Below are 288,358 nucleotides of genomic sequence, written 5' to 3'. Positions count from 1 at the left end.
CATTTTATTTTCTCCCACATATATTCTCACTGACAACTGTATTATCTGCATCCAAGTATCTTTAGTGACCATTGCACTGACACATCCCAGGTACTCTTACTGACCATTGTATTATCCGACCATAAGTATTCCTACTGACCATTGCATTATCACACAATATGTGTCCTTGCTGACCATTCTCTGATCACCCCCATTTATACTTACTGACCATTGTATTATCAATCCCATGTATCCTTACTGACCATTGTATTATCAATCCCATGTATCCTGACTGACCATCGTATAATGAACAGTCATGTATTCTTACTGACCATTGCATTATCACTCACATGTATTCGCACTGTCAATTGTAATATCTGTGTCCAAGTATCTTTACTGACCATTGTGTTACCACCACCATGTGTTCTTACAGAACAATCTATTATCAGCCCCCATGTATCCTTACTGACCATTGCATTATTTGCGTAAAATATCCTAAATGAGCATGTAAATGTCAGATCCCATGTATTCTAACCGACTGTTGAATTAACGGCCCCATGTTTCCTTAATGAATATTGTATTATCACCCCCGTGTATTTTTACTGATCATTGTATTATTACCACCGATGTACCCATACTGCCATTGCATTATCACACCCCATGTATAATTACTGACCATTGTATTATCAATCCCATCTCTCCTTACTGACCATTACATTATCAGCCCCCAACTATCCTTACTGCCCATTGTATTATAACCCCCATGTATCATAATTGACCATTGTATCATCTGCATCCAAGTATCCTTATCGACCATTGCATTATCACATCTCAAGTATCCGTACTGACCGTTGTATTATCACGCCTTCACATTATTAGTGACCAGTATTTTATCTGCCCCATTTCCAGTTGCTGACCATGGCAGTATCATACCCCACGTATCCTTACTGACCATTGTCGGATAAACCCCAGGTATTCTTACTGACTACTGCATTATCATTCCGCTATGTTCTTACTGACCATTACATTATCACACAACTATGTTCTTTCTGACCGTTGCATGAGCAAACCCCGTGTTTCCTTACTGATCATTGCATTACCTGCATTCAAGAATCCTTACAAAACATTCAGTTGTCACCCACATGTATCCGTAAAGGACATTGCATTATCACACCAAATGTGTTCTCACTGACCATTGTATTATCAGACCCCGTGTATCCTTACTGACCATTGAATTATCAGCCCCCATGTATCCTTACTGACCATTGTATTATCAGCCCCCATGTATCCTTACTGACCATTGTTTTATCAGCCCCCGTGTATCCTTACTGACCATTGTATTATCAGCCCCCATGTATCCTTACTGACCATTATATTATCAGCCCCAATGTATCCTTACTGACCACCATATTATCAGCCCCCATGTATCCTCACTGACCATTACTTTATCTGCTTCAATCTATCCTTGTTTTCTTTTGCACTTTTGTGAACTCCACCCCAGAAAACGTATTTGAAAAATTCTGAAATTGCCGGCTGAATTCACAGAAATAATCTGAACTCTGTCAGTGAAGCTGCTCTCTCTTCACATCAGCACTGTAAGACTGCGGGATTCTTATTTTCTTTTTTTACATCATTTTCTTTAAGTAATATTCAGACCTTTTGGTAGCTTCACTTCACATCAGTAAAATGCTTGTTTACCTGTTATTTTCAATATGGAGTGATGGTGTTAAGGGATTAACCCGACTTGTTTGTTTACTGACCTTAATTAATGTCAATGTGTCGTTTAATTGTCTCACTGGAGAGTTCCCTCAGGCCACAAATACGGACTGTTTTCAAGGCGTCACAGCAGAGTGTTTGATGCAGCTTGGCCTCCAGTACAAACAGTTATCATTGGATCGCACAGATAATGATATCATGTTCTGGTATGTTCCAACTGAGCTTCGGATTCTGTGGGCATTTCATGATGTACAAAAGATTTACTATCCGCTCCTCGCTGCTGTTGGTGTTCCTGGTAAGTCATTATTTCAGCAATTAATTCTGTAAACCATGTTTAACTGTATTTACTGTCCTTGTCCTTTTGACCCGGTTATTAATTGTATTCAGTGTAATCCTCTTGTTCAGTGTCTGGTAATGCACCTTGTTTCCTTCATGTAACATGTGAACAGTTCCCGATTCACTGCCCCAGTTCGATGAACACCATTTCCTTTTCATAACTTTCTTCAACTGATGGTCATTTTTTAGGATTTGCCTGTTATTTGAGTCTCGTCCACAAGGAATGTTGGTGGACGATTCTCTTTATTGAACAGTTTGCCGTCTGCTCTCTGCACTGAACCCTAGTATCGGATCAGAAATATGTGTTCATAGAGTAAAACAGCTGCCTGGAGCTGAATCATTCTTGGATATTGTCCAATATTTCAGAGTGTATTGGTGATCTGACTGTCAGCGCTGGTTTCCACAGATCAGTGTCATTAACTATAACCAGCAGACCTTAAAACTCCTGTTACCTGTGAACAAGTAACTTGAATTGTCTTTCCCAAGGGTTTCTAACTGTTTCAGCATTGTTTTTTCCAAGTTGTTATCTGTTCAGGTTCTTATCAGTTGTTTTGAGAATCAAAAGCCAGTTTGAAGCTTTTCGAAGCTTCTCCTGATCGTTGCTTTCATTCAGATCAATTGTTGTTGAAAACCGAAGCTTCTCAAAGTTTCTGCACATTGCTGCCTTTGCAGTTTAAACCTACAATGTCCAAATGTAATGTCCAAAGGGGCAAATTTAACCCTTTCATTCACGGTTCTCTCTCGTCTCCTCTTCAAATCTGCCGTCATCACCCCATCCTCAAAAAAAATCCATGACCCCTCGGTCCTTGTAAATTACTGCCCCCATCTCCACGCTCCCTTTCCTCTCCTTGAACGTGTTGTCGTTTCCAAAATCTGTGCCCATCTTTCCTGCAAATGCATCAGCAACCTCTCCAATCAGGTTTCCACCGCTGTAACAGCACTGAGACGGCCCGAATCAAAGTCACAAATGACATCCCATGTGCCTGACCGTGGAAAACTATCCCTCCTCTTCCTTCTTGGCCTGTCTGCAGCCTTTGACACGGGTGTCCGCACCAGCCACCTCCAACGCCTCTCGTCCGTTGTCCAACTGGGTGGGACTGCCCTCGCCTGCTTCCATTCCTATCAATTCAGGATTAGCTAGGGAATCTCCTGCAATGATTTGTCTTACCGCCCCCGCACCGTCATCTCTGGTGTCTCACAAGGAACAATCCTTGACCTCCTCCTATGTCACATATTCAAGCTTCCCCTCGGTGACAACATCGAAAACACAAAGTCAGATTCCACATGGAACTGATACCCAGCTGTTTCTCACCACCGCCTCTCTCGACCCCTTCACTGCGAATCCAACGTCCAGTCCTGGATGAGCAGAAGTTTCGTCCATTAGAAAGACTGAAGCCATTGTCTTCGAACCCCATCAAAAATTCCGTTCATTCGCTCCTGATTTCATCCAGTTCCCTGGTCACAGTCTGAGGCTGAACCGGACCAGTAGGCGTTCTATTTGACCCTGAGCTGAGCTTCTGACCCCATATCCTCTCCATCACCAAGATCGCCGACTTCCACCTCCCGAACATTGCCCGTCTCCGCCCCTGCCTCAGCCCATCTACTGCTGAAATCCTGACCCATGGTTTTGTTACCTCCGGACTCGACTATTAACTTGAGCTCATCCAAAACTCTGCTGCCCACATCCAAACTCGCACCAAGTCCCGTTCACCCATCACCCCTCTGCTTGCTGACCTGCATTGGCTCCCGGTCGAGCGAAGCCTCAATTTAAAAATTCCTAAACTCGGGTTACATAGAATTACATAGAATTTACAGCTCACAAACAGGCCATTCGGCCCAACTGGTCTATGCCGGTGTTTATGCTCCACACGAGCCTCCTCCCATTCTACTTCATCTCACCCTATCAGCATATCCTTCCATTCCTTTCTCCCTCTTGTACTTAGTTAACTTCCCCTTAAATGCATCTATTCTATTCGCCTCAACTATTCCTTGTGGTAGCGAGCTCTACATTCTAACCAGTCCCTGGGTAACTCAGTCTCTCCTGAACTGCTTATTGGATTTGTTGGTCATTATCTTATATTTATGACCACTAGTTTTGTCCCCCCACTACACCACAAGTGAAAAAAAGGAGAGAAAAGAGTCCCAGCCTGTTCAGCCTCTCCTGATAAGTATATCCTCTCAGTTCTGGTATTATCATTGTAAATCTGTTTTGAACTCAGTCCAGTGCCTCGAAACCCTTGTTATTAATGGAGATCACAACTGTGCACAACACTCCAAGAGTGGACTAACCACTGGTTATAAATCTCTGGTCAGGCCTCAGCTGTCCAATTGTCTCCAATTCTGGGCATCACACTTTAGGAAGTATTTCAAGGCTTTGGAGAGGGTGCAGAGGAGATTTAGTAGAATGTTCCCAGGGATGAGCGACCAGGCTGCTGGTTTTACTCTCAGTCTGAAGTACAATTCCCTGTTTTTCTCTTCCTTACAGTGAACTTAGTGACGATTGTGATCCTGTCTGGAGGAAGGTGCGGTCTCTCCAAATGTGTCACCCGTTACCTGGTGTCCATGGCAGCGGCGGATCTACTGGTCGTTATCACTGATCTGATATTCAGGCAAATTCATATTCTTTATTGGACTCAGTTTCAGTTCATATGGGACTTTAAAGTGTGTAATATCCACGCCGTCCTGCTTTACGCAGCCACAGACTGTTCAGTCTGGTTCACAGTCACTTTCACCTTTGATCGATTTGTGGCGATTTGTTGCCAGAAGCTGAAAACAAAATATTGCACCGAGAAAACGGCGGCTGTGGTTCTGGGAACAGTGAGTGTGCTGTTCTGTGTGAAGAACACTTTCTGGTACTTTATGCTTGGAGGTGAATATTGGATGAGTAATTCTCCCTGGTTTTGTTTTGTATCATTGGATGTTCGTTATTCACAGGTGTGGACAGTAATTGTATTCCTTCATTATATTGTAACCCCATTTGTTCCATTTGTTCTGATTCTGCTCCTCAATGCTTTAACCGTCAGACACATTTTAGTGTCGAGCAGAGTCCGCAGGAGACTCCGGGCCCACAGCAGTGGGGAGAGTCCCAGTGACCCAGAGATGGAGAAGAGAAGGAAATCCATCATTTTACTGTTTGTTATATCGGGGAATTTTATCCTGTTATGGGCGGTGTTTCTGTTGTATTTTGTATGGAACCGATTGTATGTGTTAGACTTTATTCCTGTGTCTCTTTCTGAATTTGTACAAGAACTGGGATTTATGCTCCAGCTCCTGAGTTGCTGCACCAACACGTGTATTTATGCCGTGACCCAGACTAAATTCAGAGAGGAGTTGAAGAATGTGGTGAAATATCCCTTGACTGGAATTGTTAAATTCATTAAATAATGAGAAGACTTTCCATCATCACAAGGTGTTGGTCTGGTGTTCTGCCCAATCCCCTCATCTCTGTGATACAAACACAGTGAGGCCAGTTTTCATCTTTCACCGCCCTGATTTAGTGACTAACAGGGACGGTCGAGGTGGGGAAGTCCGCGGAGATCAGTCCCGCTTGATTCCTGCTCGTTTTTAGCCCCGTTCAGTCCTCTGGTGCGGCCTGGGGCGGGTGGATGAAGCTCCCGTCCGCCAGGCTCTTGTTTCATGTGTTCACACAAACGCGGCGGGGCGGGGCACACATGCAGCCCATGGAGTGAGGACCAGAGAATCATCTTTTAATTATAATTTTACGTTTCCATTCGAACAGAAATCGGCCATTCAGCCCGTTAAACCTTTTCCTCCATTCAATTAGATCAGGGCTGACTTGTATCTAACCTCCATTTCCCCCCTTGGATTTGTAACCATTCATACCCTGACCGAGCAAAGATCTATCAATCTCAGTTTTGAAATTTTCCACTCACCCCAGCGTCAACAGCTTTTTGGAGGAGAGGGTTCCAGATTTCCACTGCCCTTTGTGTGAAGAAATGCTTTCTGACATCACCCTTGAACGGACTACCACAAATTTTAAGGTTATGCCCATTTCTTCTGGACTCCCCCACCAGAGGAAATAGTTTCTCCCCATCTACCCCATCAAATCCTTCAATCATCTTAAACACCTTAATGAGATCAGCCTTTAATCTTCTATACTTCAGGGAATGCAAGCCTAGTCTGTGCAGTCTGTCCTCGTAACTTAACCTTTTTAGCCCGGGTATCATTCTGGTGAATCTGTGCTGTACCCCCTCCAAGGCCCATATATCCTTCCTGAGGTGCGCTGCCCAGAACTGAATGGAGTCTCGAGATGGGGTCTAACCAGAGCTCAGCACAGCTGGAACATAAATTCCACCCTTTTGTTTTCCACCCCCTGAAATAAAGGCCAACGTTCCATTAGCTTTTCGATTATTTTGTTGTACCTGTCCATTAGCATTTACTGATTTCTGGACTTGGACCCCACAATCTCTCTGCTCTTCCACAGTTGTGAACATCTCAGTATTTAGATACCCTGATCTATCTTTCTTCGGTCGAAAGTGGATGACCTCACACTTTCCCACATTGAACTCCATCTGCCGCAGTTTTGCCCATTCATTTAATCTTTCAACGTCCCTTTGCAACTATCTGCTCCCATCTACAATATTTATTGTGCTTCCTAACTTACTGTCGTCAGCGAGCTTGGATACACGGCTCTCTAATCCTTCATCCAAGTCATTTATGAACATAGTGAAAAGCTGAGGCCCCAGTACAGATCCCTGGGGACACCACTAGTCACATCCTGCTGATTTGAGTCCATACCCATTATCCCCACTCTCTGTCTCCTACCTCATAACCAATTCCCTGTCCAAGTCAATAGATTGCCTCCAATTCCATGCACTCTCGATTTTGTGAACAGACTCTTATGTGGAACCTTGTCGAATGTCATCTGGAAGTTCATATAAATAACATCCATTGACACTCCTAATCTACCACATTAATTAGCTCCTCAAAAAAATCAACTAGCTTCGTTAGACATGGTAGCAGGACAGGTAGATAAGGTGGTTAAGAAGGCAGATGGAATGCTTTCCTTTATTAGCTGAGGCATGGAACATAAAAGCAGGGATGTTATGCTGGAACTGTATAAAACACTAGTTCGGCCACAGCTTGAGTACTGCGCACAGTTCCGGTCACCACATTACAGGAAGGATGCAATTGCACGAGAGAGGGTGCAGAGGAGATTTACGAGGATGTTGCCAGGACTGGAGAATTTTAGCTGTGATGACAGATTGGATAGTCTGTGGTTGCTTTCCCTGGAACAGAGGAGGCTGAGGGATGATTTGATTGAGGTGTACAAAATTATGCAGGGCCTAGGTAGAGTGGATCAGAAGGACCTATTTCCCTTAGCGGAGGCTTCAATAACAAGGCAGCAGAGATTTAAAGTGATTGGTAGAAGGATTAGCGGAAATGTAGAAACATTTTTTCACCCAGAATGTGGTGGGGATCTGGAACTCACTGCCTTGGAGGGTGATAGAGGCAGAAACCCTCAACTCATTTTTAAAAATACCTGAATGCGCACCTGAAGAGCCGTGACCTGCAGGGCTACCGGCCAAATGCGGGAAAGTTGGATTCGGCTGGGTTGCTCATTTCTCAGATGGCGCGGACACGATGGGCCGAATGGCCTCCTTCTGTGCCGCAAATTTTCTAAGATTCTATGATGGCTGTGTGTCTATCTGGGTGTGTCTCACTTCTTCAAAGCTTTTCAGAGTGTCTCTCTCTCTTTCTTTCTCTCTGTCACTCTTTCCCCCGCTCCGCACATCATTTCATCTTTACTGACAAAGAGATAGAAATGTGAAAGACAAGCCTTCTTTGAGCAGATTGTGTGCTCGCTGCCGAGAGTGCTGCCCACTGAGCGACGGCTGATAACTGGACCAGTTCTGCGGCTCTGTGTCATTTTCCATCACTTTATAGAATCATAGAATCATAGAAGTTACAACATGGAAACAGGCCCTTCGGCCCAACATGTCCATGTCGCCCAGTTTATACCACTAAGCTAGTCCCAATTGCCTGCACTTGGCCCATATCCGTCTATACCCATGTTACCCATGTAACTGTCCAAATGCTTTTTAAAAGACAAAATTGTACCCGCCTCTACTACTGCCTCTGGCAGCTCGTTCCAGACACTCACCACCCTTTGAGTGAAAAAATTGCCCCTCTGGACCCTTTTGTATCTCTCCCCTCTCACCTTAAATCTAAGCCCCCTCGTTGTCGACTCCCCTACCTTTGGGAAAAGATTTTGACTATCTACCTTATCTATGACCCTCATTATTTTATAGACTTCTATAAGATCACCCCTTAACCTCTTACTCTCCAGGGAAAAAAGTCCCAGTCTGTCTAACCTCTCCCTATAAGTCAACCATCAAGTCCCGGTAGCATCCTCGTAAATCTTTTCTGCACTCTTTCTAGTTTAATAATATCCTTTCTATAATAGGGTGACCAGAACTGTACACAGTATTCCAAGTGTGGCCTCCCCAATGCCCTGTACAACTTCAACAAGACATCCCAACTCCTGCATTCAATGTTCTGACCAATGAAACCAAGCATGCCGAATGCCTTCTTCACCACCCTATCCACCTGTGACTCCACTTCCAAGAGCTATGAACCTGTACTCCTAGATCTCTTTGTTCTATAACTCTCCCCAACGCCCTACCATTAACGGAGTAGGTCCTGGCCCGATTCGATCTACCAAAATGCATCACCTCACATTTATCTAAATTAAACTCCATCTGCCATTCATCGGCCCACTGGCCCAATTTATCAAGATCCCGTTGCAATTCTAGATAACCTTCTTCACTGTCCACAATGCCACCAATCTTGGTGTCATCTGCAAACTTACTAACCTACTTTGTGAGTCAGAGGTCCTGAGTAAAACACTGTTGGGAGCGGGGGAATGAGTGACAGCGAGAACGAGAGAGAAGCACTCAGAAAACTGCAAGAGAAATGAATGTGAAGCTTTTAAAGGCAGCACATTTATAACCTCCCCGTCGAAAAATTGAACCCAGGTTTCCCTCGTGATAAGCGGGGATATAGACGACCGAGGAATCGGTACAAATCCATAATGGACACTCACCCAAGATGGCGTTAGACACGCTTGAAAGTTCAGTGAATCTATTTTAACCATTTATTTGATGACCTTTCATCTCTGTTTTTCAATCTACACGTACGTGTCTGTCTCTCTGTGTGTGTACCTGTGTGTGTGTATCTGTTTGTATATCAGTGTCTGCGTGTGTACCTGGCTGTGTATGTGTGTGTCTAAAATGAAAATGCTGGAATCCATTATTAAAGAAGTTATCCTTCCTCCCTCAACTAACAAAACCAAAACGCAGATTAACTGGCCATCCATTTCATTGTTGTATGTGGGATCTTTCTGGTAAACCTCCACTTGGAGATAAATTGCAAGAGGAATGAAAGTGAAGCTTTTAAAGGCAATAAAACTGTAACCTCCCAGACGGGAAATTGAACCCTGGTTTCCACGGGCCACTGTTAAAAGAAAACTCACCTTTCACATTTCCATCTTTCTGTTCGTCAAGGTCGAGAATAAAGTGATGTGGGGAGAGCGGGAGAGAGTGACAGAGAGAGAAAGACAGAGAAACAGAGACTCACTCAGAAAACGTTAGAAAAAGTGAGACACACACACACAGGTACATTGCAAACACAGGCTTAATCGTTAAATCTCTCAGGATCAGTCTTTGTCTCTCTCTCTCTGTCACTCTCTCTCCCCCTTTCTCTCTCTCCCTCTCTCCCTCTGTCTCTCTCTGAGAATCACAGGGTCAAAGAAGGAAACAGTTCGGAACACATTTGTGCTCTGCAACAGACGGGCCCCAAGAATTCAGTCCCCAAACAGTCGCCGCTCAATAATATTCTGAAAATGATAATCACCTGTTTCATTCTTTTTCTGCTCTATTTCTCTCTGTCGTTTTTGAAGAAGAAGCGAGGCAAAGGATTAAAAATTGTAGTCGGCCTCTTAAAAATGTTCCCTCCCCGTCGGGGAGCTAAATCCCTGGATAAGGAGGGATATCTCACCACGATGGAGAATATCCAATTCGAAATGATTTTTCTGAAGCCTTTTAATCGCCCCACGTCCCCGTGTCTCCCCATCTCAGGGAGGAGGTCAAACTCGCCGGAAAAACTTTGACCATTTAACGATTCTACCGGAGCCGTTTTCCTGGGAGTCGGTTTTGAAACAGGACACAGGCTCAATGTGTTCCAATCTGTTTCCTTCTTTGACCCTGTGATTCTCAAATCTACGGGTATTGGACAGATGGAGGGAGAGAGACTGACACAGACTCAGACAGACCGAGAGAGTCTCTTTCTGTCCCAGTGTCTCTCTCTCTTTCTGAGTGTCTCTCTTTATCACTCTTTTCCTCGCACCTCACATCACTTTATTCTGGATCTTAACTAACAGAGAGATGGAAATGTGAACGGTGAGTCTTCTTTCAACAGTGGCCCGTGGAAAGTTCAACAAACTTTCAGACACATCACACACTCACACATAGAGGTGTACCTGGCTGTATGTGTGTGTGTGATGTGTCTGAGCGTGTGTGTCACTTCTTCAACGCTTCTCAGAGTTTCTCTCTGTCACACATTCCCCGCTCCACACATCATTTCATCCTGGACTTTGACTGACAATGAAAATGAAGCAGTGAGACTCAAGAATATTACACACCACGCTAAACTGTGAAGAGACCAGGATGGCCGAGTGGTTAAGGCGTTGGACTTAAGATCCAATGGGTTTATACCCGCGTGGGTTCGAACTCCACTCCTGGTAGTTGCTCCATTTTGATACTGCTCATTGTCACTCCTCTTCCATTTGAATGAGAGAAACATGGAAAAGAGACAGCACGGAAGGAGGCGATTCGGCCATTCGGTCCGTGCCGGCTCCATGTAAGAGCATTCCAGCTCGTCCCAATCCCCGGAGCCCTGATATTTTTTTTCCTTTCAAGTACATATCCTGTTCCGTTTTGAAAGCCATGATTGAATCTGCCGCCACCACCCCCTCGGGCAGTGCATTTTCCTCATGTCACCTTTGGTTCTTCTGCCAATCACCTTAAATCGATGTCCTCTGGTTCTTGTCCCTTCCGCCAATGGGAACAGTTTCTCTCTATCCACTCTGTCCAGAACTTTCATGATTTTGATGATCTCCATCGAATCTCCCCTCAACCGTCTCTGTTCCAAGGAGAACAACCCCAGCTTCTCCAGTCTATCCACGTAACTAAATACCCTCATCACTGGAATCATTCCAATAAATCTCTTCTGCACCCTCTCGAAGGCCTTCACATCTTTCCTAAAGTGCGGTGCCCAGAACTGGACACAATACTCCAGTTGAGGCCGAACCAGTGTTTTATAAAGCTTTGTCATGACTTCCATACTTTTGTACTCCGTGCCTCGATTAAAAAAGCCAAAGATCCCGTATGCTTTTTTAACCACTTTCTCAACCTGCCCTGCCACCTTCAACGATTTGTGCGCATACACCCCCAGATCTCTCTGCTCCTGCACCCCCTTTAGACTTTTGGCCTCTAAGTTATATTGCCTCATTTCATTCTTCCGACCAAAATATATGACTTCGTATTATTCTGCGTTAAATTTCACCTGCCATGTATCCGCCCATTCCACCAGCCAGTCCATATTCCCTTGAAGTCTATCACTATCCTCCGCACTCTTTACGACTCCTTCAAGTTTTGTGTTATCTGCAAATTTACAAATTGTGCCCTGGACATCCAAGTCCAAGTCATTAATATATATCAAGAAAAGCAGTGGTCCCAGCACCGACCCCTGGGGAACGCCATTGGACACCTCCTTCCAGTGTGAAAAACAACCGTTCACCAGTTATCTCTCTTTCCTGTCCCTTAGTCAATTCTGTATCCATGTTGCTACTGCTCTCTTTATTCCAGGGGCCGCAATCCTGATGATAAGCCTACCATGCGGCACTTTATCAAAAGCCTTTTGAAAGCACATTATTATCGGAAGAGATATCTGTGTGAAGACTTCGTTTCAGTAAGGAGGCAATCGGCCGCCTCTGTGAGATGTTACAAGAGGACCTTCAGCCACCTTCTACTTCCTGCAGGGCCTCGTCAGTGGCATGTGGGTCATTTCAGTCAGGCCCTGGTGACATGTGCAACATCACCCAGAGCCATGTGAGAGTCTGAATTCATCAGGTCACGGATACACCATCTCCCAGAGCCCTGTGAGAGTCTGAATTCATCAGGTCACAGACATAACATCACCCAGAGCCCTGTGAGAGTCTGAATTCATCAGGTCATAGACACACCATTACCCAGAGCCCTGTGAGAGTCTGAATTCATCAGGTCACAGACACACCATTACCCAGAGCCCTGTGAGAGTCTGAATTCATCAGGTCATAGACACACCATTACCCAGAGCCCTGTGAGAGTCTGAATTCATCAGGTCACAGACACACCATTACCCAGAGCCCTGTGAGAGTCTGAATTCATCAGGTCATAGACACACCATTACCCAGAGCCCTGTGAGAGTCTGAATTCATCAGGTCACAGACACACCATTACACAGAGCACTGTGAGAGTCTGAATTCATCAGGTCACAGACACACCATTACCCAGAGCCCCGCGGGAGTCTGAATTCATCAGGTCACAGACACACCATCACCCAGAGCCCTGTGAGAGTCTGAATTCATCAGGTCGCAGACACACCATTACCCAGAGCCCCGCGGGAGTCTGTATTCTTCAGGTCACAGATACACAATCACCCAGAGCCCTGCGAGAGTGGATTCATGAGGTCACGGGCGCGATATTCCGCGCGGTTTCCCAGTTGATCAAACTTGACATGTCCCCAGCGCGGTAAAGGGAGAGGTCGACCGTGTTCCACAGGATCGCTGGATTCCCCAATGGGAGATGTCTACCGCGTTCCACACAATCGCTGGATTCCCCAAAGGGAGCGATCTACCGTGTTCCACAGGATCTCTGGATTCCCCAAAGGGAGAGGTCTACGGCGTTCCACAGGATCGCTGGATTCTCAAAGGGAAAGGTTTACCGCGTTCCACAGGATCGCTGGATTCCCAGATTACAGGGGGCTGTCGACGGATTCCATGTGACATGGAAGACACCCAATGAGGCACCTGTCACTTAAATCAACAGGAAGGGGTCCATTCCCAGCGGCATCTCGTCTTCCTGGTCAAAGGTCAGTCCTTCCCGCAGTGTAAAGTTGTGCAATGCGCATCAGACAACCACAAATTGGTTAAATGTGAGGATCCTTTGCGATGCCGACCTGTGGATCATGAATGTAAATACAGATCAGAAGGGAAGTGCCCATGATGCCTACGTCCTTCGCCACTCAGACTTGCAATGATACCTTCACCGGAGAGCAGCAAGGATCTGGATGGATATCAGGTGACAAGGGCTACCCGCTGAAGCCGTGGCTGATGACACCCGACCGCAGGACCAATAGTGCAGCTCAGGAGAGGTACAAACGTGCCCACGTGTGCTCGCGCCAAGAAGTGTGGAGGAGAATCTGGGAGCTGAAATCACGCTTTCGATACTTGGACAGGTCGGGGGATCTTTGCCGTACTCACCTCTCAAGATGTCCAGGGTTGTGGTTGTCTGATGCGCATTGCACAACTTTACACTGCGGGAAGGACTGACCTTTGACCAGGAAGACGAGATGCCTCTGGGAATGGATGAGATGCAGGATGACAACCCGGATGTTGCTGGGGCCATTGTTGGTTCCCCCATCCCCACCCCCGGGGAAACCGTGGCTGCAGGAGACAGGGCAGCGAGAGAGCACCCAGTGGCTGATGCTTTTTGACATCGATGAAAATGGGTAATTGCCTCCCCGCCCCCTCCCAGGAAAGCAGATAACAGGACAAGCAAGATTGAAAGTGAAACAGTGAGCTTTAATTGCAGCATCAAAAAATTAGTGCAAAACTTTACATTAACATTTTGAGGTATTTAGTTGTTGCAAAACTTTATTGTGAACATTGAGGTGTGTAGTGCAAAACTTTAAATAAAAATTAGGTTAACTTATTAATTTTGTTGTTTGAAAGCATTTGTGATGTTAACATGGTTTATATTCAGAAAATCTTCGAACAATTACAAATGACTTCTGATTAAGTTTGAAGGGCAGCAGCAGCAGCAACAAAAATTATCACACAAACAATCAGAAGAGATTCATCACATAACAAAATATCAACAAGCGAATAAAAACAAACAACCAAAACATCAACCGAACAAACAGCAATAAGATTTACAGACGCCCCCTTGCGGCATGCTCGAGGGTCGCTGTGACACTCTGAACAAGAGGACGTGAACTCTGTGCTCGAGGAGCATCCTATTTCCTCCTGGCCCCCATCCCACCCTGTGATCGAGCCCCTCTTGAGCCAAGGGCACGAAATCTGTGTCTTACAAAATGGCTGTAATCAGGGAGTTCGGAGCTGGGGTGCTGCTGTTCCACGGGGACATGAGTAAAAGCAGCGTTAGGTGCAGGAATAGCTCCTGGCTCTTGGGCCTGCAATCTGTCTGCGGCAGGAGGTGGCACGGGGGGTGTCACGGGCTTCAGGTGCAGCACAGCCGTACTCGCATTCACCTCCATGAAATGTACGAGAGCCTGGTGAATATTTGTCAGCTGGGCAATGTTCTGTCCAGTGTGGGCCAGCAGGGCAATGTTCTGTCCAGTATGGGCCAGCTGGGCAATGTTCTGCCCAATATGGGTCAGCTGGGCAATGTTCTGTCCAGTCGGGCCAGCTGGGCAATGTTCTGTCCCGTATGGGGCAGCTGGACAAAGTTCTGACCAGTATGGGCCAGCTTGGCAATGTTCCGTCCAATATGGGCAATGTCCTGTCCAGTCTGGGCCAGCTGGGCAATGTTCTGTCCAGTATGGGCCAGCTGGGCAATGTTCTGTCCAGTATGGGCCAGCTGGGCAATGTTCTGTCCAGTATGGGCCAGCTGGGCAATGTTCTGTCCAGTGTGGGTCAGCTGGGCAATGTTCTGTCCAGTATGGGCCAGCTGGGCAATGTTCTGTCCAGTATGGGCCAGCTGGGCAATGTTCTGTCCAGTCTGGGCCAGCTGCGCAATGTTCTGTCCAGTATGGGCCAGCTGGGCAATGTTCTGTCCAGTATGGGCCAGCTGGGCAATGTTCTGTCCAGTATGGACCAGCTGGGCAATGTTCTGTCCAGTATGGGCCAGCTGGACAATGTTCTGTCCAGTCTGGGCCAGCTAGGCAATGTTCTGTCCAGTATGGGCCAGCTTGGCGCTAATGTTCTGTCCAGTATGGGCCAGCTTAGCGCTAATGTTCTGTCCAGCATCCTTGATCTCCTGTCTCATGGAGACGAAACAGTCATGGTAATTGTCGCTCTCATCAGCCGTCAATCGTCTCACTTGTTGACCGTTGATGTCCTCTCCCAATTCATCATCCACATGGGGGGGGGGGGGGAGGAGGGGGGAGGGTGATGACGTCTACTTCGACTCACGGGGGACTGGGGTGCATCTACCCCAACTCGCAACGGTTCCTCACACCCCGACAGGTCGGACTCAGCTGGCGGCTGCCTGTGAGAGGGGGGTTGTGTGTGTCTCGCACAGAGCCAGAGGGGCCTGGAGTTGGAGAGGCGGTGAGGTGAGGCTCCTCATGGTCAAGCGCTTCTCCCACATCAACACCCTGAGGGTGGCAGGTGGGCTCAGGAGCTGAAACATCATCACACTCTGCAGTGCTAACACCATCACCCTCTGCAGCCCAAACTCCATCACTCTCTGCAGCCCAATCACCATCACCCTTTGCAGCCCAAACTCCATCACTCTCTGCAGCCCAAACACCATCACCCTCTGCAGCCCAAACACCATCACTCTCTGCAGCCCAAACACCATCACCCTCTGCAGCCCAAACACCATCACTCTATGCAGCACAAACACCATCACTCTCTGCAGCCCAAACACCATCACTCTCTTCAGCCCAAACACCATCACACTCTGCAGCCCAAACACCATCACTCTCTGCAGCACAAACACCATCACCCTCTGCAGCCCAAACACCATCACTCTCTGCAGCCCAAACACCATCACCCTCTGCAGCCCAAACACCATCACACTCTGCAGCACAAACACCATCACTCTCTGCAGCCCAAACACCATCACCCTCTGCAGCCCAAACACCATCACTCTCTGCAGAACAAACACCATCACTCTCTGCAGCACAAACACCATCACTCTCTGCAGCACAAACACCATCATCCTCTGCAGCCCAAACACCATCACTCTCTGCAGAACAAACACCATCACTCTCTGCAGCCCAAACACCATCACTCTCTGCAGAACAAACACCATCACTCTCTGCAGCACAAACACCATCACACTCTGCAGCCCAAACACCATCACCCTCTGCAGCCCAAACACCATCACTCTCTGCAGCACAAACACCATCACTCTCTGCAGCACAAACACCATCGCTCTCTGCAGCCCAAACACCATCACTCTCTGCAGCACAAACACCATCACCCTCTGCAGCCCAAACACCATCACCCTCTGCAGCCCAAACACCATCACTCTCTGCAGAACAAACACCATCACCCTCTGCAGCCCAAATACCATCACCCTCTGCAGCCCAAACACCATCACTCTCTGCAGCCCAAACACCATCACCCTCTGCAGCACAAACACCATCACTCTCTGCAGCCCAAACACCATCACTCTCTGCAGCACAAACACCATCACCCTCTGCAGCCCAAATACCATCACCCTCTGCAGCCCAAACACCATCACTCTCTGCAGCACAAACACCATCACTCTCTGCAGCCCAAACACCATCACCCTCTGCAGCCCAAATACCATCACCCTCTGCAGCCCAAACACCATCACTCTCTGCAGCACAAACACCATCACCCTCTGCAGCCCAAATACCATCACCCTCTGCAGCCCAAACACCATCACTCTCTGCAGCACAAACACCATCACTCTCTGCAGCCCAAACACCATCACCCTCTGCAGCCCAAATACCATCACCCTCTGCAGCCCAAACACTTTCACCCTCTGCAGCCCAAACACCATCACTCTCTGCAGCACAAACACCATCAGCCTCTGCAGCCCAAACACCATCACCCTCTGCAGCACAAACACCATCACCCTCTGCAGCCAAAACACCATCACTCTCTGCAGCCCAAACACCATCACCCTCTGCAGCCCAAACACCATCACCCTCTGCCGCCGCCGACTCACCACCTTCTGCAGCCCGAGTGTCCTCAGACGGCTGTGAACCTGTGGGACGGAAGAACAAAATGTTCCACTGGTGAAGCATGTTCATCGGTCACATCACAGACGCCCACACGCTGCACGAGCATGGTCAGACTCTAATCTCCTTTTCCCATCCTTCAGACAACACGCAGGTTTTAAACATGCAGCTGGCCAATAGAGGAATGTGAAACTCACCTTTCCTCGCTCCAGTGTCTGATCGGACACCAGGCACGAAACTGGAAGTGATGCCCTGCAGCTGAGTGGCCCTTTCTTCATGCTCGGTCATCTCCCTCATACAGGCTGAACCGCCGCCGGTCTTCGACCTCTCACGGTTGTTAAAAGCCATTTTACACGACATGACATTAAACAATAAAAATCAGTTCGTGCTTGTTTGTGAGAGAGATAAGTTGGGGGTTTGGAGACAGGGTCTAATTCACTAATTGTAATTTAACATCTCAAATCTCTGGAGTTGGGATAAAAGATCTCTAAAGGCATTTAGTGAGGTCCGTCCACAATGGCAACTGAGTTTTACGACCAGTTGCCATTAGATTGAACCTTGACCACACCACCCAGAAACAACCTGTGTTTCTGCATTGGTAAAACTCAGCTCATTTAAATCTGAACTTTTGAATTTCTAAAACTCTCTATACATCCTGGCCGACTGCATTAAATCATTGATTTTTTGCGGCCCTGTTCCGCTCTCCGTGACACGGTGCTGTTCGTGCTCAGAACCTGTGCCACCTCCTTCCACACCAACACGCTAACTTTCTGTGCCGCCCGAGACTTCCGTTCCCCAGAAGCCGCCGAAGCCTCACCTCAACCTCATTGAGGAGTGTGTAGAGGTCTTCATCACAACATTTGTTTCACCTCTTCTCATTCATCTTTTGCTGTTCCATCATTTTTCTCAGTGTAAAAACAGCCTTTTCAAAAACAGTTCATTTTATTTTACACTCCTTTTTAAAGACTGTTTATTTAAGTTTCCACTGCTTTTTAAAAATGCATTTAAATTCGGCTTTTTATAAAAAGTTTATTTTGAATTTACAATTGCATGAAGAACACTAACTTTCAATGAGAAGTCTGCTCACCTCTTTGAGCAATGAAGGCTGGAGCTGTGGGCGTGACTTCACTTCCTGACAGATTTTGTGGGCGTGTCTTGTCCTCTCACAGACATTTCCAGCCGCGGCAACCAACGCTGCTCAGAGGCTCGGGGGACAGAGCAGGATTGGATTCATGGTCCAATTCAAACAATTCGACGCCGAAGAGCCCGCCGGAAGGAATTTCGTTAATTTAAATCGAAGGAGCGGCGGTGAACGTTGATTCGACGCTCCGAACAATTTCTGGCAAGATCTGCCTCATGCTTCCTCACTGACCATTGCATTATCAGACTCCATGTATACTAACTGACCATTGTATTATCAGTCCACGTGTACACTTACTGACCATTGTATTATCAGACTCCATGTATACTTACTGACCATTGTATTATCAGTCCACGTGTACACTTACTGACCAGTGTATTATCAGTCGACATGTACAGTTACTGACCATTGTATTATCAGTCGACATGTACACTTACTGACCAGTGTATTATCAGTCCACATGTACACTTACTGACCATTGCATGATCAGCCGCCGCGTATACTTATTGACCATTGTATTATCAGCCTCCATGTATACTTACTGACCATTGTATTATCAGCCCCCATGTATACTTACTGACCATTCTATTATCACTCCCATGTATACTTAAATACCATTTTATTATCATCACCCATGTATACTTAAAGACCATTGTATTATCAGCCCTCATATGTACTTACTGATCATGATATTATCAGCCGCCATGTATACTTACTGAGCATTGTATTATTATCCCCCATGTATACGTACGGACCATTCTATTATCACTCCCATGTATTCTCACTCACCATTATATTATCACTCCCATGTGTACTTAAAGACTATTGTATTATCAGCCCCCATGTATACGTACTGGCCATTGTATTGTCAGCCGCCGTGTAAACTTACTGACCATTGTATTATCGGCCGCCGTGTATACCTACTGGCCATTGTATTGTCAGCACCCTTGTATACTTATTGACCATTGTATTAATACTCCCCGTGGATAATTACTGACCATTGTATTATCGGCCCCCATGTCTACATACTGACCACTGTATTATCGGCCCCCATGTATCCTTCGTAACCATTGTACTGTCAGGCCCCATGCATCCTTACTGACCATTGAATTATCAGGCCCCATGTATCCTTCGTAACCATTATATTTTCAGGCCACATGCATCCTTTGTAACCATTATATTATCACCCCCCCCCCCCATGTATTCTTGGTAAATATTGTATTATGAGGCCCCATGTATCCTTACTGACCATTGTATTATCAGCCCCCATGTATCCTTACTGACCATTGTATTATCAGCCCCCATGTATACTTACTGACCATTCTATTATCACTCCCATGTATACTTAAATACCATTTTATTATCATCACCCATGTATACTTAAAGACCATTGTATTATCAGCCCTCATATGTACTTACTGATCATGATATTATCAGCCGCCATGTATACTTACTGAGCATTTTATTATTATCCCCCATGTATACGTACGGACCATTCTATTATCACTCCCATGTATTCTCACTCACCATTATATTATCACTCCCATGTGTACTTAAAGACTATTGTATTATCAGCCCCCATGTATACGTACTGGCCATTGTATTGTCAGCCGCCGTGTAAACTTACTGACCATTGTATTATCGGCCGCCGTGTATACCTATTGGCCATTGTATTGTCAGCACCCTTGTATACTTATTGACCATTGTATTAATACTCCCCGTGGATAATTACTGACCATTGTATTATCGGCCCCCATGTCTACATACTGACCACTGTATTATCGGCCCCCATGTATCCTTCGTAACCATTGTACTGTCAGGCCCCATGCATCCTTACTGACCATTGAATTATCAGGCCCCATGTATCCTTCGTAACCATTATATTTTCAGGCCACATGCATCCTTTGTAACCATTATATTATCACCCCCCCCCCCCCATGTATCCTTGGTAAATATTGTATTATGAGGCCCCATGTATCCTTACTGACCATTGTATTATCAGCCCCCATGTATCCTTACTGACCATTGTATTATCGGCCCCCATGTGTCCTGACTAACCATTGTAATATCAGACCCCATGTATAATCACTGAGCATTTTATTATCAGCCGCCATGTATCCTTACTGACCATTGTATTATCAGGCCCCATGCATCCTTAGAAACCATTGTATTATCAGCCCCAATGTGTCCTTACTGACCATTGTAATATCAGACCCCATGTATACTTACTGATCATTATATTATCAACCCCCATGTATCCTTACTGACAATTGTAATATCAGACACCATGTACACTTACTGACCATTATATGATCAGTCCCCATGTATACTTACTGACCATTATATTATCAGCACCCATCTTTACTTACTGACCATTGTATTATCGGCCCCAGTGTATACTTACTGGCCATTGTATTTTCAGCCCCCATGTATCCTTATTAACCATTGTATTTTCGGGCCCCATGTATACTTGCTGACCACTGTATTATCGGCCCCCATGAATCCTTACTGCCCATTGTATTATAACCCCCATGTATCATATTTGACCATTGCATCATCTGCATCCAAGTATCCTTATCGACCATTGCATTATCACATCTCAAGTATCCGTGCTGACCGTTGTATTATCACCCCTACACATTATTGGTGACCAGTATATTATCTGCCCCATTTACAGTTACTGACCATGGCAGTATCACACCCCACGTATCCTTACTGACCATTGTCGGATAAACCCCAGGTATTCTTCCTGACTGCTGTATTATCATTCCGCTGTGTTCTTACTGACCGTTACATTATCACACAAATGTGTTCTTTCTGACCATTGCATCAGCAAACCCCGTGTTTCCTTACTGATCATTGCATTATCTGCATTCAAGAATCCTTACGGAACATTCAGTTGTCACCCACATGTATCCGTACAGGACATTGCATTATCACACCAAATGTGTTCTTACTGACCATTATATTATCAGCCCCCGTGTACCCTTACTGACCATTGTATTATCAATCCCCCTGTACCCTAACTGACCATTGTATTTTCAGTCCCCATGTATCCTTACTGACCATTGTATTATCAGCCCACATGTATCATTGCTGACCATTATATTATCAGCCCCCATGTCTCCTTACTGACCATTACTTGATCTGCTTCAATCTATCCTTGTTGTCTTTTGCACTTTTATTTACTCCACCCCAGAAAACGTATTTGAAACATTCTGAAATTGCCGGCTGAATTCAAATCACAGAAATAATCTGAACTCTGTCAGTGAAGCTGCTCTCTCTTCACTTCAGCACTGTAAGACTGCGGGATTCATATTTTCTTTTTTTACTTAATTTTCTTTTCGTAATATTCAGACCTTTCGGGAGCTTCACTTCACATCAGTAAAATGCTTGTTTACCTGTAATTTTCAATATGGAGTGATGGTGTTAAGGGATTAAACGAACCTGTTTGTTCACTGACCTTAATTAATGTCAATGTGTCGTTTAATTGTCTCACTGGAGAGTTCCCTCTGGCCATAAATAGGGACTGTTTGCAAGGCGTCACAGCAGAGTGTTTGATGCAGCTTTGCCTCCAGCACAAACAGTGATCATTGGATCTCAGAGATAATGAAGTCATGTTCTGGTATGTTCCAACTGAGCTTCGGATTCTGTGGGCAATTTATGATGTACAAAAGATTTACTATCCGCTCCTCGCTGCTGTTGGTGTTCCTGGTAAGTCATTATTTCAGCAATTAATTCTGTAAACCATATTTAACTGTATTTACTGTCCTTGTCCTTGAGACCCGGTTATTAATTGTATTCAGTGTAATCCTCTTGTTCAGTGTCTGTTAATGCACCTTGTTTCCTTCATGTAACATGTGAACAGTTCCCGATTCACTGCCCCAGTTCGATGAACACCATTTCCTTTTCATAACTTTCTTCAACTGATGGTCATTTTTTAGGATTTGCCTGTTATTTGAGACTCGTACACAAGGAGTATTGGTGGACGATTCTCTTTATTGAACAGTTTGCCGTCTGCTCTCTGCACTGAACCCGAGTATCGGATCAGAAATATGTGTTCATAGAGTAAGACAGCTGCCTGGAGCTGAATCATTATTGGATATTGTCCAATATTTCAGAGTGTATTGGTGATCTGACTGTCAGCGCTGGTTTCCACAGATCAGTGTCATTAACTGTAACCAGCAGACGTTAAAACTCCTGTTACCTGTGAACAAGTAACTTGAATTGTCTTTCCCAAGGGTTTCTAACTGTTTCAGCATTGTTTTTCCAAGTTGTTATCTGTTAAGGTTCTGATCAGTTGTTTTGAGAACCAAAAGCCAGTTCGAAGCTTTTCGAAGCTTCTGCTCATCGTTACTTTCATTCAGATCAATTGTTGTTGAAAACCGAAGCTTCTCAAAGTTTCTGCACATTGCTGCCTTTGCAGTTTAAACTTACAATGTCCAAATGTAATGTCCAAAGGGGCAAAGTTAACCCTTTCATTCACGGTTCTCTCTCGTCTCCTCTTCAAATCTGCCGTCATCACCCCATCCTCAAAAAAAATCCATGACCCCTCGGTCCTTGTAAATTACGGCCCCCATCTCCAACCTCCCTTTCCTCTCCTTGAACGTGTTGTCGTTTCCAAAATCTGTGCCCATCTTTCCTGCAAATGCATTAGCAACCTCTCCAATCAGGTTTCCCCCGCTGCCACAGCACTGAAACGGCCCGAATCAAAGTCACAAATGACATCCCATGCGACTGACGGAAAACTATCCCTCCACTTCTTTCTCGACCTGTCTGCAGCCTTTGACACGGGTGTCCGCACCATCCTCCTCCAACGCCTCTCGTCCGTTGTCCAACTGGGTGGGACTGCCGTCGCCTGGTTCCATTCCTATCAATCCAGGCTGAGCCAGAGAATCTCCTGCAATGATCCATCTTCCCGCCCACACACCGTTATCTCTGGTGTCCCACAAGGAACAATCCTTGACCTCCTCCGATTTCACATATTCAAGCTTCCCCTCGGTGACATCATCGGAAAACACAAAGTCAGATTCCACATGTAAATGACACCCAGCTGTACCTCACCACCGCCTCTCTCGACCCCTTCACTGCGAGTCCAACGTCCAGTCCTGGATGAGCAGAAATTTCGTCCATTTAAACATTAGAAAGACTGAAGCCATTGTCTTCGGCCCCTATCACAAATTCCGTTCATTCGCAACTGATTCCATCCCCCTCCCTGGTCACAGTCTGAGGCTCAACCGGACCAGTAGGCGTTCTATTTGACCCTGAGCTGAGCTTCTGACCCCATATCCTCTCCATCACCAAGACCGCCGACTTCCACCTCCCGAACATTGCCCGTCTCTGCCCCAGCCTCACCCCATCTTCTGCTGAAATCCTGATCCGTGGTTTTGTTACCTCCAGACTCGACGATTCCAATGCTCTTCTGGCCGGTCTCCCACCCACCACCCTCCATAAACTTGAGCTCATCCAAAACTCTGCTGCCCGCATCCAAACTCGCACCTAATCCCGTTCACCCATCACCCATCTGCTTGCTGACTTACATTGGCCCCCGGTCGAGCGAAGCCTCAATTTAAAAATTCCTAAACTCGTGTTACATAGAAATACATAGAATTTACAGCTCACAAACAGGCCATTCGGCCCAACGGGTCTATGCCGGTGTTTATGCTCCACACGAGCCTCTTCCCATTCTACTTCATCTCACCCTATCAGCATATCCTTCCATTCCTTTCTCCCTCTTGTACTTAGTTAACTTCCCCTTAAATGCATCTATTCTATTCGCCTCAACTATTCCTTGTGGTAGCGAGCTCTACATTCTAACCAGTCCCTGGGTAACTCCGTTTCTCCTGAACTGCTCATTGGATTTGTTGGTCATTATCTTATATTTATGACCACTAGTTTTGTCCCCCCACTGCACCACAAGTGAAAAAAAGGAGAGAAAAGCGTCCCAGCCTGTTCAGCCTCTCCTGATAAGTATATCCTCTCAGTTCTGGTATCATCATTGTAAATCTGTTTTGCACTCACTCCAGTGCCTTTAAACCCTTGTTATTAATGGAGATCACAACTGTGCACAATACTCCAAGAGTGGACTAACCACTGGTTATAAATCACTGGTCAGGCCTCAGCTGTCCAATTATCTCTAATTCTGGGCATCACACTTTAGGAAGGATTTTAAGGCCTTGGAGAGGGTGCAGAAGAGATTTAGTAGAATGTTCCCAGGGATGAGCGACCAGGCTGCTGCTTTTACTCTCAGTCTGATGTACAATTCCCTGTTTTTCTCTTCCTCACAGTGAACTTAGTGACGATTGTGGTCCTGTCTCGAGGAAGGTGCGGTCTCTCCAAATGTGTCACCCGTTACCTGGTGTCCATGGCAGCGGCGGATCTACTGGTCGTTATCACTGATCTGATATTCAGGCAAATTCCTATTTTTTATTCGACTCAGTTTGAGTTCATGTGGGCCTTTAAAGTGTGTAATATCCACGCCGTCCTGCTTTACGCAGCCACAGACTGTTCTGTCTGGTTCACAGTCACTTTCACCTTTGATCGATTTGTGGCCATTTGTTGCCAGAAGCTGAAAACTAAATATTGCACCGAGAAAACGGCGGCTGTGGTTCTCGGAACAGTGAGTGTGCTGTTCTGTGTGAAGAACACGTTCTGGTACTTTATGCTTGGAGGTGAATATTGGATTAGTAATTCTCCCTGGTTTTGTTATATATCATGGGATGTTCGTCATTCACAGGTGTGGGCAATAATTGAATTGCTTCATTATATTGTAACCCCATTTGTTCCATTTCTTCTGATTCTGCTGCTCAATGTTTTAACAGTCAGATACATTTTAGTGTCGAGCAGAGTCCGCAGGAGACTCCGGGCCCACAGCAGTGGGGAGAGTCCCAGTGACCCAGAGATGGAGAAGAGAAGGAAATCCATCATTTTACTGTTTGTTATATCGGGGAATTTTATCCTGTTATGGGCGGTGTTTCTGTTGTATTTTGTATGGAACCGATTGTATGTGTTAGACTTTATTCCTGTGACTCTACCTGAAATTGTACAAGAACTGGGATTTCTGCTCCAGCTCCTGAGTTGCTGCACCAACACGTGTATTTATGCCGTGACCCAGACTAAATTCAGAGAGGAGTTGAAGAATGTGGTGAAATATCCCTTTACTGGAATTGTTAAATTCATTAAATAATGAGAAGACTTTCCATCATCACAAGGTGTTGGTCTGGTGTTCGGCCCAATCCCCTCATCTCTGTGATACAAACACAGTGAGGCCGGTTTACATCTTTTAACGCCCTGATTTAGTGACTAACAGGGACGGTGGAGGTGGGGAAGTCCGCGGAGATCAGTCCCGCTTGATTCCTGCTGGTTTTTAGCCCCGCTCAGTCCTCTGGAGCGGCCTGGGGCGGGTGTAGGAAGCTCCCGTCCGCCAGGCTCTTGTTTCATGTGTTTGCACAAAGCGGGCGGGCGGGGCACACATGCAGCCCATGGAGTGAGGACCAGAGAATCATCTTTTAATTATAATTTTACGTTTCCTTTGGAACAGAAAGAGGCCATTCAGCCCCTTAAACCTTTTCCTCCATTCAATTAGATCAGGGCTGACCTGTATCTTACCTCCATTTCCCCCCTTGGATTTGTAACCATTAATAACCTTAACGAGCAAAGATCTATCAATCGGAGTTTTGAAATTTTCCACTCATCCCCAGCGTCAACAGCTTTTTGGAGGAGAGGGTTCCAGATTTCCACTGCCCTTTGTGTGAAGAAATGCTTTCTGACATCACCCTTGAACGGACTACCACAAATTTTAAGGTTGTGCCCATTTCTTCTGGACTCCCCCACCAGAGGAAATAGTTTCTCCCCATCGACCCCATCAAATCCTTTCATCATCTTAAACACCTTAATGAGATCAGCCTTCAATCTTCTATACTTCAGGGAATGCAAGCCTAGTCTGTGCAGTCTGTCCTCGTAACTTAACCTTTTTAGCCCCGGTATCATTCTGGTGAATCTGTGCTGTCCCCCCTCCAAGGCCGATATATCCTTCCTGAGGTGCGCTGCCCAGAACTGAACGGAGTCTCGAGATGGGGTCTAACCAGAGCTCAGCACAGCTTTAACATAACTTCCACCCTTTTGTTTTCCACCCCCTGAAATAAAGGCCAACGTTCCATTAGCTTTTCGATTATTTTGTTGTACCTGTCCATTAGCTTTTAGTGATTTCTGGACTTGGACCCCAGAAACTCTCTGCTCTTCCACAGTTGCGAACATCTCAATATTTAGATACCCTGATCGATCTTTCTTCGGTCGAAAGTGGATGACCTCACACTTTCCCACATTGAACTCCATCTGCCACAGTTTTGCCCATTCAATTAATCTTTCAACGTCCCTTTGCAACGATCTGCTCCCATCTACAATATTTATTGTGCTTCCTAACTTACTGTCGTCAGCGAGCTTGGATACACGGCTCTCTAATCCTTCATCCAAGTCATTTATGAACATAGTGAAAAGCTGAGGCCCCAGTACAGATCCCTGGGGACACCACTAGTCACATCCTGCTGATTTGAGTACAAACCCATTATCCCCACTCTCTGTCTCCTACCTCATAACCAATTCCCTGTCCAAGTCAATAGATTGCCTCCAATTCCATGCACTCTCGATTTTGTGAACAGAGTCTTGTGTGGAACCTTGTCGAATGTCATCTGGAAGTTCATATAAATAACATCCATAGACACTCCTAATCTACCACATTAATTAGCTCCTCAAAAAAATCAACTAGCTTCGTTAGACATGGTAGCTGGACAGGTAGATAAGGTGGTTAAGAAGGCAGATGGAATGCTTTCCTTTATTAGCTGAGGCATGGAACATAAAAGCAGGGATGTTATGCTGGAACTGTATAAAACACTAGTTCGGCCACAGTTTGAGTGCTGCGCACAGTTCTGGTCACCACATTACAGGAAGGATGTCATTGCACGAGAGAGGGTGCAGAGGAGATTTACGAGGATGTTGCCAGGACTGGAGAATTTTAGCTGTGATGACAGATTGGATAGTCTGTGGTTGTTTTCCTTGGAACAGAGGAGGCTGAGGGATGATTTGATTGAGGTGTACAAAATTATGCAGGGCCTAGGTAGAGTGGATCAGAAAGACCTATTTCCCTGAGTGGAGGGATCAATAACCAGGGGGCATAGATTTAAAGTGATTGGTAGAAGGATTAGAGCGAAAATTAGGAAAATATTTTCACCCAGAGGGCGGTGGGGGCCTGGAACTCACTGCCTGAGAGGGTGGTAGAGGCAGAAACCCTTCACTCATGTAAAAAAATAACTGGATGTGCACCTGAAAAGCTGTGACCTGCAGGGCTACGGACCAAATGCAGGAAAGCGGGATTGGGCTGGGTGGCTCGTTTCTCAGCCGGCGCGGACACGATGGGCCGAATGGCCTCCTTCTGTGCCGTAAATTTTCTATAATTCTATGATTCTAAGAGGTCCAGGATCAATTTATAGCTTATTGAGTAAGACTTGTCACTGTCCCGGACACTCCCTGTCCCTCAGTATCTGTGTCCGGGGAGAAGCTGATGGATTTGTGTGACCTTCTTCAGGTGAATCTTTGTGTTCATCGAGGTGATGGATGTCAGAGCCTGGAAATGGGACATTTAATCAGTCCGAGCACCTCTTGTCAGTATCCGGGACTCCCAGGTCAGGCACAGAGCAATTAACACACAACAACAACAACTTGCATTCATGTAGCGCCTTTAACATAATAAAAGGTCCCAACGCGTTTCACAGGAGCGATTATCAAACAAAATTTGACTCCGATCCACATAAGGAGATATGAGGACAGGTGACCAAAAGCTTGGTCAAAGAGGTAAGATTTAATGAGCGTCTTAAAGGAGGAGAGAGAGGCGGAGATCCGGAGAGGTTCAGGGAGGGAATTCCAGAGCTGAGGGCCGAGGCAGCCGAAGGCACGGCCGCCAATGGTGGAGTGATTTAGGAGAAAGGCAGAAATCTCGGAGGGTTGTGGGGCTGGAGGAGGATACAGAGATAGGGAGGGGCGAGACCATGGAAGAATTTGGAAACAAGGATGAGAATTTTAAAATCGAGGTGTTCCCAGACCGACCAAAAGCAAGCACAGGGGTGACGGATGTACAGGACTTGGTGCGAGTTGGAATACGGGGAGCAGAGTTTTGTATGAGCTCAAGTTTATGGAGGGTGGAAGATGAGAGGCCGGCCAGGAGAGCATTGGAGAAGTCAAGACGGCTGGAGATGCGCAATGTTACAGAGGTGGAAGTAGGCGGTCTTGGTGATGGAGAGGATATGTGAGCAAATCTCTCTCTGCACTGTCCCGTCAAACACTCCCAGGGCAGGTACAGCACGGGTTAGATACAGAATAAAGCTCCTTCTACACTGTCCAATAAAACATTCCCAGGGCAACGACAGCACGGTTTACATTTTTTTTTCGTTCATGGGATGTGGGCGTGGCGGGCAAGGCCAGCATTTATTGCCCATCCCTGATTGCCCTTGAGAAGGTGGTGGTGAGCCGCCTCCTTGAACCGCTGCAGTCCGTCTGGTGAAGGTTCTCCCACGGTGCTATTAGGTAGGGAGTTCCAGGATTTTGACCCAGCGACGATGAAGGAACGGCGATATATTTCCAAGTCGGGATAGTGTGTGACTTGGAGGGGAACATGCAGGTGGTGTTGTTCCCATGTGCCTGCTGCTCTTGTCCTTCTAGGTGGTAGAGGTCGCGGGTTTGGGAGGTGCTGTCGAAGAAGCCTTGGCGAGTTGCTGCAGTGCATCCTGTGGATGGTACACACTGCAGCCACGGTGCGCCGGTGGTGAAGGAAGTGAATGTTTAGGGTGGTGGATGGGGTGCCAATCAAGCGGGCTGCTTTGTATTGGATGGTGTCGAGCTTCTTGAGTGTTGTTGGAGCTGCACTCACTCAGGCAAGTGGAGAGTATTCCATCACACTCCTGAATTGTGCTTTGTTGATGGTGGAAAGGCTTTGGGGAGTCAGGAGGTGAGACACTCGCCGCAGAATACCCAGCCTCTGACCTGCTCTTGTAGCCACAGTATTTATATGGCTGGTCCATTTAGTTTCTGGTCAATGGTGACCCCCAGGATGTTGATGGTGGGGGATTCGGCGATGGTAATGCCGTTGAATGTTAAGGGGAGGTGGTGAGACTCTCTCTTGTTGAAGATGGTCATTGCCTGGCACTTGTCTGGCGCGAATGTTACTTGCCACTTATGAGCCCAAGCCTGGATGTTGTCCAGGGCTTGCTGCATGCGGGCTCGGACTGCTTCATTATCTGAGAATTTGCAAATGAAACTGAACACTGTCCAATCATCAGCGAACATCCCCAATTCTGACCTCATGATGGACTGCAGGGGAATCAAGGGATATGGGGATCGGGCGGGAATGTGGAGATGAGGTCGAAGATCAGCCATGATCATATTGAATGGCGGAGCAAGCACGAGGGGCCGAATGGCCTACTCCTGCTGCTATTTCTTATGTTCTTATCTTCTTATACAAAATCACAGATGGCGTAATGAATGTTGATTTCAGACAGAAAGGACGGAGGGAGGAGGGAGAAAGTGTTGAATGGGGAATTTACAGCTTAGAAGGGACAGGAGACGACCGTATATTCGTCAGAAACACCAACAACTTGTATTTATACAGAGCATTTAACGAAGTAAAACATCCCAAGGTGCCTCACAGGAGTGAAATCAAATAAAATTTGATGGTAGAATTTGAAACGAGAGACAAGAAACTAGAATTGTCTGTTCTGAAATTCTATCCTGTAATTAAAGTAGGAACTTTGGTAAACTCCTTTTACAGGATGTTAGAAGGGGAGGATTTACAGATGGGAAACTCAAACCAAACATCACGTCAAGGTCTGACAGTCACTCGATTCATCAGGACCTGAATATCATCGGCCTTTGGATGTAGAAGGAAAAATCACCAATCACAGCAGTGAGAAACTGTACACGTGTTCTGTGTGTGAACATCCTTTCAGCCAATCGTCTCGCCCGTGAGACACAAACACAGACGTGCCGGGAATCAACAGTGTAAATGTGGGGACTGTGGGAAGGGGTTCAGTTGCTGTAAACTCATCGACCCAGTCACACGGGGAGAGGCCGTTCGCCAGCTGAGTGTGGGAATGGATTCACTCGCTCATCTCACCTACTGCCACACCAGAATCTTCGTAATGTGTAGAATCCGTTCACCAGCTGTGTGTGTGGAAAGGGATTCACTCGATCATCCCATTCACTGACACACCGGCACAGTCACACCGGAGAGAGACCGGTTCGAGAAAAAGTACGAGGTAAACTAATGGGTCTAAAGGCTGACTAGTCCCCTGGACCTGATGGCTTGCATCCAAGGGTCTTAAAGGAAGTGGCTACAAAGATAGTGGATTGGAAAACCGCAAACATAACACCCCTATTCAAGAAGGGAGTGAGACAGAAAGCAGGTAACTATAGACCAGTTAGCCTAACATCTATCATTGGGAAAATGCTAGATTCCATTATTAAGGAAGTAGTAGCAGGACATTTGGAGACTCATAATACAATCAAGGAGAGTCAACATGGTTTTATGAAGGGGAAAACATGTTTGACAATTTATCAGAGTTCTTTGAGAATGTAACGAGCAGGGTGGATAAAGGGGAACCAATGGATGCAGTATATTTGGATTTCCAAAAGGCATTCGATAAGGTGCCACATAAAAGGTTACTGCACAAGATAAGAGCTCATGGTGTTGGGGGTAATATGCTGGCATGGATAGAGGATTGGCTAATTAACAGAAAACAAAGAGTCGGGATAAAAGGGTCATTTTCAAAATGGCAATCTGTAACTAGTGGGGTGCCGCAGGGCTCAGTGCTGGGGCCTCAACTATTTACAATATATATCAATGACTTCAATGAAGGAACAGAGTGTCTTGTGGCCAAATTTGCTGATGATACAAAGATAGGTGGAAAAGCAAGTTGAGATGAGGACACAAAGTGTCTGCAAAGGGATATTGACGGGTTAAGTGAATGGGGAAAAATTTGGCAGATGGAATATAATGTGGGAAAATGTGAAGTCGTCCACTTTGGGAGGAAAAATAAAAAAGCAAAATATTATTTCAATGGAGAAATACTACAAAATGCTGCGGTACAGAGGGATCCGGGTGTCCTCGCACAAGAAACACAAAGTCAACATACAGTTGCAGCAGGCAAACAGAATATTGGCCTTTATTTCTGGGGGGATGGAGTATAAAAGCAGGGAAGTCATGCTGCAACTGTACAGGGTGCTGGTGAGACCATACCTGGAGCACTGCGTACAGTTCTGGTGCCCTTATTTAAGGAAGGACATACTTGCATTGGAGGCAGTTCAGAGAAGGTTCACTAGGTTGATCCCGGGTATGGAAGGGTTATCTCATGAGGAAAGACTGAACAGGTTGGGTCTATACTCACTGGAGTTTGGAAAAATGAGAGGAGATCTGATTGAAACATACAAGATTCTGAGGGGACTCGATAGGGTCGATGCAGAGAAGATGTTACCCCTCATGGGGGAATCTAAAACTCTGGGTCATTGTCTGAGAATCAGGGGTCGCCCGTTTAAGACGGAAATGAGGAGGAATTTCTTCTCCCAGAGGGTCGTGATTCTTTGGAATTCTTTACCCCAAAAAGCTGTGGAGGCTGAGTCATTGAATACATTCAAGGCTGAGTTAGACAAATTGTTGATCAGCAAGGGAGTCAAAGGATATGGGGAAAGGGCGGGAAAGTGGAGTTGAGGTAAAAATCAGATCAGCCATGATCCCATTGAATGGTGGAGCAGGCTCGAGGGGCCGAATGGCCAACTCCTGCTCCTTTCTCTTCTGATCTCCCCAGTGCCCCGTCATGTGATCTCCCCGGTGCCCCGTCATGTGATCTCCTGGTGCCGCGTCATGTGATCTCCCCAGTATCCCGTCATGTGATCTCCCCAGCAGTTACCTGAAGTTGATCTTCCAGTCACAGTGGTGGTGGTGAAAACCTCGAGTGAACCGAGGGAACTTGGACTGGGGAATCTGAGGTTTATCTGAAAGGAGTGAGTAATAAAAAGGAAATTAATAAAAACTGATTCAATAAAAGAAAGAAACAGGTGAATTATACTAAAGTGAGCAATAAAAAGTAACTAAAAGAATACAAATTAAACCCATCTGATAATCAATGTTTAATATTAAAATATGAATCAATTATCTCTGGAAATAGATAAATAAATAACTGCAAAGAAAGAATGAAATCTCCAGGACCTGATGTTTTTCCCTCAGGGTATTAAATGAAACAGGTGGGGAAATTACAGAAACATTAGTCATAGTTTCACAAAGCTCTCTGGACTCGGGAATTGTGCCTTTGGATATGAAAATATCACTCCAATATTTAAGAAAGGAGGAAGAGAGAGAAAAGGAAACGACAGATCTGTCAGTTTAACGTCAGGAGTGGGGAAGTTACTGGAATCTATCACCAGAGACAGAATGATTGAGGACTTGAACAAGTCTGAGCTGATCCCAGAGAGTCAGTGTGGATTTGTGAAGGGTGGGTCATGTCTGACTAATCTAGATGAGTTTTTTGAGGTCACTAACAGGCTGGACAGGGAGTGTCGATGAACATTGTCTATGTGGACTTCCAGAAGGCATTTGATAGGGTTCAGCACAAGAGATTATTCGCAAAAATAAAAGTGCACAAAATTGAAAGTGACCTTGTGACTTGAGTTGGGAGGTGGGAGACAGAGAGTGGGGATAAAGGGAACGTTCTTTGATTGGTGGGATGTGACAAGTGGTGTTCCCCAGGGATCTGGACTGGGGTCTCAGCTTTTCACCATATTTATCAACAACTTGGATGAAGGAAGAGAGAGTTTTATATCCAAGTTTCCAGATGACACTAAGTTCGGAGACACAGTAAGTTGTGTGGATGGGAGCAGGAAGTTACAAAGGGACAGATTAAGTGAGTGGACAAAACTGTGGCAGATGGAGTTCAGTGTGGGGAAGTGTAAGATCATCCACTTTGGATACAAGAAGGAAACATTGGAGTATTTTCTGAAAGTGAGAGACTGGGAACTGTGGAGGAGCAAAGGGATTTGGGTGTCCATGCACAGAAATCACTAAAAGCTAGTGCCCAGATACAAAAAGTAATCACAAAGACTAATGGAATGTCGGCCTTTATCTCGAGGCTGGAATACAAAGGGGAGGAATTTATGCTTCAGTTCCACAGAGCCTCGGTCAGAGCCCCTCTGGAGTGCATATATCCAGAATATTAAACTCCAACCCAGTTCTGAGGGTTATTTACATCAGAAACAAACCCCAACTGTCAGAATGAACATGGTTCAGTCCTGGATGTGATTAACAGCAGAATGCAACCCCCGCATCACAGGTGAACTCGCTGGTGTGTCAGAAGGTGGGATGAACGAGTGAATCCCTTCCCACACACGGAGCAGGTGAACGGCCTCGCCCCAGTGTGAACTCGCTGGTGTTGCAGCAGGTGTGACGACTGAGTGAATCCCTTCCCACACACAGAGCAGGTGAACGGCCTCTCCCCCGTGTGAGTACGTTGGTGTCTCAGCAGGTTGGATGAACAAGTGAATCCCTTCCCACACACGGAGCAGGTGAACGGCCTCTCCCCAGTGTGAACTTGCCGGTGTTGCAGCAGCTTGGAAGACTCAGTGAATCCCTTCCCACACACGGAGCAGGTGAACGGCCTCTCCCCAGTGTGAACTTGCTGGTGTTGCAGCAGCTTGGAAGACTCAGTGAATCCCTTCCCACACACGGAGCAGGTGAACGGCCTCTCCCCAGTGTGAATTCGCTGGTGTGTCAGCAGGTGGGATGATTTAATTAATCCCTTCCCACACACGGAGCAGGTGAACGGCCTTTCCCCAGTGTGACTGCGTTGATGAGTTTCCAGGTGGGATGGGTAATTGAATCCCTTCCCACACACTGAGCAGGTGAACGGCATCTCCCCAGTGTGACTGCGTCGATGAGATGCGAGCCGGGAGTGGTAACTGAATCCCTTCCCACAGTCCCCACATTTCCACCGTTTCTCCATGAGCCGGGTGTCCTTGTGTTTCTCCAGGTTGGACGATCAGTTGAAGCCTCGTCCACACACAGAACACGTGGACGGTTTCTCCCCGCTGTGAATGGTGCGATGTTTTTTCAGACTGTGTGACTGGTTAAAGCTCTTTCCACACTCAGTGCACTGGAACACTCTCACTCGGGTGTGTGTGTCTTGGTGATTTTCCACTCACACTGATGTTTGAAATCTTTTCCCACAGACAGAACAGACAAACATTTCTCGTTCCACATTCAAAGGTCGATGATATTCAGGTCCTGATGAATCGAGTGACTCGGACAGATTTTGACGTGATATTTGGTTTGAGTTTCCCGTCTGCAAATCCTCCCCTTCTAATACCCTGTAAAAGGAGTTTACAAAAGTCATCACTGTAAATACAGGATAGAAATTCAGAACAGACAATTCTCATTTCTATGGAACATTCTTCCCGCTCATTCCCCCAGACTGTAAATCCCCGTCCCACACACTCTCCCTCCTCCCTGTGCTGAAATCCAAACCCATCGCACCATCTCCATCATTTCTTCCCTCCACTCCCAGTTTCCTCCCTCCCTCTACTCTGGTCGGGTTCAGTTCTCCACCCCCTGGGAGCAGAGTGAGAGGAAAATAAATGAGGCACAGGGACCCTAAAGCCCCGCCCACTCTTTGTTCCTGGTCACTGGGACCCTGAAGCCCCGCCCACTCTTTGTTCACAGTCACAGGGACCCTGAAGCCCCGCCCACTCTTTGTTCACAGTCACAGGGACCCTGAAGCCCCGCCCACTCTTTGTTCACAGTCACAGGGACCCTGAAGCCCCGCCCACTCTTTGTTCACAGTCACTGGGACCCTGAAGCCCCGCCCACTCTTTGTTCACAGTCACTGGGACCCTGAAGCCCCGCCCACTCTTTGTTCCTGGTCACTGGGGCCCTGAAGCCCCGCCCACTCTTTGTTCCCGGTCACTGGGACCCTGAAGCCCCGCCCACTCTTTGTTCACAGTCACTGGGACCCTGAAGCCCCGCCCACTCTTTGTTCCCGGTCACTGGGGCCCTGAAGCCCCGCCCACTCTTTGTTCACAGTCACTGGGACCCTGAAGCCCCGCCCACTCTTTGTTCACAGTCACTGGGACCCTGAAGCCCCGCCCACTCTTTGTTCACCGTCACAGGGACCCTGAAGCCCCGCCCACTCTTTGTTCCTGCTCACAGGGACCCTGAAGCCCCGCCCACTCTTTGTTCACAGTCACAGGGACCCGGAAGGCCCGCCCACTCTTTGTTCCTGGTCACTGGGACCCTGAAGCCCCGCCCACTCTTTGTTCCCCGTCACAGGGACACTGAAGCCCCGCCCACTCCGTTCCGAACAAAAATGGCCGCGCATGCGCCGTGATCCCTGACTTTGACCAAGATGGCGGCCAGTTCCCCGCTCACCCGCCGGTCGGGCCTGTCACCGCGGTGTAAACACGGGGCCTGTGGGCTCTTATTCGGTGCCTGAGGCCTACACCTGGTGTTTATGAAGCTTCCCTGCCCACCCCCACATCCAATTCCTCCCCGGCGCCCACCGTCTCCTACCGGATCCCGACCCGCCTGTTCCCTCAGTCCCTCTCCACCACTCGCACCGCGCATGCTCCGAGCACAGCCCAGTCCCGCGCCTGCGCACTGGGCTCCTATAGTCACTGATAGGGCACTTTCTGGGCCGCGGGGGATTCTGGGTAGACTCTCCGCCATTGAAGTTCCGAATCGGTGAACAGAAATTTCGTCATCGCATCGAGATTGGGGCCGGAGGGACAATAAACATTAAACAAAATCAATGAATAAATTATACAGAAACCCGAGTGCCCGGGCCCTCAGACAGGGAGCGAAGTTCACCGGTCGCCACTTTTCCTTCACCAACTCGCACCTCAGGCCCCGCCCAGTCTGGTTCAATTGATCAATGTTTTCCAACTGTGTTTTCCAACTCGAGTTCAGGCCTGTCATTCTCAGAGAAACTTCGAGGCCTCATTTTTTCTGTGTGCTGTGAGGACCGATATCGTTCATCTTGATCTATTTCTGGTTCAATAACTTTGCTGAAGCTTTCTTTGTCGAGGCGGGTACAATTTTGTCTTTTAAAAAGTATTTGGACAGTTACATGGGTAAGATGGGTATCGAGGGATATGGGCCAAGTGCAGGCAATTGGGACTAGCTTCGTGGTATAAACTGGGCGACATGGACATGTTGGGCCGAAGGGCCTGTTTCCATGTTGTAAACTTCTATGATTCTATTCTATGAATGTGGCCCAGGCCAAGTGTCAGGAGATCGGATCAGGCCCACCATCGAAAATGAGTTTGACCCCCCTGAGATAGACAATGTGAACCGGATTATCCTCATCCACTGACCCAGCAACTTCCTCAAAAAACTCAAGCAAGTTTGTGAGACGCGACCTTCTTTTCCGGAAGCCGTGTTGAGTGTCTCTCACGGACCCTCCCCATTCCCCTCGCAATAAACGCCAACATTCCATTTGCCTTCCTAATCACTTCTTGTATCTGCAGACCAACTTTCTGTGATTCATGTACTACGATACCCAGATCCCTCTGTACTTCAGAATTCTGCAATCTTTCTCCATTTAAATAATATACTGCTCTTCTATTCCTCCTGCCAAAGTGGACAAGTTCACATTTTCCCACATTATACTCCATCTGCCAAATTTTTGCTCACTCACTTAACCTATCTATATCCCTTTGCAGACTCCTTATTCCTCTTCACAACTTATTTTCCTACCTACCTTTGTCTCATTAGCAAATTTAGCAACAATACATTCGCTCCCTTCATCCAAGTCATTGATATCGATTGTAAATATTTGAGCCAGATCTTTACAAAACACTGGTCAAGCTTCAGCTGGAGTATTGTGTTCATTCTTGGCAGCACACTTCAGGAAGGATGTCAAGGCCTGAGAGAGGGTGCAGAGGAGATGTACTGGACTGGTACCAGGGATACAGGATTCAGTTACATGGAGAGACTGGAGAAACTGGAGTTGTTCTCCTTGGAGCAGGGAAGGTTAAGGGGAGATTTAATCGAGGTGTTCAAAGTCATGAAGGGTCTTGATAGGCTGAATGGTGAGAAACTGTTTCCAGTGGCAGGAGATCAGTAACCAGAGGACACAGCATTCAGGTAATTGGCAGAAGAACGAGAGGTGAGATGAGGAGAATGTTTTAACGCAGCCATTTGTTATGAGCTGGAATACACTGCATGAAAGGGTGGGGGAATCAGAGTCAATTATAATTTTCAAAAGGGAATTGGATAAATACTTGAATAGGATAAATTTGCAGGATAAAGGGCATGAGAATGGGATTAATTGGATAGCTCTTTCCTAAATCCAACACAGGCATGATGGGCCTAATGGCCTCCTTCTGTGCTTTATCATTCAATGATTCTATGATAAAGGGCCAGACATTGCTTCATCCTTCACTAACAGGGTCCCTATTAACAGTCGCTCCCTTCTGTATTCAGTGCAGTGAATGGAAACCTGTCTATTTTAGTGAGTTCAGCCTTTCTAAAATCTCTCACTATTTTCGAAGATCCATTTGACTCACTTGTTTCATTTTGAAAGACTTCTGATTTTTCTACTGTGTGTCGATGGTTTTGTTTAAAGGTGGAATGACATTTGTTTCAAAATATTCTGTTCTAACCCCCGGCCCAGTTTAAAACCCTCTGCACTACTGACCAGAAAGATCGCAAGTCCAATCCTTGATCTCAGCCAAGGCAGCAGTTCAGGGGCTGGAATTGGCCTCAGTACCACTGGGCTAAATAAGAGTAACCCTGCTCTCGAAGGAGATCCAGTGACCTCAACTGGGAAATTTATGGCTGTCATTTGAGGGCAGGACTGGCCTCGACCGTGATACCTACCACAGTGGATAATCCTGCTGTCACTCACTTTGTGGGCTCATGTATAAATGTTCCCTTACTGTTAGATTATTCACTAAGTCTGGCTCATTACTCATTACTGAATCTAGTCCACCCTCCTTAAAACCTACCTCTTTGACCAAGCTTTTGCTCACCTGTCCTAATATCTCCTTATGTGGTTCAGTGTCAAATTTATTTTGTTAATCACTCCTGTGAATGGCCTTGGGACGTTTTACTATGTTAACGGCACTGGATAAATGTATCAATAAAACAGGGAACTCTTGGAAACAAACTGTAGGTCCTTCTTTATCTGGACAGCAAATCACTGCTGTTGCGTTGAACCAGCAGTTAACATAAGAACATAAGAAATAGGAGCAGGAGTCGGCCATATGGCCCCTCGAGCCTGCTCCACCATTCAATGAGATCATGGCTGATCTTCTACCTCATTTAATATGTATCCAGAATATTAATAAACCCTATAACTGTACTGGAGTTTAACATCAGAAACAAACCCCAACTGTCAGAATGAACATGGTTCAGTCCTGGATGTGATTAACAGCAGCAATAACAGCAGAATCCAACCCCGGAAGTCACAGGTGAACTCGCTGGTGTCTCCGCAGGTTGGATGAATGAGTGAATCCCTTCCCACACACGGAGCAGGTGAACGGCCTCACCCCAGTGTGAACTCGCTGGTGTGTCAGAAGGTGGGATGAACGAGTGAATCCCTTCCCACACACGGAGCAGGTAAACGGCCTCTCCCCAGTGTGAACAAGTTGGTGTGTCAGTAGGTGCTGTGACTGAATGAATCCCTTTCCACACACGGAGCAGGTGAACGGTCTCTCCCCAGTGTGAGCACGCTGGTGGGCAATGAGAGTGGATGACTGCCTGAACCTCTTCCCGCAGTGAGAGCAACTGAACGGTCTCTCGTCAGTGTGAATTCGCTGGTGTCTAATCAGTCCCTCCGAGCTTTTAAACCTGTTCCCACAGTCAGAGCATTTAAAAGGTCTCTCCGCAGTGTGAATAAGCTGGTGTGTTCGGAGGGCGGATGACTGAGTGAATCCCTTCCCACACAGAGAGCAGGTGAACGGCCTCTCCCCAGTGTGACTGTGTCGATGAGTTTCCAGCTGGGACGGATAATTGAATCCCTTCCCACACACGGAGCAGGTGAACGGCCTCTCCCCGGTGTGACTGCGTCGATGAGTTTCCAGCTGGGATGGGTAATTGAATCCCTTCCCACAGTCCCCACATTTCCACGGTTTCTCCGTGGTCCGTGTGTCCTTGTGTCTCTCCAGGTTGGACGATCAGTTGAAGCCTCGTCCACACACAGAACACGTGTACGGTTTCTCCCCGCTGTGAATGGTGCGATATATTTTCAGGCTGTGTAACTGGTTAAAGCTCTTTCCACACTCAGTGCACTGGAACACTCTCACTCGGGTGTGTGTGTCTCGGTGATTTTCCACTCACACTGATGTTTGAAATCTTTTCCCACAGAGAGAACAGACAAACATTTCTCCTTCCACATTCAAAGGCCGGTGATATTCAGGTCCTGATGAATTGAGTGACTCGGTCAGATCTTGATGTGATGTTTGGTTTGAGTTTCCCGTCTGCAAATCCTCCCCTTCTAATCCCCTGTAAAAGGAGTTGACAAAAGTCATCACTGTAAATACAGGATAGGAATTCAGAACAGACAATTCTAGTTTCTCGATCATTTTTTCATCTTTTGAGCCTCGAAAGCTGTAAATCCCCGTCCCACACATTCTTTCTCCTCCTTGTGCTGAAATCCAAACCCATTGCACCAACTGCAACATTTATTTCTCTGCTCTTTTGAATTCAGTTCCACACTCACTGGTTCCCCTCTCTCTCCTCCCCTGAAGGTGCTGACTGTCCTTCCCTTATCCTAACTCGCACCAAGTCCCATTCATCCATCACCCTTGTACTCACTGACCGACAGTGACTCCCGGTCCAGCAATGCGTCATATTTAAATTCCTCATCCTTGTGTACAAATCCATCCATGGCCCTCGCCCATCCCAATCCCTGTAACCTCCTCCAGCCCTCCGACCCTCCCCTATCTTGTAACCTCCTCCGACCCTCCCCTATCTCTGTACCCTCCTCCGACCCTCCCCTATCTCTGTACCCTCCTCCGACCCTCCCCTATCTCTGTAACCTCCTACATGGCCCGCCGACCCTCCCCAATCTCTGTAACCTCCTCCATCTCTGTAAGCTCCTCCAGCCCTCCGACCCTCTCCTATCTCTGTGACCTCCTCCATGTCCCTCCGACCCTCCCCTATCTCTGTAACCTCCTCCAGCCCTCCGAACCTCCCCTATCTCTGTAACCTCCTCCGACCCTGCCCTATCTCTGTAACCTCCTCCAGCCCTCCGACCCTCCCAGATCTCTGCTCTCCCCCATTCCCTTCGCCCCACCATTGGGGGCCGTGCCTTCAGCTGTCTGAGCCCCAAGCTCTGGAATTCCCTCCCTGAACCTCTCCCCCTCTCCCTCCTCCTTCAATCCCCCCTCTTTGACCCAGCTTTCGGTGCCCTGTCCTAATCTCTCCTCATTCCTCTCTTCCCGCTCCTGTGAACCCTCTTGACCCATTTTGCTCCGTTAAAGGCGCGATCGAAATGCAAGTTGTTGTTGACTCTGCGGGTTCAGTTCGAGCGGAGATTGGGTCGGGCCCGATCCCGGGAAGCGGCGGGTAGTGGAGGGGGGATGATGCCGCCTGTTTTCTCTCGGGTCCTGGGCCCTACACTCGGTGTTTCTGGGCCCTGTGATCCCCGCCCTTTATTAACCCGCTCTCTCCACACCTCCTCTGACCTGCTCGAACCGCGCTCTCTGCCTCAGACCCTTCGGGCCGCGCATGCTCAGCTCACACTGACCAACAATCAGCCTCTCCTGCGCCGGCGCACTGGGCTCCTCTCAGATCGATAGGGGACATTCCGGCGCGCGGTGCAGTCTGGGGACGGACCGCCGCCATTGGAGCTCCGACCCGACCGTCAGTTTCTCTGATGGGACTGAGATTGGGGGCGGGGGAAAAGCGCTTTTGGAGCAGCGGAGGGCGGAGCGGAAATAATAAAATATAATAAACCAAAACCGAGAGCACAAGGCACGCTGGGTAATGGAGACCGCCATTAAACCGTCAGAAACACTCTGAGCGCAGGCGCGCACCGCCTCGCCTCGAAAAAACTTTGGGAAATGTATTTTTCCCCAAATCTGTTAATAATTTACTCTCATTACACATTGGAACTGACGGGCTGGATTGATGTTTATTTTCCAATTGCAGCTCAGGACCTTCAATCCCAGCGTCAACCCGGAGCAAATGCGCTCCCGACCAATAGGAAGAGCGGAGAGGGACTGGAGGAACGAGCGGGCGGTTGGTCCTCCAACCAATCGGAGTGTGTGAGGGGCGGGACTTGCGGCGGAGGGTCTGAGCCCGGATCTCACTCCTTCTCTGGAACTCTGCCGAATTTTTGAAACTTGATTCATCTCAAGATAAAACTCCAGGAGAAAACTGGACCTTTCAGTTGTGGCTTTAAACAGATGAAACCCTGTGGTGTCGAGCAAACAGTTCAACATTTGTTAGTAAAATGACTCTGATGAAGTAATGGAGAGCCATGCATCCAAGTTTGCTGATGACACTGAGTGCAGAGGCACAGTAAATAGTGTAGATGGGAGCAGAAAGTTGCAAGGGGGCAATAATAGATTCAGTGAGTGGGCAAAACGGTGGCAGATGGAGTTGAATGTGGGGAAATGTGAATTCACCCACTTTGAACCTAAGACAGAGATCAGAGTATTTACCAAACGGCAAGCAGCGAGAAACTGTGGAGGAGCAGAGAGATTTCGGGGTCCAAGTACCGAAATCACTAAAAGCTAGTGGACAGTTACAAAAAATAATTTTAAAGGCTAAAGGAATGATGGCCTTCATCTCAAGGGGGCTGGAATATAAAGGGGTGGAAGTGATGTTACAGTTGTACAGAGCTCTGGTTAAACCCCATCTGGAGACTGCCTTCAGTTCTGGGCACTGCACCTCAGGGAGGATATACTGGCCTTGGAAGGGGTGCAGCACAGATTCACCAGAGTGATACTGACAGATTGCATAGACTGGGCTTGTTTTGAGTGGAGCTTGGAAGATTAAGGGGTGATCTAATCGAGGTGATTGAAGGATTTGATAGGGCAGATAGAGAGAAACTACTTCCTCTGGTGGGGGAGTCCAGAACAAGGGGGCATAACCTTAAAATTAGAGCGAGGCCATTCAGGGGTGATGTCAGGAATCACTTCTTCGCACAAAGGGCAGTGGAAATCTGGAACTCTCTCCCTGAGAGCAGTCGAGGCTGGGGGTCAAGTGAAAATTTCAGATCTGAGATTGATAGATTTTTGATAGGCGAGGGTATTCAAGGTTATGGTACCAAGGCGGGTGGATGGAGTTAAGATACAGATCAGATATGATACAATTAAATGGCGGAACAGGTTGGAGGGGCTGAATGGCCTCCTCCTGTTCATAATGATTAAATGTTCCTATTCTCTGCACAATTACAGAACGGACCGATTGTTAATAGGAGCTCCGTTAATGAAATCCCCTGACATTCAAAGATAAACGGGACTGTCCCTTTAACTATAAACAAAGGGGAGTGCCTGTCCCTTTAAATATCTGCCCCATTCCCACAGGCAGTGGGAGGAGGAACAGCGCGCGGACTCATTCCGCCCAAAACCAGCGGGGCCTCGCGCGAGGGAGCAGCTCCATGAGGGGGCGGGGCCAGTGGGTGAGGGCGGGGCCTCGGCTCTGACGTCCCCAGGAGCCCAGCGCGCAGGCGTGGGAGAGGCTCTGCGCGTTCGCCAGACGGAGTCGGAGGGTCGGGAGCAGGTAGGCGGGGGGCCGGGGACAGGACACTGAGAAACCGGGCGGAGGCCGCGCCCCACGGCTCATAAACATGGAGCGAGGCCGCAGGACCCGAGTCGGATCCTCTGGTCCCGAGTGTGAGCAGCCGGACGGCAACTGCGGGTCTTCTCCCCGGAGATAGGCCCGGGTTACCGGGGGAACCGGCCGCCATATTTGTACAGGAGGATGGAGCGTCACTGCGCATGCGCAGCCATCTTTGTACAGGATGAGGGAGCGTCACGGCGCATGCGCGGCCACCTTGGTGCAGGTACAGAGTGGGCGGGGCTTCAGGATATTTCACTCAGAATCTCAACCCGTGCTGTACCTGCCCTGGGAGTGTTTGATGGGACAGTGTAGAGGGAGCTTTACTCTGTATCTAACCCGTGCTGTACCTGCCCTGGGAGTGTTTGATGGGACAGTGTAGAGGGAGCTTTACTCTGTATCGAACCCGTGCTGTACCTGCCCTGGGAGTGTTTGATGGGACAGTGTAGAGGGAGCTTTACTCTGTATCTAACCCGTGCTGTACCTGCCCTGGGAGTGTTTGATGGGACAGTGTAGAGGGAGCTTTACTCTGTATCGAACCCGTGCTGTACCTGCCCCGGGAGTGTTTGATGGGACAGTGTAGAGGGAGCTTTACTCTGTATCTAACCCGTGCTGTACCTGCCCTGGGAGTGTTTGATGGGACAGTGTAGAGGGAGCTTTACTCTGTATCGAACCCGTGCTGTACCTGCCCTGGGAGTGTTTGATGGGACAGTGTAGAGGGAGCTTTACTCTGTATCGAACCCGTGCTGTACCTGCCCCGGGAGTGTTTGATGGGACAGTGGAGAGGGAGCTTTACTCTGTATCGAACCCGTGCTGTACCTGCCCTGGGAGTGTTTGATGGGACAGTGTAGAGGGAGCTTTACTCTGTATCTAACCCGTGCTGTACCTGCCCCGGGAGTGTTTGATGGGATAGTGTAGAGGGAGCTTTCCTCTGTATCCAACCCGTGCTGTACCTGCCCTGGGAGTGTTTGATGGGACAGTGCAGAGGGAGCTTTCCTCTGTATCTAACCCGTGCTGTACCTGCCCTGGGAGTGTTTGATGGGACAGTGCAGAGGGAGCTTTCCTCTGTATCTAACCCGTGCTGTACCTGCCCCGGGAGTGTTTGATGGGACAGTGTAGAGGGAGCTTTACTCTGTATCTAACCCGTGCTGTCCCTGCCCTGGGAGTGTTTGATGGGACAGTGTCGAGGGAGTTTTACCCAGAATCTCAACCCATGCTGTCCCTGCCCTGGGAGTGTTTGATGGGACAGTGTGGAGGGAGCTTTACTCGGTATCTAACCCATGCTGTACCTGCCCCGGGAATGTTTGATGGGACAGTGTGGAGTGAGCTTTACCCTGTATCTAACCCGTGCTGTACCTGTTCTGGGATTGTGAGACGGGACAGTGTGGAGGGAGCTTTATTCGGTATCGAACCCATGCTGTCCCTGCCCTGGGAGTGTTTGATGGAACAGTGCAGAGGGAACTTTACACTCGATCTCACCCGTGCTGGACCTGCCCTGGGAGTGTTTGATGGGACAGTGTCGAGGGAGCTTTACCCTGTATCTAAACTGTGCTGTTCCTGCCCTGGGAGTGTTTGATGGGACAGTGTGGAGTGAGCTTTGCTCTGTATCTCACCCGTGCTGTAACTGCCCCGGGAGTGTTTGATGGGACAGTGCAGAGGGAGCTTTACTCTGCACATAACCCGTGCAGTCCCTGCCCTGGGAGTGTTTGATGGGACAGTGTGGAGGGAGCTTTACTCGGTATCTAACCCATGCTGTACCTGCCCCGGGAGTGTTTGATGGGACAGTGTGGAGTGAGCTTTACCCTGTATCTAACCCGTGCTGTACCTGTTCTGGGATTGTGAGACGGGACAGTGTGGAGGGAGCTTTATTCGGTATCGAACCCATGCTGTCCCTGCCCTGGGAGTGTTTGATGGAACAGTGCAGAGGGAACTTTACACTCTATCTCACCTTATTGTACCTGCCCTGGGAGTGTTTGATGGGACAGTGCAGAGGGAACTTTACACTCGATCTCACCCGTGCTGGACCTGCCCCGGGAGTGTTTGATGGGACAGTGTCGAGGGAGCTTCACCCTGTATCTAAACTGTGCTGTTCCTGCCCTGGGAGTGTTTGATGGGACAGTGTGGAGTGAGCTTTGCTCTGTATCTCACCCGTGCTGTAACTGCCCCGGGAGTGTTTGATGGGACAGTGCAGAGGGAGCTTGACTCTGCACATAACCCGTGCAGTCCCTGCCCTGGGAGTGTTTGATGGGACAGTGTGGAGGGAGCTTTACTCGGTATCTGACCAATGCTTTAACTGCCGCGGGAGTGTTTGATGGGACATTGTAGAGGGAGCTTTACCCTCAATCTAACCCATGCTGTACCTGCCCCGGGAATGTTTGATGGGACAGTGTAGAGGGAGCTTTACCCTGTATCGAACGTGTGCTGTATCTGCCCTGGGAGTGTTTGATGGGACAGTGTCGAGGGAGCTTTACTCTGGATCTAACCTGTGCTGTCCCTGCCCTGGGAGTGTTTGGGACAGTGTCGAGGGAGCTTTACTCTGTATCTAATCCGTGCTGTACCTGCCCTGGGAGTGTTTGGGACAGTGTGCAGCAATCAATAACCAATGATTAACACTATTCACCCCTATTTATTAAAATCTGGGATACAGTTTCTGAACAGCTTCATCAACGGAGCCTCTCACTTTTCCTCTCCCTATTCTTCTTCCCAAAATCTATCACTTCACATTTCTCTGCATTAAATTTCATCTGCCATCTATCTGTCCAATTTATTATCCAGTGTCCGTGACACTGAAGTCACTTCCAGTGCTCTTCACAGTTCCCCACACTCCCTATCTTGGTGGCATTTGAATTATCTGGAGATTTTCATCTTGTGCCCGAAATACCTGAGCCCTGATCATTTCCCTGTATTGAGAAGAGCAATGGACCCAACACTGACCCTGGGGGACACCACTGTTGACATCCCTCCAGTCTGAACAATATCCATTATCCACGACTCTCTGTTTTCTGCCCTTTCCCCAACTTCCTGTCCACGCTGCCCCACTCCCTTCAATTCCGTGAGCCTTAATTTTATCAACAAGCCTCCTGTGCGGCACCTTCTCAAACACCTTTAGACAATCCATCTACACAACACCCACTGCATTCCCTTTATCACCACACTGTGTTATTTCCTCAAATAATCCCTGCTGTCTGTCCTGAATTCACCCATTTCACGAACAAATGTTGAAATGTTTGCTCCACCCCACAGGGTTCCATCTGTTTAAAGCCACACAGAGAGAGGTGGGAGAGGCCCATTGTTGGACAGTGTGAGCTGAGGGGTGGGAGATGCCCATTGTTGGACAGTGTGAGCTGAGGGGTGGGAGAGGCCCATTGTTGGACAGTGTGAGCTGAGGGGTGGGAGATGCCCATTGTTGGACAGTGTGAGCTGAGGGGTGGGAGAGGCCCATTGTTTGACAGGGTGAGCTGAGGGGTGGGAGAGGCCCATTGTTGGACAGTGTGAGCTGAGGGGTGGGAGAGGCCCATTGATGGACAGGGTGAGCTGAGGGGTGGGAGAGGCCCATTGATGGACAGGGTGAGCTGAGCAGGCGCAGGAGATGCAGACTTCAGTGAACACCGAGTGCCCCACAGACCCCAATATAAAACAGTGAACATTATCCCCCCCAGACCCCAATATAAAACAGTGAACATTATCCCCCCCAGACCCCAATATAAAACAGTGAACATTATCCCCCCAGACCCCAATATAAAACTGTGAACATTATCCCCCCCAGACCCCAATATTGAACAGTGAACATTATCCCCCCCAGACCCCAATATTAAACAGTGAACATTATCCCCCCAGACCCCAATATAAAACAGTGAACATTATCCCCCCAGACCCCAATATAAAACAGTGAACATTATCCCCCCCAGACCCCAATATAAAACAGTGAACATTATCCCCCCCAGACCCCAACATAAAACAGTGAACATTATCCCCCCAGACCCCAATATAAAACAGTGAACATTATCGCCCCCAGACCCCAATATAAAACAGTGAACATTATCCCCCCAAACCCCTCCCCCCAGACCCAAATGACGACGGATCAGGGAACGTCTGTAAAGGAAGTTGGAATGGTAACTGGTCAGAGAGCGTCTCTTTGATAGAGAAATCGGGATGTGTCAGTGAATATAAGAAGGAAAAATGGAGATGGGTCAAGGAGAGCCCATCACCAAAATTGGGAGATGTTGTGGAAGAGGGGGAGAGAACTTCACGGGGAGGGAGAGAGGGGAACCAGTGAGTGCAGAACTGAACCCAGTCAGAGTCAACACCTTCAGAGGGAGGGAGAGAAAACTCAGATGGAATGAAATATGTTGGGGATGGTGCGATGGGTTTGGATTTCAGCACAGGGAGGAGGGAGAGTGTGTGGGACGGGGATTTACAGTCTGGGGGAATGAGCGGGAAGAATATTCTGTCGAAACTAGAATTGTCTGTTCTGAATTTCTATCCTGTATTTACAGTGAGGTCTTTTGTAAACTCCTTTTACAGGGGATTGGAATGCGAGGATTCACAGACGGGAAAATCAAACCAAACCTCAAGTCAATCTGACCGAGTCACTCGATTCATCAGGACATGAATATCATCGGCCTTTGAATGTGGAAGGAGAAATGTTTGTCTGTTCTGTCTGTGGGAAAAGATCAAACTTCATTGTGACTGGAAAATCACTGAGTCACACACACCCGAGTGAGAGTGTTCCAGTGCACTGATTGTGGAAAGAGCTTTACCTCGTGACACAGCCTGAAAAAACATCGCACCATTCACAGCGGAGAGAAACCGTCCACGTGTTCTGTGTGTGGACGAGGCATCAACTGATCGTCCAACCTGGAGAGACACAAGGACACCCAGACCACGGAGAAACCGTGGAAATGTGGGGACTGTGGGAAGGGATTCAATTACCCATCCCAGCTGGAAACTCATCGACGCAGTCACACTGGGGAGAGGCCGTTTATCTGCTCCTCATATGGGAAGGGATTCACTCAGTCATCCACTCTGCTGAGACACCACCGATTTCAAACTGGGGAGAGGCCGTTCACCTGCTCCGTGTGTGGGAAAGGATTCACGTGCACATCCAGCCTCATTTCACACCAACTTGTTCACAGTGATAAGAGACCTTTTAAATGTTCTGACTGTGAGAAGAGGTTTAAAAGCAGGAATGCTCTACTGAGACACCAACGTACTCACACTGGGGAGAGACCGATTATCTGCTCCGTGTGTGGGATGGGATTCACTCAGTCATCCACCCTGCTGAGACACCAGCGAATTCACACCGGGGAGAGGCCGTTCACCTGCGCAGAGTGTGGGAAGGGATTCACTCATTCAGCCGACCGGCTGAGGCACCAGCGAGTTCACACTGGGGAGAGACCGTTCACCTGCTCCGTGTGTGGGAAAGGATTCACTTGTTCATCCAGTCTCATTGAACACCAACTTGTTCACAGTGATAAGAGACCTTTAAAATGTTCTGACTGTGAGAAGAGGTTTAAAAGCAGGAATGCTCTCCTGAGACACCAACGTACTCACACTGGGGAGAGGCCGTTCACCTGCTCCGCATGTGGGAAAGGATTCACTCGGTCATCCGCCCTGCTGATTCACCAGCGAGTTCACACTGGGGAGAGACCGTTCACCTGTGCAGAGTGTGGGAAGGGATTCACTCAGTCATCCGCCCTGCTGATTCACCAGCGAGTTCACATTGGGGAGAGGCCGTTCACCTGCTCAGAGTGTGGGAAGGGATTCACTCAGTCATCCGCCCTGCTGATTCACCAGCGAGTTCACACGGGGGAGAGACCGTTCACCTGCTCTGTGTGTGGGAAGGGATTCACTTGTTCATCCAGTCTCATTGAACACCAACCTGTTCACACTGATAAGAGACCTTTTAAATGTTCTGCCTGTGGGAAGAGCTTTAAAAGCACAAACGGACTGCTGACACACAAACGCACTCACAATGGGGGGAGACCGTTCACCTGCTCAGAGTGTGGGAAGGGATTCATTAAGTCATACAACCTGCTGATTCACCAGCGAGTTCACACTGGGGAGAGACCGTTCACCTGCTCTGTTTGTGGGAAGGGATTCACTCAGTCATCCAACCTGCAGTCACACCAGCGAGTTCACATGTTACCACAGGAGTTGGATTCTGCTGTTAATCACATCCAGGACTGAACCATGTTCATTCTGACAGTTGGGGTTTGTTTCTGATAATAACCCCTATAACTGGGCTGGAGTTTAATATTCTGTATCAGTCTCAAATGAATCAGCTTTCTTTTAAATACAGTGTACCATTGTTTAAAAAGGGAGAAAGGGATAGACTGAGTAATTACAGGCCAGTCAGCCTAACCTCGGTGGTGGGCAAATGATTGGAAACAATTCTGAGGGACAATATTAATTGTCATTTAGAAAGGCACGGATTAATCAAGGACAGTCAGCATGGATTTGTTCAGGGAATGTCGTGTCTGACTAAGTTGATTGACTCTTATGAGGAGGTAACGAGGAGGGTCGATGAGGGCAACGCATTTGATGTCGTATCCATGGATTTTAGCAAGTCTTTTGACAAGGTCCCACATGGCAGACTGGTCAAAAAAGTTAAATCCCTTGGGATCAAAGGGAAAGTGGCTAGTCGGATCCAAAATTGGCTCAGTGGCAGGAAGCAAAGGGTGATGGTTGACAGATGTTTTTGCAACTGGAAGGCTGTTTCCAGTGGGGTTCCTCAAGGCTCACTATTGGTCCCTTGCTTTTTGTGGTATATATTAATGATTTGCACTTGAATGTGGAGGACTTGATCAAGAAGTTTGCAGATGATACATAAATTGGCCGTGTGGTTGGTAGTGAGGAGGAAAGCTGTTGACTGCAGGAAGATATCAATGGACTGGTCAGGTGGGCAGAAAAGTGGCAAATAGAATTCAATCCAGAGAAGTGTGAGGTAATGCAATTGGGGAGAGCAAACAAGGCGAGTATCTGTCCATGACGGTATTGGTAGGAGTGACCACCGCACAGTCCTTGTGGAGCCAAGTCCCGTCTTCACACTGAGGACACCATCCAACGTGTTGTGTGGCACTGCCATCGTGCTAAATGGGATAGATTCAGAACAGATCTCGCTGCTCAAAACTGGGCATCCGTGAGGCGCTGTGGGCCATCAGCAGCAGCAGAATTGGAATCCAACACAATCTGTAACCTCATGGTGTTCCTATTCCTCACTCGTATAAACATATGAATTAAGAGCAGGAGTAGGCCATTCGGCCCCTCGAGCCTGATCTGTCATTTGATAAGATCATGGCTGATCTGATTGTGACATCAACCCAACTTTCCCATCTACCTACTATAACATTTGACTCCCTTGATAATCAGGAATCTATCTAACTCGGCCTTAAAAATATTCAATGACCCTGCCTCCCCCGCTCTCTGGGGAAGGGAGTTCCACAGACTCACGACCTTCAGGGAAAAAAATTTCTCCTCATCTCCGTCTTAAATGGGAGACCCCTTATTTTTAAACTGTGGCCCCTAGTTCTAGTCTCTCCCACAAGGGGAAACATCCTCTCAGCATCTATCCCTTCTATTCCCCTCAGGATCTTATGTGTTTCAATAAGATCACCTCTCATCCTTCTAAACTCCAATGTATACAGGCCCAACTTGTCCAACCTTTCCTCATAAGATAACCCCCTCATCCCAGGAATCAGTCGAGTGAACCTTCTCTGAACTGCCTCCAAAGCAATTATGTCCTTTCTTAAATAAGGAGACCAAAACTGCACACAGTATTCCAGATGTGGTCTCACCAATGCCCTGAACAACTGTAGTAAAATATTTCCACTTTTATATTCCATTCCCCTTGTAGTAAATGAGAACATTCCATTTGCCTTCCTAATCACTTCTTGTACCTACATACTAACTTTCTGTGATTCATGTACTACGATACCCAGATCCCTCTGTACTTCAGAGTTCTTCAATCTCTCTCCATTTAAATAATATACTGCTTTTCTATTTCTCTTGCCAAAGTGGACAAGTTCACATTTTCCCACATTATACTCCATCTGCCAAATTTTTGCTCACTCACTTAACCTATCTATATCCCTTTATGAACTCCTTATGTCCTCTTCACAACTTACTTTCCTACCTACCTTTGTCTCATTAGCAAATTTAGCAACAATACATTTGGTCCCTTCATCCAAGTCATTGATATAGATTGTAAATAGTTGAGGCCCAAGCACTGATCCCTGTGGCACTCCACTTGTTACATCTTGCCAACCTGAAAATGACCCATTTATGCTGACTCTCTGTTTCCTGTTAGCTAACCAATCCTTTATCCATGCTAATATGTTACCCCCTACACCATGAGTTCTTATTTTGTGTCGTCACCTTTGATGTGGGACCTTGTCAAAAGCCTTCTGGATATCCAAGTGCACCTCATCCAAAGGGTCCCCTTTATCCACGTTGCTTGTTACTTCCTCAAAGAACTCCAATAAATTATTCAAACACGATTTCCCTTTCACAAAGCCGTGTTGACTCTGCCTGATTGCATTGTGATTTTCTAAGTTCCCTGCCAGAATCTCCTTAATAATAGATTCTCGCATTTTCCCCATGACAGTTGTTAAGCTAACTGGCCTGTAGTTTCCGGCTTTCTGTCTCCCTCCTTTCTTGAATGGAGGAGTTATATTCGCTATTTTCCAATCTGATGGGACCCTTCCAGAACCTGGGGAATTTTGGAAAATTAATACCAATGCATCGACTATCTCTGCAGCCACTTCTTTTAAGACCCTCGGATGAAGTCCGTCAGGACCTGGGAACTTGTCAGCTTTTAGATTTAATATTTTTTCAAGACCCTTTCCCTGGTGATTGTAAATGTTTTAAGTTCCTCCCTCCCTTTCACCTCTTGATCCACAATTATTTCTGGCATGTTATTTGTATCCTCTACAGTGATGACGGATGCAAAATATCTGTTCAATTCATCCACCATTTCCTTATTCTCCATTATTAATTCCCCAGACTCACTCTCTGGAGGACCAACACTCACTTTACTTACTCTTCTTTTTAAATACCTGTAGAAACTCTTACTATCTGTTATTATATTTCTAGCTCACTTTCTCTGGTACTCACATCTCTCCCTCATTATTCTTTTAGTCATTCTTTGCTGTTTTTTATATTTTGACCAATCTTCTGACCTGTCACTAATCTTTGTGGAATTGTATGTTTTTTCTTTCAATTTGATACTATCTTTAACTTCCTTAGTTGGCCAAGGATGGTATGTCCTTCCCCTCGAGTCTTTCTTTCTCACTGGAATGTATCTTTGCTGAGTGTTATGAAATATCCCATTAAATGTCTGACACTGCATCTCGACTGACATATCCCTTAACCGAAGTTCCCAGTTCACTTTCGCCAGCTCTGTCTTCTGTCACTCTACCATTACCAACAAGCCAGGGGATCAACCCTGGTTCAATGAGGAGTGTAGAAGAGCATGCCAGGAGCAGCACCAGGTGTACCTCATCATGAGGTGCCAACCTGGTGAAGCTACAACACAGGACGACATGCATGCTAAACAGTGGAAATAACATGCTATAGACAGAGCTAAACGATTCCACAACCAACGGATCAGATCAAAGCTCTGCAGTCCAGTCACATCCAGTCGTGAATGGTGGTAGACAATTAAACAACTCACGGGAGGAGGAGGCTCCATGAACATCCCCATCCTCAATGATGGCAGAGTCCAGCATATGAGTGCAAAAGACAAGGCTGAAGCGTTTGCAACCATCTTCAGCCAGAAGTGCCGAGTGGATGATCCATCTTGGCCTCCTCCCGCTATCCGCACTATCACAGAAGCCAGTCTTCAGCCAATTCGATTCACTCCACGTGATATCAAGAAACGGCTGAATGCACAAAGCCCCTGACAACATCCCGGCTGTAGTGCTGAAGACTTGTGCTCCAGAACTAGCTGCGCCTCGAGCCAAACTGTTCCAGTACAGCTACAACACTGGAATCTACCCGACAATGTGGAAAATTGCCCAGATATGTCCTGTCCACAAAAAGCAGGACAAATCGAATCCGGCCAATTACCGCCCCATCAGTCTACTCTCAATCATCAGCAAAGTGATGGAAGGTGTCGTCGACAGTGCTATCAAGCGGCACTTACTCACCAATTCTCAGTTTGGGTTCCGCCAGGACAACTCGGCTCCAGACCTCATTGCAGCGATGGTGCAAACATGGACAAAAGAGCTGAATTTCAGAGGTGAGGTGAGAGTGACTGCCCTTGACATCAAGGCAGCATTTGACAAGAGTGCAGCACCAAGGAGCCCTCGTAAAATTGAAGTCATTGGGAATCAGGGGGAAGACTCTCCAGTGGCTGGAGTCATACCTCGCACAAAGGAAGATGTGATGTGGAGATGCCGGTGATGGACTGGGGTTGACAATTGTAAACAATTTTACAACACCAAGTTATAGTCCAGCAATTTTATTTTAAATTCACAAGCTTTCGGAGGCTTCCTCCTTCCTCAGGTAAATGTTCTGAGGAAGGAGGCTTCCTCCTTCCTCAGAACATTTACCTGAGGAAGGAGGAAGCCTCCGAAAGCTTGTGAATTTAAAATAAAATTGCTGGACTATAACTTGGTGTTGTAAAATTGTTTACAAAGGAAGATGGTTGTAGTTGTTGGAGGCCAATCATCTCAACCCCAGGACATTGCTGCAGGAGTTCCTCAGGGCAGTGTCCGAGGCCCAACCATCTTCAGCTGCTTCATCAATAACCTTCCATCCATCATAAGGTCAGAAATGGGGACGTTCACTAATGATTGCACAGAGCTCGGTTCCATTCGCAACCCCTCAGACAATGAAGAAGTCCGTGCCCGCATGCAGCAAGACCTGGACAACATCCAGGCTTGGGCTGATAAGTGGCAAGTAACATTTGCGCCAGACAAGTGTCAGGCAATGACCATCTCCCCTTGACATTCAACGGCATTACCATCGCTGTATCCCTCACCATTGACCAGAAACTTAACTGGACCAGCCACGTAAATACTATGGGTACAAGAGCAGGTCAGACGCTGGGTATTCTGTGGCGAGTGACTCACCTCTTGATTCCCCAAAGTCTTTCCACCATCTGCAAGGCACAAGTCAGGAGTGTGATGGAATACTCTCCACTTGCCTGGATGAGTGCAGCTCCAACAACACTCAAGAAACTTGACACCATCCAGGACAAAGCAGCCCGCTTGATTGGCACCCCATCCACCACCCTGAACAGTCACTCCCTTCACCACCGGCGCACAGTGGCTGCAGTGTGTCCCATCCACAGGATGCACTGCAGCAACTCACCAAGGCTTCTTCGACAGCACCTCCCAAACCCGTGACCTCTACCACCGAGAAGAACAAGGGCAGCAGGCACATGGGAACAACACCACCTGACATTCCCCTCCAAGTCACACACCATCCCGACTTGGAAATATATCGCCATTCCTCCATCGTCGCTCGGTTAAAATCCCTGAACTCTCTACCGAATAGCACCGTGGGAGAACATTCAACACACAGACTGCAGCGGCTCAAGAAGGCGGCTCGCCACCACCTTCTCAAGGGCAATTAGGGATGGGCAATAAATGCTGGCCTTGCCAGTGAGGCCCACATGCCATGAACGAATAAAAAAAAGAAAAAGTATACAGTAAATGGAAGGATACTGAGAGGTATCGAGGAACAAAGAGACCTTGGAGTGCATGTCCACAAATCCCCGAAGTTAGCAGGACAGGTAGATAAGTTGGTTAAAAAGGGAGACAGGATACTTTCCTTAATTAGCCGAGGCATAGAATATAAGAGCAGAAAGGTTATGCTCGAACTGTATAAAACAATAGTTAGGCTCCAGCTAGAGTACTGCATACAGTTCTGGTCACCACATTACAGGAAAGATGTGATTGCACTCGGGAGGGTACAGTGGAGATTTACAAAGATATTGCCAGGGCTGGAGAATTTTAGCTATGAGGAAAGATTGGATAGGCTGGGGTTGTTTTCTTTGGAACAGAAGAGGCTGAGGGGAGATTTAATTGAGGTGTATAAAATTATGAGGGGCAAGATGGAGTGAATAGGAAGGACCTACTTTCCTTGGCAGAGGGGTCAGTGACCAGTGGGTATTGATTTAAAGTATTGGCAGAAGGATTAGAGGGAACTTGAATTTTTTTTTCATCCAGAGGGTGGTGGGGGTCTGGAACTCCACACCTGAAAGGGTGGACGAGGCAGCAACCTTCATCACATTTAAAGGGAACCAGGATATGCACTTGAAGTGCCGTCACCTACAGGGCGATGGACCAAGAGCTGGAAAGTGGGATTAGGCTGGATAGCTCTTTTTCAACTGTCATGGACAAGATGGGCCGATTGGCCTCCTTCGTCTCATAAATTTCTATGATTCTCCCCACCTCAACATCACTCTCCTCACGCTGACCCCTGCGACAGGGGAAGAGGGGACATTTACCAGACTCCCCACTGAAAACCCTCAGTGTCCCTCTCCAGGGTGAAGAGGGGACATTTACCAGACTCCCCACTATTGACCCTCAGTGTCCCTCTCACGGGTGAAGAGGGGACATTTACCATACTCCCTACTATTGACCCTCAGTGTCCCTCTCACGGGTGAAGAGGGGACATTTACCAGACTCTCCACTACAGACCCTCAGTGTCCCTCTCACGGGTGAAGAGGGGACATTTACCAGACTCCCCACTATTGACCCTCAGTGTCCCTCTCACGGGTGAAGAGGGGACATTTACCAGACTCCCCACTATAGACCCTCAGTGTCCCTCTCACAGGTGAAGAGGGGACATTTACCAGACTCCCCACTATTGACCCTCAGTGTCCCTCTCACGGGTGAAGAGGGGACATTTACCAGACTCCCCACTATTGACCCTCAGTGTCCCTCTCACGGGTGAAGAGGGGACATTTACCAGACTCCCCACTATTGACCCTCAGTGTCCCTCTCACAGGTGAAGAGGGGACATTTACCAGACTCCCCACTATAGACCCTCAGTGTCCCTCTCACAGGTGAAGAGGGGACATTTACCAGACTCCCCACTATTGACCCTCAGTGTCCCTCTCACAGGTGAAGAGGGGACATTTACCAGACTCCCCACTATTGACCCTCAGTGTCCCTCTCACAGGTGAAGAGGGGACATTTACCAGACTCCCCACTATTGACCCTCAGTCTCTCACATTTACCTGGTCCTGGACTCGGTCTTCCTGTACCAAGATGGCCGCGCATGCGCCGTGACGCTCCCTCCTCCTGTACGAAGATGGCGGCAGGTTCCCCCGGTCACCCGGGCCTGTCCCCGGGGAGAAGCCTCGCAGCTGCCGCCCGGCTGAAGACACGCGGGACCAGAGGATCCTTTTCGTTCCCTGCGGCCGCACTCCATCTTTAAACGACCTACGGCGGGGCCTCCCTCCGGTTTATGAATCTCCGGACCGGGCGCTCGCCGACCGTCTTCAGACCTCCGACTCCGTCTGTGGGCCGCTCAGAGTCTCTCCCGCGCCTGCGCGCTGAGCTCCAGGGACAGGTAAAGAGCGGGGTCTCCCGCGCGGGGGAGCAGGGGCGGTGCCAACCGTCAATGAAATGTCAGAGCCCGCGGGCCCGCCCCGCCCACACACAGTCAGGCCCCGCCCCCCACACAGTCAAGCCTCGACCCCACTCCCTGAGTCAGGCCCCGCGCCCACTCGCTGTTTCAGGCCCCGCCCCCCCCCCCCCCCCCACAACACAGTCAGGTCCCGCCCTCACACACAGTCAGGCCCCACCCACATACAGACAGTCAGGCCCTGCCCCCACAGACCCCGCCCTCACACACAGACAGGCCCCGCCCCCCACACAACCCCCTCCACACACAGTCAGGCCCCGCCCAAACATTGTCAGGCCCCGCCCACACACTGTCAGGCCCCGCCCCAACACTGAGCCAGGCCCCGCCCAAACATAGTCAGGCCCCGCCCACACACATTCAGGCCCCGCCCCACACACAGTCAGGCCCCACCCACATACAGACAGTCAGGCCCCGCCCCCACTTCCTGAGTCAGGCCCCGCCCCCACAACACAGTCAGGTCCCGCCCTCACACACAGTCATGCCCCACCCACATACAGACAGTCAGGCCCTGCCCCCACAGTCCCCGCCCTCACACACAGACAGGCCCCGCCCCCCACACAGCCCCCTCCACACATGGTCAGGCCCCGCCTCCCATTCGGAGTCAGGCCCCGCCCCCACACCCGTGGGAGGGATACTGAGGGTCGATAGTGGGGAGTCTGGTAAATGTCCACTCTTCACCCAGGAGAGGGATACTGAGGGTCTATAGTGGAGAGCCTGGTAAATGTCCCCTCTTCACCCGTGAGAGGGACACTGAGGGTCAATAGTGGGGAGTCTGGTAAATGTCCGCTCTTCACCTGTGAGAGGGACACTGAGAGTCTGTCGTGGGGAGTCTGGTAAATGTCCCCTCTTCACCCGTGAGAGGGATACTGAGGGTGTGTAGTGGGGAGTCTGGTAAATGTCCCCTCTTCACCCTGGAGAGGGACACTGAGGGTCTGTGGTGGGGAGTCTGGTTAATGTCCCCTCTTCACCCGTGAGAGGGACACTGAGGGTCTGTAGTGGGGAGTCTGATAAATGTCCCCTCTTCACCCGTGAGAGGGACACTGAGGGTCTGTAATGGGGAGTCTGGTAAATGAGGGCTTTATCTCATGAGGAAAGGTTGGACAAGTTGGTCCTGTATACACTGGAGTTTGGAAGAATGAACGATGATTTCATTGAAACAGATAAGATCCTGAGGGGACTAGAAGGGATAGATGCTGAGAGGATGTTTCCACTTGTGGGAGAGACTCGAACTCGGGGCCACAGTTTAAAAATAAGGGGTCTCCCATTTAAGACGGAGATGAGGAGAATTTTTTTCTCTGAGAGTCGTGAGTCTGTGGAAATCCCTTCCCCAGAGAGCGGTGGAGGCAGGGTCATTGAATATTTTTAAGGCTGAGTTCGATAGATTCCTGATTAACAAGGAGTCAAATGTTATCGTAGGTAGACGGGAAAGTAGGGTTGCGGTCAGAATCAGATCAGCCATGATCTTATCAAATGACAGAGCAGGCTCGAGGGGATGAATGGCCTATTCCTGCTCTTAATTCATATTTTCGGATGTTCCTACATTTTGTGCTCTATGCCTCCATTAATAAAGCCCAGGATCCCGTCTGTTTTTTAACGGCCTTCTCAACTTCTCCTGCCACCTTCAAAGATTTGTGTACATACATCCCCAGGTCTCTCTGGTCCGGCACCCCCTGTAAAATGTACTATTTAGTTTATATGTTGCCTCTCCTCATTATTCCTTCCAAACTGTATCACTTCACACTTCTCTGTGTTAAATTTAAGCCGCCATGTGTCTGCCCATTTCACCCGTCTGTCTCTGTCCCCCTCACTCTGTTACTATGCTCCACCTGGTTTACCACATTTCCCAGTTTCTTGTCATCTTCAAACTGTGAAATTGTGCCCTGTAAACCCAAGTGCCAACCTCACGGAGACAGGGCCCGCCTGTCCCTTTCAGAATGAGTGAGGGGATGAGCTGGAAATCCCTTGATGAATTTTTCTGGGGTGGGGGAGAGCGAGCAGTCTCTTTATTCTGATCATTGAGGGCGATCTCCATCACCCAGCGGGCCTTCGGGTGTGAAACCGCTCGATGTGGCGCTGGGCCGCGGGCTCTTGTGTTTCTGTCCATTGGATTGATTCCCGCTCCGCCCCGATCCCGCCCGTCGGATCAGTGAAATCTCCAATTAATGACAGTCAATGGCGGCTGGAACTACCCATAACGCCCCGCGGGAGTGAATACGCCCTATCCCGTTTAAAGGGGCCCAGCGCGGAGGAGACGCTGCGCTGTCGCCAGTCGGAGCTGCGGGTCCGGATGCAGATGGACGGGAGCAGGGGGGCCGGGGATTAATAAACCGGGGAACAGATTTCAAACATCAGTGTGAGTGGAAAATCACCGAGACACACACACCCGAGTGAGAGTGTTCCAGTGCACTGAGTGTGGAAAGAGCTTTAACCAGTTACACAGTCTGAAAAAACATCACACCGTTCACAGAGGGGAGAAACCGTCCACGTGTTCTGTGTGTGGACGAGGCTTCAACTGATCGTCCAACCTGGAGAGACACAAGGACACCCGGACCATGGAGAAACCGTGGAAATGTGGGGACTGTGGGAAGGGATTCAATTACCCGTCCCAGCTGGAAACTCATCGACACAGTCACACTGGGGAAAGGCCGTTCACCTGCTCTCTGTGTGGGAAGGGATTCACTGAGACCTCCACCCGACTGACACACAGAGATTCTACACTGCTGAAAGACCTTTTAAATGCTCTGACTGTGGGAACAGCTTTAACAACTCTGCAGATCTGATTCCACACCAGCGAGTTCACACTGACGAGAAACCTTTCAGTTGCTCTCAATTTGGGAAGAGGTTCAGGATGTGATCCAACCTCACTGCACACCAGCGAGTTCACACTGGGGAGAGGCTGTTCACCTGCTCCATGTGTGGGATGGGATTCACAACGACATCCCACCTGCGGAGACACCAGCGAGTTCACCTATGATGCAGGGGTTGCATTCTGCTGTTGTTGCTGCTGTTAATCACATCCAGGACTGAACCATGTTCATTCTGACAGTTGGGGTTTGTTTCTGCTGATGTTAATGACCCCGATAACTGGGCTGGAGTTTAATATTCTGGATACATGTTAAATAAATCAGCTTTGTTTTAAACACATTGTTGTAGATTTTGGTCTTTCCCACCTGAATGTTTAGCATCACCTGACTGGAGCTCAGAAAGGACAATCTGGGGGGAGGATCGTCCGATGGGAACGGAACTTCAGCCCGGACACAGACCTTCAGGGCCACACTGAGAGGGGCAAACGGCACTTTGGGCTTTCTCCTCTCTCTTCACTGACAGCACAGTCACCGTGTGGGTTAATCTTGAGGCGTGAGAGTAATGTGTCCCAGCCGCTCTATTCCATGGTCCAGAGCTCCAGGCACGGAACAGAAGGCTCCTTTACAACTGTGTTTAGATCAGGAAGAACAACGGGGAATGCTGGAAACATGCTGTCAAATTAGAGATTGGTGTAGAACTGTGATCTGTTCCTGACTGAAAGGGAAACGGCAGGTTTAAGTTTCCAGTCTAAAACTGACTGGGAATTATTCTGCAAAGATTGAACCTGTTTGTGTTACAGTCCTGAGTCTACTATATTAAGGCGGGTGTTAAATCATTTAAAATAAACCTGTTTAAAATAAATGGTTTAAAGTTTGCATTTAAATAGCGGAGGGAGGAATTCGCAGGAGCCTGTTAAGGGCTGGTACAATTATCCACCAATCATTTGATCTCCAGATAAAGAAGGACCTGCAGTGTGTTTCCAGATTCCCTGTTTTATTGATGTGAGTGAGTTAGACACCATTAACCCAGTTCGGATCAATATGTTTACAGGAGTTTACAGGAGACCGAGGACAAATATCACCCACAATTGAGGGAGACAAAATCAGCCATTAGAGAAGCTGAGATATGTTTGGTGTTTAAAGAGATGGGACGGGTGCTCTGTGAGCCACTTGCCTGGATCTTCAACAGCTCAATAGAGTCAGGGATTGTTCCCTGAGATTGGAAGGTAACTCACTGAGTTCCCATTCTCAAAAAAGGGAATAAATCCGAGCCAGGGAACAAGAGGCCCGTCAGTGAGACCTCGACCATAGGGAAGATTCTTGAAGGAATCCGAAGAGATTCTGTTTATGATCACGGGGAAAGAGGAGGGGCCGTTACAGACACTCAACACAGCTTCCAGAAAAGAAGGTCGCGTCTTGCAAATATGCTTGAATTTTTGAAGAAGTTGCTGGGTCAGTGGATGAGGATAATCCGGTTCACATTGTCCATCTCAGGGTTTTTTTGAAGAAGTTGCTGGGTCAGCGGATGAGGATAATCCTGTTCACATTGTCTGTCTCAGGGGTGTTTTTTGAAGAAGTTGCTGGGTCAGTGGATGAGGATAATCCGGTTCACATTGTCTGTCTCAGGGGTGTTTTTTGAAGAAGTTGCTAGGTCAGTGGATGAGGATAATCCGGTTCACATTGTCTGTCTCAGGGGTGTTTTATGAAGAAGTTGCTGGGTCAGTGGATGAGGATAATCCGGTTCACATTGTCTATCTCAGGGGGGTCAAACTCATTTTCGATGGTGGGCCTGATCCGATCGCCTGACACTTGGCCTGGGCCACATTCAGCAAAACTTATTAAACTAGAAATAGATCAAGATGAACGATATCGGTCCTCACAGCACACAGAAAAAATGAGGCCTCGAAGTATCTCTCAGAATGACAGGCCTGAACTCGAGTTGGAAAACACAGTTGGAAAACATTGATCAATTGAACCAGACTGGGCGGGGCCTGAGGTGCGAGTTGGTGAAGGAAAAGTGGCGACCGGTGAACTTCGCTCCCTGTCTGAGGGCCCGGGCACTCGGGATTCTGTATAATTTATTGATTGATTTTGTTTAATGTTTATTGTCCCTCCGGCCCCAATCTCGATGCGGTGACGAAATTTCTGTTCACCGATTCGGACCTTCAATGGCGGAGAGATTACCCAGAATCCCCCGCGGCCCAGAAAGTGCCCTATCAGTGACTACAGGAGCCCAGTGCGCAGGCGCGGAGCTGGGCTGTGCTCTGAGCATGCGCGGTGCGAGTGGTGGAGACAGACTGAGGCGGAACAGGCGGGTCGGGATCCAGTCGGAGACGGTGGGCGCGGGGGAGGAATTGGACCTGGGGGTGGGCAGGGAAGCTTCATAAATACCCGGTGTAGGCCTCAGGCCCCGAATAAGAGCCCACAGGCCCCGTGTTTACACCGCGGTGACAGGCCCGACCGACGGCCGCCCGGGTGAGCGGGGAACTGGCCGCCATTTTGGTCAGAGTTCAGGGATCACGGCGCATGCGCGTCCACCTTGGAGCAAAGTGTGGGCGGGGCTTCAGGGTCCCAGTGCCTGGGAACAAAGAGTGGGCGGGGCTTCAGGGTCCCAGTGACTGGGAACAAGGAGTGGGCGGGGCTTCAGGGTCCCAGTGACCAGGAACAAAGAGTGGGCGGGGCTTCAGTGTCCCAGTGACCAGGAACAAAGAGTGGGCGGGGCTTCAGGGTCCCAGTGACCAGGAAAAAAGAGTGGGCGGGGCTTCAGGGTCCCAGTGACTGTGAACAAAGAGTGGGCGGGGCTTCAGGGTCCCTGTGACTGGGAACAAAGAGTGGGCGGGGCTTCAGGGTCCCTGTGACACGGAACAAAGAGTGGGCGGGGCTTCAGGGTCCCAGTGACTGTGAACAAAGAGTGGGCGGGGCTTCAGGGTCCCTGTGACCGGGAACAAAGAGTGGGCGGGGCTTCAGGGTCCCAGTGACTGTGAACAAAGAGTGGGCGGGGCTTCAGGGTCCCTGTGCCTCATTTATTTTCCTCTCACTCTGCTCCCAGGGGGTGGAGAACTGAACCCGACCAGAGTAGAGGGAGGGAGGAAACTGGGAGTGGAGGGAAGGAATGATGGAGATGGTGCGATGGGTTTGGATTTCAGCACAGGGAGGAGGGAGAGTGTGTGGGACGGGGATTTACAGTCTGGGAGAATGAGCGGGAAGAATATTATGTAGAAACTAGAATTGTCTGTTCTGAATTTCTATCCTGTATTTACAGTGAGGACTTTTGTAAACTCCTTTTACAGGGGATTAGAAGGGGTGGATTTGCAGACCGGAAACTCAAACCAAACATCACGTCAAGATCTGACAGTCCCTCGATTCATCAGGACCTGAATATCATCGACCTTTGAATGTGGAAGGAGAAATGTTTGTCTGTTCTCTCTGTGGGAAAAGATTTCAAACATCAGTGTGAGTGGAAAATCACCGAGACACACACACCCGAGTGAGAGTGTTCCAGTGCACTGAGTGTGGAAAGAGCTTCAACCAGTTTCACAGCCTGAAAAAAACATCGCACCATTTACAGCGGGGAGAAACCGTCCACGTGTTCTGTGTGTGGACGAGGATTCAACTGATCGTCCAACCTGGAGAGACACAAGGACACCCGGCTCATGGAGAAACCATGGAAATGTGGGGACTGTGGGAAGGGATTCAAATACCCGTCTGGGCTGGAAACTCATCGACACAGTCACACCGGGGAGAGGCCGTTCACCTGCTCTGTGTGTGGGAAGGGATTCGCTCGTTCATCCCATCTGCTGAGACACCAGCAAGTTCACACCGGGGAGAGGCCGTTCACCTGCTCCGTGTGTGGGAAGGGATTCACTCGGTCATCCAACCTGCTGATTCACCAGCGAGTTCATACTGGGGAGAGGCCGTTCACCTGCTCCGTGTGTGGGAAGGGATTCGCTCATTCATCCCACCTGCTGACACACCAGCGAGTTCACACTGGGGAGAGGCCGTTCACCTGCTCCGTGTGTGGGAAAGGATTCACTCAGTCATCCAGCCTCATTTCACACCAACTTGTTCACACTGATAAGAGACCGTTTAAATGTTCTGACTGTGAGAAGAGCTGCAAGGGAACAAGGGATCTGCTGAAACATGAACGAGTTCACACTGTGGAGAGGCCGTTCACCTGCTCCGTGTGTGGGAAGGGATTCACTCAGTCATCCACTTTGCTGACACACGAGCGAGTTCACACTGACGAGAGGCCGTTTATCTGCTCCGTGTGTGAGAAGGGATTCACTTGTTCATCCCACCTGCTGACACACCAGCGAGTTCACACTGGGGAGAGGCCGTTTACCTGCTCCGTATGTGAGAAGGGATTCACTTGTTCATCCCACCTGCTGACACACCAGCGAGTTCACACTGGGGAGAGGCCGTTCACCTGCTCCGTGTGTGGGAAGGGATTCACTCAGTCATCCCACCTGTTGAGACACCAGCGAGTTCACCTGTGATGCAGGGGTTGGATTCTGCTGTTAATCACATCCAGGACTGAACAACGTTCTTTCTGACAGTTGGGGTTTGTTTCTGATGTTAATAACCCCGAGAACTGGGTTGGAGTTTAATATTCTGGATATATGCACTCCAGAGGGGCTCTGACCGAGGCTCTGTGGAACGGAAGCATAACTTCCTCCCCTTTGTATTCCAGCCCTCGAGATAAAGGCCGACATTCCATTAGTCTTTGTGATTACTTTTTGTATCTGGGCACGAGCTTTTAGTGATTTCTGTGCATGGACACCCAAATCCCTTTGCTCCTCCACAGTTCCCAGTCTCTCACTTTAAGAAAATACTCCAATGTTTCCTTCTTGTATCCAAAGTGGATGATCTCACACTTCCCCACACTGAACTCCATCTGCCACAGTTTTGTCCACTCACAAAATCTGTCCCTTTGTAACTTCCTGCTCCCATCCACACAACTTACTGTGCCTCCAAACTTAGTGTCATCTGGAAACTTGGATATAAAAGTCTCTCTTCCTTCATCCAAGTTATTGATAAATATGGTGAAAAGCTGAGACCCCAGTCCAGATCCCTGGGGAACACCACTTGTCACATCCCACCAATCAAAGAACGTTCCCTTTATCCCCACTCTCTGTCTCCCACCTCCCAACACAAGTCACAAGGTCACTTTCAATTTTGTGCACTTTTATTTTTGCGAATAATCTCTTGTGCTGAATCTTATCAAATGCCTTCTGGAAGTCCACACAGACAATGTCCATCGACACTCCCTGTCCAGCCTGTTAGTGACTTCAAAAAATTCATCTAGATTAGTCAGACATGACCCACCCTTCACAAATCCACGCTGACTCTCTTTGATCAGCTCAGACTTGTTCAAGTCCTCAATCATTTTGTCTCTGGTGATAGATTCCTGGAACTTCCCCACTCCTGACGTTAAACTGACAGATCTGTCGTTTCCTTTTCTCTCTCTTCCTCCTTTCTTAAATATTGGAGTGATATTTTCACATCCAAAGGCACAATTCCCGAGTCCAGAGAGCTTTGTGAAACGATGACGAATGTTTCTGTAATTTCCCCACCTGTTTCCTTTAATACCCTGAGGGAAAAACCATCAGGTCCTGGAGATTTCATTCTTTCTTTGCAGTTATTTATTTATCTATTTCCAGAGATAATTGATTCATATTTTAATATTAAACATTGATTATCAGATGGATTTAATTTGTATTCTTTTAGTTACTTTTTATTGCTTACTTTAGTATAATTCACCTGTTTCTTTCTTTTATTGAATCAGTTTTTATTAATTTCCTTTTTATTACTCACTCCTTTCATACAAACCTCAGATTCCCCAGTCTAAGTTCCCTCGGTTAACTCGAGGTTTTCACCATCACCACTGTAACTGGAAGATCAACTTCAGGTAACTACTGGGGAGATCACACGACGGGGCACCGGTGAGATCATAAGAGATAGGAGCAGGAGGAGGCCATTCGGCCCCTCGAGCCTGCTCCACCATTTAATGAGATCATGGCTGATCTGATTTTTACCTCAACTCCACTTTCCCGCTCTTTCCCCGTATCCTTTGACTCCCTCGCTGATCAACAATTTGTCTCACTCAGCCTTGAATGTCTTCAATGACTCAGCCTCCACAGCTTTTTGGGGTAAAGAATTCCAAAGAATCACGACCCTCTGGGAGAAGAAATTCCTCCTCATTTCTGTCTTAAACGGGCGAACCCTTCTTCTGAGACTATGCCCCCTCGTTTAAGATTTCCCCTGAGGGGTAACATCCTCTCAGCATCTACCCTATCGAGTCCCCTCAGAATTGTGTATGTTTCAATCAGATCTCCTCTCATTTTTCTAAACTCCAATGAGGAGAGACCTAACCTGTTCAGTCTTTCCTCATAAGACAACCCTTCCATACCCAGGATCAACCCAGTGAACCTTCTCTGAACTGCCTCCAATGCAAGTATGTCCTTCCTTAAATAAGGGCACCAGAACTGGACGCAGTACTCCAGGTCTGGTCTCACCAGCACCCTGTACAGTTGTAGCATGACTTCCCTGCTTTTATACTCCATCCCCCTCGAAATAAAGGCCCACATTCTGTTTGCATGCTGCACCTGTATGTTGACTTTTTGTGTTTCATGTACGAGGACACCCAGATCCCTCTGCACCGTAGCATTTTGTAGTATTTCTCCATTGAAATAATATTTTGCTTTTTTATTTTTCCTCCCAAAGTGGACGACTTCACATTTTCCCACATTATATTCCATCTGCCAAATTTTTCCCATTCACTTCACCCGTCAATATCCCTTTGCAGACACTTTGTGTCCTCATCTCAACTTGCTTTTCCACCTATCTTTGTATCATCAGCAAATTTGGCCACAAGACACTCTGTTCCTTCATCCAAGTCATTGATATATATTGTAATCGTTGAGGCCTCAGCACTGATCCCTGCGGCACCCCACTAGTTACAGATTGCCATTTGAAAATGACCCATTTATCCCGACTCTTTGTTTTCTGTTAATTAGCCAATCCTCTATCCATGCCAGCATATTACCCCCAACACCATGAGCTCTTATCTTGTGCAGTAACCTTTCATGTGGCACCTTATCGAATGCCTTTTGGAAATCCAAATATACTGCATCCATTGTTTCCCCTTTATCCACCCTGCTCGTTACATTCTCAAAGAACTCTGATAAATTGTCAGACATGTTTTCCCCTTCATAAAACCATATTGACTCTCCTTGATTGTATTATGAGTCTCCAAATGTCCTGCTACTACTTCCTTATTAATGGATTCTAGCATTTTCCCAATGACAGATGTTAGGCTAACTGATCTATAGTTACCTGCTTTCTGTCTCACTCCCTTCTTGAATAGGGCTGTTACGTTTGCGGTTTTCCAATCCACTATCTTTGGAGCCACTTCCTTTAAGACCCTTGGATGCAAGCCATCAGTTCCAGGGGATGAGTCAGCCTTAAGACCCATTAGTTTACCGAGTACTTTTTCTCTAACCGGTCTCTCTCCGGTGTGACTGTGCCGGTGTGTCAGTAAATGGGATGATCGAGTGAATCCCTTTCCACACACACAGCTGGTGAACGGATTCTCCCCATTACGAAGATTCTGGTGTGGCAGTCGGTGAGATGAGCGAGTGAATCCATTCCCACACTCAGCTGGCGAACGGCCTCTCCCCGTGTGACTGGGTCCATGAGTTTCCAGCAACTGAACCCCTTCCCACAGTCCCCACATTTACACTGTTGATTCCCGGCACATCTGTGTTTGTGTCTCATGGGCGAGACGATTTCCTGAAAGGATGTTCACACACAGAACACGTGACCAGTTTCTCACCACTGTGATTGGTGATTTTTCCTTCTATATCCAAAGGCCGATGATATTCAGGTCCTGATGAATCGAGTGACTGTCAGACCTTGACGTGATGTTTGGTTTGAGTTTACCATCTGTAAATCCTCCCCTTCTAACATCCTGTAAAAGGAGTTTACCAACGTTCCTACTTTAATTACAGGATAGAATTTCAGAACAGACAATTCTAGTTTCTTGTCTCTCGTTTCAAATTCTAGCATCAAATTTTATTTGATTTCACTCCTGTGAGGCACCTTGGGATGTTTTACTTCGTTAAATGCTCTGTATAAACACAAGTTGTTGGTGTTTCTGACGAATATTCGGTCGTCTCCTGTCCCTTCTGAGCTGTAAATTCCCCATTCAACACACTCTCCCTCCTCCCTCCGTCCTTACTGTCTGAAATCAACATTCATTACGCCATCTGTGATTTTGTATAAGAAGATAAGAACATAATAAATAGCAGCAGGAGTAGGCCATTCGGCCCCTCGTGCTTGCTCCGCCATTCAATATGATCATGGCTGATCTTCGACCTCAACTCCACATTCCCGCCCGATCCCCATATCCCTTGATTCCCCTACAGTCCATCATGAGGTCAGAATTGGGGATGTTCGCTGATGATTGCACAGTGTTCAGTTTCATTTGCAAATTCTCAGATAATGAAGCAGTCCGAGCCCGCATGCAGCAAGACCTGGACAACATCCAGGCTTGGGCTCATAAGTGGCAAGTAACATTCGCGCCAGACAAGTGCCAGGCAATGACCATCTTCAACAAGAGAGAGTCTAACCACCTCCCCTGAACATTCAACGGCATTACCATCGCCGAATCCCCCACCATCAACATCCTGGGGGTCACCATTGACCAGAAACTAACTGGACCAGCCATATAAATACTGTGGCTACAAGAGCAGGTCAGAGGCTGGGTATTCTGCGGCGAGTGTCTCACCTCCTGACTCCCCAAAGCCTTTCCACCATCAACAAAGCACAATTCAGGAGTTTGATGGAATACTCTCCACTTGCCTGGGTGAGTGCATCTCCAACAACACTCAAGAAGCTCGACACCTTCCAGGACAAAGCAGCCCGCTTGATTGGCACCCCATCCACCACCCTAAACATTCACTCCCTTCACCACCGGCGCACAGTGGCTGCAGTGTGTACCATCCCCAGGATGCACTGCAGCAACTCGCCAAGGCTTCTTCGACAGCACCTCCCAAACCCGCGACCTCTACCACCTAGAAGGACAAGAGCAGCAGGCACATGGGAACAACACCACCTGCATGTTCCCCTCCAAGTCACACACCATCCCGACTTGGAAATATATCGCTGTTCCTTCATCGTCGCTGGGTCAAAATCCTGGAACTCACAACCAAATAGCACCGTGGGAGAACCTTCACCAGACGGACTGCAGCGGTTCAAGGAGGCGGCTCACCACCACCTTCTCAAGGGCAATTAGGGATGGGCAATAAACGCTGGCCTTGCCCGCCGCGCCCACATCCCATGAACGAAAAAAAAATGTAAACCGTGCTGTCGTTGCCCTGGGAATGTTTCATTGGACAGTGTAGAAGGAGCTTTATTCTGTATCTAACCCGTGCTGTACCTGCCCTGGGAGTGTTTGACGGGACAGTGTAGCGAGAGATTTGCTCACATATCCTCTCCATCACCAAGACCACCTACTTCCACCTCTGTAACATTGCGCATCTCCAGCCCACCTCAGCTCATTTGTTGCTGAAACCCTCATCCATGCATTTGTTAGCTCTAGATTTGACTATTCCAATGCTCTCCTGGCCGGCCTCTCATCTTCCACCCTCCATAAACTTGAGCTCATACAAAACTCTGCTCCCCGTATTCCAACTCGCACCAAGTCCTGTACATCCGTCACCCCTGTGCTTGCTTTGGTCGGTCTGGGAACACCTCGATTTTAAAATTCTCATCCTTGTATCCAAATTCTTGCATGGTCTCGCCCCTCCCTATCTCTGTATCCTCCTCCAGCCCCACAACCCTCCGAAATTTCTGCCTTTCTCCGAAATCACTCCACCATTGGCGGCCGTGCCTTCAGCTGCCTCGGCCCTCAGCTCTGGAATTCCCTCCCTAAACCTCTCCGCCTCTCCGCCTCTCTCTCCTCCTTTAAGACGCTCATGAAATCTTACCTCTTTGACCAAGCTTTTGGTCACCTGTCCTCATATCTCCTTATGTGGCTCGGAGTCAAATTTTGTTTGATAATCGTTCCTGTGAAACGCGTTGGGACCTTTTATTATGTTAAAGGCGCTACATGAATGCAAGTTTTTGTTGTTGTATGTTAATTGCTCTGTGCCTGACCTGGGAGTCCCGGATACTGACAAGAGGTGCTCTGACTGATTAAATGTCCCATTTCCAGACTCTGACATCCATCACCTCGATGAGCACAAAGATTCACCTGAAGAAGGTCACACAAATCCATCAGCTTCTCCCCGGACACAGATACTGAGGGACAGGGAGTGTCCGGGACAGTGACAAGTCTTACTCAATAAGCTATAAATTGATCCTGGACCTCTTAGAATCATAGAATTATAGAAAATTTACGGCACAGAAGGAGGCCATTCGGCCCATCGTGTCCGCGCCGGCTGAGAAACGAGCCACCCAGCCCAATCCCGCTTTCCTGCATTTGGTCCGTAGCCCTGCAGGTCACAGCTTTTCAGGTGCACATCCAGTTATTTTTTTACATGAGTGAAGGGTTTCTACCTCTACCACCCTATCAGGCAGTGAGTTCCAGGCCCCCACCGCCCTCTGGGTGAAAATATTTTCCTCATTTTCGCTCTAATCCTTCTACCAATCACTTTAAATCTATGCCCCCTGGTTATTGATCCCTCTGCTCAGGGAAATAGGTCCTTCTGATCCACTCTACCTAGGCCCTGCATAATTTTGTACACCTCAATCAAATCATCCCTCAGCCTCCTCTGTTCCAAGGAAAGCAACCACAGACTATCCAATCTGTCATCACAGCTAAAATTCTCCAGTCCTGGCAACATCCTCGTAAATCTCCTCTGCACCCTCTCTCGTGCAATTACATCCTTCCTGTAATGTGGTGACCAGAACTGTGCGCAGCACTCAAACTGTGGCCGAACTAGTGTTTTATACAGTTCCAGCATAACATCCCTGCTTTTATGTTCCATGCCTCAGCTAATAAAGGAAAGCATTCCATCTGCCTTCTTAACCACCTTATCTACCTGTCCTGCTACCATGTCCAACGAAGCTAGTTGATTTTTTTGAGGAGCTAATTAATGTGGTAAATTAGGAGTGTCTATGGATGTTATTTATATGAACTTCGAGATGACATTCGACAAGGTTCCACATAAGACTCTGTTCACAAAATCGAGAGTGCATGGAATTGGAGGCAATCTATTGACTTGGACAGGGAATTGGTTATGAGGTAGGAGACAGAGAGTGGGGATAATGGGTATGGACTCAAATCAGCAGGATGTGACTAGTGGTGTCCCCAGGGATCTGTACTGGGGCCTCAGCTTTTCACTATGTTCATAAATGACTTGGATGAAGGATTAGAGAGCCGTGTATCCAAGCTCGCTGACGACAGTAAGTTAGGAAGCACAATAAATATTGTAGATGGGAGCAGATAGTTGCAAAGGGACGTTGAAAGATTAAATGAATGGGCAAAACTGTGTCAGATGGAGTTCAATGTGGGAAAGTGTGAGGTCATCCGCTTTCGACCGAAGAAAGATAGATCAGGGTATCTAAATGGTGAGATGTTCGCAACTGTGGAAGAGCAGAGAGTTTGTGGGGTCCAAGTCCAGAAATCACTAAAAGCTAATGGACAGGTACAACAAAATAATCGAAAAGCTAATGGAACGTTGGCCTTTATTTCAGTGGGTGGAAAAAAAAAGGGTGGAAGTTATGTTAAAGCTGTGCTGAGCTCTGGTTAGACCCCATCTCGAGACTCCGTTCAGTTCTGGGCAGCGCACCTCAGGAAGGATATATGGGCCTTGGAGGGGGTACAGCACAGATTCACCAGAATGATACCGGGGCTAAAAAGGTTAAGTTACGAGGACAGATTGCACAGACTAGGCTTGCATTCCCTGAAGTATGGAAGATTAAAGGCTGATCTCATTAAGGTGTTTAAGATGATGAAAGGATTTGATGGGATCGATGGGGAGAAACTATTTCCTCTGGTGGGGGAGTCCAGAAGAAATGGGCATAACCTTTAAATTTGTGGTAGTCCGTTCAAGGGTGATGTCAGAATGCATTTCTTCACACAAAGGGCAGTGGAAATCTGGAATCCTCTCCTCCAAAAAGCTGTTGACGCTGGGGGTGAGTGGAAAATTTCAAAACTCCGATTGATTGATCTTTGCTCGGTAAAGGTATTAATGGTTACAAATCCAAGGGGGGAAATGGAGGTAAGATACAGGTCAGCCCTGATCTAATTGAATGGAGGAAAAGGTTTAAGGGGCTGAATGGCCTATGTCTGTTCCAAAGGAAACGTAAAATTATAATTAAAAGATGATTCTCTGGTCCTCACTCCATGGGCTGCATGTGTGCCCAGCTCGCCCGCTTTGTGCAAACACATGAAACAAGAGCCTGGCGGACGGGAGCTTCATACACCCGCCTCAGGCCGCTCCAGAGGACTGAGCGGGGCTAAAAACCAGCAGGAATCAAGCGGGACTGAGCTCCGCGGACTTCTCCACCTCCACCGTCCCTGTTAGTCACTAAATCAGGGCGGGAAAAGATGTCAACCGGCCTCACTGTGTTTGTATCACAGAGATGAGGGGATTGGGCAGAAAACCAGACGAACACCTTGTGATGATGGAAAGTCTTCTCATTATTTAATGAATTTAACAATTCCAGTAAAGGGATATTTCACCACATTCTTCAACTCCTCTCTGAATTTAGTCTGGGTCACGGCATAAATACACGTGTTGGTGCAGCAACTCAGGAGCTGGAGCATAAATCCCAGTTCTTGTACAAATTCAGGTAGATACACAGGAATAAAGTCTAACACATACAATCGGTTCCATACAAAATACAACAGAAACACCGCCCATAACAGGATAAAATTCCCCGATATAACAAACAGTAAAATGATGGATTTCCTTCTCTTCTCCATCTCTGGGTCACTGGGACTCTCCCCACTGCTGTGGGCCCGGAGTCTCCTGCGGACTCTGCTCGACACTAAAATGTATCTGACTGTTAAAACATTGAGCAGCAGAATCAGAAGAAATGGAACAAATGGGGTTACAATATAATGAAGGAATTCAATTACTGCCCACACCTGTGAATAACGAACATCCCATGATATATAACAAAACCAGGGATTATTGCTAATCCAATATTCACCTCCATACATAAAGTACCAGAAAGTGTTCTTCACACAGAACAGCACACTCACTGTTCCCAGAACCACAGCCGCCGTTTTCTCGGTGCAATATTTTGTTTTCAGCTTCTGGCAACAAATGACCACAAATCGATCAAAGGTGAAAGTGACTGTGAACCAGACAGAACAGTCTGTGGCTGCGTAAAGCAGGACGGCGTGGATATTACACACTTTAAAGGCCCAAATGAACTGAAACTGAGTCCAATAAAGAATAAGAATTTGCCTGAATATCAGATCAGTGATAACGACCAGTAGGTCCGCCGCTGCCATGGACACCAGGTAACGGGTGACACATTTGGAGAGACCGCACCTTCCTCGAGACAGGATCAGAATCGTCACTAAGTTCACTGTAAGGAGGAGAAAAACAGGGAATTGTACTTCAGACTGGGAGTAAAAGCAGCAGCCTGGTCGCTCATCCCTGGGAACATTCTACTAAATCTACTCTTCACCCTCTCCAAGGCCTTGAAATCCTTCCTAAAGTGTGATACCCAGAATTAGAGACAATTGGACAGCTGAGGCCTGACCAGTGATTTATAACCAGTGGTTCGTCCACTCGGAGCGGAGCTACAGGCGGGAGCAGACCGAGGAGAGACCTACGTGAGTCTTTTTCCCCAGCGGGGAAGGAGCTTCGCGGCTTTTTCAAAGGCAGGGGGCGGGGCCAATTCATTGGTACCCGGAAATAGGTGGAGCGGTTGCTGAACCCGAGACACGACACTCGTAGTGACTCCCAACCTCCCACCTCCTCTAACCTTTTGGGGGGGTAGAGGGAATTTAAAGGGTAGGTTCGTTTTTATATTTTGTTTTCAGGGACTTAACTCCTGGACCTAAGATAAATAAGAAGCAAAAAGTAATCCAAAGTGGGACGTCACCAAGGAAGACGTAAGTGATTGGTTGGTGAGTATTTTCCTGCTGAATTTGTCTCAGGTTAGAGTTTGTGGATTCTCGGGTCTCTGTTGTGCAGTGGGGGACTGCTGTTCAGCAAGGGCCCTCGAGTATACCTTTTAATTGAAGTGAAATTGGTGGGATTCATTTAATTTGAATTAATTAGTTAAAGGGTAAGTCATGTCAGGACAGCCCAGCCTCGTGTTATGCTCTTCCTGCTCTATGTGGGAAATCAGGGACCCTTCCGGTGTCCCTGACGACCATGTGTGCGGGAAATGTATCCAGCTGCAGCTACTGACAAACCGCATTGCGGCACTGGAGCTGCGGATGGATTCATTATGGAGCATTCGCGATGCTGAAAACGTCGTGGATAGCACGTTTAGTGAGATGGTCACACCGCAGGTAAAGGTTGTACAGGCAGGAAGTAAGTGGGTGACCTCCAGGCAGAGTAAGAGGAGCAGGCAGGAAGTGCAGGGGTCCTCTGTGGCCGTCCCCCTCTCAAACAAATATACCGCTTTGGATATTGTTGAGGGGGATGACTTATCAGGGGAAGGCAGCAGCAGCCAACTTCCTGGCACCAGGGGTAGCTCTGCTGCACAGGCTGGGAGGAAAAAGAGTGGAAGAGCTTTTGTGGTAGGGGATTCTATCGTAAGGGGAACAGACAGGCGTTTCTGTGGCCGTAAACGTGACTCCAGGATGGTTTGTTGCCTCCCTGGTGCCAGGGTCATGGATGTCACTGAGCGGCTTCAGGGCATTCTCAAGGGGGAGGGGGAGCAGGCAGAGGTCGTGGTCCACATTGGGACCAACGACATAGGTCGGAAGGGAGATGAGGTCCTGCATCAAGAATTTCGGGAGCTAGGTAGCAGATTAAAGAGCAGGACCTCAAAGGTTGTAATCTCTGGATTACTCCCAGTGCCACGGGCTAGTGAGTATAGAAATAGGAGGACAGAACAGATGAATGCGTGGCTAAAGAGTTGGTGCAGGAGGGAGGGTTTCAGTTTCCTGGATCACTGGGCCTGCTTCTGGGGAAGGTGGGACTTGTACAAGTCGGACGGGTTGCATCTGAACCAGAGCGGGACAAATATCCTTGCGGGGAGGTTTGCTCGCACTGTTGGGGGGGGGGCGGGGTTTAAACTAACTTGGCAGGGGGATGGGATGCAGAGTGGAGCAACAATCGGGGGTGATGTCCAGCCAAATATTGAGAAAAAAACAAGTCAGCTTGGAAGACAGGGCAAATATGTAAGAGCAAGGCTGGATGGCATCTATTTTAATGCAAGGAGTCTTGAAAATAAGGTGGATGAACTGACGGTGTTGATAAACACATGGGAGTATGACATTGTTGCTGTCACAGAGACATCGTTGAGGGAGGGGCAAGACTGGCAGCTCAATATTCCAGGGTACAGAATCTTCAGGCGAGACAGAGGGGGAGGTATAAGAGGAGGGGGGTCGCAATATTAATTAAAGAATCAATTACTGCCATAAGGAGGGATGATATATTAGCAGGTTCCTCAAATGAGGCCATATGGGTGGAGCTTAAAAACAAATAGGGGGCAAGCACTTTGATGGGAGTGTACTATAGACCCCCAAACAGTCAGGGGGAGATAGAGGAACAGATATGTAGGCAAATCTCAGAAAATTGTGCAAATAATAGGGTAATAATAGTGGGGGATTTCAACTTCCCCAATATTAACTGGGATACTCAGAGTGTAAAAGGCTTAGAGGGTACAAAATTCTTAACGTGCATCCAGGAGAGCTTTTTGAGCCAGCATGTAGAAAGTCCTACAAGAGAGGTGGCGGTACTGGACCTAATTCTCGGGAATGTGGCCGGCCAAGTGGAAGAAGTGCTCGTAGGTGAGCACTTTGGTGACAGTGACCATAATTCAGTGAGATTTAAGGTGGTCATGGAAAAGGACAGGGAGGGGCCGGAAATAAAGGTTCTAAATTGGGGGAAGGCCGATTTTAATAGGATAAGGCAGGATCTGGCCAAAATGGACTGGGATCAGCTGCTTGTAGGAAAATCCGCATCGGAGCAATGGGAGTCTTTCAGAAGGGAGATTGAGACCATACAATGGCAACATGTTCCCGTAAAGGTCAAGGGTGCTTCCAAGAACTCCAGGGAACCTTGGATGTCAGGGGATATACGAGAATGGATTAGGAAAAAAAGGAGGGCTTTTGGCAGATACAAAAGGCGAAGGACGGAGGAAGCCCGAGAGGAGTACAAAAAGTGCAGTGGGATACTTAAAAAGGAAATTAGGAGATCAAGGAGGGGCCATGAAAAAACACTGGCGAGCAAAATAAAGGAAAATCCTAAGATGTTTTATAAGTATATTAAGGGTAAGAGGATAACTCGGGAAAAAATAGGGCCCATTAGGGACAAAAATGGCAATCTGTGTGTGGAGCCGGAAGATGTAGGAGGGGTTCTAAATGAATTTTTTGCATCTGTTTTCACTATGGAGAAGGAAGACGTAGACTGAGAAATACGACAGGGGGACTGTGATCTTCTCGAACATATTAACATCGAGCGGGAGGAGGTATTGGCGGTTTTAGCAGGCCTAAAAATGGATAAATCCCCAGGCCCGGACGAAATGTATCCCAGGCTACTGTGTGAGGCAAAGGAGGAGATTGCGGGGGCTCTAACACATATATTCAGAACCTCTCTGGCCACAGGGGATGTGCCAGAGGACTGGAGAACCGCTAATGTAGTACCATTATTCAAGAAGGGGAGTAGGGAAAAACCGGGGAACAACAGGCCAGTGAGCCTAACATCAGCGGTAGGAAAATTATTGGAAAAAATTCTGAAGGACAAAATTAGTCTCCACTTGGAGAAGCAAGGATTAATCAGGGATAGTCAACATGGCTTTGTCAAGGGAAGATCATGTCTGACTAATTTGATTGAATTTTTTGAGGGGGTGACTCGGCGTGTGGATGAGGGTAACGCAGTGGATGTGGTATACATGGATTTCAGTAAGGCCTTCGATAAAGTCCCCCACAGGAGACTGGTCAAGAAGGTACGAGCCCATGGAATCCAGGGTGCCTTGGCACTTTGGATACAAAACTGGCTTAGTGGCAGAAGGCAGAGGGTGATGGTCGAAGGTTGTTTTTGTGACTGGAAGCCTGTGGCCAGTGGGGTACCACAGGGATCTGTGCTGGGGCCCTTGCTGTTTGTGGTCTACATTAACGACTTGGATATGAATGTAAAACGTATGATCAGTAAGTTCGCTGATGATACAAAAATTGGTAGGGTGGTAAATAGCGAGGAGGACAGCCTCAGTCTGCAGGACGATATAGATGGGTTGGTCAGATGGGCGGAACAGTGGCAAATGGAATTTAACCCGGAAAAGTGCGAGGTGATGCACTTTGGAGGTACGAACAAGGCAAGGGACTACACAATGAATGGGAGGACCCTAGGCAAGACGGAGGGTCAGAGGGATCTTGGTGTGCAAGTTCACAGATCCCTGAAGGCGGCGGAACAGGTAGATAAGGTGGTAAAGAAGGCATATGGGATACTTGCCTTTATTAGCCGAGGCATAGAATATAAGAGCAAGGAGGTTATGATGGAGCTGTATAAAACACTGGTTCGGCCACAGCTGGAGTACTGTGTGCAGTTCTGATCGCCACACTACAGGAAGGATGTGATCGCTTTGGAGAGGGTGCAGAGGAGATTCACCAGGATGTTACCAGGGCTGGAGCGCTTCAGCTATGAAGAGAGACTGGGAAGATTGGGTTTGTTTTCCTTGGAGCAGAGGAGGCTGAGGGGGGACATGATTGAGGTGTACAAAATTATGAGGGGCATAGATATGATGGATACGAAGGAGCTTTTTCCCTTCGTTGAGGGTTCTATAACAAGGGGGCATAGATTCAAGGTAAAAGGCGGGAGGTTTAGAGGGGATTTGAGAAAGAACTTTTTCACCCAGAGGGTGGTTGGAGTCTGGAACTCACTGCCTGAGAGGGTTGTGGAGGCAGGAACCCTCACAACATTCAAGAAGCATTTGGATGAGCACTTGAAATGCCATAGCATACAAGGCTACGGACCAAATGCTGGAATATGGGATTAGATTAGACTGGGCTTGATGGCCGGCGCGGACACGATGGGCCGAAGGGCCTCTATCCGTGCTGTATAACTCTATGACTCTACTCTCTATGACTCTTGGAGTATTGTGCACAGTTGTGATCTCCATTAATAACAAGGGTTTAAAGGCACTGGAGTGAGTGCAAAAGAGATTTACAATGATGATACCAGAACTGAGAGGATATACTTATCAGGAGGGGCTGAACAGGCTGGGACTCTTTTCTCTCCTTTTTTTCACTTGTGGTGCAGTGGGGGTACAAAACTAGTGGTCATAAATATAAGATAATGACAAACAAATCCAATAAGCAGTTCAGGAGAAACGGAGTTACCCAGGGACTGGTTACAATGTAGAGCTCGCTACCACAAGGAATAGTTGAGGCGAATAGAATAGATGCATTTAAGCGGAAGTTAACTAAATACAAGAGGGAGAAAGGAATGGAAGAATATGCTGATCGGGTGAGATGAAGTCGAATGGGAGGAGTCTCGTGTGGAGCATAAACACCGGCATAGACCAGTTGGGCCGAATGGCCTATTTGTGAGCTGTAAATTCTATGTATTTCTATGTAACCCGAGTTTAGGAATTTTTAAATTGAGGCTTCGCTCGACCGGGGGCCAATGTCAGTCAGCAAGCAGAGGGGTGATGGGTGAACGGGACTTGCTGCGAGTTTGGATGCGGGCAGCAGAGTTTTGGATGAGCTCAAGTTTATGGAGGGTGGTGGGTGGGAGACCAGCCAGAAGAGTATTGGAATAGTCGAGACTGGAGGTAACAAAACCATGAGTCAGGATTTCAGCAGAAGATGGGCTGAGGCTGGGGCAGAGACGGGCAATGTTCGGGAGGTGGAAGTCGGCGATCTTGGTGATGGAGAGGACATGGGGTCAGAAGCTCAGCTCAGGGTCAAATAGAACGCCTACTGGTCCGGTTCAGCCTCAGACTGTGACCAGGGAGGGGGATGGAATCAGTAGCGAATGAACGGAATTTGTGATAGGGGCTGAAAACAATGGCTTCAGTCTTTCTAATGTTTAAACGGACGAAATTTCTGCTCATCCAGGACTGGACGTTGGATTCGCAGTGAAGGGGTCGAGAGAGGCGGTGGTGTCAGTTCCATGTGGAATCTGACTTTGTGTTTTCCGATGATGTCACCGAGTGGAAGCTTGAACATGTGAAATGGGAGGAGGTCAAGGATTGTTCCTTGTGGGGCACCAGAGATAACGGTGTGTGGGCGGGAAGATGAATCATTGCAGGAGATTCCCTGGCTAATCCTGAATTGACAGGAATGGAAGCAGGCGAGGGCAGTCCCACCCAGTTGGACAACGGACGAGAGGCGTTGGAGGAGGATGGTGCGGACACCCGTGTCAAAGGCTGCAGACAGGCCGAGAAGGAAGAGGAGGGATAGTTTTCCACGGTCAGTCACATGGGATTTCATTTGTGACTTTGATTCGGGACGTCTCAGTTCTGTTGCAGCGGTGGAAACCTGATTGGAGAGGTCGCTGATGCATTTGCAGGAAAGATGGTTACAGATTTTGGAAACGACAACACGTTCAAGGAGAGGAAAGGGAGGTTGGAGATGGGGGCGGTAATTTACAAGGACCGAGGGATCATGGATTTCTTTTTGAGGATGGCGTGATGACGGCAGATTTGAAGAGGAGACGAGAGAGAACCGTGAATAAAAGGGTTAACTTTCCCCCTTTGGACATTACATTTGGACATTGTAAGTTTAAACTGCAAAGGCAGCAATGTGCAGAAACTTTGAGAAGCTTCGGTTTTCAACAACAACTGATCTGAATGAAAGCAACGATGAGTAGAAGCTTCGAAAAGCTTCGAACTGGCTTTTGGTTCTCAAAACAACTAAGAACCTTAACAGATAACAACTTGGAAAAAACAATGCTGAAACAGTTCGAAACCCTTGGGAAAGACAATTCAAGTTACTTGTTCACAGGTAACAGGAGTTTTAAGATCTGCTGGTTATAGTTAATGACACTGATCTGTGGAAACCAGCGCTGACAGATAGGTCACCAATACACTCTGTAATATTGGACAATATCCAATAATGATTCAGCTCCAGGCAGCTGTCTTACTCGATGAACACATATTTCTGATCCGATACTAGGGTTCAGTGCAGAGAGTAGACGGCAAACTGTTCAATAAAGAGAATCGTCCACCAACATTCCTTGTGTACGAGACTCAAATAACAGTCAAATCCTAAAAAATGACCATCAGTTGAAGAAAGTCATAAAAAGAACAGACTGTTCATTGGACTGGGACCAATGAATCGGCAACTGTTCACAAGTTAAATGAAGGAAACAAGGTGCATTTCCAGACACTGAACAAGAGGATTACACTGAATATAATTAATAACCGGGTCTAAAGGACAAGGACAGTAAATACAGTTTAATATGGTTTACAGAATTAATTGCTGAAATAATGACTTACCAGGAACACCAACAGCAGCGAGGAGCGGATAGTAAATCTTTTGTACATCAATAATTGCCCACAGAATCCGAAGCTGAGTTGGAATATACCAGAACATGACTTCATTATCTCTGAGATCCAATGATCACTGTTTGTACTGGAGGCAAAGCTGCATCAAACACTCTGCTGTGACGCCTTGAAAACAGTCCCTATTTATGGCCCAGAGGGAACTCTCCAGTGAGACAATTAAACGACACATTGGCATTAATTAAGGTCAGTGAACAAACAGGTTCGGTTAATCCCTTAACACCATCACTCCATATTGAAAATTACAGGTAAACAAGCATTTTACTGATGTGGAGTGAAGCTACCGAAAGTTCTGAATATTACTGAAAGAAAATGACGTAAAAAAGAAAATATGAATCCCGCAGTCTTACAGTGCTGATGTGAAGAGAGAGCAGCTTCACTGATAGAGTTCAGATTATTTCTGTGATTTGAATTCAGCCGGCAATTTCAGAATGTTTCAAATACGTTTTCTGGGGTGGAGTTAACAAAAGTGCAAAAGACAACAAGGATAGATTGAAGCAGATCAAGTAATGGTCAGTAAGGAGACATGGGGGCTGATAATATAATGGTCAGTAAGGATACATGGGGACTGATAATACAATGGTCAGTAAGGATACATGGGGACTGATAATACAATGGTCAGTAAGGATACATGGGGACTGATAATACAATGGTCAGTAAGGATACATGGGGACTGATAATACAATGGTCAGTTAGGGTACAGGGGGACTGATAATACAATGGTCAGTAAGGATACATGGGGACTGATAATACAATGGTCAGTTAGGGTACAGGGGGACTGATAATACAATGGTCAGTAAGGGTACACGGGGGCTGATAATATAATGGTCAGTCAGAACACATTTGGTGTGATGATGCAATGTCCTGTACGGATACATGTGGGTGACAACTGAATGTTCCGTGAGGATTCTTGAATCCAGATAATGCAATGATCAGTAAGGAAACACGGGGTTTGCTCATGCAATGGTCAGAAAGAACACATTTGTGTGACAATGTAACGGTCAGTAAGAACACAGCGGAATGATAACACAGCAGTCAGGAAGAACACCTGGGGTTTATCCGACAATGGTCAGTAAGGATCCGTGGGGTGTGATACTGCCATGGTCAGTAACTGTAAATGGGGCAGATAATATAATGGTCACTAATAATGTGTAGGGGTGATAATACAACGGTCAGCACGGATACTTGAGATGTGATAATGCAATAGTCGATAAGGATACTGGATACAGATGATACAATGGTCAATTATGATACATGGGGGTTATAATACAATGGGCAGTAAGGATACTTGGGGGCTGATAATGTAATGGTCAGCAAGGAGAGATGGGATTGATAATACAATGGTCAGTAATTATACATGGGGTGTGATAATGCAATGGCAATAAGGATACATCGGTGGTAATAATACAATGATCAGTAAAAATACACGGGGGTGATAACACAATGATCCATAAAAATACACGGGGGTGATAATACACTATTCATTAAGGAAACATTGGGCCCTTAATTCAATAGTCGGTTAGAATACATGGGATCTGACATTTACATGCTCATTTAGGATATTTTAGGCAAATAATGCAATGGTCAGTAAGAAGACATAGGGGCTGATAATGGAGTGGTCTCTAAGAACACATAGTGGTGGTAATACAATGGTCAGTAAAGATAATTCGACACAGATATTACAATTGACAGTACGAATACATGTGAGTGATAATACAATGGTCAGTAAGAAGACACAGGGGCTGATAATGGAGTGCTCTGTAAGAACACATGGTGGTGGTAATACAATGGTCAGTAAAGATAATTGGACACAGATATTACAATTGACAGTACGAATACATGTGAGTGATAATACAATGGTCAGTAAGAATACATGACGGTTCATAATACAATCGTCAGTCAGGATACATGGGATTGATAATACAGTGGTCAGTAATTATACATGGGGGCCGATAATACAGTGGTCAGCAAGTATACATGGGGGCTGATAATTCAGTGGTTACCACGGATTCAGGGGGCCTGATAATACAATGGTCAGTAAGGATACATGGGGGCCGATAATACAGTGGTCAGTAAGTATAAATGGGGGCCGATAATACAGTGGTCAGCAAGGACACATGGGGCCCGAAAATACAATGGTCAGTAAGTATACACGGGGGCCGATAATACAATGGTCAGTAAGTAAAGATGGGTGCTGATAATATAATGGTCAGTAAGTATACATGGGGACTGATCATATAATGGTCAGTAAGTATACATGGGGTCTGATATTACAATGGTCAGTAAGGATACATGGGGGTTGATAATATAATGGTCAGTAAGTATACATGGGGACTGATCATATAATGGTCAGTAAGTATACATGGGGACTGATCATATAATGGTCAGTAAGTATACATGGGGTCTGATATTACAATGGTCAGTATGGATACATGGGGGTTGATAATACAATGGTCAGTAAGTATACATGGGGTCTGATATTACAATGGTCAGTAAGGATACATGGGGACTGATAATATATTGGTCAGTAAGTATACATGGGGTCTGATATTACAATGGTCAGTAAGGATACATGGGGGTTGATAATATAATGGTCAGTAAGTATACATGGGGTCTGATATTACAATGGTCAGTAAGGACACATAGGGGCTGATAATACAATGGTTTCTAAGGATGCATGGGCTCTGATAATACGGTAGTTACTAAGGATGCATGGGGCCTGATAATACAATGGTCAGTAAGTATACATGGCTGCTGATAATAAAATCCTCAGTGACTATACATGGGGTCTGATATTACAATGGTTACGAAGGATACATGATGGCTGAAAATACAATTTCCAGTAAGTGTACATGGGGACTGATAATACAATGGTCAGTAAGTGTACATGGGGACTGATAATACAATGGTCAGGAAGGATACATGAGGGCTGATAATACAATGTTCAGTAAGTGTACATGGGGACTGATAATACAATGGTCAGTAAGGATACATGAGGGCTGATAATACAATGTTCAGTAAGTGTACATGGGGACTGATAATACAATGGTCAGTAAGGATACATGAGGGCTGATAATACAATGGCCCGAAAGTAAAGATGGGGATTGATAATACAATGGTCAGTAAGGATACATGTGAGCCGATAATACAATGGTCAGTGTGGATACATGGGGGCTGATACTATAATGGTCAGGAAGTATAAATGGGAGCTGATAATATAATGGTCAGGAAGTATACATGAGGGCTGATAATGCAATGGTCAGTAAGGATACATGGGGCCTCATAATACAATATTTACCAAGGATACATGGGGGCTGATAATATAATGGTTACAAAGGATGCATGTGGCCTGAAAATATAATGGTTACGAAGGATACATGGGGCCTGATAATTCAATGGTCAGTAAGGATGCATGGGGCCTGATAATACAATGGTTACTAAGGATACATGGGGGCCGATAATACAGTGGTCAGTATGTAGAAATGGGGGCCGATAATACAATGGTCAGTAATTATCCACGGGGAGTATTAATACAATGGTCAATAAGTATACAAGGGTGCTGACAATACAATGGCCAGTAGGTATACACGGCGGCTGATAATACAATGGTCAGTAAGTTTACATGGCGGCTGATAATAGAATGGTCAGTAAGTGTACACGGGGGCTGACAATACAATGGCCAGTACGTATACATGGGGGCTGATAATACAATAGTCTTTAAGTACACATGGGAGTGATAATATAATGGTGAGTAAGGATACATGGGAGTGATAATAGAATGGTCCGTACGTATACATTGGGGATAATAATACAATGCTCAGTAAGTATACATGGCGGCTGATCATACAATGGTCAGTAAGTATACATGGGGGTTGATAATACAATGGTCAGTAAGGATACATGGGGGTTGATAATACAATGGTCAGTCAGTATCCATGGGGGTTGATAATACAATGGTCAGTCAGTATCCATGGGGGCTGATAATATCATGATCAGTAAGTACATATGAGGGCTGATAATACAATGGTCTTTAAGTATACATGGATGATGATAATAAAATGGTCTTTAAGTATACATGGGAGTGATAATAGAATGGTCAGTAAGTATACATGGGGGCTGATAATACAATGGTCAGTAAGTATACATGGGGGCTGATAATACAATGGTCAATAAGTATACGCGGCGGCTGATCATGCAATGGTCAGTAAGTGTACATGTGGACTGATAATACAATGGTCAGTAACTGTACATGTGGACTGATAATACACTGGTCAGTAAGTGTACACGTGGACTGATAATACAATGGTCAGTAAGGATACATGGGGACTGATAATACAATGGTCAGTGAGGAAGCATGAGGCAGATCTTGCCAGAAATTGTTCGGAGCATCGAATCAACGTTCACCGCCGCTCCTTCGATTTAAATTAACGAAATTCCTTCCGGCGGGCTGTTCGGCGTCGAATTGTTTGAATTGGACCATGAATCCAATCCTGCTCTGTCCCCCGAGCCTCTGAGCAGCGTTGGTTGCCGCGGCTGGAAATGTCTGTGAGAGGAGAAGACACGCCCACAAAATCTGTCAGGAAGTGAAGTCACGCCCACAGCTCCAGATTTCATTGCTCAAAGAGGTGAACAGACCTCAGGGCCTTCTGGGACGTCCTGGGGGGCGACTACGCGCGGGTCCTGGGGGAATTTCTGGCGACCGGGGAGATGCCCCTTTCGTGGCGCAGGGCGGTCGTGGTCCTGCTGCCTAAGAAGGGGGATCTCCGCAACCTTAAAAACTGGCGCCCGGTCTCCCTCCTCAGCACCGATTATAAGGTCTTTGCCAAGGCGATGTCTGCTCGTCTCGGCGCCGTGCTGGACCACATGATCCACCCCGACCAGTCCTACACGGTCCCGGGCCGAAAGATCCAGGATAACATCCACCTGGTCCGGGACCTGATCCACCATTCCCAGAGGGCTGGTCTGTCGGTCGCCTTCCTTTCCTTGGATCAGGAGAAGACGTTCGACAGGGTGGATCACGAGTACCTATTCGGGACTCTGCGCGCTTTCGGGTTCGGGTCGCATTTCGTCGCCCGGATCCGACTTCTGTCCGCCGCCGCTGAGTGTCTGATTAAGGTTAACTGATCCTTGACGGCGCCCCTTCGCTTCGGGAGAGGAGTGCGTCAGGGGTGCCCCATGTCCGGCCAATTATACACCGTCTGCGTGGAGCCTTTCCTGCGCCTCTTGCGAAAGAGGCTGTCGGGACTGGCTCTGCGCGAGCCGGGCGTGGATGTCGTCCTTTCGGCTTACGCCGACGACGTGCTCCTCATGGTCACCGATCCCCTTGACTTGCGGAGGATGCGCGAGTGCCAAGAGGTCTACTCTGCGGCGTCCTCCGCAAGGATCAACTGGGAGAAATGTTCCGGACTCCTGGTGGGTCAATGGCGGGTGGACTCCCTGCCGGAGGAGCTCAGGCCTTTCGCCTGGAGTACCACGCACCTCCGGTACCTGGGAGTCTACCTCGGCCCTGCCGAGGAAGCCTGGCCGGCGAACTGGGAAGAGCTGGAGGCCAAGGTCGCCGCTCGCCTGGCGCGCTGGACAGGACTGCTCCGAGTGCTATCCTACAGGGGTCGTGTGCTGGTCATAAACCAGCTGGTGGCCGCCATGTTGTGGTACCGGTTGGTCACTTTGCCCCCCCCCCCCTGAGTTTGTCGCCAAGATTCAGAAGAAGTTTGTTGACTTCTTCTGGGCCAAAGGGATGCACTGGGTCGCTGCCGCGGTCCTGAGTCTCCCGCTTAGGGAGGGCGGTCAGGGGCTGGTGTGCGTCCGCACCCAGATGGCAACTTTCCGCCTTCGGTCGCTGCAGCGATACCTGTACGCGGAGCGTCCTCTTAGATGGCGTGCGCTGGCGACGTACTTTTTCCGCCAGCTGCACGGCCTGAACTACGACACGCAGCTCCTGTTCGTCTCGCTGCTGGGCGGCCGCACGTCTTTGCGGGAGCTGCCTGTCTTTTACCAGGATCTGCTCAGGGTCTGGAACATGGTCGCCTCCAGCCGGAGCTCTCGCCCGTCAGGGGTAGTGGCCGTCCTGCAGGAGCCGCTGCTCGGGAATCCGTTCCTCCGCGATGTCAGCTTCGGCCGCTCGCGGCTGACGGAGCAGATGGCCGTGGCCGGTCAGGTGACCAGAGTCAGGGACGTCCTGGATGGCGGAGGGTCGGGTTGGTTGGAGCCTTGGGCGCTTGCCGCACGGACGTCCTCGTGGCGTGCCGGGGACGCGGCCGCCGCCATCCGGGCGTTGAAATCGGCGCTCGGCCCTGACTCCACTCGGGGTGTGGAGGCGGCTCAAGCGTGCGGAGCCATCCCGTCCGATCTGACCCCCGTTCGGACGGAATTCCTCATCGGCGCCAGGCCCCGAAACCTCCCTCGGAGGGCCGCGCCTCACAACTTGAGTCGTCTCTCAGAAATACCCTCCGTGCCGTTTCACTCCGCGCGGAGGGATTTCCTGTACGGGCTGCTCCTGCACACTCTCCACTTCCTCGCCCTCGTCTCTCGCCCGGACACGCCCTGGCGTACCATCCTGCCGTCCGGCGGAGACGGGGGTCCCCAGTGGGGGGCTCTCGACTCAGGGATCCTCCCGTGTTCCATCGGGGATCTGGGGTGGAGGGTGGTGCACGGAGCAGTCGCGTGCAACAGGCGTTTACGCCATTTTACGGACTCCCAGGCCGCCTGCAATTTCTGCGGCCTGGATGAGTCCGTGTTTCATTTGTTCACGGGGTGTGGGAGACTGCAGCCCCTGTTTGATTATTTGGAGGGGCTGCTCCTCAGGTTCTGGCTGCACTTCAGTCCCACGCTCCTGATCTTTGGCCGCCCGGTGAGGAGTGGGGCGGGCAGGTCGGTGGACGTCCTCGTGGGCCTGCTCCTGGGCCTGTCCAAGGTGGCCATCCACAGGTCCAGGTTGCGTGCGGCCTGTGGGGGCGGTCGCTCGGACTGTCTGCCTCTCTTCCGCGGAATGCTCCGCGCCCGGGTGGCCCTGGAGATGGAGCACGCGGTGTCTGCCTGAGGCTTTCCGCGACCGGTGGGCACCGCAGGGGCTGGAGAGCATCCTGAACGAGGAAAATAAAATTTTAATTTGATACCTGGTTTCGTTTTATTTGTTTTTTAGTATTTAAGCACACCCTACACCCCCCTTCTTATAAAAGGGGGGCCTAAAAACACAAAACAAAAGGGAAAAAAAAAACTAGAAAAAAAAAGGTTCTGAAAAAAAAAGAGGTGAACAGACTTCTCATTGAAAGTTAGTGTTCTTCATGTAATTGTTAATTCAAAACAAAGTTTTTATAAAAAGCCGAATTTAAATGCATTTTTAAAAAGCAGTGGAAACTTAAATAAACAGTCTTTAAAAAGGAGTGTAAAATAAAATGAACTATTTTTGAAAAGGCTGTTTTTACACTGAGAAAAATGATGGAACAGCAAAAGATGAATGAGAAGAGGTGAAACAAATGTTGTGATGAAGACCTCTCCACACTCCTCAATGAGGTTGAGGTGAGGCTTCGGCGGCTTCTGGGGAACGGAAGTCTCGGGCGGCACAGAAAGTTAGCGTGTTGGTGTGGAAGGAGGTGGCACAGGTTCTGAGCACGAACAGCACCGTGTCACGGAGAGCGGAACAGGGCCGCAAAAAATCAATGATTTAATACAGTCGGCTAGGATATATAGAGAGTTTTAGAAATTCAAAAGTTCAGATTTAAATGAGCTGAGTTTAACTAATGCACAAACACAGGTTGTTTCTGGGTGGTGTGGTCAAGGTTCAATCCAATGGCAACTGTTCGTAAAACACAGTTGCCATTGTGGACGGCCCTCACTGAATGCTTTTGGAGATCTTTTATCCCTACTCCAGAGATTTGAGGAGTTAAATAACAATGAGTGAATTAGACCCTGTCTCCAAACCCCCAACTTATCTCTCTCACACAAACAAGCACAAACTGATTTTTATTGTTTAATGTCCTGTCGTGTAAAACGGCTTTTCACAACCGTGAGAGGTCGAAGACCGGCGGCGGTTCAGCCTTTATGAGGGAGATGACCGAGCATGAAGAAAGGGCCACTCAGCTGCAGGGCATCACTTCCAGTTTAGTGCCTGGTGTCCGATCAGACACTGGAGCGAGGAAAGGTGAGTTTCACATTCCTCTATTGGCCAGCTGCATGTTTAAAACCTGCGTGTTGTCTGAAGGATGGGAAAAGGAGATTAGAGTCTGACCATGCTCGTGCAGCGTGTGGGCGTCTGTGATGTGACCGATGAACATGCTTCACCAGTGGAACATTTTGTTCTTCCTTCCCACAGGTGCACAGCCGTCTGAGGACACTCGGGCTGCAGAAGGTGGTGAGTCGGCGGCGGCAGAGGGTGATGGTGTTTGTGCTGCAGAGGGTGATGGTGTTTGGGCTGCAGAGGGTGATGGTGTTTGTGCTGCAGAGGGTGATGGTGTTTGTGCTGCAGAGAGTGATGGTGTTTGTGCTGCAGAGAGTGATGGTGTTTGACCTGCAGAGGGTGATGGTGTTTGTGCTGCAGAGGGTGATGATGTTTGTGCTGCAGAGGGTGATGGTGTTTGGGCTGCAGAGAGTGATGGTGTTTGGGCTGCAGAGGGTGATGGTGTTTGTGCTGCAGAGAGTGATGGTGTTTGTGCTGCAGAGAGTGATGGTGTTTGGGCTGCAGAGTGTGATGGTGTTTGGGCTGCAGAGAGTGATGGTGTTTGTGCTGCAGAGGGTGATGGTGTTTGTGCTGCAGAGAGTGATGGTGTTTGGGCTGCGGAGAGTGATCGTGTTTGTGCTGCAGAGGGTGATGGTGTTTGGGCTGCAGAGAGTGATGGTGTTTGGGCTGCAGAGAGTGATGGTGTTTGGGCTGCAGAGAGTGATGGTGTTTGGGCTGCAGAGGGTGATGGTGTTTGGGCTGCAGAGAGTGATGGTGTTTGGGCTGCAGAGAGTGATGGTGTTTGGGCTGCAGAGAGTGATGGTGTTTGGGCTGCAGAGGGTGATGGTGTTTGGGCTGCAGAGCGTGATAGTGTTTGGGCTGCAGAGGGTGATGGTGTTTGTGCTGCAGAGAGTGATGGTGTTTGTGCTGCAGAGAGTGATGGTGTTTGAGCTGCAGAGGGTGATGGTGTTTGTGCTGCAGAGGGTGATGATGTTTGTGCTGCAGAGGGTGATGGTGTTTGGGCTGCAGAGAGTGATGGTGTTTGGGCTGCAGAGGGTGATGGTGTTTGTGCTGCAGAGAGTGATGGTGTTTGTGCTGCAGAGAGTGATGGTGTTTGAGCTGCAGAGGGTGATGGTGTTTGTGCTGCAGAGAGTGATGGTGCTTGGGCTGCAGAGAGTGATGGTGTTTGGGCTGCAGAGGGTGATGGTGTTTGGGCTGCAGAGAGTGATGGTGTTTGGGCTGCAGAGGGTGATGGTGTTTGAGCTGCAGAGGGTGATGGTGTTTGTGCTGCAGAGAGTGATGGTGTTTGGGCTGCAGAGGGTGATGGTGTTTGGGCTGCAGAGAGTGATGGTGTTTGTGCTGCAGAGAGTGATGGTGTTTGGGCTGCAGAGTGTGATGGTGTTTGGGCTGCAGAGAGTGATGGTGTTTGTGCTGCAGAGGGTGATGGTGTTTGTGCTGCAGAGAGTGATGGTGTTTGGGCTGCGGAGAGTGATCGTGTTTGTGCTGCAGAGGGTGATGGTGTTTGGGCTGCAGAGAGTGATGGTGTTTGGGCTGCAGAGAGTGATGGTGTTTGGGCTGCAGAGAGTGATGGTGTTTGGGCTGCAGAGGGTGATGGTGTTTGGGCTGCAGAGAGTGATGGTGTTTGGGCTGCAGAGAGTGATGGTGTTTGGGCTGCAGAGAGTGATGGTGTTTGGGCTGCAGAGGGTGATGGTGTTTGGGCTACAGAGCGTGATAGTTTTTGGGCTGCAGAGGGTGATGGTGTTAGGGCTGCAGAGAGTGATGGTGTTTGAGCTGCAGAGGGTGATGGTGTTTTCGCTCCTGACTCCACCTGCCACCCTCAGGGTGTTGATGTGGGGGGAGTGCTTTACTATGAGGAGCCTCACCTCACCGCCTCTCTAACTCCAGGCCCCTCTGGCTCTGTGCGAGACACACACAATCCCTGAGTCCGACCTGTCGGGGTGTGAGGCACCGATGCGAGTTGGGGTAGATTCGCCCCAGTCCCTCGTGAGTCGACGTTGACATCATCCCCCCTCCCCCCTCGCCCCCCATGTTGATGATTAATTGGGAGAGGACATCAACGGTCAACAAGTGAGACGATTGACGGCTGATGAGAGCGACAAGTGCCGTGACTGTTTCGTCTCCATGAGACAGGAGATCAAGGATGCTGGACACAACATTCGCGCCATGCTGGCCCATACTGGACAGAACATTGCCCAGCTGGCCCATACTGAACAGAACATTGCCCAGCTGGTCCATACTGGACAGAACTTTGCCCAGCTGGTCCATACTGGACAGAACATTGCCCAGCTGGTCCATACTGGACAGAACATTGCCCAGCTGGTCCTTACTGGACAGAACATTGCCCAGCTGGCCCATACTGGACAGAACATTGCCCAGCTGGCTCATACTGGACAGAACATTGCCCAGCTGGTCCATACTGGACAGAACATTGCCCAGCTGGCCCATACTGGACAGAACATTGCCCAGCTGGCTCATACTGGACAGAACATTGCCCAGCTGGTCCATACTGGACAGAACATTGCCCAGCTGGTCCATACTGGACAGAACATTGCCCAGCTGGCCCATACTGGACAGAACATTGCCGAGCTGACAAATAATCACCAGGCTCTCGTACATTTCATGGAGTTGAATGCGAGTACGGCTGTGCTGCACCCGAAGCCCGTGACACACCCCGTGCCACTTCCTGCCGCAGACAGAGTACAGGCCCAAGAGTCAGGACAAAGTCAGCATGGCTTTATGAAGGGGAAGTCATGTCTGACAAATTTGCTTGAGTTCTTCGAGGATATAACGTATAGGATGGATAAAGGGGAACCAGTGGACATAGTGTATTTAGACTTCCAGAAGGCATTCGACAAGGTGCCACATAAAAGATTATTACTTAAGATAAAAAATCACGGGATTGGGGGTAATATTCTGGCATGGGTGGAGGATTGGTTATCAAACAGGAAGCAGAGAGTTGGGATAAATGGTTCATTTTCGGACTGGCAACCAGTAACCAGTGGTGTTCCACAGGGGTCGGTGCTGGGTCCCCAACTCTTTACAATCTATATTAACGATTTGGAGGAGGGGACCGAGTGCAACATATCAAAATTTGCAGATGATACAAAGATGGGAGGGAAAGTAGAGAGTGAGGAGGACATAAAAAACCTGCAAGGGGATATAGACAGGCTGGGTGAGTGGGCGGAGATTTGGCAGATGCAATATAATATTGGAAAATGTGAGGTTATGCACTTTGGCAGGAAGAATCAGAGAGCAAGTTATTTTCTTAATGGCGAGAGACTGGAAAGTACTGCAGTACAAAGGGATCTGGGGGTCCTAGTGCAAGAAAATCAAAAAGTTGGTATGCAGGTGCAGCAGGTGATCAAGAAAGCCAACGGAATGTTGGCTTTTATTACTAGGGGGATAGAATATAAAAACAAGGAGGTATTGCTGCAGTTATATAAGGTATTGGTGAGACCGCACCTGGAATACTGCATACAGTTTTGGTCTCCATACTTAAGAAAAGACATACTTGCTCTCGAGGCAGTACAAAGAAGGTTCACTCGGTTAATCACGGGGATGAGGGGGCGGACATATGAGGAGAGGTTGAGTAGATTGGGACTCTACTCATTGGAGTTCAGAAGAATGAGAGGCGATCTTATTGAAACATATAAGATTGTGAAGAGGCTTGATCGGGTGGATGCGGTAAGGATGTTCCCAAAGATGGGTGAAACTAGAACTAGGGGGCATAATCTTAGAATAAGGGGCTGCTCTTTCAAAACTGAGATGAGGAGAAACTTCTTCACTCAGAGGGTGGTAGGTCTGTGGAATTTGCTGCCCCAGGAAGCTGTGGAAGCTACATCATTAGATAAATTTAAAACAGAAATAGACAGTTTCCTAGAAGTAAAGGGAATTAGGGGTTATGGGGAGCGGGCAGGAAATTGGACATGAAGCTGAGTTCGGATCGGTCAATGCCCTGTGGGTGGCGGAGAGGGCCCAGGGGCTATGTGGCCGGGTCCTGCTCCGACTTCTTGTGTTCTTTAGATTTGTGGTTGGGATCAGATCAGCCATGATCTTATTGAATGGCGGAGCAGGCTCGAGGGGCCGATTGGCCTACTCCTGCTCCAATTTCTTATGTTCTTATGTTCTTATGTATTCCTGCACCTGACGCTACTTTTATTCATGTCCCCGTGGAACAGCAGCACTCCAGCTCCGAACTCCCTGATTACAGCCATTTTGTAAGGCACAGATTTCGTGCCCTTGGCTCAAGAGGGGCTCGATCACAGGGAAGGATGGGGGCCAGGAGGAAATAGGATGCTCCTCGAGTGCAGAGTTCACCTCCTCTTGTTCAGAGTGTCACAGCGACCCTCGAGCATGCCGCAAGGGGGCGTCTGTAAATCTCATTGCTGTTTGTTCGGTTGGTGTTTTGGTTGTTTGTTTTTATTCGCTTATTGGTATTTTGTTATGCAATGAATCTCTCCTGATTGTTTGTCTGATAATTTTTGTTGCTGCTGCTGCTGCCCTTCAAACTTAATCAGAAATCATTTGTAATTGTTCGAAGATTTTCTGAATATAAACCATGTTAACATCACAATTGCTTTCAAACAAGAAAATTAATGAGTTAACGTAATTTTTATTTAAAGTTTTTCACTACACACCTCAATGTTCACAATAAAGTTTTACAATAATTAACTGCCTCAAAATGTTAATGTAAAGTTTTGCACTAATTTTTTGATGCTGCAATTAAAGCTCACTGTTTCACTTTCAATCTCGCTTGTCCTGTTATCTGCTTTCCTGGGAGGGGGCGAGGAGGCAATTACCCATTTTCATCGATGTCAAAAGCATCAGCCACTGGGTGCTCTCTCGCTGCCCTGTCTCCTGCAGCCACGGCTTCCTCGGGGGTGGGGGTGGGGGGACCAACAATGGCCCCAGCAACATCCGGATTGTCATCGTGCATCTCATCCATTCCCAGAGGCATCTCGTCTTCCTGGTCAAAGGTCAGTCCTTCCCGCAGGGTAAAGTTGTGCAATGCGCATCAGACAACCACAACCCTGGACACCTTGACAGGTGAGTACGGCAAAGATCCCCCGACCTGTCCAAGTATCGAAAGCGTGATTTCAGCTCCCCGATTCTCCTCTCCACTACTTGGCGTGAGCACACGTGAGCACGGTTGTACCTCTCCAGTGATGTACTATTGGTCCTGTGGGTAGCCCTTGTCACCTGATATCCATCCAGATCCTTGCTGCTCTCCGGTGAAGGTATCATTGCAAGTCTGAGTGGCGAAGGACGAAGGCATCATGGGCACTTCCCTTGTGATCTGTATTTACACTCATGATCCACAGGTCGGCATCGCAAAGGATTCTCACATTTAACCAATTAAACCTCTTCCTGTTGATGTTAATGACAGGTGCCTCATTCGGTGCCTTCCATGCCACATGGGATCTGTCGACAGCCCACTGCACTCTGGGGAATCCAGCGAACGTGTGGAACGGAGTAGACCTTACCCTTTGGGGAATCCAGCGATCCTGTGGAACACGACAGACCTCTCCCTATGCCATGCTGGGGAATTGTCAAGTTTGATGAATTCGGAAACACTGCGGAATATCGCGCCCGTGATCTCATGAATTCACTCTCGCAGGGCTCTGAGTGATGATGTATCCGTGACCTGATGAATTCAGACTCTCGCAGGGCTCTGGGTGATGGTGTATCTGTGACCTGATGAATTCAGACTCTCGCAGGGCTCTGAGTGATGGTGTATCCGTGACCTGATGAATTCAGACTCTCACAGGGCTCTGGGTGATGGTGTATCTGTGACCTGATGTATTCAGACTCTCACAAGGCTCTGGGTGATGGTGTCTCTGTGATGTGATGAATTCAGACTCTCACAGAGCTCTGGGTGATGGTGTATCCGGGACCTGATGAATTCAGACTCTCGCAGGGCTCTGGGTGATGGTGTATCTGTGACCTGATGAATTCAGACTCTCACAGGGCTCTGGGTAATGTTGCACATGTCACCGGGGCCGGACTGAAATGAGCCACATGCCACTGACGAGGCCCTGCAGGAAGTAGAAGGTGGCTGAAGGTCCTCTTGTAACATCTCACAGAGGCGGCCGATTGCCTCCTTGCTAAAACGAAGTCTCCGCACAGATATCTCTTCCGATAACAATGTGGTTGATGTGGTGCATATGGAATTTCAAAAGGCTTTTGATAAAGTGCCGCATGGTAGGCTTATGATCAAGATTGCGGCCCATGGAATAAAGGGGGTAGTAGCAATATGGATATAGAATTGACTGAGGGACAGCGAACAGAGAAGTGGTGAACGGTTGTTTTTCGGAGTGGAGGGAGGTGTACAGTGATGTTCCCCAGGAGTCGGTGCTGGGACCAGTGCTTTTCTTGATTTTCTAATGACTTGGACTTGGGTGTACAGGGCACAATTTCAAAATTTGCGGATAACACAAAACTTGTAAGAGTCGTAAAAAGTGAGGAGGACAGTCATAGACTTCAAGGGAATATGGACAAGCTGGTGGAATGGGCGGATACATGGCAGGTGAAATTTAACGCAGAATAGTGCGAAGTCATACATTTTGGTCGGAAGAATGAGATGAGGTTATTTCAACTAGAGGGCACAAGTCTGAAGGGGTTGCAGGAACAGAGAGATCTGGGGGTATATGTACACAAATCATTGAAGGCGGAAGGGCAGGTTGAGAAAGTGGTTAAAAAAGCATACGGGATCCTGGGCTTTATAAATAGAGGCATAGAGTACAAAATTATGGAAGTCACGATGAACCTTTATAAAACACTGGTTCGACTGCAACTGGAGTATTGAGTCCAGTTTTGGCACCGGAATTTAGGAAAGATGTGAAGGCCTTAGAGAGGGTACAGAAGAGATTTATTAGAATGATTCCAGGGATGAGGGACTTTAGTTATGTGGATAGACTGGGGGAGCTGGGATTGCTCTCCTTGGAACAGAGACGGTTGAGAGGAGATTCGATGGAGGTCATCAAAATCATGAAGGGTCCAGAGAGAGTCGATAGAGAGAAAGTGTTCCCATTGGCGAAGGGTCAAGAATCTGAGGACAGAGATTTAAGGTGATTGGCAAAATAACCAAAGGTGACATGAGGAAAAACTTTTAAACACAGCGAGTGCTTATGATCCGGAATGCACTGCCCGAGGGGGTGGTGGCGGCAGATTCAATCATGGCTTTCAAAAGGGAACTGGATAAGTACTTGAAAGGAAAAAGATTGCAGGGCGACGGCGGGGGAGTGGGAATGACTGGAATGTTCTTGCATGGAGCCGGCACGGACCGAATGGCCGAATTGCCTCCTTCCGTGCTGTTTCCTTTCCATGTTTCTCTCATTCAAATGGCAGAAGAGTGAAAATGAGCAGTATCAAAATGTGACAACTACCAGAACTGGGGTTCGAGCCCACGCGGGTATAAACCCATTGGATTTTATGTCCAACGCCTTCACCACTCGGCCATCCTGGTCGTTTCACAGTTTGGATTGGTGTGTAATATGCTTGAGTCTCACTGCTTCATTTTCATTGTCAGTCAAAGTCCAGGATGAAATGATGTGTGGAGCGGGGAAAGTGTGACAGAGAGAAACTCTGAAAAGCGTTGAAGAAGTGACACACACGCTCTGACACATGACACACACACACACACACACACAGCCACGTACACCTCTATGTGTGAGTGTGTTCACTGTCTGTCCGTGCGATCCCCGTCCGTGCCGGCTTCAATTTTTAATGAAATGACCTATTTGACAACAGTTTGTTGAACTTTCCACGGGCCACTGTTGAAAGAAGACTCACTGTTCACATTTCCATCTCTCTGTTGGTTAAGATCCAGAATAAAGTGAAGTAGGGTGCGAGGAAAAGAGTGATAAAGAGAGACACTCAGAAAGAGAGAGAGACACTGGGACAGAAAGAAACTCTCTCGGTCTGTCTGAGTCTGTGTCAGTCTCTCTCCCTCCATCTGTCCAATACCCTCAGATTTGAGAATCACAGGGTCAAAGAAGGAAACAGATTGGAACACATTGAGCCTGTGTCCTGTTTCAAAACCGACTCCCAGGAAAACGGCTCCGGTAGAATCGTTAAATGGTCAAAGTTTTTCCGGTGATTTTGACCTCCTCCCTGAGATGGCGAGACACGGGGACGTGGCGCGATCAAAAGGCTTCAGAAAAACCAGTTCCAATTGGATATTCTCCATCGTGGTGAGATATCCCCCCTCAGCCAGGGATTCAATTCCCCGATGAGGAGGAAGCATTTTTAAGACGCCAACTACAAATTTTACTTCTTTGCCTCGCTTCTTCTTCAAAAACGACAGAGAAAAATAGAACAGAAAAAGAATGAAACAGGTGATTGTCACTTTCAGAATATTATTGAGCGGAGACTGTTTGGGGACTGAATTCTTGGGGACCGTTCGTTGCAGAGCACAAATGTGTTCCGATCTGTTTCCTCCTTTGACCCTGTGATTCTTAGATCTGCGGGTATTAGAGAGAAGGAGGGGGAGAGACAAACAGACAGAGAGAGAGAGACAGAGAGAGAGAGACAGAGAGAGAGAGAGCGAGACAGAGAGAGAGACAGAGAGAGAGACAGAGAGAGAGAGGGGGAGAGAGGCAAAGACTGATCCTGAGAGACAACTTGAAACATAGAGGGAGTGGGAGGAGGAGGGAGGGATTTAACGATAATGCCTGTGTGTGTAATGTGCCTAAATGTGTCTGTCTCACTTTTTATAAGCTTTTCTGTGTGAGTCTCTGTTTCTCTGTCTTTCTCTCTCTGTCACTCTCTCCCGCGCTCCCCACATCACGTTATTCTGGATCTTGACGAACAGAGAGATGGAAATGTGACAGGTAAGTTTTCTTTCAACAGTGGCCCGTGGAAACCAGGGTTCAATTTCCCGACAGGGAGGTTACAGTTTTATTGCCTTTAAAAGCTTCACTTTCATTTCTCTTGCAATTTATCTCCACGTGGAGGTTTACCAGAAAGATCCCACATCCAACAATGAAATGGATGGTCAGTTAATCTGCGTTTTGGTGGTGTTAGTTGAGGGAGGAACGATATTTTCCTTCATAATAGATTCCAGCATTTTCGTTTTAGACACACACATACACAGCCATGTACACACGCAGACACTGATAGATACTCACACACACAGGTACACACACTGACAGACAGACACACACGTGTAGATTGAAACCCAGAGATGAAAGCTCATCAAATAAATGGTTAAAAAAGATTCACTGAAATTTGAAGCGTGTCTAACGCCATCTGTGGTGAGTGTCCTTGACCGACTCAGGGCCGTTCCTCGTTAGTATAGTCTGTCTCGCGGGACACCGGGGAGGCTCAACTTTTACTGCCTTTAAAAGACAGAGAGACACTCTGAAAAACGTAGAAGCAGTGAGACACATTATACACACACATATACAGCCACGTACACGCAGACACTGATACACAAACAGGTACACACACTCACAGACAGAGGCACCCTTCACCTCGATGTCAGAACCACAATAATGTTCGAGTAACGAATACGCAGAATCGAGCTGTGAGCAGACCCGGGCTAATTCAGCAGCTCAAAGCAGAGAGAGAGAGAGAGAAAGAAAGAGATACAGAGAGCGAGACACAGGAAGAGAGATGGAGAGTGAGAGAGGCATTGATAAGGGCGCAGAGGAGGTTTACCAGAAAGATCCCACATATAACAATGAAATGGATGGCCAGATTATCTGCTTTTTTGTGGTGTTCGTTGAGGGAGGAAGGATTACCGTCCAGGTTTCCAAATTTGTGCACAGCAAGATCCCATTAATATCAATGAGAAAGTACCAGGTACATAATGGAGATGTAAAAAGAGTGTCACTGAACAGTATGAAAGTGTAAATTAAAAAGCTCCCAGGAGTGGGCTTCAAACCGCAGAACTGGTCGAGGTGTCAGCAGTCGCTCAGTGGGCAGCACTCTCGGCAGCCAGCACACAATCTGCTGAAAGAAGGCTTGTCTTTCACATTTCCATCTCTTTGTTAGTCAAAGTCCAGAATCGAAAGATGTGGGGAGCGGGGGAAAGAGTGACAGAGAGAATGCGTTGGAGAAGTGAGACACACACACACAGACACAACACACACACTGACACAGCAGACACTGATACACATGCGGACTCTCACACACACCGATACACACACTGACAGACAGATGCAGGTTGAAACGCAAATGTGAGGGGTCTGAAAAGAAAGTTCTGAAACATAGTCGGCAGGAATTCGAACCTGCCCGGGGAGACCCCAGTGATTTTTTTATCCATCGCCCGAAACAACCCCCGCCACGACTGCTTGAGTTTAGCTCAATGTTGCTCACTTAAAATTGCCACGATCCATCGCTCTGCAACAGACGGGCACCAAGAACGACCATGCCTCTGTGTGTAATGTGTGCCTGTCTCACTTTTTCTAAGCTTTTCTGTGTGAGTGTCCGTTTCTCTGTCTTTCTCTCAATAGTCCAATATTCCGTTTGCCTTCTGGATTACCTGCTGCACCTGTATGTTGACTTTTTGCGTTTCATGTACGAGGACACCCAGATCCCTCTGTACCGCAGCATTTTGTAGTATTTCTCCATTCAAACAATATTTTGCTTTTATATTTTTCCTTCCAAAGTGGGTGAATTCACATTTTCTAACATTATATTCCATCTGACAAATTTTTGCCCATTCGCTTAACCTGTCAATATCCCTTTGCAGATACTTTGTGTCACCCTCGCAACTTGTTTTTCCACTTATTTTCGTATCATCAGCAAATTTGGCCACAATACACTCTGTCCCTTCATCCAAGTCATTGATATATATTGTAATAGTTGAGACCCCAGCACTGATCCCTGGGGCACCCACCAGTTACAGATCGCCATTTTGAAAATGCCCCTTTTATCCCGACTCTTTGTTTTCTGTTAGTTAGCCAATCCTCAATCCATGATCTCTTGTCTTGTGCCTGTTATTCTCTGCGAGGTAAAGGCCAGAAGCAGTGGCTGCAGCGTGGCAGGAAGCGGCAGAAGGCACGGGTGGGTGCAAGCGTGGAGAATAACAAGCAGCAGGGATACCACCTTTTATGTGGCACCTTATCGAATGCCTTTTGGAAATCCAAATATACTGCATCCATTGGTTCCCCTTTATCCACCCTGCTCGTTACCACCTCAAAAACTCGAATAAAATTGTCAGACACGATTTCCCATTCATAAAACCATGTTGACTATTCGAGATTGTATTATGAGTCCGCGAATGTCCTGCTCCTACTTCTCAATAATGGATTCTCGCATTTTCATTTTACACACACTCGGATTGGTTGAAACGCAGAGATGAAAGGGATGAAAAGAAAAATCTGAGCCGTAGTCGGCAGGATTCGAACCTGCGCGGGGAGACCCCAATGGATTTCTAGTCCATCGCCTTAACCACTCGGCCACGACTACTTGCTCAAATTGCGATGCTGCTCACTTAAAATCGCAATAATCCAGCGCTCTGCAACACAGAGCCACAGAACTTGAACAGGTGTCAGCCGTCGCTCAGGTGGATCGGGTGCTCAGGCGAGTCACTCGTTCGTATCGTGATGAACAACACCAGCTATCAGACAATTAAACCTCGATTCAAATCCACGTGGAACAATGAATTTCTACTGCCTTCAAAACCTTCGTTTTAATTTATCTCCAACATTGGATGTGTGAAAAAACACTAATAAACTAACTCGGACAATCCCACTTTCCACAGTATAATTTCACTGATATTTCAGCGATTTTAAATCTTGCTCTCTGCGTCACCTCGATGTCAGAACCACAATAATGAGCAAGAAATGAAAGGCGGAGTTGTGAGCAGACCCGGGCTAATTCAGCACCCCGAGGGAGTGATGGAGGCAGATTCAATCATGGCTTTCAAAACGGAACGGGAGAAGGACTTGAAAGGAAAAAAAATGCAGGGCTCCGGGGATATGGAGAGGGAGTGGGACGAGCTGGATTAGTCTTGCATCGAGCCGGCACGGACTTGATATGCCGAAAGGCCTCCTTCCGTGCTGTCACCTTTCCATGATTCTGTGATGCAAATGGAAGGAGAGTCAATGAGCAGTAAAAAAAAAGTGACGGTAATAACAACTACCAAGAGTGGGGTTCGAACCCACGCGGGTATAAACCCATTGGATCTTAAGTCCAACGCCTTAACCACTCGGCCATCCTGGTTCGTCCACAGTTGAGTTTTATGTGTAATATACTTGAGTGTCACTTCTACTACGCTTTTCTTTGTCATCAAATAAATGCTGACAACAGATTCACTGAAATTCGAAGAATGTCCAACGCCACCTGTGGTGAATGTTCATCACCAGACGACACCAGCTCCTCGTTCGTATCGTGGTGAGTATCCTCGCCTGTTATTCGGGCACCCGTTAGTGTAGTGTTGAGGGACAGAGAGAGTGAGGCATCGGAAAGGGCGCAGAGGAGGTTTACCAGAAAGATCTCACATGCAGCAATGAAAAGGATGGCCAGTTCATCTGCTTTTTGGTGGTGTTGATTATCGTCCAGGTTTCGAAATTTGAGGAAAGCAAGTTCCCACAAACAGCAATGACAGAGTGACAGGTGCATGAGGCAGATGGAACAAGAGTGTCAATGAGCAGCATCAAAATGTAACAGAAATAGGATTCGAAACATCCCAATTACAGAATCAGATGGATTTTGAATCCAATGCCTTGACCACGCGGCCATTCTAACCGTTGAGTTGACTTAATAGTGAGTGTCGCCGAGGGGTTCAGACGATGGACTAGAAATCCATTGGGATCTCTCCGCGCAGGTTCGGATCTTGCCGACTGCAGATCCCATTATCTGCGTTTCAACATGCAGCAAACTTCTTGTGGAATTACTCATTCTTTCGTGAATTAAAAATGCACGGCTTTTAACACCTCGAGTTGCATGCTCATTGGAATTGATCTGCATGATTTCACGGAATCTGCGATTGAAATAGAACAAAAATGTGCCAAATGACCGATTATCTGACTCTCTCTGTCTGTTTGAGTCACCCTATGTGTATATTTCCGTGTGCGTGTGTGTGTGTGTGTGCGCACGCACCTCACACTTTCTACGTTTTTCTGAATGGGTTTCTGTCTCTTTCTTTCTCTCCCTCACTCTCTCCCGCGTTCCTCACATAATTTGACTCTGGACATGATCCAACAAAGAGATGGAAAAGTGGTCGCTCAGACTTCTTTCATCAGTGGCCCGTGGAAAGATAAATAAAGTGTCATTAAGCACCAGACCGAGTGGTTAAGGACTTAGATCCAATTATGTGACACCAGGGTGAACCCCACTCCCGGTAGCTCTTTAATTTAATCCTGTTACACTTTCATACTGCTCAGGTCCACTCGTTTTCCATCGGCATGATGGACCTGTTACTTTGTCATTGCGGTTTGTGGGATCTTGTTGTGCGCATGCTTCGAAACCTGGATGATAATCCTCCCTCAATCAACACCACCAAAAAACAGATGAACTGTTCGTTCTGACATCGAGGTGAAGGGTGAGGCAGAGAGCAGCTTTTAAAATCGCTGAAATATCAGTGAAATTAAATTGTGGAAAGTGGGATGGTCCGAGTTTGTCTTTCAGTGTATTTTCCGCATCCAATATTGCAGATAAATTACAGGAGAAATGAAAGTGAATCTGTTAAAGACAACAAAAGTGTAACCTCCCAGCCGGGGAATTGAATCCTGGTCTTCCGCGTGGATTTTTCTCTCTCTGAGTACACAGATTTCAATGTTGAAAACGTGACAGGAACATTCTCTCCAACACGAATTAAATATAAGACACTTGGAAATCCATGAACACACATTGATAGCCTCATGGTAGCACTGGGTCTGGATATGGAATGGCCGGTTCAAATCACTGGAGAATGACAAGAATCCCATTGTTTTAATTCTGTTTGGGAATCAAATCACTTCTTTAATTTTTTTAAATATCGCATCCAGCATTATAGGAACATAAGAACATAAAATAGGAGCAGGAGTAGGCCATACGGCCCCTCGAGCCTGCACCGCCATTCAATAAGATCATGGCTGATCTTCGACCTCAACTCCACTTCCCGCCCGATCCCCATATCCCTTGATTCCCCGAGAGTCCAAAAAATTATCGATCTCAGTCTTGAATATATTGAATGACTCAGCATCCACAGCCCTCTGGGGTTGAGAATTCCTAAGATTCACAACCCTCTGCGTGAAGAAATTCCTCCTCATCTCAGTCTTGAATGGCCGACCCCTTACCCTGAGACTATGCCCCCTAGTTCTCGACTCTCCAGCCAGAGAAATCAGCCACTCGGCATGTACCCTGTCAAGTACCCTCAGAATCTTATATGTTCCAATGAAATCACCTCACATTCTTCTGAACTCCAGAAAGTATAGTCCCATTCTATTCAACCTCTCTTCATAGGACAAACCTCTCACCCCAGGAATTAATCTAGTGAACCTTCAGACACCGCCTCAAAGGCAAGTGTATCCTTCCTTAGATAAGGAGACCAAAACTCTGCGCAATATTCCAGGTGAGGTCTCACCAATGCCCTATACAACTGTAGTAAGACTTCCTTACTGTTGTACTCCAACCCCCTTGCAATAAACGCCAACATGCCATTTGCCTTCCTCATTGCTTGCTGCACCTGCATAATCACTTTTTGTGTTTCTTGTGCGAGGACACCCAATTCTCCCTGAACACCAAATTTTACTAATTTCTCACCATATAAAAATATTCTGCTTTTCTATTCTTCATACCGAATTGTAAAACCTCACAATTCCCCACATTATACTCCACCTGGCACCTTCTTACCCATTCACTTAGCCTGTCTATATCCCTTTGCAGACTCTTTGTGTCCTCCTCACAGCTTACTTTCACAACTAGCTTTGTATCATAGGCAAACTTGGATACATTACACTCGGTCCGTTCAACTAAGTCATTGATATAGATTGTAAACAGCTGAGGCCCAAGCACAGATCCTTGCGGCACCCCAATATTTACAGCCTGCCAACCTGAAAATGACCCATTTATCCGTACTCTATTTTCTGTCCGTTAACCAATCCTCTATCCGTGCTGATGGACTATCCCAACTCCATGAACGCTTACATTGTGCAACAACCTTTGATGTGGCATCTTATCGAATGTCTTTTGAAAATCCAAATATAGGACATCCATTGGTTCCCCGTTATCGATCCTGCGAGTTGCATCCTCAAAAAACTCTAATAAATTTGTCAAACACGATTCCCCTTTCATAAAACCATGTTGACTCTGCCGAATCATATTATGATGTTCTAAGTGCCCTGTTACCACTTCCTTAATAATGGATTCCAGCATTTTCCCAACGGCAGAGGTCAGGCTAATTGATGTGCAGTTCCTTGTTTTCTCTCCCCCTCCCTTCTTGAATAGCGGGATAATATATGCTATCTTCCAATCCACGGGGATCATTCCAGAATCTAGAGAATTTGGGAAGATCATAACCGATGCATCTACTATCTCTGCAGCCACCTCTTTTAGAACCCACGGATGTTGGCCATCGGGTTCAGGGAATTTGTCGGCTTTTAGTTCCATTAGTTTGTCCAGTACTTTTTATCCAGTGATATTAATTGTGTTAAGTTCCTTCCTCTCATTTACCCACTGGTTCCCCATTATTCCTGTTGTGCTTTTTGTGTCTTCCACTCTGAAAACAGAGAAAGAAATATTTGTTTAACGTCTCTGCCACTTTCTGATTACCTATTTTAATTTCTCCTGTCTCAGCCTGGAAGGGACCAACGTTTACTTTTGCTACTCTCTTCCTTTTTCCATCGAAACATGGAAACAAAGAAAATAGGAGGAGAAGTAGACCATTCGGCCCTTCGAGCCTGCTCTCCCATTCAATATGATTATGGCTGATTCTTTATCTCAAAAGCATATTCCCGCTCTCTCCCCATACCCCTTCATGCCTTCTGTGTCTAGAAATCTATCAATGTCCTTCTTAAATATATTCAGTGACATGGCCTCCACAGCCTTCTGGGTAGAGAATTCCATTGCTTCACCACCCTGTGAGTGAAGAAATTTCTCGTCATCTCAGTCCGAGATGTCCTGCTCCGTTTCCTAGCCTGTGACCCCTCGTTCTGGACCCCCCCCCCCCCCAGTCAGGGTAAACATCCTCCTTGCATCCAGCCTGTCTCGCCCTGTCAGAGTTTTATACGTTTCAATGAGATCCCCTCTTATTCTTCTAAACTCTGGTGAATACAGGCGTAGTCGACGCAATATCTCCTCATACGACAACGCTGCTGTACCAAGATTCAATCTGGTGAAACTTCGCTGCACTCCCTCCATGCCAAGTGTATTCTTTCTTCGGTAAGGAGGCCAAATCTGCACACAAACAGGTGTGGTCTCACCAAGGCCCTGAAAACTGCAGTGAGACATCTTATCTCCTGTCCTCAAATCCACTTACAATGAAGGCCAACATACCATTCGCCTTCCTAACTGCTTGCTGCACCTGCATGCTTGCTTTCAGTGATTGGTGTACAAGGACACCCAGGTCCTTTTTTATATCAACGTTTCCCAATCTATCACTAATTAAATAATACTCTGCCTTTCTGTTTTTCCATCCGAAGTGGATAACTTCACATTTATCCACGTTATACTGCATCTGCCATGTATTTGCCCACTCCATCAACTTGTCTAAATCGCCTTGAAGCCTCTTTGCATCATCCTCACAACTCACCACCCCACCTAGTTTGGTATCATCATCAAACTTGGAAATATTACATTTGGTTGCCTCATCCAAATATGGAGGGCAAAGAACGGATCCCCGCGGTACCCCACTCGTTACCACCTGCAACCCCGAAAAAGACCCATTTATTCCTACTCTCTGTTTCCTATCTGTTAACCAATTTTCAATCCATGCCAGTATGTTACCCCCAATCCCTTGTGCTTTAAGTTTGCACACGAACCTCTTATGTGGGAGTTTCTCAAAGGCCTTCTGAAAATCATAATACACCACATCCATTGGTTTCCCCCTTATCTATCCGACCAGTTACACCCTCAAAAACCTCCAGTAGGTTTGTCAAACAAGATTTCCCTTTCATAAATCCATGTTGACTTTGTCTAATCCCATTGATACTTTCGAAGTGTCCTGTTATCATATCCATTATAATAGACTCGAGCATTTTCCCTACTACTGATGTTAGGCTAACCGGTCTGTCGTTCCCTGTTTTCTCTCTCCCCCCCGCCCCCAATTTTCTAAATAGTGTGATAACCTTTGCCACCCTCCAATCTGCAGGGATTTCTCCAAAATCTATGCAATTTTTGAAGATGACAGCCAATGCATACACTATTTCCATAGATAACTATTTTAATACTCTGGGATGCAGATTATCAGGCCGTGGGGATTTATCGGCTTTCAGTCCCAATAATTTCTCCAGCACTATTTTTTTCCAAACACTAATTTCCTTTCACACCTCCTTCTCACTCGACCCTTGGTTCCCGAGCAGAACTGGGAAGATGTTTGTGTCCTCTTCCGTGAAGACAGAACCAAAGTATTTGTTTAATTGCTCTGCCATTTCCTTGTTCCCCATTATAAATTCTCCCGTTTCTGACTGTAAGGCACCTGCATTTGTCTTCACTAATCTTTTTCTTTTTACATACTTGTAGAAGCTTTAACAGTCTGCTTTTTTGTTCCTTGCAAGTTTGCTCTCATGCTCTATTTTCCCCTTTTAATCTTTTTTGCTGAATTATAAACTGATCCCAATCCTCAGTCTTGCTCCATTTTCTGGCAACTTTACATGACTCCACTTTGGATCTAAAATTATGCTTAATTTATTTTGTGAGCCATGGTTGGGCCGCTTTTCCTTTTGTGTTTTTGCGCCAGAAAGGAATGTATAATTGATGCAGTTCATGCATTCACTCCTTGAATGTTAACCATTGCCTATCCACCATCATGGTAATCACCAATCTATCACAGCCAACTCACTCCTCATTCTTCGTAGTTTCCTTTGTTTAGATTTGCGACCCTAGTTTCGATTGGACTATTTCACTTTCCATCTTAATGAAGAATTCTATCATGTTATGGCCATTCTTTCCAAAAGGACCACGCAAACAAGATAATTAATTAACCCCTTCTCATTGCATAATATCCAATTAAGGATAGCCTGTTCCCGAGTTGTCTCCTCAACGTACTGGTCTAAAAAACCATCTCAGACTCACTCCAGGAATTCATCCTCCACAGTATTATTACTAATTTGGTTTGGCCAAGTCAAGATGTAGATTAAAGTCACCAATGATAACTACAGTACCCTTGTTACATGCATCTCTAATTTCCTGTTTGATGCCGTTCCCTGCATTACCACCACTGGTATTGATTCATGTTATCATGAAGAATCTTTCTTGTTTTCATTTTATTCCGTTTACCTTATTTTATGGAGACTGTACAGTTGGCGGATGAAAATAAAATCAGCAATCATTTCGAGAGAATTGTTGTAACCTGGAGTTCAGGTTACATGAGCTGATGCCTGATTGCTGGACGCTTAAATTTAATATTTTGATTGGTAAAAAATGGTCCTTGCCTGGGCACAGTTTACACTCCAGGGATTTGAGCAGAAAATCAAGGCTGATACTCCAGTGCAGTACTGAGGGAGCGCTGCACTGTTGGAGATGCCGTCTTTAGGATGAGGCGTTAAACTGAGGACCTCACAGGTGGATGTAAAAGATCCCATGGTACTATTCGAAGAAGAGCAGTGGAGTTCTCCCCGATGTCCTGCCAATATTTATCACTCAACCAATACCTAAAACAGATTATCTCATCATTTTCTTCATTGCTGTTTATGGGAGCTTGCTGTGCTCAAATTGGCTGCCTGCATTACAACAGTGAGTACAGTTAAAAGTATTTCATCGATTGTAAAGCGCTTTGAGACAACGTGACAATGTGAAAGGCGCTATAGACACGCAAGACTTTCTATCTTTCTCATTCTGCATGGGGTCATTTGACAGAGATAATCTGATACACCACTCTACCCATGATTCCTCTCTTGCTTTGTGCTTTTTGCATACATAAATATTGATTTTTTAAATTTATAGAAAAGTGTATATATCCCACGTCTATTTTTTCTGATTGGATGAATTTTGACGAAGAAGATTCTCCACGCCCGAAACGATAACATTTGTTCTTTCAGATTTAGAGCATTTTGCTTTTTGTTACAGTGCTGTGGGACTCTGTCCAGTTTACTAACACAGCAGAAGGGGTAAGAGTACAGGCTGATTTAATACAGAATACAGCAGGTCACTGGGAAAGTTACACACTGTACAGAGCAGCTGGTAAAACTCCTGCTGTAAATAAAGGGCAGGGTCAGTTACACAAGACTGAGTGACTTTATTGTGCAGCCTCCAGGCATCATCTTTACAACTGTCAAAATTAAACCCAAAATCTGTTCCCCCAGAACAGACATTAACTGGCTGGCCTGCTTCATCTCCTGCTGTTCTGCTTCTGCACTCACCCACTCCAAGCTGATTACAATGAGTTGTTTTATGATTATTTCGTGCTCTCTGTGTGTTAATCACATTCCTGTCTCTACCTTGCTGTTTTTTTTTCATCTGTCTGTCTTTCACTGGTTCTGTCTCTCTGTCAATATATTTATCTTTCTCAGTCGTCTTTCTGGCATTTTTCTGTCTTGTTACTTCACCCTCTTTTAATTTCTGTCTCTGTTTCACTCTTCCATTTCTATATTTTTTCTCTGTCACCCTTTGCTTCTCTCGTTATATCTCTCGGTTTCTGTCTTCCATCTTTATCTCTTCTTTCAATTTGCCTCGCTGTCCCTCTCGCTCGTTCTCTCCCCACTCTCTCTGTCTATCTCTGTCTTTTTTGCCTTCTCACACCCTTTTCAACTCTTTCTCTCTCTTTCGCTCTGCCTTTCACGCTCTCTGTTCTGTCTCTCCTTTTCTTTATTTCTCTCTTCACTTTCTCCATCTCTTTCTTTTTTATGAATTCACAATCAACTTTAATTTCGTTGTCGGCAGACTCCGTAAATGCATCATTAATTCTTGCACATTAGTCCAACATTATCTTTTGTACAAATGAAGAAAAAATAACAGTACATTTGGATGTTTGGATATCAACATAAAAACACCCATTTGTTCTGTTCAGATACATGTATAGGAATTCATTTACACATATGTCTGCATAGCTGTCTCCGCTGTTCAGAAGTAATTCATTGTGTAAAGTGTTTTGAGATGTGTTAATATAAAGGGCACTGTACAAATTCCGTTTTAATGAATTACATTGTCCATTTGTAGACCAGCAAATATCCGCCTCTTTCTTTTGTTGTCTCACTTTGTCTCTTTTGCTGTCTGTCTCTCTCCTGCACTGATTCTTTCTGTGTCTCCAGTTCTCTTTGCTTCACTTCTTTTGTCTCGATCGCCCTGTTTCAATCTCTCTTTGTAATTTTCCCTGTGTGCCTCTTACTTTCTGTCCACTTTCCTTCTGCACCTCTGAGTTTCTTTCACCATTTGTCGACCTGTTTCTCTCAACTTTCTCTCGCTGGTAAACTCCCTCTCTTTCCCTTAATCTGTGTTAATCATTTCCTGTCTCTGTTTTCTAATGTATGCATGCTCCTTTCCTGTTTGTGCTTTTTCTCCCTGTATTTCTTTCTGATTATATTTTTCTCCTTCCATGTTTTTTCCATCTTTCTTGTCTTTTCTATTTATCTTCCTGTTCCCTCTCCGTTTCTGCCCTTTATTCTTTCTCCTTCTCTCCCTCTTTTCTGTTTATTTCTTTTTCTTTCTGATTGTCTCGAGCTGTTTCTCCATCTCAATCTCTTACTCTGTTTCTTTCCGTCTTTCTCTAACTTGTTAACTGTCCTTTTCTCTCTGCCCCTTTCTGCTCTTCAATCACTTTCAATTTCTTTTTCTCTTCGTCTTCCTTTCTTTCACTTTCTTCACGATTTCATTCTCAATTATCTGCTTTTCTCTCTGTTTATGGCTCTAACTGTCTCTCATTTCCCCTTTCTATCTGCCTCTATCTGTAAGGTTATCTCTATGTGTAACCCTGTCTCTTCCTCTCCATGCATCTATCTATCTATCTATCTATCTATCTATCTATCTATCTATCTATCTATCTATCTATCTGTTTGTTGGTTTGTCTGTCTGTCTATCTCTGTCATTCTATCTCTCCATTTATATGGAGTGCAGCTATTCCGATCAGGCCCACAGCACCTACTTTCATTGACAGGTTTGCCCATTTTGCAGGGCGGCCATTTAGTTGAAGTCCAGCTGAGCTCTTTAGTGCCGCCTGTTTGAGCAACAATTCATGTGTTGTCTGCAGAGCGAATCACGCCTCAATAGGTCAGATTATCAATATGATGTAATATCAGAATCAGATTTGAGATTATGTCAGCTAATATAAAATCTACTTTCCATCCGGTGGGAAGTGCAGCGGGTGGAGTATGAAATGGCTAGAAATAGTTCTATTGCTTGAAACCCTTCAGCTCTTTCTATGATTTCACTAATTTAACAATTAGATTGAGTGGGTATTTCACCGCGTTCTTCAGCTCCTCTCTGAATTTAGCCTGGGTCAGGACATAAATACACGTGTTTGTGCAGGAACTGAGAAGCTGCAGCATTCCTGATGTGGCTTCTGTGATATAACGAGGGTCAATGAATGAATTAAAATACCGAATGTCTGTAATTCGCCGATAAATGTTATTTACAACCTGGGTCACCCAAAATAGGATAAAACTGCACGATATACTGAAGAGTAAAATGATGGATTTCTTTCGGTTCTCCATCTCTGGATCCTTGTGATTCTCTCCATTGCTGCGGCCCCGGAGTCCCCTGCGGACTCGACTGGCTGCTAAAATACGTCTGACCGTCAGAACATTGAGCAGCAAAATCAAAAAGAACGGGACACAAGGGGCTAAAATGAGGTGAAATAACTCAAATGCGGCCCACACTGGGGAAGTGCGGAAGATCACTTTAAAGACACAATACCGGGGAACATTATCAATTATAAGGTAAGGTTGATATATAAAGTACTAGGGAACACTCTCTGAACAGCCCAACACACTCACTGTTCCTATAACTACAGCCGCCATTTTCTCGGTGCAATATTTTGTTTTAAGATTCTCACAACAAATGGCCACAAATCGATCAAAGGTGAAAGCGACTGTGAGCCAGACAGAAACCACCGTGGCTGCAGAACCCAAGAACATAATGGGACGACACACGGGAGTAATGAACAAGAATGAATTGGGGAAATAACTTAGACCAACCCGTGCCAATATCAGATCAGTGATAACGACCAGGAGATCGGCCGCTGCCATACCCAGCAGGGAGCGACTGATACACTTGGAGAGCCCGCACTTTCCTCGGGACAGGATCACAATCGCCAACAAGTTAACTGTAAGAGAGAGAAAAGGAAGCAGAGAAATTACTGATCAGACCTGGAGCCAAAGCAGCAATTTGACAGGATCTGGGGTTAAATTTCCAGCTTTGTTGCTGCATCGAACGGTGGAAACTGATTCATTCACCTGGGCAGCGCTTTCGGGCAGAGAAATGTTTATAAACTCAATTATCAATAACGAATTGTGAGAGCGATAAAGAAAGTGAATAAATGAGCACCGGATCCACTGGAAGGGCCGAGTGAGAGCGCAGTGCCGATGGGGAAGGGAGACGGAGTTTTACCGAGCGGGAATCCGGGTTAAAGCCGAATTTGGGCTCCAGATTGACGGGAAAGAGAGCGAAGGCCGGGAAGGTAAGGGGACAAGGGAGGTGCAGCTGGTTTGTTGCCCTGGGTTAAGAGAACCGACAGAGGCTGGCACAAAACGGGGAAAGGCCGAAAGCGGTGGCCGTGAGTTTGAGGCTTCGGATCGGATTGGAAGAGGCAGCTGGAGACAGAGGCAATGAGTGAGATTGGGAGGGAGACAAGGAAAAGGACATGTCGGAGCAGGAGGGGAGTTAGGAACAGATTGTTTGGGAAAGCGGATAAACTGAAGCAATGGATGAGGAGACAGAGGATTCAATGTGGTGGTTGGAGAGGCTGGGATTCACAGGGAGAGACTGCAGCAGAGTGTGAGAGGAAATCTAATCTATCGGTCCCACTAACACAATCCAACTAATACATTGAACGGTTCACTTCAGTGGTTATTGGTGTCAGGGAACAGCTGGTTGGATATAAAATGTGTTCATTAAATTTACTTTGCACATTCAATTAAAACTAAATTAAAATATATGAATTAAATCAACCACGTTCTTCAGTGAATTCTGCTGATTCTGAGTTTTTGAATACAGTATCCTAATAATTCATTAGGATCAAGAAATCACTAATTCTATTCTTTAAATACATTTGAATTATGTTTATTTATTCAGTCAGTGAATAAGGAAAAGTAACAATCACCAAAACAGACTGAGGCCCTGATAACGATAAACACACCCAGCGAGAGTGCAATAAAACTCTCACAATCTGACAACTTCTTATTGACATCCTCAAGTCACATTTCCTCTTCATAATTGTACTGGAAGCTTCAACAGTTCATTCCGATGAATGATTCACCGCATGGCCGCTTTATCTCTGTCTCTCTCCCATTCTCTCTCTCTCTTTCTCTCTCTCTTCTCACGTTCGTTCTCCCCCTCCCTCTAGTTTTACGTCTCCGTCTCTGTCTCTATCGCTTCTCTATCTATTATTCTGCCATCTCTACTCTTTCTCAATGCCCCTTTTCACATCCGATTCAATCCTAACATCCTGCAGCGCATTCTGTTCCACGGATCCGATTCTCAGTGTCAGTTTGTTAAATTGTGAATCCTCTGTGGAATAGTTTAATGTTTCTACAGAAGATCCAAGTCTCCACCTGTACACCTACACTGTTAACTTCATCTGCAAATCATGGAAGAAACAGAATCAAATGTCTCTTCCAGACAGACCTCACAATAATTGAAATTCCTTCTCCTGTAATTATCGTTCACCTGACGAAGGAGGAAGCCTCCCAAAGCTTGTGAATTTAAAATAAAATTGCTGGACTATTACTTGGTGTTGTAAAATTGTTTACAATTGTAATTATAAAGTACACCATTAGATGGAGCTGTTGTTCAATTCACAAAACGCCAACATCACCGCTGCTGCAAAGAATCGACAGATAAATAGAAGGGCTCAGGATTCCAATGGATACAGTGCAAACTGATTTATCATACCCTCAAAACATTGCATTTTACAATGAACTCATCCACCGTGACACAGAGAAGGAGATGTGAAAGAGTCAGCAGCAAACTCAGTTCAGTAGCCAGAACTTTGGAGCTGCGCCAGATGCACACAATGAAATAATATTTCATAAGAGTGAGAACCAATAAATACATTGAAATCCCAGTTAAGCTGAACCATGTTACTGGGGAGGGAGGACATTGCGCTGCCTCCTTGTAACACTGAGACCGCGAGCTGTCTCGTTATCAATCACTCAAAACACATTTTTGAAAAAAATCTGCAGGACACGTTCGTTCCACAACATGAAACTGTTCCGAGCTCCTGATGGTCTGATACCAGCTCTTAGCCCAGACACCTGATTCCAATACATTTAGTACAGAGAATAATTCAGTGACAATGCCAGGGTTGGACATAAAAAGTTCATTATAGATATAATGGAATTGCTACAAGACCGAAAGTTTACAATTGAAGATATGCCATTATTGAACAGCACACTTAGTGCAGACAATTATCCAGTGACAAGGTCATGGTTGGATACACAAAGATCATTCCTGCTCAGTCCTGTAACTGAAAGAGCAGAGACTCCATCAGTCAACTGGTAGAACAGAACAGGCGACTGTGTGAGACATTCAGGGAGCAAACATATTTTGCTAAGTACAGCAGCACAGTTAACACCGATTTACACCATTAACAGCTGAGATAACAGCTTACCCGGCACTCCAATTACTGCAAGGGCAGGATAGTAAATATCTTCGATCTGATAAATTATTGGATATTCCATTTCTGTGAGAAGCAGTCACTTCCGTTGTTCTGGAAACCAGAAGTCCGGCAGGTACTCTGAGCTGATACATTCCAATGAACCCTGATTTATACAGGGGACAAGACTCCACTGACACGGTTATACTCGTGATCATTGCTATTAGTTACAGTCACTTAAACAAACACATTATATCTGCAGCTTTGACTCCGATATAAATAATGCGGTGGATTTAACACAAACATCTCAAAGTCCAGGACATTATCTTAATGAGACCTCTCTCAGGAATAAAGTTAAAATCTGTGCTCATACAGGACTGATCCAACAATAATGAGCGGCTTCATTTACAGTTTTCATATAATTGTATTGGACATATTAACTCTTAGCGATTCATTTATGATTTATACCGATTTATCCGCAGTGTACATTAAATCCAGTGTCTCAACCAGGCCCGTTTCACTCTTTTCCTGCAGTTTCCCAGTTATAATATGAATTCTGAGTCTCTAACCCGAGGAGATTTAAAGGGCAGGTTGAGGATTGCAGCCTAGAAATGATTGTGGGTGATATTAGGGGACGGAGACTGAAAGTGCCCCATTGAGATTCCTCACTTATCGTAACTTTGACGTCGTATTCGACCCCGTGCTGAGCTTCTGACCCCATATCCTCTCCATCACAAAGACCGCCTACTTCCGGGTCCGGAATAACTCCCGTTCCACTCGCCCTGCCAATCTGCTACTAAAACCCTTACCATGCCTATCTACCCTCTCTGGCCTTTGTTCTCCTCTCCGGCATCTCCAAAAAATTCTACTCATCCAAAACTCTGCTGTCTGTAACCATTCCCTCACTAACTCCTTCACCAATCATCCAAGCCCTTACTGAGCTGCATTGGCTTCCAGTCTCCGAAGTATTTATTTATTTATTTCTTAGAAACTTAAATACATAAGAGCCTCACCCCTCCCTATCTCTGCAACCGCCCCCAGCTTTACAGCCCCTCTCTCTTCTCCTCCACCCCTGGCTGCTTGTGTATCCACAGTCTCTTTGGCCTACTATTGGCAGCTTATTCTTAAGCCACAGCCACGCCCCAGAATGTGCTCCCTAACTCCCCCCATCTCCATTACTCCCTTTCAGGTGTCAGCTGTGATTCAGTGGTTGGCACTCTTGCCTCTGAGTTAGAAGTTGAGAAGGTTGTGGGTTCATAGATCCACTCCAGAGACTTGAACACAATATCTTCATTTCAGTGCTGTACTGAGGTAATGCTGCACTGTCACAGGTGCTGTCCTTCAGATGAGACGTTAAACCGAGGGCCAGTCTGTCCCCTCAAGTCGATGTACAAGATCCCATGGCACTATTCGAACAAAAGCAGGGAAGTTCTCCACGGTGGTCTGGGCCAATATTTATGCCTCAACCAACATCACTAAAACCAGATGATCTGTTCAATTTCACATTGCTGTTTGTGGGATCTTGCTGTGTGCAGTATGTCCGCTGTGTTTCTCACATTAAAGCAGTATTTCTTTGGTTGCAAAGCACTTTGGGACATACTGAGATTGTGAACTGCGCTGTATAAATGCAACTTTCTTTCTTTCGTTCTATCCATCTCTTGCTCCAAGCTTTTGTCCCTCTGCGAATATCCCCATCTTTGGCTAGGGACCATTTTTGTCTGATTATATCTCTGTGAAGCACCTTTAATTTCTGTCCATGCAAAAGGCGCTTTATCAATCCAGGTAGTTATTGTTATACTTTACCATCCTCCTCTGTCTTCATCCCACCATTGGTGGCCATTCCTTCACACAACTAAAACCAACCTTATCCCCTCCGTCTCTCGTTTTACACTCCCCTTAAACCCTCCTTGCCGAAAGATTTCATCATCCCTCCTAATTCCGTTTGTGCCTGTTTTACTTCCAGCCCCTGTGAATCCCCTTGGGAATGTTTATTACATTAAAGGCGGTCTGTGAATGCAAGTTGTTGTTGATTTTTATTGGAATGTGTTCATTAGTTGTCCACTGTATGAGCAAAAGTAATTACTGGGCTAATATTCTTGTACCAGAAAGAGATTTATGTAATAGGCGGATTTGATGAGATACATTAATTTCGGCAACTACTCGGAGAAATCTTTTTGTTAGAACAACATAAGTTGGTTTGTCTACAGACAACACATTGAAATAAGTTTGTCCCTTTGTGAGACAACCTTTAGGGAGTCTGCTCTCTAAGATGAGACCAGCTACAGTGACTAAGATGATGATTTATTCGTTATTTGTCTTTTTTCTCTTTGGTTATAACTGATTTTACTGCACCCTGGCTGATGACAAGGATGAAGCTTTAATAGTTATTCTCTTCGGTTAGGGACTGTTTCACTTTTTGCCATCCAATCTGCGATATCACTGCTCCCTGGGGCAGATTGAGAAAGACCCCGTATGTTCTGACATTGTGTTGACTTGGTATGAAATTAGATTGTTGTTATTGGTACGGGAGGGAGAGAGAAATCCATTGGATACGTGTAGACCAGAGGTTCTAACCTTATTTGTGGAGAGACTCTTAGAATCCATCATTGGATCGAAAACAGTGGAGCAGGCTGCAGTGCTCGGGTTAAAAAAGGACTGTCCATGTGCCAAACCCCACTAAGTCCCACGGTTTGTCGAGATGATTTGGACTTAGACTGACGGAGGACAATCTCTAATTTTGCAGGGAAACAAAAGAAGGGTTTGGCAAAATATGAGGAAGACTATAACAACATTAAAGAACGATGTAGAAGGCTTGTCTGGATTGAGCAGACACGAGGAAGCTGCATTTTAATGCTAAGTGATACATATTTGAAGCAAATCAATGAATTTGTGTATACAGTTAATGAAAAGACGCCGAATGATGTTGAATAAAAGTGAGAATTAAGTACTTAAATGTGTAATTCCATGGAATTGTGACGGCAGCTCCATAAATTATAAACAAATGCAAACAGCATTTTGAATTTTATAAGTAGCTCAAACAGTACAAATATAAAGAAGCAATGACAAATTTGTACAAAACATGGGTTGGCCTACATTTCCAGAGTATTGTGTGCAGCTTTGTGCATCCCATTATAGAAACGACATTAAAGCCATAGAGAGCACAGTGCAGATTCACTCTAATGAAGCCCAGGAAGGGAAACTGTATTCGGGTTAGATATTGGAACTATTTCCACAGAAACAGAGAAGACTGGGGGAAACCAACGTAACGGGAAAGGAGGGTGAAGAATACTTAAAATGTGAACAGGAGAACTTTCTTAATCTGTATGTTTCTAGCCCAAAGAGGAAGGAAGCAGGGCTGGATCCAGTTCTATGGAATGAAGTAGGGCAGGTGGAGTGTGTTTCATTGGGAGAACATCTGGGAAATAGTGATCATAATATAGTTAGGATTAAAGTAGTTACGGAAAGGGACAAATGAAAATCAGCTGTCAAAATACCCAATGGGAAGAGAGACAAGGTCAGTAGTTTCAGAAGGGATCGAGGACAGGTGCAAATTGTTGTTGTAACAAGCTGTTGCGGGGGTGGTGTCGACGCGATTAGACCCCACTTGTGTTGCTTGCCGTACCTCTAACTTTAATCACTCATGAGCATAGGAACAGAAGGAGGCCATTCAGACCCTCCAGCTTGTTCCGCCATTCTATTAGATGGTGGCTGATCTGGACCTCAACTCCACTTCCTCGCCTTTGTTCCGTCTCCTTTGATCCCCTCACCCAACAAAAATCTTATCAATCTCAGTCTTTAAAGCTTCAATTGACCCCCAGCATCCACAGCCTTTTCGGGGAGACGGTTCCAGATTTCTACTGCTCTTTGTGTGAAGAAATGCTTTCTGACATCTCCCTTGAACAGTTTAGTTATAATTTTAAGATTAGCCCCCTTGCTCTGGAATCCCCCACCAGAGGAAATAGTTTCTCCGTATCTCCCCTATCTAATCCCCCGATCATTTTAAACGCCTCGATCAGTTTTCCGCACAACCCTCCAAACTATAGGGAATACAAGCCAATTTTATGCAACCTGTCCTTATAATGCAGCGATTTAAGCCCCTGTATCATTCTGGTGAATCTGCGCTGCTCCCCCTCCAAGGCCAATATATCCTTCCTGAGGTTCGGTGCCCAGAACTGAAGACAGTCTCCTGATGGGGTCTGACCAGAGCTCCAAACAATTGAAGCATAATTTCCACCCCTTTGTATTCCAGCCCTCTTGAGATAAAGGTCAACAGCCCAATGGGCTTTTGAATAATTTTGGTGATTTGTGTACTTGGACCCCTAAATCTCTCTGCTCATCCACGGTTCCTAATCTCTCCCCATTAAGAAAATATTCTCCTTTGTTTTTCTCTGACCCAAAGCGAATGGTCTCACACTTGCCCACATTAAACATCAATTCTGCCCCAGTTTTGCCCACTCACTTAGTCTGTCTGTTTCCCTGGTTTCTAGTTTCTGAACAGGATCAGATTCTGTTTTCAGTACAAAGTAGTAAGTAATAAAACCTCCCCTTTTATTTGACCTGGGGATCGAGGGATATGGAGCAAAGGCGGGGAAATGGAGTGAGATACAGATCGGCAAAGATTTAATAAAATGGCGGGAAAGGCTCGAGGTGTTGAATGGCCTCCTCCTGTTTCTGTGTAACAGGCTTGAGAGGCAGAGTGGACTCCTCCTGTTCCTGTATAACAAGTTGAAGGGGATTAATGGGCATCCTCCTGTTCCTGTGTAACAGGGAAGGGGTCTGACGAGGCTTCCGACTGTTCCTTTGTAACTGATACGAGGGGCTGAATCATGGAAACATAGAAAGTTACAGCACAGAAGGAGGCCATTCGGCCCATCTTGTCCGTGCCGGCCGAAAAAGAGCTATCGAGCTTAATCCCAATTTCCAGCACTTGGTCTATAGCCGTGTAGGTTACGGCACTTCAAGTGCAAATCCAAGTAATTTTTCAATGAGTTGAGGATTTCTGCCTCTCCCACCCATTCAGACATCGAGTTCCAGACCCCACCAACCTCTGGGTGAAAAAGATTCTTCTCAGCTCCCCTCTAATCCTTCTACCAATCACTTGAAATCTATGTCCCCTGGTCAATTACCCCTCTGCTAAGGGTAATAGGTCCTCCCGATGCACTCTATCTAGTCCAGTCATAATTTTAAACACCTCAATTAAATCTCCCCTCAGACTCCTTTGTTCCAAAGAAAACTGCCCCAGCCTTTCCAATCTTTCCTCATAGCTGAAATTCTCCAGAAGTGGCAACATCCTCGTAAATCTCCTCTGAACTCTTTCGAGTGCAATCACGTCTTTCTTGTAACGTGGTGGCCAGAACTATACGCAGTACTCAAGCTGTGGCCTGACCAATGTTTTATACAGTTCTGGCATAAACTCCCTGTTCTTCAATTCTATGCCTTGGCTAATAAAGGAAAGTATTCCATATGCCTTTTTAACCACCTTATCTACCTATCCTGCTACTTCAGGGGTCTGTGGTCATGCACTCCAAGGTCCCTTTGTTCCCCTAAACCTCTCAGTATCCTCCCATTTATTGTGTACTCCCTTGCCTTGTCTGTCCCGAAATGCATTACCTCACACTTCTGCAGATTGAATTCCATTTGTCAATTTTCTCCCCATCTGACCAGTCCATTGATATCTTCCTGCGGTCTACAGCTTTCCTCCTCACTATCAACCACACGGTCAATTTTTATATCATCTGCAAACTTCTTGACCTAAGGCGCTTCGCAGATGCATAATCAGATATAAATGGACACTGAACTACAGAATGAGGTATTATGAGGATCGGCCTAAAGCTTGGGCGAAGAGGGGGTTTCCGAGGAGGGTCTTGAAGGAGGTGGAGCGGTTTTGGGAGGGAATTCCACAGCTTGGGGCCTTGAAGGCTGGAGGCACGACCGCCAATGGTTGGAAGAAAAGTGTGGGGGTGGATAAGACGCCAGAATTGCAGGAGCGCAGAGATCTCAGGTGGTTGTAGGGCTGGAGGAGGTTCCAGAGATAGGGAGGAGTGAGGCCATGGAGGGTTTTAAAGACGAGGATGAGGATTTTAAATTGGAGGCGTTGGGGAACTGGGAAACAATGTGGGACAGCGAGAACAGTGGTGATGGGTGAGCGGGACTTCCTCTGTGTATTCCAAAGCAGACATGTTCATTGTGATTTTTAAATGTTTTTTGTTTACTTACATGGTTAAACAGACATGTAATAATCAAGATCGCTGATTTACAGTTTGCATGCCAATATGCTCAGAATCATCAAATTTGAGCCGATGAATATCACTAACAATGTGATTGTACCACATTTGGAATGGGAAACGCCGACGTAACTTGGCACGATGCAGTTACACTCTCTTGCCAGTGAAGGCGCTGCAGTGCCACTGCTGGTGGGTGGGTGCAATTGCAGCGTGACAAGTTTGCAGAGGCGGTTCCCATTTTAAAAGCGGCCTTGTGGTTGAAAGAACATAAAAATTCCAAAAGGAAAGAAAGACCAAGGACCATCTAGTTGACCTTCTACCATCCTGGGTAGTCACATGATGCAATGTTAATGGAGTTGTTAACTAAACATGAAAATCAATCTCTATAAATTAATCAACATCAGACCCAGGCATGAGGGGAGGGAAACCCCAGTGGTGGAGAGCTTTCGGAACCCAAGGTCCAAAGTCACCTGTTCCTCTCAACCATGTTACACTTACCACATGTCATGTCCCATATTACTCTTATATTTGATCCCATATTTTCTTTATGACTATACCAGTTGTCCACCAGAAACGTTCAAGTTTGCGTCCACTGGACCTAAGGGAGTGGTGACGGGGGCCGTACCAGGGGGCGCGACCCGGGTGAGAGAGAATAATGGTTTTAATGGGGACAAGGGCATCAAAGGTGGAAGTGAGGGTGTGATTGGAGGGGCAAAGGCCAGACAGTTGTGAATTTGGAAATGCCGTTGTAAATGATTTGGGGGAGAGTTTGTTCCAGGGACGAACACAGAAAGAAGTGCAGTTGGGAGGGGGTAGGGCGATACGGTTGGAGAGGGATACAACTTCGTCGTCAGAGATGGCCGTATCCGTGATTGACACGATAGGAGAAGAGAGGTCACGTGAGCTGGCAAGGTCGAGGCGGTGGCTGTGAAATTGAATGGGGAATTTATATGGAGGGTGAGCGACCTTATGGTAAAGGATTGGTTAGTTCACAGGAAACAGAGAGTAGGCAAAAATGGGTCATTTTCAGGTTAGCAAGTTACAAGGAGTGGAGTGCCAGAGGGATCAGTGCTTGGGTCTCAACTATTTACAATCTATATCAATGACTTGGATGAAGGGACCGAATGTGTAGTTGCTCAATTTGCTTATGACATAAAGGTAGGTAGGAAAGTAAGTTGTGAAGGGGAGATAATGTGTCTACAAAGGGATATAAATAGGTTAATTATGTTGAGTGGGCAAAAATCTGGCAGATGGTGTATAATGTGGGAAAATGTGAACTTGTCCACTTTGGCAAGAGGAATAGAAAAGCAGCACATTATTTAAATTGAGAGAGATTGCAGAACTCTGAGGTACAGAGGGATCTGGGTGTCCGAGTACAAGAATCACAGAAAGTCAGTATGCAGGTACAGCAAGTGATTAGGAAGGCAAATGGAATGATGTCATTTATTGCATGGAGAATGGAAAATAAAAGTGGAGATGCTTTGCTACAGTTGTACAGGCATTGGTGAGGCGACATCTAGAATATTGTGTGCAGTTTTGGTCTCCTTATTTAAGAAAGGACATAATTACTTTGGAGGCGGTTCAGAGGCGATTCACTCGACTGATTCCTGGGATGAGAGGGTTATCTTATGAGGATAGGTTGGACAAGTTGGGCCTGTATACACTGGAGTTTAGAAGACTGAGAGGTGATCTCATTGAAACACATAAGATCATGAGAGGACTGGAATGGGCAGCTGCTGAGAGGATGTTTCCCCTTGTGGGAGAGACTAGAGAGACTAGGACCACAGTTTAAAAATATGGGGTCACCAATTTAAGATGGAGATGAGGAGATTTTTTTTCTTTCAGAGGGTCGTGAGTCTGTGGAACTCCCTTCCCCAGAGAGCGGTGGAGGCAGGGTCATTGAATATTTTTAAGGCTGAGTGAGATAGATTCCTGATTATCAAGGGAGTCAAATGTTATTGTCGGCAGACGGGAAAGTGGGGTTGAGGTCACAATCAGATCAGCCATGATCTTATCAAATGGCAGATCAGGCTCGAGGGGCCGAATGTCCTCTTACGAGTGAGGAATATGCCGCGCCATGAGGTTACAGATTGTGCTGGAATATAATTCTGCTGCTGCTGCTGACGGCCCCCAGCAACTCATGGATTCCCAGTTCGTATGTTCATATGAGAGATTAAGGGAGGATAGGAGGGCAGTGAACTCAGAGAAGAGAGAACATGATGAGTTGAGATGGAGATTGAAATCACCGAGGATGAGAAGTCGCTCGGTGCAGAGGCTGAGGGAGGAAAGCAGTGAAGATATCTCGCTGAGAAACTTGGCGTGGGATTTGCGTGGCTGTGGAGAACGAGGATTTTATAGGAGAGGTGAGAGGAGCGGAACAGACTGAGATGCTCAAAGGAGGAGAAGGTGCCAGTGGAGTAGGGGGTCAGACATTGGAGTGATTTGGTGATAAGATGCACACCGCCACCGCGGCGGTCTGGGCGGGTCAAGTGATAGATATAACCAGGCGTCAGGCTCAATTAAGGGGAAGGTGTCATCACCCGTCAGCCAGGTTTCTGTCAAGGCCATGATATCGATGCAATCATCCACAGTAAGATCATGGATCGCAAGGGCTTTGATCACAAGTGAACGGGCATTCTGGAGGGAGAAGCGGAGAGGGGCGGCGATAGCTGATCCGCTGGGAGAATCGACAGTGTCAGCGCTGAGAGGGGTGAGTGGGACAGGAAGGTTAGCCCGCAGCGGATACGTTGGGTTGGAAGGTCGGTGAGAGAGTCGGAAGGGGCAGTTGGGGTTACTGCTTATAAGGAGGGAGCGACGAGTGTCTCAATGGGCCCTTCAGAGGATGTCAAGAGAGGCACAGAAGGAAGCTGTGGGATTATCTAAGAGGGAGTCAAGCCTGGGATGGCGGTAGGAGAGTAGGAAGGTGGAGGAGTGATGAAGGGTTGGGATAGGGATTGGGGGGCAGAGTACCCGAGAGGGCAGAAATGAAAGGAGGCATGACGACAGGAGGAAGAGGCCGAGGAGGGGTAAAGAGAAAAGAATAAAAAGGGGGAATAGAAGCGATGGGCTCGAGTCTGAAGCGGCAGCAAAAACACACACGTGAATGGACACAGGGAAACTCATGTTATATAGGCGCGGTTACAGAGCAAGATTGGGATAGAAATGTCCTGGTAATAAACAGGAAATAGAGAAGACAATAGGAGGGAGAACAAAGTTACAGTTAGAAGTCCCGTGGTGGGATAAAGATGACGTAGATAGGGTGGAGTCAGCTTGGAGCATCAACGAACTGATGTCCTGGTTCGGAGACAGGTGTGGAGGGAGAGAGAATCCAGAAGCTGTTTGAAGTACCAGAGAAGGCACTGCTGGAGGCATTTCCGTGAGAATGAAGAGCCCGGATGTGTGCAGAATCGATCGCGGGGCAGAAAAACGGTGGCGAAGTTGGAGGTCATTGTAAGATCCAGAAGCGGCGGAGAGATGGACGACGGCCCAAGAGAGTGAATTTCTGGGCAGGAACCCTCACTTCAGTAAAATAAAGCTGATAAACCAGTAGGACCAATTGGACAGTCATCAGCTCAGCAGACAGCAGCAGTGGTGGGGGTTGGGCTGTGGGCCAGACAAAGTTACATGAAAACTTAAGCAACTGAATAGCAGATCAGAGTCACAGCAGCTGAGTCTTGCAGTGTAGTCCAGTGGAGAAGCGTCGTCTTGACAGCAGAGAAGTTCAGGAATTTGGAATCCAAATTTGAGCAAAGATCCAGCGTTCACTGATGAAAACAAAGAGCAGGCATGGTCGGGGGATGGGCAGTGGGCCCAGGTAACTTTAAACTTGCAGCTTGAACTTGTAGTTCGGGCTAAAATGCACCCACTATTGGAGCCAAAGGAACTTAAACAGTGGAAGAGGGGAGACTGGGGGAGAAAGGGCAAAGGATGGCAACGGATGACCAAGGATAGAGTTACCGAGCAAAGGAGCTCCCCAGGGAGCAGCCAAACCTGGGCAGGATCTTAGCCTCAAGAATGTCCGGGTAATAGAGGAATAGGTGATCAATGTATCTTTACCCGAACCCAGGTGTTTGGTGAATGCGACGGAAATCCAGGCAACACAGTCACAAGGATTTATCTGCAGTTTCAGACTTACTTCCCTTTGGTTTGAACTTCTCATCGAGGCTGCTGCACGGAGTCACAGACAATGCCTCGCGCCTCTTTGTGGAAGGCGGCAGACACTTGTATTCCTGGTAAATGTGGAGGAAGATCATTTAAAATGGGATTAATCTGTCCGTCAGACTCATCTTCGTGGACACAGGAGGGCGGCTGGTGGGCGGTGACCAATGATGGGAGAATAATGGGCGGTCAGTGTGTGTCACATTTCAAAGACAATCGTTCGTTCAAGAGGAAAACCATTCGCCAGGGTTAAAATAAGTTTCCATTGTTGGAAAATAACTGTGGTTCTATCTGGGTTTTAACATTAAACAATGATAATATGGCTATGACATTCATCATGGGTCAGTGGAGTGAGCTTCGGAACATAGGAACATGAAGAGGCCATTCAGCCCCTCGAGCCTGTAATTTTTTTTCTTTTCCAGTATTTATCCAATTCACTTTTGAGAGTTACTATTCAATCTGCTTTCACCATCCTTTCAGGCCGTGCATTCCACATCATTACAAATATCTGCATTAAATCAATGTTTCTTCATGTCGCCTCTGGCTCTTTTGCCAATCACCTTAAATCTGTGCCCTCTCGTCACCTACCCATCTGCCAATGGAAACAGGTTCTCCTTGTTTACTCTATCAAAACTGATCATGATTTTGAATACCTCTATCAAATCTCCTCTTAACCTTCTCGGCTCGAAGGAGAACAATCGCAGCTTCTCCAGTCTTTCCACACAACTGAAGTCCCTCATCCCTGGTACCATTTTAGTGAATCTCTTCTGCACCTTCTCTAAGGCCTTCACATCCTTCTTCCTGTGTGGTGCACATAACTGAACCCAATTGTCCAGCTGAGGCCAAACCAGTGTTTTATAAATGTTCAGCATAACTTCTTTGCTTTTGTACTCCATGCCTCTGTTAATAAAGCCCAGGATCCCATGTGCTTTTTCAACAGCCTTTTCAACTTGCCCTGCCAACTTGAAACATTTGTGTGCATAACTCCCCAGGTCTCTCTGTTCCGGTACCCAGTTTAAAATTGTACCATTTAGATTATATTACCTCTCCTCATTCTTCCTTACAAAATGTATCACTTCACATTCTCTGCATTAAATTTCATCTGCCATGTGTCTGCCCATTTTACCAGTCTATCCATGTCCTCCTGAAATCTGTTACTATCCTCCACATTGTTTCTTGCATTCCTGAGTTACGTATCATTTGCAAACTTTGAAATTATACCCTGTGTACCGAAGTCCAGGCCATTAATGTATATCACATAGAGCAATGGTCCTAACACCAACCCCTGAGGAACACCACTGTATACTTCCCTCCAGCCTGCAAAACAACCGTTCACCACTGCTCCCTGCTTTCTGACCCGAAGCCAATATTTTATCCACGCTGCCACTGTCCCTTTAATCCAATGTGCTTTAATTTTCCTAACAAGTCTATTATGTGGTACTTCATGAAATGCCTTTTGAAAGTCCATGTACACAACACCAACCCCGCTGCCCTTATCAACCCTCTCCATTACTTCATCAAAGAACTCAATCAAGTTAGTCAAACGCGATTTTCCGTTGACAAATCCGTTCTGACATTCACTTATTAGCCCATTCTTTTCAAAGTGCAAATTAATTTTGTCCAGGATTATTGTCTCTAAAAGTTTCCCCACCACTGACGTTGGGCTGATTGACCTGTAATTGCCGGGTTTATCACTCTCCCTTTTATTGAACAGGGGTATGGAATTTGCATTCCTCCAATAATCTGATATTGCCCCGTATCTGAGGAGGATTGGAAGATTGTGGCCAGAGCCTCTGCAATTTCTACCCTTACTTTCCTCAGTCACATAGGATGGATCTAGTTTGGATCGGGTGATATTTCTATTTTGAGAGCTGCCAACCTTTCAAGTACCTCCTCTTTACCTATTTTTGCCCTATCTGATATCGCTACTACCTCCTCCTTTACTGTGACAGTGGCAGCATCCTCTTCTTTCTTGAAGACTGAAGCGAAGCATTCATTTAGTACCTCAGCCTTGCCCACTGTCTCCACAAGAAGATCTTTTTTGTCCCAAATCAGTCGCACGCTTCCTTTGACTGCCCTTTTACTCATTGTTTTATCAGCCGCCTTGTATCCTTTCTGACCATTGTATTATCAGCCCTTATGTATCGTGACTGACCATTGTATTATCAGACCCAATGTATCCTCACTGACAATTGTATTCTCAGCTTACTGTATTTTTACTGACCAGAGTATTATCAGCCCCAATGTATCCTAACTGACCATTCTATTATCATCCTTCGGTGTCCTTAGTTACCGTTGTATTATCATCCTCTTGTGTCCTTACTCACCATTCCGTTATCAGAGCCATGTATCTTTGAAGACCATTGCATTATCATCCACCTGCATCCTTTCTGACCATTGAATAATCAGCCCCGTGTATGCTAACTGACCATTGTATTATCATTCTCCTGTATCCATACTGACAATTGTAAACTCAGACGCCGTGTTTCCTTACTGACCATTGTATTATCATCGCTCATTTATCCGTACCTACCATTGTATTATCAGCCCCATTTATCCTGACTGACCATTACCTTATCAGACACCATGTACCCTTACTGACCATTGTATTATCAGCCCCCATTTATCCTTACTGATCATTGAATTATCAGCCCGCAATTATCTTATTGACCATTGGATGATCAGCCCCCATGTATCCTTAATGACCATTATTTTATCAGCCCCCATGTACGCTTACTGACCATTGTATTATAACCCCCCGTGTATCCTTACTGACCATTGTATTATCAGCCTCCATGTATCCTTACTGACCATTGTATTATCAGCCCCCATGTATCCTTAATGACCATTATTTTATCAGCCCCCATTTATCCTGACAGACCATTGTATTATCAGCCCCCATATGTCTTTACTGTCCATTGTATTATCAGACCCCATGTATCCTTGCTGACTATTGTATTATCAGCGCCCATGTGCCCTTACTGACCATTATATTATCAGCCCCCATTTATCCTTACTGACCATTGTATTATCAGCCCCCGTGTATCCTTAATGACCATTATATTATCAGCCACCATTTATCCTGACTGACCATTGTATTATCAGCCCCCTTATGTCTTTACTGACCATTGTATTATCAGACCCCATGTATCCTTACTGACTATTGTATTATCAGCCCCCACATACCCTTACTGACCATTTTATTATAACCCCCCGTGCATCCTTACTGACCATTGTATTATCAGCTCCCATGTATCCTTTCTGACCATTGTATTATCAGCCCCCATGTATCCTCACTGACTATTGTATTATCAGCCCCCATGTACCCTTACTGAACATTGTATGATAAACCCCCGTGTATCCTTACTGGCCATTACTTGATCTGCTTCAATCCATCCTTTTTTGTCTTTCGCACATTTGTTAAGTCCAACCCAGAAACTGATTTGAAAAATTCTGAAATTGCCGGCTGAATCCATATCACAGAATTAATCTGAACTCTGTCAGTAAAGCTGCTCTCTCTTCACATCAGTACTGTAAGACTGCGGGATTCATATTTTCTTCCGTCACGATTTTTTTTGAAGTAATATTTAGAATTATCGGTACCATCACTTCATTTCAGTAAAATGCTTGTTTACCTATAATTGACAATATAGAGTGATGGTGTTAAGGGATTAACCTGACCTGTTTGTTCAGTGACTGTAATTAATGTCAGTCAGTGTGTCGTTTAATTGTCTCACTGGAGTGTTCCCCCAAGATATAAATAGGGACTGTTTTCAAAGCGCCACATCAGAGTGTTTGATGCAGCTTTGCCTCCAGGTCAAACAGTGATCATTGGATCTCAGAGATAATGAAAGAATGTTCTGGTATATTCCAACTGAGCTTCGGATCCTGTGGGCACTTTATGATGTACAAAAGATTTACTATCCGCTCCTCGCTGCTGTTGGTGTTCCTGGTAAGTCATTATTTCAGCAATTAATTCTGTCAACCATATTTAACTGTATTTACTGTCCCTGTCCTTTAGACCCGGTTATTAATTGTATTCAGTGTAAGCCTCTTGTTCAGTGTCTGGTAATGCGCCTTGTTTCCTTCATGTAACATGTGAACAGTTGCCGATTCCCTGCTCCCAGTCCAATGAACAGTCTGTCCTTTTCATTACTTTTCATTACTTTCTTCAACTGATCGTCATTTTTATAGGATTCAACTGCTAATTTGACTGTTGGCTGTAAACAAGGAAGGTTGGTGGACGATTCTCTTTATTGAACAGCTTGCCCTCTGCTCTCTGCACTGAACCCTAGTATCGGATCAGAAATATGTGTTCACAGGTAACAGGAGTTTTAAGGTCTGCTGGTTATAGTTAATGACACTGATCTGTAGAAACCAGCGCTGACAGTCAGATCACCAATACACTCTGAAATATTGGACAACATCCAACAATGATTCAGCTCCAGGAGCTGTCTTACTTTCAACCATCTCCCGCTCTACCTTATGGTCATTGGTGCTCGATGGTCAGGAGAGGCTTTAAACTATAATATATATTCCAGTAAATTGTTTATTCAGTTATGTTTGAGTTGATTTATTTCCACTGTTTTCATTTCGTGCCGTTCCCGTGGGCCACATTACAGGAGATCTCAGTGATGTCCACATGGACTATCTGACATCTACTGTTGAAGCGCATTGGGACGTTTTACTATGTTAAAGGCGCTATATAAATGCAAATTGTTGTTGTTTATTCAGTTATGTTTGAATTGATTTATTTCCTTTGGTTTTGATTTAATCCCATTCCTTCAAATCACTTCGAAATTCCCAACTGTTTCACCTTTGACCCTCCATTCGCCACGATACTTCTGCATCGACTGATCTGCTCAATCTCACCCTCACCTCCACCTTTCATACACTTTTCCCCAGTAAACCCCTTACTCTCTCTCACCCTGTTCGTTTTCCTTGGCACGACTTCCATCGTTGCTCCTTCAGGTCCAAGGGACGCAGATTTGAACACTTATGGCGCACATATGGATAAGCCATTAATCGGCAGATCTCGCTGGACCTCATCAAGCACTATCGGAACCTGCTCTCCTCTGTTAAAACTCCTCACTATTCCAGGATCACCCGGGAATGCGAAGATGACCCGGCTTCTCTTCACTACAAACCGTCTTCTTCAACCCCTCTTCCCTGCCCCCTCCACCCTCACTTCCTTCAAGTGCGAGGAGCTCATGGACTTCTTTGTCACTAAGATTGACACCGTTCATTCAGCTGCCTCTGCCGCTACTCTCCCTTCCCCTCGTCCACCGAGCCAAACTTCCCGAAGGTCCCCGCCCCCCAGCCCTGAATCCACATCTTTCTCTAGTTTCTCTTCTATCTCCCCTCATGCCCTCTCCGAGCTCATCTTGACCATGAAACCAATCTGCTGCTCCCTCGGCCCTTTTCCCACTGAACTGCTGACCACCCAACTTCCCTGCCTGATCCCCATGCTAGCTGATATTGTAAACGATCATAGGGCCTGGACAATAATCAGTCAAAGATGTATGTTGTAGGTTCGTTAATCAAAGTGATTATTTAATGATTTACATAATTCTCACAAGCATCAAACAAATCAAACAATACATTCAAGCTTAAATCCAAGGATTTCAGCATCAAGGCAGAACAGCGATCAGCTCTCTCTCTCTCTCTCTCTTGAAGTTTTCTTCTTTTGTTGTTGGACGTCCTTCCTCCAGGCGAAGCTTCTTAACGTTCCTCCAACGACATTAAAGAGTCTGCCACGATGTCCCATCTTTATATGATTTTGCCAGTTGGGGTGTGAGTAATAGTGAAGAGAAGTCCCATTTTGGCCACTCACCCACTATTGCATTAATGATGGACTGTTGGCTGGGCCACTCAAAACAATGTGACCCCAGGTGCGGCCTTTCCACCGTGTGAAACCACCGTGTCAACCCACCGAGTGAAACCACCGTGTTAAACCACCGAGTGAAATCACCGTGTGAAACCACCGAGTGAAATCACCGAGTGAAACTACCGTGTGAAACCACCGAGTGAAATCACCGTGTGAAATCTCCAACAGCCTTTTCCCCGTGTGAAACCAGGTGTAAGTAACTTGAATTGTCTCTCCCAAAGATTTCAAACTCTCTCAGCACTGTTTTTCCAAGTTGCTATTTGTTGAGGTTCCTATCAGTTGTTTTGAGAACCAAAAGCCTGTTCGAAGCTTCTCGAAGTCTCTGCACATTGCTGCCTTTGCAGTTTAAACTTACAATGTCCGAATGTAATATCTAAAGGGGCAGAGTTAACTGTTTCCTTCCCGGTTCTCTTTTGTCTGATCCTGTCAACTTCCTTTCAAATCTGCCGTCATCACCCCATCCTCAAAAAAACCATCCATGACCTCTCTGTCCTTGCAAATTACCGCCCCCATCTCCAACCTCCCTTTCCTCTCCTGAAACTTGTTGTCACCTCCCAAATACATGCCTTTCTTGTCTGAAACTGCACCAGTAACCTCTCCAATCAGGTTCCCGCCCCTGCAACAGCGCGGAATCGGGCCGAATCAAAGTCACAGATCACATCCTATGTGATTGACCGTGGTAAACTATCCCTCTTCATCCTTTGACACGGGTGACCACACCATCCACCTCAAACGCCTCTCGTCCGTTGTCCAACTGGGTGGGACTGCCCTCGCCTGGTTCCATTCTTTACCTTCAAGGTTTCTTCAGAGAATCTCCTGGATCGGCATATCTTCCCACCCCCGCACCGTTATCTCTGGTGTCCCCAAAGGAACAATCCTCCTATTTCACATATGCAAGCTTCCCCTCGGCGACATCCTCCGAAAGCACACTGTCAGATTCCAGGTGTACACTCACACCCAGCAGTACCTCAGCACCGCCTCTCCCGGCCCCTTCACTGCCTCTGATTTTTCAGACTGCTTGTCCGACGTCCAGTCCTGGATCAGCAGAAATTTCGTCCATTTAAACATTGCGAAAATTGAAGCCATTGTCTTCGGCCCCTATCACAAATTCCTTTCCCTCGCTATTGATTCCAGCCCCCTCCCTGGCCAGGATCTTAGGTTAAATCGGTCTAGTAGGCGTTCTACTTCATCTCCTAACCCAAGGTCACTGAGGCCATTGTAACTTCCAACTACCGACCCACGACAGGCCCTGGATTGGAGTTGGGCCCTGCTGGTGGTTTTGGTTTCCTTCTACACTGGGGCAGTCCTTTACAACAAACCCTCTCCGCAGCAGAAAGTTCTGTTGCAAGGAAAGTACATAAGAATATAAGAAATAGGGGCAGGAGTAGACCATCCGGCCCCTCGAGCCTGCTCCGCCATTCAATAAGATCATGGCTGATCTTCGAACACAACTCCACCAGTAATTAGATTCTGTCCCTGGATTCAATAATAACGCTGAACATTTCACCCTGAATTCGACCAGGCTGCTGCTTTTACTCCCAGTCTGAAGTAGAATTCCCTGTTTTTCTCTTCCTTACAGTGAACTTAGTGACGATTGTGATCCTGTCTGGAGGAAGGTGCGGTCTCTCCAAATGTGTCACTCGTTACCTGGTGTCCATGGCAGCGGCGGATCTACTGGTCGTTATCACTGATCTGATATTCAGGCAAATTCCTATTCTTTATTGGACTCAGTTTCAGTTCATTTGGGCCTTAAAAGTGTGTAATATCCACGCCGTCCTGCTTTACGCAGCCACAGACTGTTCTGTCTGGTTCACGGTCACTTTCACCTTTGATCGATTTGTGGCCATTTGTTGCCAGAAGCTGAAAACAAAATATTGCACCGAGAAAACGGCGGCTGTGGTTCTGGGAACAGTGAGTGTGCTGTTCTGTGTGAAGAACACTTTCTGTTACTTTATGTATGGAGATCAATATTGGATTAGTAATGATCCCTGGTTTTGTTTTGTATCAAATGATGTTATTTACTCTCAGGTGTGGGCAGTAATTCAATTCCTTCATTATGTTGTAACCCCATTTGTTCCATTTGTTCTGATTCTGCTCCTCAATGTTTTAACCGTCAGACACATTTTAGTGTCGAGCAGAGTCCGCAGGAGACTCCGGGCCCACAGCAGTGGGGAGAGTCCCAGTGACCCAGAGATGGAGAAGAGAAGGAAATCCATCATTTTACTGTTTGTTATATCGGGGAATTTTATCCTGTTATGGGCGGTGTTTCTGTTGTATTTTGTATGGTACCGATTATATGTGTTTGACTTTATTCCTGTGTATCTCCCTAAATTTGTACAAGAACTGGGATTTATGCTCCAGCTCCTGAGTTGCTGCACCAACACGTGTATTTATGCCGTGACCCAGACTAAATTCAGAGAGGAGTTGAAGAATGTGGTGAAATATCCCTTTACTGGAATTATTAAATTCATTAAATAATGAGAAGACTTTCCATCATTACAAGGTGTTGGTCTGGTGTTCTGCCCAATCCCCTCATCTCTGTGATACAAACACAGTGAGGCCGGTTTACATCCTTCACCGCCCTGATTTACTGACTAACAGGGACGGTAGAGGTGGGGAAGTCCGCGGAGCTCAGTCCCGCTTGATTCCTGCTGGTTTTTAGCCCCGCTCAGTCCTCTGGTGCGGCCTGGGGCGGGTGTATGAAGCTCCCGTCCGCCAGGCTCTTGTTTCATGTGTTTACACAAAGCGGGCGGGCGGGGCACACATGCAGCCCGTGGTGTGAGGACGAGAGAATCATATTTTAATAATCATTTAACGTCTCCTTAGGAACAGAGGAACAGGAGTCGGCCAATCAGCCCCTCGAGCCTATTCCTCCGTTCAATTAGATCATGGCTGATCTGTATCTCAACTCAATTTACCCCCTGGTTTTGCAACCCTTAATACCCTCGCCCAACAAAAATCTATCAATCTCAGTTTTGTAATTTTCTATTGACCCCCGGCATCAACAGCTTTTGGGGGAGAGGGTTCCAGATTTCCACTCCCTTTGTGTGAAGAAATGCTTCCTGACATCACCCCTGAACCTCTCATTTTAAGATTATGCTCCCTTGTCATGGACTAGCCCACCAGAAGAAATAGTTTCTCTCCATCTACCCTATCAAATCGTTTAATCATCTTAAACATCAATTAGATCACCCCTCAATCTTCTATATTCAAGAGAATACAAGCCTAGTCTGTGCAACCTGTCCTCATCATTTAACCGTTTAACCCCGATAACATTCTGGTGAATCTGCGCTGCACCCCCTCCGAGGCCAAATATCCTTCCTGAGATGTGGTGCCCAGAACTGAACGCAGTCTCCAGCTGGGGTCTGACCAGAGCTCTGTACAACTGCAACATAACTTCCACCCTTTTGTATTCCAGCCTTTTGTGATCAGGCCCAACGTTCCATTAGTCTTTTCAATTAGTTTTTGTACCTGTCCATCAGCTTTTAATGATTTCTGTACTTCGACCCCAAAATCTCGCGGCACTTCCACAGTTCCCAGCTTCTCGCCATTCAGAAATTACCCTGATCTTTCTTCGGACCAAAGCGGATGACCTCACACTTTCCAACTTTGAACTCCATCTGTCACAGTTTTGCCCATTCACTTAATCTATCAATGTCCCTTTGCAACTATCTGCTCCCATCTACAATATTTATTGTGCTACCTGACTTGATGTCGTCAGTAAACTAAGATATACGCTTCCATATTCCTTCATCCAAGTCATTTATAAATACAGTGAAAAGCTGCGGTCCCAGTACAGTTCACTGGGGACACCACTAGTCACATCCTGCTGATTGGATTACAGACTCATTAAACCTACTCCCTGTCTCCTAACTCCGAACCAATTCCCTGTCCAAGCCAATAGATTGCCTCCAATTCCATGTACTCTCGATTTTATTAACAAACTCCTTTGTGGAACCTTATCGAACGTCTTCTGAAAGTCCATATAAATAACATCCAGAGACACGCCATTGCCGACCACATTAATTGCCTCCTCAAAAAATTTAACGAGGGGTTCATTCGACATGACTTACCCTTTACAAATCCATGCTGCTCTCTCTGATCAGCTCCAATTTTTCCAGATGCTCAGTCACTCTGTCCCGAATAACAGATTCTACTAACTTCCCCACAATTGATGACAGACGAATGGGTTTATAATTTCCTGCTTCATCTCTACTTAATTGAAAACTATTTGAACAATGCGTTGATGTACAGGGTATAAAGTGGTGATGTATCGGGTATCAGGTGGAGATGTACAGGGTATAAGGTGGAGATGTACAGGGTATAAAGTGGTGATGTACAGAGTGTGAAGTGGTGATGTACCGGGTATAAAGTGGTGATGTACAGAGTGTGAAGTGGTGATGTACCGGGTATAAAGTGGTGATATACAGGGTGTAAAGTGGTGATGTACAGGGTATAAAGTGGTGATGTACAGGGTATAAAGTGGAGATGTACAGGGTATAAAGTGGTGATGTACAGGGTGTAAAGTGGAGATGCACAGTGTATAAAGTGGTGATGTACATGGTATAAAGTGGTGATGTACAGGGTATAAAGTGGTGATGTACAGGGTATAAAGTGGTGATGTACAGGGTATAAAGTGGTGATGTACATGGTATAAAGTGGTGATGTACAGGGTATAAAGTGGTGATGTACAGGGTATAAAGTGGAGATGCACAGTGTATAAAGTGGTGATGTACATGGTATAAAGTGGTGATGTACAGGGTATAAAGTGGTGATGTACAGGGTATAAAGTGGTGATGTACAGGGTATAAAGTGGAGATGCAAAGTGTATAAAGTGGTGATGTACATGGTATAAAGTGGTGATGTACAGGGTATAAAGTGGTGATGTACCGGGTATAAAGTGGAGATGTACAGGGTATAAAGTGGTGATGTACAGGGTATAAAGTGGTGATGTACAGGGTATAAAGTGGTGATGTACAGGGTATAAAGTGGTGATGTACAGGGTATAAAGTGGTGATGTACCGGGTATAAAGTGGAGATGTACAGGGTATAAAGTGGTGATGTACAGGGTATAAAGTGGTGATGTACAGGGTATAAAGTGGTGATGTACCGGGTATAAAGTGGTGATGTACAGGGTATAAAGTGGAGATGCACAGTGTATAAAGTGGTGATGTACATGGTATAAAGTGGAGATGTACAGGGTATAAAGTGGTGATGTACAGGGTATAAAGTGGAGATGTACACGGTATAAAGTGGTGATGTACAGGGTATAAAGTGGTGATGTACAGGGTATAAAGTGGTGATGTACAGGGTATAAAGTGGAGATGCACAGTGTATAAAGTGGTGATGTACAGGGTATAAAGTGGTGATAAGATCATGAGAGACAGGAGCAGGAGTAGGCCATTCGGCCCCTCGAGCCTGCTCCGCCATTCAATGAGATCATGGCTGATCGGATTTTTCCCTCAACTCCACTTTCCCGCCCTTTCCCCATATCCTTTGACTCCCTTGCTGATGAAAAAATTGTCTAACTCAGCCTTGAATTTATTCAATGACTCAGCCTCCACAGCTTTTTGGGGTAAAGAATTCCAAAGATTCAAGACCCTCTGGGAGAAGAAATTCATCCTCATTTCCATCTTAAATGGTCGAACCCTTATTCTGAGACTATGCCCCCTCGTTTTAGATTCCCCCATGAGGGGTAACATCCTCTCAGCATCTACCCTATCGAGTCCCTCAGAATCTTGTATGTTCCAATAAGATCTCCTCTCATTCTTCTAAACTTCAATGAGTATAGACCCAACCTGTTCAATCTTTCCTCAAAAGGCAACCCTTACATGCCCGGAATCAACCGAGTTAACCTTCTCTGAACTGCCTCAAATGCAGGTATGTCCTTCCTAAAATAAGGGCACCAGAACTGTACGCTGTGCTCCAGGTCTGGTCTCTCCAGCACCCTGTGAGGTTGTCGAATGACTTCCCTGCTTTTATACTCCATCCCCCTAGAATTAAAGGCCAATATTCAATTTGCCTTCCGGATTACCTGCTGCACCTGTATGTTGACTTATTGTGTTTAATGTACGAGGACACCCAGATCCCTCTTTACTGCAGCAATTTGTAGTATTTCTCCCAAAGTGGATGAATTCACATTTTCCCACCTAATATTCCATCTGCCTAATTTTTGCCCATTCACTTAACCCGTCAATATCCCTTGGCTGACACGTTGTGTCCTCATCCCAACTTGCTTTTCCACCTATCTTTGTATCATCATCAAATTTGGACACAAGACACTATGTTCCTGCATCCAAGTCATTGATAGATATTGTAAATAGTTGAGGCCCCAGCACAGATCCCTGCGGCACCCCACTAGTTACAGATTGCCATTTTGAAAATGACCCTTTTATCCCGACTCTTTGTTTTATGTTAATTAGCCAATCTTCTATTCATGCCAGTATATTACCACCAACACCATGAGCTCTTATCTTGTGCAGTAACCTTTTATGTGGCACCTTATCTAATGTTTTTTGGAAATCCAAATATACTGCATCCATTGGTTCCCCTTTATCCACCCTGCCCGTTACTTCCTCAAAGAACTTTAATAAATTTGTCAGACATCATTTCCCCTTCATAAGACCATGTTGACTCTCCTTGACTGTAGTTTGATTCTCCAAATGTCCTGCTACTACTTTCTTAATAATGGATTCTTGCATTTTCCCAAAAACAGATGTTCGGCTAACTGGTCTGTAGTTATCTGCTTTCTGTCTCACTCCCTTCTTGAATAGGGGTGTTACGTTTGCGGTTTTCCAATCCGCTGAGACCTTTCCAGAATCTAGTGAATTCTGGAAAATTCCGAACAATTCATCCACTATCTCTATATCCACTTCCTTTCAGACACTCGGATGAAAGCCATCAGGTCCAGGGGACTTGTCAGCCTTTAGACCCATTAGTTTACCACGCACTTTTTCTCCAGTGATAGTGATTGTTTGAGGTTCCTCACTCCCCTTTGCCCCTTGATTTTCTATTATTATTTCTCGGTTATTAGTGTCTTCTACTGTGAAGACTGATACAAAATATATGTTCAATTTCTGTGCCATTTCCTTGTTTTCCATTATTATTCTCCCAGTCTCACCCTCTAAGGGACCAATGTTTACTTTCGCTGCCCTCTTCCTTTTTATTTTCTTGTCGAAGTTTTTACTGTCAGTTTTTATATTTTTTGTTAGTTTACTCTCATCATTTATTTTCTCCCTCTGTATTATTATTTTCGTCATCCTTTGCTGGTTTTTAAATTTTTCCCAGTCTTCATGCTTACCAGTAATCTTTGCCATGTTGTATGCTTTTTCTTTTAACCTGATACCATCCTTTACTTCCTTATTTAGGCATGGTTGGTTCACCCTTTTTGTGGAGACTTTCCTCCTCACAGGGACATATGTTGTTGCGAGTTATAAAATATCTCTTTAAATGTTTGCCACTGCTTATGCACCATCATACCATCTAACCTGTTCACCCAGTCCACTTCAGTCAGTTCCACCCTCATTCCTCTATAATTGCCCTTAATTAAGTTTAATACAATAGTTTCAGACCCAAGATCCTCGCTCTCAAACTGGATGTGAAATTCTGTCATGTTATGATCGCTGCTTCCCAAGGGTTCCTTTACTTTCAGATAACTAATTAATCCTGTTTTGTTACCCATTACCAGATCCAAAATGGCCTGTTCCCTGGTTGGTTCCTCGACGTATTGGTCTAAGAAACAGTCCATAATACACTCTATGCACTCCTCCTCAGGGCTATTTTTTTCCAATATGTTTTGTCCAATCTAAGTGAAAGTTAAAATCGCTCATGATTATTGCATTACCTTTTCTTTACAAGCCCCCCTGATTTCCTGATTTATATTTTGCCCTACAGTGTAGCTACTGTTCGGGGGCCTATATACTACTCCCACCAGTGATTTCTTTCCCTTGCTATTTCTGACCTCCACCCAAATTGATTCGACATCTTGATCTGCTGAGCCAAGATCATTTCTCACTATTATACCAATTTCATCCTTTATTAACAGAGCTACCCCACCACCTTTACCTTTTTTCCTATCCTTCCGAAATGTTAAATTACCCTGAATATTGAGCTCCCAACCTTGGTCATCTTGCAACCACGTCACTGTAACGGCCACGAGATCATACCCATTTGTTTCTCTTTGTGCCGTCAATTCATCTATCTTATTATGAATGCTGCACGCATTCAGATAAAGAACCTTTAATTTTGTCTTTTTACCATTCTTTCCTACCCCGGTCCCATTTGCTCGTGTTGTACAGTCTGTCCCTTCCTGACACACTCTGTTTGTCATTACCCCCATCACTTTCCTGCACTACTTCCTTGTCTTTTCTCTTTATCAATCTAAACTTCGCCCCACCTGCGTCCTCCGCCCCTCTATTTAGTTTAAAGCCTTCTCTACCGCCCTAATTATTCGTTTTGCCAGGACACTGGTCCCAGCATGGTTCAGATGAAGACCATCCCAACGGAACAGCTCCCTCTTTCCCCAGTACTGGTGACAGTGCCCCATGAATCGAAACCCACTTCTCCCACACCAATCATTGAACCACACATTCATCTCTCTGATCTGATTTACCCTGTGTTAATTTGCTCGTGGCTCAGGTAATAATCCGGAGATTATCACCTCTATGGTTCTGCTTTTTAATTTGGTCCCTCGCTGCTCAAACTCCCTCAGCAGAACCTCTTTCTTAGTCCTACCTATGTCGTTGGTACCTACGTGGACCACGACAACTGGATCCGCCCCCTCCCACTCCAAGTTTCTCTCCAGCCCTGAGGAGATGTCCTTAACCCTGGCACCGGGTAGGCAACACAGTCTTCGGGACTCTCGCTCTTGGCTGCAGAGAACAGTGTCTATCCCTCTAACTATACTGTCGCCTACGACAACCAAATTCCATTTTACTCCCCCCACTTGAATGGCCCCCTGAACCACGGTGCCGTGGCCAGTTTGCTCATCCTCCCTCCAGTCCCTGCACTCGTCCTTCAAGAACCTCGTATCTATTGGACAAGCGCAGAGGCTGAGGCTCCTGCAATGCTACCTCCTGGATCCCCGTACCGGGCTCCCTCGCAGTCACACCCTCCTGTCCCTGACCACGTGCCAATTCTACAGTATTAAGACTAAGGGGCGTGACTGCCTCCTGGATCAAAGTGTCCAGGTAACGTTCTCCCTCCCTGATGCATCGCAATGTCTGCATCTCAGACTCCAGCTCCTCAACTCGGAGCCGAAGATCCTCGAGCTGCAGATACTTACCGCAGATGTAGTCGCCCTGGACAAAACTGTCCAGTCGCTCCAACATATTGCAGCTGCAACACATCTCCTGCCCTGTCATAACTATTTAATTTATTTAATTGATTACTACAATGCCCATCAAATTATTTTTAGGTTGAACCAAGTACTGGCCTTGTTTAATTTATTAAATTAAGTTTATTTTTTTTAAATGCAGTTTTGTGCTGTAAGTTCCTGAGCCCACAGTCCTACGAAAGAAGAAAACAGAAGAGATACTCACCACCAACCACCGAACTGTCTTACCTGGGACATCACACTGCAGTTTGGTTTTGTTGTTGCTGTGACCCGCTCTCGGTCCGCTCCGCTCTCCTCTCCGCTCCGCTCTCCTCTCCGCTCTCTGTCCGCTCCTCTCCGCTCTCGGTCCGCTCCTCTCCACTATCGGTCCGCTCCTCTCCCCTCTCGGTCCGCTCCTCTCCGCTCTCGGTCTGCTCCTCTCCGCTCTTGGTCCGCTCCTCTCTGCTCTCGGTCCGCTCCTCTCCGCTCTCGGTCCGCTCCTCTCCCCTCTCGGTCCGCTCCCCGCTCCGCTCTCCTCTCCGCTCTCTGTCCGCTCCTCTCCGCTCTCGGTCCGCTCCTCTCCACTATCGGTCCGCTCCTCTCCCCTCTCGGTCCGCTCCTCTCCGCTCTCGGTCTGCTCCTCTCCGCTCTCGGTCCGCTCCTCTCTGCTCTCGGTCCGCTCCTCTCCGCTCTCGGTCCGCTCCTCTCCCCTCTCGGTCCGCTCCTCTCCGCTCTCGGTCCGCTCCTCTCCGCTCTCGGTCTGCTCCTCTCCGCTCTTGGTCCGCTCCTCTCCGCTCTCGGTCCGCTCCTCTCCCCTCTCGGTCCGCTCCTCTCCGCTCTCGGTCCGCTCCTCTCCCCTGACTAATCAAATGCACCTCACTCCTTACTGCACTGAATCCCCTCACTCACCAAATTCCCAATTATAGACTCTGTCGAAACCAGACTCCGTCGATAGCTGCTACTCCGTGCTCCATCACTCTAACTTGTGGTCAGGATTGAGGATTGGGGTCAGTGGTTCGGGCTGGTGGGTAGGATTGAGGATTGGGGTTAGTGGTTCGGGCTGGTGGTTAGTATTTATGTGGCTGGTCCAGTTTAGTTTCTGGTCAATGGTTTCCCCCAGGATGTTGATGGTGGGGGATTCGGCGATGGTAATGCCGTTGAATGTGAAGGGGAGGTGGTTAGACTCTCTCTTGTTCGAGATTGTCATTGTCTGGCACATGTCTGGCGCGAATATTACTTGCCCCTTATCAACCCAAACCTGGATATTGCCCAGGTCTTGCTGCATGCGGGCTCAGATTGCTTCATTTATCTGAGGGGTTGCGAATGGAACTGAACACTGTGCAATCATCAGCGAACATCCCCACTTCTGACCTTATGATGGAGGGAAGGTCATTGGAATAAAGAAGGATAAGGGGGAAGATCCTGTCTCTTTCATTCTGGTTTACAGATGTACTGTCTCTTTAAAAAGCCGGAGAAACATTACCGTCCCTTTAAAAAGCCAGTTGACTGTCACTGTCCCTTTAAAAAGCCTGATGAATGTTACCGTCTTTTTAAAAGCCTGATGCATGTTAATGTCCCTTTAAAAAGCCTGATGAATGTTACCGTCTTTTTAAAAAGCCTGATGCATGTTACTGTCCCTTTAAAAAGCCTGATGAATGTTACCGTCTTTTTAAAAAGCCTGATGCATGTTACTGTCCCTTTAAAAAGCCTGATGAATGTTACCGTCTTTTTAAAAAGCCTGATGCATGTTACTGTCCCTTCAAAAAGCCTGATGAATGTTACCGTCTTTTTAAAAAGCCTGATGCATGTTACTGTCCCTTCAAAAAGCCTGATGAATGTTACCGTCTTTTTAAAAAGCCTGATGCATGTGACTGTCCCTTCAAAAAGCCTGATGAATGTTTTCCCACCTGTTTGCACTCACGACATTGTGTTCTTTTTATTTTTATTTATTAACTACACTGTGTTATTCACCCATTACTCCCCGCTCTCTGTCCTGAATTGATCCATTTGTTTGAAGCCACAACAGAAAGGTCCAGTTTTCTCCTGGAGTTTGATTTCAATCAGGTTCAAAAATGTTGCAGAGTTTCAGCCAATGAGGGAGATCCGGGCTCAGACCCGCCCACTCGGTGCCGCAAGTCCCGCCCCTCACTCACTCCCATTGGTTGGAGGACCCGGACCCACTCGGTCCTCCAGCCCCGCCCCCGATCTTCCTATTGGTCGGGAGCTCCCGTCAATCACCCGGGCAGTGTGAGCTGAGCATGCGCTGCGGGCGGATGGCGACTGAGGGAGAGGCGGAGGGGAAAGAGCTGGAGAGAGCGGGTTAATAAAGGGCGGGGATCGCAGGGCCCAGAAACACCGAGTGTAGGGCCCAGGACCCGAGAGAAAACAGGTGGCATTATCCCCCCTCCATTATCCCCCCTCCGTTATCCCCCCTTTCCCCCGTTAGTGACCCGTCGGTTCAAGCGGAAACGCAGCGAGCGGCCCGTGGGCCCCGCGCATGCGCCAAACTGCAGGACTGTCAGGGAGCGTCTGTAAACGATGAGAAACGGTGACCATGAAGGAGCGTCTGCAAATGAAGGAGAAAAAGTGATGGGGTCAGGGAGTGTCTGTAAATAAAGGAGAAATGGTGATGATCTGGGAGTGTCTGCAATTGAAGGTGAAATCATGATGCATCAGGCAGCGTCTGTAAATGAAAGAAAAATAACAATGTGTCAAGGAGCATTTGTATCGAAGGAGCAATCATGATGGGTCAGGGAGCGTCTTTAAATGATGGAGAAATCATGTTGGAGCAGGCAGCTTCCGTAAATGAAGGAGAAATCATGCGTCAGGGATCGTCTATAAACGAAGAGAAATGGAGACGAGTCAGGGGGTGTTAGAGAATCATACTTACCTATTTAACACGCAGGCTAAAAATCAACATAACAAAAATATAAAGACAAATCATCAGCAATATTACATCAGCGCTTTTCATCAGTTCACTTCAAGGCAGTTTGCAAAGCTCTGTTGCCAGTCTGATTAACCCTTTTCTTAAAGAGAGACAACTCCTGCTACTTCCCCCTCGACCATGTCCCCACCACTGAAGATCATCAATTCTCAGAACGTTACTGACCTCATCTCTTCAGGAGGAGAAACCAGTCATTACAGAACTTAACCCAGCCAGAGGATTCACTCAGTCATGCCACCTGCTGATTCACCAGCGAGTTCACACTGGGGAGAGGCCGTTCACCTGCGCAGAGTGTGGGAAGGGATTCATTCAGCCAGCCGCCCTGCTGATTCACCAGCGAGTTCACACTGGGGAGAGGCCGTTCACCTGCTCTGTGTGTGGGAAGTGATTCACTCAGTCATCCAACATGCAGTCACACCAGCGAGTTCACATGTTACCACAGGGGTTGGATTCTGCTGTTCATCACATCCAGGATTGAACAATGTTCATTCTGACAGTTGGGATTGGTTTCTGATGATAACCCCTATAACTGGGCTGGAGTTTAATGTTCTGTATCAGTCTCAAATAAATCAGCTTTCTTTTAAATACAGTGTACCATTGTTTAAAAAGGGAGAAAGGGATAGACTGAGTAATTACAGGCCAGTCAGCCTCACCTCGGTGGTGGGAAAATGATTGCAAACAATTCTGAGGGACAATATTAATTGTCATTTAGAAAGTCACGGATTAATCAAGGACAGTCAGCATGGATTTGTTAAGGGAATGTCGTGTCTGACTAATTTGATTGACTCTTTTGAGGAGGTAACGAGGAGGGTCGATGAGGGCAACGCGTTTGATGTCGTATCCATGGATTTTAGCAAGTCTTCTGACAAGGTCCCACATGGCAGACTGGTCAAAAAAGTAAAATCCCTTGGGATCAAAGGGAAAGTGGCCAGTCGGATCCAAAATTGGCTCAGTGGCAGGAAGCAAAGGGTGATGGTTGACGGATCTTTTTGCAACTGGAAGGCTGTTTCCAGTGGGGTTCCTCAAGGCTCAGTACCAGGTCCCTTGCTTTTTGTGGTATATATTAATGATTTGCACTTGAATGTGGAGGACTTGATCAAGAAGTTTGCAGACGATACATAAATTGGCCGTGTGGTTGGGAGTGAGGAGGAAAGCTGTAGACTGCAGGAAGATATCAATGGGCTGGTCAGGTGGGCAGAAAAGTGGCAAATGGAATTCAATCCAGAGAAGTGTGAGGTAATGCAATTGGGGAGGGCAAACAAGGCAAGCATCTGTCCATGACGGTATTGGTAGGAGTGACCACCGCACAGTCCTTGTGGAGACCAAGTCCCGTCTTCACACTGAGGACACCATCCAACGTGTTGTGTGGCACTGCCATCGTGCTAAATGGGATAGATTCAGAACAGATCGAGCAGCTCAAAACTGGGCATCCATGAGGCGCTGTGAGCCATCAGCAGCAGCAGAATTGTAATCCAACACAATCTGTAACCTCATGGCGCGGCATATTCCTCACTCGTGTGCACATACGAATTAAGAGCAGGAATAGGCCATTCGGCCCCTCGAGCCTCCTCTGTCATTTGATAAGATCATGGCTGATCTGATTGTGACATCAACCCTACTTTCCCGTCTACCTTCTGTAACATTTGACTCCCTTCATAATCAGGAATCTATCTAACACAGCCTTTAAAATATTCAATGACCCTGCCTCCCCCGCTCTCTGCGGAAGGGAGTTCCACAGACTCACGACCTGCAGGGAAATAAATTCTCCTCATCTCCATCTTAAATGGGAGACCCCTTATTTTTAAACTGTGGCCCCTAGTTCTAGTCTCTCCCACAAGGGGAAACATCCTTTCAGCATCTATCCCTTCTAGTCCCCTCAGGATCTTATATGTTTCAATAAGATCACCTCTCATCCTTCTAATCTCCAAAGTATAAAGGCCCAACTTGTCCAACCTTTCCTCATCAGATAACCCCCTCATCCCAGGAATCAGTCGAGTGAACCTTCTCTGAACCGCCTCCAAAGCAATTATGTCCTTTCTTAAATAAGGAGACCAAAACTGCACACAGTATTCTAGATGTGGTCTCACCAATGCCCTGAACAACTGTAGTAAAACATTTCCACTTTTATATTCCATTCCCCTTGTAGTAAATGACAACATTCCATTTGCCTTCCTAATCACTTCTTGTACCTGCATACCAAATTTCTGTGATTCATGTATTACGATACCCAGATCCCTCTGTATTTCAGAGTTCTGCAACTCCCTCCATTTAAATAATATACTGCTTTTCTATTCCTCTTGCCAAAGTGGACAAGTTCCCCTTTTTCCACATTGTACTCCATCTGCCAAATTTTTGCTCACTCACTTAACCTATCTATATCCCGATATAAACTCCATATGTCCTCTTCACAACTTACTTTCCTTCCTACCTTTGTCTCATAAGCAAATTTAGCAACAATACATTTGGTCCCTTCATCCAAGTCATTGATATAGATTGTAAATAGTTGAGGCCCAAGCACTGATCCCTGTGGCACTCCACTTGTTACAGCTTGCCAACCTGAAAATGACCCATTTATGCCTACTCTCTGTTTCCTGTTAGCTAACCAATCCTTTATCCATGCAAATATGTTACCCCCTACACCATGAGTTCTTATTTTGTGTAGTCACCTTTGATGTGGCACCTTGTCAAAAGCCTTCTGGATATCCAAGTACACCACATCCACAGGGTCCCCTTTATCCACGTTGCTTGTTACTTCCTCAAAGAACTCTAATAAATTAGTCAAACACGATTTACCTTTCACAAAGCCGTGTTGACTCTGCCTGATTGCATTGAGATTCTCTCAGTGCCCTGCTAGAACCTCCTTAATAATAGATTCTCGCATTTTCCCCATGACAGATGTTAATCTAACTGGCCTGTAGTTTCCGGCTTTCTGTGTCCTTCCTTTCTTGAATAGAGAGGAGTATTTGCTATTTTCCAATCTGATGGGACCCTTCCAGAACCTAGGGAATTTTGGAAAATTAATACCAATGCACCTACTATCTCTGCAGCCACTTCTTTAAATACCCTCGGATAAAGTCCGTCAGGACCTGGGAACTTGTCAGCATATCGATCTAATATTTTTTTAAAAACCCTTTCCCTGGTGATTATAAATGTTTTAAGTTCCTCCCTCCCTTTCACCTCTTGATCCACAATTATTTCTGGCATGTTATTTGTATCCTCTACAGTGAAGACGGATGCAAAATATCTGTTCAATTCATCCACCATTTCCTTATTCTCCATTATTAATTCCCCAGACACTCTCTCCAGGACCAACACTCACTTCACTTACTCTTTTTAAATACCTGTAGAAACTCTTACTATCTGTTATTATATTTCTAGCTCGCTTTCTCTCGTACTCAAATCTCTCTCTCATTATTCTTTTAGTCATTCTTTGCTGTTTTTTATATTTTGACCAATCTTCTGACCTGTCACTAATCTTTGCGGAATTGTATGCTTTTTCTTTCAATTTGATACTATCTTTAACTTCCTTCGTTGGACAAGGATGGTACGTCCTTCCCCTGGAGTCTTTCTTTCTCACTGGAATGTATCTTTGCTGAGTGTTATGAAATATCCCATTAAATGTCTGCCACTGCATCTCTACTGACATATCCCTTAACCTCAGTTCCCAGTTCACAAGTCAGGAGTGTGATGGAATACTCTCCACTTGCCTGGACGAGTGCAGCTCCAACAACACTCAAGAAGCTCGACACCATCCAGGACAAAGCAGCCCGCTTGATTGTCACCCCATCCACCACCCTGAACATTCATTCCTTCACCACCGGCGCATTGTGGCTTCAGTGTGTACCATCCACAGAATGCACTGCAGCAACTCGCCAAGGCTTCTTCGACAGCACCTCCCAAACCCATGACCTCTACGACCTGGAAGGACAAGAGCAGCAGGCACATGGGAACAACACCAGCTGCACGTTCCCCTCCAAGTCACACACCATTCCGACTTGGAAATATATCGCTGTTCCTTCATCGTCGCTGCGTCAAAATCCTAGAACTCCCTTCCTAGCTGCACTGTAGGAGAACCTTCACCACATGGACTGCATGGTTCAAGAAGGCGGCTCACCACCACCTTCTCAAGGGCAGTTAGGGATGGACAATAAATGCTGGCCCTCCAGCGACACCCACATCCCATGAACGAATGAAAAATACCTAACTCACACATACAAACAACACACATGCTACAAACGGTCAGAAATTACACACATACAAACAACACAGGCAGATTACACACAGACACAAACTGTAAACAAACAAACACAGACACAAACTACACACACAAATACGACACACTACAAAAAGACACACATTAGACACACAAACTACACATAGTACACACACACGACACACAGACACAAATTACACACTCAAACTACACACAAACAACACACATTCGACACACAGAAGGAAATTACAAGCAAGCTACACACAGATACAACCAACTGAAGACAATTTACACACGCAGGCAGAAATTTTCCGACTGCACCCTCTGCACTGTATAAAGAGATTCTAAACTTGGGACTGTACACGGGGATTCTAACCCTGGGACTGTACATGGGGATTCTAACCCTGGGAGTGTAGATGGGGATTCTAACCCTGGGATTGTACACGGGGATTCTAACCCTGGGAGTGTAGATGGGGATTCTAACCCTGGGAGTGCAGATGGGGATTCTAACCCTGGGAGTGCAGATGGGGATTCTAACCCTGGGAGTGTAGATGGGGATTCTAACCCTGGGAGTGCAGATGGGGATTCTAACCCTGGGAGTGCAGATGGGGATTCTAACCCTGGGACTGTCGATGGGGATTCTAACCCTGGGAGTGTAGATGGGGATTCTAACCCTGGGAGTGTAGATGGGGATTCTAACCCTGGGAGTGTAGATGGGGATTCTAACCCTGGGAGTGCAGATGGGGATTCTAACCCTGGGAGTGCAGATGGGGATTCTAACCCTGGGACTGTCGATGGGGTTTCTAACACTGGGAGTGCAGATGGGGATTCTAACCCTGGGAGTGTCGATGGGGATTCTAACCCTGGGAGTGTAGATGGGGATTCTAACCCTCGGGACTTTTAAATGGAAGTCAACCCTGGGGTTGTTACTTCAGAAATCTCTGGGAATCAGACTCACCCCAGCGCGTGTCAGCAGCTTGAGGGGAGGAGCTAAGAGAACGGTGAGAAACCCCTGTGTGCAGCGTGAGAACACATTAAATGAGTCAATGATTTTGTCTCCTGGTGACTGGAACCAGGTTGGGAACAGAGACCCTGAAACCCCGCCAACTGCCACAGGTAAGGAGGTGCACTGTAACTTTAAGTATAAATATACACAGAAAGTGGAGTCACTGTCCCTTTAAATATTTGCACCACTCCAACAGGTAAGAAGTGGCACTGTACCTTTAACAATATTCACGCACAGAAAGGAGTTAAATGATGCAGGGAGGAAGGTCGTGTGGAGCATTATCACCAGCTTCGACCAGTTGGGTCGAATGGCCTGTTTCTCTGCTGTAATCTCGAAGTAATTCTATGTCAAAGAAGGGAACCACTGTCCCTTTAAAGATCCGCCTCAGCCCCACGGTTGAGGAGAAGCACTGTGCGTTTCACTACCACAAAAACACAACCTGGAGTCGAAGAGAGCACTTTAACTGCCAACGGCAGAGACAGTGCGCTCACTGTCCCTTCAAGAATGGCGACAGTCTCCTGTTGCTGACGTTTAATGGCGGCCCAGCGAGCCTGGCGCGGGGCGGAGACCGCTCCATGTGGCGGCCGAGCCCCGGGCTCCAATGTTCCGATCAAGTTCCATTTATTTTCGCTGATCCCCCCGTTTCCCCCCACCGGCCCCCGCCGATCACAGCAAATGGCAACAAAATGGTTTCAATGGTGGTCCGAGTTACCCAGAGTGCAGCGCGAGTGCGAATACGCCCTATTCCCAAATACAGGAGACCAGCGCGCAGGCGCGAGAGTGACTTCTGTCCGGAGCCGCGGGTCCGAAGCAGGTAAAAGACGCGGGGGGCTGGAGATCAATAAACCGGGCAAGCCCACGCCGCAGGGTTTATAAAGATAGAGCGCGGCTGCAGAGGCGTGTTCACCCGGATTGAAGCCGTGAGCCTTCATCCCCGATAACAGGCGCGGGTCTCCGACCGCCATTTTTGTAGAGGAAGGTCAGGACGTTTGTCAGCAGAACTGCGCAGGCGCAGCCTTCATGTTTCAGGAACAAACAGTGGGCGGGGCTTCAGGGTCCCCGTGACGAGAAACAAAGAGTGGGCGGGGCTTCAGGGTCCCAGTGACCGGGAACAAAGAGTGGGCGGGGCTTCAGGGTCCCCGTGACGAGGAACAAAGAGTGGGCGGGGCTTCAGGATCCCAGTGACGGTGAACAAAGAGTGGGCGGGGCTTCAGGGTCCCAGTGACCAGGGACAAAGAGTGGGCGGGGCTTCTGGGTCCCAGTGACGGTGAACGAAGAGTGGGCGGGGCTTCAGGGTCCCAGTGACTGTGAACAAAGAGTGGGCGGGGCTTCTGGGTCCCAGTGACGGTGAACGAAGAGTGGGCGGGGCTTCAGGGTCCCAGTGACCGGGAACAAAGAGTGGGCGGGGCTTCAGTGTCCCAGTGACTGTGAACAAAGAGTGGGCGGGGCTTCAGGGTCCCAGTGACCGGGAACAAAGAGTGGGCGGGGCTTCAGGGTCCCTGTGACGGTGAACAAAGAGTGGGCGGGGCTTCAGGGTCCCAGTGCCTCATTTATTTTATTCTCACTCTGCTCACAGGGGGTTTCTCACCACGACTGAAGGTGCCGACTTCCACTGGGGTCACAGATCCATAGGCTGCGGTCAAGCTCCAAGACCAGTTAAGTGGCAACTCTTCACCCGTCAGTCGGGGCAGTGAGTGGCAGCAGGATATTTGACTGCAGAAGCATCACACATTGGTTGGGAGGGGATCACACTCACCTGTTACAGCCCTCACCCCTACAGTGGAGTAATTAACAGACTGGGTTTAGTGTTTATTGATCCCGAGCCTGTTACCGATACCTTCCCTGGATACTGAGGTTAGGAGAAGGAATCTGGGAGGTATGGGGAGCTGGGACTTGTCCATGAGAGTAACTGAAGGTATGAGAACTGAAATAATCCAGAGTTAGAAAGGAGAAAGATCCAAAAATGGAACAGTGGGTAACAGGACGTCAAATAGTCTCCTCGTACGTTGGAGAACTCAAGGACTTGACACACTGTGTGTTTGAAGCAAAGCTGATTTATTTCACATGTATTAAATATTAAATTGCAGCGTGTTACCGATCCCTTCCCTGGATACCACGGCTACATGTCATTAACATCAGCAGAAACAATCCCCAACTGCAAAAATGAACATGGTTCAGTCCTGGATGTGATTAACAGCGGCAATAACAGCAGAATCCAACCCCTGCAGTCACTTGTGGACTCGCTGGTGTGACAGGAGGTGGGATGACTGAGTGAATCCCATCCCACACATGGAGCAGGTGAACGGCCTCTCCCCAGTGTGAAGTCGCTGGTGTCTCAGCAGGTGGGATGACTGAGTGAATCCCTTCCCACATGCGGAGCAGGTGAACGGCCTCTCCCCAGTGTGAGTACGTTGGTGTTTCAGCAGATGCTTAGTGCTTTTAAAGCTCTTCTCACAGTCAGAACATTTAAAGGGTCTCTTATTGGTGTGAACAAGTTGGTGTTCACTGAGGCTGGCTGAAAAACTGAATTTGCTTCCACACACGGAGCAGGTGAACGGCCTCTCCCCAGCATGAACTCGCTGGTGTCTCAACAGGTTGGAAGCCTGAGTGAATCCCTTCCCACACACAGAGCAGAGGTACGGCTTCTCTGCAGTGTGAACTCGCTGGTGTGTCAGTAGGTGGCAAGACTGAGCGAATCGCATCTCACACACGGAGCAGGTGAACGGTCTCTCCCCAGTGTGAACTCGCTGGTGTGTCAACAGATCCTTTGTGTTTTTAAAGCTCTTCTCACAGTCAGAACATTTAATCAGTCTCTTATCAATGTGAACAAATTTGTGTTCAATGAGTTGGGATGATTTAGTGAATCCCTTCCCACACACGGAGCAGATGAACGGCCTCTCCCCAGTGTGACTGCGTCGATGAGTTTCGAGCTGGGACGGGCAATTGAATCCCTTCCCACAGTCCCCACATTTCCACGGCCTCTCCCCTCTGTGAATGGTGCTTTTTCCTTCCATACTCAAAGGCCGATGATATGCAGGTCCTGATGAATCGAGAGTCTCTCTCAGATCTTGAAGTGATGTTTGATTTGAGTTTCTGGTCTGTTAATCCTCCCCTTCTTGTGCCCTGTAAAAGGAGTTTACAAAAGTCATCACTGTAAATACAGGATAGAAATTCAGAACAGACAATTCCAGTTTCAATGGAACATTCTTTCATCTCTTGTTCCCCCAAAGCTGTAAATCCCCGTCCCACACACTCTGCCTCCTCCCTCTGCTGAAATACAAACCCATCGCACCATTTCCAAATTCCATACTCCATATCCAGTTTTCTCACTCCCACTACTCCGGCTGAGTTCAGTTCGACACTCACAGGTTCCCCTCTCTCTACTCCCCTGAATTTTGTAAACAATTTTACAACACCAAGTTATAGTCCAGCAATTTTATTTTAAATTCACAAGCTTTCGGAGATTTTCTCCTTCCTCAGGCAAATGTTTCAAGATCTCCTTGAAGCCTACGCATTTATACATATTGAACAATAATACATGGTGTTTACAGACTGCCCCTGCAACTGCCCGTTGCCAAGGCAATCACCGTGTTCAGACAGAGAGGTGTTACCTGCAGAACCTCCGAATACACATTCAACAAAAAAACAAACAGGGAAAAAAAACAGAGAAAAAAAAACACAGAGAGAGGCAGAAACATCCGGAAGGCAGAGAGAGCCAGCAAATGACCCATTATATTAAAAACAGATAACATTTGTTCGCTGGTGGGGTAACGTGTAGCGTGACATGAACCCAAGATCCCGGTTGAGGCCGTCCTCATGGGTGCGGAACTTGGCTATCAATTTCTGCTCGACAATTTTGCGTTGTCGTGTGTCTCGAAGGCCGCCTTGGAGTACGCTTACCCGAAGGTCGGTGGATGAATGTCCATGACTGCTGAAGTGTTCCCCGACTGGGAGGGAACCCTCCTGTTTGGCGATTGTTGCGCGGTGTCCGTTCATCCGTTGTCGCAGCGTCTGCATGGTCTCGCCAATGTACCATGCTCTGGGGCATCCTTTCCTGCAACGTATGAGGTAGACAACGTTGGCTGAGTCACAGGAGTATGAACCATGCACCTGGTGGGTGGTGTCATCTCGTGTGATGGTGGTATCTGTGTCGATGATCTGGCATGTCTTGCAGAGGTTACCGTGGCAGGGTTGTGTGGCGTCGTGGACGCTGTTCTCTTGAAAGCTAGGTAGTTTGCTGCGAACGATGGTCTGTTTGAGGTTGGGTGGCTGTTTAAAGGCGAGTAGTGGAGGTGTGGGGATGGCCATAGCGAGGTGTTTGTCCTCATTGATGACATGTTGAAGGCTGCGGAGAACATGGCGTAGTTTCTCCGCTCCGGGGAAGTACTGGACGACAAAGGGTACTCTGTTGGTTGCGTCCCGTGTTAGTCTCCTGAGGAGGTCTATGCGATTTTTTGCTGTGGCCCGTCGGAACTGTCGATCGATGAGTCGAGCGTCATATCCCGTTCTTACTAGGGCGTCTTTCAGCGTCTGTAGGTGTCCATCGCGTTCCTCCTCGTCTGAGCAGACCCTGTGTATTCGCAGGGCCTGTCCATAGGGGATGGCCTCTTTGACGTGGTTCGGGTGGAAGCTGGAAAAGTGGAGCATCGTGAGGTTGTCCGTGGGCTTGCGGCAGAGTGAGGTGCTGAGGTGCCCGTCTTTGATGGAGATTCGTGTGTCCAAGAAAGAAACTGATTCTGAGGAGTAGTCCATGGTGAGCTTGATGGTGGGATGGAACTTGTTGATGTTATCGTGTAGTCTCTTTAGTGATTCCTTGCCGTGGGTCCATAGAAAGAAAATGTCGTCGATGTATCTGGTGTATAGTGTTGGTTGGAGGTCTTGTGCAGTGAAGAAGTCCTGCTCGAACTTGTGCATGAAAATGTTGGCGTATTGGGGTGCGAATTTGGTCCCCATGGCTGTTCCGTGTGTTTGGGTAAAGAACTTGTTATCGAAGGTGAAGACATTGTGATCCAGGATGAAGCGGATGAGTTGTAGGATGGCTTCCGGAGATTGGCTGTTGTTGGTGTTGAGTATTGATGCTGTCGCAGCGATGCCGTCATCGTGGGGGATACTGGTGTATAGTGCCGAGACGTCCATCGTGGTGAGAAGTGTTCCTGGTTCAACTGGTCCGTGGGTACTGAGTTTTTGTAGGAAGTCTGTAGTGTCACGACAGAAGCTGGGGGTTCCCTGTACGATGGGTTTCAGGATGCCCTCGATGTATCCAGAGAGGTTCTCACACAGGGTTCCGTTGCCTGATACGATGGGACGTCCGGGTGTGTTGGCTTTGTGTATCTTTGGGAGGCAGTAGAAGTCTCCCACGCGGGGATTACGTGGGATGAGAATGCGTAGGATGCTTTGAAGGTCTGGATCGAAGGTCTTGATCAGTTTGTTGAGCTGGTGGGTGTGTTCTTTGGTCGGATCTGCGGGTAACCGTCTGTAGTGTTCCTGGTTGTCCAGTTGTCGGTATGCTTCTTTGCAATAGTCTGTTCTGTTCTGTATGACTATGGCTCCTCCTTTGTCCGCTGGTTTGATGACGATGTTGCGGTTGGTCTTGAGAGCGTTGATGGCGTTGCGTTGTGCTCGGGTGACATTCTGGACTGTCTTCTGAGTGCGGCTGATGAATCTGGCATTGACGCATTTCCTGACAGCTTGAGCATACATGTCCAGCTGAGGGCAGCGACCCTCCGGAGGAGTCCAGTTTGACTCTTTCCTCTTCGGTTGCTGTACCGCGGATCCCTCTGTCTGCTGTTCCGGATCGTCGATTGTCTCATTGGGTTCGCTGCTGAAATCTTGGGGTTTGTGGTAGAATTCCCGGAGCCTCATTCTCCTGATGAATTCCTCTGTGTCCGCCGCGAGACTAGTGGGGTCCATTACTCCCCTGAAGGTGCTGACTCTGACTGGGTTCAGTTCTACACTCACTGGTTCCCCTCTCTCTCCTCCCCTGAAGGTGCTAACTCTGACTGGGTTCAGTTCGACACTCACAGGTTCCCCTCTCTCTCCTGCCCTGAAGGTGCTGACTCTGACTGGGTTCAGTTCTACACTCACTGGTTCCTCTCTCTCTCCTCCCCTGAAAGTGCTGACTCTGACTGGGTTCAGTTCTCAAATGACTGGTTTCTCCTCCTGAAGAGATGAGGTCAGTAACGTTCTGAGAATTGATGATCTTCAGTGGTGGGGACATGGTCGAGGGGGAAGTAGCAGGAGTTGTCTCTCTTTAAGGAAAGGGTTAATCAGATTGGCAACAGAGCTTTGCAAACTGCCTTGAAGTGAACTGATGAAAAGCGCTGATATAATATTGCTGATGATTTGTCTTTATATTTTTGTTATGTTGATTTTTAGCCTGCGTGTTAGTTCTCTAACACCCCCTGACTCGTCTCCATTTCTCTTCGTTTATAGACGATCCCTGACGCATGATTTCTCCTTCATTTACGGAAGCTGCCTGCTCCAACATGATTTCTCCATTATTTGAAGACGCTCCCTGACTCATCATGATTTCTCCTTCCATACAAATGCTCCTTGACACATTGTTATTTTTCTTTCATTTACAGACGCTGCCTGATGCATCATGATTTCACCTTCAATTGCAGACACTCCCAGATCAACACCATTTCTCCTTTATTTACAGACACTCCCTGACTCCATCACTTTTTCTCCTTCATTTGCAGACGCTCCTTCTCGGTCACCGTTTCTCATCGTTCACAGACGCTCCCTGACAGTCCTGCAGTTTGGCGCATGCGCGGGGCCCACGGGCCGCTTGCTGCGTTTCCGCTTGAACCGACGGGTCAGTAACGGGGGGAAAGGGGGGAGAATAGTGGAGGTGGGATAATGGAGGGGGGGTAATGGAGGGGGGGTAATGGAGGGGGGGTAATGGAGGGGGGGTAATGGAGGGGGGGTAATGCCGCCTGTTTTCTCTCGGGTCCTGGGCCCTACACTCGGTGTTTCTGGGCCCTGCGATCCCCGCCCTTTATTAACCCGCTCTCACCAGCTCTTCACCCTCCGCCACTCCCTCAGTCGCCGTCCGCCCGCCGCGCATGCTCAGCTCACACTGCCCGGGTGATTGACGGGAGCTCCAGGCCAATAGGAAGAGCGGGGGCGGGGCTGGAGGACCGAGCGGGTACGGGTCCTCCAACCAATGGGAGTGAGTGAGGGGCGGGACTTGCGGCACCGAGTGGGCGGGGCTGAGCCCGGATCTCCCTCATTGGCTGAAACTCTGCAACATTTTTAAACCTGATTGAAATCAAACTCCAGGAGAAATCTGGACCTTTCTGTTGTGGCTTCAAACAAATGGATCAATTCAGGACAGAGAGGGGGGAGTAATGGGTGAATAACACAGTGTAGTTAATAAATAAAAATAAAAAGAACACAATGTCGTGAGTGCAAACAGGTGGGAAAACATTCATCAGGCTTTTTGAAGGGACAGTAACATGCATCAGGCTTTTTAAAAAGACGGTAACATTCATCAGGCTTTTTAAAGGGACAGTGACAGTCAACTGGCTTTTTAAAAGCACGGTAATGTTTCTCCGGCTTTTTAAAAGGGGCAGTAACGTTCATCCGGCTTTTTAAAGAGACAGTACGCTGAATCCAAAACGCATCTGTAAACCAGAATGAAAGAGACAGGATCATCCCCCTTATCCTTCTCTATTCCAATGATCTTCCCTCCATCATAAGGTCAGAAGTGGGGATGTTCGCTGATGATTGCACAGTGTTCAGTTCCATTCGCAACCCCTCAGATAAATGAAGCAATCCGAGCCCGCATGCAGCAAGACCTGGGCAATATCCAGGTTTGGGTTGATAAGGGGCAAGTAATATTCGCGCCAGACATGTGCCAGACAATGACAATCTCGAACAAGAGAGAGTCTAACCACCTCCCCTTCACATTCAACGGCATTACCATCGCCGAATCCCCCACCATCAACATCCTGGGGGAAACTATTGACCAGAAACTTAACTGGACCAGCCACATAAATACTAACCACCAGCCCGAACCACTAACCCCAATCCTCAATCCTGACCATCAGCCCGAACCACTAACCCCAATCCTCAATCCTGACCATCAGCCAGAATCACTGACCCCAATCCTCAATCCTGACCACAAGTTAGAGTGATGGAGCACGGAGTAGCAGCTATCGACGGAGTCTGGTTTCGATAGAGTCTATAATTTGGAATTTTTTGAGTGAGGGGATTCAGTGCAGTAAGGGGTGAGGTGCATTTGATTAGTCAGCGGAGAGGGGCGTACCGAGAGCGGAGAGGAGCGGACCGAGAGCGGAGAGGAGCGGACCGAGACGGGAGAGGAGCGGACCGAGAGCGGAGATGAGCGGACCGAGAGGGGAGGGGAACGTACCGACAGCGGAGAGGAGCGGTCCGAGGGTGGAGAGTAGCGGACCGAGAGCGAAGGGAGCAGACCGAGAGCAGAGAGGGGCGGACAGAGAGCAGAGAGGAGCGTGTCGAGCGCAGAGAGGAGCGTGCCGAGAGGGGAGAGGAGCAGACCGAGAGCGGACCGAGAGGGGAGAGGAGCGGACCGAGAGCGGAGAGGAGCGGACCCAGAGCGGAGAGGAGTGGACCGAGAGCGGAGAGGAGCGGACCGATAGCGGGGAGGAGCGGACCGAGAGCAGGGAGGAGCGGATCGAGAGCCGAGAGGAGCGGACCGATAGCGGAGAGGAGCAGACCGAGAGCGGAGAGAAGCGGATCGAGTGCGGAGAGGAGCGGACCGAGAGCGGAGAGGGCGGACCGAGAGCGGAGAGGAGAGCGGAGCGGAGCGGACCGAGAGCGGGTCACAGCAACAACAAAACCAAACTGTAGTGTGATGTCCCAGGTAAGACAGTTCGGTGGTTGGTGGTGAGTATCTCTTCTGTTTTCTTCATTCGTAGGACTGTGGGCTCAGGAACTTACAGCATAAAACTGCATTTTAAAAAAATAAACTTAATTTAATAAATTAAACAAGGCCAGTACTTGGTTCAACCTAAAAATAATTTGATGGGCGTTGTAGTAATCAATTAAATAAATAAAATGTTATGACAGGGCAGGAGATATGTTGCAGCTGCAATATGTTGGAGCTACTGGACAGTTTTGTCCAGGGCGACTACATCTGCGGTAAGTATCTGCAGCTCGAGGATCTTCGGCTCCGAGTTGAGGAGCTGCAGTCCGACCTGCAGACATTGCGATGCATCAGGGAGGGAGAACGTTACCTGGACACTTTGATCCAGGAGGCAGTCACGCCCCTTAGTCTCAATACTGTAGAATTGGCACGTGGTCAGGGACAGGAGGGTGTGACTGCGAGTGAGGCGGGTACGGGGATCCAGGAGGGAGCATTGCAGGAGCCTCAGCCTCTGCGCTTGTCCAATAGATACGAGGTTCTTGAAGGACGAGTGCAGGGACTGGAGGGAGGATGAGCAAACTGTCCACGGCACCGTGGTTCAGGGGGCAATTCAAGTGAAGGAGTAAAATGGAATGTGGTTGTAATCGGCGACAGTATAGTTAGAGCGATAGACACAGTTCTCTGCAGCCAAGAGCGAGAGTCCCGAAGGCTGTGTTGCCTACCCGGTGCCAGGGTGAAGGACATCTCCTCAGGGCTGGAGAGAAACTTGGAGTGGGAGGGGGCGGATCAAGTTGTCGTGGTCCACGTAGTTACCAACGACATAGGTAGGACTAAGAAAGAGGTTCTGCTGAGGGAGTTTGAGCAGCGAGGGACCAAATTAAAAATCAGAACCATAGAGGTGATAATCTCCGGTTTATGACCTGAGCCACGAGCAAATTGGCACAGGGTAAATCAGATCAGAGAGATGAATGCGTGGCTCAATGATTGATGTGGGAGAAGTGGGTTTCGATTCATGGGGCACTGTCACCAGTACTGGGGAAAGAGGGAGCTGTTCTGTTGGGATGGTCTTCACCTGAACCATGCTGGGACCAGTGTTCTGGCAAACCGAATAATTAGGGCGGTTGAAGGGATTCGCAAAATTTCACATGTTCCCCCCACCCCGAAGATTTATTGGAGTTATTAAAGAAACCCTGGTGTGACTGTTTTAAAAAATCCAAGGTCTCTCAAAATGGCTGCAGTCAGACACATTGCCGAGGACCGGCAGATTTGAAATTGCATTCTCAACAACTCAGCAGGCTTCGTGTTTCAGACAGGTTTGTTTAAACAATGCAGCTGCATTCTAGCCCTGAGGCAAGCTATCAACATGGCCGGCCAACACATCAAAATTCGAGCAGGAAGTGATTGCAGGACAAAAGGTGAACCATCAAGGTACATTCGGAACAATGGTAAAGCAGTTATGGAACTCAGAAATACAGGAATTGGCCATTAATGTAAATGGGCCAGAGATGGGGTCCTTTGTCTTACGTTTCGTGCTTAAATCAAACAATGAAGGAAGCTGATGAGGTATGAAAAAAAACCTGTTACCAAGAGGGTATAACTGGGGCTGCCCAGTATCTCTCTCTTTCTCTTTCTCTTCGCCTCCTGGCTCGGGGTCCTGCTGTCTGCTAGCAACTAAGAAGGAAGGCCATTCAGTGAACCTCGCAATTACATGTCGACGGCAACAGCAGGGCATCAGAGGCCAGGCCTTTTCATCTGTTTTCACCGGTGAGCATTAATTTTCTGGCCGCCACAAGACAACCTAGCATAAGTGTAAGGGTAGGGGTTAAAGGGGATATTGCTAAACTTGTGATTTTAGAATTTTCCCTCGATGTGTCCGTTTGTTCCAACCCGTTAAGCGTAAAACTGTATTACATCCATAGCGATTTCTTTTTATCTTCTGTATTATACTGTTTACTTTGTAGTTTTAGTTTTCTTATTAATAAACATTGGTTTTCCTTGTACCAATCCACTGGTCTGTTTGTCTGTCTTTGTTACCACTCGATAAGTCCTCAGCTCAGAATCAGGAAGGGGTAAGCGATTCGCAACCGCACTGCGGGCAGGGCAGCTCAGGAAAACATAACTGGCTGACCTATTATAAGCCCGAGAAACAGTAAAAAAGAAACCCCTTGCAGAAATGGCGAGTCAGGCAGGAGCTGAGATGAAAGTGTGTAACAAGGCAGACAGTGGTGCGGAGGAGGAATCCGCAATGGAGATAAGGTTGTCTGCCTATGTGTGCGGCAAGGTAAATATCGCGAAAAAGTGGATGGGCGATATGTTAAAGGCCGAGCGTCCCATAGATGCAGCCATCCAGTGGACAGCAAGTAAACAGTATAAGAAAGGTATTGAGAAGGCGGTCTGGCTCTTGTGTTTTCAAAAGCAGGTCTTAGTTCTGGACCGTGCTGTAGCAGCGCGAGCAGCCAAGATTAAACAGTTGACCCTAGAGCTGCAGGAAAAGACAGCAGCCGAAGAGCAAGGGGTAGCAGCGCTCCAGGCAATTAGCCAAGAAAGGGCGCAGATGGCAAGGGACCACCAGGCAAAGGTAGAGCGCCTGGAATACCAGATCGCTGAGCTCAAAAGTAGCACTAGGGGTAGAATGGAACACCTGGAATACCAGGTCAGAGAGGCGAGAGGCAGTGAGGTTAGTTTAATGGATAAGATCCACAGCCTCACGCAAGAATTAAAAGAGCAGGAGGAGAAAGTAGGCGAAGGTAAATGCAGCATATAAGCTGGCCTGCGCCCAGAGGTTTGAAGAGGCAGATCATGGCCCCTGCAGGCAAGAAATAGAACGTTTGGGCATGGCCATAGCGAGGGCGAAGGGCATGGTATGCCTCCTTAGCCCGAAGGCGGGCCAGTCGGATTTTACCGGCAACCCAAGCAGGAAAGTCCCACAGGCAGCTTCCAGAACGACACTGGTTAGGGAACCAGAGGCGTCACGGCCACAACCCAGAGCCCCGAGTTTTCAGGAGGTCTGGCAGCAAGGGGGGGTGGAGGATGAAGCATTAGGGGAGACCCAGCAATTCCTGGTAGATAGACCAGGACCGGGACCAGTGTACCCCCTCCGACAATGGAGGTACGGCCCGCCCGCCGATGGCGAGGACCTAGGGGCCATCCAGAACCAGTTTGTAGTGCCGCATGGCACCCCACAGCTCAGGGCCATGGTTAGCCATATCCCTAAGCTTACAGTGAGGGGAGACCCCTCTCTACACTTCCGTGAGATAGAGCAGGCAGCGTGCGTTAATGACTGCGATGAAGCAGAACAAGCAAAAATGCTGCTGTTTTCTCTGGGGGGTGACCTCCTCCAAACCTTATCAGATGAGTGCAAAAGGGGGCAGAAAGATTACGAGGAGTTAAGGGATGAGATATTGGAGGCCATGGGACTAAATGATGGGAGTCCGTTCGCCCGGGTGGGAAAAACGGTACAGCTCCCTGGGGAGTCCCCACAGGCTTTCGCAGACAGGCTGTGGCCAGTCTACCGGAGCGCATGCCCGGGAATGCCAGGGCGGACACTCCTGAACAGAGATCAATTAGCCCACTGGCTCCGCTGTCTCATGACAAACTGCCTGCCCCAAATTCGAACACGAGCTGCGGCTTGGTTTGACCCCCGTAGCCCCCAGACCACCGAGGAAACGGTGATCCGCCAGCTCACGATTGCATTTAAAAATATCAGGGGTATCGAGACGCCCCAACACAAGGGGAAAGTCCACGAGGTTAAATCAGGGGCCCAGCATAAAAGGGAATGGCACCAGGCTAAATTAAACTGCTATGGGTGCGGGAAGAACGGCCACGGGCGCAAAGATTGTAAAAACCCCTGGAAGGATACCAAGGGAAAGAATCCCACCTCCCCAACCCAAAAGGCAGCGACGGGGGAGGCAGAGACAGGAATTGCCCCCGCTGCCATGGAGTCATTTTTTGAGGCCATGCGATCTTTTATGGCCAGCCAGGGAAGAATAGCAGCCACTACCGGTGTGGTAGCTCCCTCAGCCTCCCCTGACGATGCCCCGCTATGACTAGAGAAGAAAGCGCAGATCGGCCAGCAGGAGGTGAAATTCCTGGGCCTGACCGACCGCGCAGGGGAACGAGCCATAGACAAGGCTAGGAGGGAAGGGGTCCAAGAGCTACCAGTCCCCAGTACTGTGGAGGTGAAAAAGCAGGCAGCTGGGATCCAACCCGAGGTTAGAAATCCCCAGCTCCCAGCAGCTCCCAGCTCACAGGCAGCACCTGCAGGTGCAGTCGCTTGCATCAGGGGAGGAGTCACCCAGACCCCTCTCCAAACCACTCCCCCTCTCTTCTGGGACTCAGGTGGGGAGGAGGAGGAGCCAGAGGCAGGTAGCCCTGCCCCCGACCCAGGTTTTGAACCTGGAGAGGAAGACTCTCAGCCACCGGCAGCAGGCAGCGAGTGGTTGCCTGTCCCCAGCTCAGACTTGGGAAGGGAAGAGCCACAGGGGAAAAGTGCCCAGCCAGCGAGGGCTGCGACCCACAGCAAGGGTCCGCTCACCAGGGTAGCCCCACCAACAGCACTTCCTAGGAGTTCCCCTCGGACACCCCAGCCTAGGAAGACATGGTCGCCGGCTCCCCAGTTTAAAAGGGCTACCTCCCGCGTTAAAGTTAAGTCGAAAGACAAAGCTCCTCAGCCAGCAGTCGCGGGCTGTGAGGGACCGGAAGTAAAGGTCAGTACAGCCACGCCGCAGGAAGCAGCCTGCAGCATTCCTGACAGAATTTGAGCTGGCCGCTCGGAGACAGGCGGCTGATGTATATAACTTTAGCAGTTAAGTTTTAGTTTTAAGTTAAGATGTATAGGTTTATTATAAGGTGTGGAACCGTAATGTAATTTTAAGATGGAACCGTTCCAGTATTGTCTTCGTGAGCCGAGGTCGAGGGACCCGCTCACACTTCACCCGAGCCAGGCAGCCTCTATGGGGCCCGGCCAGATGTTAAATTTTATCAGTTTGATTTTTCAGATGGTGACAGAACCAGACTATACACCCACGAGCTTTGGGACGGGATTGGGAGACAAAGAAGGGGTGTTTTTAACGATGTCTTGACTGGTTTTAACACCGGGTCTTCTGTCATCAATAGCTTAGATGACATCGAGCTGCAGACCCAGATTAATGGTTTAAAAAATGCAATTAAAGACAGGGTGGAGAACATTGGTGTCATTCAGGGGGGTGCACACGTTCGTTTCACAGTGGTCCCACCCTACGTCATAAAGTGGGAGCACGCTATGACGGGTACGAACCTCTCGGGGTGCCAGAGCCGGGGATCACACATAATCCTGTGTCCCCAGCACTTGAACGCCTATTCAAAACCGCAGTGCGGGTTCAGAGCTGCTGACGCGAAGCCTATAAACTGCACCATGGAAGCCATGGCACAAGGCCATGTTCCCCCACAGGTGGCGTATATAGGAGGTGGGACATATTGCATCACCACAGCAGCGTCTCACTACCAGCATGGTCAGCACAGCTGGTGTGTGGTGAGTGACAGCAGTTTCCGCTTTAAACCCGAGGCAGAAGTTCAAGTGGCACAGATACGAATTGTCCCCATCCCTGAACCATCCACTGTTCACCACACTGTGAAAGAGAATTTCACCAACCTCCAAAAGTATGTAGCCCACTTTGGCTATCAGATCCCCCCTCTCCCAGAACACCTCGTTAAATTATTAAAAGCAGTAGGGGTGTCCCAAAAACACTTTTACACGCTGGAACAGAAGACTGTCCAGGTAGGGGCCGATATTCTGAGTATTACGACCCCACCCTGGTGGGACATCTTTGAGAATATAGAGGTCCCCTCCTGGATTCGCCTGGCATCACACGTGCTAGTAATCTGTCAGCTCGGGATCGTCCTCTACCTGGTTTGCGTCCAGTGTAGAAATAGGGGTCTCGAGGTAGTAGTTAGAACACAAAGGGTATGGAAGGACCAGTATGCTCGGGTAGACGAAACACCCGTGTGAGTTCGGGGACGCATCCCTTGCGAGTGATGGCAGCCTGTTTCATTATTTTAATAAAGATGGTCCCTTCCGTTTGTTGTTTTCAATAAAGTAAGTTTTCGTTTTGATGTTGTTTTGATTAAAGATTGTTCATTGTTGTGTTGTATAGTATGCGAAATACTGTTTCATCCCAAGTGGTGCAGGGGTATTTGGACCCCTCCGTGCTGGGATTGTTGTAATTCAACCTTGTTTTCTATCCGAATGCCTGCCATACACTGGGGTTCTCTCCAAGTAAGGGAATGTATGTGTCGAGGGATTAGGGATAGGTAAATAAAGGGGAAGGTTGTGTGCGACGGTCAGAAATCTTTGCTCACCTTGCATGGACACTTCAAGCAAGTTTAAGTATCCAAAGGGGGGAGTGAAGGGATTCGCAAAATTTCACATGTTCCCCCCACCCCGAAGATTTATTGGAGTTATTAAAGAAACCCTGGTGTGACTGTTTTAAAAAATCCAAGGTCTCTCAAAATGGCTGCAGTCAGACACATGGCCGAGGACCGGCAGATTTGAAATTGCATTCTCAACAACTCGGCAGGCTTCGTGTTTCAGACAGGTTTCTTTAAACAATGCAGCTGCATTCTAGCCCTGAGGCAAGCTATCAACATGGCCGGCCAACACATCAAAATTCGAGCAGGAAGTGATTGCAGGACAAAAGGTGAACCATCAAGGTACATTCGGAACAATGGTAAAGCAGTTAGCGAACAGATCGATACAGGAATTGGCCATTAATGTAAATGGGCCAGAGATTCTTACGTTTCGTGCTTAAATCAAACAATGAAGGAAGCTGATGAGGTATGAAAAAAAACCTGTTTCCAAGAGGGTATAACTGGGACTGCCCAGTATCTCTCTCTTTCTCTTTCTCTTCGCCTCCTGGCTCGGGGTCCCGCTGTCTGCTAGCAACTAAGAAGGAAGGCCATTCAGTAAACCTCGCAATCACATGTCGACGGCAACAGCAGGGCATCAGAGGCCAGGCCTTTTCATCTGTTTTCACCGGTGAGCATTAATTTTCTGGCCGCCACAAGACAACCTAGCAGAAGTATAAGGGTGGGGGTTAAAGGGGATATTGCTAAACTTGTGATTTTAGAATTTTCCCTCGATGTGTCGGTTTGTTCCAACCCGTTAAGCGTAAAACTGTATTACATCCATAGCGATTTATTTTTATCTTCTGTATTATACTGTTTACTTTGTAGTTTTAGTTTTCTTATTAATAAACATTGGTTTTCCTTGTACCAATCCACTGGTCTGTTTGTCTGTCGTTGTTACCACTCGATAAGTCCTCAGCTCAGAATCAGGAAGGGGTAAGCGATTCGCAACCGCACTGCGGGCAGGGCAGCTCAGGAAAACATAACTGGCTGACCTATTATAAGCCCGAGAAACAGTAAAAAAGAAACCCCTTACATGGTAGAGAAGGCTTTAAGCTAAATAGACGGGCGGAGGACGCAGGTGGGGCGAAGTTTAGAATGATTAAGAGAAAAGACAAGGAAGTATTACAGGAAAGTGATGGGGGTAATGATAAACAGAGTGTTTCAGGAAGGGACAGAGCGTACAAACATAAGAGTGCAGCAGCAAATGGGACCGGGGTAGGAAAGAATGGTAAAAAGACAAAATTAAAGGTTCTTTATCTGAATGCGAGCAGCATTCGTAATCAGATAGATGAATTGACGACACAAATAGAAACAAATGGGCATGATCTCGTGGCCGTTACAGTGACGTGGTTGCAAGGTGACCAAGTTTGGGAGCTCAATATTCAGGGTTATTTAACATTTCGGAAGGATCGGAAAAAAGATAAAGGTGGTGGGGTAGCTCTGTTAATAAAGGATGAAATTGGTATAATAGTGAGAAATGATCTTGGCTCAGAAGATCAAGATGTCGAATCAATTTGGGTGGAGGTAAGAAATAGCAAGGGAAAGAAATCACTGGTGGGAGTAATATATGGGGCCCTAACAGTAGCTACAATGTAGGGCAAAATATAAATCAGAAAAGAAGGGGGGCTTGTAAAAAAAGGTAATGCAATAATCATGAGCGATTTTAACATTCACTTAGATTGGACAAAACATATTGGAAAAAAAATAGCCCTGAGGAGGAGCTCGTAGAGTGTATTATGGACTGTTTCTTAGATCAAAACGTCGAGGAACCAACCAGGGAACAGGCCATTTTGGATCTGGTAATGGGTAACAAAACAGGATTAATTAATGATCTGAAAGTGAAGGAACCCTTGGGAAGCAGCGATCATAACATGACAGAATTTCACATCCAGTTTGAGAGCGAGGATCTTGGGTCTGAAACTACTGGATTAAACTTAAATAAGGGCAATTACAAAGGAATGAGGGCGGAACTGACTGAAGTCGACTGGGTGAACAGATTAGATGGTATGATGGTGCATAAGCAGTGGCAAACATTTAAAAAGATATTTTATAACTCGCAACAACATGTCCCTGTGCGAGGAAAGACTCCACAAAAAGGATGAACCAACCATGGCTAACTAAGGAAGTAAAGGTTGGTATCAGGTTAAAAGAAAAAGCATACAACATGGCAAAGATTACTGGTAAGCATAAAGACTGGGAAAGATTTAAAAACCAGCAAAGGATGACGAAAATAATAATACAGAGGGAGAAAATAAATGATGAGAATAAACGAGCAAGAAATATAAAAACTGACAGTGAAAGCTTCTGCAAGTAAAAAAAAGGAAGAGGGCAGCGAAAGTAAACATTGGTTCCTTAGAGGATGAGACTGGGAGAATAATAATGGAAAACAAGGAAATGGCACAGAAATTGAACATTTATTTTGTATCCGTCTTCACAGTAGAAGACACTAATAACCGACCAATAATAATAGAAAATCAAGGGGCAAAGGGGAGGGAGGAACCTCAAACAATCACGATCACTGGACAAAAAGTGCGAGGTAAACTAATGGGTCTAAAGGCTGACAAGTCCCCTGGACCTGATGGCTTTCATCCGAGTGTCTGAAAGGAAGTGGATACAGAGATCGTGGATGAATTGTTTGTAATCTTCCAGAATTCACGAGATTCTGGAAAGGTCCCAGCGGATTTGAAAACCGCAAACGTAACACCCCTATTCAAGAAGGGAGTGAGACAGAAAGCAGGTAACTACAGACCAGTTAGCCTAACATCTGTTTTTGGGAAAATGCTAGAATCCATTATTAAGGAAGTAGTAGCAGGACATTTGGAGAATCATAATACAATCAAGGAGAGTCAACACGGTCTTATGAAGGGGAAGTCATGTGTGACAAATTTATTGGAGTTCTTTGAGGAAGTAACGGGCAGAGTAGATAAAGGGGAACCAATGGATGCAGTATATTTGGATTTCCAAAAAGCATTAGATAAGGTGCCACAAAAAAGGTTACTGCACAAGATAAGAGCTCATGGTGTTGGTGGTAATATACTGGCATGGATAGAAGATTGGCGAATTAACAGAAAACAAAGTGTCGGGATAAAAGGGTCATTTTCAAAATGGCAATCTGTAACTAGTGGGGTGCCGCAGGGATCAGTGCTGGGGCCTCAACTATTTACAATATCTATCAATGACTTGGATGCAGGAACAGAGTGTCTTGTGTCCAAATTTGCTGATGATACAAAGATAGGTGGAAAAGCAAGTTGGGATGAGGACACAACGTGTCAGCCAATGGATATTGACGGGTGAAGTGAATGGGCAAAAATTAGGCAGATGGAATATAAGGTGGGAAAATGTGAATTCATCCACTTTGGGAGGAAAAATAAAAAAAGCAAAAGATTATTTGAATGGAGAAATACTACAAATTGCTGCATACAGAGGGATCTGGGTGTCCTCGTACATTAAACACAATAAGACAACATGCAGGTGCAGCAGGTAATCCGGAAGGCAAATGGAATATTGGCCTTTATTTCTAGGGGGATGGAGTATAAAAGCAGGGAAGTCATTCGACAACCTCACAGGGTGCTGGAGAGACCAGACCTGGAGCACAGCGTACAGTTCTGGTGCCCTTATTTAAGGAAGGACATACCTGCATTTGAGGCAGTTCAGAGAAGTTTCACTAGGTTGATTCCGGGCATGTAAGGGTTGCCTTTTGAGGAAAGATTGAACAGGTTGAATCCACACTCATTGAAGATTGGAAGAATGAGAGGAGATCTTATTGGAACAGACAAGATTCTGAGGGACTCGATAGGGTAGATGCTGAGAGGATGTTACCCCTCATGGGGGAATCTAAAACTGGGGGGCATCGTCCCAGAATAAGGGTTCGCCCGTTTAAGATGGAAATGAGGAGGAATTTCTTCTCCCAGAGGGTCTTGAATCTTTGGAATTCTTTACGCCAAAAAGCTGTGGAGGCTGAGTCATTGAATACATTCAAGGCTGAGTTAGACAATTTTTTGATCAGCAAGGGAGTCAAAGGATATGGGGAAAGGGCGGGAAAGTGGAGTTAAGGGAAAAATCCGATCACCATGATCTCATTGAATGGCGGAGCAGGCTCGAGGGGCCGAATGGCCTACTCCTGCTCCTGTCTCATATGATCTTATCATCACTTTATGTCCTGCACATCACCACTTAATACCCTGTCCATCAACAATTTCTCCCCTGTACATCATCACTTTATACCCGGTACATCATCACTTTATACCCGGTACATCACCACTTTGTACACTGTACATCACCACATTATACCGGATACATCACCACTTTATACCCTGTACATCACCACTTTATACCCTGTACATCACCACTTTATACCGGATACATCACCACTTTATATCGGATACATCACCACTTTATACCCTGTACATCACCAATTTCTCCCCTGTACATGACCACTTTATACCCTGTGCATCACCACTTTCTCCCCTGTACATCACCACTTTATACCCGGTACATCACCAATTTCTCCCCTCTACATGACCAATTTATACCCTGTCCATCACCAATTTCTCCCCAGCACATCACCACTTTATATCCTGCACATCACCACTTTACACTCTGAAGATCAGCACTTTATACCCTGTTCATCACCGCATTATAACCTGTACATCACCACTTTATACCCTGCACATCATCACTTTATACCCTGTACATCACCACTTTACACCGTGTCCATCACCACTTTCTCCCCTGTACATCACCACTTTATACCCTGTCCATCTCCACTTGATACCCTGTCCATCACCACTTAATACCCTGTACATCACCACTTTATACCCTGTACATCACTACTTTATACCTGTACATCACCACTCTATGCCCTGTACATCACCACTTTATACCCTGTACATCACCACTTTATACCCTGTACATCACCACTTTATACCCTCTACATCACCACTTTATACACTGTACATCACCATATTATACCCTGTACATCATCACTTTATACCCTGTACATCACCACTTTATACCCTGTTCATCACCACTTTATACCCTGTGCATCATCACTTTATACCCTGTACATCACCACTTTATACCCTGTTCATCACCACTTTATACCCTGTGCATCATCACTTTATACCGTGTCCATCACCACTTTATACCCTGTACATCACCACTTTCTCCCCTACACAGCACCACTTTATACTCTGTACATCACCACTTTATAGCCTGTATACCACCACTTTATACCCTGTACATCAGCACTTTATAACCTGTACATCACCACTTTATACCGTGAACATCACCACTTTATACCCTCTACATCACCACTTTATACCCTGTACATAACCACTTTATACCCTGTACATCACCACTTTATACCGTGAACATCACCACTTTATACCCTCTACATCACCAATTTCTCCCCTGTACATCACCACTTTATACCCGGTACATCACCACTTTATACCCTGTGCATCACCACTTTATACCCTGTACATCACCACTTTATACCCTGTACATCACCACTTTATACCCTGTACTTCACCACTTTATACCGTGTACATCACCACTTTATACTCTGTATATCACCACTTCATACCCTGTACATCATCACTTTATACCCTGTACATCACCACTTTATACCCTGTACATCAACACTTTATACCCTGTACATCACCACGTTATACCCTGTACATCACCAATTTATACCCTGTACATCATCACTTTATACCGTGTACATCACCACTTTATACTCTGTATATCACCACTTTACACCCTGTACATCACCACTTTATACCCTGTACATCACCACTTTATACCCTGTACATCACCACTTTATACCGTGTCCATCACCACTTTCTCCCCTGTACATCACCACTTTATACCCTGTACATCTCCACTTGATACCCTGTCCATCACCACTTAATACCCTGTACATCACCACTTTCTACCCTGTACATCACTACTTTATACCCTGTACATCACCACTCTATGCCCTGTACATCACCACTTTATACCCTGTACATCACGACATTATACTCTGTACATCACCACTTTATACCCTGTACATCACCACCTTATACCCTGTGCATCACCATTTTATACCCTGTACATCACCACTTTATTCCCTGTATATCAACGCTTTGTTCAAATAGTTTTCAATTCAGTAGAGATAAAGCAGGAAATCATAAAATCATTCGTCTGTCATCAATTGTGGGGGAGTTGGTGGAATCTGTTATTAGGCACAGAGTGACTGAGCATCTGGAAAAATTGGAGCTGATCAGAGAGAGCAGCATGGATTTGTAAAGGTTAAGTCATGTCGAATGAACCCGTCGTTAAATTTTTTGAGGAGGTCATTAATGTGGTCGGCAATGGCGTGTCTATGGATGTTACTTATATGGACTTTCAGAAGACGTTCGATAAGGTTCCACATCAGAGTCTGTTAATAAAATCGAGAATGCATGGAATTGGAGGCAATCTATTGGCTTGGACAGGGAATTGGTTCGGAGTTAGGAGACAGGGAGTAGGTTGAATGAGTCTGTACTCCAATCAGCAGGATGTGACTAGTGGTGTCCCCAGTGAACTGGACTGGGACCGCAGCTTTTCACTGTATTTATAAATGACTTGGATGAAGGAATACAGAGCCGTATATCTTAGTTTACTGACGACATCAAGTTCGGTAGCACAATAAATATTGTCGATGGGAGCAGATAGTTGCGAAGGGACATTGATAGATTAAGTGAATGGGAAAAACTGTGACAGATGGAGTTCAAAGGGGGAAAGTTTGAGGTCATCCGGTTTGGTCCGAAGACAGATCGATCAGGGTATGTTCCAAATGGCGAAAATCTGGGAACTGTGGAAGTGCCGCGAGATTTAGGGGTCCAAGTACAGAAATCATTAAAAGCTGATGGACAGGTACAAAAACTAATTGAAAAGACGAATGGAACGTTGGGCCTGATCACAAAAGGCTGGAATACAAAAGGGTGGAAGTTATGTTCCAGTTGTACAGACCTCTGGTCAGACCCCAGCTGGAATGATGCGTTCAGTTCTGGGCACCACATCTCAGGAATGATTTTTGGCCTCGGAGGGGGTGCAGCGCAGATTCACCAGATTGTTATCGGGGCTAAAACGGTTAAATGATGAGGACAGGTTGCATAGACGAGGCTTGTATTCCCTTGAATATAGAAGATTAAGGGGTGATCTAATTGATGTTTAAGATGATTAAAGGATTTGATCGGGTAGATGGAGAGAAACTATTTCTTCTGGTGGGCTAGTCCATGACAAGGGAGCATAATCTTAAAATGAGAGGTTCAGGGGTGATGTCAGGAAGCATTTCTTCACACAAAGGGAGTGGAAATCTGGAACCCTCTCCCCCAAAAGCTGTTGATGCCGGGGGTCAATAGAAAATTACAAAACTGAGATTGATAGATTTTTGTTGGGCGAGGGTATTCAGGGTTACAAAACCAAGGGGGTAAATTGAGTTAAGGTACAGATCGGCCATGATCTAATTGAATGGAGGAATAGGCTCGAGGGGCTGATTGGCCGACTCCTGTTCCTCTGTTCCTAAAAAGAAGTGAAATGGTTATTAAAAGATGATTCTCTGGTCCTCACACCATGGGCTGCATGTGTGCCTCGCCCCGCCCGCTTTGGTTAAACACATGAAACAAGATCCTGGCGGACGGGAGCTTCATACAACCACCCCAGGCCGCACCAGAGGACTGAGCGGGGCTAAAAACCAGCAGGAATCAAGCTGGACTGAACTCCGCGGACTTCCCCACATCTACCGTTCCTGTTAGTCACTGAATCAGGGCGGTGAAAGATGAAAACCGGCCTCACTGTCTTTGTATCACAGAGATAAGAGGATTGGGCAGAACACCAGACCAACACCTTGTGATGATGGAAAGTCTTCTCATTATTTAATAAATTTAACAATTCCAGTCAAGGGATATTTCACCACATTCTTCAACTCCTCTCTGAATTTAGTCTGGGTCACGGCATAAATACACGTGTTGGTGCAGCAACTCAGGAGCTGGAGCATAAATCCCAGTTCTTGTACAAATTCAGGTAGATACACAGGAATAAAGCGTAACAGATACACTCGGTTCCATACAAAATACAACAGAAACACCGCCCATAACAGGATAAAATTCCCCGATATAACAAACAGTAAAATGATGGATTTCCTTCTCTTCTCCATCTCTGGGTCACTGGGACTCTCCCCACTGCTGTGGGCCCGGAGTCTCCTGCGGACTCTGCTCGACACTAAAATGTGTCTGACGGTTAAAGCATTGAGCAGCAGAATCAGAACAAATGGAACAAATGGGTTTACAATAAAATGAAGGAATTCAATTATTGTCCACACCTGAGAGTAAATAACATAATCTGATACAAAACAAAACCTGGGAGAATTACCAATCCAATATTCACCTCCAAGCATAAAGTACCAGAAAGTGTTCTTCACACAGAACAGCACACTCACTGTTCCCAGAACCACAGCCGCCGTTTTCTCGGTGCAATATTTTGTTTTCAGCTTCTGGCAACAAATGGCCACAAATCGATCAAAGGTGAACGTGACAGTGAACCAGACAGAGCAGTCTGTGGCTGCGTAAAGCAGGACGGCGTGGATATTACACACTTTAAAGGCCCACATGAACTGAAACTGAGCCGAATAAAGAATGGGAATCTGTCTGAATATCAGATCAATGATAACGACGAGTAGATCCGCGGCTGCCATGGACACCAGGTAACGGGTGACACATTTGGAGAGACCGCACCTTCCTCGAGAGAGAATCACAATCGTCACTAAGTTCACTGCAAGGAAGATAAAAACAGGGAATTCTGCTTCAGACTGAGAGTAAAAGCAGCAGCCTGGTCGAATTCAGGGTGAAATGTTGAGCGTTATTATTGAATCCAGGGACAGAATCTAATTACGAGTGGATTTGAGGTCGAAGATCAGCCATGATCTTATTGAATGGCGGAGCAGGCTCGAGGGGCCGGATGGTCAACTCCTGCCCCTATTTCTTATGTTCTTATGTACTTTCCTTGTAAAATAACTTTCTGCTGCGGAGAGGGTTTGTTGTTAAGGACCGCCCCGGTGTAGAAGGAAACCAAAACCACCAGCAGGCCCCAGCTCCAATCCAGGGCTTGTCGTTGGTCTGCAGTTGGAAATTACAATGGCCTCAGTGACCTTGTGTTCGGAGATGAAGTAGAACGCCTACGAGACCGGGAGCCAATGTTGGTCAGCAAGCACAGGGGTGATGGGTGAACGGGACTTGTTGCGAGTTCGGATACAGGCAGAAGAGTTTTGGATGTGCTCCAGTTTATGGAGGGTGGTGGGTGGAAGGCCAGTCAGAAGAGCTTTGGAATAGTCGAGTCTGGAGGTAACAAAACCATGGATCAGGATTTCAGCGGAAGATGGGCTGAGGCTGCGGCAGAGACAGGCGATGTTCGGGAGGTGGAAGTCTGTGATCTTGGTGATGGAGAGAATATGGGGTCAGAAGCTCAGCTCAGGGTCAAATAGAACGCCTACTAGTCCGGTTCAGCCTCAGACTGTGACCAGGGAGGGAGATGGAATCAATAGCGAGGGAACGGAATATGTGATAGGGGCTGAAGACATTGGCTTCAGTCTTCGCAATGTTTAAATGGACAAAATTTCTGCTGATCCAGGACTGGACGTCGGACAAGCAGTCTGACAAATCAGAGGCAGTGAAGGGGCCGGGAGAGGCGGTGCTGAGGTACTGCTGGGTGTGAGTGTACATGTGGAATCTGACAGTGTGCTATCGGAGGATGTCGCCGAGGGGAAGCTTGCAGATGTGAAATAGGAGGATTGTTCCTTGGGGGACACCAGAGATAACGGTGCGGGGGCGGGAAGATATGCCGATCCAGGAGATTCTCTGAAGAAGCCTGGATGGATAGGAATGGAACCAGGCGAGGGCAGTCCCAACCTGTTGGACAACGGACGAGAGGCGTTTGAGGTGGATGGTGTGGTCACCCGTGTCAAAGGATGAAGAGGGATAGTTTACCACGGTCAGTCACATAGGATGTGATCTGTGACTTTGATTCGGCCCAATTCCGCGCTGTTGCAGGGGCGGGAATCTGATTGGAGAGGTTACTGGTGCAGTTTCAGGCAAGAAAGGCATGTATTTGGGAGGTGACAACAAGTTTCAGGAGAGGAAAGGGAGGTTGGAGACGGGGGCGGTAATTTGCAAGGACAGAGGGGTCATGGATGTTTCTTTTGAGGATGGGGTGATGACGGCAGATTTGAAAAGGAGGGTGACAGAATCAGACAAGAGAGAACCGGGAAGGAAAGGGTTAACTTTGCCCCTTTGGGCATTACATTTGGACATTGTAAGTTTAAACTGCAAAGGCAGCAATGTGCAGAAACTTTGAGAAGCTTCGGTTTTCAACAACAACTGAAAAGAATGAAAGGAACAATGTGTAAAAGCATCGAGAAGCTTCGAACAGGCTTTTGGTTCTCAAAACAACTGACAAGAAGCTCAACAGATAACAAATTGGAAAAACAATGCTGAGAGAGTTAGAAATCCTTGGGAAAGACAATTCAAGTTACTTACACCTGGTTTCACACTGAGAAGAGACTGTTGGAGCTTTCACACGGTGGTTTCACACGGTGGTTTCACTCGGTGATTTCACTCGGTGGTTTCACACGGTGATTTCACTCGGTGATTTCACTCGGTGGTTTAACACGGTGGTTTCACACGGTGGTTTCACTCGGTGATTTCACACGGTGGTTTAACACGGTGGTTTCACACGGTGGTTTAACACGGTGGTTTCACACGGTGGTTTCACTCGGTGGAAAGGCTGCACCTGGGGTCACCTGGTTTTGATAGGCCCAGCCAATCGTTCATCATTAATGCAACAGTGTGTGAGTGGCTAAAATGGGACTTCTCTTATCTTTTACTCACACCCCAAATGGCAAAATTATATGAAGATGGGACATCGTGGCAGATTCTTTAATGCAGTTGGAGGAACCTTAAGAAGCTTCGCCTGGAGGAAGGACGTCCAACAACAAAAGAAGAAAACTTCAAGAGAGAGAGAGAGAGAGCTGATCGCTCTTCTGCCTTGATGCTGAAATCCTTGGATTTAAGCTTGAATGTATTGTTTGATTTGTTTGATGCTTGTGAGAATTATGTACATCATTAAATAATGACTTTGATTAACGAACCTACAACATACATCTTTGACTGACTATTGTCCAGGCCCTATAATCGTTTACAATATCAGCCAGCATGGGGATCAGGAAGGGCAGTTGGGTGGTCAGCAGTTCAGTGGGAAAAGGGCCGAGGGAGCAGCAGATTGGTTTCATGGTCAAGATGAGCTCGGAGAGGGCATGAGGGGAGATAGAAGAGAAACTGGAGAAAAATGTGGATTCAGGGCTAGGGCAGGGCGGCGGGGACCTTCGGGAAGTTTGGCTCGGTGGACGAGGGGAAAGGAGAGAAGCGGCAAAGGCAGTTGAATGAATGGTCTCAATCTTAGTGACAAAGAAATCCATGAGCTCCTCGCACTTGAAGGAAGTGAGGGTGGAGGGGGCAGAGGAGAGGGGTTTAAGAAGACGGTTTGTAATGAAGAGAAGCCGGGGTCATGTTCGCATTCCAGGGTAATCCTTGAATAGTGAGGAGTTTTAACAGAGGAGAGCAGGACCCGATAGTGCTTGATGAGATCCAGCGAGATCTGGCGATTAATGGCTTATCGAGATGTGCGCCAGAACTGTTCAAATCTGCGTCCCTTGGACTTTAAGGAGTAACGATGGAAGTCGTGCCAAAAAAACGAACAGGGTGAGAGAGTGTAACGTGTTTACTGGGGTCAAGGGTATCAAAGGTGGAGGTGAAGGTGAGATTAATCAAATCAGTATCTGCAGAAGTATCGTGGCGAATGGAGGGTCAAAGTTGAAACAGTTGGGAATTTCAAAGTGATTTGAAGAAATGGGATTGAATAAAAAAAGGAAATAAATCAATTCAAACATAACTGAATAAATAACAACAACAATTTGCATTTATATAGCGCCGTTAACATAGTAAAACATCCCAATGCGCTTCAACAGTAGATGTCAGATAGTCCATGTGGACCACACTGAGATCTCCTGTCACGTGGCCCACGGTAACTGGACTAAATCAAAACAGTGGAAATAAATCTACTCAAACATAACTGAATAAACAATTTACTGGAAAATGTATTATCGTTTAAAGCCTGTCCTGACCATCCAGCACCAATGACCATAAGGCAGAGCGAGAGACGGTTGAAAGTAAGACAGCTGCCTGGAGCTGAATCATTATTGGATATTGTCCAATATTTCAGAGTGTATTGGTGATCTGACTGTCAGCGCTGGTTTCCACAGATCAGAGTCATTAACTATAACCAGCAGACCTTAAAACTCCTGTTACCTATGAACACATATTTCTGATCCGATACTAGGGTTCAGTGCAGAGAGCAGAGTGCAAACTGTTCAATAAAGAGAATCCTCCACCAATCTTCCTTGTTCACAGCCAACAGTCAAATTAGCAGTTGAATCCTATAAAAGTGACTATCAGTTGAAGAAAGTAATGAAAAGTAATGAAAAGGACAGACTGTTCATTGGACTGGGAGCAAGGAATCGGCAACTGTTCACATGTTGCATGAAGGAAACAAGGCGCATTACCAGACACTGAACAAGAGGATTACACTGAATACAATTGATCACGGGGTCTAAAGAATAAGGACAGTAAATATAGCTCATCGTGGTTTACAAAATTAATTGCTGAAATAATGACTTACCAGGAACACCAACAGCAGCGAGGAGCGGATAGTAAATTCTTTGTGCATCATAAAGTGCCCACAGAATCCGAAGCTCAGTTGGAACATACCAGAACATTCTTTCATTATCTGTGAAATCCAATGATCACTGTTTGACCTGGAGGCAAAGCTGCATCAAACACTCTGATGTGACGCCTTGAAAACAGTCCCTATTTATATCTTGGGGGAACTCTCCAGTGAGACAATTAAACGACACACTGACTGGCATTAATTACAGTCACTGAACAAACAGGTTAGATTAATCCCTTAACACCATCACTCTATATTGTCAATTATAGGTAAACAAGTATTTTACTGACATGAAGTGATGGTACCGATAATTCGAAATATTACTTCAAAAAAAATCGTGAACGAAGAAAATATGAATCCCGCAGTCTTACGGTACTGATGTGAAGAGAGAGCAGCTTCACTGACATGGTTCAAATTATTTCTGTGATAAGAATTCTACCTGCAATTTCAAAATTTTTCAATTCAGTTTCTGGGTTGGACTTAACAAAAGTGCGAAAGACAAAAAGGATGGATAGAAGCAGATCAAGTAATGGTCAGTAAGGATATTTTGGGGCTGATAATAAAATGGTCAGTAAGGATACATAGGGGATGATATTACAATGGTCAGAAAGAATATAGGGGACTGATAATACAACGGTTGTTATGAATACATTAGGGCTGATAATACAATGGTCAGTAAGGATACATGGGGGCTGATAATACAATGGCCAGTAAAGACATACGGGGGCTGATAATACAATGGTCAGTCAGGATAAATGGGGCTGATAAATACAATGGACGGTACCGATAAATGAGCGATGACAATACAATGGTCATTAAGGATACACGGGGTCTTATAATACAATTGTGAGTATGGATACAGGTGGATGATAATACAATGGTCAGTTTGTATAAATGGGTCTGATTTTCCAATGGCCAGAAAGGACGCAGGTGGATGATTATGCAATGGTATTCAAGGATACATGGCTCTGATAATATAATGGTGAGTAAGGATACAAGAGGATGACAATACAATGGTAACTAAGGATACTGAAGGATGATAATACAATGGTCAGTAAGGATACATGGGGGCTGATAATTCAATGGCCAGTAAGGATGCATGGGGGCTGATAATACAATGGGCAGGAAGGATATCTGTGGTTGATAATACAAAGGTCAGTAAGGATACATGGGGCAGGTAATTCAATGGCCATTAAGGATAGATGGGGCTGATAATACAATGATCAGGAAGGATATCTGTGGTTGATAATGCAACGGTCAGTAAGGATACATGGGGCAGGTAATTGAATGGTCATTAAGGATAGGTGGGGCTGAAAATATAATGGTCAGTAAGGATACATGGGGTCTGATAAAACAATCTACATTAAGGATATATGGAGCTAATCATACAATGGTCAATGTTGATACATGGGGCTGATAATGCAATGGTCATTAAGTTCAAATGGGGCTGATAATACAATGGTCAGCAATGCTACATGGGACTGATAATACAGTGACCGGTAGGATACCTGGGGACAGATAATACAACGGTCTGTGTGGGTTCACGGGTGCTGATAATACAATGCAAAATAAGGGTACGTGGTGTCATAGGAACATAGGAACAGGAGTAGGCCATTCAGCCCCTCGTGCCTGCTCCGCCATTTGATAAGATCATGGCTGATCTGTGATCTAACTCCATATATCTGCTTTTGGCCCATATCCCTTAATACATTTGGTTGCCAAAAAGCTATCTATCTCACATTTAAATTTGCCTGATAAGATCATGGTCAATAAGGGTAAATGGTGCTGATGATACAATGGTAAGTACGGATAAATGGGGGCTGATAATTCAGTGATCACTATGGATACATTGGTGCTGATAATACACTTGTCAGTAAGGATATATGGGGTCTGATAATAAAGTGGTCAGGATGGATACACGTGGGCTGATAATACAATGGTCAGTAAGGATATATGGGGGCTGATAATACAATGGTCAGTAAGGACTCACGGCGGCTGATAAAACAATGAGTAAAAGGGCTGTCAAAGGAAGCGTGGGATGATTTGGAACAAAAAAGGAGATCATCTTGTGGAGGCAGTGGGCATGGCTGAGGTACTAAATGAATCCTTTGCATCAGTCTTCAAGAGAGAAGAGGATGCTGCCACTGTCGCATTAAAGGAGGAGGTAGTAGCAATATCAGATAGGGCAAAAATAGGTAAAGAGGAGGTACTTGAAAGGTTGGCAGCTCTCAAAATAGAAATATCAACCGATCCTAACCAAATCCATCCGATGTGACTGAGGGAAGTAAGGATAGAAATTGCAGAGGCTCTGACCACAATCTTCCAATCCTCCTGAGATACGGGGCAATGCCAGATTATTGGAGGAACGCAATTGCTATACCCATGTTAATAAAGGGGCGAGTGATAAACCCGGCAATTACAGGCCAATCAGCCTAATGTCAGTGGTGGGGAAACTTTTAGAGACATTAATCCTGGACAAAATTAATTTGCACTTGGAAAAGAATAGGCTAAAAAGTGAAAGTCAGCACGCATTTGTCAACGGAACATCGCGTTTGACTAACTTGATTGAATTATTTGATGAAGTAATGGAGAGGCGTGATAAGGGCGGTGTGGTAGATGTTGTGTATACGGACTTTCAAAAGACTTTTCATGAAGTACCACTTAATGGACAAAATTGAAGCATATGGGATTAAAGGGACAGTTGCAATGTGGATACAATATTGGCTTCGGGTCAGAAAGCAGAGAGCAGTGGTGAACGGTTGTTTTACAGACCGGATGGAAGCATACAGTGGTGTTCCCCAGGAGTTGGTGTTCGGACCATTGCTCCATGAGATCTACTTTAAATGGACTGGACTGAGGTACACAGGTTATAATTTCAAAGTTTGCGGATGATACGTAACTCAGGAATGCAATAAGCAATGTGGAGGATAGTAACAGACTTCAGGAGGACATGGACAAACTGGTAAAATGGGCAGACACATTGCAGATGAAATTTAATGCAGAGAATGTGAAGTGATCCATTTTGTTAGGAAGAATGAGGAGAGGCAATATAATCTAAATGGTACAATTTTAAAGGGGGTACAGGAACAGAGAGACCTGGGGGATTATGTACACAAATCTTTGACGATGGCAGGACAAGTTGAGAAGGCTGTTGAAAAAGCATATCGGATCCTGGGCTTTATTAACAGAGGCATAGAGTACAAAAGCAAAGAAGTTATGCTGAACATTTATAAAACACTGATTTGGCCTCAGCTGGATAATTGTGTTCAATTCTGTGCACCACACAAGAGGAAGGATATGAAGGCCTTCGAGAGGGTGCAGAAGAGATTTACTAAAGTGGTACCAGGGATGAGGGACTTCAGTTATGTGGAAAGACTGGAGAAGCCGGGATTGTTCTACTTGGAGCCGAGAGGGTTAAGAGGAGATTTGATAGAGGTGTTCAAAATCATGAACACTTTTGATGGAGTAAATAAGGAGAAACTGTTTCCATTGGCAGATGACTCGGTAACGAGAGGGCACAGATTTAACGTGATTGGCAAAAGAGCCAGAGGCGACATGAAGAAACATTGTTTTAATGCAGATATTTGTAATGATGTGGAATGCACGGCCTGAAAGGATGGTGAAAGCAGATTGAATAGTAACTCTCAAAAGTGAATTGGATAAATACTGGAAAAGAAAAAAAATGACAGGCTCGAGTGGCTGAATGGCCTCCTCATGTTCCGATGTTCCGAAGCTAACTCCACTTGCCCATGAAGCCTGTAATAGCCATATTATCATTGTTTAATGTTAAACCCATATAGAACCACAGTTATGTTCAAACAATGGAAACTTGTTTTAACCCTGGCGAATGGTTTACCTCTTGAACGAACGATTGTCTTTGAAATTAGACACACACTGACCGCCAATTATTCTCCCAACATTGGTCACCGCCCACCAGCCGCCCTCTGTGTCCATGAAGATGAGTCTGACGGACAGATTAATCCCATTTTAAATGATCTTCCTCCACATTTACCAGGAATACAAGTGTCTGCCGCCTTCCACAAAGAGGCGCGAGGCATTGTCTGTGCTCCGTGCAGTCGCCTCGATGAGAAGTTTAAACCAATGGGAAGTAAGTCTAAAACTGCAGATACATCCTTGTGACTGTGGTGCCTGGATTTCTGTCCCATTCACCAAACACCTGGGGTAGGGTAAAGATACATTGATCACCTATTCCTCTATTACCCGGACATTCTTGAGGCTAAGATCCTGCCCAGGTTTGGCTGCTCCCTGGGGAGCTCCTTTGCTCTGCAACTCTATCCTTGACCATCCGTTGCCATCCTTTGCCCTTTCTCCCCCCATCTCCTCTCTTCCACTGTTTAAGTTCCTCTGGCTCCAATAGTGGATGCATTTTAGCCCGAACTACAAGTTCAAGCTACAAGTTTAAAGTTACCTGGGCCCACTGCCCATCTCCCGACCACGCCTGCTCTTTGTTTTCATCAGTGAGCGCTGGATCTTTGCTCAAATTTGGATTCCAAATTCCTGGACTTCTCTGCCATCAAGACGACGCTGCTCCTCTGGACTACACTGCAAGACTCAGCTGCTGTGACTCTGATCTGCGATTCAGTTGCTTGAGTTTTCAGGTAACTTTGTCTCGCCCACAGCCCAACTCCCACCACTGCTGTTATCTGCTGAGCTGATGACTGTCCAATTTGTCCTACTGGTTTACAATTCACTCTCCTGGGCCGTGGTCCATCTCTCTGCCGCTTCTGGATCTTACAATGACCTCCAACTTCGCCACCGTCTTTCTGCCCCTCGAACGATTCTGCACACATCCGGGCTCTTCATTCTCACGGAAATGCCTCCAGAAGTGCCTTCTCTGATACTTCAAATAGCTTCTTGATTCTCTCTCCCTCCGCTCCTGTCTCCGAACCTGGACATCAGTTCGTTGATGCTCCAAGCTGACTCCACCCTATCTACGTCATCTTTATCCCACCACGGGATCACTGACTATAACTTTGTTCTCCCTCCTATTGTCTCCTCTATTCCCTGTTCATTACCAGGACATTTCTATCCCAATCTTGCTCTGTAACCGGGCCTATGTAACCTGAGTTTCCCTGTGTCCATTCACGTGTGTGTTTTTGCTGCCGCTCCAGACCCGAGCCCATCGCTTCTATTTCCCGTTTTGTCTTCTTTTCTCTTTACCCCTCCTAGGCCCCTCCCTCCTGTCGTCATGCCTCCTTTAATTTCTGCCCTCTCGGGTACTCTGTCCCCCAATCCCTATCCCAACCCTTCAGCACTCCTCCACCTTCCTACTCTCCTACCGCCATCCCAGGCTTGACTCCCTCTTAGATAATCCCACAGCTTCCCTCTGTGACTCGCTTGACATCCTCTGAAGGGCCCATCGAGACGCTCGTCGCTACCTCCTTATGAGCAGCAACCCCAACTGCCCCTTCCTACTCTCTCACCGACCTTCCAACCCAACGTATGCGATGGGGGCTAACCTTCCTGTCCCACTCACCCCTCCCAGCGCTGACACTGTCGATTCTGCCACCGGATCAGCTATCACCGCCCCTCCCGCCATCTCCCTCCAGAATGTCCGTTCACTTGTGATCAAAGCCCTTGCCATCCATGATCTTAATGTGGATGATTGCATCGATATCATGACCTTGACAGAAACCTGGCTGACGGGTGATGACACCTTCCCCTTAATTAAGCCTGACGCCTGGTTATATCTATCACTTGACCCGCCCAGACCGCCGCGGTGGGGGTGTGCATCTTATCACCAAATCACACCAATGTCTGACCCCCTACTCCTCTGGCACCTTCTCCTTCTTTGAGCATCTCACGTTGTTCCGCTCCACTCACCTCTCCAAAAAATCCTCGTTCTCGACAGCCACCCAAATCCCACGCCACGTTTCTCACCGAGATATCTTCACTGCTTCCCTCCCTCATCCTCTGCACCGAGCGACTTCTCATCCTCGGTGATTTCAATCTCCATCTCAACTCATCATTCTCTCTCTTCTCTGAGTTCACTGCCCTCCTATCCTCCCTTAATCTCTCATATGAACATACGAACTGGGAATCCACGAGGTGCTGTGGGCCGTCAGCAGCAGCAGCAGAATTGTATCCCAGCACAATCTGTAACCTCATGGCGCGGCACATTCCTCACTCGTCCGAACATACGAATTAAGAGCAGGAGTCGGCCATTCGGCCCCTCAAGCCTGCTCTGCCATTTGATAAGATCATGGCTGATCTGATTGTGACCTCAACCTCATTTTCCCGTCTACCAACTATAACATTTGACGTCCTTGTTAATCAAGAATCTATCTAACTCAGCCTTAAAAATATTCAATGACACTGCCTCCACCGCTCTCTGGGGAAGGGAGTTCCACAGACTCACGACCCTCTGAGAGAAAAAAAATCTCCTCATCTCCGTCTTAAATGGGAGATCCCTGGTTTTAAACTGTGGCCCTTGGTTCTAGTCTCTCCCACACGGGGAAACATCCTCTCAGCAGCTGCCCATTCTAGTCCCCTCATGATCTTATGTGATCTTATATGTTTCAATAAGATCACCTCTCATTGTTCTGAACTCCAATGTATACCGGCCAAACGTGTCCAACCTTTCCTCACAAGATAACCACCTCAACCCAGGAATCAGTCGAGTGAACCTCCTCTGAACCGCCTCCCAAGTAATTATGTCCTTTCTTAAATAAGGAGAACAAAACTGCACACAGTATTCCAGCTGTCGTCTCACCAATCCCTGTACAACTGTAAATGTAAGGAATCTTACACCAGGTTATAGGCCAACAGTTTTATTTGAAAATCACAAGCTTTCAGAGGCTTTCTCCTTCGTCAGGTGTGTGTGGAATTCCTTGAAAATTACCGCATATATAGACAGAGATTACAGGTAATCTTTCCAACTGCCCGTTATCAAGGCAATCAAAGGAATTGAATAGTATTCAGACAGAGATACATTGGATGCAAGACTACCGAATATACAAACGGCCACAACCAAAGACAGAGAGAGAGAGAGAGAAACATCCGAAAGGAAGAGAAGGAGAGAGAATGACCAGTTATATTAAAAACAGACTACTCTTTTTTCGATGGTGGGGTTACGTGTAGAGTGACATGAACCCAAGATCCGGGTTGAGGCCGTCCTCATGGGTGCGGAACTTGGCTATCAATTTCTGCTCGACGATTTTGCGTTGTCGTGTGTCTCGAAGGCCGCCTTGGAGAACGCTGACCCGAAGACCGATGGCTGAATGTCCTTGACTGCTGAAGTGTTCCCCAACAGGGATGGAACCCTCCAGTCTGGCGATTGTTGTGCGGTGTCCGTTCATCCGTTGTGGCAGTGTCTGCATGGTCTCGCCAATGTACCCGGCTCCGGGGCATCCTTTCCTGCAACGTATGAGGTAGACAACGTTGGCCGAGTCACAGGAGTATGAACCATGTACCTGGTGGGTGGTGTCCTCTCGTGTGATGGTGGTATCTGTGTCGATGATCTGGCATGTCTTGCAGAGGTTACCGTGGCAGGGTTGTGTGGTGTCGTGGACGCTGTTCTCCTGAAAGCTGGGTAATTTGCTGCGAACGATGGTCTGTTTGAGGTTGGGTGGCTGTTTAAAGGCGAGTAGTGGAGGTGTGGGGATGGCCTTAGCGAGGTGTTCGTCGTCATTGATGACATGTTGAAGGCTGCGGAGAACATGGCGTAGTTTCTCCGCTCCGGGGAAGTACTGGACGACGAAGGGTACTCTGTTGGTTGCGTCCCGTTTTCGTCTCCTGAGGACGTCTATGCGATTTTTCGCTGTGGCCCGTCGGAACTGTCGATCGACGAGTCGAGCGTCATATCCCGTTCTTACGAGGGCGTCTTTCAGAGTCTGTAGGTGTCCATCGCGTTCCTCCTCGTCTGAGCAGATCCTGTGTATTAGCAGGGCCTGTCCATAGGGGATGGCCTCTTTGACGTGGTTAGGGTGGGAGCTGGAAAAGTGGAGCATCGTGAGGTTGTCCGTGGGCTTGCGGTAGAGTGAGGTGCTGAGGTGCTATTGCAAAGAAGCATACCGACAACTGGACAACCAGGAACACTACAGACGGTTACCCGCAGATCCGACCAAAGAACACACCCACCAGCTCAACAAACTGATCAAGACCTTCGATCCAGACCTTCAAAACATCCTACGTGCTCTCATCCCATGTACTCCCCGCGTGGGAGACTTCTACGGCCCCCCAAAGATACAAAAAGCCAACACACCCGGACGTCCTATCGTATCAGGCAACAGAACCCTGTGTGAGAACCTCTCTGGATACGTCGAGGGCATCCTGAAACCCATCGTACAGGGAACCCCCAGCTTCTGTCGCGACACTACAGGCTTCCTTACAAAAACTCAGTACCCACAGACCAGTTGAACCAGGATCACTTCTCACCACGATGGACGTCTCGGCCCTCGACACCAGTATCCCCCATGATGACGGCATCGCTGCAACAGCATCAATACTCAACACCAACAACAGCCAATCTCCAGACGCCGTCCTACAACTCATCCGCTTCATCCTGGATCACAATGTCTTCACCTTCGATAAGCAGTTCTTTACCCAAACACACGGAACAGCCATGGGGACCAAATTCGCACCCCAATACGCCAACATTTTCATGCACAAGTTCGAGCAGGACTTCTTCACTGCACAGGACCTCCAATCAACACTATACACCAGATACATCGACGACATTTTCTTCCTATGGATCCACGGCGAAGAATCAAGGAAGAGACTACATGATAACATCAACAAGTTCCATCCCACCATCAAGCTCACCATGGACTACTCCTCAGAATCGGTTTCTTTCTTGGACACACGAATCTCCATCAAAGACGGGCACCTCAGCACCTCACTTTACCCCAAGCCCACGGAAAACCTCACGATGCTCCATTTTTCCAGCTTTTCCAACACGAGACGCAACCAACAGAGTACCCTTCGTCGTCCAATACTTCCCCGGAGCGGAGAAACGACGCCATGTTCTCCGCAGCCTTCAACATGTCATCAATGACGACGAACACCTCGCTAAGGCCATCCCCACACCTCCACTACTCGCCTTTAAACAGCCACCCAACCTCAAACAGACCATCGTTCGCAGCAAATTACCCAGCTTTCAGGAGAACAGCGTCCACGACACCGCACAACCCTGCCACGGTAACCTCTGCAAGACATGCCAGATCATCGACACAGATACCACCATCACACGAGAGGACACCACCCACCAGGTGCATGGTTCATACTCCTGTGACTCGGCCAACGTTGTCTACCTCATACGTTGCAGGAAAGGATGCCCCGGAGCCTGGTACATTGGCGAGACCATGCAGACACTGCGACAACGGATGAACGGACACCACGCAACAATCGCCAGACAGGAGGGTTCCCTCCCAGTCGGGGAACACTTCAGCAGTCAAGGACATTCAGCCACCGATCTTCGGGTAAGCGTTCTCCAAGGCGGCCTTCGAGACACACGACAACGCAAAATCGTCGAGCAGAAATTGATAGCCAATTTCCGCACCCATGAGGACGGCCTCAACCGGGATCTTGGGTTCATGTCACGCTACACGTAACCCCACCAGCGAATAAAAGTTATCTGTTTTTAACACAACGGGTCCTTCTCTGTCTTTCTCTTTATTTCGGATGTTTCTCCCTCTCTCTCTCTTTCTTGTGTTCTGGCCGTTTGTATATTCGGTGGTCCTGTAGGTAACACCTCTCTGTCTGAACACTTTGATTGCCTTGACAACGGGCATTTGGAAAGATTATCTGTAATCACCAGGTATTGTTTACTGAATATAAATGCGAAACTTTCAAGGATTCCCGCATTCACCTGATGAAGGAGAAAGCCTCCTAAAGCTTGTGATTTACAAATAAAATTGCTGGACTATAACCTGGTGTTGTAAGATTCTTTACATTTGTCAAACATAACCACGACAGCATGCAATATCCAACATCGGAAGGCGACATTTCCTTCTTAAATAGAACCACAGCACTTTGCAGTATCCACCAGAAAAGGGCAACATTTGGGCATTAAATACAACAACTGCACCGTGCAGTATTTCATGGAATCATAGCAATTTAAGGCACAGAAGGACGCCATTCGGCCCATCGTGTCTATGCCGGCCCGAAAAAGTGCTATCCAGCCTAATCCCATTTTCCAGTTCTTGGTCCGTAGTCGTCTAAGTTACGACACATCCAAGTACGTTTCAAGTGTGATGAGGGTTTCTGCCTCTACTATCCTTGCAGCCACTGAGTTCCAGACCCCCTCCACCCTCTGGGTGAAAAACAAGTTCTCTTCAGCTCCCCTCTAACCCTTCTACTAATTACTTTAAATCTGGTTATTGACCTCTCTGCTAAGGGAAATAGATCCTTCCTATCCATTCTTTCTGGGCCCCTCGTAATTTTATACACCTCAATATCATCTCCCCTCTGCCTCCTCTGTTCCAATGAAAAGAACCCCAGCCTATCCAATCTTTCCTCGTAGCTAAAATTCTCTCGTCCTGGCAATATTCTCGTAAATGTCTTCTGTACCCTCCCTAGTGCAATCACATTGGACCTGTAATGTCGTGACCAGAACTGTACGCGGTACTCTAGCTGTGGCCTAACTCGTATATGCAGTTCTGGCATCACCTCCTTGCTCTTATATTCTATGCCTCGGCTAATAAAGGAATGTATCCTGTCTGCCGTTTTAACCAATTTACCTACCTGTCCTGCTATGTAAAGGGATCTGTGGACATGCACTGCAAGGCCTCTCTGTTCCTCTACACCTCTCAGTATCCTCCCATTTATTGTGTATTCCCTTGCCTTGTTTGCCCTCCTCAAATGCATTACCTCGCACTTCTCCGGATTGAGTTACATTTGCCACTTTTCGACCCTTTAGTTTATATTGCCTTTCCTCGTTCTTCCGAACAAAATGTATCACCTCAAACTTCTCAGCGTTAAATTTCATCACTATCAAACACACGGCCAATCTTAGCATCATCTGCAAACTTCTTATTCATGCCCCCTAGATTTAGGTCTCAATCATTGATATTTTACCACAAAAAGCCAGAGACCTAGAACTGAGCCCAGTGGAACCCGACTGGAAACAGCCTTCCAGTCACAAAAACACCCGTCCGCCATTACCCTTTGCTTCCTGCCACGAAGCCAATTTTGGTTCCAACTTGCCACTTTCCCTTGGATCCCATGGGCTTTTACTTTTTTGACCATTCTGCCATGTGGGATCTTGTCAAAAGCCTTGCTGAAATCCGTGTAGACGGCACAAAACGCGCTACCCTTATCAACGCTCCTTGTTACCTCCCCAAAAAATTCAATGAATTTAGTCAGACACGGCCGTCTTTAAACAAATCCATGCTGACTATCCTTGATTAATCCGTGCCTTTCTAAATGACGATTAATACTGTCCCTTAGAATTGTTTCCAATAGTTTGCCCACCACCGGGGTTAGGCTGACTGGCCTGTAATTACTCGGTGGACCCCTTTCCCTTTTTTAAACAACGGAACAACATTAGCAGTCCTCCAGTCCTCCGGCACCACGCCTGTAGCCAGAGAGGATTGGAAAATAATGGTCAGAGCCTCCGCCATTTCCTCCCTTGCTTCTCTCAACAACCTGGGATACATTTCGTCTGGGCCTGGCGATATATCAACTTTCAAAGATCCTAACCCCTTAATATTTCCTCCCTCACTATGTTTATCCCATCCAATATTTCACATTCCTCCATAACTACAATGTCTGTATCGTCTCTCTCTTTTGTGAAGACAGATGCAAAGTATTCACTAAGAACAGGACCCACATCTTCCACCTCCACACACATGTTACGTTTTGATCTCTAATAGGCCCTGCTCTTTCCTTAGTTATCCTCTTGCTCGTTAAGTATTTATAAAACATCTTTGGGTTTTCATTGATTTTACTTGCCAATATTTTTCAAGCCCTCTCTTTGCTTTCCTAATTTCCTTCCCAATTTAACCCCTGAATTTTCTATACTGCTCTAGGCTTTCTGCAGTACGGAGATCTTGGGATCTGACATAAGCTTCCCTTTTTTGCCTTATTCTACCTTGTGTGCTCCTTAACATCCAAGGGAGCTCCAGATTTGGGTGTCCAACCCTTTTTCTTTGTGGAAATATATTTGCTCTGGACCCTCACTATCTCCTCCTTGAATGCCTCCCACTGCTCTGACACTGATTTACCTTCAAGTAGCTGTTTCCAGTCCACTTTTGCAAAATCACACCCCAGCTTAGTAAATTTGGCCTTTCCCTTTTGAGAAATTTTACTCCTAGTCTATTTTTGTCCTTTTCCATAACTATGCTAAATCTAACTGAATTATGATCACTCCCACCAAAATGCTCTCCCTCTGATACTCCTTCCACCTGCCCAGCTTTATTCCCCCAAACTAAGTAAAGAACTGCCTCGCCTCTTGTTGGGCTTGCTACGTACCGGCTAAAAAAAGTTCTCCTGCATTTTAATAATTTTGCGCCCTCTATGCCTTTTACACTGGTTCTATCCCAGTTAATATTAGTGCAGTTGAAATCCCCTACTCTCAATCCCATAATGTTTTTGCACTTCAGAGAAATTTGCTCCCATATTTGCTCTTCTGTCTCCCTTTGACCAATTGGGGGTCTATAGTCCACTCCCAGAAGTATGATTGCCCCTTTTTGGTTCTTTAGTTCAACCCATACGGCCTCATTTAATGATCCTTCTAACATATCATACCTCCTCACGACTGTAATTGTTTCTCCAACCAGTATTGCGGCCCGCCTCCTTTTTTATCCCCCCCTCTATCTCGTCTGAAAACCCTATGAACAGGAATGTTGAATCAGAATATTTACTCGTGAAGGGCGACATTTGGTCCTAAAATAGAACCACTGCACCCCAGAGAATTCACCAGCAGAAGGTGACATTAGTCTATAAATGTGACCCACCTGTCGTGCAGCAGGAGCTCACATCGGTGTTTAAAGGTAAAATAATCAGATCAACAGCAACTGATGGAATGATTGTCTCTGGATATTTTCTGTCCGTTTTAATGTAGTATAATTTCATGATAATACTAAAAGATTTCATACAATCTGTCATTTGTGATCATTTTACAAAATGCGCCTTAATAAAATATAAAGTTTAGCGAATATTATCGACATACTTTAATAATAACAGGAATTTATAAGGTTTATCAGAGAGCACGGAATACGCTTCCTGTATCGGGCGATTAGACAGAATATGGGATGAATTGAGTTGTAACAATGGAAAGTCTTCAGTTCTCATCATAGAATGAAATTTACAATTAACTGAAGGGAAAGCTCACCATATTCTTCACTCCTCTCTGAATTTAGTCTCGGTCATGTCATTAATACACGTGTTGGTGCAGCAACTCAGGAGCTGGAGCATAAATCCCAGTTCTTGTACAAAGTGAGAGAGAGACACAGGAATAAAGTCTAAAATGTACATTCGTTTCCATAGAGTATAAAGTACAATTAATGCCCATAACAAGATAAAATTCGCCGATATAACAAACAGTAAAATGATGGATTTCCTTCTCTTCTCCATCTCTGGGTCACTGGGACTCTCCCCACTGCTGTGAGCCCGGAGTCTCCTGAGGACTCTGCTCGACACGAAAACGTGCCTGACGGGTAAAGCATTGAGCAGCAGAATCAGAACAACTGGGGTTAACATACACTGAAGGAATCCGATCACTTTCCAAACCTGCGAGTCAAGAACATCCCATAGTAAATAACAAAACCAGGGAGTATTTGAAATCCGATATTGACTTGTGTACATGTAGTACCAGAACGTGTTCTTTACACAGAACAGCACACTCACTGTTCCTGGAACCACAACCACAGTTTCCTCGGGGCAATGTTTCGTTTTCAGCTTCAGGCAACAAATCGATAGGAACAGGACACGGCCATTGAACCCCTCAAGCCTGTTCCTCCATTCAATGACATCATGGCTGATCTACACCTCAACTCCATTTACCCGCCTTAGCTCCATGTTCCTTGATACCTTTACCCAACAAACATCTGTCGATATCAGTCGTGAACATTTCAATTGGCCCCGCACCCACAGCATTTTGGGTGAGAGAGTTCCAGATTCCCAGTAACCTTTGTGTGAAGAAATGCTTCCCGATTTCAAACCTGAATTGCCTGGCTCTAAATTTAAGATTATCTGGGATCCAAATTTGCAAATGATTCATCTATTTTCATGACTTTACTATTTTAATAATCAGATTCAGGGGATATTTCAGCCCATTCTTGAATTCCTCCCTGAATTTCCTCTGGGACCCCGCATAAATACATGTGTTCGTGCAACAGCTCAGGAGCTGGAGCATTTGTGCGCTTTCCTGCAGAATGAACCTTGGGTCATTGGAAATGGAGCCTATTAAATAATTACTGTTTGTTAGTTTCACATATAAGAAATTTACAACATAGGTCGCCCATCAGAGGATGAAACTTCCCGAGATGGTGAAGACTAAAACAATGGACTTTCTCCGACTCTCCATCTCTGGGTCACTCTGATTCTCTCCATTGCTGTGGGCCCGGAGTCTCTTGCGGGCTCGACTGGCCACCAGAATGTTTCTGACGGTCAGAGCATTGAGCAGTAACATCAGGAGGAACGGAGCACAGGGATTTAAAATGCGGTCAATCCAGTCATACGCTGTCCATAAAAGTTCAGAATAAAAGCTTAACTTAATGTTGCAGTACCACGGGTCATCGTCAATTATATACAGAGGTTCAAATACAAAGTACCAGGGAATGTTTTTTACACAACTTAAGGCACAAACCGTTCCGATAACAACAGCCGCCGTTTTCTCGGTGCAATATTTTGTTTTCAGATTCTGGCAACAAATGGCCACAAATCGATCAATGGTGAAAGCGACCGTTAACCAGACCGAGCTGTCTCTGGCAGCATAGATTAGAGCGATTTTGAGGCTGCAGATTGGAGTAGTCGAGAGGAAGAGAATCGGGAAATTAATGACACTGATCTGGTTTATTATCACCGCCGTGATAATGACCAGGAGATCCGTCACCGCCATCCCCACCAGGTATAGGTTGATACATCTGGAGAGTCCGCACCTTCCTCGGGACAGGATCACAATCGTCACCAAGTTACCTGTTGCGAACAGAAACAAACAGGTAAATTATTGAGCAGACTGCAGACTAAAGCAGAGTTTTGAGGGGATCATTTCTCCGTCCTTGTCCAGAAACGGAGAAATGATCCCGTTACCGTGGATTTTTAAGGGATTCCGGACCCACCACGATGCGGACTCGACGTTTAGAGTTCACACCTCATGTGAAGAACAGCCGCTTTCCCTCAGTATCGTCCTGGAGTGTCGGCCTGATTGGGAATTCAAATCCCTGAGATCCATCCTGAGATTCCTCTCTCTGAATAAACAGATTTCAATGCTGAAAACATGACAGGAACTCGAATTAAATTGAACACACATGGAAACCCATGAACACACATTGCTAGCCTCATGGTCGCACTGGGTCTGGATATGAAATAGCCTGTTCAAATCGCTGGAGAATGACAAGAATCCCATCGTTTCAATTCTGTTTTGGAACTAAAACTCTTCTTCATCATTTGTAAAACATCGCATCGAACAAGCAGCGGAAAGTTAACAAACAATACGTGTCGAATCAATAGCATCGAAGGGGCGACTCTGCAGGAATCACAGAGAAATGTTCCATCGCCAGTTGCACAGCGAGAGCACGGAGACACCTCAAACTGATCTGTACAATGAATCATTTATCACAGGGTCTTACCTGGAACACCAATAACGGCCAGAACAGGATAATAAATGGCGTACACTAGGCCCCTCACTTGTCCATGCATTTCTATCAAAACCTATTGTCCCTCTTCGAGCTGGCAGTGTGTAATATTCAAAGGGTCCGTTTTATACTTGTTGGAAACCCCCAGTGAGACAATTAGGCCGCATCACCCTTTGAACAAACAGATTGTGTAACATCACCATTAATGTTAGTTACAGTCATTGAACAAATTGATTCAGTAACATCACCATTGATGTTAGTTACAGTCATTGAACAAACAAATTCTGTAACATCACCATTAATGTTAGTTACAGTCGTTGAACAAACAGATTCTGTAACATCACCATTGATGTTAGTTACAGTCATTGAACAAATAGATTCTGTAACATCACCATTAATGTTAGTTACAGTCATTGAATAAACAGATTCTGTAACATCACCATTAATGTTAGTTACAGTCATTGAACAAATAGATTCTGTAACATCACCATTAATGTTAGTTACAATCATTGAACAAATAGATTCTGTAACATCACCATTAATGTTAGTTACAGTCATTGAACAAATAGATTCTGTAACATCACCATTAATGTTAGTTACAGTCATTGAACAAATAGATTCTGTAACATCACCATTAATGTTAGTTGCAATCATTGAACAAATAGATTAAGCCCCTCGGTTTCACTTTCCTGTTTTTTCCACAGTGTATATTAAATTGGTGTCAAATAGTTTTTCAATGAAACAGTCCAAAACCACAATAATAGTTTGCTGCACTGAGTCACAAAATGGGATGGAAAGTGACAAGGTTGCTCTTGTTCTCATTCGCTGTTAATTCCCAGTTTTTATTTTTAGTTGTTTCCGGGATGTGTGTGACACTGATAAGGCCGCATTTGCAGCCCATCCCGAGACGACATGTAAAGGTGGCGACGGGCATTCTCGTTGAACCTCGACAGTCCGTGTGATGAGTTGCTCTTTTGTCTCTTAAGGTTCTGTCTTGTAGCAGTTATTTTACAAGTGAGTGGCTGGTTGGGCCACTTCAGAGGGATTAATAATTACCACATACTGTGTGACTGCAGACAGTCCCGCGGTAGTGTTTGAGTGGATAGGTGTGTACTTATTTATAAATCACCCCTCAAATCAATAATGTTCCAAACATTGCAGATCAGGTGTCGCCGATTTATTAAGCACACAGTACATGTAATAGTGCGTAGACATACAGATAATAGATCATACTTACAATCTCACATGATGATGTCTGGATGGGGATTCAATCGTGTTACTTTTCTGAGCTCGGTATCTTAGGCCTTTACGAATCTTTCGCATCTGTTCCACTTTTTATAACTTTTTCTTACCCCCTTCTAAGTGACAACCCACACGTTTCTCTAATACATAATACAACTCCAGATAATGTAAGTTTTAATGAGCCACTTCTCTTGTCCCTTTTCAATAATGACAAAGAATTACAAATTGCAAAGAATGTGCAAAACAGATAGAGGCCATTCGGCCCAACAGGACCATGTCGGTATTTATGCTTCACCTGAGCCTCCTCCCACTCTTCTTCATCGAATCCTTTCAACTTATCCTTCAATTCCCTTCTCCCTCGTGTGTTTATCTGGCTTCCTTTAAACATTTGTAGCATTCTTGATATTAAGCCATCAGCAAATTTACCGTTTACTGAATCACGGACCAATCGACACCCTGCTAACCTTCCTTCTTAGTCTCCGTTGAGAGAGCATCACATTACAGACGGATTGGTCTGGGGTAAGCCACTGTGGTTTCGCGCCAGGTCGAGCTCGAAGCTCCAGGATTGTTACTTTTATAGGATCAGGGTATGGCCACCAGTCATCTGCACTCTCTTCTTTTATAATTCTTACGCTGGCCGCACTACCCTTAAGTTCGGGTCCGTTACCGTTTTAGCTGATTTGAATGAACCTAGCGATCTTTGGATCGACGGGTAGTTCCTTGACAGTGTATTTTGTAAACCTGTGGACTAAATTTGTCGATAATGGGATATGGGCCTTCAAATTTTGGTTTCTGGTTTCCCTCAGACCTGTTAAGGCGGAGCATCACTTGGTTGCCTATCTCATACCCTTCTGAGGTGGTTCTGATTCTGACCCAGTGGCCTACTGGGGAGTGAACAAATAGATTAAGTTCCTCGGTTTCACTCTCCTGTTTTTTTCCACAGTGTATATTAAATTGATGTCAAATAGTTTTAAAATGAAACAGTCCAGGACCACAATAATAGTTCGCTGCACTGATTCACAAAAATAATTCGGGCTGCCGATAGTTGCATTGTTGTAACTGTTGTATCCGGGTGTCCATTTAATTGAGGTCCTGATCAATGACCTGTCATGCACACTTGAGGGAGGTGCATCCTTCTCCCGGTCATTATTTCGAACGGGCTGTATCCCGTGCTTTTAGAAGTGGTGCCTCGAAAGACGGTTAGATGGAGGGGCAGTGAGCTATCCCATTGTTTCTTGAATCGCAGAGGGACTTGGTTAATCTATTCTTTATGGTTTGGTTCATTAGATCCACTATTCCTGCCGCTTGAGGATTATCTAGAATGTGGAATCCGCTGCTGGATCCCTAATAATCGGAGTGTTTCGTGAATAACTTCCCCAGTGAAATGGGTTCCTCGATCTGATTCAATCGTGTCTGGTAACCCCCAACGGGTGAATCCATGTTCAATCAAGGCCCTCGCTGTTTAATAGGCGGTGTTTCTTACCACGGGGAAGGCCTCTACCCATTTGGAGGAACAGTCTCCCACTATCAGGGCATACTCATTTCTTCACGCAGTGCAATGCAAGGTCCAATGCAGTCAATCTACAGGCATTTCCATAGCCCTGATGTGGCTTTAACATGTCCCGATGGAATATAAATTCTTGGACCGGGGTCATATTAGGCACAAGTGATACATTGATTTACCACTTCCCCATCGCCCACTGCGGGCCACCACATAGAAAAATAGAATCATAGAACGGTTACGGCATAGAAGGAGGCCATTCGGCCCATCGATCCTGCGCCGGCTCTCCACAAAGCAATCCAGCTAGTCCCACCCCCCGCTCTTTCCCCGTAGCCCTGTAATTTTTTCTCCTTCAGGTACCTATCTAATTCCTTTTTGAAAGCCGCAATTGACCCTGCTTCCACCATCCTTTCAGGCCGTGCATTCCAGATCCGAACCACTCGCTTTGTAAAAATGTTTTTCCTCATGTCGCCTTTGGTTCTTTTGCCAATCACCTTAAACCTGTGCCCTCTGGTCCACGACCCTTCCACCATTTGGAACACATTTTCTTTATTTACTTTGTCTGGACCCTTCATTATTTTGAACACCTCTATAATATTTTCTCTCAACCTTCTCTGCTCTAACGAGAACAATCACAGCTTCTCCAGTCTATCCACGTAACTGAGGTCCCTCATCCCTGGAACCATTGTACTAAATCTTTTCTGCACCCTCTCTCAGGTCTTCACATCCTTTCTACAGTGCGATGGCCAGAATTGGATATAGTACTCCAGTTCTGGCCGAACCAGTGTTTTATAAAGATATAAACATATCTTCCTCGCTTTTGTACTCTGTACCTCTATTTATAAAGCCCAGGATCCTGTATGCTTTCTTAACCGCTTTCTCAACCTGTCCTGTTACCTTCAACGACTTGTGTACATATACCCCCAGGTCTCTCTGTCCCTGCACCCACTTTAGAGTTGTACCCTTTAGCTAATACTGCCTCTCCTCGTTATTCCTACCAAGATGTATAACATCACACTTCTCAGCGTTAAATTTCAACTGCCACGTGTCCCCCCCATGCCACCAGTCTGTCTATCACGATCCTCCGCACTTTTTACTACACTTCCAAGTTTTGTCTCATCTGCAAATTTTGAAATTATGCCCTGTACACCCAAGTCCAAGTCATTAATATATATCAAGAAAAGCATTGGTCCTAGTACCGACCCCCGAGGAACACCACTGTACACCTCCCTCAAGTCTGAAAAACAGCCGTCCAACACTACCCTCTGTTTCCTGTCACTTAGCCAGTTTTGTATCCATGTTGCCACAGCCCCTTTTATTCCGTGAGCTTCAATTCTATTGACCAGCGTATTATGTGTCACTTTATCAAACGCCTTTTGGAAGTCCATACACACAACATCAAGCGCATTGCCCTCATCAACCACCCCTGCCATCTCATCAAAAAAACTCAATCAGGTAAGTCAAACACAATTTGCCTTCTACAAATCCGTGCTGGCTTTCCCTAATCAATCCACACTTGTCCAAGTGACTGTTAATTCTGTCCCAGATTATCGTATCGAAAAGTTTCCCCACCACCGAGATTAAACTGACCGGCCTGTAGTTGCTGGGTTTATCTTCACATCCTTTTTTGAACAAGGGTGAAAATTTACAAATCTCCAGTCCTCCGGCACCACCGCTGTGTCTGAGGAGGATTGGAAGATTATGGCCAGTACTTCCGCAATTTCCACCCTTACTTCCCGCAGCAATCTAGGATGCATCGCACCCGGACCCGGTGATTTATCTATTTTAAGTGCAGCCAGCCTTTCTAGTACCTCCTCTTTATCAATTTTTATTGCATGCAGTATCTCACTCTATCTGTACAGTGATACAAACATCCCAATTTACTGACTTGTGGCGTTTCTGTACCAGAGACACAAACATCCCAATTTACTGACAGGCGACCTAACTGTACGAGTGAGATAAACATCCCAATTTACTGACAGGTGACCTTACTGTACCAGTGAGACAAACATCCCAATTTACTGACTTGTGGCGTTTCTGTACCAGAGACACAAACATCCCAATTTACTGACAGGCGACCTAACTGTACGAGTGAGATAAACATTCCAATTTACTGACAGGTGCCCTTACTGCACCAGTGAGACAAACATCCCAATTTACTGACAGGTGCCCTTACTGCACCAGTGAGACAAACATCCCAATTTACTGACTTGTGGCGTTTCTGTGCCAGAGACACAATCATCCCAATTTACTGCAGGTGACCTTACTGTACCAGTGAGACAAACATCCCAATTTACTGACAGGTGACCAAACTGTACGAGTGAGATAAACATCCCAATTTACTGACAGGTGACCTTACTGTACCAGTGAGACAAACATCCCAATTTACTGACAGGTGACCTTACTGTACCAGTGAGATAAACATCCCAATTTACTGACAGGTGACCTTCCTGTACCAGTGAGACAAACATCCCAATTTACTGACAGGTGTCCTTACTGTACCAGTGAGACAAAAATCCCAATTTACTGACATGTGAACTTTAGCCACGCAGAATCTGGTCTCGGCTTTGCATTGTTGGACGTTATAAATTTCTCAGTCAATTCACACAAGTGTTGCTGGAGCTGGGCCGTGAGTGTCTCTGCTATAGACTTGGTAATCATGAGAGCGTGAACTTCACGTCTGTCCAAGCTCGTCTCAGATTGGCCCTGTTGTTGAGGTGGGGATTTGGAATTGGAGTTTCGAATGGTTGTTTATTAAATCTGGAAGAAAGATGTTAATTTTCTCTTGTTGAATTAATCCTGTGCCAGTTTTCTCTTATTGGGGAGTTCATTGATTTGGTCTCAGCGAAGCAACATGGTTGATAATTCATGAATATTCTCTCTGAGCGGGGTTTGTACTGAAATGATTCACTGCAATACCGACCAGAGGGAATCTCCATGAACGCATTGCCAATATCCCCATATATTGCGAGCAAAGGATTTCCCGCTCTCTTCCACATTATGCGGAATAACTCACCATTTAAAATAGTTCCAGTAGTTGGTAAAATGTACATTTTTAAACACATTCCCCAATGTCTAATCCTCCTGCTGCACGTTCTATTGAACAGGGAGAAATTCCCAGGGAGCAGATCTCTGTATTTCTGCTGCCTGAAATTGAATTGTCGCTCAGTGGATCAGGATCAGGGACCCCACCTGATTTTCCCCTCTTCAGCCCAAATAATGCTCAGTCCAATTTTAACAATCTTATCGCTTCCCAGCCAAGTGAATAAATTAGCTGAACGTGGGGAGAGATTGATAATTATTATTCATGGAGAAAGCAACCAATATTATACTTATACATAGATTAAAATATATGTAGGTAAGATGCATATTAACATGTATTATGGGTTAAACATTACTATATTTTGCCTGTATCCTCTAAAAGACTAGGGTTCCTGGGGACAGACTCCGACAGACCCATCTCCCTTATCCTGAAACTGACAAGGGTTCGTGTGGACCTGCCCATACAGACCCATCTCCTTTATCCTGATAAAGGCCAGGTTTCCTGGGGACAGACCCCAACAGACCCATCTCCCTGATCCTGATAAAGGCCAGGTTTCCTTGGGAACAGACCCCAACAGACCCATCTCCCATATCCTGATAAAGGCCAGGTTTCCTGGGGACAGACCTTTACAGACCCATCTCTCTTATCCTGTAACAGACAACGGTTCCTGGGGACAGACCCAGACTAATTCATTTCCCTTATCCTGCAAGAAACGCCCAGGCCCCTACCGACCATTAAAATCATACAGGCAGAAGGAGGCCAATCGTCCAATCGTGCCTGTACTGGCTCTTTGAAAGTGCTATTAAATTAGTTCCACTGCACTGCTCTTTCCCCATAGCCCTGCAAATTTCTCCATTTCAAGGAAATATCCAATTCCGTTTTGAAAGCCGCTATTGAACCTGCTTCCACCACCATTCCGAGCCGTCCATTCCAGATCATAGCCACTTGTTGTGTAAAAAAAACCTCCTCATCTCCCCTTTGGTTCTTCTGCCAATTACCTGAAATCTATGTTCCCTAGTTGCCGTCTTTCCTGTCAGTGGAAAGAGTTTCTCCTTATCTACTCAATCAAAACCCATCATAATTTTGAACACCTCCATTAAACCTTTTCTGCTCTAAGGTGAACAATCCCAGCTTCTCCAGTCTCTTCATATAATTGAAGTTCATCACCCCTGGCACCATTCTAGTAAATCTTCCCTGCACCCTCTCTAAGGACTTCACATCCTTCCTAATGTGTGGTGCTCAGATTTGAGCACAATTAGACACAAGCAGAGACCTAGCCAGTGATTTATAAAGATTTACGACAACTTCCTTGTTTTGGACTCGATGCCCCTATTTATAAAGCCAAGGATCCCAAATGATTTTTCTTAAAAGCCGAATCGACCTGTCCTGCCACATTCAATGCTTTGTGAACCTGAACCACCAGGTGTCTCTGTTCCTATACCCCATTTGAAATTACATAATTTAGTTCATATTGCTTCTCCTCATTCTTTCTTCCAAACTGCATCAATTTACGCTTCTTTGTATTAAATTTCATCTGCCACGTTTCTGCCCATTTCACCAGTCGGTCTGTGTCCTCCTGAGTTTTGCTACTGTCCCCCTCACTGGTTATTACATTTCCATAGTTTGTGTCATATCCAAGCACTAAAATTATGCCCTGTATACATCAAAATAACAGTGGTCCTAATACCGACACCTGGCTGACACCACTGTATACTTCATTCCTTCTGGAGAGCAACCGTTCACCACTACTCTCTGCTTTCTGTCTCTTGTTCAATTTCGGATCAACGCTGCCCGTTTTTGTCCCAGATTACAGTCTCTAAAGGTTTCCCCACTTCCGATGTGAGACTGACTGGCCTGTAGTTGCTGGGTTATCCATCTCCCCTTTTTTGTAAACAATTTTACAACACCAAGTTATAGTCCAGCAATATTATTTTAACTTCACAAGCTTTCGGAGGCTTCCTCCTTCCAATTTGATGTGTGTATGTACACGTTGTATTGTGTGAGTACAATTTGATGTGTGTATGTACACCGTGTATTGTGTGAGTACACTTTGTATTGTGTATGTATACCTTGTATTGTGTGAGTACAATTTGATCTGTGTATGTACACCTTGTATTGTGTGAGTACAGTTTGTATTGTGTATGTACACCTTGTATTGTGTGAGTATACTTTGTATTGTGTATGTACACCTTGTATTGTGTGAGTACCGTTTGTATTGTGTATGTACACCTTGTATTGTTTGAGTACACATTGCATTGTGTATGTACACCTTGTATTGTGTGAGTACACTTTGTATTGTTGGGATATCAAACCCAATATGAAGAACTTCTAGAGTTACATTCGGAAAAAGAGAATGGTCAGAAGCAGTGTTGGCCCCTTAAAAACTGAAAGTGGGGATATTGTCATTGACAATGGGGAAATGGCAGACATGTTTAACGATTACTTTGCTTCCGTATTTACAGTAGAAAAAGAGGATAGCATGCCGTAAATCCCAAGAAAACAAATATTCAATCGGGGACAGGGACTCGATAAAATTAATATAAGTAAAGCAACATTAATGTCGAAAATAATAGCATTAAAGCGTGACCAGTCCCCAGGATCAGATGGTTTCCAGCCCAGGGTTTTAAAGGAAGTAGGTGAGCAGATTGCAGATGCCCTAACTATAATCTTTCAAAGTTCTCTAGATTCAGGAACTGTCCCTCTACATTGGAAAATTGCACATGTCAATCCCCTTTTTAAGAAAGGAGAGAGAGGGAAACCAGGGAATTATAGACCAGTTAGCCTAACATCTGTTGCAGGGAAAATGCTGGAGTCTATAATTAAGGATAGGGTGAATGAACACCTCGAGAATTTTCAGTTAATCAGAGAGAGCCAGCATGGATTTGTAAAAGGTCGGTCGTGCCTGACAAACCTGATTGAATGTTTTTAAGAGGTGACTAAAGTAGTGGACAGGGGAATGTCAATGGATGTTATTGAGATAGACTTCCAGAAGGCATTTGATAAGGTCCACATAAGAGACTGTTAGCTAAGATAGAAGCCCATGGAATCGAGGGAAAAGTACGGACTTGGTTAGGAAGTTGGCTGAGCGAAAGGCGACAGAGAGTAGGGATAATGGGTAAGTATTCACATTGGCAGGATGTGACTAGTGGAGTCCCGCATGGATCTGTCTTGGGGCCTCAATTATTCACAATATTTATTAACGACTTAGATGAAGGCATAGAAAGTCTCATATCCAAATTTGCCGATGACACAAAGATTGGTGGCATTGTAAGCAGTGTAGTTGAATACTTAAAATTACAAAGCGATATTGATAGATTAGGTGAATGGGCAAAACTGTGGCAAATGGAATTCAATGCAGACACATGTGAGGTCATCCACTTTGGATCAAAAAAGGATAGAACAGGGTACTTTCTAAATGGTAAAAAGTTAAAAAGAGTGGATGTCCAAAGGGACCTAGGGGTTCAGGTACATCGATCATTGAAGTGTCATGAACAGATGCAGGAAATAATCAAGAAGGCTAATGGAATGCTGGCCTTTATATCTAAAGGACTAGAGTACAAGGGGGCAGATGTTATGCTGCAGCTGTACAAAACCCTGGTTAGACCGCACCTGGAGTACAGTGAGCAGTTCTGGGGCCGCACCTTCGGAAGGACATATTGGTTTTGGAGGGAGTGCAGCGTAGGTTTACTAGAATGATATCCGGACTTCAAGGGTTAAGTTACGAGGAGAGATTACACAAATTGGGGTTGTATTCTCTGGAGTTTCGAAGGTTAAGGGGTGATCTGATCGAAGTTTATGAGATATTAAGGGGAACGGATAGGGTGGATAGAGAGAAAATATTTCCGCTGGTTGGGGATTTTAGGAGTAGGGGGCACAGTCTAAAAATTAGAGCCAGACCTTTCAGGAACGAGATTAGAAAACATTTCTACACACAAAGGGTGGTAGAAGTTTGGAACTCTCTTCTGCAAACGGCAATTGATACTAGCTCATTTGCTAAATTTAAATCTTAGATAGATAGCTTTTTGGCAATCAAATGTATTAAGGGATATGGGCCAAAGGCAGGGAAATGGCGTTCGATCACAGATCAGCCATGATCTTACCAAATGGCGGAGCAGGAACGAGGGCTGAATGGCCGACTCCTGTTCCCATGTTCCTATGTTCCTACACCTTGTATTGTGTGAGCACAGTTTGTATTGTGTATGTACACCTTGTATTGTGTGAGTACACTTTGTATTGTGCATGTACACCTTGTACTGTGTGAGTACACATTGTATTGAGTATGTACACCTTGTATTGTGTGAGCACAGTTTGTATTGTGTATGTACACCGTGTACTGTGTGAGTACACATTGCATTGTGTGAGTACACTTTGTATTGTGTATGTACACTTTGATGTGTGTCTGTGCACCTTGTATTGTGTGAGCACGGTTTGTATTGTGTGGGCACACCGTGTATTTTGTTCGTACACTTTATATAATGTAAGTCCACACCGCAGTGTGTGAGTGTCGCGGTTGTTCTGATTCTCGCCTGCTCCAGATGTCACTTTTCAGTTAATCAGAGAGAGCCAGCATGGATTTGTAAAAGGTCGGTCGTGCCTGACAAACCTGATTGAATGTTTTTAAGAGGTGACTAAAGTAGTGGACAGGGGAATGTCAATGGATGTTATTGAGATAGACTTCCAGAAGGCATTTGATAAGGTCCACATAAGAGACTGTTAGCTAAGATAGAAGCCCATGGAATCGAGGGAAAAGTACGGACTTGGTTAGGAAGTTGGCTGAGCGAAAGGCGACAGAGAGTAGGGATAATGGGTAAGTATTCACATTGGCAGGATGTGACTAGTGGAGTCCCGCATGGATCTGTCTTGGGGCCTCAATTATTCACAATATTTATTAACGACTTAGATGAAGGCATAGAAAGTCTCATATCCAAATTTGCCGATGACACAAAGATTGGTGGCATTGTAAGCAGTGTAGTTGAATACTTAAAATTACAAAGCGATATTGATAGATTAGGTGAATGGGCAAAACTGTGGCAAATGGAATTCAATGCAGACACATGTGAGGTCATCCACTTTGGATCAAAAAAGGATAGAACAGGGTACTTTCTAAATGGTAAAAAGTTAAAAAGAGTGGATGTCCAAAGGGACCTAGGGGTTCAGGTACATCGATCATTGAAGTGTCATGAACAGATGCAGGAAATAATCAAGAAGGCTAATGGAATGCTGGCCTTTATATCTAAAGGACTAGAGTACAAGGGGGCAGATGTTATGCTGCAGCTGTACAAAACCCTGGTTAGACCGCACCTGGAGTACAGTGAGCAGTTCTGGGGCCGCACCTTCGGAAGGACATATTGGTTTTGGAGGGAGTGCAGCGTAGGTTTACTAGAATGATATCCGGACTTCAAGGGTTAAGTTACGAGGAGAGATTACACAAATTGGGGTTGTATTCTCTGGAGTTTCGAAGGTTAAGGGGTGATCTGATCGAAGTTTATGAGATATTAAGGGGAACGGATAGGGTGGATAGAGAGAAAATATTTCCGCTGGTTGGGGATTTTAGGAGTAGGGGGCACAGTCTAAAAATTAGAGCCAGACCTTTCAGGAACGAGATTAGAAAACATTTCTACACACAAAGGGTGGTAGAAGTTTGGAACTCTCTTCTGCAAACGGCAATTGATACTAGCTCATTTGCTAAATTTAAATCTTAGATAGATAGCTTTTTGGCAATCAAATGTATTAAGGGATATGGGCCAAAGGCAGGGAAATGGCGTTCGATCACAGATCAGCCATGATCTTACCAAATGGCGGAGCAGGCACGAGGGCTGAATGGCCGACTCCTGTTCCCATGTTCCTATGTTCCTACACCTTGTATTGTGTGAGCACAGTTTGTATTGTGTATGTACACCTTGTATTGTGTGAGTACACTTTGTATTGTGCATGTACACCTTGTACTGTGTGAGTACACATTGTATTGAGTATGTACACCTTGTATTGTGTGAGCACAGTTTGTATTGTGTATGTACACCATGTACTGTGTGAGTACACATTGCATTGTGTGAGTACACTTTGTATTGTGTATGTACACTTTGATGTGTGTCTGTGCACCTTGTATTGTGTGAACACGGTTTGTATTGTGTGGGTACACCGTGTATTTTGTTCGTACACTTTATATAATGTAAGTCCACACCGCAGTGTGTGAGTGTCGCGGTTGTTCTGATTCTCGCCTGCTCCAGATGTCACTTTTCAGTTAATCAGAGAGAGCCAGCATGGATTTGTAAAAGGTCGGTCGTGCCTGACAAACCTGATTGAATGTTTTTAAGAGGTGACTAAAGTAGTGGACAGGGGAATGTCAATGGATGTTATTGAGATAGACTTCCAGAAGGCATTTGATAAGGTCCACATAAGAGACTGTTAGCTAAGATAGAAGCCCATGGAATCGAGGGAAAAGTACGGACTTGGTTAGGAAGTTGGCTGAGCGAAAGGCGACAGAGAGTAGGGATAATGGGTAAGTATTCACAAGTATGCTGGATTGAGCCTCATGGGTAGCGATCCTTTTTCGCTGTCTGACAGAAATGAACATTCGGTATGAGTCAGCCAACCTTTGTTTTGCAAAACTGCTGGGAAATTACTGCAGACACTACCCTTGGCCGCATAAGACCTCCAGCCTCAAAAGTTGTCTCCCGAGAGCCCGAGCAACATTCTACTGCCTCCCAAAATAAACATGGAAAGCAACATCTTAATGTATTTGCTCAAATAACTGTAAATGATTGTGGAACCTAATGGCGTCTCTTGAGATTTCCAACACGTATAAATGAAGCGCACTTTGAGCCTGTCACAGGCAAACTGTGGGATCTGTCTCCAGCACCAGGAGCGATAATTCCTTCTCATAGAAAATGCACGGCCGAGTAACTGGTCCAGTTTATGCCATTTACTATCCTATTCTTGCAGCCATTGGAGTTCCTGGTGAGTCATTGTACTAAATTAGTAATTGTGTAAATCACGGTTTAATGAAGCTACTGCTGTTACTGACAATTAACAATGTGACATATTCATCTCTCGGTTGTTGGTGGAAAGTCACCTCGTCGGAGGTATCCTAACTTCTCATGATTTTTTATGCTTTTGTTATTTTACACAAGTCATAACCGTTGAGTCTCGAACACGCACAATATTCTGCGACTACTCCTGATCACCAACATTGTGTCTAGGCTGATAATTGCCCTTAATTGATAAAAGACAAAGTATTCGTGTTGTGGACACTTTTCTTAAAACCTATGGGTGTGTGTGGATAACTCTACAGGTGGAATATCTGAGGACACGTTTTCAACAATAACGCCTTTGGGTAGGTTTTGACTTTGTGGGCTGGTGTAAAGTGGACTATAATGAGTAGGCAGCCCATTTTACAACTCGTCCTAATTTCACCTTTGGGTAGATTTTGACTTCGTGTGTTGGTGTAAAGTGGACTATAGTGAGCAGGCAGCCCATTTTACAACTCTTCTTAATTTCACCTTTGGGTAGATTTTGACTCTGTGGGCTGGTGTAAAATGGACTATAGTGAATAGGCAGCACATTTTACATTTCCTCCTAATTTCTTTTCCATTGATCTCAAAGGAGAAGAAAATCGGACGGAGTGTAAACCAGGAGGCCGATTCCCTATCTTCCGTGTTGCACTATTGCCCAAACACATTTCACCGCCATGCTTCCCTCTGATAATTGTTTAATTTTCTGCATTGAAAACAATGGAGCCACGTTACAATGTCAATTTCTTTGCATCAATGCATTTAGGATGATTATGAGCGCACAGGCGCAGTGTATATAAGAATTTAATGCATTGTGTTTTAAAGTTTAATGTTCACTTTTACCACCGGTCGGAAAACGAGCGGTGATGCAACGGCCGCCCGTTTTACACACACCTGAATTTCGATTCCATTGACGTCAATGAAAAGGAAAATGGTGCAGGGGGTATCATGCTCCCTGCCCAAGTTGAATTTTACCCACCCCCAGAGCCTCAAACCCCCCTCTGTCAGGGCGATTCTCCTGTTCCAAATCTCTGACTTTTAATCTTGGGGTAGATTTTCAACTTGCAGCCCCCACCTGAAAATGACGCTGCTGATCGGCTGTCCTGACCTAAAACACTGCTCGATTTCCTTTTCCCCAAACACCAGGGTGGTATGATGGAAATCTACCAGTTTGTATCTTTGTTCAAAATGTCTCAATCACTGGACACGGTCTGTTCCTATCACCTCTGTCCCATCCTTTCATAGTTTTAAACACTTCGGTTATATCACCCCGAATTTGGGTCGATCTAATTAGTAAAGCCCCAGTGTTTCAAGTCTTCGTATTTGTATATCATCATACCAGGCAGCATCGTTGTGAATCTGTGCTGTAAACTCTCTATTGCATCAGTATCCTTCGTGTAGTGTGGAGCCCAATACTGCATACTGCATTTTTATTAAGGTTTTATGTAGGTTCATGATTACCTCTTGGTTTTTCTTTTCTATACCTCTTGAGATAAAACCTGATGGCTTATCGCCCACTTAATTAGGAATTCGCTTGATTGGTTTATTGCAATCTGCTATTTTCTCTCCACTTTGCAGTGAACATGAAATGAAAACATAAAAAAGTTGCAAATGACCAACAAGCCGGTGAGCGTGTGTAAAGAGCATCAGACAAGTAAGGTTTGATGTGTCGGCCCTTGGTCACGGACTCGTCAGTTCTGATGAAGGGCCCGCAATCGATGTCATAATCTGTCTTTGGTCTTTAGAAATGTTTACGGACTTGATGTGCATTTCCAGCCTTTGTGCTCTTATTTCAAATTTGCAGTTTCATTTCAGCGGGTTTGAGTTCATTCTTGTCACCCTCTGTTTTATCATTAATGCACATTCTGCGCTAATTTTGGCCTTTAAGTTGAATCGTTCTCTCCGGTGAACTGGTTCATTTCCAGTGGGGTTTGCTGACAGAAACGATAGTAATGCTTATAATAAAAGACATGAAGCTCTGAATTCAATATCGACAGATTTTGTAAAAACAATGTACAGCTCTAAGGAGAATAATCCCAGATATCAGGTTTTGATTTTTAATGAATTATTTCAATCTATTTACTAACCAATAAATACATTTATCGAGCAGGTTAACTTTAGTCATTAAGTTGAATTTATAGAATAATTATTAATTGAGTGAGTCACATTCAACAGGAAATAACGCGAATAGTTTAGTTACCGAAGAGACCCTCGCTAAGGTTCCACTGCTTTGTGCTAATGGGTGGTCCTGCTGCATTCTGTTCTGACAGGTTGCTGTTCGCCATAGATGGATGAGGGGGGAGGGCGGGAGGGAGGAATCCTGCTGGTTTCTTCAATGCTTTACAAAACCGCGGTCGATAACCGATGTGACGCGAGTTTGACAGAGAAAGAGATGAGGCTTATGGGACTCAGGGCCGGAGTTTAAGCCATAATGAACGTGGAAGGAATCTGAGGGGTAGGCATACATTCAGGGAGCTGGAAAAGGCATTGAAACGGCCTTTACGTTGAGATTTAGGCACCTGGCCTGGTCGTAGGCCGCTTGAACAAAACAAGATTTTGCAAAGATGTTTTTTTTAAAGTGTACAGGTGAAGACATTAGTGAAGACAAGTGTTTACATGAGCAATGGATGAGTTTGATGTTTATGTCATGTAAATTTTATGTTTCGCTGTAAATATGTAGTTAAACCGGTTTAATGATAAATGAAGTTTACCTATAAACCAATAAACTGCAAGAAATTTGCATCAAAAATATATTTACATCTAATTAAGTGTGACAGAAAATTCTGAGCAAAATCAGACACAGAAAGTGTGATGAATGGGAAACTCACATCGAATGTAGGGGGCCTGATATTCGGAGACCTCAATCCAGGAGCTGCATGGGGACATCTGTTTCGCACCCCGGGGAATGCCAGCCCGATGTTAGTGATGCCTCAAAATCGCGTCCATCTCTTTGCTGCGGTTATAGGCGATTGGACGGTGTGCTCCAACCTTTGGTCGCCCAAAGTGCAATATTGACCCCAGAGTTAAGACTAAATGTAAGGGATAAAATTGGGTTTGGCTGCAACGCAGAACGATAGCGATTCCGCAGCAAATTTTAAACCATGCCTGATTTTGACTTCGCCCATTTTGCTCTACCCGAAGACCAATGTCACCGCCTATATTTAGTCTTGACTCCCTGGGTCGATTTTGACTTTTGGGTGACGAGCGGTGAAGTGCAGTGGCCCGTGGGACCAGTACCAAGGACCTCGTGCACCGAGGACCCCAATTTGCACTTTTAAAGCTGTCTACTGCCTGAAACAGTGAGTGACCCAGGCGGATAATTGTAGGCCGGCCTCTTCGTTGGTGGCATCAGGACCATAAAGCTGTCAACCCCATTTTGAATCCAGTTAACGTCAGGCGATACCAGTGAAAATTGACCCCCTGTATCAGATGGATTGGGAGACCAGCTAATAATCTTATGTCTGCCTCCTCTACATGACTAAAGAAACTGACTTCCCATTGTCACGTTTTGGCACACATTTGTGATAATTTATCCCATTAGTAATTCCTACTTTTAGGTTTGTAATGGAAGCGGCCGACTGAAACCAGAGCTATTTAATTACACCCTTCCGCCAGTAGTGGCGCTATAGCGCCTTAGTTTGCCGTTTCCCGGCTGCTCACTCTGCACTGCACAGAATCGTCAATGCTTCAACAAGCTACTCCGTTCCTCAAGTTCAGTAATGTTTGCCATTTAACAATAAATAATAAGATTGAATTAGAGCATGATAGGACTAGGATGAATGCTCACTTTTACCGCCGGTTGGAAAACGGGCGATCGTGAATAGCCCGCCCGTTTACAACCCCATTGGGGTTGAGAGTGACAACAACCCAGGTGGGTTCTCAGCATAGAATAGAAAAAAATTACTCAAAGTTAGTCCATTTATACACCTAGATGGACAATGTGAGATGGCTTACTCTGAACCGATCATTTCTGAGATTTTAGTCCTGTGATTATTCTGTGTCATGTGCTACTGCACCAGTCAATGGCAATGTGGCACATCATATTCTCCATTGTCACTGGTCTGTGAGTTATGGCTATAAACATCACATCTTGACAGAATAAAAGCAGTTGAAACGTAGACATGTTGGCTCTAAACTAGGGATAATTCTTACATAAACCTTAAGCTGCTTCTTAAATTGCATTAACCTGAGACTTCCTGCTTACTGAGCATTCCCTGTTGAATCCTGATCACCTAATCTAAACCATGTGCTGGCCTCTATCACACAGAAAACATTCTCATAACACAACGATGAAAATACTGACTACAGAATTGTTGAGCTATTTTCCTATTATGTTATACAATATCCCACAGTACACAGCTAAATATTGCAAGTGACCTGAACACTAGAGATCCACTAATTATTGTTTGTGTTTCTTTCTGTAAATAATGTCACGCTGTGGTTGGTTGAAGTATCGAAGGTGTCACAGAATCCTGTCACATTGATATGTTTGCTGGGACTTTGATTGGTAACTGCCCAATTTTAATTTGCTTCTTGCTCTCAGTTAATTTAGTGGCGATTGTGATCCTGTCCCGAGGAAGATGCGGTCTCTCCAGATGTATCACTCGGTACCTGGTGTCCATGGCGGTGACGGATCTCCTGGTCGTTATCACAGCTGTGATATTCAATCGGATTATTGGCATTTATTTTCCAGTTAGTTTTTTGTCTCTGACTCCGGCTTGTACTTTCAGTACTGTGCTAATTTATGCAGTCACGGAGAGTTCTGTCTGGTTAACGGTCGCTTTCACCTTTGATCGATTTGTGGCCATCTGTTGCCAGAAGCTGAAAACAAAATATTGCACCGAGAAAACGGCGGCTGTTGTTATAGGAACGGTTTGTTTGCTGAGCTGTTTAAAATTGTTCCCTGGAACTTTATGTACGAACCACTATATAAAATTAACAATGTGCCGTGGTTTTGTAATATCAAATCAAGCTTCTGCACTTCATTCGCATGGGCAGCGTATGATTGGTTTGCACGTATTTTAAATCCAGTTCTCCCGTTCCTTCTGATTTTTTTACTCAATGCTCTGACCGTCAGACACATTCTAGCGGCCAATAGAGCCCGCAGCAGACTCCGGTTCAGCAACAATGGAGAGAATCAGAGTGACCCAGAGATGGAGAACCGGAGAAAGTCCATCGTTTTACTCTTTGCCATCTCGGGCAGTTTCATCCTGTTATGGATGACGTATGTTGTAGATTTCTTGTATGTGAAAATTACAAACGAATCTTATTTCACAGGTGTCAATTTCAATGACCCAAAGTTCATTCTCCAAGAAAGTGGAAATATGCTCCAGCTCCTGAGTTGCTGCACCAACACGTGTATTTATGCCGTGACACAGACTAAATTTAGAGAGGAGTTGAAGAATGTGGTGAAATATCTTCGGAATCGAATTATTAAGTTCGTAAACTAGACAAGCAGCAAGTTCCGGCAACAATTGTAACTCGGATTGCAACCTGCTCTCTTTCCTTTCTTTGCCTGACATGATGGGGGTGAATTGATCTTCAGCGGTCGCGTAAAACGGGCGGTAAAGAATCGGCCGCCCGTTTTACAACACGCCTGATTTTCGTTTGGTGTGACGTCAAAAGAGACGAAAATCGGACGAGGCTGCATCTTTACCGCCCCCTCTGTCACCAAGCTGCTCTTTCACAGCTACTTCCACCACATTAACCGGAGAATACCCAAGGATATGATGTAAAATGATCTGGTAGATCTTCAGGTCGGTAAAGTTCACAAAGGAACGCTAACAGATGTGTAATAGATTCCATGCTGCATTGCCTTTACACCAACATTAAACCATACAAAATGAGCGTGTTAACCCTTGAGTAAAAATAATGAACACAGCAATGTTAAGTGTTCAAGGACAAACTTCACTATCGGAAGGTCTGTCCTCCTATTTCTATTGCAATCCGCCCCTCACTACCACCCCCACCCACCCCCCAACCCCATGTTTTCCTGAAACTGAACATTTAGGTTTGATTAAGTTCCACCTGCGTTCTCGAACTGGGGTCCCTCGAAACTAGTATCAGAAACACAGGCAAAGCTGTAATTTCTTTCATGATACTTTTTTTAACCAAAAGAATGGGTTTTGAATCCTGGGATGGTCTGCTCACCGAGAGTCGGTTACTCTCCCTAAAGTAAACAACTACTCTATGCAACCATTTTTCTCCACTGAAAGCTCACGCTGTCACAGCCGCAATCTGTCTTCGGAGATGAAGCTGGTATCTTACTCTAAGCTGTATCCAATGTTCCTGAACAAAACAGCTGGGCTTCCCTGAGGCGCTGTGGGCCATGAGCAGCAGCAGAATTGTATTCCACCGCAGTGTGTAACTTCTTGGCCGGGCATATCCCTCATTCCTCCATCACCATCAAACCAAAAGACTAATCCTGTTTCAATGAGGAGTGTAAAAGTGATGCCGGGAGCAGCACCAGGCATTCCTGAAAATGAGTCACGTGTCTGGTGAAGCTACAACACAGGATCACATGCGATGCTAAACAGCGGAAGCAACATGCTATAGACAGAGCTAAGCGATCAGGTTAAATCTCTGCAGTCCTGCCACATCCCGACACGATTGGTGGTGGGCAATTAAACAACTAACGGGAGGAGGAAACTCCATTAACATCCCCATCCTCAATGATGGCAGATCCCAGCACGTGAGTGCAAAAGACAAGGCTGAAGCTTTTGCAACCATCTTCAGCAGAAGTGCCGAGTGGATGATCCATTTCGGCCTCCTCCCGATTACCCCGCCATCACAGAAGCCAGTCTTCAGCGAATTCGATTCACTCCACGCGATATCAAGAAACGGCTGAGTGCATTGGACACAGCAAAGACTATGGGCCCCGACAATATACTGGCTGTCGTGCTGCAGACTTGTGCGCCCGAGCCATATCCTCAGCTAAGCTGCTCCAGCACAGCATCTACCCGACAATGTGAAAAGTTGCCCATATGAGTCGTGTCCACAAAAAGCAGGCCACATCCATCCCGGCCAATCACGGCCCCATCAGCCGACCCCCAAACATCAGCAAAGTGATGAAAGGAATCGCCAACAGTGTTATAACGCGAAACTTAATCAATAATAACCTGGTCAGCGATGCTCAGTTTGGGTTCCGCCAGGACTAGTGGTTCCCAGAGCTCATTCCAGCCTTGGTCCAAACATGGAAAGAAGAGTTGAATTCCAGAGGTTTCGTGAGAGTGACTGCCCTTTATATCAAGGGAGCATTCGACCGAGTACGGCATCAATGAAACAAACCTGCAATTCTTCAGCCAATTCGATTCACTCCACGTGATATCAAGAAACGGCTGAGTGCCCTGGACACGGTCCCGATAACACCCACACCTTTTGCCAAGATGTTTCAGTGCAGCTACAACACTGACATCTCCCCGACAACGTGGAAAATTGCCCTCTTATGTCCTGTCCAAAAAAAGCAGCTCAAATCGAACCCAACCAATTACCGTCCTATCAGCCTACTCCCAATCATCAGCAAAGTGATGGAAGGAATCTTCAACAGTGCTACAATGTGGAACTTCATCAATAATAACCTGCTCACCGATACTCAGTTTGGGCTCCGCCAGAACCACTCAGTTCCAGACCTCATGAGAGTCTTGGTCCAAACATGGACACAAGATTTGAATTCCAGAGATGAGGTGAGAGGATTGCACTCGATATCAAAGGGGCATTTGACCGTGTGTGGCATGAAGTAGACCTTTAGTAAAACTGTACTAAACATAAAGAAAGGAAGACTTGCATTTATATATCGCCTTTCACGACATCCTAAAGTACTTTACAGCCAATGAAGTATAGTCACTGTTGTAATGTAGGAAACGTGGCAGACAACTTGCACACAGCAAGATCCCACAAACAGCAATGAGATAATGACCAGATAATCTGTTTTACTGATGTTGGTTGAGGACACCAGAGAGAACTCCCGTGCTTTTCTTCGAATAGTGCCATGAGATCATTTACATCCACTGAGAGAGCAGACTGGGCCTCATTCGAAAGACGGCACCTACAACAGAGCAGCACTCCCAGTACTGCATTGGAGTGTCAACCTAGATTTGGTATTTTAAGTCCTTGGAGTGGATCAATGAACCTACGAACTTCTAACTCCAGAGGCAAGAGTGCTACCACTGAGCCACGGGTGCCACCTCTGGGGATAAGCTGCTGAACTGTCTTGTGGCTGGAATAAGACCTATATTGCAGAAAGATGGTCGTGGTCGTTGCAGGCCAATCATATCAGTTCCAGAACATCTCTGCAGTGTAAGAATGAACCCAGTGACAGATATATTTCAGTATAATTATAATCAATACTGTAAATAGAATGAAATGTGCTATGAATCTATGTATCTATCAATGTAAATTGTACTGTGTATTAATGTAGTATGAACCACGTAACGTGTATTCAATAAGAAAGTGCTGGTGGGCCGAGAAGGGTGCATGATGGTTATTATGGTCAAGTTTGCAATTAAAACTGACAGAATGCTTACAGTATTGAAGTGACAATTAACAGACCTTGGGGAGATCACAGGCTTGAGGGACGTGGGCTGTAATGATCAGGGAGTCACTCAGGCTCAGGCCTCTCTATCTCGAGCCCCCGCAAGCTAGTGAATAGAAGTTTGTTCATACAAACTGTGAGGGCTGGCAGTGTAACTCTAAGATAAGGTACCGTTAAGTCTGTAACAACAAGGCACAGCTGGTACCAGGAGTGGCTTGGAATGTAACTTCTAAAGGGTGAGAGACATGAGGAAGGCGACAAGATTCTGTCGAGGAAGAAAATAACTCTTCAGTCAACAGAACACAGCAAGTGATAGAGAGAGAGACAGAGAGAGAGAGAGAGACCGCGCCGCAGTCACTTGAAGGGATATTTCCAAGGTTTCAAGGAACAGACTTTGACTATTTCTCTTTGTTAAGTCTCACCTTTTTGTACTAATTGTGATCTGCTTAATAAATCTGTTTTGCCTTTAACCGTAATACCAGTACTGTGGTGGTCTTGTTGTTGTCATGAACCAGTCCTTGGATTGGATTAAATTATAATCCTGAAAGTAGGGGTTGAAATCCTACAATTGGCGACCAGAAAGGGACTATTTTTGACACCAGCCAAAACCTGGTATTACTGGATATAAGGTAAAGGACGCGATGGATATCACTTGATCACCGGTCAATCCTTGTGGAGGGTTAGTAATAACTAACGGATCGTGGCTCTCTAAAGTACACCAAGATGCCGAACAGGGATGGTTGGAAGGAATATAGTACCCGGATAGAGAAGACGTGTAGCGGGACTGGTGTAGAGATCTTATTGTTCGAATGCCTAGGGAAAGGCCCAGAAGTTACGCTGAGGGACGCCGTGGCTTCATTGAACAGAGAGTTACTGATAAAAAATGGAGGCGAGATAAGGCGATCCGCTTGATCACTTATGCAGCCTCATATTGAGCAGAACGAGATCGAGATATCATCCTACAGCAGCAGAAAGAAATTGCCGAGAAGGATAGTCAGATTGACAGTTAAAAATGCCAAGTTGCATCGGCGGCTGCAATCGTGCAACATCAAAGTGTTAATGCTGTACAGGCTGGATCAGCATTACATCATTTAGAGGTAACACGATGCCAGCTAGAAACTGTAAGGAAAGATAATACTCGCCTCACTAAAAACTTCGAGAATGCAAGAGGTGATTTGCGAGAAGCCCTTCAGCGCCTCGACAGAGAGGCAGACCACGGAGCATGCCGGGACAGAATCCAACAGTTAGAAATCAGACGAGGAGGATAACAAGCTGTGGTAGGGGCCGTTATAGCGGGAGACCCCGGGCAGAATTACCAATGGGATTGTAGGTATGGTCAGTCCCTGTATCCCCCGATCCAATGAATGGACCCTCCACCACTGTATGTAAAACCAATGTCGGTCATTCAGATCGAGGGGAAAATGGGAAGTGAGGCTGCGGAAGGCGGAGTGAACGGCCCACCTCCTGATATACAGGGAAATCCAGTTAATACAGTGACTCGGTCCCGGGTATATCCGGACCCTGTCCCTGCTCCCCACGCTGGGAATCAGGGACTGGCGGGTCCACCTGAAGCAGATAATAATGGCCCACCTCACGCCAGGGCACCGTTACTACCAGCAGGGTTACCTCTCTGGGCGGGTACGAATGAACAATCCCAGCCCTTGGACTTTGCAGGGTTAAAAGCCTGTTTTCAACAGTTGGGACCAGTGACCATGCAGACTTGTCCAATCGAATTAAAACAAAGGGTGATTGTTTTCCGGACGTACCACCCTACGTTGGAAAATGAGGAGATGAAAAAGATCCTGATAACCACTCTTTTCAGCGAGGTGTGGGCATCCTTACCGTTTGCCGTCTTCAGGGAAAACCACACCCTAGAAGATACTATAAGCCGTGTACAAACTGCTTGAGGGGTGAACTCTACGGATTTACCAGTTTTCATGTCCCAGACTAAGCAGAATCCCAGCGAGGTGCCCTGTGCTTTTGCAGACCGACTATATGCCACATATACCATGGTACAGGGAACCCCAAATGCGAATGACCAAGATGAGAAAAATGAGGTTGCGTTTCAAAAAAATATTCCTGAGAAACATTCGTCCATCGCTTCGATTAGCTCTGGGACATACTGTTACCCACTGGTCACAGTGGGACACCATACTCCAACAAACCACGTCGGCTTGGGAGTTTGCGAAAACCCAGATGCAAGTACTACCCGCCAGTATGCTTTCCCCAGACAGGCCTGTTAACACAGTAGAAGGTCCACGTCAAACTGCTTCTGCGCCACCGCTCTGACCTAACGGTGCATTCTATAATTGTGGAGTCGCCGGACACTTCGCGAGAGACTGTCCAGTTGATAAACGTTTCAATGCTGGGAGAGATAGAACAGGAGGGCTTCGAGTAAACCAGACCCCAAGATCAAATCAAATGACCAAGTGAAACCCAGCCCCGGGCGAATATCGAGCCCAGGAGCCACCAAATTCCAAGGCATGGTCAGATACTGTAGATGATAGGATAGAAAAACTGACCAGTATTGTGCAGACCTTAATAACCACCCGCGTGCATGAGCGTCCGGTAGCCCAGATTACAGAGTCGCGGCCGGAACTCCCTCCTTCCTTATGACAGGATCCCACCCCCTCCCGATGGAGAGAGTGAGGTTCTAGCCGGACGGCCATGGCCGACCTGTGATCCCGGCCTCCTTGCCGGAGGGGTACGGCAGACAATGTTGATTAACACAGGATCTTAGATAACTATTGTACACTCCTCCTCCCCTGAGGCCCACCTCACTGGGTAGGCAGAGAAGGGTGCATGATGGTTATTATAGTCAAGTTTGCAATTAAAACTAATAGAATGCTGACAGTATTGAAGTGACAATTAACAGACTTTGGAAAAATCACAGGCTTGAGGGAGGATGGGCTGTAATGATCAGGGAGTCACCCAGGCTCAGGCCCTCTCTATCTCGAGCCCCCGCAAGCTAGTGAATAGAAGTCTGGTCTACAAACGGTGTCCTGTGAAGGCTGGCAATGTAAACTCTAAGATAAGTTAAGTCTGTAACAACAAGGTCCAGATAGTACCAGAAGGGGCTTGGAATGTAACTTCCAAAGGGTGAGAGACATGAGGAAGGCGCACAAGATAATGGCGAGGAAGAAAAGAACTCTTCAGTCAACAGAACACAGCAAGTGATAGAGAGAGAGAGAGAGAGACCGCACCGCATTCACTTGGAGGGATACTTCCAATGTTTCACGAAACAGACTGTGACTATTTCTCTTTGTTAAGTACCACCTTTTTGTACTAATTGTGATGTGCTTAATAAACCTGTTTTACCTTTAATCATAATACCGTGGTGGTCTTGCTGTTGTCACGAACCAGTCCTGGGATTGGATTAAATTATAATCCTGAAAGTGGGGGTTGAAATCCTACGGTCATCAGTGCAATGTCCTGGGGCCAACTACCTTCAGCTACGTCATCATGGCGTCAGAAGTGGGGCTTTTTTCTGGTGATCGCAGGTAATGAAACAGTCCATCCCCACATGTAACAAGACCTCGACAACATCCAGGATCGGGCTATAAGTGGAAAGTAACATTCGCACCACACAAGTGCCAGACAATGACCATCTCCAACAAAAGAGAGTCTAACCACCTCCCGTTCAACAACAAGAACAACAACTTGTATTTATAGAGCGCCTTTAACGTAGTAAAATGTCCCAAGGTGCTTCACAGGAGCGATTATCAAACAAACTTTGACACCGAGCCACATGAGGAGATATTAGGACAGGTAACTAAAAGCTTGGTTAAAGAGGTACGATTTAAGGAGCGTCTTCAAGGAGGAGAGAGAGTTGGAGAGGCAGAGAGGTTGAGGGAGGGAATTCCAGAGTTTAGGGCCGAGGCAGCTGAAGGCACGGCCGCCAATGGTGGAGCGATTAAAATTGGGATGCGCAAGAGACCGGAATTGGAGGAGCACAGAGAACTCGGAGGATTGTAGGGTTGGAGAAGGTTACAGAGATAGGGAGGGGCGAGGCAATGGAAGGATTTGAAAAAAAGCATGCGAATTTTGAAATCGAAGCATTCCTGGCCCCGAAGAAAATTTAATTTACCGAGCACGGGTGTGACGGGCGATAAGGACTTCTCGTGATATGGGCAGCAGAGATTTGGATGAGCTCAAGTTTATGTCTGGTGGAACATAGAGGCCGATCAGGAGAGCATTGGAATCGTTATCTCTAGAGGGAACAAAGGCATGGATGAGGGTTCCAGCAGCAGATGAACTCAGACAGGGGCAAAGACGGACGATATACTCCGTGCTCTGTATCACTGTGACTGTTCCCGGTCCGCACTCTCCGCCAGGTCCAGGTTTTTTGTACACACTCCCGTGCTCTGTATCACTGTGCCTCTCCCTAGTCTGCACTCACCGCCAGGTTCAGGTTTTAGTACTCACTCCCGTGCTCTGTGTCACTGTGACTGTCCCTAGTCCGCACTCTCCCCCAGGTCCAGGTTTTTGTACTCACTCCCGTGCTCTGTTTCACTGTGCTTATCCCTCGTCTCCACTCTCCGCCAGGTTCAGATTTTTGTACTTACTCCCGTGCTCTGTATCACTGTGCCTATCCCTAGTCTCCACTCTCCGCCAGGTCCAGGTTTTTGTACTCACTCCCGTGCTCTGTATCACTGTGTCTTTCACTTTTTGACATCCAGACTGTGATATCACTGCTCCCTGCTGCTGATTGAGAAAGACCCCGTATGTTCTGACATTGTGGTATCTTGGTATTAAATTAGATTTTTTTTTGGCACGGGTGGGAAAGAGAAATCCACTGGATACTTGTAGACGACTGGTTCTAACCTTATTTGTGGAGAAACTCTTAGAATCCACCATTAGATCTAAAACCGTGGAACATGTAATAATGCTCGGGTTAATCAAGGACTGTCCATGTGCCAAACCCCACGAAGTCCCAAGGTTTGTAGAGAAAATTTGGACTTAGGCCGACGGAGGACAATCTCCATTTCCGGTGAGAAACAAAAGCAGGGTTTGCAAAATATGAGGAAGACTATAACAAAATTAAAGAACGATTCAGGCAGCTTGGCTGGATTGCGCAGACACGAGGCAGCTGTATTTTAATGTAAAGTGAACGATATTGGAAGCAAATCAATGAATTTGTGTACACAGTTAATGAAAAGACGCCGAATGATGTTGAATAAAAGTGAGAATTAAGTACTCAAATGTATAATTCCATGGAATTGTGACGGCAGCTCCATAAATCATAAACAAATGCAAACAGCATTTTGAATTTTATAAGTAGGGTCACACAGTGTAAATATAAAGAAGCAATGACAAATTTGTACAAAACATGGGTTAGCCCACATTTCCAGAGTATTTTGTGCAGCTTTGTGCAGCCCATTATAGAAACTATATTCACGCCAGAGAGAGCACAGTGTAGATTCAATCTAATGAAGCCAAGGAAGGGAAACTGTCTTGGGGTTAGATATTGGAACTATTTCCACAGAAACAGAGAAGACTGGGGGAAAAACAACGTAACAAGAAAGGAGGGTGACGAATTCCTAAAATGTGCACAGGAGAACTTTCTGAATCAGTATGTTTCGAGCCCAAAGTGGAAAGAAGCAGGGCTGGATCCAGTTCTATGGAATGAAATAGGGCAGGTGGAGTGTGTTTCATTGGGAGAACATCTGGGTAATGGTGATCATTATATAATTAGGTTTAAAGTAGTTACAGATAGGACCAAATGAAAATCAGCTGTCAAAACACCCAATGGGAAGAGAGACAAGGTCAGTAGTTTGAGAAGGGGATCGAGCACAGGTCCAAATTGTTTTTGTAACAAGCTGTTGCGGGGGTGGGGTCGACGCAATTAGACCCTACTTGTGGTGCTTGCCACACCTCTAACTTTAATCACTCATGAGCATAGGAACAGGAGGAGGCCATTCAGACCCTCGAGCTTGTTCCACCATTCTATTAGATGGTGGATGATCTGGACCTCAACTCCATTTACTCGCCTTTGTTCCGTCTCCTTTGATCCCCTCACCCAACAAAAATCTTATCAATCTCAGTCTTTAAAGCTTCAATTGACCCCGAGCATCCACAGCATTCTGGGGCAGACGGTTCTAGATTTCTACTGCACTGTGTGTGAAGAACTGCTTTCTGACATCTCCCTTGAACAGTTTAGTTATAATTTTAAGATTAACCCCCTTGCTCTGGATTCCCCCACCAGAGGAAATAGTTTCTCCGTATCTACCCTATCTAATCCCCCTATCATTTTAAACGTCTCAATCAGATCTCCCCACAACCTTCTAAACTAAAGGGAATACAAGCCAATTTTCTGCAACCTGTCCTGAAAATGTAACGCTTTAAGGCCCTGTATCATTCTGGTGAATCTGCGCTGCTCCCCCTCCAAGGCCAATATATCCTTCCTGAGGTTCGGTGCCCAGAACTGAAGACAGTCTCCTGATGGGGTCTAACCAGAGCTCCAAACAATTGCACCATAATTTCCACCCTCTGTATTCCAGCCCTCTTGAGATAAAGGCCAACAGCCCAATGGGCTTTTGATTAATTTTGGTGAATTGTGTACTTAGATCCCTAAATCTCTCTGCTCATCCACGGTTCCTAATCTCTCCCCATTAAGAAAATATTCTCCTTTGTTTTTCTCTGACCCAAAGTGGATGGTCTCACACTTGCCCACATTAAACATCAATTCTGCCCCAGTTTTGCCCACTCACTTAGTCTCTCTGTTTCCCTGGGTTCTAGTTTCTGAACAGGATCAGATTCGGTTTTCAGTACAAAGTGGTCGATAATAAAACCTCCCCTTTTATTTGGTCTGGGGATCGAGGGATATGGAGCTGAGGCGGGGAAATGGAGTGAGATGCAGTTCGGCAAAGATCTAATAAAATGGCGTTGAAAGGCTCGAGGGGTAGAATGGCCTCCTCCTGTTCCTTTGTAACAGGCTTGAGAGGCTGAATGGCCTCTTCCAGTTCCTGTGTAACAGGCTTGAGAGGCAGAATGGACTCCTCCAGTTCCTGTGTAATGGGCATGAGAGGCAGAATGGCTCCTCCTGTTCCTGTGTAATGGGCTTGAGAGGCAGAATGGCCTCCTCCAGTTCCTGTGTAATGGGCTTGAGAGGCAGAATGGACTCCTCCTGTTCCTGTGTCACAGGCTCGAGGGGATTAATGGGCATCGTCTTGTTCCAATGTAACAGGCAGGGGATCTGACGAGGCTTCCTACTGTTCCCGTGTTACAGATTTGAGGGGCTGAATCATGGAATCATAGAAAGTTACGGCACTGATGGAGGGCATTCGGCCCATCGTGCCCGTGCCGGCCGAAAAAGAGTTATCCAGCTGAACCCCACTTTCCAGCACTTGATCTATAGCTGTGTAGGTTATGGCACTTCAAGTGCAAATCCAAGTACTTTTTCAATGAGTTGAGGATTTCTGCCTCTCCCACCCTTTCAGGCATTGAGTTCCAGACCCCACCAACCTCTGGGTGAAAAAGATTCTTCTCAGCTCCCCTCTAATCCTTCTACCAATCACTTGAAATCGATGCACCCTGGTCAATTGCACTTCCGCTAAGGGAAATAGGTCCTCCGGATCCATTCTGTTTCGTCCAGTCATAATTTTATACACCTCAATTAAATCTCCCCTCAGCCTCCTTTGTTCCAAAGAAAACAACCCCAGCCTATCCAATCTTTCCTCATAGCTGAAATTCTCCAGATGTGGCAACATCCTCGTAAATCTCCTGTGAACTCTTTCGAGTGCAATCACGTCGTTCCTGTAACGTGGTGGCCAGAACTGTACGCAGCACTCAAGCTGTGGCCTTACCAATGTTTCATACAGTTCTGGCATAAACTCCCTGTTCTTCTATTCTATGATGTGGAGATGCCGGTGATGGACTGGGGTTGACAATTGTAAACAATTTTACAACACCAAGTTATAGTCCAGCAATTTTATTTTAAATTCACAAGCTTTCGGAGGCTTCCTCCTTCCTCAGGTGAACGTTGTTGGAAATGAAATCCTCGAAATGAAATCGCATTTATACATCACAGAACAATGCTTGATGATTACAGACAGTTTTTTCAACTGCCTGTTGCCAAGGCAATTAGTGTGCAGACAGACAGGTGTTACCTGCAATGTCTCCGAATACACAAATCACAAAAAAAACACAAAAGAACAAAAAAAAAAGAGATAGAGAGGTAGAAACATAGAAAAGACAGCAACTGACCCGTTATATTAAAAACAGATAACATTTGTTCGCTGGTGGGGTAACGTGTAGCGTGACATAAACCCAAGATCCCGGTTGAGGCCGTCCTCATGGGTTCGGAACTTGGCTATCAATTTCTGCTCGACGATTTTGCGTTGTCGTGTGTCTCGAAGGCCGCCTTGGAGTACGCTTACCCGAAGGTCGGTGGATGAATGTCCATGACTGCTGAAGTGTTGCCCGACTGGGAGGGAACCCTCCTGTTTGGTGATTGTTGCGCGGTGTCCGTTCATCCGTTGTCGCAGCGCCTGCATGGTCTCGCCAATGTACCATGCTCTGGGGCATCCTTTCCTGCAACGTATGAGGTAGACAACGTTGGCCGAGTCACAGGAGTATGAACCATGCACCTGGTGGGTGGTGTCCTCTCGTGTGATGGTGGTATCTGTGTCGATGATCTGGCATGTCTTGCAGAGGTTACCGTGGCAGGGTTGTGTGGTGTCGTGGACGTTGTTCTCCTGAAGGCTGGGTAATTTGCTGCGAACGATGGTCTGTTTGAGGTTGGGTGGCTGTTTAAAGGCGAGTAGTGGAGGTGTGGGGATGGCCATAGCGAGGTGTTCGTCGTCATTGATGACATGTTGAAGGCTGCGGAGAACATGGCGTAGTTTCTCCGCTCCGGGGAAGTACTGGACGACGAAGGGTACTCTGTTGGTTGCGTCCCGTGTTAGTCTCCTGAGGAGGTCTATGCGATTTTTCGCTGTGGCCCGTCGGAAATGTCGATCGATGAGTCGAGCGTCATATCCCATTCTATTCTATGCCTTGGCTAATAATGGAAAGTATTACATATGCCTTTTTAACCACCTTATCTACATATCCTGCTACTTCTGGGGTCTGTGGTCATGCACTCCAAGGTCCCTTTGTTCCCCTAAACCTCTCAGTATCCTCCCATTTATTGTGTACTCCCTTGCCTTGTCTGTCCCGAAATGCATTACCTCACACTTCTGTAGATTGAATTCCATTTGCCACTTTTCTCCCCATCTGACCAGTCCATTGATATCTTCCTGCAGTCTACAGTTTTCCTCCTCACTATCAACAACACGGTCAATTTTTATATCATCTGCAAACTTCTTGATCAAGACTTTCATGCAGAAAAACGACGCAAGGCGCTTCACAGATGCATAATCAGATATAAATGGACACTGAACTACAGAATCAAGTATTATGATGATCGGCCGAAAGCTTGGGCGAAGAGGTGGGTTCCAAGGAGGGTCTTGAAGGAGGTGGAGCGGTTTAGGGAGTGAATTCCACAGCTTGGGCCCAAGACGGCTGGAGGCACGGCCGCCAATGGTTGGAAGAAAAGTGTGGGGGTGGATAAGACGCCAGAATTGGAGGAGCGCAGAGATCTCGGAGGGTTGTAGGGCTGAAGGAGGTTACAGAGATAGGGAGGAGCGAGGCCATGGAGGGTTTTAAAGACGAGGATGAGAATTTTAAATTGGAGGCGTTGGGGGATTGGAAAACAATGTAGGACAGCGAGGACAGTGGTGATGGGTGAGCGGGACTTCCTCTGTATATTCCAAAGCAGACATGTTCATTGTGATTGTTCAATGTTTTTTGTTTACTTACATGGTTAAACAGACATGTAATAATCAAGATCGCTGATTTACAATTTGCATGTTAATATGCACATAATCATCAAATTTGAGCCGAAGAATATCACTAACAATGTGATTGTACCACATTTCGAATGGGAACCGCCTCTGCAACTTGGCACGATGCAGTTTCATTCTCCTGCCAGTGAAAGCGCTGCAGTGCCACTGCTGGTGGGAGGGTGAAATTGCAGCGTGACAAGTTTACAGAGGCGGTTCCCATTTCAAAAACGGCCTTGTGCTTTTAAGAACATAGAAATTCCAAAAGGAAAGAAAGACCAAGGTCCATCTAGTTGACCTTCTACCACCCTGGGTAGTCGCATGATATAATGATAATGGAGTTTTTGACTAATCATGACAATCAATCTCTATAAATTAATCTACATCAGACGCAGGCATGAGGGGAGGGAAACCCCAGTGGTGGAGAGCTTTAGGAACCAAAGGTCCAAAGTCACCTGTGCCTCCCAAACATGTTACACTTACCACATGTCATGTCTCCTATTACTCTTATACTGGATCCGATATTTTCTGAAAGAAATCGATCCAACTTACTGTTGTATCGATACTGTTGAATCGATAACAATTGCTTCCACTGTCTCCCTTAGGGGAATCTGTTCCACACATTGGCCACTCGCTCACTGAAATATTATTTCTGCAGATTAGTTTTGAATTTACCCCCTTCAATTGCAGGCCGTGTCCTCTGGTCCCACTGTTTTGGACAAGGTGGAATAGCTTGCCATGGAAATTTAAAATTAGGGTTGAACGAGGTTAGGACTCCTTGTGCCATTATCCTCTGACATCTAACCCCTCTTCACCCGATCAACACTTACAAGCAATGTCACGATAGGTCGACCAGTCAGTAATAAAGGTACAGTCGGACTGGTTCACTCGCTGTACATCAGTGGGCCAGCTGATAGATGGTAACATGGGATTAACCAGTGCGATCTCCAGCTCACTTGTGAGCAGCACCAGTGGAGATCCTTAATCTCAATAATTTACCGTTATTTAATGCTGCTGCCACTCTATCATACCCGCATATATTCGACATCAACAACAACTTGCAATTAAATGGCGCCTTTAATGTAGTAAAACGTCCCAAGGTGCTTCACAGGAGCGATCATCAAACAAACTTTGACACCGAGCAACATAAGGAGATATTAGGACAGGTGATCAAACGTTTGGTCAAAGAGGTAGTTTGTTAGCATCGTCCAAAAGGAGGCGAGAGAGGTCGAGAGGCGGAGAGATTTAGGGAGGAAATTCCAGAAGTTAGAGCCTCGGCAGCTGAAGGCACGGCCGCCAATGGTGATCCTTGAAAAGTGAGCAGTTTTGGCAGAGGAGATCAGGACCCGATAGTGCTTTATGTGGTCCATCCAGATCTGGCGATGAATGTCTAAACCAATTGTCCAGCATAATCTTTCCAGCATGCGTCCCCTGGACTGAAGGGAGCGGAGACAGGGGCCGTACCAGGGGGAGCGACCCGGGTGAGAGAGAATAATGGTTTTAATGGGGACAAGGGCATCAAAGGTGCAGGTGAGGTTGTGACGGAGCAGATCAGTAGCAACAGAAATATCGTGGTGAATGGAGGGGCAAAGGCTAGACAGTTGTGAGTTTGAAATTGCCTTTATAAGTGATTTGGTGGAGGGACGAACACAGAAAGAAGTGCAGTTGGGAGGGGCTGTGGCGATACGGTTGGAGATTGATACAACTCAGTGGTCAGAGATGGCCTTATCCGTGATTGACACGATAGGAGTGGAGAGGTCACGTGAGATGGCAAGGTCGAGGCGGTGGCTATGGATATGAATGGGGACTTTAAATGGAGGGAGAGCGACCGTATGGTACAGGATCGGTTAGCTAACAGGAAACAGAGAGTAGGCATAAATGGGTCATTTTCAGGTTAGCAAGATGTAACAAGTGCAGTGCCACAGGGATCAGTGCTTGGGTCTCAACTATTTACAATCTATATCAATGACTTGTATGAAGGGACCGAATGTGTAGTTGCTAAATTTGCTTATGACTCAAAGGTAGGTAGGAAAGTAAGTTGTGAAGAGGACATAAGGAGTCGACAAAGGGATATAAATACGTTAAATATGTTGAGTGGGCAAAAAATTGGCAGATGGTGGAAATGTGGGAAAATGTGAACTTGTCCACTTTGGCAAGAGGAATAGAAAAGCAGTACATTATTGAAATGGAGAGAGATTGCAGAACTCTGAAGTACAGAGGGATCTTGGTGTCCGAGTACATGAATCACTAAAACTTAGTATGCAGGTACAGCACGTGATTCGGAAGGCAAATGGAATGTTGTCATTTATTGCAAGGGGAATGGAATATAAAAGTGGAGATGTTTTGCTACAGTTATACAGGCATTGGTGAGACGACATCTAGAATACTGTGTGCAGTTTTGTTCTCCTTATTTAAGAAAGGACATAATTACTTGGGAGGCGGTTCAGAGGAGGTTCACTCGACTGATTCCTGGATTGAGGGGGTTATCTTGTGAGGAAAGATTGGACACGTTGGGCTGGTATACACTGGAGTTTAGAAGACTGAGAGGTTTTCTTATTGAAACATACAAGATCATGAGGGGACTAGAATGGGCAGCTGCTGAGAGGATGTTTCCCCTTGTGGGAGAGAATAGAGAGATTAGGGCCACAGTTTAAAAACCAGTGGTCTCCCATTTTAGACGGAGATGAGCAGAATTTTTTTTCTATCAGAGGGTCGTGAGTCTGTGGAACTCCCTTAACCAGAGAGCGGTGGAGGCAGGGTCATTGAATATTTTAAGGCTGAATTCGATAGATTCCTGATTATCAAGGGAGTCAAATGTTATAGTCGGTAGACGGGAAAATAGGGTTGATGTCACAATCAGATCAGCCATGATCTTATCAAATGGCAGAGCAGGCTCGAGGGGCCGAATGGCCTCATACGAGTGACGAATATGCCGCGCCATGAGGTTACAGATTGTGCTGGGATACAATTCTGCTGCTGCTGCTGACGGCCCACAGCACCTCATGAATTCCCAGTTCGTATTTTCATATGAGAGATTAAGGGAGGATAGGAGGGCAGTGAACTCAGAGAAGAGAGAGAATGATGAGTTGAGATGGAGATTGAAATCACCGAGGATGAGAAGTCGCTCGGTGCAGAGGTTGAGGGAGGGAAGCAGTGAAGATATCTCGGTGAGAAACGTGGCGTGGGATTTGGGTGGCTGCAGAGAACGAGGATTTTTTCGGAGAGGTGAGAGGAGCGGAACAGGCTGAGATGCTCAAAGGAGGAGAAGGTGCCAGAGGAGTAGGGGGTCAGACATTGGAGTGATTTGGTGATCAGATGCACACCGCCACCGCGGCGGTCTGGGCGGGTCAAGTGATAGATATCACCAGGCGTCAGGCTTAAGGAAGGGGGAAGGTGTCATCACCCGTCAGCCAGGTTTCTGTCAAGGCCGTGATATCGATGCAATCATCCACATTAAGATCATGGATGGCAAGGGCTTTGATCACAAGTGAACGGGCATTCTGGAGGGAGAAGCGGAGAGGGGCGGCGATAGCTGATCCGCTGGGAGAATCGACAGTGTCAGCGCTGCGAGGGGTGAGTGGGACAGGAAGGTTAGCCCGCAGCGGATACGTTGGGTTGGAAGGTCGGTGAGAGAGTCGGAAGGGGCAGTTGGGGTTACTGCTCATAAGGAGGGAGCGACGAGTGTCTCAATGGGCCCTTCAGAGGATGTCAAGAGAGGCACAGAAGGAAGCTGTGGGATTATCTAAGAGGGAGTCAAGCCTGGGATGGCGGTAGGAGAGTAGGAAGGTGGAGGAGTGATGAAGGGTTGGGATAGGGATTGGGGGGCAGAGTACCCGAGAGGGCAGAAATGAAAGGAGGCATGACGACAGGAGGAAGAGGCCTAGGAGGGGTAAAGAGAAAAGAAAAAAAAGGGGGAATAGAAGCGATGGGCTCGAGTCTGAAGCGGCAGCAAAAACACACACGTGAATGGACACAGGGAAACTCATGTTATATAGGCGCGGTTACAGAGCAAGATTGGGATAGAAATGTCCTGGTAATAAACAGGAAATAGAGGAGACAATCGGAGGGAGAACAAAGTTATCGTCAGTGATCCCGTGGTGGGATAAAGATGACGTAGATAGGGTGGAGTCAGCTTGGAGCATCAACGAACTGATGTCCTGGTTCGGAGACAGGAGCGGAGGGAGAGAGAATCCAGAAGCTGTTTGAAGTACCAGAGAAGGCACTGCTGGAGGTATTTCCGTGAGAATGAAGAGCCCGGATGTGTGCAGAATCGATGGCGGGGCAGAAAAACGGTGGCGAAGTTGGAGGTCATTGTAAGATCCAGAAGCGGTGGAGAGATGGACTACGGCCCAGGAGAGTGAATTTCTGGGCAGGAACCCTCACTTCAGCAAAATAAAACTGAAAAACCAGTAGGACCAATTGGACAGTCATCAGCTCAGCAGACAGCAGCAGTGGTGGGGGTTGGGCTGTGGGCTGGACAAAGTTACCTGAAAACTTAAGCAACTGAATAGCAGATCAGAGTCACAGCAGCTGAGTCTTGCAGTGTAGTCCAGTGGAGAAGCGTCGTCTTGACAGCAGAGAAGTTCAGGAATTTGGAATCCAAATTTGAGCAAAGATCCAGCGTTCACTGATGAAAACAAAGAGCAGGCATGGTCGGGGGATGGGCAGTGGGCCCAGGTAACTTTAAACTTGCAGCTTGAACTTGTAGTTCGGGCTAAAATGCACCCACTATTGGAGCCAAAGGAACTTAAACAGTGGAAGAGGGGAGACTGGGGGACAAAGGGCAAAGGATGGCAACGGATGACCAAGGATAGAGTTACCGAGCAAAGGAGCTCCCCAGGGAGCAGCCAAACCTGGGCAGGATCTTAGCCTCAAGAATGTCCGGGTAATAGAGGAATAGGCGATCAATGTATCTTTACCCGAACCCAGGTGTTTGGTGAATGCGACGGAAATCCAGGCAACACAGTCACAAGGATTTATCTGCAGTTTCAGACTTACTTCCCTTTGGTTTGAACTTCTCATCGAGGCTGCTGCACGGAGTCACAGACAATGCCTCGCGCCTCTTTGTGGAAGGCGGCAGACACTTGTATTCCTGGTAAATGTGGAGGAAGATCATTTAAAATGGCATTAATCTGTCCGTCAGACTCATCTTCGTGGACACAGGAGGGCGGCTGGTGGGCGGTGACCAATGATGGGAGAATAATGGGCGGTCAGTGTGTGTCACATTTCAAAGACAATCGTTCGTTCAAGAGGAAAACCATTCGCCAGGGTTAAAATAAGTTTCCATTGTTGGAAAATAACTGTGGTTCTATCTGGGTTTTAACATTAAACAATGATAATATGGCTATGACATTCATCATGGGTAAGTGGAGTGAGCTTCGGAACATAGGAACATGAAGAGGCCATTCAGCCCCTCGAGCCTGTAATTTTTGTTTCTTTTCCAGTATTTATCCAATTCACTTTTGAGAGTTACTATTCAATCTGCTTTCACCATCCTTTCAGGCCGTGCATTCCACATTATTACAAATATCTGCATTAAATCAATGTTTCTTCATGTCGCCTCTGGCTCTTTTGCCAATCACCTTAAATCTGTGCCCTCTCGTCACCTACCCATCTGCCAATGGAAACAGGTTCTCCTTGTTTACTCTATCAAAACTGATCATGATTTTGAATACCTCTATCAAATCTCCTCTTAACCTTCTCGGCTCGAAGGAGAACAATCCCAGCTTCTCCAGTCTTTCCACACAACTGAAGTCCCTCATCCCTGGTACCATTTTAGTAAATCTCTTCTGCACCCTCTCTGAGGCCTTCACATCCTTCTTCCTGTGTGGTGCACATAACTGAACCCAATTGTCCAGCTGAGGCCAAACCCGTGTTTTATAAATGTTCAGCATAACTTCTTTGCTTTTGTACTCCATGCCTCTGTTAATAAAGCCCAGGATCCCATGTGCTTTTTCAACAGCCTTTTCAACTTGCCCTGCCAACTTGAAACATTTGTGTGCATAACTCCCCAGGTCTCTCTGTTCCGGTACCCAGTTTAAAATTGTACCATTTAGATTATATTACCTCTCCTCATTCTTCCTTACAAAATGTATCACTTCACATTCTCTGCATTAAATTTCATCTGCCATGTGTCTGCCCATTTTACCAGTCTATCCATGTCCTCCTGAAATCTGTTACTATCCTCCACATTGTTTCTTGCATTCCTGAGTTACGTATCATTTGCAAACTTTGAAATTATACCCTGTGTACCGAAGTCCAGGCCATTAATGTATATCACATAGAGCAATGGTCCTAACACCAACCCCTGAGGAACACCACTGTATACTTCCCTCCAGCCTGCAAAACAACCGTTCACCACTGCTCCCTGCTTTCTGACCCGAAGCCAATATTTTATCCACGCTGCCACTGTCCCTTTAATCCAATGTGCTTTAATTTTCCTAACAAGTCTATTATGTGGTACTTCATGAAATGCCTTTTGAAAGTCCATGTACACAACATCAACCCCGCTGCCCTTATCAACCCTCTCCATTACTTCATCAAAGAACTCAATCAAGTTAGTCAAACGCGATTTTCCGTTGACAAATCCGTTCTGACATTCACTTATTAGCCCATTCTTTTCAAAGTGCAAATTAATTTTGTCCAGGATTATTGTCTCTAAAAGTTTCCCCACCACTGACGTTAGGCTGATAGACCTGTAATTGCCGGGTTTATCCATCTCCCTTTTATTGAACAGGGGTATGGCATTTGCATTCCTCCAATAATCTGATATTGCCCCGTATCTAAGGAGGATTGGAAGATTGTGGCCAGAGCCTCTGCAATTTCTACCCTTACTTTCCTCAGTCACATAGGATGGATCTAGTTTGGATCGGGTGATATTTCTATTTTGAGAGCTGCCAACCTTTCAAGTACCTCCTCTTTACCTATTTTTGCCCTATCTGATATCGCTACGACCTCCTCCTTTACTGTGACAGTGGCAGCATCCTCTTCTTTCTTGAAGACTGATGCGAAGCATTCATTTAGTACCTCAGCCTTGCCCACTGTCTCCACAAGAAGATCTTTTTTGTCCCAAATCAGTCGCACGCTTCCTTTGACTGCCCTTTTACTCATTGTTTAATCAGCCGCCTTGTATCCTTTCTGACCATTGTATTATCAGCCCTTATGTATCGTGACTGACCATTGTATTATCAGACCCAATGTATCCTCACTGACAATTGTATTCTCAGCTTACTGTATTTTTACTGACCAGAGTATTATCAGCCCCAATGTATCCTAACTGACCATTCTATTATAATCCTCCGGTATCCTTACTGACCATTCTATTATCATCCTTCGGTGTCCTTAGTTACCGTTGTATTATCATCCTCTTGTGTCCTTACTCACCATTCCATTATCAGAGCCATGTATCTTTGAAGACCATTGCATTATCATCCACCTGCATCCTTTCTGACCATTGAATAATCAGCCCCGTGTATGCTAACTGACCATTGTATTATCATTCTCCTGTATCCATACTGACAATTGTAAACTCAGACGCCGTGTTTCCTTAATGACCATTGTATTATCATCGCTCATTTATCCGTACCTCCCATTGTATTATCAGCCCCATTTATCCTGACTGACCATTACCTTATCAGACACCATGTACCCTTACTGACCATTGTATTATCAGCCCCCATTTATCCTTACTGATCATTGAATTATCAGCCCGCATGTATCTTATTGACCATTGGATGATCAGCCCCCATGTATCCTTAATGACCATTATTTTATCAGCCCCCATGTACGCGTACTGACCATTGTATTATAACCCCCCGTGTATCCTTACTGACCATTGTATTATCAGCCTCCATGTATCCTTACTGACCATTGTATTATCAGCCCCCATGTATCCTTAATGACCATTATTTTATCAGCCCCCATTTATCCTGACAGACCATTGTATTATCAGCCCCCATATGTCTTTACTGTCCATTGTATTATCAGACCCCATGTATCCTTGCTGACTATTGTATTATCAGCGCCCATGTGCTCTTACTGACCATTATATTATCAGCCCCCATTTATCCTTACTGACCATTGTATTATCAGCCCCCGTGTATCCTTAATGACCATTATATTATCAGCCACCATTTATCCTGACTGACCATTGTATTATCAGACCCCATGTATCCTTACTGACTATTGTATTATCAGCCCCCACATACCCTTACTGACCATTTTATTATAACCCCCCGTGCATCCTTACTGACCATTGTATTATCAGCTCCCATGTATCCTTTCTGACCATTGTATTATCAGCCCCCATGTATCCTCACTGACTATTGTATTATCAGCCCCCATGTACCCTTACTGACCATTGTATGATAAACCCCCGTGTATCCTTACTGGCCATTACTTGATCTGCTTCAATCCATCCTTTTTTGTCTTTCGCACATTTGTTAAGTCCAACCCAGAAACTGATTTGAAAAATTCTGAAATTGCCGGCTGAATCCATATCACAGAATTAATCTGAACTCTGTCAGTAAAGCTGCTCTCTCTTCACATCAGTACTGTAAGACTGCGGGATTCATATTTTCTTCCGTCACGATTTTTTTTGAAGTAATATTTAGAATTATCGGTACCATCACTTTATTTCAGCAAAATGCTTGTTTACCTATAATTGACAATATAGAGTGATGGTGTTAAGGGGTTAACCTGACCTGTTTGTTCAGTGACTGTAATTAATGTCAGTCAGTGTGTCTTTTAATTGTCTCACTGGAGTGTTCCCCCAAGATATAAATAGGGACTGTTTTCAAAGCGCCACATCAGAGTGTTTGATGCAGCTTTGCCTCCAGGTCAAACAGTGATCATTGGATCTCAGAGATAATGAAAGAATGTTCTGGTATATTCCAACTGAGCTTCGGATCCTGTGGGCACTTTATGATGTACAAAAGATTTACTATCCGCTCCTCGCTGCTGTTGGTGTTCCTGGTAAGTCATTATTTCAGCAATTAATTCTGTCAACCATATTTAACTGTATTTACTGTCCCTGTCCTTTAGACCCGGTTATTAATTGTATTCAGTGTAAGCCTCTTGTTCAGTGTCTGGTAATGCGCCTTGTTTCCTTCATGTAACATGTGAACAGTTGCCGATTCCCTGCTCCCAGTCCAATGAACAGTCTGTCCTTTTCATTACTTTTCATTACTTTCTTCAACTGATCGTCATTTTTATAGGATTCAACTGCTAATTTGACTGTTGGCTGTAAACAAGGAAGGTTGGTGGACGATTCTCTTTATTGAACAGCTTGCCCTCTGCTCTCTGCACTGAACCCTAGTATCGGATCAGAAATATGTGTTCACAGGTAACAGGAGTTTTAAGGTCTGCTGGTTATAGTTAATGACACTGATCTGTAGAAACCAGCGCTGACAGTCAGATCACCAATACACTCTGAAATATTGGACAACATCCAACAATGATTCAGCTCCAGGAGCTGTCTTACTTTCAACCATCTCCCGCTCTACCTTATGGTCATTGGTGCTCGATGGTCAGGAGAGGCTTTAAACTATAATATATATTCCAGTAAATTGTTTATTCAGTTATGTTTGAGTTGATTTATTTCCACTGTTTTCATTTCGTGCCGTTCCCGTGGGCCACATTACAGGAGATCTCAGTGACGTCCACATGGACTATCTAACATCTACTGTTGAAGCGCATTGGGACGTTTTACTATGTTAAAGGCGCTATATAAATGCAAATTGTTGTTGTTTATTCAGTTATGTTTGAATTGATTTATTTCCTTTGGTTTTGATTTAATCCCATTCCTTCAAATCACTTTGAAATTCCCAACTGTTTCACCTTTGACCCTCCATTCGCCACGATACTTCTGCATCGACTGATCTGCTCAATCTCACCCTCACCTCCACCTTTCATACACTTTTCCCCAGTAAACCCCTTACTCTCTCTCACCCTGTTCGTTTTCCTTGGCACGACTTCCATCGTTGCTCCTTCAGGTCCAAGGGACGCAGATTTGAACACTTATGGCGCACGTCTGGATAAGCCATTAATCGGCAGATCTCGCTGGACCTCATCAAGCACTATCGGAACCTGCTCTCCTCTGTTAAAACTGCTCACTATTCCAGGATCACCCGGGAATGCGAACATGACCCGGCTTCTCTTCACTACAAACCGTCTTCTTCAACCCCTCTTCCCTGCCCCCTCCACCCTCACTTCCTTCAAGTGCGAGGAGCTCATGGATTTCTTTGTCACTAAGATTGACACCGTTCATTCAGCTGCCTCTGCCGCTACTCTCCCTTCCCCTCGTCCACCGAGCCAAACTTCCCGAAGGTCCCCGCCCCCCAGCCCTGAATCCACATCTTTCACTAGTTTCTCTTCTATCTCCCCTCATGCCCTCTCCGAGCTCATCTTGACCATGAAACCAATCTGCTGCTCCCTCGGCCCTTTTCCCACTGAACTGCTGACCACCCAACTTCCCTTCCTGATCCCCATGCTAGCTGATATTGTAAACGATTATAGGGCCTGGTCAATAATCAGTCAAAGATGTATGTTGTAGGTTCGTTAATCAAAGTGATTATTTAATGATTTACATAATTCTCACAAGCATCAAACAAATCAAACAATACATTCAAGCTTAAATCCAAGGATTTCAGCACCAAGGCAGAAGAGTGATCAGCTCGCTCTCTCTCTCTCTCTCTTGAAGTTTTCTTCTTTTGTTGTTGGACGTCCTTCCTCCAGGCGAAGCTTCTTAAGGTTCCTCCAACGACATTAAAGAGTCTGCCACGATGTCCCATCTTTATATGATTTTGCCAGTTGGGGTGTGAGTAATAGTGAAGAGAAGTCCCATTTTGGCCACTCACCCACTATTGCATTAATGATGGACTGTTGGCTGGGCCACTCAAAACAATGTGACCCCAGGTGCGGCCTTTCCACCGTGTGAAACCACCGTGTCAACCCACCGAGTGAAATCACCGAGTGAAACCACCGTGTGAAACCACCGAGTGAAATCACCGTGTGAAATCTCCAACAGCCTTTTCCCCGTGTGAAACCAGGTGTAAGTAACTTGAATTGTCTCTCCCAAAGATTTCAAACTCTCTCAGCACTGTTTTTCCAAGTTGCTATTTGTTGAGGTTCCTATCAGTTGTTTTGAGAACCAAAAGCCTGTTCGAAGCTTCTCGAAGTCTCTGCACATTGCTGCCTTTGCAGTTTAAACTTACCATGTCCGAATGTAATATCTAAAGGGGCAGAGTTAACTGTTTCCTTCCCGGTTCTCTTTTGTCTGATCCTGTCAACTTCCTTTCAAATCTGCCGTCATCACCCCATCCTCAAAAAAAACATCCATGACCTCTCTGTCCTTGCAAATTACCGCCCCCGTCTCCAACCTCCCTTTCCTCTCCTGAAACTTGTTGTCACCTCCCAAATACATGCCTTTCTTGTCTGAAACTGCACCAGTAACCTCTCCAATCAGGTTCCCGCCCCTGCAACAGCGCGGAATCGGGCCGAATCAAAGTCACAGATCACATCCTATGTGATTGACATTGGTAAACTATCCATCTTCATCCTTTGACACGGGTGATCACACCATCCACCTCAAACGCCTCTCGTCCGTTGTCCAACTGGGTGGGACTGCCCTCGCCTGGTTCCATTCTTTACCTTCAAGGTTTCTTCAGAGAATCTCCTGGATCGGCATATCTTCCCACCCCCGCACCGTTATCTCTGGTGTCCCCAAAGGAACAATCCTCCTATTTCACATATGCAAGCTTCCCCTCGGCGACATCCTCCGAAAGCACACTGTCAGATTCCAGGTGTACACTCACACCCAGCAGTACCTCAGCACCGCCTCTCCCGGCCCCTTCACTGCCTCTGATTTTTCAGACTGCTTGTCCAACGTCCAGTCCTGGATCAGCAGAAATTTCGTCCATTTAAACATTGCGAAAATTGAAGCCATTGTCTTCGGCCCCTATCACAAATTCCTTTCCCTCGCTATTGATTCCAGCCCCCTCCCTGGCCAGGATCTTAGGTTAAATCGGTCTAGTAGGCGTTCTACTTCATCTCCTAACCCAAGGTCACTGAGGCCATTGTAACTTCCAACTACCGACCCACGACAGGCCCTGGATTGGAGTTGGGCCCTGCTGGTGGTTTTGGTTTCCTTCTACACCGGGGCAGTCCTTTACAACAAACCCTCTCCGCAGCAGAAAGTTCTGTTGCAAGGAAAGTACATAAGAATATAAGAAATAGGGGCAGGAGTAGACCATCCGGCCCCTCGAGCCTGCTCCGCCATTCAATAAGATCATGGCTGATCTTCGAACACAACTCCACCAGTAATTAGATTCTGTCCCTGGATTCAATAATAACGCTGAACATTTCACCCTGAATTCGACCAGGCTGCTGCTTTTACTCCCAGTCTGAAGTAGAATTCCCTGTTTTTCTCTTCCTTACAGTGAACTTAGTGACGATTGTGATCCTGTCTGGAGGAAGGTGCGGTCTCTCCAAATGTGTCACTCGTTACCTGGTGTCCATGGCAGCGGCGGATCTACTGGTCGTTATCACTGATCTGATATTCAGGCAAATTCCTATTCTTTATTGGACTCAGTTTCAGTTCATTTGGGCCTTTAAAGTGTGTAATATCCACGCCGTCCTGCTTTACGCAGCCACAGACTGTTCTGTCTGGTTCACGGTCACTTTCACCTTTGATCGATTTGTGGCCATTTGTTGCCAGAAGCTGAAAACAAAATATTGCACCGAGAAAACGGCGGCTGTGGTTCTGGGAACAGTGAGTGTGCTGTTCTGTGTGAAGAACACTTTCTGGTACTTTATGTATTGAGATCAATATTGGATTAGTAATTCTCCCTGGTTTTGTTTTGTATCAAATGATGTTATTTACTCTCAGGTGTGGGCAGTAATTCAATTCCTTCATTATGTTGTAACCCCATTTGTTCCATTTGTTCTGATTCTGCTCCTCAATGTTTTAACCGTCAGACACATTTTAGTGTCGAGCAGAGTCCGCAGGAGACTCCGGGCCCACAGCAGTGGGGAGAGTCCCAGTGACCCAGATATGGAGAAGAGAAGGAAATCCATCATTTTACTGTTTGTTATATCGGGGAATTTTATCCTGTTATGGGCGGTGTTTCTGTTGTATTTTGTATGGTACCGATTATATGTGTTAGACTTTATTCCTGTGTATCTCCCTAAATTTGTACAAGAACTGGGATTTATGCTCCAGCTCCTGAGTTGCTGCACCAACACGTGTATTTATGCCGTGACCCAGACTAAATTCAGAGAGGAGTTGAAGAATGTGGTGAAATATCCCTTTACTGTAATTATTAAATTCATTAAATAATGAGAAGACTTTCCATCATTACAAGGTGTTGGTCTGGTGTTCTGCCCAATCCCCTCATCTCTGTGATACAAACACAGTGAGGCCGGTTTACATCCTTCACCGCCCTGATTTACTGACTAACAGGGACGGTAGAGGTGGGGAAGTCCGCGGAGCTCAGTCCCGCTTGATTCCTGCTGGTTTTTAGCCCCGCTCAGTCCTCTGGTGCGGCCTGGGGCGGGTGTATGAAGCTCCCGTCCGCCAGGCTCTTGTTTCATGTGTTTACACAAAGCGGGCGGGCGGGGCACACATGCAGCCCGTGGTGTGAGGACCAGAGAATCATATTTTAATAATCATTTAACGTCTCCTTAGGAACAGAGGAACAGGAGTCGGCCAATCAGCCCCTCGAGCCTATTCCTCCGTTCAATTAGATCATGGCTGATCTGTATCTCAACTCCATTTACCCCCTGGTTTTTCAACCCTTAATACCCTCGCCCAACAAAAATCTATCAATCTCAGTTTTGTAATTTTCTATTGACCCCCGGCATCAACAGCTTTTGGGGGAGAGGGTTCCAGATTTCCACTCCCTTTGTGTGAAGAAATGCTTCCTGACATCACCCCTGAACCTCTCATTTTAAGATTATGCTCCCTTGTCATGGACTAGCCCACCAGAAGAAATAGTTTCTCTCCATCTACCCTATCAAATCGTTTAATCATCTTAAACATCAATTAGATCACCCCTTAATCTTCTATATTCAAGAGAATACAAGCCTAGTCTGTGCAACCTGTCCTCATCATTTAACCGTTTAACCCCGATAACATTCTGGTGAATCTGCGCTGCACCCCCTCCGAGGCCAAATATCCTTCCTGAGATGTGGTGCCCAGAACTGAACGCAGTCTCCAGCTGGGGTCTGACCAGAGCTCTGTACAACTGCAACATAACTTCCACCCTTTTGTATTCCAGCCTTTTGTGATCAGGCCCAACGTTCCATTAGTCTTTTCAATTAGTTTTTGTACCTGTCCATCAGCTTTTAATGATTTCTGTACTTCGACCCCAAAATCTCGCGGCACTTCCACAGTTCCCAGCTTCTCGCCATTCAGAAATTACCCTGATCTTTCTTCGGACCAAAGCGGATGACCTCACACTTTCCAACTTTGAACTCCATCTGCCACAGTTTTGCCCATTCACTTAATCTATCAATGTCCCTTTGCAACTATCTGCTCCCATCTACAATATTTATTGTGCTACCTGACTTGATGTCGTCAGTAAACTAAGATATACGCTTCTATATTCCTTCATCCAAGTCATTTGTAAATACAGTGAAAAGCTGCGGTCCCAGTACAGTTCACTGGGGACACCACTAGTCACATCCTGCTGATTGGATTACAGACTCATTAAACCTACTCGCTGTCTTCTAACTCCGAACCAATTCCCTGTCCAAGCCAATAGATTGCCTCCAATTCCATGCACTCTCGATTTTATTAACAAACTCCTTTGTGGAACCTTATCGAACGTCTTCTGAAAGTCCATATAAATAACATCCAGAGACACGCCATTGCCGACCACATTAATTACCTCCTCAAAAAATTTAACTAGGGGTTCATTCGACATGACTTACCCTTTACAAATCCATGCTGCTCTCTCTGATCAGCTCCAATTTTTCCAGATGCTCAGTCACTCTGTCCCGAATAACAGATTCTACTAACTTCCCCACAATTGATGACAGACGAATGGGTTGAAAATTTCCTGCTTCATCTCTACTTAATTGAAAACTATTTGAACAATGCGTTGATGTACAGGGAATGAAGTGGTGATGTATCGGGTATCAGGTGGAGATGTACAGGGTATAAGGTGGAGATGTACCGGGTATAATGTGGTGATGTACAGGGTATAAAGTGGTGATGTATCGGGTATCAGGTGGAGATGTACTGGGTATAATGTGGTGATGTACAGGGTATAAAGTGGTGATGTACAGAGTGTGAAGTGGTGATGTACAGGGTATAAAGTGGAGATGTACCGGGTATAATGTGGTGATGTACAGGGTATAAAGTGGTGATGGACCGGGTATAAAGTGGTGATGTACAGGGTATAAAGTGGTGATGTACAGGGTATAAAGTGGTGATGTACAGGGTATAAAGTGGAGATGCACAGTGTATAAAGTGGTGATGTACAGGGTATAAAGTGGTGATAAGATCATGAGAGACAGGAGCAGGAGTAGGCCATTCGGCCCCTCGAGCCTGCACCGCCATTCAATTAGATCATGGCTGATCGGATTTTTCCCTCAACTCCACTTTCCCGCCCTTTCCCCATATCCTTTGACTCCCTTGCTGATGAAAAAATTGTCTAACTCAGCCTTGAATTTATTCAATGACTCAGCCTCCACAGCTTTATAGGGTAAAGAATTCCAAAGATTCAAGACCCTCTTGGAGAAGAAATTCATCCTCATTTCCATCTTAAATGGTCGAACCCTTATTCTGAGACTATGCCCCCTCGTTTTAGATTCCCCCATGAGGGGTAACATCCTCTCAGCATCTACCCTATCGAGTCCCTCAGAATCTTGTATGTTCCAATAAGATCTCCTCTCATTCTTCTAAACTTCAATGAGTATAGACCCAACCTGTTCAATCTTTCCTCAAAAGGCAACCCTTACATGCCCGGAATCAACCGAGTTAACCTTCTCTGAACTGCCTCAAATGCAGGTATGTCCTTCCTAAAATAAGGGCACCAGAACTGTACGCTGTGCTCCAGGTCTGGTCTCTCCAGCACCCTGTGAGGTTGTCGAATGACTTCCCTGCTTTTATACTCCATCCCCCTAGAATTAAAGGCCAATATTCAATTTGCCTTCCGGATTACCTGCTGCACCTGTATGTTGACTTATTGTGTTTAATGTACGAGGACACCCAGATCCCTCTTTACTGCAGCAATTTGTAGTATTTCTCCCAAAGTGGATGAATTCACATTTTCCCACCTAATATTCCATCTGCCTAATTTTTGCCCATTCACTTAACCCGTCAATATCCCTTGGCTGACACGTTGTGTCCTCATCCCAACTTGCTTTTCCACATATCTTTGTATCATCATCAAATTTGGACACAAGACACTATGTTCCTGCATCCAAGTCATTGATAGATATTGTAAATAGTTGAGGCCCCAGCACAGATCCCTGCGGCACCCCACTAGTTACAGATTGCCATTTTGAAAATGACCCTTTTATCCCGACTCTTTGTTTTATGTTAATTAGCCAATTTTCTATTCATGCCAGTGTATTACCACCAACACCATGAGCTCTTATCTTGTGCAGTAACCTTTTATGTGGCACCTTATCTAATGTTTTTTGGAAATCCAAATATACTGCATCCATTGGTTCCCCTTTATCCACCCTGCCCGTTACTTCCTCAAAGAACTTTAATAAATTTGTCAGACATCACTTCCCCTTCATAAGACCATGTTGACTCTCCTTGACTGTAGTTTGATTCTCCAAATGTCCTGCTACTACTTCCTTAATAATGGATTCTTGCATTTTCCCAAAAACAGATGTTCGGCTAACTGGTCTGTAGTTATCTGCTTTCTGTCTCACTCCCTTCTTGAATAGGGGTGTTACGTTTGCGGTTTTCCAATCCGCTGAGACCTTTCCAGAATCTAGTGATTTCTGGAAAATTCCGAACAATTCATCCACTATCTCTATATCCACTTCCTTTCAGACACTCGGATGAAAGCCATCAGGTCCAGGGGACTTGTCAGCCTTTAGACCCATTAGTTTACCACGCACTTTTTCTCCAGTGATAGTGATTGTTTGAGGTTCCTCACTCCCCTTTGCCCCTTGATTTTCTATTATTATTTCTCGGTTATTAGTATCTTCTACTGTGAAGACTGATACAAAATATATGTTCAATTTCTGTGCCATTTCCTTGTTTTCCATTATTATTCTCCCAGTCTCACCCTCTAAGGGACCAATGTTCACTTTCGCTGCCCTCTTCCTTTTTATTTTCTTGTCGAAGTTTTTACTGTCAGTTTTTATATTTTTTGTTAGTTTACTCTCATCATTTATTTTCTCCCTCTGTATTATTAGTTTCGTCATCCTTTGCTGGTTTTTAAATTTTTCCCAGTCTTCATGCTTACCAGTAATCTTTGCCATGTTGTATGCTTTTTCTTTTAACCTGATACCATCCTTTACTTCCTTATTTAGGCATGGTTGGTTCACCCTTTTTGTGGAGACTTTCCTCCTCACAGGGACATATGTTGTTGCGAGTTATAAAATATCTCTTTAAATGTTTGCCACTGCTTATGCACCATCATACCATCTAACCTGTTCACCCAGTCCACTTCAGTCAGTTCCACCCTCATTCCTCTATAATTGCCCTTAATTAAGTTTAATACAATAGTTTCAGACCCAAGATCCTCGCTCTCAAACTGGATGTGAAATTCTGTCATGTTATGATCGCTGCTTCCCAAGGGTTCCTTTACTTTCAGATAACTAATTAATCCTGTTTTGTTACCAATTACCAGATCCAAAATGGCCTGTTCCCTGGTTGGTTCCTCGACGTATTGGTCTAAGAAACAGTCCATAATACACTCTATGCACTCCTCCTCAGGGCTATTTTTTTCCAATATGTTTTGTCCAATCTAAGTGAAAGTTAAAATCGCTCATGATTATTGCATTACCTTTTTTACAAGCCCCACTTATTTCCTGATTTATATTTTGCCCTACAGTGTAGCTACTGTTCGGGGGCCTATATACTACTCCCACCAGTGATTTCTTTCCCTTGCTATTTCTGACCTCCACCCAAATTGATTCGACTTCTTGATCTGCTGAGCCAATATCATTTCTCACTATTATACCAATTTCATCCTTTATTAACAGAGCTACCCCACCACCTTTACCTTTTTTCCTATCCTTCCGAAATGTGAAATTACCCTGAATATTGAGCTCCCAACCTTGGTCATCTTGCAACCACGTCACTGTAACGGCCACGAGATCATACCCATTTGTTTCTCTTTGTGCCGTCAATTCATCGATCTTATTATGAATGCTGCTCGCATTCAGAAAAAGAACATTTAATTTAGTCTTTTTACCATTCTTTCCTACCCCGGTCCCATTTGCTCGTGTTGTACGCTCTGTCCCTTCCTGACACACTCTGTTTGTCATTACCCCCATCACTTTCCTGCACGACTTCCTTGTCTTTTCTCTTTATCAATCTAAACTTCGCCCCACCTGCGTCCTCCGCCCCTCTATTTGGTTTAAAGCCTTCTCTACCGCCCTAATTATTCGTTTTGCCAGGACACTGGTCTCAGCATGGTTCAGATGAAGACCATCCCAACAGAACAGCTCCCTCTTTCCCCAGTACTGGTGACAGTGCCCCATGAATCGAAACCCACTTCTCCCACACCAATCATTGAACCACACATTCATCTCTCTGATCTGATTTACCCTGTGTTAATTTGCTCGTGGCTCAGGTAATAATCCGGAGATTATCACCTCTATGGTTCTGCTTTTTAATTTGGTCCCTCGCTGCTCAAACTCCCTCAGCAGAATCTCTTTCTTAGTCGTACCTATGTCGTTGGTACCTACGTGGACCACGACAACTTGATCCGCCCCCTCCCACTCCAAGTTTCTCTCCAGCCCTGAGGAGATGTCCTTAACCCTGGCACCGGGTAGGCAACACAGCCTTCGGGACTCTCGCTCTTGGCTGCAGAGAACAGTGTCTATCCCTCTAACTATACTGTCGCCGACTACAACCACATTCCATTTTACTCCCCCCACTTGAATGGCCCCCTGAACCACGGTGCCGTGGCCAGTTTGCTCATCCTCCCTCCAGTCCCTGCACTCGTCCTTCAAGAACCTCGTATCTACTGGACAAGCAGAGGCTGAGGCTCCTGCAATGCTGCCTCCTGGATCCCCGTACCCGGCTCACTCGCAGTCACACCCTCCTGTCCCTGACCACGTGCCAATTCTACAGTATTAAGACTAAGGGGCGTGACTGCCTCCTGGATCAAACTGTCCAGGTAACGTTCTCCCTCCCTGATGCATCGCAATGTCTGCATCTCAGACTCCAGCTCCTCAACTCGGAGCCGAAGATCCTCGAGCTGCAGATATTTACCGCAGATGTAGTCGCCCTGGACAAAACTGTCCAGGAGCTCCAACATATTGCAGCTGCAACACATCTCCTGCCCTGTCATAACTATTTTATTTATTTAATTGATTACTACACTGCCCATCAAATTATTTTAAGGTTGAACCAAGTACTGGCCTTGTTTAATTAATTAATTAAGTTTATTTTTTTTAAATGTAGTTTTATGCTGTAAGTTCCTGAGCCCACAGTCCTACGAATGAAGAAAACAGAAGAGATACTCACCACCAACCACCGACCTGTCTTACCTGGGACATCAAACTGCAGTTTGGTTTTGTTGTTGCTGTGACCCGCTCTCGGTCCGCTCCGCTCTCCTCTCCGCTCCGCTCCGCTCTCCTCTCCGCTCTCGGTCCGCTCCTCTCCGTTCTCGGTCCGCTCTTCTCCGCTCTCGGTCCGTTCTTTTCCGCTCTCGGTCCACTCCTCTCCCCTCTCGGTCCACTCCTCTCCCCTCTCCGCTCTCTGTCCGCTCCTCTCCGCTCTCGGTCCGGTCCTCTCCCCTCTCGGTCCGCTCCTCTCCGCTCTCGGTCCGCTCCTCTCCGCTCTCGGTCCGCTCCTCTCCGCTCTCGGTCCGCTCCTCTCCGCTCTCGGTCCGCTCCTCTCCCCTCTCGGTCCGCTCCTCTCCGCTCTCGGTCTGCTCCTCTCCGCTCTCGGTCCGCTCCTCTCCGCTCTCGGTCCGCTCCTCTCCCCTGACTAATCAAATGCACCTCACTCCTTACTGCACCGAATCCCCTCACTCACCAAATTCCCAATTATAGACTCTGTCGAAACCAGACTCCGTCAATAGCTGCTACTCCGTGCTCCATCACTCTAACTCGTGGTCAGGATTGAGGATTGGGGTCAGTGGTTCGGGCTGGTGGGTAGGATTGAGGATTGGGGTTAGTGGTTCGGGCTGGTTGTTAGTATTTATGTGGCTGGTCCAGTTAAGTTTCTGGTCAATGGTTTCCCCCAGGATGTTGATGGTGGGGGATTCGGCGATGGTAATGCCGTTGAATGTGAAGGGGAGGTGGTTAGACTCTCTCTTGTTCGAGATTGTCATTGTCTGGCACATGTCTGGCGCGAATATTACTTGCCCCTTATCAACCCAAACCTGGATATTGCCCAGGTCTTGCTGCATGCGGGCTCGGATTGCTTCATTTATCTGAGGGGTTGCGAATGGAACTGAACACTGTGCAATCATCAGCGAACATCCCCACTTCTGACCTTATGATGGAGGGAAGGTCATTGGAATAAAGAAGGATAAGGGGGAAGATCCTGTCTCTTTCATTCTGGTTTACAGATGTGTTTTGTATGCAGCGTACTGTCTCTTTAAAAAGCCGGATGAACGTTACTGCCCCTTTTAAAAAGCCGGAGAAACGTTACCGTCCGTTTTAAAAGCCGGTTGACTGTCACTGTCCCTTTAAAAAGCCTGATGAATGTTTCCGTCTTTTTAAAGAGCCTGATGCATGTTTCTGTCCCTTTAAAAAGCCTGATGAATGTTACCGTCTTTTTAAAAAGCCTGATGCATGTCACTGTCCCTTTAAAAAGTCTGATGAATGTTTTCCCACCTGTTAGCACTAACCACATTGTGTTATTTTTATTTTAATTTATTAATTACACTGTGTTATTCCCCTATTGCTCCCTGCTCTCTGTCCTGAATTGATCCATTTTACTAACTAATGTTGAAATCTTTGCTCCGCCCCACAGGATTCCATCTGTTTGAAGCCACAACAGAAAGGTCCAGTTTTCTCCCGGAGTTTGAGATCAATCAGGTTCAAAAATGTTTCAGCCAATGAGGGAGATCCGGGCTCAGCCCCGCCCACTCGGTGCCGCAAGTCCCGCCCCCTCACTCACTCCCATTGGTTGGAGGACCCGCCGCCCGCTCGGTCCTCCAGCCCCGCCCCCGCTCTTCCTATTGGCCCGGAGCTCCCGTCGATCACCCGGGCAGTGTGAGCTGAGCATGCGCGGGGGGCGGGCGGCGACTGAGGGAGAGGCGGAGGAGAAAGAGCTGGAGAGAGCGGGTTAATAAAGGGCTGGGATCGCAGGGCCCAGAAACACCGAGTGTCGGGCCCAGGACCCGAGAGAAAACAGGCGGCATCATCCCCCCTCCATTCTCCCCCCTCCATTCTCCCCCCTCCACTATCTCCCCTCCATTCTCCCCCCTTTCCCGCCGTTAGTGACCCGTCGGTTCAAGCGGAAACGCAGCAAGCGGCCCGTGGGCCGCGCGCATGCGCCAAACTGCAGGACTGTCAGGGAGCGTCTGTAAAGGATGTGAAACGGTGACGGTAAAGGAGCGTCTGCAAATGAAGGAGAAAAAGTGATTGGGTCAGGGAGTGTCTGTAAATAAAGGAGAAATGGTGATGATCTGGGAGTGTCTGCAATTGAAGGTGAAATCATGATGCATCAGGCAGCGTCTGTAAATGAAAGAAAAATAACAATGTGTCAAGGAGCATTTGTATCGAAGGAGAAATCATGATGAGTCAGGGAGCGTCTTTAAATAATGGAGAAATCATGTTGGAGCAGGCAGCTTCCGGAAATGAAGGAGAAATCATGCGTCAGGGATCGTCTATAAACGAAGAGAAATGGAGACGAGTCAGGGGGTGTGAGAGAATCATACTTACCTATTTAACACACAGGCTAAAAATCAACATCACAAAAATATAAAGACAAATCATCAGCAATATTATATCAGCGCTTTTCATCAGTTCACTTCAAGGCAGTTTGCAAAGCTCTGTTGCCAGTCTGATTAACCCTTTCCTTAAAGAGAGACAACTCCTGCTACTTCCCCCTCGACCATGTCCCCATCACTGAAGATCATCAATTCTCAGAACGTTACTGACCTCATCTCTTCAGGAGGAGAAACCAGTCATTATAGAACTGAACCCAGCCAGAGTCAGCACCTTCAGGGGAGGAGAGAGAGGGGAACCAGTGAGTGCAGAACTGCACCCAGTCAGAGTCAGCACCTTCAGGGGAAGAGAGAGAGGGGAACCTGTGAGTGTAGAACTGAACCCAGTCAGAGTTAGCACCTTCAGGGGAGGAGAGAGAGGGGAACCAATGAGTGTAGAACTGAACCCAGTCAGAGTTAGCACCTTCAGGGGAGGAGAGAGAGGGGAACCAGTGAGTGTAGAACTGAACCCAGTCAGAGTCAGCACCTTCAGGGGAGGAGAGAGAGGGGAACCTGTGAGTGTCGAACTGAACTCAGCCGGAGTAGTGGGAGTGAGAAAACTGGATATGGAGTATGGAATTTAGAAATGGTGCGATGGGTTTGGATTTCAGCAGAGGGAGGAGGGAGAGTGTGTGGGACGGGGATTTACAGCTTTGGGGGAACAAGAGATGAAAGAATATTCCATTGAAACTGGAATTGTCTGTTCTGAATTTCTATCCTGTATTTACAGTGATGACTTTTGTAAACTCCTTTTACAGGGCACTAGAAGGGGAGGATTAACAGACCAGAAACTCAAATCAAACATCACGTCAAGATCTGATAGAGACACTCGATTCATCAGGACCTGAATATCATCGGCCTTTGAGTATGGAAGGAAAAAGCACCATTCACAGAGGGGAGAGGCCGTGGGAATGTGGGGACTGTGGGAAGGGATTCAATTGCCCGTCCCAGCTCGAAACTCATCGACGCAGTCACACTGGGGAGAGGCCGTTCATCTGCTCCGTGTGTGGGAAGGGATTCACGAAATCATCCCACCTCATTGAACACAAATTTGTCCACATTGATAAGAGACCGATTAAATGTTCTGAGTGTGAGAAGAGCTTTAAAAACACAAAGGATCTGTTGACACACCAGCGAGTTCACACTGGGGAGAGACCGTTCACCTGCTCCGTGTGTGAGAAGCGATTCACTCAGTCTTGCCACCTACTGACACACCAGCGAGTTCACACTGCAGAGAGGCCGTACCTCTGCTCTGTGTGTGGGAAGGGATTCACTCAGGCTTCCAACCTGTTGAGACACCAGCGAGTTCATACTGGGGAGAGGCCGTTCACCTGCTCCGTGTGTGGAAGCAAATTCAGTTTTTCAGCCAGCCTCAGTAAACACCAACTTGTTCACACCAATAAGAGACCCTTTAAATGTTCTGACTGTGAGAAGAGCTTTAAAAGCACTAAGCATCTGCTGAAACACCAACGTACTCACACTGGGGAGAGGCCGTTCACCTGCTCCGCATGTGGGAAGGGATTCACTCAGTCATCCCACTTGCTGAGACACCAGCGACTTCACACTGGGGAGAGGCCGTTCACCTGTTCCGTGTGTGGGAAGGGATTCACTCAGTCATCCCACCTCCTGTCACACCAGCGAGTCCACAAGTGACTGCAGTGGTTGGATTCTGCTGCTATTGCCGCTGTTAATCACATCCAGGACTGAACCATGTTCATTTTCGCAGTTGGGGATTGTTTCTGCTGATGTTAATTACATGTAGCCGTGGTATCCAGGGAAGGGATCGGTAACACGCTGCAATTTAATATTTTGATACATGTGAAATAAATCAGCTTTGCTTCAAACACACAGTTTGTCAAGTCCTTGAGTTCTCCAAGGTAAGAGGAGACTATTTGACGTCCTGTTACCCACTGTTCCATTTTTGGGTCGTTTCTCCTTTCTAACTCTGGATTATTTCAGTTCTCATACCTTCGGTTACTCTCATGGACAAGTCCCAGCTCCCCATACCTCCCAGATTCCTTCTCCTAACCTCAGTATCCAGGGAAGGTATCGGTAACAGGCCCGGGATCAATAAACACTGAACCCAGTCTGTTAATTACTCCACTGTAGGGGTGAGGGCTGTAACAGGTGAGTGTGATCCCCTCCCCAACCAATGTGTGACGCTTCTGCAGTCAAATATCCTGCTGCCACTCACTGTCCCGACTCAAGGGTAAAGAGTTGCCACTTAACTGGTCTTGGAGCTTGACCACAGCCTGTGGATCTGTGACCCCAGTGGAAGTCAGCACCTTCAGTCGTGGTGAGAAACCCACTGTGAGCAGAGTGAGAATAAAATAAATGAGGCACTGGGACCCTGAAGCCCCGCCCACTCTTTGTTCCTGGTCACTGGGACCCTGAAGCCCCGCCCACTCTTTGTTCCTGGTCACGGGGAGACTGAAGCCCCGCCCACTCTTTGTTCCTGGTCACTGGGACCCTGAAGCCCCGCCCACTCTTTGTTCCTTGTCGCTGGGACCCTGAAGCCCCGCCCACTCTTTGTTCACGGTCACTGGGACCCTGAAGCCCCGCCCACTCTTTGTTCACGGTCACTGGGACCCTGAAGCCCCGCCCACTCTTTGTTCACGGTCACTGGGACCCTGAAGCCCCGCCCACTCTTTGTTCCTGGTCACTGGGACCCTGAAGCCCCGCCCACTCTTTGTTCCCGGTCACTGGGACCCTGAAGCCCCGCCCACTCTTTGTTCACGGTCACTGGGACCCTGAAGCCCCGCCCACTCTTTGTTCACGGTCACTGGGATCCTAAAGCCCCGCCCACTCTTTGTCCCCACTCACGGGGAGCCTGGAGCCCCGCCCACTGTTTGTTCCTGTACCAGGAAGGCTGCGCCTGCGCAATTCTGCTGACAAACGTCCTGACCTTCCTCTACAAAAATGGCGGTGGGAGACCCGCGCCTGTTATCGGGGAATAAGGCTCACGGCTTCAATCCTGGTGAACACGCCCGCTCCGATGGCATCTGAGGCCGCGCTCTATCTTTATAAACCCTGCGGCGTGGGCTTGCCCGGTTTATTAATCTCCTGCCCCCGGGCTCTTTTACCTCCACCAGACCCGCGGCTCCGGACAGAAGTCACTCTTGCGCCTGCGCGTTGGACTCCTTTAATAGGGAATAGGGCGTATTCGCATTCGCGCTGCACTCTGGGTAACGCGGACCGCCATTGGAACCATTTTATTGGCGATTGCTTTGATTGGCGGGGTCCGGGGGGACGGTGGGGGAAACGGGGGGATCAGCGAAAATAAATGGAACTTGATCGGAACATTGGAGCCCGGGGCTCGGCCGCCACATGGAGCCCGGGGCTCGGCCGCCACATGGAGCGGTCTCCGCCCCGCGCCAGGCTCGCTGGGCCGCCATTAACCGGAAGCAACAGGAGACTGTCGCCATTCTTAAAGGGACAGTGAGCGGACTGTCTCTGCCGTTGGCAGTTAAAGTGCTCCCTTCGACTCCAAGTTGTGTTTTTGTGGTAGTGAAACGCACAGTGCTTCTCCTCAACCGTGGGGCTGAGGCGGATCTTTAAAGGGACAGTGGTTCCCTTCTTTTACATAGAATTACTTCGAGATGACAGCAGAGAAACAGGCCATTCGACCCAACTGGTCGAAGCCGGTGATAATGCTCCACACGACCCTCCTCCCTGCATCATTTAACTCCTTTCTGTGCATGTTTATTGTTAAAGGTACAGTGCCACTTCTTACCTGTTGGAGTGGTGCAAATATTTAAAGGGACAGTGACTCCACTTTCTGTATATATTTATAGTTAAAGTTACAGTGCACCTCCTTACCTGTGGCAGTTGGCGGGATTTCAGGGTCTCTGTTCCCAACCTGGTTCAAGTCACCAGGAGACAAAATCATTGACTCATTTAATGTGTTCTCACGCTGCACACAGAGGGTTTCTCACCGTTCTCTGAGCTCCTCCCCTCAAGCTGCTGACACGCGCTGGGGTGACAGTCCGATTCCCAGAGATTTCTGAAGTAACAACCCCAGGGTCGACTTCCATTTTAAAGTCCCGAGGGTTAGAATCCCCATCTACACTCCCAGGGTTAGAATCCCCATCTACACTCCCAGGGTTAGAATCCCCATCTACACTCCCAGGGTTAGAATCCCCATCTACACTCCCAGGGTTAGAATCCCCATCGACACTCCCAGGGTTAGAATCCCCATCTGCACTCCCAGAGTTAGAATCCCCATCGACACTCCCAGGGTTAGAATCCCCATCTACACTCCCAGGGTTAGAATCCCCATCGACACTCCCAGGGTTAGAATCCCCATCTACACTCCCAGGGTTAGAATCCCCATCTGCACTCCCAGGGTTAGAATCCCCATCTACACTCCCAGGGTTAGAATCCCCATCTGCACTCCCAGGGTTCGAATCCGCATCTGCACTCCCAGGGTTAGAATCCCCATCGACACTCCCAGTGTTAGAATCCCCATCGACACTCCCAGTGTTAGAATCCCCATCGACACTCCCAGGGTTAGAATCCCCATCTGCACTCCCAGGGTTAGAATCCCCATCTGCACTCCCAGGGTTAGAATCCCAATCTACACTCCCAGGGTTAGAATCCCCATCGACACTCCCAGGGTTAGAATCCCCATCTACACTCCCAGGGTTAGAATCCCCATCTTCACTCCCAGGGTTAGAATCCCCATCTCCACTCCCAGGGTTAGAATCCCAGTGTACAATCCCAGTGTTAGAATCCCAATGTACAGTCCCAGGGTTCGAATCCCACAGGAACGTAGGAACAGGAGTAGGCCATTCAGCCCCTTGTGCCTGCTCCGCCATTTGATAAGATCATGGCTGATCTGTGATCTAACTCCATATACCTGCCTTTGGCCCATATCCCTTAATACCTTTGGTTGCCAAAAAGCTATCTATCTCAGATTTAAATTTAGAAATTGAGCTAGTATCAATTGCCGTTTGCGGAAGAGAGTTCCAAACTTCTACCACCCTTTGTGTGTAGAAATGTTTTCTAATCTCACTCCTGAAAGGTCTGGCTCTAATTTTTAGACTGTGCCCCCTACTCCCAGAATCCCCAACCAGCGGAAATAGTTTCTCTCTATCCACCCTATCTGTTCCCCTTAATATCTTATAAACTTCGATCAGATCACCCCTTAACCTTCGAAACTCGAGAGAATACAACCCCAATTTATGTAATCTCTCCTCGTAACTTAACCCTTGCATTCCAGGTATCATTCCAGTAAACCTACGCTGCACTCCCTCCAAGGCCAATATGTCCTTCCGAAGGAGCGGTGCCCAGAAGTGCTCACAGTGCTCCAGGTGTGGTCTAACCAGGGTGTTGTACAGCTGCAGCATAACTTCTGCCCCCTTGTACTCTAGTCCTTTAGATATAAAGGCCAGCATTCCATTAGCCTTCTTGATTATTTTCTGCACCTGTTCATGACACTTCAATGATCTATGTACCTGAACCCCAAAGTCCCTTTGGAGATCCACTGTTTTTAACTTTTTACCATTTGGAAAGTACCCTGTTCTATCCTTTCTTGATCCAAAGTGGATGACCTCACATTTGTCTACATTGAATTCCATTTGCCACGATCCCCATGTACAGTCCCAGGGTTAGAATCCCCGTGCACAGTCCCAGGGTTAGAATCCCCATGTACAGTCCCAGGGTTAGAATCCCCGTGTACAGTCCCAAGGTTAGAATCTCTTTATACAGTGCAGAGGGTGCAGTCGGAAAATGTCTGCCTGCGTGTGTAAATTGTCTTCAGTCGGTTGTATCTGTGTGTAGCATGCTTGTAATTTCCTTCTGTGTCTCGAATGTGTGTTGTTTGTGTGTAGTTTGAGTGTGTAATTTGTGTCTGTGTGTCGTGTGTGTGTACTATGTGTAGTTTGTGTGTCTAATATGTGTCTGTGTAGTGTGTCGTATTTGTGTGTGTAGTTTGTGTCTGTGTTTGTTTGTTTACAGTTTGTGTCTGTGTGTAATCTGCCTGTGTTGTTTGTATGTGTGTAATTTCTGACCGTTTGTAGCATGTGTGTTGTTTGTATGTGTGAGTTAGGTATTTTTCATTCGTTCATGGGATGTGGGTGTCGCTGGAGGGCCAGCATTTATTGCCCATCCCTAATTGCCCTTGAGAAGGTGGTGGGGAGCCGCCTTCTTGAACCATGCAGTCCATGTGGTGAAGGTTCTCCTACAGTGCAGCTAGGAAGGGAGTTCTAGGATTTTGACGCAGCGACGATGAAGGAACAGCGATATATTTCCAAGTCGGAATGGTGTGTGACTTGGAGGGGAACGTGCAGGTGGTGTTGTTCCCATGTGCCTGCTGCTCTTGTCCTTCCAGGTGGTAGAGGTCATGGGTTTGGGAGGTGCTGTCGAAGAAGCCTTGGCGAGTTGCTGCAGTGCATCCTGTGGATGGTACACACTGCAGCCACAATGTGCCAGTGGTGAAGGGAGTGAATGTTTAGGGTGGTGGATGAGATGCCAATCAAGCGGGCTGCTTTGTCCTGGATGGTGTCGAGCTTCTTGAGTGTTGTTGGAGCTGCACTCGTCCAGGCAAGTGGAGAGTATTCCATCACACTCCTGACTTGTGAACTGGGAACTGAGGTTAAGGGATATGTCAGTAGAGATGCAGTGGCAGACATTTAATGGGATATTTCATAACACTCAGCAAAGATACATTCCAGTGAGAAAGAAAGACTCTCGGGGAAGGACGTACCATCCGTGTCCAACTAAGGAAGTTAAAGATAGTATCAAATTGAATGAAAAAGCATACAATTCCGCAAAGATTAGTGACAGGTCAGAAGATTGGTCAAAATATTAAAAAACAGCAAAGAATGACTAAAAGAATAATGAGGGAGAGATTTGAGTACGAGAGAAAGCTAGCTGGAAATATAATAACAGATAGTAAGAGTTTCCACAGGTATTTAAAAAGAAGAGTAAGTAAAATGAGTGTTGGTCCTCCAGAGAGTGAGTCTGGGGAATTAATAATGGAGAATAAGGAAATGGTGGATGAATTGAACAGATATTTCGCGTCCGTCTTCACTGTAGAGGATACAAATAACATGCCAGAAATAATTGTGGATCAAGAGGTGAAAGGGAGGGAGGAACTTAAAACATTTACAATCACCAGGGAAAGGGTTTTGAAAAAAATATTAGATCTAAAAGCTGACAAGTTCCCAGGTCCTGACGGACTTCATCCGAGGGTCTTAAAAGAAGTGGCTGCAGAGATAGTCGATGCATTGGTATTAATTTTCCAAAATTCCCTAGGTTCTGGAAGGGTCCCATCAGATTGGAAAATAGCGAATATAACTCCTCTATTCAAGAAAGGAAGGAGACAGAAAGCCGGAAACTACAGGCCAGTTAGCTTAACATCTGTCATGGGGAAATGCGAGAATCTATTATTAAGGAGGTTCTAGCAGGGCACTTAGAAAATCTCAATGCAATCAGGCAGAGTCAACACGGCTTTGTGAAAGGGAAATCGTGTTTGACTAATTTATTAGAGTTCTTTGAGAAAGTAACAAGCAACGTGGATAAAGGGGACCCTGTGGATGTGGTGTGCTTGGAGATCCAGAAGGCTTTTGACAAGGTGCCACACCAAAGGTGACTACACAAAATAAGAACTCATGGTGAAGGGGGTAACATATTTGCATGGATAAAGGATTGGTTAGCTCACAGGAAACAGAGAGTCGGCATAAATGGGTCATTTTCAGGTTGGCAAGATGTAACAAGTGGAGTGCCACAGGGATCAGTGCTTGGGCCTCAACTATTTACAATCTATATCAATGATTTGGATGAAGGGACCAAATGTATTGTTGCTAAATTTGAGAATGAGACAAAGGTAGTTCGGAAAGTAAGTTGTGAAGAGGACATAAGGAGTTTATAAAGGGATATCGATAGGTTAAGTGAGTGAGCAAAAATTTGGCAGATGGAGTATAATGTGGGAAAATGTGAACTTGTCCACTTTGGCAAGAGGAATAGAAAAGCAGTATTTTATTTAAATGGAGAGAGATTGAAGAACTCTGAAGTCCAGAGCGATCTGGGTATCGTAGTACATGAATCACAGAAAGTTAGTCTGCAGGTACAGCAAGTGATTAGGAAGGCAAATGGAATGTTCTCATTTACTACAAGGGGAATGGAATATAAAAGTGGAAATGTTTTACTACAGTTGTTCAGGGCATTGGTGAGACCACATCTAGAATAATGTGCGCAGTTTTGGTCTCCTTATTTAAGAAAGGACATAATTGCTTTGGAGGCGGTTCAGAGAAGGTTCACTCGACTGATTCCTGGGATAAGGGGGTTATCTTATGAGGAAAGGTTGGACAAGTTGGGCCTGTATACATTGGAGTTTAGAAGGATGAGAGGTGATCTTATTGAAACACATAAGATCCTGAGGGGACTAGAAGGGATAGATGCTGAGAGGATGTTTCCCCTTGTGGGAGAGACTAGAACTCGGGGCCACAGTTTAAAAATAAGGGGTCTCCCATTTAAGACGGAGATGAGGAGAATTTTTTTCCCTGAAGGTTGTGAGTCTGTGGAACTCCCTTCCCCAGAGAGCGGGGGAGGCAGGGTCATTGAATATTTTTAAGGCCGAGTTAGATAGATTCCTGATTATCAAGGGAGTCAAATGTTATAGTAGGTAGACGGGAAAGTAGGGTTGATGTCACCATCAGATCAGCCATGATCTTATCAAATGACAGAGCAGGCTCGAGGGGCCGAATGGCCTACTCCTGCTCTTAATTCGTATGTTCATACGAGTGAGGAATATGCCGCGCCATGAGGTTACAGATTGTGTTGGATTACAATTCTGCTGCTGCTGATGGCCCACAGCGCCTCACGGATGCCCAGTTTTGAGCTGCTCGATCTGTTCTGAATCTATCCCATTTAGCACGATGGCAGTGCCACACAACACGTTGGATGGTGTCCTCAGTGTGAAGACAGGACTTGGCTCCACAAGGACTGTGCGGTGGTCACTCCTACCAATACCGTCATGGACAGATGCTTGCCTTGTTTGCCCTCCCCAATTGCATTACCTCACACTTCTCTGGATTGAATTCCATTTGCCACTTTTCTGCCCACCTGACCAGTCCATTGATATCTTCCTGCAGTCTACAGCTTTCCTCCTCACTACCAACCACACGGCCAATTTATGTATCATCTGCAAACTTCTTGATCAAGTCCTCCACATTCAAGTGTAAATCATTAATATATACCACAAAAAGCAAGGGACCTCGTACTGAGCCTTGAGGAACCCCACTGGAAACAGCCTTCCAGTTGCAAAAACATCCGTCAACCATCACCCTTTGCTTCCTGCCACTGAGCCAATTTTGGATCTGACTCGCCACTTGCCCTTTGATCCCAAGGGATTTTACTTTTTTGACCAGTCTGCCATGTGGGACCTTGTCAAAAGACTTGCTAAAATCCAAGTATACTGCATCAAACGCGTTGCCCTCATCGACAATCCTTGTTACCTCCTCATAAGAGTCAATCAAGTTAGTCAGACACGACATTCCCTGAACAAATCCATGCTGACTGTCCTTGATTAATCCGTGCCTTTCTAAATGACAATTAATATTGTCCCTCAGAATTGTTTCCAATCATTTGCCCACCACCGAGGTTCGGCTGACTGGCCTGTAATTACTCAGTCTATCCCTTTCTCCCTTTTTAAACAATGGTACACTGTATTTAAAAGAAAGCTGATTTATTTGAGACTGATACAGAATATTAAATTCCAGCCCAGTTATAGGGGTTATTATCAGAAACAAACCCTGTGGAAATGCATAAAAGATACCTGACCATATTAACTCTCTCTAATACACCGAACCCACAAATGTAGAAATGCATGATGGATATTTGACCATATTAACTGACCAGCTAATTCAATGTAAAGCTCACAGAATAGTTTCTCATGAAAAACACACAGAAGCACAATTGTGTTATTACTTTGAGCTCTCTCTCATGCTGATAACTGTCTGACTAACAGAAATGAATGACCATATAGCCTTGAGACTAGGTACAGACTCACTGATAACAAGGACAGTTTCTGAGGGAAAAGCACTTTCCCAGGCCTGTGTCCAAAATCACCAGACGGCCATGGGAACCAGAGGGTGGGTTCCCTATTTTGATTGACTAACTACCTGAACCAATAAAGAATGTACGTGTACGCCCATATTCCATGACAGGTGGGCGTTGTTAATGAACTGTATAAACGTGAGCTGTTTCTTGAACTCAGCGAAGACGTATCATCAACCAGTGTTTGAGGGACACTTCCTCTTGTACAAGTTTCTTAATAAACTCTTGCTTGTCTGAATGAAGTGATTGGGAGTTGATGCATTGTATATAATAGGTAATATTAAGTTTAAGTTTTCGACAACCCCAACGATCAGAATGAACATGGTTCAGTCCTGGATGTGATTAACAACAGAATCCAACTCCTGTGGTAACATGTGAACTCGCTGGTGTGACTGCAGGTTGGTTGACTGAGTGAATCCCTTCCCACAAATGGAGCAGGTGAACGGCCTCTCCCCAGTGTGAACTCGCTGGTGAATCAGCAGGTTGGTTGGCTGAGTGAATCTCTTCCCACAAACGGAGCAGGTGAACGGCCTCTCCCCGGTGTGAACTCGCTGGTGAATCAGCAGGTTGGTTGACTGAGTGAATCCCTTCCCACACACGGAGCAGGTAAACGGCCTCTCCCCAGTGTGAGTACATTGGTGTCTCAGTAGAGCATTCCTGCTTTTAAACCTCTTCTCACAGTCAGAACATTTAAAAGGTCTCTTATCAGTGTGAACAAGTTGGTGTTCAATGAGACTGGATGAACAAGTGAATCCCTTCCCACACACGGAGCAGGTGAACGGTCTCTCCCCAGTGTGAACTCGCTGGTGTTTCATCCGGTCGCCTGAATGAGTGAATCCCTTTCCACACTCTGCGCAGATGAACGGCCTCTCCCCGGTGTGAACTCGCTGGTGTCTCAGCAGGGCGGATGACTGAGTGAATCCCTTCCCACATGCGGAGCAGGGAAACGGCCTCTCCCCAGTGCGAGTACATTGGTGTCTCAGTAGAGCATTCCTGCTTTTAAACCTCTTCTCACAGTCAGAACATTTAAAAGGTCTCTTATCAGTGTGAACAAGTTGGTGTTCAATGAGACTGGATGAACAAGTGAATCCCTTCCCACACACGGAGCAGGTGAACGGTCTCTCCCCAGTGTGAACTCGCTGGTGTTTCAGCCGGTCGGCTGAATGAGCGAATCCCTTCCCACACTCTGCGCAGGTGAACGGCCTCTCCCCGGTGTGAACTCGCTGGTGTCTCAGCAGGGCGGATGACTGAGCGAATCCCTTCCCACACACGGAGCAGGGAAACGGCCTCTCCCCAGTGTGAACTCGCTGGTGAATCAGCAGGGCGGCTGACTGAGCGAATCCCTTCCCACACTCTGCGCAGGTGAACGGCCTCTCCCCGGTGTGAACTCGCTGGTGTCTCAGCAGGGTGGATGACTGAGTGAATCCCTTCCCACACACGGAGCAGGTAATCGGCCTCTCCCCAGTGTGAGTACGTTCGTGTCTCAGTCGAGCATTCCTGCTTTTAAACCTCTTCTCACAGTCAGAACATTTAAAAGGTCGCTTATCACTGTGAACAAGTTGGTGTGAAATGAGGCTGGATGAACAAGTGAATCCTTTCCCACACACGGAGCAGGTGAACGGCCTCGCCCCAGTGTGAAGTCGCTGGTGTTTCAGCAGGGTGGATGACTGAGTGAATCCCTTCCCATATGCGGAGCAGGTAAACGGCCTCTCCCCAGTGTGACTGCGTCGATGAGTTTCCAGCTGTGATGGGTAATTGAATCCCTTCCCACAGTCCCCACATTTCCACGGTTTCTCCGTGGTCCGGGTGTCCTTGTGTCTCTCCAGGTTGGACGATCAGTTGAAGCCTCGTCCACACAGAACACGTGGACGGTTTCTCCCCGCTGTGAATGGTGCGATGTTTTTTCAGACTGTGAGACTGGTTAAAGCTCTTTCCACACAGTGCACTGGAACACTCTCACTCGGGTGTGTGTGTCTCGGTGATTTTCCAGTCACACTGATGTTTGAAATCTTTTCCCACAGACAGAACAGACAAACATTTCTCCTTCCACATTCAAAGGCCGATGATATTCAGGTCCTGATGAATCGAGTGACTCGGTCAGATTGACATGAGGTTTGGTTTGAGTTTCCCGTCTGTGAATCCTCCCCTTCCAATCCCCTGTGAAAGGAGTTTACAAAAGTCCACACTGTAAATACAGGTTAGAAATTCAGAACAGAAAATTCTCGTTTCTACAGAATATTCTTCCCGCTCATTCCCGCAGACTGCAAATCCCAATCCCACACAGTCTCCCTCCTCCCTGTGCTGAAATCCAAACCCATCGCACCATCCCCAACATATTTCCTTCTATCTGAGTTATCTCTCCCTCCCGCTGAAGGTGCTGACTCTGGCTGGGTTCAGATCTACACCCACTGGTTCCTCTCTCTCTCCTCCCCTGAAGGTGCTGACTCTGACTGGGTTCAGTTCCACACTCACTGGTTCCCCTCTCTCTCGTCCCCTGAAGGTGCTGACTCTGACTGGGTTCAGTTCCACACTCACTGGTTCCTCTCTCTCTCTCTCTCTTTCTCTCTCCTCACCTTTCGTTGCTGACTCTGACTGGGTTCAGTTCTACACTCACTGGTTCCCCTCTCTCTCTCCTCCCCTGAAGGGGCTGACTCTGACTGGGTTCAGTTCCACACTCACTGGTTCCCCTCTCTCCTCCCCTGAATGTGCTGACTCTGACTGGGTTCAGTTCGACACTCACTGGTTCCCCTCTCTCTCCTCCCCTGAAGGTGCTGACTCTGACTGGGTTCAGTTCTACACTCACTGGTTCCCCTCTCTCTCCTCCCCTGAAGGTGCTGACTCTGACTGGGTTCAGTTCTACACTCACTGGTTCCCCTCTCTCTCCTCCCCTGAAGGTGCTGACTCTGACTGGGTTCAGTTCTGCACTCACTGGTTCCCCTCTCTCTCCTCCCCTGAAGTTACTGACTCTGTCTGTGTGTACGTGCTCTCTCCCCCTCTTCCCAACACTCTGTCCCTCCCTACATACTGTCCATCTGCAACATCTCCCAATTTTGGTGATGGGCTCTCCTTGACCCATCTCCAATTCTCCCTCTGATACAAACGCTCACGAATACATCCCAATTTTTCTTTGAATGAGACGCTCTGTGACCCGTAACCATTTCTACTTCCTTGACAGACGTTCCCTGATCCATCATCATTCAGGTCTGGTTTTGAGCAGGTGCGGGGGGGGGGGGTGGGGAGGAGGAGGAAAGAGATAATGTTCACTCTTTTATATTGGGGTCTGGGGGGGATAATGTTCACTGTTTTATATTGGGGTCTGGGGGGGGGATAATGTTCACTGTTTTATATTGGGGTCTGGGGGGGGGATAATGTTCACTGTTTTATATTGGGGTCTGGGGGGATAATGTTCACTGTTTTATATTGGGGTCTGGGGGGATAATGTTCACTGTTTTATATTGGGGTCTGGGGGGGGGATAATGTTCACTGTTTTATATTGGGGTCTGGGGGGGGGATAATGTTCACTGTTTTATATTGGGGTCTGGGGGGATAATGTTCACTGTTTTATATTGGGGTCTGGGGGGGGGATAATGTTCACTGTTTTATATTGGGGTCTGGGGGGGGATAATGTTCACTGTTTTATATTGGGGTCTGGGGGGATAATGTTCACTGTTTTATATTGGGGTCTGGGGGGATAATGTTCACTGTTTTATATTGGGGTCTGGGGGGATAATGTTCACTGTTTTATATTGGGGTCTGGGGGGGGGATAATGTTCACTGTTTTATATTGGGGTCTGGGGGGATAATGTTCACTGTTTTATATTGGGGTCTGGGGGGGATAATGTTGACTGTTTTCTGTTGGAGTCTGGGGGGGATAATGTTCACTGTTTTATATTGGGGTCTGGTGGGGGGGATAATGTTCACTGTTTTATATTGGGGTCTGGGGGGATAATGTTCACTGTTTTATATTGGGGTCTGGGGGATAATGTTCACTGTTTTATATTGAGGTCTGGGGGGGATAATGTTCACTGTTTCATATTGGGGTCTGGGGGGATAATGTTCACTGTTTTATATTGGGGTCTGGGGGGATAATGTTCACTGTTTTATATTGGGGTCTGGGGGGGGGGATAATGTTCACTGTTTTATATTGAGGTCTGGGGGGGATAATGTTCACTGTTTTATATTGGGGTCTGGGGGATAATGTTCACTGTTTTATACTGGGGTCTGGGGGATAATGTTCACTGTTTTATATTGGGGTCTGGGGGGATAATGTTCATTGTTTTATATTGGGGTCTGGGGGGATAATGTTCATTGTTTTATATTGGGGTCCAGGGGGATAATGTTCACTGTTTTATATTGGGGTCCTGGGGATAATGTTCACTGTTTTATATTGGGGTCTGGGGGGATAATGTTCATTGTTTTATATTGGGGTCTGGGGGATAATGTTCACTCTTTTATATTGGGGTCTGGGGGATAATGTTCACTGTTTTATATTGGGGTCTGGGGGGGATAATATTCACTGTTTTATATTGGGGTCTGGGGGGGATAATGTTCGCTGTTTTATATTGGGGTCTGGGGATAATGTTCAATGTTTTATATTGGGGTCTGGGGATAATGTTCACTGTTTTATATTGGGGTCTGGGGGGATAATGTTCACTGTTTTATATTGGGGTCTGGGGGGGATAATGTTCACTGTTTTGTATTGGGGTCTGGGGATAATGTTCACTGTTTTATATTGGGGTCTGGGGGGGACAATGTTCACTGTTTTATATTGGGGTCTGGGGGGGATCATGTTCACTGTTTTATATTGGGGTCTGGGGGGGATAATGTTCACTGTTTTATATTGGGGTCTGGGGGGGGGATAATGTTCACTGTTTTATATTGGGGTCTGGGGGATAATGTTCACTCTTTTATATTGGGGTCTGGGGGATAATGTTCACTCTTTTATATTGGGGTCTGGGGGGATAATGTTCACTGTTTTATATTGGGGTCTGGGGGGATAATGTTCACTGTTTTATATTGGGGTCTGGGGGGGATAATGTTCACTGTTTTATATTGGGGTCTGGGGGATAATGTTCACTGTTTTATATTGGGGTCTGGGGGATAATGTTCACTGTTTTATATTGGGGTCCGTGGGGGATAATGTTCACTGTTTCATATTGGGGTCTGGGGGGGATAATGTTCACTGTTTTATATTGGGGTCTGGGGGGGATAATGTTCACTGTTTTATATTGGGGTCTGGGGGGGATAATGTTCACTGTTTTCTATTGGGGTCTGGGGGGATAATTTTCACTGTTTTATATTGGGGTGTGGGGGGATAATGTTCACTGTTTAATATTGGGGTCTGGGGCGGGGATAATGTTCACTGTTTTATATCGGGGTCTGGTGGGATAATGTTCACTGTTTTCTGTTGGGGTCTCGCGGGGATAATGTTCACTGTTTTATATTGGGGTCTCGCGGGGATAATGTTCACTGTTTTATATTGGGGTCTGGGGGTGATAATGTTCACTGTTTTATATTGGGGTCTGGGGGGATAATGTTCACTGTTTTATATTGAGGTCTGGGGGGGATAATGTTCACTGTTTTATATTGGGGTCTGGGGGGATAATGTTCACTGTTTTATATTGGGGTCTGGGGGATAATGTTCACTGTTTTATATTGGGGTCTGGGGGGGATAATATTCACTGTTTTATATTGGGGTCTGGGGGATAATGTTCACTGTTTTATATTGGGGTCTGGGGGATAATGTTCACTGTTTTATATTGGGGTCTGGGGGGGATAATATTCACTGTTTTATATTGGGGTCTGGGGGGGATAATGTTCACTGTTTTATATTGGGGTCTGGGGGATAATGTTCACTGCTTTATATTGGGGTCTGGGGATAATGTTCACTGTTTTATATTGGGGTCTGGGGGGGATAATGTTCAGTGTTTTATCTTGGGGTCTGGGGGGATAATGTTCGCTGTTTTATATTGGGGTCTGGGGGGGATAATGTTCACTGTTTTGTATTGGGGTCTGGGGATAATGTTCACTGTTTTATATTGGGGTCTGGGGGGGACAATGTTCACTGTTTTATATTGGGGTCTGGGGGGGATAATGTTCACTGTTTTATATTGGGGTCTGGGGGGGATAATGTTCACTGTTTTCTTTTGGAGTCTGGGGGGATTATGTTCACTGTTTTATATTGGGGTCTGGGGGGATAATGTTCACTGTTTTATATTGGGGTCTGGGGGGATAATGTTCACTGTTTTATATTGGGGTCTGGGGGGATAATGTTCACTGTTTTATATTGGGGTCTGGGGGGGGATAATGTTCACTGTTTTATATTTGGGTCTGGGGGGATAATGTTCACTGTTTTATATTGGGGTCTGGGGGGATCATGTTCACTGTTTTATATTGGTGTCTGGGGGGAAATATGTTCACTGTTTTATATTGGGGTCTGGGGGGGATAATGTTCACTGTTGTGTATTGGGGTCTGGGGAATAATGTTCACTGTTTTCTATTGGGGTCTGGGGGGATAATGTTCACTGTTTTGTATTGGGGTCTGGGGGGGATAATGTTCACTGTTTTATATTGGGGTCTGGGGGATAATGTTCACTGTTTTATATTGGGGTCTGGGGGGAAACTGTTGACTGTTTTATATTGGGGTCTGGGGCGGCACTCGGTGTTTTCGCAAGTCTGCGTCTCCTGTGCCTGCTCAGCTCACACTGTCCGACAATGAGCCTCTCCCACCCCTCAGCTCACACTGTCCAACAGTGGGCCTCCCCCACCTCTCTCTGTGTGGCTTTTAACAGATGGAACCCTGTGGGGTGGAGCAAACATTTCAACATTTGTTAGTAAAATGGATGAATTCAGGACAGACAGCAGGGATTATTTGAGGAAATAACACAGTGTGGCGAGAAAGGGAATGCAGTGGGTGTTGTGTGGATGGATTGTCTAAAGGTGTTTGAGAAGGTGCCGCACACTTGTTGATAAAATTAAGGCTCACGGAATTGAAGGGAGTGGGGCAGCGTGGACAGGAAGTTGGGGAAAGGGCAGAAAACAGAGAGTGGTGGATAATGGATATTGTTCAGACTGGAGGGATGTAAACAGTGGTGTCCCCCAGGGTCAGTGTTGGGACCATTGCTCTTCTCAATACAGGGAAATGATCTGGGCTCGGGAATTTCGGGCACAAGATGAAAATCTCCAGATAATTCAAATGCCACCAAGATGGGGAGTGTGGGGAACTGTGAAGAGGACTGGAAGTGACTTCAGTGTCACGGACACTGGATAATAAATTGGACAGATAGATGGCAGATGAAATTTAATGCAGAGAAATGTGAAGTGATACATTTTGGGAAGAAGAATAGGGAGAGGAAAAGTGAGAGGCTCCGTTGATGAAGCTGTTCAGAAACTATATCCCAGATTTTAATAGGGTTAATCATTGGTCATTGATTGCTGTGCACTGTCCCATCAAACACTCCCAGGGCAGGTACAGCACGGGTTAGATACAGAGTAAAGCTCCCTCTACACTGTCCCATCAAACACTCCCAGGGCAGGTACAGCACGGGTTAGATACAGAGTAAAGCTCCCTCTGCACTGTCCCATCAAACACTCCCAGGGCAGGTACAGCACGGGTTAGATACAGAGTAAAGCTACCTCTGCACTGTCCCATCAAACACTCCCGGGGCAGGTACAGCACGGGTTAGATACAGAGTAAAGCTCCCTCTACACTGTCCCATCAAACACTCCCGGGGCAGGGACAGCACGGGTTGAGATCCTGAACCCCGCCCACTCTGTTCCTGTACCAAGATGGCCGCGCATGCGCAGTGACGCTGCCTCCTCCTGTACCAAGATGGCGGCCGGTTACCCCGGTAACCCGGGCCTGTTCCCGTGGAGAAGTCCCGCAGTTGCCGTCCGGCTGCTCACACTCGGGACCAGAGGATCCAACTCGGGTCCTGCGGCCTCGCTCCATGTTTATAAGCCGTGGGGCGCGGCCTCCGCCCGGTTTCTCAGTATCCTGTCCCCGGCCACCCGCCTCCCTGCTCCCGACCCTCCGACTCCGTCTGGCGAACGCGCAGAGCCTCTCCCGCGCCTGCGCCCTGGGCTCAGAGCCGAGGCCCCGCCCTCACCCACTGGCCCCGCCCCCTCATGGAGCTGCTCCCTCGCGCGAGGCCCCGCTGGTTTTGGGCGGAATGAGACCGCGCGCTGTTCCTCCTCCCACTGCCTGTGGGAATGGGGCAGATATTTAAAGGGACAGGCACTCCCCTTTGTTTACAGTTAAAGGGACAGTCCCGTTTATCTTTGAATGTTCGGGGATTTTACTAACGGAGCTCCGATAAACAATCGGTCCGTTCTGTAATTAGTGCAGTGATTAGGAACATTTAATCATTATGAACAGGAGGAGGCCATTAAGCCCCTCCAACCTGTTCCGCCATTTAATTGTATCATATCTGATCTGTATCTTAACTCCATCCACCCGCCTTGGTACCATAACCTTTAATACCCTCGCCTAACAAAAACCTATCAATCTCAGATCTGAAATTTTCACTTGACCCCCAGCCTCGACTGCTCTCAGGGAGAGAGTTCCAGATTTCCACTGCCCTTTGTGCGAAGAAGTGATTCCTGACATCGCCCCTGAATGGCCTCGCTCTAATTTTAAGGTTATGCCCCCTTGTTCTGGACTCCCCCAACAGAGGAAGTAATTTCTCTCCATCTGCCCTATCAAATATTTTAATCATCTTGAACACCTCGATTAGATCACCCCTTAATCTTCCAAACTCCACTCAAAACAAGCCCAGTCTATGCAACCTGTCAGTATCACTCTGGTGAATCTGTGCTGCACCCCTTCCAAGGCCAGTATATCCTCCCTGAGGTGCAGTGCCCAGAACTGAAGGCAGTCTCCAGATGGGGTTTAACCAGAGCTCTGTACAACTGCAACATAACTTCCACCCCTTTATATTCCAGCCCCCTTGAGATGAAGGGCAACATTCCTTTAGCCTTTAAAATTATTTTTTGTAACTGTCCACTAGCTTTTAGTGATTTCTGTACTTGGACCCCGAAATCTCTCTGCTCCTCCACAGTTTCTCGCTGCTTGCCGTTTGGTAAATACTCTGATCTCTGTCTTAGGTTCAAAGTGGGTGAATTCACATTTCCCCACATTCAACTCCACCTGCCACCGTTTTGCCCACTCACTGAATCTATTATTGCCCCCTTGCAACTTTCTGCTCCCATCTACACTATTTACTGTGCCTCTTTACTCAATCTCATCAGCAAACTTGGATACATGGCTCTCCATTACTTCATCATAGTCATTTTACTCACAAATGTTGAACTGTTTGCTCGACACCACAGGGTTTCATCTGTTTAAAGCCACAACTGAAAGGTCCAGTTTTCTTCTGGAGTTTTATCTTCAGATAAATCAAGTTTCAAAAATGAGGCAGAATTCCAGAGAAGGAGTGAGATCCGGGCTCAGACACTCCGCCGCAAGTCCCACCCCTCACACACTCCGATTGGTTGGAGGACCAACCGCCCGCTCGGTCCTCCAGTCCCTCTCCGCTCTTCCTATTGGTCGGCAGCGCATTTGTTCCGGGTTGACGCTGGGATTGAAGGTCCTGAGCTGCAATTGGAAAATAAACATCAATCCGGCCCGTCAGTTCCAATGTGCAATGAGATTTGGGGAAAAATACATTTCCCAAAGTTTTCTCGAGGCGAGGCGGTGCGCGCCTGCGCTGTGAGTGTTTCTGACGCTTTAATGGCGGTCTCCATTACCCAGCGTGCCCCGGGCTCTCGGGTTTAGGTTTATTTTTATTTTATTTTATTTCCGCTCCGCCCTCCGCTGCTCCAAAAGCGCTTTTTCCCCCGCCCCCAATCTCAGTCCCATCAGAGAAACTGACGGTCGGGTCGGAGCTCCAATGGCGGCGGTCCGTCCCCAGACTGCACCGCGCGCCAGAATGTCCCCTATCGATCTGAGAGGAGCCCAGTGCGCCGGCGCAGGAGAGGCTGATTGTTGGTCAGTGTGAGCTGAGCATGCGCGGCCCGAAGGGTCTGAGGCAGAGAGCGCGGTTCGAGCAGGTCAGAGGAGGTGTGGAGAGAGCGGGTTAATAAAGGGCGGGGATCACAGGGCCCAGAAACACCGAGTGTAGGGCCCAGGACCCGAGAGAAAACAGGCGGCATCATCCCCCCTCCACTACCCGCCGCTTCCCGGGATCGGGCCCGACCCAATCTCCGCTCGAACTGAACCCGCACAGTCAACAACAACTTGCATTTCTATCGCGCCTTTAACGGAGCAAAATGGGTCAAGAGGGTTCACAGGAGCGGGAAGAGAGGAATGAGGAGAGATTAGGACAGGGCACCGAAAGCTGGGTCAAAGAGGGGGGATTGAAGGAGGAGAGAGAGGGGGAGAGGTTCAGGGAGGGAATTCCAGAGCTTGGGGCTTAGACAGCTGAAGGCACGGCCCCCAATGGTGGGGCGAAGGGAATGGGGGAGGAGCAAGAGGCCGGAATTGGGGGAGAGCAGAGATCTGGGAGGGTCGGAGGAGGTGACAGAGATAGGGGAGGGTCGGAGGGCTGGAGGAGGTGACAGAGAAAGGGAGGGACGAGGGCTGGAGGAGGTTACAGAGATAGGGGAGGGGCGGAGGGCTGGAGAAGGTTACAGAGATAGGGGAGGGCTGGAAGAGGTTACAGAGATAGGGGAGGGTCGGAGGGCTGGAGGAGGTGATAGAGATAGGGGAGGGTCGGAGGGCTGGAGGAGGTTACAGAGATAGGGGAGGGTCGGAGGGCTGGAGAAGGTTACAGAGATAGGGGAGGGGCGAGGGCCATGGAGGAGGTTACAGAGATTGGGAGGGGCGAGGGCCATGGATGGATTTGGACACAAGGATGAGGAATTTAAATATGAGGCGTTGCTGGACCGGGAGTCACTGTAGGTCAGTGAGCACAAGGGTGATGGTGAATGGGACTTGGTGCGAGTTAGGATATGGGAAGGACAGTCAGCACCTTCAGGGGAGGAGAGAGAGAGGAACCAGTGAGTGTGGAACTGAACCCAGTCAGAGTCAGCACCTTCAGGGGAGGAGAGAGAGGGGAACCAGTGGGTGTGGAACTGAACCCAGCAGAGCAGAGGAAAAAATGTTGGAGATGGTGCAATGGGTTCAGATTTCAGCACAGGGAGGAGGGAGAGTGTGTGGGACGGTGATTTACAGCTTTTGAGGCTCAAAAGATGAAAAAATGATCCAGAAAAACTAGAATTGTCTGTTCTGAATTTCTATCCTGTATTTACAGTGATGACTTTTGTAAACTCCTTTTACAGGGGATTAGAAGGGGAGGATTTGCAGACGGGAAACTCAAACCAAACATCACGTCAAGATCTGACAGAGTCACTCGATTCATCAGGACCTGAAAATCATCAGCCTTTGAATGTGGAAGGAGAAATGTTTGTCTGTTCTGTCTGTGGGAGAAGATTTCAAACATCAGTGTGACTGGAAAATCACCGAAACTCTCAGACCCGAGTGAGAGTGTTCCAGTGCACTGACTGTGGAAAGAGCTTTAACCAGTTACACAGCCTGAAAAAACATCACACCGTTCACAGCGGGGAGAAACCGTCCACGTGTTCTGTGTGTGGACGAGGCTTCAACTGATCGTCCAACCTGGAGAGACACAAGGACACCCGGACCATGGAGATACAGTGGAAATGTGGGGACTGTGGGAAGGGATTCAATTACCCATCCCAGCTGGAAACTCATCGACGCAGTCACACCGGGGAGAGGCCGTTCACCTGCTCCGTGTGTGGGAAGGGATTCAATTATCCGTCCCAGCTGGAAACTCATCACCACAGTCACACCGGGGAGAGGCCGTTCACTTGCTCTCTGTGTGGGAAGGGATTCACTCAGTCATCCGCCCTCCGAACACACCAGCTTATTCACACTGCGGAGAGACCTTTTAAATGCTCTGACTGTGGGAACAGGTTTAAAAGCTCGGAGGGACTGATTCGACACCAGCGAATTCACACTGACGAGAGACCGTTCAGTTACTCTCACTGCGGGAAGAGGTTCAGGCAGTCATCCACTCTCATTGCCCACCAGCGTGCTCACACTGGGGAGAGACCGTTCACCTGCTCCGTGTGTGGAAAGGGATTCATTCAGTCACAGCACCTACTGACACACCAACTTGTTCACACTGATAAGAGACCTTTTAAATGTTCTGACTGTGGGAAGAGCTTTAAGAGCAAATGGGAACTGCTGACACATCATCGACGCACTCACACTGAGGAGAGGCCGTTCACCTGCTCCGTGTGTGGGAAGGGATTCACTCGTTCATCCCACCTTCTGACACACCAGCCAGTTCACACTGGGGAGAGGCCGTTCACCTGCTCCGTGTGTGGGAAGGGATTCACTCATTCATCCAACCTGCGGAGACACCAGCGAGTTCACCTGTGACTTCCGGGGTTGGATTCTGCTGTTATTGCTGCTGTTAATCACATCCAGGACTGAACCATGTTCATTCTGACAGTTGAGGTTTGTTTCTGATGTTAATAACCCCGATAACTGGGCTGGAGTTTAATATTCTGGATACATGTTAAATGAGGCAGAAGATCAGCCATGATCTTATTGAATGGTGGAGCAGGCTCGAGGGGCCATATGGCCGACTCCTGCTCCTATTTCTTAACTGCTGGTTCAACACAACAGCAGTGATTTGCTGTCCAGATAAAGAAAGACCTGCAGTGTGTTTCCAAGAGTTCCCTGTTTTATTGATCAATTTATCCAGTGCCGTTAACATAGTAAAACGTCCCAAGGCTCTTCACAGGAGTGATTAACAAAATAAATTTGACACTGAACCACATAAGGAGATATTAGGACAGGTGAGCAAAAGCTTGGTCAAAGAGGTAGGTTTTAAGGAGTGTGGACTAGATTCAGTAATGAGTAATGAGCCCAGACTTAGTTAATAATCTAACAGTAAGGGAACATTTATACATGAGCCCACACAGTGAGTGACAGCAGGATTATCCACTGTGGTAGGCATCACGGTCGAGTCCAGTCCTGCCCTCAAACGACAGCCATAAATTTCCCAGTTGAGGTCACTGGATCTCCTTCGAGAGCAGGGTTACTCTTATTTAGCCCAGTGGTACTGAGGCCAATTCCAGCCCCTGAACTGCTGCCTTGGCTGAGATCAAGGATTGGACTTGCGATCTTCCATGTCAGTAGTGCAGAGGGTTTTAAACTGGGCCGGGGGTTAGAACAGAATATTTTGAAACAAATGTCATTCCACCTTTAAACAAAAACATCGACACACAGTAGAAAAATCTGAAGTCTTTCAAAATGAAACAAGTGAGTCAAATGGATCTTCGAAAATAGTGAGAGATTTTAGAAAGGCTGAACTCACTAAAATAGACAGGTTTCCATTCACTGCACTGAATACAGAAGGAAGCGACTGTTAATAGGGACCCTGTTAGTGAAGGATGAAGCAGTGTCTGGCCCTTGATCATAGAATCATTGAATGATAAAGCACAGAAGGAGGCCATTAGGCCCATCATGCCTGTGTTGGCTTTCGGAAAGAGCTATCCAATTAGTCCCATTCTCATGCCCTTTATCCTGCAAATTTATCCTATTCAAGTATTTATCCAATTCCCTTTTGAAAATTATAATTGACTCTGATTCCCCCACCCTTTCATGCAGTGTATTCCAGCTCATAACAAATGGCTGCGTCAAAATATTCTCCTCATCTCACCTCTCGTTCTTTTCCCAATTACCTGAATGCTGTGTACTCTGGTTACTGATCTCCTGCCACTGGAAACAGTTTCTCACCATTCAGTCTATCAAGACCCTTCATGACTTTGAACACCTCGATTAAATCTCCCCTTAACCTTCCCTGCTCCAAGGAGAACAACTCCAGTTTCTCCAGTCTCTCCATGTAACTGAATCCTATATCCCTGGTACCAGTCCAGTAAATCTCCTCTGCACCCTCTCTCAGGCCTTGACATCCTTCCTGAAGTGTGCTGCCCAGAATGAACACAATACTCCAGCTGAAGCCTAACCAGTGTTTTGTAAAGATCTGGCTTAAATATTTACAATCGATATCAATGACTTGGATGAAGGGAGCGAATGTATTGTTGCTAAATTTGCTAATGAGACAAAGGTAGGTCGGAAAATAAGTTGTGAAGAGGACATAAGGAGCCTGCAAAGGGATAGAGATATGTTAAGTGAGTGAGCAAAAATTTGGCAGATGGAGTATAATGTGGGAAAATGTGAACTTGTCCACTTTGGCAGGAGGAATAGAAAAGCAGTATTTTATTTAAATGGAGAAAGATTGCAGAATTCTGAGGTACAGAGGGATCTGGGTATCGTAGTACATGAATTACAGAAAGTTGGTCTGCAGATACAAGAAGTGATTAGGAAGGCAAATGGAATGTTGGCGTTTATTGCGAGGGGAATGGGGAGGGTCCGTGAGAGACACTCAACACGGCTTCCGGAAAAGAAGGTCACGTCTTACAAACTTGCTTCAGTTTTTTGATGAAGTTGCTGGGTCAGTGGATGAGGATAATCCGGTTCACATTGTCTATCTCAGGGGGGTCAAACTCATTTTCTATGGTGGGCCTGATCCGATCTCCTGACACTTGGCCTGGGCCACATTCATAGAATAGAATCATAGAAGTTTACAACATGGAAACAGGCCCTTCGGCCCAACATGTCCATGTCGCCCAGTTTATACCACTAAGCTAGTCCCAATTGCCTGCACTTGGCCCATATCCCTCGATACGCATCTTCCCCATGCAACTGTCCAAATGCATTTTAAAAGACAAAATTGTACCCGCCTCCACAAAGAAGGCTTCAGCAAAACTTATTGCACTAGAAATAGATCAAGATGAACGATATCGGTCCTCACAGCACACAGAAAAAACGAGGCCTCGAAGTTTCTCTGAGAATGACAGGCCTGAACTCGAGTTGGAAAACACAGTTGGAAAACATTGATCAATTGAACCAGACTGGGCGGGGCCTGAGGTGCGAGTTGGTGAAGGAAAAGTGGCGACCGGTGAACTTCGCTCCCTGTCTGAGGGCCCGGGCACTCGGGTTTCTGTATAATTTATTGATTGATTTTGTTTAATGTTTATTGTCCCTCCGGCCCCAATCTCGATGCGATGACGAAATTTCTGTTCACCGATTCGGACCTTCAATGGCGGAGAGTTTACCCAGAATCCCCCGCGGCCCAGAACGTGCCCTATCAGTGACTGCAGGAGCCCAGTGCGCAGGCGCGGGACTGGGCGGTGCTCTGAGCATGCGCGGTGTGAGTGGTGGAGACGGACTGAGGGAACAGGCGGGTCGGGATCCGGTCGGAGACGGTGGGCGCGGGGGAGGAATTGGACCCATGGGTGGGCAGGGAAGCTTCAGAAACACCCGGTGTAGGCCTCAGGCCCCGAATAAGAGACCACAGGCCCCGTGTTTACACCGCGGTGACAGGCCCGACCGGCGGCCGCCCGGGTGAGCGGGGAGCTGGCCGCCATCTTGGTCAGAGTTCAGGGTTCACGGCGCATGCGCGGCCATCTTTGCTCAAGAGTGGGCGGGGTTTCAGGGTCCCAGTGACCGGGAACAACGAGTGGGCGGGGCTTCAGGGTCCCAGTGACCAGGAACAAAGAGTGGGCGGTGCTTCAGGGTTCCAGTGACTGGGAACAAAGAGTGGGCGGGGCTTCAGGGTCCCTGTGACCAGGAACAAAAAGTGGGCGGGGCTTCAGGGTCCCAGTGGGCGGGGCTTCAGTGTCCCTGTGACCGGGAACAAAGAGTGGGCGGGGCTTCAGGGTCCCAGTGACCGGGAACAAAGAGTGGGCGGGGCTTCAGGGTCCCAGTGACAGGGAACAAATAGTGGGCGGGGCTTCAGGGTCCCTGTGACCGGGAACAAAGAGTGGGCGGGGCTTCAGGGTCCCAGTGACAGGGAACAAAGAGTGGGCGGGGCTTCAGGGTCCCAGTGACAGGGAACAAAGAGTGGGCGGGGCTTCAGGGTCCCTGTGACCGGGAACAACGAGTGGGCGGGGCTTCAGGGTCCCAGTGACCAGGAACAAAGAGTGGGCGTGGCTTCAGTGTCCCTGTGACGGTGGACAAAGAGTGGGCGGGGCTTCAGGGTCCCAGTGACAGGGAACAAAGAGTGGGCGGGGCTTCAGGGTCCCAGTGACAGCAACAACGAGTGGGCGGGGCTTCAGGGTCCCAGTGACAGGGAACAAAGAGTGGGCGGGGCTTCAGGGTCCCTGTGACCGGAAACCAAGGGTGGGCGGGGCTTCAGGGTCCCAGTGACCAGGAACAAAGAGTGGGCGGTGCTTCAGGGTCCCAGTGACTGGGAACAAAGAGTGGGCGGGGCTTCAGGGTCCCAGTGACTGGGAACAAAGAGTGGGCGGGGCTTCAGGGTCCCAGTGACTGGGAACCAAGAGTGGGCGGGGTTTCAGGGTCCCAGTGACCAGGAACAAAGAGTGGGCGGGGCTTAAGGGTTCCAGTGACTGTGAACAAAGAGTGGGCGGGGCTTCAGGGTCCCTGTGACCAGGAACAAAGAGTGGGCGGGGCTTCAGGGTCCCAGTGACTGTGAACAAAGAGTGGGCGGGGCTTCAGTGTCCCAGTGGGCGGGGCTTCAGGGTCCCTGTGACCGGGAACAAAGAGTGGGCGGGGCTTCAGGGTCCCAGTGACCGGGAACAAAGAGTGGGCGGGGCTTCAGGGTCCCAGTGACAGGGAACAAATAGTGGGCGGGGCTTCATGGTCCCTGTGACCGGGAACAAAGAGTGGGCGGGGCTTCAAGGTCCCAGTGACAGGGAACAAAGAGTGGGCGGGGCTTCAGGGTCCCAGTGACAGGGAACAAAGAGTGGGCGGGGCTTCAGGGCCACTGTGACCAGGATCAAAGAGTGGGCGGGGCTTCAGGGTCCCAGTGACTGTGAACAAAGAGTGGGCGGGGCTTCAGGGTCCCTGTGACTGTGAACAAAGAGTGGGCGGGGCTTCAGGGTCCCTGTGACTGTGAACAAAGAGTGGGCGGGGCTTCAGGGTCCCAGTGACCGGGAACAAAGAGTGGGCGGGGCTTCAGGGTCCCAGTGACTGTGAACAAAGAGTGGGCGGGGCTTCAGGGTCCCAGTGACTGTGAACAAAGAGTGGGCGGGGCTTCAGGGTCCCAGTGACTGTGAACAAAGAGTGGGCGGGGCTTCAGGGTCCCTGTGACTGGGAACAAAGAGTGGGCGGGGCTTCAGGGTCCCAGTGACTGTGAACAAAGAGTGGGCGGGGCTTCAGGGTCCCTGTGACTGGGAACAAAGAGTGGGCGGGGCTTCAGGGTCCCTGTGCCTGTGAACAAAGAGTGGGCGGGGCTTCAGGGTCCCTGTGACTGTGAACAAAGAGTGGGCGGGGCTTAAGGGTCCCAGTGACTGTGAACAAAGAGTGGGCGGGGCTTCAGGGTCCCAGTGACAGGGAACAAAGAGTGGGCGGGGCTTCAGGGTCCCAGTGACTGTGAACAAAGAGTGGGCGGGGCTTCAGGGTCCCAGTGACAGGGAACAAAGAGTGGGCGGGGCTTCAGGGTCCCTGTGCCTGTGAACAAAGAGTGGGCGGGGCTTCAGGGTCCCAGTGACAGGGAACAAAGAGTGGGCGGGGCTTCAGGGTCCCAGTGACTGTGAACAAAGAGTGGGCGGGGCTTCAGGGTCCCAGTGACAGGGAACAAAGAGTGGGCGGGGCTTCAGGGTCCCAGTGACTGTGAACAAAGAGTGGGCGGGGCTTCAGGGTCCCTGTGCCTGTGAACAAAGAGTGGGCGGGGCTTCAGGGTCCCAGTGACTGTGAACAAAGAGTGGGCGGGGCTTCAGGGTCCCTGTGACTGTGAACAAAGAGTGGGCGGGGCTTCAGGGTCCCTGTGACTGTGAACAAAGAGTGGGCGGGGCTTCAGGGTCCCTGTGCCTCATTTATTTTCCTCTCACTCTGCTCCCAGGGGGTGGAGAACTGAACCCGACCAGAGTAGAGGGAGGGAGGAAACTGGGAGTGGAGGGAAGAAATGTTGGGGATGGTGCGATGGGTTTGGATTTCAGCACAGGGAGGAGGGAGAGTGTGTGGGACGGGGTTTTACAGTCTGGGGGAATGAGCGGGAAGAATATTTTAACAAGGGATCTGCTGAAACATGAACGAGTTCACACTGTGGAGAGGCCGTTTACCTGCTCCGTATGTGGGAAGGGATTCACTTGTTCATCCCACCTGCTGACACACCAGCGAGTTCACACTGGGGAGAGGCCGTTTACCTGCTCCGTATGTGGGAAGGGATTCACTTGTTCATCCCACCTGCTGACACACCAGCGAGTTCACACTGGGGAGAGGCCGTTTACCTGCTCCGTGTGTGGGAAGGGATTCACTCAGTCATCCCACCTGTTGAGACACCAGCGAGTTCACCTGTGATGCAGGGGTTGGATTCTGCTGTTATTGCTGCTGTTAATCACATCCAGGACTGAACCACGTTCTTTCTGACAGTTGGGGTTTGTTTCTGATGTTAATAACCCTGAGAACTGGGCTGGAGTTTAATATTCTGGATATATGTACTCCAGAGGGGCTATGATCGAGGCTCTGTGGAACTGAAGCATAAATTCCTCCCCTTTTTATTCCAGCCCTCGAGATAAAGGCCAACATTCCATTAGTCTTTGTGATTACTTTTTGTATCTGGGCACTAGCTTTTAGTGATTTGTGTACATGGACACCCAAATCCCTTTGCTCCTCCACAGTTCCCAGTCTCTCACTTTAAGAAAATACTCCAATGTTTCCTTCTTGTATCCAAAGTGGATGATCTCACACTTCCCCACACTGAACTCCATCTGCCACAGTTTTGTCCACTCACTTAATCTGTCCCTTTGTAACTTCCTGCTCCCATCCACACAACTTACTGTGTCTCCTAACTTAGTGTCATCTGGAAACTTGGATATAAAACTCTCTCTTCCTTCATCCAAGTTATTGATAAATATGGTGAAAAGCTGAGACCCCAGTCCAGATCCCTGGGGAACACCACTTGTCACATCCCACCAATCAAAGAACGTTCCCTTTATCCCCACTCTCTGTCTCCCACCTCCCAACACAAGTCACAAGGTCACTTTCAATTTTGTGCACTTTTATTTTTGCGAATAATCTCTTGTGCTGAACCCTATCAAATGCCTTCTGGAAATCCGCACAGACAATGTCCATCGACACTCCCTGTCCAGCCTGTTAGTGACCTGAAAAAACTCATCTAGATTAGTCAGACATGACCCACCCTTCACAAATCCACGCTGACTCTCTTTGATCAGCTCAGACTTGTTCAAGTCCTCAATCATTCTGTCTTTGGTGATAGATTCCAGTAACTTCCCCACTCCTGACGTTAAACTGACAGATCTGTCGTTTATTTTTCTCTCTCTTCCTCCTTTCTTAAATATTGGAGTGATATTTTCATATCCAAAGGCACAATTCCCGAGTCCAGAGATCTTTGGGAAACTATGACTAATGTTTCTGTAATTTCCCCACCTGTTTCCTTTAATACCCTGAGGGAAAACCGTCAGGTCCTGGAGATTTCATTCTTTCTTTGCGGTTATTTATTTATCAATTTCCAGAGATAATTGATTCATATTTTAATATTAAACATTGATTATCAGATGGGTTTAATTTGTATTCTTTTAGTTACTTTTTATTGCTCACTTTAGTATAATTCACATGTTTCTTTCTCTTATTCAATCAGTTTTTATTAATTTCCTTTTTATTACTCACTCCTTTCATACAAACCTCAGATTCCCCAGTCTAAGTTCCCTCGGTTAACTCGAGGTTTTCACCACCACCACTGTAACTGGAAGATCAACTTCAGGTAACTACTGGGGAGATCACATGACGGGGCACCGGGGAGATCACGTGACGGCGCACCGGGGAGATCATAAGAGATAGGAGCAGCAGTGGGCCATTCGGCCCCTCGAGCCTGCTCCACCATTTAATGCGATCATGGCTGATCTGATTTTTACCTCAACTCCACTTTCCCGCCCTTTCCCCTTATCCTTTGACTCCTTTGCTGATCAACAATTTGTCTAACTCAGCCTTGAATGTATTCAATGACTCAGCCTCCACAGCTTTTGGGGTAAAGTTTTCCAAAGAATCACGACCCTGTGGGAGAAGAAATTCCTCCTCATTTCTGTCTTAAACGGGCGACCCCTTATTCTCAGACAATGACCCCGAGTTTTAGATTCCCCCTGAGGGGTAACATCCTCTCAGCATCGATCCTGTCGAGTCCCCTCAGAATCTTTTATGTTTCAATAAGATCTCCTCTCATTTTTCTAAACTGCAATGTGTATGGACCCAACCTGTTCAATCTTTCCTCATAAGACAACCCTTCCATACCCGGGATCAACCTCGTGAACCTTCTCTGAACTGCCTCCAATGCAAGTATGTCCTTCCTTAAATAAAGGCACCAGAACTGTACGCAGTACTCCAGGTGTGGTCTCACCAGCACCCTGTACAGTTGTAGCATGATTTCCCTGCTTTTATACTCCATCCCCCTAGAAATAAAGGCCAATATTCTGTTTGCATGCTGCACCTGTATGTTGACTTTTTGTGTTTCATGTACAAGGACACCCAGATCCCTCTGTACCGTAGCATTCTGTAGTATTTCTCCATAGAAATAATATTTTGCTTTTTTATTTTTCCTCCCAAAGTGGATGACTTCACATTTTCCCACATTATATTCCATCTGCCAAATTTTTGCCCCTTCACTTAACCCGTCAATATCCCTTTGCAGACACTTTGTGTCCTTATCTCAACTTGCTTTTCCACCTATCTTTGTATCATCAGCAAATTTGGCCACAAGACACTCTGTTCCTTCATTGAAGTCATTGATATATATTGTAAATAGTTGAGGCCTCAGCACTGAGCCCTGCGGCACCCCACTAGTTACAGATTGCCATTTTGAAAATGACACTTTTATCCCGACTCTTTGTTTTCTGTTAATTAGCCAATCCTCTATCCATGCCAGTATATTACCCCCAACACCATGAGCTCTTCTCTTGTGCAGTAATCTTTTATGTGGCACCTTACCGAATGCCTTTTGGAAATCCAAATATACTGCATCCATTGATTCCCCTTTATCCACCCTGCTCGTTACATTCTCAAAGAACTCTCATCAATTGTCAGACATGTTTTCCCCTTCATAAAACCATGTTGACTCTCCTTCATTGTATTATGAGTCTCCAAATGTCCTGCTACTACTTCCTTAATAATGGATTCTAGCATTTCCCCCAATGACAGATGTTAGGCTAACTGGTCTATAGTTACCTGCTCTCTGTCTCACTCCCTTCTTGAATAGGGGTGTTATGTTTGCGGTTTTCCAATCCGCTGGGACCTTTCCAGAATCGAGTGAATTCTGGAAGATTACAACCAATGCATCCACTATCTCTGCAGCCACTTCCTTTAAGACCCTTGGATGCAAGCCATCAGGTCCAGGGGACTTGTCAGCCTTTGGACCCATTAGTTTACCTGGTACTTTTTCTCTAACCGGTCTCTCTCCGGTGAGACTGTGCCGGTGTGTCAGTAAATGGGATGATCGAGTGAATCCCTTTCCACACAGAGCTGGTGAACGGATTCTCCCCATTACGAAGATTCTGGTGTGGCAGTAGGTGAGATGAGCGAGTGAATCCATTCCAACACTCAGCTGGCGAACGGCCTCTCCCCGTGTGACTGGGTCGATGAGTTTCCAGCAAATGAATCCCTTCCCACAGTCCCCACATTTGCACTGTTGATTCCCGGCACATCTGTGTTTGTGTCTCACGGGATAGACGATTGGCTGAAAGGATGTTCACACACAGAACACGTGACCAGTTAGTCACCGCTGTGATTGGTGATTTTTCCTTCTATATCCAAAGGCCGATGATATTCAGGTCCTGATGAATCGAGTGACTGTCAGACCTTGACGTGATGTTTGGTTTGAGTTTCCCATCTGTAAATCCTCCCCTTCTAATATCCTGTAAAAGGAGTTTACCAAAGTTCCTACTTTAATTACAGGATAGAATTTCAGAACAGACAATTCTAGTTTCTTGTCTCCAGTTTCAAATTCTACTGTCACATTTTATTTGATTTCACTCCTGTGAAGCACCTTGGGATGTTTTACTTCATTAAATGCTCTGTATAAATACAAGTTGTTGGTCTTTCTGTAGAATATTCTGTCCCCTCCTGTCCCTCCTAATCTGTAAATTCCCCATTCTGCACACTCTCCCTCCTCCCTCCATCCTTACTGTCTGAAATCAACATTCATTACACCATCTGTGATTTTGTATAAGAAGATAAGAACATAAGAAATAGCAGCAGGAGTAGGCCATTCGGCCCCTCGTGCTTGCTCCGCCATTCAATATGATCATGGCTGATCTTCGACCTCAACTCCACTTTCCCGCCCGATCCCCATATCCCTTGATTCCCCTACAGTCCATCATGAGGTCAGAATTGGGGATGTTCGCTGATGATTGCACAGTGTTCAGTTTCATTCGCAACCCCTCAGATAATGAAGCAGTCCGAGCCCGCATGCAGCAAGCCCTGGACAACATCCAGGCTTGGGCTCATAAGTGGCAAGTAACATTCGCGCCAGACAAGTGCCAGGCAATGACCATCTTCAACAACAGAGAGTCTAACCACCTCCCCTTAACATTCAACGGCATTACCATCGCCGAATCCCCCACCATCAACATCCTGGGGGTCACCATTGACCAGAAACTAACTGGATCAGCCATATAAATACTGTGGCTACAAGAGCAGGTCAGAGGCTGGGTATTCTGCAGCGAGTGACTCACCTCCTGACTCCCCAAAGCCTTTCCACCATCAACAAAGCACAATTCAGCAGTGTGATGGAATACTCTCCACTTGCCTGGATGAGTGCAGCTCCAACAACACTCAAGAAGCTCGACACCATCCAGGACAAAGCAGCCCGCTTGATTGGCACCCCATCCACCACCCTAAACATTCACTTCCTTCACCACCGGCGCACCGTGGCTGCAGTATGTACCATCCCCAGGATGCACTGCAGCAACTCGCCAAGGCTTCTTCGACAGCACCTCCCAAACCCGCGACCTCTTCCACCCAGAAGGACAAGAGCAGCAGGCACATGGGAACAACACCACCTCCATGTTCCCCTCCAAGTCACACACCATCCCGACTTGGAAATATATCGCCGTTCCTTCATCGTCGCTGGGTCAAAATCCTGTAACTCACAACCAAATAGCACTGTGGGAGAACCTTCACCAGACGGACTGCAGCGGTTCAAGGAGGCGGCTCACCACCACCTTCTCAAGGGCAATCAGGGATGGGCAATAAACGCTGGCCTTGCCCGCCACGCCCACATCCCATGAACGAAAAAAAAATGTAAACCGTGCTGTCGTTGCCCTGGGAATGTTTTATTGGACAGTGTAGAAGGAGCTTTATTCTGAATCTAACCCGTGCTGTACCTGCCCTGGGAGTGTTTGACGGGACAGTGTAGAGAGAGATTTGCTCACATATCCTCTCCATCACCAAGACCGCCTACTTCCACCACTGTAACATTGCGCATCTCCAGCCGACTTGACTTCTCCAATGCTCTCCTGGCCGGCCTCTCATCTTCCACCCTCCATAAACTTGAGCTCATACAAAACTCTGCTCCCCGTATTCCAACTCGCACCAAGTCCTGCACATCCGTCACCCCTGTGCTTGCTTTTGGTCGGTCTGGGAACACCTCGATTTTGAAATTCTCATCCTTGTTTCCAAATTCTTCCATGGTCTCGCCCCTCCCTATCTCTGTATCCTCCTCCAGCCCCACAACCCTCCGAGATTTCTGCCTTTCTCCTAAATCACTCCACCATTGGCGGCCGTGCCTTCAGCTGCCTCGGCCCTCAGCTCTGGAATTCCCTCCCTAAACCTCTCCGCCTCTCCGCCTCTCTCTCCTCCTTTAAGACGCTCAATAAATCTTACCTCTTTGACCAAGCTTTTGGTCACCTGTCCTCATATCTCCTTATGTGGCTCAGTGTCAAATTTTGTTTGATTATCGCTCCTGTGAAACGCGTTGGGACCTTTTATTGTGTTAAAGGCGCTATATAAATGTAAGTTGTTGTTGTTGTATGTTAATTGCTCTGTGCCTGACCTGGGAGTCCCGGACACTGACAAGAGGTGCTCTGACTGATTAAATGTCCCATTTCCAGGCTCTGACATCCATCACCTCGATGAGCACAAAGATTCACCTGAAGAAGGTCACACAAATCCATCAGCTTCTCCCCGGACACAGATACTGAGGGACAGGGAGTTTCCGGGACAGTGACAAGTCTTACTCAATAAGCTATAAATTGATCCTGGACCTCTTAGAATCATAGAATTATAGAAAATTTACGGCAGAGAAGGAGGCCATTCGGCCCAACGTGTCCGCGCCTGCTGAGAAACGAGCCACCCAGCCCAATCCCGCTTTCCTGCATTTGGTCCGTAGCCCTGCAGGTCACAGCTTTTCAGGTGCACATCCAGTTATTTTTTTACATGAGTGAAGGGTTTCTACCTCTACCACCCTCTCAGGCAGTGAGTTCCAGGCCCCCACCGCCCTCTGGGTGAAAATATTTTCCTCATTTTCGCTCTAATCCTTCTACCAATCACTTTAAATCTATGCCCCCTGGTTATTGATCCCTCTGCTCAGGGAAATAGGTCCTTCTGATCCACTCTACCTAGGCCCTGCATAATTTTGTACACCTCAATCAAATCATCCCTCAGCCTCCTCTGTTCCAAGGAAAGCAACCACAGACTATCCAATCTGTCATCACAGCTAAAATTCTCCAGTCCTGGCAACATCCTCGTAAATCTCCTCTGCACCCTCTCTCGTGCAATTGCATCCTTCCTGTAATGTGGTGACCGGAACTGTGCGCAGTACTCAAGCTGTGGCCGAACTAGTGTTTTATACAGTTCCAGCATAACATCCCTGCTTTTATGTTCCATGCCTCAGCTAATAAAGGAAAGCATTCCATCTGCCTTCTTAACCACCTTATCTACCTGTCCTGCTACCATGTCTAACGAAGCTAGTTGATTTTTATGAGGAGCTAATTAATGTGGTAGATTAGGAGTGTCAATGGATGTTATTTATATGAACTTCCAGATGACATTCGACAAGGTTCCACATAAGAGTCTGTTCACAAAATCGAGAGTGCATGGAATTGGAGGCAATCTATTGACTTGGACAGGGAATTGGTTATGAGGTAGGAGACAGAGAGTGGGGATAATGGGTATGGACTCAAATCAGCAGGATGTGACTAGTGGTGTCCCCAGGGATCTGTACTGGGGCCTCAGCTTTTCACTATGTTCATAAATGACTTGGATGAAGGATTAGAGAGCCGTGTATCCAAGCTCGCTGACGACAGTAAGTTAGGAAGCACAATGAATATTGTAGATGGGAGCAGATAGTTGCAAAGGGACGTTGAAAGATTAAATGAATGGGCAAAACTGCGGCAGATGGAGTTCAATGTGGGAAAGTGTGAGGTCATCCACTTTCGACCGAAGAAAGATAGATCAGGGTATCTAAATACTGAGATGTTCACAACTGTGGAAGAGCAGAGAGATTGTGGGGTCCAAGTCCAGAAATCAGTAAATGCTAATGGACAGGTACAACAAAATAATCGAAAAGCTAATGGAACGTTGGCCTTTATTTCAGGGGGTGGAAAACAAAAGGGTGGAATTTATGTTCCAGCTGTGCTGAGCTCTGGTTAGACCCCATCTCGAGACTCCATTCAGTTCTGGGCAGCGCACCTCAGGAAGGATATATGGGCCTTGGAGGGGGGACAGCACAGATTCACCAGAATGATACCGGGGCTAAAAAGGTTAAGTTACGAGGACAGACTGCACAGACTAGGCTTGCATTCCCTGAAGTATAGAAGATTAAAGGCTGATCTCATTAAGGTGTTTAAGATGATTGAAGGATTTGATGGGGTAGATGGGGAGAAACTATTTCCTCTGGTGGGGGAGTCCAGAAGAAATGGGCATAACCTTAAAATTTGTGGTAGTCCGTTCAAGGGTGATGTCAGAAAGCATTTCTTCACACAAAGGGCAGTGGAAATCTGGAACCCTCTCCTCCAAAAAGCTGTTGACGCTGGGGTGAGTGGAAAATTTCAAAACTGAGATTGATAGATCTTTGCTCGGTCAGGGTATGAATGGTTACAAATCCAAGGGGGGAAATGGAGGTTAGATACAGGTCAGCCCTGATCTAATTGAATGGAGGAAAAGGTTTAACGGGCTGAATGGCCGATTTCTGTTCGAATGGAAACGTAAAATTATAATTAAAAGATGATTCTCTGGTCCTCACTCCATGGGCTGCATGTGTGCCCCGCCCCGCCGCGTTTGTGTGAACACATGAAACAAGAGCCTGGCGGACGGGAGCTTCATCCACCCGCCCCAGGCCGCACCAGAGGACTGAACGGGGCTAAAAACGAGCAGGAATCAAGCGGGACTGATCTCCGCGGACTTCCCCACCTCGACCGTCCCTGTTAGTCACTAAATCAGGGCGGTGAAAGATGAAAACTGGCCTCACTGTGTTTGTATCACAGAGATGAGGGGATTGGGCAGAACACCAGACCAACACCTTGTGATGATGGAAAGTCTTCTCATTATTTAATGAATTTAACAATTCCAGTCAAGGGATATTTCACCACATTCTTCAACTCCTCTCTGAATTTAGTCTGGGTCACGGCATAAATACACGTGTTGGTGCAGCAACTCAGGAGCTGGAGCATAAATCCCAGTTCTTGTACAAATTCAGAAAGAGACACAGGAATAAAGTCTAACACATACAATCGGTTCCATACAAAATACAACAGAAACACCGCCCATAACAGGATAAAATTCCCCGATATAACAAACAGTAAAATGATGGATTTCCTTCTCTTCTCCATCTCTGGGTCACTGGGACTCTCCCCACTGCTGTGGGCCCGGAGTCTCCTGCGGACTCTGCTCGACACTAAAATGTGTCTGACGGTTAAAGCATTGAGGAGCAGAATCAGAACAAATGGAACAAATGGGGTTACAATATAATGAAGGAATACAATTACTGTCCACACCTGTGAATAACGAACATAATGTGATGCAAAACAAAACCAGGGAGAATTACTCATCCAATATTCACCTCCAAGCATAAAGTACCAGAAAGTGTTCTTCACACAGAACAGCACACTCACTGTTCCCAGAACCACAGCCGCCGTTTTCTCGGTGCAATATTTTGTTTTCAGCTTCTGGCAACAAATCGCCACAAATCGATCAAAGGTGAAAGTGACTGTGAACCAGACTGAACAGTCTGTGGCTGCGTAAAGCAGGACGGCGTGGATATTACACACTTTAAAGTCCCATATGAACTGAAACTGAGTCCAATAAAGAATAGGAATTTGCCTGAATATCAGATCAGTGATAACGACCAGTAGATCCGCCGCTGCCATGGACACCAGGTAACGGGTGACACATTTGGAGAGACCGCACCTTCCTCCAGACAGGATCACAATCGTCACTAAGTTCACTGTAAGGAAGAGAAAAACAGGGAATTGTACTTCAGACTGAGAGTAAAACCAGCAGCCTGGTCGCTCATCCCTGGGAACATTCTACTAAATCTCCTCTGCACCCTCTCCAAAGCCTTGAAATACTTCCTAAAGTGTGATGCCCAGAATTGGAGACAATTGGACAGCTGAGGCCTGACCAGAGATTTATAACCAGTGGTTAGTCCACTCTTGGAGTGTTGTGCACAGTTGTGATCTCCATTAATAACAAGGGTTTCGAGGCACTGGACTGAGTTCAAAACAGATTTACAATGATAATACCAGAACTGAGAGGATATACTTATCAGGAGAGGCTGAACAGGCTGGGGCTCTTTTCTCTCCTTTTTTCACTTGTGGTGGAGTGGGGGGACAAAACTAGTGGTCATAAATATAAGATAATGACCAACAAATCCAATAAGCAGTTCAGGAGAGACTGAGTTACCCAGGGACTGGTTAGAATGTAGAGCTCGCTACCACAAGGAATAGTTGAGGCGAATAGAATAGATGCATTTAAGGGGAAGTTAACTAAGTACAAGAGGGAGAAAGGAATGGAAGGATATGCTGATAGGGTGAGATGAAGTAGAATGGGAGGAGGCTCGTGTGGAGCATAAACACCGGCATAGACCAGTTGGGCCGAATGGCCTGTTTGTGAGCTGTAAATTCTATGTAATTCTATGTAACCCGAGTTTAGGAATTTTTAAATTGAGGCTTCGCTCGACCGGGAGCCAATGCAGGTCAGCAAGCAGAGGGGTGATGGGTGAACGGGACTTGGTGCGAGTTTGGATGTGGGCAGCAGAGTTTTGGATGAGCTCAAGTTAATAGTCGAGTCCGGAGGTAACAAAACCATGGGTCAGGATTTCAGCAGTAGATGGGCTGAGGCAGGGGCGGAGACGGGCAATGTTCGGGAGGTGGAAGTCGGCGATCTTGGTGATGGAGAGGATATGGGGTCAGAAGCTCAGCTCAGGGTCAAATAGAACGCCTACTGGTCCGGTTCAGCCTCAGACAGTGACCAGGGAACTGGATGAAATCAGGAGCGAATGAACGGAATTTTTGATGGGGTTCGAAGACAATGGCTTCAGTCTTTCTAATGGACGAAACTTCTGCTCATCCAGGACTGGACGTTGGATTCGCAGTGAAGGGGTCGAGAGAGGCGGTGGTGAGAAACAGCTGGGTGTCATTTACATGTGGAATCTGACTTTGTGTTTTCGGATGATGTCACCGAGGGGAAGCTTGAATATGTGAAATAGGAGGAGGTCAAGGATTGTTCCTTTTGGGACACCAGAGATAACGGTGCGGGGGCGGGAAGATAAATCATTGCAGGAGATTCTCTGGCTCAGCCTGGATTGATAGGAATGGAAGCAGGCGAGGGCAGTCCCACCCAGTTGGACAACGGACGAGAGGCGTTGGAGGTGGATGGTGTGGACACCCGTGTCAAAGGCTGCAGACAGGCCAAGAAGGAAGAGGAGGGATAGTTTTCCACGATCAGTCACATGGGATGTCATTTGTGACTTTGATTCGGGCCGTCTCAGTGCTGTGGCAGCGGTAGAAACCTGATTGGAGAGGTTGCTAATGCATTTGCAGGAAAGATGGTCACAGATTTTGGAAACGACAACACGTTCAAGGAGAGGAAAGGGAGGTTGGAGATGGGGGCCGTAATTTACAAGGACCGAGGGGTCATGGATTTTTTTTGAGGATGGGGTGATGACGGCAGATTTGAAGAGGAGACGAGAGAGAACCGTGAATGAAAGAGTTAACTTTGCCCCTTTGGACATTACATTTGGGCATTGAAAGTTTAAACTGCAAAGGCAGCAATGTGCAGAAACTTTGAGAAGCTTCAGCTTTCAACAACAACTGATAAGAATGAAAGCAACGATGAGTAGAAGCTTCGAAAAGCTTCGAACTGGCTTTCGGTTCTCAAAACAACTGATCAGAACCTCAACAGAAAACAACTTGGAAAAACAATGCTGAAACAGTTAGAAACCCTTGGGAAAGACAATTCAAGTTACTTGTTCACAGGTAACAGGAGTTTTAAGGTCTGCTGGTTATAGTTAATGACACTGATCTGTGGAAACCAGCGCTGACAGATAGGTCACCAATACACTCTGTAATATTGGACAATATCCAATAATGATTCAGCTCCAAGCAGCTGTCTTACTCTATGAACAAATATTTCTGATCCGATACTAGGGTTCAGTGCAGAGAGCAGACGGCAAACTGTTCAATAAAGAGAATCGTCCACCAACATTCCTTGTGGACGAGACTCAAATAACAGGCAAATCCTAAAAAATGACCATCAGTTGAAGAAAGTTATGAAAAGGAAATGGTGTTCATCGAACTGGGGCAGTGAATCGGGAACTGTTCACATGTTAAATGAAGGAAACAAGGTGCATTACCAGATACTAAACAAGAGGATTACACGGAATACAATTAATAACCGGGTCTAAAGGACAAGAACAGTCAAACATGGTTTACAGAATTAACTGCTGAAATAATGACTTACCAGGAACGCCAACAGCAGCGAGGAGCGGATAGTAAATCTGTTGTACATCAATAATTGCCCACAGAATCCGAAGCTGAATTGGAATATACCAGAACATTCTTTCATTATCTCTGAGATCCAATGATCACTGTTTGTACTGGAGGCAAAGCTGCATCAAACACTCTGATGTGACGCCTTGAAAACAGTCCCTATTTATGGCCTGAGGGAACTCTCCAGTGAGACAATTAAACGACACATTGACATTAATTGAGGTCAGTAAACAAACAGGTTAGGTAAATCCCTTAACACCGTCACTCCATATTGAAAATTACAGGTAAACAAGCATTTTACTGATGTGAAGTGAAGCTACCGAACGTTCTGAATATTACTTAAAGAAAATGATGTAAAAAAAGAAAATATGAATCCCGCAGTCTGACAGTACTGATGTGAAGAGAGAGCAGCTTCACTGACAGAGTTCAGATTATTTCTGTGAATTCAGCCGGCAATTTCAGAATTTTTCAAATACGTTTTCTGGGGTGGAGTTAACAAAAGTGCAAAAGACAACAAGGATAGATTAAAGTAATGGTCAGTCAGTATATATTGGGACTGATAATATAGTGGTCAGTAAGGATACATGGGGACTGATAATATAATGGTCAGTAAGGATACACGGGGGCTGATAATACAATGGTCAGTAAGGAGACATGGGGGATGATAATACAATGGTCAGTAGGGATACATGTGGGCTGATAATACAATGGTCAGCAAGGATACATGGGGGCTGATAATACAATGGTCAGAAAGGATACAGGGGGACTGATAATACAATGTTCAGTAAGGAGACATGGGGGATGATAATACAATGGTCAGTAGGGATACATGTAGGCTGATAATACAATGGTCAGCAAGGATACATGGGGGCTGATAATACAATGGTCAGAAAGGATACAGGGGGACTGATAATACAATGGTCAGTAAGGATACATGGGGACTGATAATACAATGGTCAGTAAGGATACACGGGGGCTGATGATACAATGGTCAGTAAGAACACATCTGGTGTAAATGCAATGTCCTTTACGGATACATGTGGGTGACAACTGAATGTTTTGTAAGGATTCTTGAATGCAGATAATGCAATGATCATTAGATGGGGTTTGCTAATGCAATGGTCAGAAGAACACATTTGTGTGATAATGTAATGGTCAGTAAGAACACAGCGGAATGATAATACAGTAGTCAGTAAGAATACCTGGGTTTATACTACAATGGTCAGTAAGGATACATGGGGTGTGATACTGCCATGGTCAGTAACTGTAAATGGGGCAGATTATATAATGGTCACCAATAATGTGTAGGGGTGATAATACAATGGTCAGTACGGATACTTGAGATGTGATAATGCAATGGTCGATAAGGATACTTGGATACAGATGATACAATGGTCAATTATGATACATGGAGGTTATAATACAATGGGCAGTAAGGATACTTGGGGGCTGATAATGTAATGGTCAGTAAGGAGAGATGGGTTTGATAATACAATGGTCAGTAATTATACATGGGGTGTGATAATGCAATGGCAGTGAGGATACATCGGTGGTAATAATGCAATGATCAGTAAAAATACACGGGGCTGATAATACAATATTCATTAAGGATACATGGGGCCGTTAATTTAATGGTCAGTAACAATACATAGGATCTGCCATTTACATGCTTATTTAGGATACTTTAGGCAAATAATACAATGGTCAGTAAGGATACATGGGGGCTGATAATAGAGTGGTCTGTAAGAACACATGGTTGTTGTAATACAATGGTCAGTAAAGGTACTTGGACACAGATATTACAATTGTCAGTACGAATACATGTGAGTGATAATTCAATGGTCATTAAGAATACATGAAGGTTCATAATAGAATGGCCAGTCAGAATACATGGGATTGATAATACGTTGGTCAGTAAGGATACACGGGGTCTGATAATACAATGGTCAGTCAGTATAAATGGGGGTGATCAGAGAATGGTCAGTATGGACACATATTGTGTGATAATGCAATGGTCAGTAGGAATACATGTGGTGAGTTAATACAATGGTCAGTAAGAGTACCTGGGATGTGTCAGTGCAATGGTCAGTAAAGATACTTGGATGCAGATAATACAGTTGTCAGTGAGAATGTATGTGGATGAAAATAAAATGGTCAGTAAGAATACAAACAATTGTCAGTGAGGATATATGTGGTGTGCTGATACAATGCTGAGTAAGAATACATGTGGAAGATAATGTAATGGTCAGTAAGAAGATATGACGGTGGTAATGCAACAGTCAGTCAGAATATATGGGAGCGATAATACAACGGCCAGTAAGAATACATGGGAGTGGTAATAGAATGGACAGTAAGTAAAGATGGGGGCTGATAATACAATGGCCAGTCAGTATAAATGGGGGCCGATAATATAGTGGTCAGTAAGTATACATGGGGGCTGATAATACAATGGTCAGCAATTATACATGTGGGCTGATAATACAATGGTCAGTAAGTATACACGGCGGCTGATAATAGAATGGTCAGTAATATACATGGGGGCTGACAATACAATGGCCAGTAAGTATACAGGGGCTGATAATACAATGGTCAGTCAGTATACAGGGGCTGATAATGCAATGGTCATTAAGTATACATGGGAGTGACAATAGAATGGTCATAAGTATACAATGCGGCGGATAATACAATGGTCAGTCGGTGTACATGCGGACTGATAATACAATGATCATTAAGGACACATGGCGACTGATAATACAATGGTCAGTAAGGATACATGGGGGCTGATAATTCAATGGTCAGTAAGGATACATGGGGACTGATAATTCAATGGTCAGTAAGGATACATGGTGGCTGATAATTCAATGGTCAGTAAGGACACATGGGGACTGATAATACAATGGTCAGTAAGGATACATGGGGGCTGATAATACAATGGTCAGTAAGGACACATGGGGACTGATAATACAATGGTCAGTAAGGATACATGGGGGCTGATAATACAATGGTCAGTAAGGACACATGGGGACTGATAATACAATGGTCAGTAAGGACACATGGGGACTGATAATACAATGGTCAGTAAGGACACATGGGAGCTGATAATACATTGGTCAGTCAGGATACATGGGGTCTGATAATACAATTGTCAGGAAGGATCCATGAGGCAGATCTTGCCAGAAATCGCTCGGAGGGTCGAATCAACGTTCACCGCCGCTCCTTCGATTTAAATTAACGAAATTCCTTCTCGCGGGCTCTTCGGCGTCGAATTGTTTGAATTGGACCATGAATCCAATCCTGCTCTGTCCCCCGAGCCTCTGAGCAGCGTTGGTTGCCGCGGCTGGAAATGCCTGTGAGAGGAGAAGACACGCCCACAAAATCTGTCAGGAAGTGAAGTCACGCCCACAGCTCCAGCCTTCATTGCTCAAAGAGGTGAGCAGACTTCTCATTGAAAGTTAGTGTTCTTCATGTAATTGTTAATTCAAAACAAAGTTTTTATAAAAAGCCGAATTTAAATGCATTTTTAAAAAGCAGTGGAAACTTAAATAAACAGTCTTTAAAAAGGAGTGTAAAATAAAATGAACTGTTTTTGAAAAGGCTGTTTTTACACTGAGAAAAATGATGGGACAGCAAAAGATGAATGAGAAGAGGTGAAACAAATGTTGTGATGAAGACCTCTCCACACTCCTCAATGAGGTTGAGGTGAGGCTTCGGCGGCTTCTGGGGAACGGAAGTCTCGGGCGGCACAGAAAGTTAGCGTGTTGGTGTGGAAGGAGGTGGCACAGGTTCTGAGCACGAACAGCACCGTGTCACGGAGAGCGGAACAGGGCCGCAAAAAATCACTGATTTAATGCAGTCGGCTAGGATGTATAGAGAGTTATAGAAATTCAAAAGTTCAGATTTAAATGAGCTGAGTTTAACTAATGCACAAACACAGGTTGTTTCTGGGTGGTGTGGTCAAGGTTCAATCCAATGGCAACTGGTCGTAAAACTCAGTTACCATTGTGGACGGGCCTCACTAAATGCTTTTAGAGATCTTTTATCCCAACTCCAGAGATTTGAGGTATTAAATTACAATTAGTGAATTAGACCCTGTCTCCAAACCCCCAACTTATCTCTCTCACACAAACAAGCACAAACTGATTTTTATTGTTTAATGTCCTGTCGTGTAAAATGGCTTTTAATAACCGTGAGAGGTCGAAGACCGGCGGCGGTTCAGCCTTTATGAGGGAGATGACCGAGCATGAAGAAAGGGCCACTCAGCTGCAGGGCAACACTTCCAGTTTAGTGCCTGGT

The 288,358-nt window shown here is 46.6% G+C and overlaps 5 protein-coding genes, 4 non-coding genes and 3 pseudogenes across 9 annotated transcripts in view; 5 read left to right on the top strand and 7 right to left on the bottom strand.

The window, feature by feature from the left end:
* Nucleotides 1-10,712: 10,712 nt before the first annotated feature.
* Nucleotides 10,713-10,795, top strand: trnal-uaa (transfer RNA leucine (anticodon UAA)). The gene has a single exon. It is a non-coding gene; the product is annotated as a tRNA-Leu (tRNA).
* Nucleotides 10,796-32,559: 21,764 nt separating this feature from the next.
* LOC137315696 (zinc finger protein 436-like) lies at nt 32,560-56,762 on the bottom strand. The gene is made up of 2 exons (XM_067980210.1): nt 56,365-56,762; nt 32,560-34,753 (listed from the first exon to the last, which is right to left on the bottom strand). Exon 2 carries the CDS (start codon nt 34,387-34,389, stop codon nt 33,715-33,717), a length of 675 nt encoding a protein of 224 aa, XP_067836311.1. The 5' UTR covers nt 34,390-34,753; nt 56,365-56,762; the 3' UTR covers nt 32,560-33,714.
* On the bottom strand, nt 38,545-39,703 carry LOC137315697 (zinc finger protein 16-like; annotated as a pseudogene).
* Nucleotides 47,243-65,230, top strand: LOC137315778 (zinc finger protein 850-like). The gene is made up of 3 exons (XM_067980267.1): nt 47,243-47,284; nt 48,036-49,313; nt 63,313-65,230. The coding sequence occupies exons 1-3, from the start codon at nt 47,243-47,245 to the stop codon at nt 64,072-64,074; spliced, it is 2,082 nt and encodes a 693-aa protein (XP_067836368.1). The 3' UTR covers nt 64,075-65,230.
* Nucleotides 65,231-95,785: 30,555 nt separating this feature from the next.
* Nucleotides 95,786-95,868, bottom strand: trnal-uaa (transfer RNA leucine (anticodon UAA)). The gene has a single exon. It is a non-coding gene; the product is annotated as a tRNA-Leu (tRNA).
* A 3,868-nt stretch (nt 95,869-99,736) lies between these two features.
* On the bottom strand, nt 99,737-99,818 carry trnas-aga (transfer RNA serine (anticodon AGA)). The gene has a single exon. It is a non-coding gene; the product is annotated as a tRNA-Ser (tRNA).
* A 673-nt stretch (nt 99,819-100,491) lies between these two features.
* On the bottom strand, nt 100,492-100,574 carry trnal-uaa (transfer RNA leucine (anticodon UAA)). Its single transcript has one exon. It is a non-coding gene; the product is annotated as a tRNA-Leu (tRNA).
* Nucleotides 100,575-147,886: 47,312 nt separating this feature from the next.
* Nucleotides 147,887-262,022, bottom strand: LOC137315777 (zinc finger protein 850-like). Its single transcript, XM_067980266.1, has 4 exons — nt 261,899-262,022; nt 254,444-255,893; nt 149,292-149,971; nt 147,887-147,999 (listed from the first exon to the last, which is right to left on the bottom strand). The coding sequence occupies exons 1-4, from the start codon at nt 262,020-262,022 to the stop codon at nt 147,887-147,889; spliced, it is 2,367 nt and encodes a 788-aa protein (XP_067836367.1).
* LOC137315720 (probable G-protein coupled receptor 139) lies at nt 189,211-190,844 on the bottom strand (annotated as a pseudogene).
* Nucleotides 203,454-209,026, top strand: LOC137315719 (probable G-protein coupled receptor 139; annotated as a pseudogene).
* Nucleotides 244,709-245,858, top strand: LOC137315722 (zinc finger protein 551-like). Its single transcript, XM_067980226.1, has one exon. It carries the CDS (start codon nt 244,880-244,882, stop codon nt 245,663-245,665), a length of 786 nt encoding a protein of 261 aa, XP_067836327.1. The 5' UTR covers nt 244,709-244,879; the 3' UTR covers nt 245,666-245,858.
* A 2,054-nt stretch (nt 262,023-264,076) lies between the features above and the next one.
* The window catches only part of LOC137315776 (zinc finger protein 84-like), a 142,039-nt gene continuing 117,757 nt past the window's right edge, over nt 264,077-288,358 (top strand). The window contains exons 1-4 of the mRNA XM_067980265.1: nt 264,077-264,121; nt 265,566-265,655; nt 265,728-266,188; nt 272,144-272,425. Of these exons, the coding sequence (XP_067836366.1) occupies nt 264,077-264,121; nt 265,566-265,655; nt 265,728-266,188; nt 272,144-272,425 (878 nt within the window). The remainder of the gene's footprint in view (nt 264,122-265,565; nt 265,656-265,727; nt 266,189-272,143; nt 272,426-288,358) is intronic.

This window comes from Heptranchias perlo, unplaced genomic scaffold (assembly GCF_035084215.1).
Source record: "Heptranchias perlo isolate sHepPer1 unplaced genomic scaffold, sHepPer1.hap1 HAP1_SCAFFOLD_56, whole genome shotgun sequence".
Classification (NCBI taxonomy): domain Eukaryota; kingdom Metazoa; phylum Chordata; class Chondrichthyes; order Hexanchiformes; family Hexanchidae; genus Heptranchias; species Heptranchias perlo.
Note: the sequence above shows the minus strand (reverse complement) of the source record. Positions and strands in the feature narration are given on the sequence as shown.

What these genes read in the sequence shown, in the direction of transcription:
- LOC137315696 (XM_067980210.1), bottom strand. Translation starts at nt 34,389, where the DNA reads ATGGAGAAACGGTGGAAATGTGGGGACTGTGGGAAGGGATTCAGTTAC.
- LOC137315778 (XM_067980267.1), top strand. Translation starts at nt 47,243, where the DNA reads ATGACGACGGATCAGGGAACGTCTGTAAAGGAAGTTGGAATG. An exon ending in CTGTAAAGGAAGTTGGAATG is followed by an intron (nt 47,285 to 48,035) that starts GTAACTGGTCAG and finishes TCCAACCTGGAG; the next exon opens with AGACACAAGGACACCCAGAC. An exon ending in AGTCACACCAGCGAGTTCAC is followed by an intron (nt 49,314 to 63,312) that starts ATGTTACCACAG and finishes CGACACAGTCAC; the next exon opens with ACCGGGGAGAGGCCGTTCAC.
- LOC137315722 (XM_067980226.1), top strand. Translation starts at nt 244,880, where the DNA reads ATGGAAGGAAAAAGCACCATTCACAGAGGGGAGAGGCCGTGGGAATGT.
- LOC137315777 (XM_067980266.1), bottom strand. Translation starts at nt 262,022, where the DNA reads ATGGAGCGAGGCCGCAGGACCCGAGTTGGATCCTCTGGTCCCGAGTGT. An exon ending in TCACACCAGCGAGTTCACAT is followed by an intron (nt 149,972 to 254,443) that starts GTTACCACAGGA and finishes CACCATTCACAG; the next exon opens with AGGGGAGAGGCCGTGGAAAT. An exon ending in GCGACTTCACACTGGGGAGA is followed by an intron (nt 148,000 to 149,291) that starts GGCCGTTCACCT and finishes TGAAACATGAAG; the next exon opens with GCTGCGCCTGCGCAGTTCTG.